The sequence below is a fragment of the Ovis canadensis genome, chromosome 8 (assembly GCF_042477335.2).
Source record: "Ovis canadensis isolate MfBH-ARS-UI-01 breed Bighorn chromosome 8, ARS-UI_OviCan_v2, whole genome shotgun sequence".
NCBI classification, from domain to species: domain Eukaryota; kingdom Metazoa; phylum Chordata; class Mammalia; order Artiodactyla; family Bovidae; genus Ovis; species Ovis canadensis.
The window spans coordinates 65,986,796-66,222,697 of NC_091252.1; the positions used below are offsets into that span (position 1 = coordinate 65,986,796).

The 235,902-nt window shown below is 39.8% G+C and overlaps 1 protein-coding gene, 1 long non-coding RNA gene and 1 pseudogene across 4 annotated transcripts; 2 read left to right on the forward strand and 1 right to left on the reverse strand.

Moving 5' to 3' along the window:
* Nucleotides 1-8,799: 8,799 nt before the first annotated feature.
* On the reverse strand, nt 8,800-208,746 carry ARHGAP18 (Rho GTPase activating protein 18). Of its 3 annotated transcripts, none has more exons than XM_069598378.1 (15): nt 208,248-208,746; nt 76,763-76,959; nt 73,926-74,164; nt 69,937-70,000; nt 60,896-61,074; nt 48,035-48,200; nt 45,591-45,682; nt 40,585-40,662; nt 36,402-36,561; nt 33,932-34,014; nt 29,294-29,500; nt 28,306-28,446; nt 15,503-15,627; nt 11,677-11,738; nt 8,800-10,315 (listed from the first exon to the last, which is right to left on the reverse strand). In XM_069598378.1, the coding sequence occupies exons 1-15, from the start codon at nt 208,289-208,291 to the stop codon at nt 10,224-10,226; spliced, it is 1,929 nt and encodes a 642-aa protein (XP_069454479.1). In that variant the 5' UTR covers nt 208,292-208,746; the 3' UTR covers nt 8,800-10,223. The 3 variants fall into 3 exon arrangements, with proteins under 3 accessions (XP_069454479.1, XP_069454478.1, XP_069454480.1); XM_069598377.1 differs by lacking the exon at nt 208,248-208,746 and adding an exon at nt 143,397-143,640; XM_069598379.1 differs by lacking the exon at nt 208,248-208,746 and adding an exon at nt 113,931-114,444.
* On the forward strand, nt 114,009-114,454 carry LOC138444847 (barrier-to-autointegration factor pseudogene; annotated as a pseudogene).
* On the forward strand, nt 143,289-165,596 carry LOC138444848 (uncharacterized). Its single transcript, XR_011258610.1, has 3 exons — nt 143,289-143,348; nt 156,893-156,958; nt 165,540-165,596. It is a non-coding gene; the product is annotated as an uncharacterized lncRNA (long non-coding RNA).
* Nucleotides 208,747-235,902: the final 27,156 nt, after the last annotated feature.

Genomic DNA, 235,902 nt, shown 5'->3' on the forward strand with positions numbered 1-235,902 from the left:
GTAAAATATGAAAGAAAAAGAAAACTTTGATAAAATGTCTTCCTTTTCCCCCTTGCCTCAACTGTCCCAACTAAATTCAGCAGCTTCCAAGTGCTGGTAGTAGTGGTTATTTATTTGTTAAGTTATGTCTGACTCTTGTGACCCCAAAGACTGTAGCCTGCCAGGCTCCTCTGTCCATGGGATTCCCCAGGCAAGAACACTGGAGTAGGTTGCCATTTCCTTCTCCTCAGGATCTTTCTTGACCCATTGATCGAACTGGTGTCTCCTGCATTGCAGGTGGATTCTTTACTGACTGAGCCACCAGGGAAGCCAGCTTCCAAGTCCTATTTACGTCCAATTTTGGTCTCAGTGTTTCCCTAGTGGCTCAGCGGTAAAGAATCTACCACCTGCAATGTGGGAGGTGCCATCCATTTCTGCCTCCCTCAAATCAGAGTCATTTTCTGAGACTATCTCCCCTAACACCAGCTTGTATTAATGCTACCCACAAATCTAATCTCCTGTGGCAATGCATCATACCCTATGATTAATTTTTACATCACCACAATAAAAACCATGGTACGGTAACAGCAAGCGCTAAAATGCTTGGAAAGCAAAGAAGAAGAGTAACAAATAGTTATATTTCCTTACGAAGCTTTCAAGTATTCCTTATCATAATAACATCTTCTTTGAATTCATAGTATGCTTTAAGGCATTATCTACTAATGTCTAATAATTTCTTAATGATGAAGGAGGTGAATTCCTTCCCTCTCAATATGAAGACAAGAATGAGGATGAATGAAGCATGTTCGTAGAATGTGTCTCAAGATTCCTGGACAAAAGTGATACACAATCTCTCAATAGTTAATTCTTCTCTTTCTCAGTAGAGTTCTTAGAAGAATTCCTGAATACAAACAAGCAATCAAAGGCAAGAAACACCGTGACTTCTCCCACAGAAATGAGCATTTTAAAGCCACAAATCATGATGAAATCACTTCCCTTAAAAAAAAAAAAAAGTAACAAGGCTACTGTCAGGTGAAAAAGAGAACATTTTAACTGATTGTTCAGAATTGTGTCATTCTTCATAACTCTCCTTACAAAATTCCCTTCCTGGGAAATTCCTTGTTCACTTTGGCCCTGGCTGGAGGGGATCTTGACTTAGGCAGAGATGACATGAAAACTGTCATTTTGTAAAGGAGATGCAACAGAAGACAGAACTGAGCTGCCTCAGGGCAATGAGGGGTGAACATCAAGAGGAGTAAGGACAGCAGAGTGGGACTGCTTGTTCTGAAAGCTTGCCTGAGCTCCTTTGGTTAGGAAATCAAGACTTGAAATCTTAAGGTAAAAAGCTAGCTTGTGACAAAGCCAGAGTATCTTGGCTTTAGCGGGAAAGACCATAGAAGAAGCTTTTCTTGCAACCAACCTGGTTCTCTTACACAGTATGCAGGTATGTGTATAAAAGCCAATGGAACCTCTCAAAGACGTCTTAAGTCTTAAGGAGTTTTAAAAAGTAATTACATGGAGGGAAGTGGGTTCTAGTGTTTCACATGAAACACTTTCTAGAAGGTCCACGTTATCCCATGCAATACTTTAGGCCAGAAGTGGAGAAAAACAGAAAAATAAAATATAAGCAACAACAACACACCCCACACACACACACACACACACACAAACCTAAATGCCAAATCCAGATTTTAAGATATGAGACTAACTGGAATGGGAAGAAAATTCTTATTGCTATACTTATTAACTATGAAATTTGAGAAATCACAGACTCAGAAAAGTAAAGACAATGTAGTGGGACCTCTGTCTGCTAGACCAGTGATTGCCAACTGAAGATGCCCATGACCATCCCAGAAGTGAAAAAGGAACCAAATATGGAAAATAAATCAAATAAGAGTTTGCTCTCTTCCTGGGCCTCCTGGCCTGAGATGCAGGGAGAGAACTCTGTCCCTTATGTCAGTTTGCTTTTGAAGTTAAGCTGACCTCACTTGAAGTAAGCAAAAGATGTTCTGGAATTATTTCTGTGCTCTTTACAGTGCTCCATATGCCCTGAGGACGAGTTACTGCTACTGACTTTTTTTTTTTTTTCCACACCACACCACTTGCGAAGATCTTAGTTCCCAGACCAGAGATTGAAAGCACTGAGTCCTGTGCTTAGTTGCTCAGTCGTGTCCAACTGTTTGTGAGCCCCTGGACTGTAGCCTGCTAGGCTCCCCTCTCCATGGGGATTCTACAGGCAGGAATACTGGAGTGGGTTGCCATGCCCTCCTCCAGGGCATCTTCCCAACCCAGGAAGACCAACCACTAGAAACTCCCTAACCACGGAGAACCATCAGGGAATTTCCTCCTGCTCTCTTTTCCATTTTCAGTTCAGAGCTCAGTCAGGTCTGACCCTTTGCGACCCCATGGACTGCAGCACGCCAGGCTTCCCTGTCCATCACCAACTTTCAGAACTTACTCAAACTCATGTCCATCGAGTCAGTGATGTCATCCAACCATCTCATCCTCTGTCGTCTCCTTCTTTTCCCACCTTCAATCTTTCCCAGCATCAGGGTCTTTTCAAATGAGTCAGCTCTTCGCATCAGGTAGCCAAAGTATTGGAGTTTCAGCTTCAGCGTAAGTCCTCCCAAAGAATATTCAAGACTGATTTCCTTTAGGATGGACTGGTTGATTTCCTTGCAGTCCAAGACATTCTCAAGAGTCTTCTCCAACACCCCAGTTCAAAAGCATCAATTCTTCAATGCTCAGCTTTCTTTATAGTCCAACTCTCAATCGTACATGATTACTGGAAAAACCATCGCTTTGACTAGATGGACTTTGTTGGCAAAGTTGTCTCTGCTTTTTAATATGTTGTCTAGGTGGGTCATCACTTTTCTTCCAAGAAGCAAGTGTCTTTTAATTTCATGGCTGCAGTCACCATCTGCAGTGACTTTGGAGCCCCCCAAAATAAAGTCTCTCACTGTTTCCATTGTTTTCCCATCTATTCACCATGAAATGATGGGGCCAGAGGCCATGATCTTAGTTTTCTGAATGTTGAGCTTTAAGTCAACTTTTTCACTCTCCTCTTTCATCAAGAGGCTCTTTAGTTCTTTTTCACTTTCTGCCATAGGGGAGGTGTCATCTGCATATCTGAGATTACTGGTATTTCTCCCGGCAATCTTGATTCCAGCTTGTGCTTCATCCAGCCTGGCATTTCACATGATGTATTCTGCATATAAGTTAAATAAGCAGGGCGAAAATACACAGCCTTGACGTACTCCTTTCCTGATTTGGAACCAGTCTGTTGTTTCATGTCCGGTTCTAACTGTTGCTTCCTGGCCTGCAAACATATTTCTCAGGAGGCAGGTCAGGTGGTCTGGTATTCCCATCTTTTTCAGAATTTTCCACAGTTTGTTGTGATCCACATAGTCAAAGGCTTTGGCATAGTCAATAAAGCATAAGTAGATGTTTTTCTGGAACTCTCTTACTTTTTCAATGATCCAGCGGATGTTGGCAATTTGATCTCTGGTTCCTCTGCCTTTTCTAGATCCAGCTTAAACATCTGGAATTTCATGCTTCATGTACTGTTGAAGCCTGGCTTGGAGAATTTTGAGCATTACTTCGCTAGTGTGTGAGATGAGTGCAATTGTGTGCTACTTTGAACATCCTTTGGCATTGCCTTTCTTTGGGATTGGAATGAAAACTGACCTTTTCCAGTCCTGTGGCCACTGCTGGCATATTGAGTGCAGCACTTTCACAGCATCATCTTTTAGGATTTGAAATAGCTCAACTGGAATCCCATCACCTCCACTAGCTTTTGCCATCTCCTATTTGACCACTTCCTATTTGTCTTGATTCATGGACATAACATTCCATGTTCCAATGCAATGTTGTTCTTCATAGCATCAGACTTTACTTCCATCACCAGTCACATCCACAACTAGGTGGTGTTTTTGCCTTGGCTCAGTTTCCTCATTCTTTCTGGAGTTATTTCTCTACTGATCTCCAGTAGCATATTGGACCTACTGACCTGGGGAGTTCATCTTTCAGTGTCCTATCTTTTCATCTTTTCATACTGTTCATGGGGTTCTCAAGGCAAGAATACTGAAGTGGTTTGCTATTCCCTTCTCTAGTGGACCACATTTTGTCACAACTCTCCACCATGACCTGTCCATCTTGGGTGGCCCTACACAGTATGGCTCATAGTATCATTTAGACAAGGCTGTGGTCCATGTGATCAGGCACGTCCTAATCTCTTGATAATTCAATGGTTCCTTCTTTTCAGTATTTTTCCTGGTTCCTTCTCCTTTTTCTCACCTCTAATGCTGGGTAGCTCCAAGGCTCACCTCTTGGTGAATTTTTTCTACTACATGCACACGCATTCCCTGGGCAATCTCATGCAAGTTTGTGGTTCAATCCCATTTACAAGCCAGTACCCATAACCCAGACCTCTGTCCTGAACTCCAGCACAAATAACTGCCTACTTGACATTGCCACTTGGATGTCCAAAAGTCACCTCACATTCAACACATCCACAATGGACTGCTGAATCCTTCCTCCCTCGAAATGCCTGACTTCACCTTCCCTATTGATGATGTTGGAAACCGCATTCTTCCTACTGCTCACATCAAAAATCTTGTGCTTATTTTTTATTGAAAATGCACTCTCTCTCATACTAGAAACCCTTTAGGCTATACCTTCACAAATATATGCAGAATCAGATCACTTCTCCTCATTCCACAGCTACTGCCCTCACCAACAGTACCCTGATTCACTCTCAAAAATGTTTTGATTTGAATGAATTACGGTCACCCTAATATAAGGCCCTCCAAGGTCTCACTTCCCAGCCTACCCCATTGCTCCCTCCATTACTTTCAGGGGCTCTCATTACATTCCAGCCATGATGGCATCCTTGCTAATCTTTGGTGAATTAGGCACATTTCTGCCTTTGGACCTTTGTCCTGGTTATTCCATCTGGAATGCTTTCTTCCAGATATCCGTGTGGCAAGTTCCTTACATCTTTTAAGTCTTTGCTCAGTTTTTAAACGTTCAGCAAGACCCCGTTTACTATTGGAATGAGCCTATTCTTCCATTAACTGTCATATTTACCCTGTTCTTCATTTTTCTGTCTCTATTGTACTTACAACCTTTCAACATACTATATAATTTTATTTATAATCACCCCTTTGATCAGCAGAGGACAGGTTCCAGGACTCTGGAAGATAGCAAAATTCATAAATGCTCAAGTATTATACATTATATACAACAGTACAGTATTTGCATATAACCTATGTATAGTCTCCCATATATTGAGTTATCTCTACAACACATAATACCTTTTACAATGTAAATGCTATGTAAATATCAATAGCTGCCAAAGCCTGGCAAATTTTCAAGTTTTGCTTTTTGAAACTTTCTGGATTCTTTTTTCCCCAAATATTTTTGACCCACAGAACCTCTGGATTTGGAGGGCTGACTGTATTTATTAATTCATTTGTCTCCTTTCATTAGAATGGAAGCACCTCGAGAGCAGACAGACCTCTTCTCCTCACTGTTGCACCTCAAGGGTAGACCCTGCCTGGCACATACATGTAGGTACTCAGTAAATATCTGAGTATTGTTGAATGAAGAAACAAACACGTATATAAAGACAGAGGTCATTATGTCTCTCTTTAGAATTTCCCGGTTCATTGTCTTTCTCTTAACTATGATCTTTCCGCTTGAAACAGACATTGACAAAACATTTAACTGTGGCTCAGAAACCACCCCGCCCCTCCACTCAACAAGAATAAAAGCAGACTAACAGACTGGACATAAAAACCCTGGCACTAATCGCTATTTACACTTTTCACAGTGATCCAAGAGGCCCATGCTGTTCTTACCTGTCTTGCAGATATGTGGCCCTGAGTCTTAACCTCTTACCATGAACTCAGGTTCACTTTCAAAACATCCCATAGTGGAGCTGCAAAGGAATTTCTGACCAAGAGTGCCACCTACTGATCAATAGGTGAGAAATCAGGACAATGAGGTAAAAAGTACAATCCAGTCTAACTTGAAAAGTAGGAAAAGATAGGAATGAAAAATTCCATCAAGTCAGTAAAATAAATTTCTTTTCCTAAAGAGTGCTAGCCAGGAGTTTGGTCTGAATTCTACAGCAGGAGTAAGTAAATATTGTTCAATTGTAAAGAATCATAATAACCCTCTTCAGAGAGGAGGAAACATCTCCAAAATATTAACAGGGCAACTAGTTTTCTACAAATAACAGCAAATTTTCACCAGTAACTTAAGAGTTATGATATTTGAGATGCAAAGTAAATACATCTGTTGTTTTAATTTCCCCTCACATACAAATAAAAGTTAACCTAAGGAATTTTCTGTGGTGCAGTAGTTAAGAGTCTGACTTCTTATGCAGGGGGTGTGGGTTCAATCCCTGGTTGGGCAGCTAAGATCCCACATGCCTTGGGGCCAAAAAACCAACACATAAAACAGAAGAAATATTGTAACAAATTCAAGAAAGACTTAAAAAACACACAACATAATCTAACTTGAGATTTAAAATTCACTAGAAAAAAAAATTACAGAAAAAGCATTTGAGATAATGCCAGAGCAGTTATATTTGAGGCTATACACTATACTTATTTTTTGGAGAGGGGAGGTCTTAGTTCCCTGGCTAGGGATTGAAACTGTGACCTCTGCACTGGAAGTGCAAAATCTTAACCACTAGACCACAAGGGAAGTCCCTGAGGCTATACATTATAAAGTTTCTCCTCTTTAGAAGTGTAGAGACATTTTCTTGGTTATTTAAATACAGTATTGTTCAGTGTCAGTGAACACAGGTCATGAATTCTAAGAAGGATTCAAAAGATAAAATGGCATTTTTCACATCTCTTTGCCAGTAGCTGGCACTTCTTCATTATCAAAAGCCTCTTCTGTCTCCTGGTTTCCTGCCATGAGTAGTATTTGTGATGACGATTGGCTGACATAAGCTCTAGGAAGCCATTTATTTAAATCATTTATTCACTCCTATACTGGACATGGAACAACAGACTGGTTCCAAATAGGAAAAGGAATACATCAAGGCTGTATATTGTCACCCTGCTTATTTAACTTATATGCAGAGTACATCATGAGAAACGGGGGGCTGGAAGAAGCACAAGCTGGAGTCAAGATTGCCGGGAGAAATATCAATAATCTCAGATATGCAGATGACACCACCCTTACGGCAGAAAGTAAAGAGGAACTGAAAAGCCTCTTGATGAAAGTGAAAGAGGAGAGTGAAAAAGTTGCTTAAAGCTCAACATACAGAAAACAAAGATCATGGCATCTTGGTCCCATCACTTCATGGGAAGTAGATGGGGAAACAGTGGAAACAGTGTCAGACTTTATTTTGGGGGGCTCCAAAATCACTGCAGATGGTGATTGCAGCCATAAAATTAAAAGACGCTTACTCCTTGGAAGGAAAGTTATAACCAACCTAGACGGCATATTGAAAAGCAGACACATTACTTTGCCAACAAAGGTCCATCTAGTCAAGGCTATGGTTTTTCCAGTAGTCATGTATAGATGTGAGAGTTGGACTGTGAAGAAAGCTGAGTGCCGAAGAATTGATGCTTTTGAACTGTGGTGTTGGAGAAGACTCTTGAGAGTCCCTTGGACGGCAAGGAGATCCAACCAGTCCATTCTGAAGGAGATCAGCCCTGGGTGTTCAATGGAAGGACTGATGCTAAAGCTGAAACTCCAATACTTTGGCCACCTCATGCGAAGAGTTGACTCATTGGAAAAGACTCTGATGCTGGGAGGGATTGGGGGCAGGAGGAGAAGGGGATGACAGAGGATGAGATGGCTGGATGGCATCACCGACTTGATGGACCGAGTTTCAGTGAACTCCCGGAGTTGGTGATGGACAGGGAGGCCTGGCGTGCTGCAATTCATGAGGCTGCAAAGAGTCGGACACGACTGAGTGACTGAACTGAACTGAATTCACTCCTACCTTACATTCTAACCACTTGATTTTGCTTTTATATTGTCTTCATTAAACAAAAATGTTAATAAACATTTGACTGAGAAATTAATATTTGTTGTTGGTGGTGTTCAGTTGTAAGTCATATCTGACTCTTTTGCAGCCTCACGGACTACATCATACCAGGCTCCACTCCCTTGTCATCCACTATCTCCTGGAGTTTGCTCAAATTCATGTCCACTGGGTCAGTGAATCTATCTAACTATCTCATTCTCTGCCACTCACTTCTCCTTTTGCCTTCAATCTTTCTCAGCATCAGCGTCTTTTCCAATGAATCAGCTCTTGGCATCAAGTAGCCAAAGTGTTGGAGCTTCAGCTTCTGAATCAGTCCTTCCAATCAATATTCAGGGTTGATTTCCTCCAGGACTGATTGGTTTGATCTTGCAGTCCAATGGACTCTCAAGAGTCTCCTTCAGCACCACAGCTCAAGAGCATCAATTCTTTGACACTCAGTCTTCTTATGGACCAACTCCCACATCCATACCTGATTACTGGAAAAACCATAGCTTTGACTATAAGAATCTTTGTCAACAAAGTGATGTCTTTGCTTTTTAATACACTGTATAGGTTAACATTGTCAAAAATCAGAAAGAGTATAATACAATGTGTTTTGAAAAACCCTAAAGAATAGAAATTTCATAAGGAAAAACCTAAGGAAGGAAACAAGTTTATACCTCCCATGTGTCTTCACTTTAAAAATAACACAGGAGCAGTAAATAGGAGAAATAAAAGAGTAGAAATGGCTTTTAACAAAAACAAGAATAGCCCATTCTTATACTCATGAACAGATCAGGTTAAATGTAATAAATTCCAAGAGAAGATAATTTAGAAAAATGCATTTAATTATAAAAATTTTTTTAAATAAAAAAGCAATGGCACAAATCATCACAAAGGTATTTAAATGATCATATCCACAGGCTGCTCTTAATTAAAAATTTCTGACTGTTCTCATTAGCAGCGTTTTCCCCTCCTAATTAGAGTGACATCAAGAGCTTCTGAGAATGTGCAATGTTTCCTACCCTAAAGTCCTACTGAAAAGTATCATAAACACAGTTTGTGCAACATCCATGTACATCACTTTTATTCACTACACTCTAAACTCATACAATATGGAACATTTCTCTCTCACTTCATTCCTCTTATTTACAGCATGGAGGCTCATCTCTTATTATATATAATATGGTTTGTGCATTAAAATCTCTGGGAATGGTCTTTCCACAGCATTTTAATAAATTTGCTCTGATTAAAATAAGTACACAAACAAAAGCTTGTTCATATGATGGTGTCATACTCAGAAGAATAATTCTTCCTGTGACTCATTTATAAGTAAAAAAAAAAAAAAAGATCCCTCTTTCAGCAGAATCCATTCTCAACAACGACTGGATACCACTACTGCACATATTTGTACTGCTAATACAACAATAGGTAAAGCCAGCTATATGACTTTTTAAATTTCATTTAGGAGATTACAGCATACATGAAGTGCTCTTCCACTCTCTCATTATCCATAATCCAGTTATTCCACATGGATATATTTTATTTATTCTGAGTACGTAAGTCTTAAACAGTGCAGTAATAATTGGCAGTTTCTGACAGTTCTGTTTTCTTGATATTGGATACAGTTCTGAGAACATATGTGAGCTGAACTGAAAAAAAATGCAAGTCTCTTCGTGTGATACAGCAGTAAGAAGTGGGATGCCACTGTCTGAACAAATGACTCAAAGAGATGAATATTAATGTACGACAGAGACAGAAATATTGCTGAACTCAGTCTGTTTCCAGAGGTACTATCTTCACATCTTGCCATAGGTTACCTGGTTACCTGTCCGGTTGAAAAACAAACCCACCTGGGGGAAGGCAGGTGTCAGGAGGAAAGAACGGTGAAAATGCACATTATTACTGTATATATCATTTTAGAACAGAAAAAGAGGGGGAAGAGAGTATATTTTCATATTAAAAAGGGATGTCGCATCTGGACACATTCCACGGAGTGGATGAAAATAGCCTACAAGCTAATTAAGCTCCCTTCTTCTCACTCCAGAGATGTTTTCTTATATGAATAATAATAATTAACATAATCTGGCAGCAGCACAAATCTAGAACTTTTTAAGGCTCAGTCTGTCACTATTCAAGAGTAGGGTATATGTGAATAATAAGAGTCCCACCATTTATTTTATTTACACTCTTGACCCAGCAAGTATGATTAAGGGAGTCCTTATGGCTGGCTATCTTCAGCATAAATCTTCTATAACGGCTTTGACTTTATAACCCACTCAGCATTGGGGTTGAGTTGATATAAGTCCTTCATGTAAGTGTCGTCATCAAGGCAACGTTCCCCTAGGAAAGAGACGTTACATCAGTTTAATTCAGTGAGTGGGGAGATAGAGAGGCAATTTTAAATTCAAGCCTCGTGGTTTAACTCTGGAGTCTTACACTTTGAAATAGTTATCATTTTTTCCCACCTCCCATAATATTGTAAGGCTTGGGCCAATAATGGAAAAGTTAATTGAGTAGTCCTTCTCCAAACGCACAGGTTTCAAATGAAGTTAGGAAATTGAAAATACTGTCTGTGATGGGTTTTTAAATGGTTCCTTAAAAGTTTATTCACCTTTACTAAGTAAGAAACCATGCTTAATTCCCAATATCTAATAGCAAAATGCACAATCAAATATACTAATACTTGATTAACAGAGTTAACAATCCAGATTTCTAGTGGAATTGTGATTTAAATTTTTGAAGGAAACTTCATTTTCTTATATTCAAGTTTCAATATTTACTAAAATTTTCTAAGTCCTAGAAAAGAATTCTATGAAACATATCTTAAGGTATTTTCAATGACTATTTTGAATTTATCTGTTGACAATTTTACTCTTACTATTTTAAGGATCAAAAAAAGAAGGAAGGTTTACTTTAAATTTTAATAAGAAGATGAGTACAACCCATTGATAGTTATAAGTGGGAAAAAAAAAATGAGACATGGTCAAAACTAATCCATTTATCCTATTTCTATTTTAAAGGTACCAATGTGTGTATGTATACATATGTGTATTATGTAGCAGGCAATCAATAATGGCAAAATAACTTCTGCTTTCACTAAAAAATACCCAATGCTATACCATAATAAAAGTATCAACTTGGTCTTAAATAAGCCCACTCCCTTTATTAAGATGTGCTATCAGCATATAAAAGGGCTTCCCTCATAGCTCAGTTGGTAAAGAACCTGCCTGCAATGCAAGAGACTTGGGTTCGATTCCTGCATCAGGAAGATCCCCTGGAGAAGGAAATGGCAACCCACTCCAGTATTTTTGCTTGGAGAATCCCATGGAGAGAGTAGCCTGGCGGCTACAGTCCATGGGGTCACAAGAGTTGGACACGACTGAGTGACTTTCACTACTACTACCTATCAGCATATAAAAAAGAAAGAGGCTTTGAAAAAATTCATTAACCATTTTAGAAGTTATTTCTATTTTAGAGAACTTGCCTTTGGCTCAGGGTCCACATAGAAGGAGCTCTAAAAGAGCCAGAACAGAAAGGGCAGACCATCAAAAAAAATCTCATCAACTATAATACTCATCAACTGTCTACAGGGTATTATATTTTACTTCAAATTTCCTTTTCTCTCCCAAAATTATAAAAAACAACCACTGGCAATGTCAAATAAGCATATGGAATAAAAGATTTTTTAAAAATGTGCTTACCAATATTTCCTCCAATTTCATACAAAAAAACTTCCCCATTCTTGAGAGTCTGGGCAACTCCACTAGCAGGGACAAAACAAACTGATTAGTTGCATCATCAGACAGCTTGCAAGTAAATCACTTTAATGTGCTTGGGGAATTCTAGCTTGTATGGAAAATTCATAACTTAGACATACTGTAATTATCTACATGTTTGTATTTTCCCATCTGTTAAATGTGTGGAACAGTAATAAAAATGTCACACCTGTAAATTAAAATAAACAAATGGAATCGTACATCCAAAGGTGAAATAATAAATCAGTACCTAAATCTGTAAAGTTAAAAAGAAAAGTAACATTTTAGCTGTCCATAAAATTATTAATATGGTCATCTATTTTGCATAGGGGCCAAAAAGGTCCTCATGAAACTCTAAGAAGAAATGTTTGCACATTGCATTTATTCAATAGTATTTCTCACAGGTTTGCTGTGCTGACCACTCTAATAGTGTACAAGATGAATATAAAGAATACAGCACCGTTCATAAGCCTCCTTGTGCTAATTGTCCCAATATGGGAAGTAAATGCTCTCAAAATAGAACCAAATAGTCATTACGATGACTTTACAAGTAGAATGCATCTTTAGGCTTACACTCTTCAAAGAGTAAAGTCTCCAGAACATTAGGTTTAAACAGTGGCAAAATTAAGTGCTTTACAAAAATCTCTATTATCTGGAAAACTTACCAAAAATCAAATTCAGAGCTCTAGAAAATCTGATTTAATATGCCTAGATCAAGCCCTAGAATCTGGTTTTTAAACAGTCTCTGGTAGACGCTGATGCGCAGAAGGGTTTGTGAACCACTGACGGAGACACTGAGGACAAACTCCCCAGAACTGACAAGAGAAAACCAGGGCTGACTTTTACCCAAACCATTAGAAAGATGTGATACAGTAGAAGCTTTCCTAACCAACCATTCAGTGGCTCCTCTAGTTACCCAGCTCCATCCACTCTGCTGTCAACAGCACCCTGACCACTCAGGGCTATGGGAGTTCTCACGCTTTTGATCCTCCCTGTTGAGCCATATCCTGACCAAGAGACAACTCACTTTGCTTCCAAACTGGTGTATGCTTATTTTTGAAATTAAATAATTCAATAATTACATTTTCATTTTTAATACAGCATATACCTGATAAACTATAATAAGAGTCAGTATTTTTACGAAAACCAAATGGAATGTTTGGGGAGACGGAAAAAAATCTAGTCAGGTTATTGTTCTCAGATTGCTTCTCCAATATTATATTCTTATTTTACTTTAAAGAAACCTAACTAGATTTTCTGATAACATTAGCTTTCACTTAATACTAATCAACAAATCCATAATTAAAGAAAAGGCAACAGCTATTACCAAAGACTGGTGAATGAATGTATAATTTATCGCACATTTATTTTATGCCACTTGTGTGTTCTTGGCTTCAGTAGAGAAAGCAGGGGAGGGAAAGGATGGAGGGAAGTGGGGTTTCCCACTGTCCCTATATAAGTGGAAGGCAAATAAGGAGGGCAAAGTCATGGAAGAAAAGATACATATAACTATTTACTGAAAACATCACTCATTAGATGGCCCAGACGAATAATTCTATGTACTTCATGGTCATTTTCCTATTTAATTATCACATGGCTATAACATAGGTATAACACTTTTACAATGAGGAGCCAGAGACTTAAAGAGATGATAAAAACTAGCCTGACATAAAACAGGAAAATCTGGTATTTGGATCCATATTATCTGGTTCCAGCATCCCCAAGCATAAAAGAAAGGGCTGAGCACTGGGCGGAGAAAAGGCAAATGGACCAAAAAGTTTGCTCGACTTCCCTTTGGGTGGAGCCGGATGGGGAGAGGAGAGGATGTAGAAGGATTCTGCTTTAGTGAGTGGCAAGTTTGCTTAATAAAAGCACCACTAGCAGTAAATCCAAATAGACAAAGGGCAATTGTCACAAAACTGGTACTTTCTTATAAGAATATGTCTACCATTATCCTACCCCAACCTAACTATAAAAGTCACAGTGGGGTGTATCACACAACTTCAGAGTCACACCTTGTATTACCTACAAGTAGAGGAGCACAACTGCACACTAAATTGAGCATCTGGGTCCTGCAAGCAAACTCTGCATAAATTAAACTATGTCTAGCCTGGAAGAGCTGCTTATATCTGAAGTCTGGCCAGATCTTTAGGTACATACTTTGGGAGAGGATGGGAAGCCATTCCTGGTGGGAAGATGGCATCTACTTGGTCAGCTCAGGGAACAGAGGAAGTGGATTGATCTCCTTGAGGCAGAGAGACCTTTTAGGGAGCAAAGACATCCAAGAAACTCCAACTGCTCCCAGAACCTAATCCTCGCCCCCCAATTCCAACTAGTCCAGGAATTAATCCCCTCAAAGTTCATCTACTCCCAGACTCTACATCAGCAGTCCCCAGATCCATGATAACCTCTTGGTCCCCGAGCCAGTAAAGAGAGGGGTTAAAGGACTTCCTTTGGGGACAAACCCCAGATTTAGAATTCAGCTCCACCACCCAGGTGACATATGACCTTTAAGTCTCAAGTTTCCTTATCAGTAAAATGGAGATATGATAGTACTTCCCTCAGAGTGCGGTTGAGAAGGAAGTTTAAGCCCAGAATTACCAATAAGCCTCTCTTTTATTTCATCACCATCTGTTAACTACACAGGCTCATGTCTTCTTCCAATTTACAAACCGCAAGGGAAGACACTTTAAGATATTTTTTATACCCTTTTCAACATCTAGCAAAGGGCCATAGACAGAGCAGAGACATTAAATATATGCAGTTCTGTATTAAAACTGGAGAAATTTTGACAGAAAACTTGAATGAAGGAAGAGGTTGAATTCTATGGGAGATGAAATCAGTATAAGAAGCTAAATAGTTAATGCTTCTGAGGTCTCTGTCTTTAAAAAAAAAGCTAGATTTATTTATTTCAGTAAGTGGAAATGAGAAAGGAAAGCATTAAAATATAATTTTAGCTAAAAATAAGCATTTGAACACTGAAATATCCATACCCTGTTCAAACCTTCAAAATTCAAGAAAAGATATCTCAAACATGTCTCAAAAAGTGTGTATCAGGAAGGTGTGAGGGAGGTTCAAGAGGGAGGGGACATATGTATACTTACGGCCGATTCACATTGTTTGTTGTATGGTAGAAACCAATACAACATTGTAAAGCAATTATTCTCCAGCTTAAAAGGGATGCCAATCAATGGCTTTCAAAAGACTCCTCCTGCCTCATCAGCCCCATAACAGAGGGGAAGACCTGGTGGTCTCTGCTGAGGAGGGTGTGCTTTGTCCTGTGACTTCAGAACTCCTCGGGCCAGCTGTCCCCTCTGAATTCTTTATACCTTCTGTCTTAAAATTTAAGAATTTATTTGTATTCATTATATTTCATTGAAAAAGTTGTATCTTTTGTTTTAATCCCACTGTATCCTAATTAGTGATTTTCCTAACAGACTACACATAGTAATTAACCTCCAATCACCATATTCTGGAAAGAATACTGAGTAGTGTCATGTGCCAAGTCTACTGCAGACAGAGTGAAGGAATGCTCAGACCTCCTGCCTGCAACAGGCTCAACCTGAACACAAACTACACGCAATGAACTCGACTCATTCCAACAGTATTATTTTTAAGTCTACTCTTCTCTTCTGCTAACATTTTAAGTCATTCACACCAGTCATCATTTAAACAAAAAAAAAAAAAGGAAGAAAAAAAAGAGAAAAAGAGGGGAGGGAGAGAGAGCAAGTGAGTGATACCATGGATTAATTAAAACAAAACAGGCCTCTACCTTTCTTGGCTGAGAAATCTGGCAAGTACATCACTGGCTTTGAGTTCTTCAGTTAGCTGTATTGCCATGGAAACTTTCGAAAGATGGGGAGCTTGTACTCGAATCACTCCCTGAGGAACGTCAGCCTGCAAAGCAATAATGACACTGGAACAAAGCTGGCAGCAGCTGGAACGTGTAACTCTGTACAATGCATTATACGGTAAGTGTGCTTAACTACTATGCATTTTACTTCACTACATAAAAACCTTAACTACTGTATAATGTAATTTACTAAATTACATCAAACCTCAAATATCCTCTTAATGGTGATAGGGGAACTTTATAATGCCTGTGCAGTAATGCTTAATTATTTTTAAAGATGTAAAGAATGACAGCAATAACCATTACTGCCATATTAAGTGCTGATTTCTGAGTATTATCTACTGGAGGGTGCTTCTTCATGTAGCAATTTATGAAATTGAATCAGAATGAAGTTACTTTGCGGGCTATTGCAATGTATGCATTAAAAAAAAAAATCTTCCTGCACATTCACAAAACTTCCCCAAAATTTTGAACCTGAGAGTATTAAAATAAATGAAACATACTTTTCCAATACATTGGTATTGTGTCAGCTCCTCACTAGGTTGATAAGCACACACTGTGACTGCACACTTTGAACCTGAGATGACTCATTCTAAATCCTGTGCCCACAGATGTTAAGAACATTTTAGTATTTGGGAGGCTATCAAAGAAAGATTTTGAGGATTATAATATCAAAACATCAACTATGGCACTCAAAATATTAGACTTAATTAAGTCCTAATGGTTCTGCTAAAATAAATACTAACTTATTATTTATAACCATATGTTCTTGAACAGACCTTAGACCAAACAGCATGCACAAATTATGTTTAAACATAATGCTTTAAACACTACAAATACCCTGTTTAATTCAACCAGAATTTACTAAGCATCTACTGAGTACTGCATTGTGCTACTTATGTTTAGCAAATTTATTTACTTGGCCAGTAAACAAATAAGACACAAGTCCTTTGGTGTACAATAATTTTTGTGCTCACAGCATCATTTTTTAATGTATATGGTCTTGACTTTTTTTTAACAAAGTATAAATATACCATACATGGAATTAATGTGATGCTTTTCAACATGTAACAAAAATAAGATGATTTTTAGATCAGGTTGCATAAAAACTTAGGTGTCCTCAAAAGATATAAGATTGCTTCTCAGTAACATCTGAAATGTAGTATGGGAATAACAAAGAAAAGTGATACTGCACAGGACTATCAAAGGAGCAAAGGATTGTGTATGACGACAATGGTATTGTTCCTCCAAACGAATCCCAAACACCGCTTCACCTATAGAGACAGCCTGCGCCCTCATCTGACCACTCAGTGAAGCCCTACAGGGTTGCATGCCCCTCCAAGCCACACAAAGACAAATCACATGGGGCTGCCCACTGGCCATCCAGCTGGGGATGGACTGCATTCCTAGCACCCTGGCCTGAGTCCTATCCCTGGGGATACTGTGCTCAATCCACCCCTGATCCTACCCTGTGCCCTGACCCCTCAACTCCTGCTCAATTTCTCCCATCCAGCCTGGACCCTTGCCTTGGTTTGTTGACTTCCAGCTTCTGGGTCTTGTAGTTTAGCCTGATACCTGACCTCCACCTCACCTCTAATTTACAAGGCTAATTTGCCATTTTCCTTGATTCTAAGACACATTTTCATCTGTAATATTTTGGAAAATGAGCAGGTTCTTACAATGACTGGGGCATTCCATGTGATACTGTTGTCATCCTTTTCCAAAGCAGTTAATCAATGAAGCATCTTATAACTCAAGGATTATGCTATATGCACTTCTCCCTTGGGGTTCATCTCTAGCTTCTATCCTGCTATGGTGATTTTGCCTGCTGGCCTGGCCTCAACTACTTCCTCATAGGAGGTGAAAAACAATAAGCTAGGCCTGATAACTTGAATGTTGGAGTGATAATTGTAATAGCAATGGTGGAAGTACTGAGTCTATGTTCATAAAATCCAATCTACCTTGTCTACTCAGTGAAAAAAATGTTAGTAGTTTGGTTTCTGTTAGTCTATTATTACCATTCTATAGGAGGGTTCTAAATAGCAGGTTAGGGTTTGCAGATCAGCATCTAGTTTACCCTGATTTAAAAGTTGGGAAATTCTGCTAAAGTCATAGTGCCAACTATCCTGACAAAGAGGGTTTCTCTGGTGAAAGTCATAGTCATAGAAATTATTTCCATAATTACATCTTCTACAATCCTAGCCTATCAAAAAGGGCAGGAAAACCTATACTGACATTTAAAGTGAAGTAAGATGATATGATTAAGTTTTTAAATATAGAAGGTCCTACAATAAATGAGTTATAAAATCAAAATGACCCAGAAAAATAATAAATTTGCCATAGAGTTCAGGAATATAGCAACCTTCCTCTGCTCCCTGCCTCTCCCCACTATTCCGTGTGGCACATTCCATTCTTTGGATAACAAAATGACAGTCAAAATTTGCTGAAAATACCCATGCATTCCTGTATTTATGTACATTTTCCTCCCCTTCTGAAATATTCCCTGGTATCCATCCATTTTTCAAGGCCAAGCTCACATACCTCAAGCCCCATGGAACACTCCATAGATGGTTTCTGACTTCACAGAATCAAAAGGAAATTCCTCTTTCCATTGAAATTCCCGCTGAATCTCTTTTATAATGGAGAGCCTAATTTATGACACTTGTATTCTAGTTACATGCCACATATCTGAGTCACATCTGTAGCCATCTATCAATGTTTATTGATTAAATGAATCACTCAAAAATATTTTTCACTAGGGACTTCCCTTGTGGCACCAGTGGTTAAAACTCTATGCTCCCAATTCAGAGCATGGGTTTGATCCCATGTCAGGGAATTAAGATCCTGCATGCACATAGTGTAGAAAAAGTCTCACTCAAAATCATATGCTAATAAAAGTAAAATTTCTCCAGAATAAAACTGTAGCAATGAGCACTTTCCTTCATAGCAAAAAATAGTCTCGGAAATATTGTCTAAAAGAAAAAACTTAAGTTGCCTCTGTCTACCATATGATACTACTATTCCCCTTGCTACTGAGAAAAGACAGGGAGGGAAAGAGAACAGAGGATGCAGGCACTTTCCTCTCAAGGCATCTCATGAACAGCTGAAGACCCCTAATAATAGGACCATGGCTACACTTCCCAAATGAGTTCAGGGATCATACTGTGAAGAGCATGGCCAAGCTTTCTTGCAAAACACAACAGTGAGATCAGGATGGTGTGAGGAGTTGTACCCGACAGACAGCACCACACCTCTCACGGGCATCCAGACTCTCTCTGATTGTTAGTTTAGAAGGAAGAGGCCCAGGTACCAGCATCTGAAGGCACTTGAGAGTTCTCAAGTGTATGTGAAAAGTCAGGGAATTGCTGTATTTTGGCTTTTGCCAGTATATGGGGGAGCAGCTTGTGTATAGGTTGCTTATAGCTATGAAATTAAACATTTCCTACACTTTCCCTGTGTGTGTATGTGTGTGGATATGTGTGTGTGTTCATGGGAGGGAGGAAGAGAGACGGAATTCTCAAAGAGTGTTTATTTCCATGGTAATACATCTCATCCAAATTCTCACTACACTACAATAAAAAGATTGTAAGCCTCAATTTGAATCTATCCTACTCTTTACTGCTGGAGGAGAAATGAGCTTAACTGATACACATAATAGTTAAAGATGAAGCATTTGAAAGTTGTTTCTGGAAAGTTTTCCCTAGTATCTTGACAAGGACAGAAAAATGGTATTTACTAAAGATGACAAACAGTAAATGACGTCAAAGTTCTCATTTAAATAGTGTACAACAATTACTATCAAGCTCCAGAATCATGGTGTATCAAATATTAATGATGTTAGTATACTAATTACACTGAGCTGCCAAGCTTTGAATACACACAACATGCCTGTTCATTAATGGCAACCCACTCCAGTATTCTTGCCTAGAGAATCCTGTGGGCAGAGGAGCCTGGTAGGCTGCAGTCCATGGGGTCGCAAAGAGTCAGACACGACTGAGCAACTTCACTTTCACTTTTCCCTTTCATGCATTGGAGGAAATGGCAACCCACTCCAGTATTCTTGCCTTGAGAATCCCAGGGACAGAGGAGCCTGGTGGGCTGCAGTCTCTGGGGCGTACAGAGTCGGACATGACTGAAGCAACTTAGCAGCAGCCTGATCATTAAGCCAAACCGTCTGTTCTTAGCTCGAGCCATAAGAAGAACTAAACCTATAAGCAGCAGAATCTTTGTATCCTTCCTAGTTCACATTTTGTTTGTCTTAGCAGCTGACTCTGTCTCTCACTTCTTAGAATTCTTTCCATGTGCTTGTGAGCTGAAGTTTTATAATGTACAAAAAGACTGGAAAAGAGCATTATTTGACTAACATGTGATTAAAAATTAGTCACAAAGGATTTCACAACTTACAAAATATTAGTTAATTTCTTAGGTATGCAAAGACTGTTAAAACAGAGAAAAGAATCTCATATGGTCCTCACATGTTCTACATATTGAAGTCAAGTATATTTTTAAAAACAGGATTTTATTTCTTACTATTTGATAAAATAAACAATGATTTTATCATTTTTTTCAAAAGGTGTACACAAATACTGTGTTGCTCATATTTTTATACCCTAGAGATTAGAAATTTAATGTCAGACCCTTAGAAGAAACATTGATTTCCTTTTTTAAATTAAAAGATAATTTAAATGTAAAGCTGACATCTTTTAATACTACCCCCCACCAAAAAAAAAAAAAAAAAACCTCTGTCTTCAAAAGGGCAAATTGGAAATACAACTTTCTCAAAAAAAGGCCAGATGTAATATGTATTTTGGAAAATTTAACAAGGACATTTTAGCAGGGTATCTTCAACTGAAATGGCATCTTCATCACTTTAATCTGATTGGAGGTGGAGATACAAAAATCATTCTCTGTTATCTTGAACTGTCTAATTTTGATTGGGCTTTTGTAACCCAAATGTTTAAACTTTTACCCACCTTACAGACACAGAAAATTTTAAAGGTCTGAAATAAGTTCTATCATTAATAAGCACTTAATTGACAATGAAATAAATTCTGATATTTTTCACTTTTAATATGGTATTTTTTGGGCACTATAAAAAATCAGAGAACATCTGAAAGAAATAAGATTTTATGCTTGATATTGTGATTTGATTTTCCATATCGGTCCCCAAGTAGAGCCAGACTCTATTTCTAGACCCAAGGCAGATGCTTGAAACAATACCTGTGACAATGCTCTGGGTCTGAGCTGTTATGTGAAACCACAGATGGGATTCTAAACAGAGTTGTGACTAGACACACAACCTCAGCCACAAATGACCCAGAGTCTACACCACACTGCTGCCAACTCCAGCATTCTTCTGAAATGGCAGAAGATGAGAGTAACAGATTCTTTTTCACGTCCAAAACCCCAAAAATGTCACAAGATCATTTTGGAACTTTTAGCAAGTCATGTAGACTCTCTAAAGCTCAAGTTCCTCAACTGTTAATTAAGGGTGTGACCAGATCATCCTGAGCTAACACTGAAATTCAACCTTAAGGAAGAAAATGTTTGTTTCCTCTATAATGATGGCAGATGGAATGAGCAGCTTGCCTTATTTCACAGAATCTCACAGAGCCCTGCTCTGTGCTCATGCTCTCTCATAAATGCAGAGTTTCCTTTTACTTTTAGAGGTATACTTGACTGATAGAAGAATCACACAGATCTAAGTCCACAATGGACTTGAAGCCTGTGTGATTCAGCAGTTCATAACCAGATGCTCATCAAAGCTGCCCAAGATCCTTTCTAAACAGAGAGGCAAAATGAGGTAATTATAGGTGAAATGATGAAAGGTCTATGATTTCCCTAAAAATACTAAAAGGAAAAACAGTGTGGAAGACAAGATGGAACAAGATATAAAAATGTGTTTGATGGTTGGTGATAGGTTTATGGAAGTTCACATACTATTCTATTTTTGTGTACTTTAGAAAAATCCCATAATAAAATTAAATATATATGCACACAAACACATGTATACCAAATAGGGGAAAATTACCCTGACAGTTTTCAATATAAGACACATGTGCATGTCCTGTGCTGAGAGATTCTGATTCACAGGATCCAGGAAGTGGCCTAGTCATGATTTGCTGCTATTTACTCTTTAAAAAAATAATCCTACAGAGGCCCCTACTGCATACTTCTGGCTAAGCACCAGTAAGCTGTTCTTACTCTCATTTTATAGACGAAATTGAGACCTAGAGAGAGAGAAAGTGATTTGCCATTAATATCTCATTAATGGCAAAGCTAGGGCTATTTCAAGCCATATGACTTCTGGTGTTTGATACAATGTGTTTATATATATATGTGCGTGCGCGTGTGTGTGTGTGTGTGTGTGATTTCAATCCTAACTCAAGTTGAAGGTAATCAGAAAATGGTTCAAGTGGCCGATAATTATGTTATTTTTCACCAACTGTTTCCTCCTGTTGTAATTAATAGATAAGTCTCATTAGTACTTGGAAATTTACATTTGTACCAAACAATTAATATACTGCAGCCATTATAAACATTGGTCTTGTTAAATAGATTGAGTGTGTCCCTTACAATCTGGTTTAAACTATTAATCCACCTAGCCCAGCATGTCTTAATAACAGGAATACCTTGTTATATACAGTTAGCATTCAGAGGGCCTAAAAAAAATTTCCTTGATGAATTCTCACTGGGGAAAAGTCACAACTAACCTTTCAAATGCAAAATGCAGAGGATCTCTATCCAGCTTTACTCAACCTCTCTGTAGCATTTGGTACTATGACCAAACTCCATTACCCTACTCTTCTCCCCAGGGCAGCTACAACACAACCTTCAACTTTCTGTTATTTCCTATTACTTCCTGGCCTCTTTTCCACGGCCCACTATTTAAATATTTGTATTTTTGCTTTTTTTTTCTTTTTCATTTCTTACCCCATGTACCCACTTGTGTAACAAGAATCACACTTGCGGCTTCAAATACAGTCTCTATGTTGGTCCCAAATGCATGTCTCCAGCTCTGTCCACCCCCTGAGCTTCAGGCCATATAAACAACTTTTCCATAGGCATGTCAACCCCAAATGCCAAAAATGGACTACCCCAAAGTCTGTTCCTCTTGCTGGATGTTTTATCTCGATGACAAAGTCTCCCAAGGTAAAATCAGCAAGTCATTCTAGATTCCTCCTTCTACATTCCTCACATCCAATCAGTTTTACCATCTCACTGATAAGGGTCTTACAGGCTCACAGTCAACACTCTTTTCATTCCCAAAGCTGGGGCTTAGCTCAGCCCAAGCCTGTTTTTAAAGCTATATATTAAACATATGTAATAATGGCAGTAAAACATGTTCATTTTATTACTACACCTAAGCCTAGGATTGGGGATATATATATATATATATATATATCCTTCTCAGAATTTTTCTGTGCTCTGTGGGTAAAAGAGGCTAACAGTAAAGAGACCTGGATTTAAAGTCCTATAAGACTTGGTTTCAAATTCCAGCTCCACAACTTCCTATCCAGATAACCTTAAGTAAATTATTTACGATTGCTAAGCCTCACTTTCCTGATCTGTAAAAAAAAAAAAAAAAAAAGAGAGAGAGAGACTATTTTAAGAGTAAACTCAACTAAATAGCAGCAGCAAACTGCAAAGAATACTAAACAAAATATGGGTAAAATGTTTAGCAGCATACCTGACCTCTGATAAGCATTCAAAATAATGATAATTATTATACCTTACAAATATAGCAATAAACAATTCACTGATTTGTAATTTCTTCCTTCAACACATTACAAATATCTTCCAATGGCATATACACACTTTTCCACTTTCATGGTGTTTCATTAAATAGATATGTCATAATATATTTAACTGATCACCTCTCCTTTTGGATTATTTCTAATTTTGACCTATACAAAGAAAACGGCAATGAACTTAAGCATAATTATTTGCATGATTTTGAGGATTTTGCCACAGGCTCTCCAGAGAGATTTGACCAATTTATTTATATATACTCCAATTAACAATGAACTTAGCTAGCATCTCCTACCTAACCTTCTCTCACAATATCCTTCACCTGCCAAGCATCACAACTGCTCTAAAATGCAAATACAATCATGTTACCTCCTGGGGGTGTCACAACTTTCAGCAGTTCCCCACCATATACACAATAGAATCCTGGCTCCTCCTGGAGCCTCATTCCTGCCTTCTTTCTGTCCCTGCTCCTCCACGCACCTCACTGGCCAGGATGACTTAATTTCCCTCCAAACACCCTCAGTCATCCTCACTTAGATATCCAACACACACCTTCCACTCAACAGACCCTAAATGGAAATTGTGATCTCCCCTAAGTGTCAATCCCATTCTTAAATTTCTTGGGCCAAAAACTTCTGAATCATTCTGGACTTTTTTCTTCTTTTTACAACTCATCATTTCAGCATCAAGAGATCCCAGTGGCAGAACTCCCTGGCAGTCAATGGTTAGGACTCTGCGCTAAGGTCCCGCACGATGTGTGGTGTGGCCAAAACAAGAAAAAAAAAAAATTTAAATAAAAATCCCAATGGTCTAACTTCAAAAAATATCCAGAATTTTACCACCTCTCAACCTCCTGGTCTGTCACTCAGATTACAACATGAACCTCTTGCAAGGTCTCCCTATTCTATCTTCACTCTCCTAGAGTCTGTTTTCAAAACAACAGACCAAGGGATCATTTTAAAATATAGATTTTCAAGCCTTTCTTCAAAAGCCTGAAATGATCATGCTTCACCCAGGGCAAATCCAGATTCCTAACAATGGCCTACAAGGCCCTGCATAATCTGGTTCCACTGTCCCACTGACTTCATTTCATACATTGTCCCCCTCGCTGGCTCCACTCCCATCACAATCACTTCTTGCCAGTCCTCAAGTGCCTTCAGGCATTCCTGCAGTCTATTCCCTCCGCCTGGAAAGTGCTGCCTAAAATACAGACCCAGCTTAGTCCTCCTGAACATCATCCCCTGAATGCACACTACCCAGACCACACAACTTAACACTGCAAGACACTCCCCCCTCCCGATTCCTCTTTTTCTGCCCTACTATTTTTATTATTATTTTAGGTGCATTTAACCACATACTAACATACTATATAATTAATTATATTTTAATTTTGAAATTAAAAGCAGCGAGCAGCGAGCTTTATCTGTTTTGTTCACAGAGTGTATTTTGAGTGCCTAGAACAGTGTCTGGCACATAACAGGCACACATCCAAGAATTGTTTAACAAATAAAACATCTCAGGCAGCTTCATTCAAATGATTTGGGTGGAGAGTCAAGACACACAAACCAACATGAAAAATATGGAGTGGGCAAGAGGGGATAGTTTATGGAAACACAGATGGCCTGTGTTCCTGGTGTCTCAGATGGTAAAGACTCTGCCTGCAATGCATAAGACCCAGGTTAGGTCCCTGGGTTGGGAAGACCCCCTGGAGAAGAGAACGGCTACTCACTCCAGTATTCTTGCCTGGAGAATTCCATGGACAGAGGAGCCTGACAGGCTACAGTCCATGGGGTTGTAAAGAGTCAAACATGACTGAGTGACCAACACACACATGTTCCACTCAAGTGAACAGCTGCTACTCAGATCCAGGCGACTGCTACTCTGCAGGAAACAGATTCCCCCTAGGGCAAGGAAACCTGAGGATACTCCCACTTCAATATGTCCAGTTAAGATGGACGTCCAGACTTTAAGGTTAAAATGTTTTAAAATGCTGGCAACTGGTGGGACTTAGGTAGAAAATTGACTAATTGGTGACTCACCACATAACCACAGTACTTGACATTATCTTGTACTTTGTTGTTCTGCAATTGTTTCCCAATATTTTTTCTCCTTAGCAATCCCACTGCTGGGCATACACACCAAGGAAACCAGAACTGAAAGAGACACGTGTACCCCAATGTTCATCGCAGCACTGTTTATAATAGCCAGGACATGGAAGCAACCTAGATGTCCATCAGTAGATGAATGGATAAGAAAGCTGTGGTACATATACACAATGGACTATTACTCAGCCATTAAAAAGAATACATTTGAATCAGTTCTAATGAGGTGGATGAAACTGGAGCCTATTATACAGAGTGAAGTAAGCCAGAAAGAAAAACACCAATACAGTATACTAACACATATATATGGAATTTAGAAAGATGGTAATGATAACCCAGTATGCGAGATAGCAAAAGAGACACAGATGTATAGAACAATCTTTTGGACTCTGAGGGAGAAGGAGAGGGTGGAATGATTTGGGAGAATGGCATCGAAACATGTATAATATAAGAAACGAATCGCCAGTCTAGGGTAGATGCAGGATACAGGATGCTTGGGGTTGGTGCACTGGGATGACCCAGAGAGACGGTATGGGGAGGGAGGTGGGAGGGGGGTTCAGGATTGGGAACACGTGTACACACACCCGTGGCAGATTCATGTTGATGTATAGCAAAACCAATTCAGTATTGTAAAGTAAAATAAAGTAAAAAGAAAATAAAAAAATAAAATATTAGCTTGAAAAAAAAAATTCTGGCAATTGATGAAATTGTTTCAACCAAAACAATAAGCTAAATGACTTCCACTGTGGGCCACGATCACCTATGGATGACCACTCTGCCTCTCTGATGTCCACTTCCTGCTTGTAGCCCAGAGTCCTCTGGTCAGGCTCCATCACACAGTTCTAGCATCTCTGAGCCCCACCCTCCTACATCCTTCTCTTGCTCTCTGTGGGAGAGCACCAGCCCCATCTCCCCCTGAAGACCTAACAGGGAGTAGGGGCTTGGCACCAAAGAGGCATTTACTAGTATTTTGTCAGAAGAATTGCTGAATTTCTCAGAAGAGAAAATCAAAACTCAAAGATTAAGTGACAGCTAATGCATGATTTAACTGAGAGTTAAATCCAGGCTTAATCCCACACCTTAAATTGACAATATAGCTTTTAACTAGTACAGACACAATTCCCAGACCAGCTCTTATTTATTTAACCCAAAGGTGTTCCCTGGTGGCTCAGCCAGAAAAGAATCCACCTACAATGCAGGAGACCTAGGTTCAATCCCTGGGTTGGGAAGATCTCCTGGAGAAGGAATGGTTACCCACTCCAGTATTCTTGCCTGGAGAATTCCATGGACAGAGGAACCTGGCAGGCTATAATCCATGGGATCTCAAAGAGTTGGACATGACTGAGTGACTAACACTCACACTTCACACAACTAAAAGAAATCCAATGCTATTTTTCTATAAATGACCAAATCATTTAAACATTTCATCTCCAAAAAATTAACATTTTAATTTCTGTCTAAAAGACTTATTAAAAAGGTACAGCACCAAGTCTGTTTTCTTAAACTGTTCCTCAGAGTATGACATTTAACTATCTCATTAAATATTAGTAAGACAAGAGTATAAAGTCACCTAAATTAATGTGAATAAGCGGGACTACAAAAAAAAAAGTTCACGTATTCATGATGTCCTTAGAAGTAACAAAACATTCTAAGTTAAATAAGAATGATATCTTAAAAATCTTTTCTAACCTGTATCATTTCTCAAAAAATACCATACTATGTACAACTCTCATTTATTAAATTTTACATTTTTAAGATACTACAAATTGACCAAAAAAAGTTTAATGTCAATAAAATGCTATTTTTCAAGAATGAGAGCTATAAATCAATAAAGGAGAAAAAAACATTTTTTTGTGTGATTACTGTATCCCTAAGTAGGCCAAAGCAGGAAAATCAGACAAAGGCTTGTAAGTGCATTTCCATATTATTCCACAAGATGTCAGCATGTAACTGAGGAACCTCAATGGTGGGATGGTGGTGGAAGGGTGTCTTCACCATAAATAGAACAATAGAAACCCTTGCCTTTCATGTTCTTAAGTTAGAGCTTTCGTAACTCACTTCTAAATGTGTTTTCATGTACATTTCATTATTTTAGACCAGTTCTTAAGATATTCTTACAGAAGTTTATGATTACTAATATTTAGCTGCCGCTAAGTCGCTTCAGTCGTGTCCGACTCTGTGCGACCCCACAGGCGGCAGCCCACCAGGTTCCCTGTCCCTGGGATTCTCCAGGCAAGAACACTCGAGTGGGTTGCCATTTCCTTCTCCAATGAATGAAAGTGAAAAGTGAAGTTTCCCTTTACAAAATATTTTAATTTTCTGTGTTCCAACATAACTCTTTCCAAAGTCTTATGACCCCATTAAGACCCTTTGAAGCCTTACTGAAGTCCAGGGAGGATCTTAGGCACAACACCAATACTGACCTATTTGTTTCTCAGGGTTAGTTATTTTTCCCCATTTTACAAATGAGAAAAGTGAAGAAAAGATCAGTGGTTCACACAAGAGACTCTGTAGCCACTAAACATTACAACTGGTAGACAACTGCTCTCTCCATGTCATCTGTGTGTGTACACGTGGGTGAGTGAGGGTGAGTGTGTGATGAGACATTCCTTTCTTGTTATCTTCCTTTGTTCTTTACAACAAACTCACATGCTGAGTTACCAAGACCTGTGCAACTATCCCTACTTATTATTAGTACTAGTGAGCATAGTTACCCTTATTAATGCCTTTAACTTATAAACAGTACCAGAGCTTATCAAGTGTGTAGAAAGTCATACTATAAAACATTTAAAACTCTTTGTTGTATATATGATATTAAAACAGTACTGCAATCTGCATAAATAAATATATCTTCAAATTGTTTCTTACATCATTTGCACTCTTATCTTGCTTTTCATATTTTTCTCGATCATAAGCCATTTTCTTCAGCAATTTCTTCATGGCTTTTTTATCTTTTCTATGATTTTCAGTGTTTTGCTTCCTCACTTGGTTGACAATAAACTTGGGAATCTATGAAGAAATGAAATTAAGTTTGGGGAGGAAAAAGAAGTAGCAACATTTTCAACTATTGAAATAATTATCTTTATTTCTTATATTTGGAGAGAAGTAAAAGTTTTATCTATTTGATAAGACTATGCATTCATTAAATCTATGGGGGAAAAAATGGACCGTATTACTCACCATGTGTTCAGAGCCTTCAGGTGATGCAAGTTACCACCCACTGCGTAAGGTTCAAAGAGAGGCTTGGTGAAGTTCAAGGACATAGTGGCCATTTCCTATGCCAAGACTGGAGACTGCCTGAGGTAACTGACCTCAACAGCTGGCCCCTTTGCGTGGGGGCTTCCCTGCTGGCTCAGATGGTAAAGAATCTATCTGCAATGCAGGAGACTGGGGTTCGGTCCCTGGGTTGGGGAGACCCCCTGGAGAAGGGAATGCCTGAGGTAACTGGCATTAGGGGTCACCACCTCAATGGTTGGCCCCTTTAGGGTCTATCTATCTATACTCTTGCCTCTTTAACCTATAGACCTCTTCTAAATGCTAACCAGCTAGCCTCTCCTGTCAGAAGAGAAAGAAAAACTCACCAAGAGCTGATGGATGCCTAATAATCCAGGAAAAAGTAATCCTCAGAAATTCCATTAGCAAAAATAATATATTTTAGAAGTTACCAAATTGAAACAATAAAATCATGTTGGCATTTTAAGAAATGAGAGTTAAAACATTAGCTTTTTTTTTTAAACTGCATTTGAAATTACCTATATTGGTTACTTTTTTGCAGAGACTATAACAATATAAAAATAATAAAGACTTCAAGATCTAGATATTATCACATTAACAGAGCTTGAAAATGTATACTCACTGTCCACAGGAATTTCTGATACTTAATCAGTAAGTGCATGATATTAGCTATCCCGGCTGCCATTACGAATTCTCGCTGTTCACCGGCCTTCAGATCCAATGAGTGATACATGAAGAGGTTTGGGGCCATGACCATTGCTACGTTCATGACCGTCATCTTATTTTTCTCTTTATTGTCTACAACTCTTTGGAGAAATTCAACCAGGGCCTGAAACAAAAATGGCTCTTTGAGATCTGTTTCGTACATGAAGATAAGAGATTAAAGCACTGTAGCACATGAGATTTTCATATACTTAAAAAAAAAAAACTTAAGTTGAACATAACCACAGTCAGCTGGCCACATCCAGTGGGCCTTGTCCTCAAAGCTGCTCCACTGGTTAACACACCCTGAGGTGGTGCTGTGTGTCTGCTAAGGACTATGGCCCCGGGGAATGATGCAAGAGACACACATCTGAGCTGCCGGTGGAGAGAGGAATGGAGAAGCATCAGACTGCATCCCTACCAAGCCATGGAGCACTGAAAAATAGTTAAAATATCAAACAAATATTCACTTTGCAGGAAGTGCTGTACTTTATCTCTAGGAATTAAAATTTTAAAAAAAGAAAAGAAAAACTTTAAAAGGATTCATTCAATCTCAGTTCCATTTGTTTTAAGGGATTCAGTAGCTGGCTGACATGAAATCCAAAAAGAATGGAGACTCTGATGGGGAGGAGGGGGAATAGCTAGAGACAAAAAGAAGAGAATTGAAAAAAAAAAAAAATGAAAAGCAGCTTTTCACCAGACCAAGCTAGTTTATGCTCAGTTTGATGCCACGCACTTCCCATCTCTATCACCAATACTTAAGTCTCCTCCGAGCCCCTCCTCCACAACAACCACAGGCAGCTTAGACCACCCTTCTGCCAGGACAGAAAGCTTCCAGTTCTTCTGCGAATCAGTTTTGGTCTAAACCATTAACAACAATAACTGCACAGATAGTCAATGATATCTATGAGCAAGGCATTGTTTTAAGAACTTCATAGACATCATTTCACTTAATCCTGGTTGGAAATAGAAGTTGTACCGATTTCCATCATACAGATGAGAAAACAACATCTAAGAGAATGGATGTAACTTACCCGATGTCATAGAGTGAGCAAATGGAGAAGTAACTTAATTGCCTATATATCTGGCTTTGTTTCTGAACTCTTAACTATTAAAAGAAGCATGTTTTCACATTTAGCCTAAAATTCCTACGTAAAAGAGGCCAAATAAACTATGCCAAAATGGAAAAACAACAACAACAACAAAAAACTATTCTTCTCTCACAAAATTTTTAGGGGGAAAAAAATTCCTATAAGCTCAATCTTGAATCCAGTTTAGCTGTTATATAGACTCTCAAAGTTTGAAACAAACTAAAGGCATAGCCTTACTATCTAACAATGAGATTCATGTATCTAATTTTTGATCCAGTGCTCAGAAAGTTAAACTGTAATCCAAGAATAAGGTTATATAGAAACAATACCGTCTCAAATGAGAACAAAAGATTAATTGGTAAAGTTTGGAAAAAAATATTTAATTTTGTTCCAGAGACCAGAATAATTATTCAGGAAACAGTGTCTTTCTTTACAAGCATAAATTACAGAGTTTAGGTAATAAACCACTTAAACGTGGTGTGCATAATGCAATAGTTATCAAAATACTACTATCAGATATTAGAATGTTATGTGTATAGATATAAAACTAATAAAATGTTAGCCTAGGCTTTGCTGAAAGAACTTCATCTCTGGATGTATTGTCACTACATCTGATCTATAAAAGCTGCCTTTTCTTAAAAGTTTCTATCACCAGGACTTTCCTGGGTCCAGTGGTTAAGACTCCATGCTTCCAATGCAGGGGGTATAGGTTTGATTCCTAGTCAGAGAACTAAGATCCCACATGTGGCAGAGTACAGCCGAAAAAAAAAAAAAGTATCTATCACCAGTCTGGTGTTATATAAATGTCACTGGACCTACTCTCTGAAAACTCAGTTTGAGTCTCAGTACAGTTAGTTGACTTCCTGGTGGCTCAGACGGTAATGCGTCCGCCTGCAATGCGGGAGACCCGGGTTCGATCCCTGGGTTGGGAAGATCCCCTGGAGAAGGAAATGGCAATCCACTCCAGTACTATTGCCTGGAAAATCCCATGGACAGAGGAGCCTGGTAGGTTACAGTCCATGGGGTCGCAAAGAGTCAGACACGACTGAGCAACTTCACAGTTAGTTACTAATCAGCTCTGTGTGATCTTAGGGTAAACCTTTTGGAATCCCGTTCCTTAAAGTCTTCTTATTCATAAAATGTGAATACTAATTTCCTAGCCTGCCAAGATTAAGCAACAAAATATATACAATGAATTTGCTGAAACTACAAAAAAGATAAATGCTTGTCAATAATAACATTAACATGGATTCCCCACTGTTAACATTAGTCTTTGTTATTCCTCCAAGTCAAAGGTTGGTTTGATCACTAGTTCAAATGCACATAAATTTGTTAAAAAAAAAAATCCTGGTCAACAAGTTGCCTAAAGACATCTATTGCCTTAGATTTAAATTAGGACATAGGGTTTAATATGGTCCCTCCAAACCCTTAGATGTGCTGTAGAAATAGTCTATACAAGTCATGTATATGATCCTATCCCTCCAAATGGCAATAGAAAGAGTGGCATAATTGGAAAAATTGAGGAAGTTTGCACTAAGCTTCCTGAAATCATCTTGTGATGAATTTCCCTTCTCTTTCAGAGAAGTAAATTTAAATGGTTTATTCTCTTGTATGCATGCTATACTTGTTTCAGCATTTCTGTTATTAGACATGTTGTTGAAACCTTTATCAGATCTGGCTAATTAAACTACTAAAGCTTAAGTAAATTAATAAAATTGTTTAGCAATTTCCAATTTTTTACCCCAAGAAAGTATTTTCCACTTACTTACATAATTGTGCTCTAGTAACTTTATGTCCTAAAAGTAAAACTAAAATTAAAAATATATATATACACTCTTAAACAGATTTGGTCTTAAAAGAATGTGCCTGGGGTTTAAAGGCAAAATCCAAGAACGAGTTCTGGGCCAACCTTGCCCAATAGTAACCATATTGGAATAAGTGTTTCCTCCACTACTAGTTGAACTCTTTTGAAAGTAGGCATATTTTAAGCAACTCATGTGTCTTTCGATTTCCATTTTATATTGGCCATTCACAGGGCCATCACACAGATAGGCACCTTTATGTGAATCAGAAAAAAGATGGACTAACTTCCTCTCTCTGGGTAGTTGATGAACTGTAACAAGGGCATGGCTGACAAGCAGAGAACAGACTGAAAATCAGTCCCCACCTCGTCCTGGGCCCTATTTTAGCCACAGTCTACCCACCCATATACAGCAGTCTTGGTCACATGATGCTTGAATACAACCCTTCCTGGAGCTGGCCTCTGTCTCCAAAACCAAACCAAACCTATTCTCATCTACTCACAAAGTTAATCAGTGACGTGAAAGATTATTTTCTGACTTAGTAAAGGGAACAACTCATTGGAAGTTCTCTTTCAGCAATGTAATGTTTCATTCCAGCAATCCTCATCAACTACTTCAAGGCAGAAAAGTTGAGTATTGACATTTACTCTAAGGGCATGGAATTTGCTCACCTGGTTTCAGTTCAAGGAGTCTTAATGAGGTACAGAAAAACATTTCCAAGGTTTACCAACTGGTGGTTTTGTTTTCTCAACAGGAAATTTTTTGACGTGATTCTTTTTCATTTTAAATATAAGGAACTATAGGGGGTAAATGGGCAAGGGTTGCACCCTTACTTGTATAAAAAAATTTTTACTTGTATAAAAAACTTACTTTTTAAGGTAACAGTAAAACATAAGGTAGATGTGCTTTCTAAATTAAAAAATTTTTTTCTAAGAGTTTATAATTAAACCTTTTTTAACTCCCCTAAAATTTTTTGCCATTAAGGAAAACTAATCAATGTGGAACAATCCACTGATTATTATGAAAGCTTCTGATGATACATAATAAATGGTACTTAATCATATGACTATCAGACCAAATCACTGTGAAATGATGATATAGATCGGAAACTCAGGGTAAGCCCTTAGAGAAATGACTTAGAGAAATGAGTTGGTTTATCTTTTGACTAATCAAACATTTTAAGTTCATCATTATGACTTACTTCAAACTCTACTGCTTGGAACTACAAACACATGCAACATCTTTAGGCAGCAATGGGCTATATTTGGTGAGCTTTAGGAGTTCCTTTTTAAACATTCAATTTTTACCTTACTAGTACATGCTCACTAAATAAAACTGGAAAATAGAGGACTAATAGAAAGAAGAAAAAAATAAAATACATTCATGTTTTTTATTAACAAATGAACCTCAATCACCTGTAGAAGAAATGTTATAGTTGAAAAAAAGACCAAAACAAAACAAAACACCTGATGATACTATTAACATGACTAACCTGGGTAATAAATTAATAGAGTTAACGACTTTCACCATCTCTCCTTAAAAACAGGTCTTCACTTTATAGACAACTACTAACATTTCCACAATACCATTATTTTGTTTTGCCACAAATAGTGAAAAATGACTCTTAGTTCTGAGGGATATTTAGTGTAAATGAAACCAGCTGACCTTGAGTGTGTCTCTGTTTGCTTCGGGCAGGAGGATGACAAGAAGGTTCAAAGCCTGCAGTTGTTGCTTCCTGGTTGGAAGATCTGCAGACAGATTAAATATATCTGAATGCTTGTCTTTACCAAAAACTTCTCTTTATGTTTTCTGTTTTGCAAGAAAAAAGTTATTTGGCATAAACATCACTGTGAAATGCGAGACACCATGAGTGAGCAGTAAGCCTTGTTGAGAGGGTGTGTGGGGGAGATCAGGAGAAGCAGCTGTTAAAGTAGAGCTTTCTCTTTCTCGGAATGCTCACTTCCAACTGTGAGCGTATGACGGCGGCCTTATGTTTGCAGACACACAACAGTGCTTTGGAAATAATTTTAACTTCTGCATGATAATTATTCCCCAACGAAAAAGCAGAGAGATTGGACCTTTTATAAAACAGTGTCAGAGTGCACCTGTAACAGTGAAGCTTCTTCTCATGGTGAGTGAACAAATTATGTGGTATCCATGGTTAAAAGCTAAAACAAAGCGTGGAACACAATAAATGTTCGATAAATATTTGTGGGATGAATAAGAAAACCAATCAGCAATGAGAGAGTTGAAGAGGTACATTATTATTATTGATATTTCCTATTTTCAGTACCCCCATCCCAATAAGTAAAACTCGTGGATATCTGGAATCATTCTTGCTTTTACTTCTCAGGGATAAATTTGGTCCTTCAATCCATATCTAAGGACTACATATGCAAAATAGCACAACTTAACCATTACAAAATATTTTAAATGACTATTTCAGTCATATTTCCCCCCAAATTCTAAATAAATGATATGATGATATCATTTAAAATATCCCTATCCTTAAATGAGATAAGCCATGGGAAACATCTCAATATGACATGCTTTAAGAATAGCTTGGAACATAATGGAATAATATTCAGTAAAAAAAAAAAAAAAAAATCTGGCCATTTTCAACAACATGGATGAACCTTGAGTGCATTATGCTAAGTGAAATAAGATGGAGAAAGACAAATATCTTATGATCTCACTTATATATAGAATCTAAAACAAAAACAAAACAGCTCACATATATACAGAGAACAGATTGGTGGAACAATCTGAACCACCATAGGTATTGGGGTCAGGCCAGGAAATGGCTAAAGGCAGACAAAAGGTACAAACTTCCAATTACAAAAGAAGTAAGTCTCTGGGAAATAATGCAAGCGTGGCAACCGCGGCTTTCCAGGTGGCTCAGTGGTAAAAGAATTCACCTGCCAATGCAGGAGCCGCAGGAGACACGGGTTTGTTCCCTTGGTCAGGAAGAGCCCCTGGAGGAGGGCATGGCAATCCATTCCTTGTATTCCCTGTATTCTTGCCTGGAGAATCCCTTGGACAGAGGAGTCTGGTGGACCACAGTCCATAGTGTAGCAAAAAGTAAGACACAACTGACTCTGCATCAGACTATGACTGGCAACTATAGTTAATACTACTCTATTACATACTTTAAAGTTACTAAGAGTAGATCTTTAAAGTTCTCATTACAAGAAAACATTTTTCTATAATTATGAATGGTTACAGATGTTAAGTAGACATTATGATCACTTTTCAATGCATGCGAATAACAAATATTGTACATGTGAAACTACTATAATATTATGTGTCAGTATACTTTAATTAAAAAAAAGAATAGCCTGGAAAAGTTCGGGTTGACACAGCAGTTCAGCATAATCATTAACAGTACTTCTCTTTCACTCTCAAAAGTGTGCCAATTTGGAAGTTAAAGTATGGCTTGGTCACTAGAATGTGGTGACAGCATTTTTCCTTTTTTGATGGTCTCTATGACTAAAAGGGATAATTATGCCAGTACATGAACCTCATCAGATCTCTCTGTTCACTGGAAAGGAATTGAGAACTATTCAAGACGTTAATTTGGAGCCTGCCCAAGACCACAAAATGGAAAGACATAAGAATCTGTTGCCCCTCTGACCAACGAAGCAGTCAAATGATTTGTTCCATGTTTCTGCATGACAATTTCAAAAGCTAATTTTTCAGGAAATAATCACAGACTCTGTCACATCTCCTTGTGCTTTTATGATAACTGTTAATCCACAGCTTCTCCGGTAAGTGTTGCTTTTAACACTTGGCAAGAAAAATGTATCAGAAAGCTTACGTGATTCATTCTATCAAAAAATAAATGTGACGTTTCCAGCTTTTAATATGAAAACACATACACTGTATTGCTTAAAGGGTACATAATTAATCCCCACCTGAAGAGATATGGATAGATCTATTATCTATTTACTCCTAGATGTATATTTATAAAGGAAAAGAAAACATCGAGTGGCATTTTATTACTCACTGACATCAATGAGTCAGTGTGTCTACCCAAATATATCTGGTTATATTCTTCACAAAGCAAAATGTCATTAAACCAATTAATATGGATGGCACTGACTCAAGGATTGCTTCAAAGAAGGGTGGCACTTACTCTGGACAGCCTGGAAAGCTTTGAGATATTCTACACTGAGCAGTGGCTGGGGCAGCTCCCGGATAAAGAGCTTCAGCAGGCTGGCGGCATCATGCTGCTTGACACTTTCCCAATTAAAAGTCCCTTCATAGAACTTTGCTTCTAGTTCTTGGCAAAGATTCTGAAAGGCAAAAGAGAGAAAGGGGAAAAAAAAAAAGGCTACCAATAAGTTGATTTATTTTTCCTTGCTGAGACTGATATACTTCCCACTTCAGAAGAGATTCTACTCTTTTGTGGCTTTTTATTATTTGCTTTTTTAATATTTATTTATTAATTTGGTTGCATGAGGTCTTTCGTTGCAGTGTGGAGGCTCTGTAGTTGTGGCTGGCAAGCTTAGTTGCCCACGACATGGGGGAATCTTAGTTCCCCAACCTGTTTCCTTTGCGTTGCAAGGCTGGTTCTTAACCACCAGACCACCAGGGAAGTCCCAAGATGTTACTTTTTTGAAAAGACATCTGAAACTACTAAAGGCCAACACTTTTCTATTACTCAGAAAAATATTCCTTCTCCTACCCCAAGTGTAATTCATCAATGAAAATGATACCTAAGGTCTAGAATTCCAAAACTTTACACATTTTCCAGGATAGGCAACAAACCTTAAGCAGCAGAGGCTGAAATAAAAGAACAGTTAAAACAGACTTTACACTTGGGGGCTTTACTTAGATACTATAATTTTTCACCAACTTTTAAAAAATTATTTAAAGAAAAAGTCTGTGCTTTATTTAGAAGTAAATTATATAACAAAATACTTAATCAATCTATGGACCTAAAGCAAAAGGCCACCTCTGATTAGTCACCTCTGGGAAATGGAAAACCAAGTTCCATAGCAAATGAGGTACGAAAAATACATTAGTACACCCCGTCTTACACACATAGGGTGTCAGTGACCCAGCCATCCTGCTGCCAGCTGCAAAAAACAGCTGGAGTCCTTGTGGAACTAGAAGTACCTAATTCATTTACCTCAAGGACTCCACAAAATCTGCCAGACAAATTATTAATAATAAATCAGTTTTGTTTCATAATTACTATTTTCTATATGCTTTTCCACTGTGGCATAAATCCTATTATATTAGAAACCCTTCCAAGTTCCTGTCACTCCCTTCTAATATTTGAAACTGTTCTCCCAAGAAATGTTCTTTGTTTTTCCTGTAAGGTGAATTTATTACACTCTCTCTTCCCAACACAATTCCATCCTCTACCCTACTTATTTTTTGTAATCGGTGAAATACACAAAGGCAAACCTAGAAATGAGGGGAAAGAAAGGCGGGAGGAGAGAGGGATGAAAGAAGGGAGGGGGAAGCAGATGGGGAGGAAGGGACGGAAGGAAAGAAGGCCTGTGGAAGAGGGAGAAAGGGGGCGAGAGAACAAAGAAGAGGGAAAAGTGAGCAAAGAGAAAAGGAGGAGGAGGAGAGGATGGAAGGGGAGGGAGAGTCCAAGAAATTTGGTGGGGAAGGAAGAATGACAACCCTAAATTTTTGCATGTCGTCTTTACATTATGTATAAAACAGAGACCAGCTGCCGTATCATTCAGTCTGTGATAACAGGCTGTGTTGAGCCAGTTGACCTTCTAAGAAGTTACATGTAGTTGAATTCACTCCTCTGCCAGTGATCTTGTCAAAATGTGAAATCCACATTACATCCATCCTTGTGTACTAAAGTAAACATGTTTATGATTCTCCTGAGTTGGCCATCACCTTTTGCTAACGCGGGACATGAACAGTGATGCGGGAACCAGTGTTCTTGCTAAGATGGGTAGAATGGAGTCATGTAACTGGGCTCTGAGAGACTCTCTGTTAGAGAATGTATTTCTCGACAGGACTCATCTCCCAATCACACACACTGTTCCTGATTGACTGGTGGTGAAACTGCCGCAGGTGTCAGCAAATGAAGTGAGACAGTGGCCACGTATCAAAATTACAAGAGCACCTGAACAGTTTTGGGGACCTCTGTGCATCAGACATCAGACCCAGGGGATGCAAGTTGAATGACTTTTGTGAGCAGGGTATATATATACCAGTTCAGTTCAGTTCAGTCGCTCAATAGTGTCCAACTCTTTGCAACCCCATGGATTGCAGCATGCCAGGCCTCCCTGTCCATCACCAACTCCTGGAATTTATCCAAACTCATGCCCATTGAGTTGGTGATGCCATCCAATCATCTCATCCTCTGTCATCCCCTTCTTCTCCTTCAATCTTTCCCAGCATCAGGGTCTTTTCAAATGAGTCAGCTCTTCGCATCAGGTGGCCAAAGTATTGGAGTTTCAGCTTCAACATCAGTCCTTCCAATGAACACTCAGGACTGATCTCCTTTAGGATGAACTGGTTGGATCTGTTTGCAGTCCAAGGGACTCTCAAGAGTCTTCTCCAACACCACAGTTCAAAAGCGTCAATTCTTTGGCGCTCAGCTTTCTTTATAGTCCAACTCTTACATCCATACATGACTACTGGAAAAACCATTGCCTTGACTAGATGGACCTTTGTTGGCAAAGTAATGTCTCTACTTTTAAATATGCTGTCTAGGTTGGTCATAACTTTCCTTCCAAGAAATAAGCGCCTTTTAATTTCATGGCTGCAGTCACCATTGGCAGCGATTTTGGAGCCCCCCAAAATAAAGTCTGACATTGTTTCCACCGTTTCCCCATCTATTTCCCATGAAGTGATGGGACCAGATGCCATGATCTTAAGTTTTCTGAATGTTGAGCTTTAAGGCAATTTTTTCACTCTCCTCTTTCACTTTCATCGGGAGGCTCTTTAGTTCTTCTTCACTTTCTGCCATAAGGGTGGTGTCATCCATATCTGAGGTTATTGATATTTCTCCCGGTAATCTTGATTCCAGATTGTGCTTCATCCAGCCCAGCATTTCTCATGATTTATCAGGTTACTCAAATTCAATTAAACTGAGATCACAGTGTGGTAAGAGCCATGGAAGCTGAAACTAGTGCTTTAAACTGAAGAAGCTTAACAAAATCAGCAAGTGATGCAAACTGTGGAATCTTGGCACAGACCTGGCACTGCCATGGCCATGACTGGCCAGGAGAGTGTACACCCACCAAGAGTCTTTTCTTCCTGATCTAGCTCTAAAGAGCTCATACAGGATACATCTTGAGGAGATGAACAGGGAATATCTCTTCCCTTTATCCTATTTTTTCTTGGATTTACAAATTCAGGAAGACAAACTACTGGATGTGGCCAGTGACTTGTGTTATCTTTCTAGAGCTAGAGCTGAATTTGGAGGATAAGGGTTAAGGAGGTTGTTAATGACTGATAATCAAAAAAATTCCCTAGATAAGTTTTCCAGATAGAGCTACAATTCCAAGTATGAAATCCCCATAAAATGCAAATCCCTAGAGATGCACATTCCATCTACATCATCTGCAGGGTAATTCTACTTAGACCAAGCATTCATTGGATATTGGATTCCCCAGAGCAGGAGTCAGGAACAGAGAAAGAAGGAGGACACACAGTATCCTAGGAATGTGGGAAAGAAACGTCATCTTGAGAAAAAAGAAAGAAGGGGAGTGAGAAAGGGGGTTCCAACTAGAAAGCCTGGGAATCCCCTTGACTCATTCACAAGCCAGACTCAGGCTACCCTTGGATCCAGTGAGCCAAGCAACTGGGACAGCCAGGAGTGGTTAAGACAATCTCATTTTGCCAGCTCACTAAGACCGACAATGTACAGAGATTAATGTCAAGTCCCCTACTCTGCCCACCTGGTGGAGTTTACCATCCTGCCCTTTAAAACAGAAAAATAAATAAATCTCACACTGTTACCCATGCAGACTGTCAGCAGTCCTCTCAGTATTTTGACTCATCATGTTCTCTCTCCATCAGCAGGACAGAACTGCTCTTGTCTTCTGCTTGTTTACTTTTGTTCCTATTTTATATTGCATAGTTGGAGAGTAATAAGAGAGCCTCTTTATTTATCACAGTATTGTTACTGGTAATAGGGTGATTTTGAAAAGAAAAGTCAAAATTTACAATCAGAAGAGGCTGTAGAAAAGCTAATAGAAACTGAATGTTAACATGTTTTTATGTTTTTTCATCTTCTAAAATGGGAAAAAGAGTGGGGAGGACAACTGAGCTTTGCAGATGCAAAAAAGTTTAATTAAACAAAGTTATTTACATGAGTAGAACCAAGAAATCACCTTGATTCGAACAGCAGCTCCAGGGATTCTTAAGAGACCTTCGGTTTCCAAACCTCCCTCTTCAATGCAAGAAATCAGCTGTGTATAAACAGAAGGACATTCTGATTTTGGCATTCTTAATAAGCACAGTCTCAAAGTTAACATCTCCTTCATACATACATACATACAAACTGAATACAGTGACATGTTAATGGGATTTCACTAAGTTTTGAATGCTATGGCACAATCACTACTCATCTTTAAGCCAATATATTCCAAAACTTTAGTTGTAATTTGGAAAAAGTTGGGTCCTTTGGAACAAAAGTATGTAACTTCACACAACACCTGCAATATCCCAGATAGACACTGACCCATGTTCAGTGTTTAAAAGTAACTAAGATGATCCATTTCTTCTGCTTTTTCAGAAACACACATTCTGCAATCAAATAAATCTTATGAAATTACAGAATTTGCATATTTACACCTCCTTTTCAGTGTGTTCAAAGAAAAAATTGTTTATGATAGAAGGAAAAAAAACCTGCTTGCAAATATTCATTTTTAGGCTTTAAGCTTTTGGTGGTAAACTTAGATTAAAAAAAAAAACAGTTTTGGTATGGGGTTTCTAAATCATACCTGATGAATACACACAGATCTCTAAGTTTTTTTTGTTTGTTTTAATAAGGCAGAAACCCACAATAAGAAAATGGAGAAATTTCAATGACATAACACTGGAAGCTAGGAAGTGGTTAGTTTCTTGGCAGAGACTTTCAATCAGAATATGCATTCCCTGGGCAGTACACAAATGGTTTTTAGGGGGTACTTGACTATTTTAGCTTCCCTTGTGGCTCAGCTGGTAAAGAATCCACCTGCAATGTGGGAGACCTAGGTTCAGTCCCTGGGTTGGGAAGATACCCTGGAGAAGGGAAAGGCTCCCCACTCCAGTATTCTGGCCTGGAGAATTCCATGGACTGTATGGTCCATGGGGTCGCAAAGAGTCGGACACAACTGAGCAACTTTCACTTGACTATTTTAAGGGCTTCCCTGGTGGCTCAGATGGTAAAAAATCCGCCTGCAATGTGGGAGACCTGGGTTTGATCCCTGGATTGGGAAGATCCCCTGGAAAAGGGACTGGCAACCCACTCCAGTATTCTTGCCTGGAAGATTCCATGGACCAAGGAGCCTGGCGGACTACAGTCCATGGGGTTGCATTATTGAGCGACTTTCACTTTTCACTGACTATTTCAAAAAATCAATTTCCTTGTTCTCAATTTAAATATAAGGAATTGCTAGCATCATATAGGCTTTCCTTACCATCCATTCCCCTCCTTTCACAATAGCCTTCTTCTAAAAGACAAACCTACTTTTCTCTCAGCCCCAAACTTACTATAATACCCTCTGCATACCCCGAGGCACAACATCTTCCAGAGTGCCAAAACATTATAAAATTTTAATTTTTTTTTTCAGAGAAACCTCCTTAATGATTTACCAAGGCTTTATAAATAACATGCTGCTGCTGCTGCTAAGTCGCTTCAGTCGTGTCCGACTCTGTGCGACCCCATAGACAGCAGCCCACCAGGCTCCCCTGTCCCTGGGATTCTCCAGGCAAGAACACTGGAGTGGGTTACCATTTCCTTCTCCAATGCATGAAAGGGAAAAGTGAAAGTGAAGTCGCTCAGTCGTGTCAGACTCTTAGCAACCCCATGGACTGCAGCCCACCAGGCTCCTCCGTCCATGGGACTTTCCAGGCAAGAGTACTGGAGTGGGGTGCCACTGCCCTCACCATATAAATAACATAAAGCTTACTATTGTTCCCATCCTTATGAAAATGTCTAGTAGGAGCAAAGCATGGCATCATGAATGAAGTCTTTTGACCTTTATCTGCTGCTGCTAAGTCACGTCATGACCTTTATCTAGATGTTCTGAAATACGATTTATTGTAGCACACAGACACTGGAAGAGGGCACAATTGTTCCTCCATGACCCCACCTCTTATATTCCTGGATTATGGCCAAAGTCTGTACTAATTTTGAGTTAGTCAGGTAAGAACAAAGCAAACAGTAGTCTCCCAAGAAGTTATTACTGATTGAAAATAGAAGCACTGAATTTCAAAAATTCAACTGGAATGATTTTCGAGACATTTTTCAAGTTACACTGGATAAAAACTCATCGGGAAAAAAATCTTTAAATGAATCATTTTAGATTAGATGAACATTATTCAATAAAGTATTTAAAACTAAATATATCAAATAATACCCATGTGACATTTATTCAACATACTAGCAATTTATTTCATCTTATAAAATGTTTAAAATATTCTATTAACAAAGAATAAAATTGCATGCCAGTAGCTGGATCAAATTAGTTCTTAGCAGTAAGACAAATTTTGCTTTTATTAAATACACAGGCAAAACTGATGATTTCTAAATAACTGAACAAGAATAATTTTTACATTTTTATATTTTACTGTTTTTTTATTATTCTCTAATGCTGAATACTAGCATTCAACAGAGAATGTATATATACACTGTCATTTTTCTCATTATTTCTCACTTTGAGAATAACATATTTTAGCTACATTCTACTGTCATTGTTAAAATACAAATAATACTTTATTATGAAAATATGATTTACTAATTTGCCAGAATTTTTCCATAGATAAAAGTTAAGAATATTTCTATTTCTCCAGTGCTTTTGGGAATATGGTTTAAACAGTGTGTTTCTAAGGTGTGGGGTGGGGGGTGGAGGGGGTGGAGTGGCATGGGGAACCAGATACAATTTATAGATATTAGATAAGCTTTGTTAAAGCCTCTTTGAGGTATATTTCTCAATATCTGATAAAATATAATCTGTTAAGACTGAGAATAAAAATTTTTGCAAATCAGTGGTTTTCAGTTCTTTCCTTTCAATAAAATTAAGGAAGTACCTAATTGCACTGTCAGATGATAAATTAAAAAATACTTTTCAGGATAGATCACAGTGATTTTTTTTTTTTTTTGCTTATCATCCAGAGGGGATACTAACAGATGAGTGTTATCTAATAGAAAGCTCTTTATATTCTTTTATTTTTTATATGAACCCAAAATCTTTAAGGCTCTTATCCAAAGATTTCAAACTGGTAGGTAGTCTGAGTCTCTAAGAAGTCTGAAGAGACCAAAAATGTAAACTAACTAAATATGAAAACAATGTCAAGAGAAAATGATAGGGGACTGGATGCAATCCTGAGTCTGACCAGGAGGCAACACTGACTTCTGTTGGGACCAATGCTTGCTCTTCGCTGACGTGATGGTGAATCTGATGTGTCAACTGGGCTGGGCTACAGTACCCAGCTATTTAGTCAAATACCAGTCTAGATGTTGCTGTAAAGGCGTTTTTCAGATGCGATTAACATTTAACCTGTAGACTTTGAGTGAAGCACTACTTTCCATAATGCGAGTGGGCCTCATCCAGTCAGATGAAGGCTGTAAGAACCCGGACTGAGGTTCCCCAAAGCAGCACAATTCTGCCTCAAGATGCAACACAGAAACTCCACAGGAGCTTCCAGCTGCAGAGTTTAGACTCGACCCTGAAATGTTAACCCTTGCCTGTGTTTCCAGCTTGCTGTACATAATTCAGACTTGACAGGCCGCACAATTGCAGAAGCTAATTCTTTAACATATAATAAATCTCTCTCTCCCCACCCCTGACCCCGAGAGAGAGACAGATGCTCAATAAATATTATTGAATAAGTGAACGAAGGAAAGCACGTGTGTGTGTGTGTGTGTGTGTGTGTGTGTGTGTGGCTGCATGTATCTCTCTCTCCCCCTCCCCAACACACACTCATTCCTTCATTTACTTAATTAGATTTATTGAGCATCTCTCTCCAAGAGAGAGAGAAAGAGAAATCTTCTACCAATGCGGTTTCTCTGAATAGCCCCCATACACTGGAAAAGGGTCTGCTGAGATCCATGCTTTGTCCATCTGCATAAGTAACTCACACCATTTACTGCCATTAAAAGAACGTAAATCTACGGTCTCCATTTATAAGCATCTCTCTGGTTATCACAGACACCATGAATAACTATCCACACAGACACAGGTTCTGCAGGTAATGACTAGAGGAAGCTGGTGAGTAGAACAAGCTGTCTACAACAAAGTCCATCAGGAGAAACACTGAGACACAGGTTTGGATGTAATGGTGATTATGAGGAATGAAGAAATCAGAGCTTAGTATTAATAGGTAAGATAGTAAATGACTGGCTTAGAATAATGGAAGAATTGGTGCCAAGTAGATTAAGCTTAAGTATTAAATGGCTTTGTTGAGCCAAACAACTGAGAACATTACTACTGCCATTCTTGCTACCCATGAATTTTCAGAAACTGAGATGCTTGAGATGTTGTAAAATCTGTCTTGGGTAGCCTACAACTGATGTGACTAGCCTTCCTCAGGGGTATTCCCTGTCTTTTATCCAATGTAATCTGTGTTTCTGAACAATGATGGCTCAGAGGTTAGACTGAAACTTTTATATTGTCATAGATAATCCCCTTATGAATAATTGAGTTTTGGCTACACAAGTGACTTTATAGTTTAGCAATCATTTTCTAATTCTACTTTATGGTTTCTTTGCCTACTTTGGAAGAAGGCACTAGTAAATTAAATTGGACATCCTCACTGTAAATAGGAAAGCTTGGAAAATACATACAGGCATAAAATATTCATGAGGATTCAATTCCCTAGAAATTTACCAGCAGTCCCCACTCCTATGTATTATAGAATTGAAATCTCAATTATACAAAGCCAGCTAATATAAGACAGGAAAATGATGCCAGGTAATCACAGTTACAAGAAATAATACTGAAAGCATCACCATGAAATAAAAATTATGAGCCCTTGAAACAAATCTGTTTTCTGAACAGAAAAACCAAAGCATAAAATAAAAGAGCATATCAATTGGAAAACTATATTATAATAGTATGTATGCAAAAACAAAAACAAAACACCATTATCTCAAGTATGCTGTCTCTATGCTGACCCATTTGGGCCTACTTACTTTTTGAAATATCAAAGGTATTCGAGTTCCTGGTACTTTCTTCTGATCTTGTTCTAACAATACTGTCAATGGGACACAAAAAAGGCCAGAATCTGCAAAAACAACAACAAAATCTCTTCACTTTCATCAACCTATGAAATATTAATGCAAAAATGTTAAGGTACCAGATTCCTGATATTGTCATTCAATCATACAACTATATCGAGCATCTAAGTGAGTGACATTGTCTACCAGTTAGATAAACACAACTTAGTTGGAAAATTCTGGCTCCACGTTATAGAGCAATCTAGCAAGCAAAGACAACTAAACTAATGATTATAGATCATCACCAAAATAATTAGAAAAGTATAAACTGTTACAAAAAAGAAATAGAGTGCTGTGGGAATAGGCAAAACATGCAAATAATTGACTAAATGTAATCAAATTAAAAGTTCTCGCTTAAAGCAAATATCACTCATCTCTTCCATACTTAACTGACATTCAATATTCTATAATACAGCAAAGTATAAATATTTGCTTTTTGGAAAATCAGCCAAGATTATGAGCTTGCTCTACAAATGTTCTTCTTCAGAGAACACAGTAGATACTTGGTCTTTGTGAATTTAAATTTGTTTTTTTATATACTTGGGAATAACTCCAGAAGACATGACAGGTAATAATTTATAATTTTTCTAAATTAAAATTATATGCTTTCAGTCTGATGTAAGCATAGCTTCTACCCAGCACCTCCTACCCCACACCCATCACTGAGTGAACAGTTACAGCAAAAAAGTGTAACACACATCACCAGGGAGATATAAATCATTTGTGAACAAGAAAAGGGGGATTATCCTGTGATATAAAAACAGACATTGGAAACTGACATTCAGAGCAATTTCAGTAACCTAGTAAATAACTTTTAGTTTAGGAATTAAGAAAAGCACAATCTTTGAAACAGGAACAGGAATGTCGCTCAGTCGTGTCCGACTCTTTGCGACCCCATGGACTGTAGCCAACCAGGCTCCTCTGTCCATGGGATTTTCCAGGCAATAGTACTGGAGTGGATTGCCATTTCCTTCTTCAGCGGATCTTCCTGACCCAGGGATCGAACCCGGGTCTCCCGCATTGTAGACAGACGCTTTACCATCTGAGCCGCCAGGGAAGTCCTTATTTTTTAATGTCAAATTCTAGTTTATAACACAAATATCTTAGATAAGATACAAAAATATAAAAAAGATGAAAACAAAATCTATTAATAGTGGTACTTTTAATGAGGATGGCTTAATATTTCTCTGTCTGGTAGGAGGCAATTCTGAGATAAAATTTAAAAGGCCTCTCTAAGTCACTCTGAAAGTCTTGAACACTGAGTCACAACTTTTTTTTTTTTTCACAATTATTTAAATTAAATTTTTATTTTGTATCTGGAGAAGACTTTGTGATAAGCTTTTGAAAAAGCATCTGAAGTCTTTATCCATAATGGACTTGTGGAAAACCAGAACTGTTTGACTCAGAAATTCACCATCACAAGCCTTAAGCTAAAATACTCACTCAAAGGAACTAAACACAGAATGGGGTCTTCTGGGGCCCAGCATGGCAGAGAAGACTTGAGGGAAGGTACACTTCAGACCTACAGAGAAACTGCCTCTAAAACTTACATCAGGTGAATACTTGTCTTTGCTAACGTTACCATAGCAACTCAATAATCCCCATTCTTGGTCTTTCTTTAAGAGATATCTTTAAAGTTAAATAAGATGTCAGAGATTCCGAAATAGTAAAGCTTTATCACCAGAAAATTATCTGGATTTTCAGATGAATAAAATCTTGGAAAAAAACAAGAACTGAGGAGGTGTTTGTTTTCTACCATATTATTAAAAAAAAAAAAAGCCTATTTATATAATGGGGAAAGCAAGCTGATTACAAAGAAAAAAAAAAACTGTATATGCAAGAGATGCACAATTTAGGGATATTATATGCCAAAATCACATTATTGTCTTCAAAGAGGGAAGAATATTTTTTGCAAAAGAGTTAAAAGTAGATTGTAAATGAACAAAGAGACATACTACTAACTGCCTGTGCATTTGTTATCAAATAAATAAAGCAAAAATAATTGATGAGGATTAACCATATTAAAGTCAGTTGTCAAGATCCAGTCTTAGAAATAAGTATATGTACCAAACATTGTTTTAAAATACAGCTTTCAAAGGAGAGAGCAGAATCCTTGAAGAGAATTTCCTTTTTTTTCATGGTAATTAAATATTTGATTATGCCTTTATTTTCTATAATCTAGGAGACAGATTTATCAAATTACAAAAATTTGGGAATCCTAACTTTAGATGTATTCATGTGCGGATTATAGGCAATTTGTTATTTGCATTTCCCGCACCCCAGAAAGGATACTCCTAAAAAGCCAAGCTCATTCTTACTAGCTCAGGAGTAAATTCAACTGGTTTTTGTTTCAAAATTACCTTTTGTTTTGATTTTCACAGCTTTCTGTTGTTTCAGTTCAATACCCAAGACATCATAGAGGGCAGTCAGCTCAATTAGGGCTAAATGGCAAACTTTCTTCATGTCCTGGGGCGCTAGGTCACCAATCCTGGTGGTGCCTGTTTTGTCTTTTCGCACTCTGTAGGTCTAAAATAAACATCATTAATACAGTAAAGGTTTACAAGACCTAACCTCTTTTTAATGAAAGATGACAAAATTATAACTATGAAAAGAATTCATTCTCAGAGTGCTGACGATGCAAGCCATGGAGGAATTTCTCCAGCCAGAATGAAGAGCAATCCTGTCTTAATGATGATCCCAAACCTGCAGGGAGTCAATGTGTGAAGTATGACTGACAGCAGAACCAGACCATGGACTAGGAGTGTGAATATCAGTGGCCAAGAGGACAAAAGAGACAGTAAAACAAAAGGAGAAAACAAACAAACAAGTTAACTGACCTTTAAGAACCAAGAAAAATTACAAGTCAAGACAAACTGTGAGGAAGAAGACATAGGAGGTGAAAGAAGAGTAGGAGAAACCACTGGTGCATGCCAGGAACCATTTATCTACACTATTATTAATTGTCATATATATATATAGTATGGCATTGTATTGATATAGATAATATTATATATTCAGATATATGATACCCAAATAAGGCAGGTACAAAAGGACTGTGCAGCACTGGGGAGAAGGGGAGAGCAGAGGGGAAACCAAAAGCAGGGACTTTAGAGCCACCATCTATCAGTCATCTAACTGCTATCTCGCTGTGTGTGACTTCTGGCAATTCTCTAACAGACCCTTTTTGTAAAATGGACATACAAAAGCCATATCCTAAAGTAGCAGTTCTCAAAGTGTGGTCCAGGGAGCCATATAGGTACCCAATACTCTTTTCAAGGAATCTAAAGAGGTTAACTTCCACTTCCAGATGTTCAAGCTGGATTTAGAAAGGGCAGAGGAACCAGAGATCAAATTGCCAATATCCGTTGGATCATTGAAAAAGCAACAGAATACTAGAAAAATATCTACTTTTGCTTCATTGATTATGCCAAAGCCTTTGTCTGTGTAGATCACAACAAACTGTGGAAAATTCTTCAAGAGATAGGAATACCAGACCACCTGACCTGCCTCCTGAGAAATCTATATGCAGGTCAAGAAACAACAATTAGAACCAGACATGGAACAACAGACTGGTTCCAAATCGGGAAAGGATTAGGTCAAGGGTGTATACTGTCACCCTGCTTATATAACTTATATGCAGAGTACATCATGGGAAATGCAGGGCTGGATGAAGCCAAGCTGGAATCAAGATTGCCGGGAGAAATACCAATAACCTCAGATATGTAGATGACAGTACCCTTATGGCAGAAAGCAAAGGAGAACTAAAGAACCTCTTGATGAAAGTGGAAGAGGAGCGTGAAAAAGTTAACTATGGGGAGGGAGGTGGGAGGGGGGTTCATGTTTGGGAACGCATGTACACCCGTGGTAGATTCATGTCAATGTATGGCAAAACCAATACAGTATTGTAAAGTAAAATAAAGTAAAAATAAAAATTTAAATTAAAAAAAATAAAAATAAAGTGGATAACCAACAAGAAAAAACAAAAAAAAAACCCCTCAACATTCAGAAAACAAAGATCATGGCATCCAGTCCCATCCCTTCATGGCAAATAGATGGGGAAACAATGGAAACAGTGACAGACTTTGTTTTCTTGGGCTCCAAAATCACTGCAGATGGTGACTGCAGCTATGAAATTAAAAGACGCTTGGTCCTTGGAAGAAAAGCTATGACCAACCTAGATAGCATATGAAAAAGCAGAGACATTACTTTGCCAACAAAGGTCCATCTAGTCAAAGTTATGGTTTTTCCAGTAGTCATGTATAGATGTGAGAGTTGGACTATAAAAAAAGCTGAGCGCCGAAGAATTGATGCTTTTGAACTGTGGTGTTGGAGAAGACTCTTGAGAGTCCCTTGGACTGCAAGCAGATCAAATCGGTCAGTCCTAAAGGAAATCAGCCCTTAATATTCACTGGAAGGACTGATGCTGAAGCTGAAACTCCAATACTTTGGCTACCTGATGTGAAGAACTGACTCACTGGAAAAGTCCCTGATGCTGGGAAAGACTGAAGGAGGGAGGAGAAGGGGATGACAGAGGATGAGATGGTTGTATGGCATCACCAACTCGATGGACTTGTGTTTGAGTAAATTCCAGGCGTTGGTGACAGACAGGGAGGCCTGGTGTGCTGCAGTCCATGGGGTTGCAGAGCTGGACACAACTGAGCAACTGAACTGACTGAAGAGGTCAATACTATTTTAATAACACTAAGACATTATCTGTCTTTTTCACTCTTATTCTCTTATGGTGTACAGTGGAGTTTTTCAGAGTTTTTATAAGAAATGTGGTATTGCCAACAGACTGAACACAGAAGCAAATATGAGAATCCAAATGACATAAACTCAAGCCAGACATTAGAGAGTTGCTAAAATGTAAAACACCAATACAGGATATTAATGCATATATATGGAATTTAGAAAGACAGTAATGATGACCCTATATGCGAGATAGCAGAGCGACACAGATATAAAGAACAGACTTTTGGACTCTGGGAGAAGTGAGGGTGAGACGATTTGAGAGAACAGCACTGAAACGTGTATATTGCCATATGTGAAACAGATCTCTAGTCCAAGTTCGAGGCGTGAAACAGGGTGCTCAAAGCCAGTGCACTGGGACAACTCTGAGGGATGGGATGGGGAGGAAGTTGAGAGGGGGGTTCAGGATGAGGGACACATGTACGCCCATGGCTGGTTCATGTCAGTGCATGGCAAAAACCACAATATGGTAATTAGCCTCCAATTAAAAGAAATTAATTAATTAAAAACAAACAAAAATCTGTTTTGGAAAAATGACTATTTTAAATGAAGATATTATTTATGTTCCCCATAATATTGTATTTTAAATGGATTAATAGTTTAAATGTTTTTCAATTTTCCTTTATAATATGGGCTTCCTTGGTGGCTCAGATGGTAAAGAATCTGACTGCAGTTTGTTTTAGAAAATACAACTTTTTCATAAAAATGTTATTTATGTTTACCATAATAATAAATTTTAATGGATTAATAGTTTAAATTTTTCTATTTTAATTTATATCATGGTAAATATCTATAGGTATAACTGACATAAAGAAAAGCACCCCGGGCTCCTCCCCACGACACAGACAGTTCTTTTAATTAATCATCAAGAGAAACTATTCCCTAGACTATTTATTTATATTTCAGAGCTTAAGAGCACAGTCAGTGACCAACTTCCACAGAACTCAATCCAAAGAAATTCTTTACATTCCAAAATCACTTTGTACCAGCCTTCTTCATCTCCTCAGAGTCTTCCAAGGAATCATAGCTTCTGTAGAAATCTGTTTATGCCTTCTTTCTTAGGCCAGCCAGAGCAAACACAGAGAGCTGCAACCTACAGGGAGACAGTGAATGCTCCAACAATAGGAATCACAGGTTCCCGGCCAGAAGGCCATGCATCTGAGCATTCACCAAAGCACTGCAAGGTGAGGCAGTTATTCTCCTCAATACCAACATCCATCCTGACTGATTAGACAAAAGCTTTTTGAAGTCCTCAATAATTTTTTTAAGAGTCTGTAGGGGGTTACAGGACCAAAATGTTTGAGAGTTACCATCCTAGAACATTTCCTAAAACCTACAACTTTTGGCAATTTAGCAGCTAATTCCTTTCAAGCAAACTCAACTACAAGAGAGAATCTTCTATAGTTTGTTGTAGAACCTTTGACAGAATCTTCTTTAGAATCTGCTATATTCTCAAGAGAGTCCACTATAGGAGAAAAGAGATAATTCTTCTATTTTTGTGATACAGTTTCCCCATAAAAACATTAAAAGAACAACAGTAGATATTATTCATATTCAGCCTTAGTGAATTTTCAGCATAATTTCCAAGGTCAATAGTATAGTGCATAGGAGTTGAGAACATGCAGACAGGTATCAAGGTTTTTAACTATTACTGCAAGGTAAGACAAAAATGGTAAAATACTCATTCTGATAAATAGTGTTTCATTTTATCCTGCAAAAGTTCCAATAAGACAAGTATTATTACAGCATATTCTACGTGGGGAAACTGAGGCTCATTAAGAGACTAAAGTGAAGTGAAAGTGTTAGTTGCTTAGTTGTTCCGACTCTTTGAAACCCCATAGACTGCAGCCCTCCAGGCTCCTCTGTCCATGGGATTTCCCAGGCAAGAATACTGGAGTGGGTTACTATTCCCTTCTCCAGGAGATCTTCCTGAGCCAGGGATCAAACCCAGGTCTCCAGCATTGCAGGCAGATTCTTTACTGTCTGAGCCAATGTCCACATAGCCAGTGACATAAAGAGGCAAGTTCAGATCTTTTAAATCCTAAATTCAATAGTCATTCTGTTCTGCTCCACTTTCCTCATGCCCTGCAATAGGCAGGGAGGAATCTAGGTTGATCAATATTGATGTAGGACATGAAGCCCTCAAGGACAGAAACCATGTCTTAATCGCCTCTGTATGCCCACTGTCCCACAGCCCTGACACACTGCAAGTGTTGTTTCTGTGTATATAATGAAGACACACACCCAACAGGGAGAAAAGCGCAGAATCAAGCTCAGTGAGGGGTGGGGTCACCGGCTTGATGCTCCCTCAATTTCCTGTGATTTGTACTGAGCTTCATTTTCAAATCACACAAAACTCTCCCCATTTTCTTCTCACCTGGTCCAGAGTTCTGCTAATTGCTTTGTTTTCTGAAGGACTGAACCAATTCTATTTACCAACCATTTATTTTAAAAAAGAAAAAAAAAAAAAGTCCTACATGCTTCATTAAAATCAGTTGCATCTGGTCTAATAAGCCAAATACATGTAATATAATTATTTAAAGCATTACCCAAGGTAAATGTTTAAATAAACCTGAAATATTATTCGTTCAAACATTTGATTTACCAAGCAATATGTCATGAGCTTTATTTATTTATTTATTTAACAATGTACTTAATGAAAGGAGTTAGTTCTTTATCCCAATGTTTAATTCATAGCAGGAGTTTTAAATATTTATGAAGTTTCATGTCATTTTTGTTTAGTTAATAGACTGGATGGTTCAGTTCGTTGGCTAAGAGAAGGCAGTGCAATTTCAGCAAAAGGAAAGCTCTTTACCTTTTGAAAAATGTGCTTTTAAAAGGGGAGTGAAATAAAATTTTTCAAAACATATAAGGTCATTGGTTCCCATGTGTCACCATAAATTAATCAGGCAGCTCTTCCTGGGTGCATCCCTCTTCTGTAAGCTTTGAAATATGAGGGGCCCGTTAGAAACCTTACCAGTAATGACATACTTGACTTTTTCACTCATCAAGTCACTCTAGCCTCAACTCAGAAAGCAAGAGAATCTACTCTTACTTGGTCAATTTCCACAGATGACTTATCAACTGCTAGGAAATTCATTTCTTACCTAAGATTTTTTCATGTGTAAAATGTGATTTTATTAAAGTATTTCACTCACTGTCAACCTAGAGAACCCAGAACTTTTCTAGATAAATGAAATTTTAGGAAACTTTCAAATTTACAGTTTTTAAAAATAATTTTTAATAGCAAGGAATAATCATAATTTAAACTTTTCTTGACAATTCAGGATCATGATCCTACAGCTATCTCACACATTTGTACACAAATGTGTGTCTGTCTTAGGTTCTCATTCTCCTTACTCTATCCCAAACTAACATTTCTTTTACTGTCCTTCTGCTTCCTCCAGAGACATTTCATTTTCTAGCAAACTCCCAACTTGGGCCTCCACGCAAGCCTGTGGCCTTCAGTATGCATAAAGCTTTGTTACAAGACAAGCAAAGTTGCCATAAAACATGAATTTACTTGAATCAAACATAATTCAGTCAGAATCCAAAATACACTGAATAAAGACAAGAACTAATACAGGCTTCACCATAGTTATCCTTTCAATACTATGATCTTTAAAATTCCTAAATAAACTCTTATTGTTTTTAGTCTGCCAAGATAGGATAAAGGAGTGCTATTTCTCCTTTACTTATTTCTACTCTATAGATGGACTCAACATACCAGAATCTTATTCATGTAACCTCCCAAGCTATCCTGAAGTTGTCAGAAGCATCAAAACAAGGACACGTCTAAGTTAAATGAACAGGGACCTGTAGGGCACATGTCATCAGGATCTTCCAGAAAAAATTCCAGCTTCAAAAGATTAGGCAGTGAAGCCAAGACTTCCCATGTACCTCCTAATCTTTCTAACTATGAAAGGAGAATCATAGTATCTATCTCATAGAGATCACTTGATAAATGAGCAACGTAATTACACAGCATACTTTCTAAGATATTACGGGTACACGAAACACAATAGGTAATAGCTAAATTTTCATCCTAACACACATTAGTTATAAAACCTGATCTCCAAATTTAAGAGGAGAAATTTGAATCTGCTGAGAGATCATAAAGAATTAACGAAGACTGCTCAATGCTATAAAAAAAAAGAAGTAAATATAAAATGAGGTCAACAAAGAGCAATGTATTACATAAAACCCATTGCTTATTCACGGAAAGCAGAAGACCATGGAGTAGAAATGGAAATTAAGGTTTTATCTGCTTAGACTCTCACCTCAGAGTGAGGGATATAAGTATTTACCTCACCAACCATGTTTATGACTTGTAGAAAGCTTACAGTATGCACATGCTTTCCAGAAGATATACAAATAAGTAAATGGTTGTATAGATAAACTGATGCATATATACGTAAATAAATTCATGGATACACTGACAATAATTATCAAAAGCATGGCATCTTAACAGTTTAAAAAACGATTTTATACATTAATGTAAGTTTGAAAACGGGAAAGTGCTAACAGGAAAGCTAGATATTGAGCTAGACCCCAAAGGATGGGTTAAAGATGATAAACAGAGAACAACAGAGGGGTAGAAATGGGAAGGTCACTTTAAGTTTGAGGCAACACATGAATAAAATCTAGAAAGCAGGTGAGCAAAAATCAGTTTGTTAGGCAGAGAATAAAGTGAGAGAGGAAGTTTTGTCTTTAAGTTTCTGAAGTAGAAATGAATTCCCTTTATATTCCACTGTTTGAATCAACAACATAAAAGTCAACAGTGTCTTCACCTTGTTTAATTAGACTACTTTCACTTAAACTGCCTTCCATCTGTTGAGATATAGAAGACCATCCCTGTCATTTACTTACCTGTCACACAGTGTGGCATGTGGGATCTTAGTGCCCAGATCAGTGACCAAACCCACGCCCCCTGCAATGGAGAAGACTATTACTTGTAAAAGATACTTTTGCTAAGGATGGTCTGGGAGCCTGATTTATCTCTTTAGGCCACATGACGCATACTTTACTTTGCCCACTAAGCATGAAAATAGATCCTTAAACATTTTTGATAAAGCCTGGAAACAACCTAGAAGCCCATCGTCAGATGACTGGTTGAGTAAATTGTGATAGAGTTTCATAACCTGGCACAACATATAAATAAAAAAGAGTGAAAGATATTTCTCTATCCTACTATGGAGTGATCTCTAGGACGTACTGCCACGTCTAAGCAAATAATCAAGAGTATATCTATCTACGAATGGAAGGATAAACCATAAAATTAAAATAAAAAGAAATTGACCTGTACGGTAAATTAACCTGTAAAGGGGAGGGAGAGAAGAGGGTGATGGCTCAAGAATGGAAGTGAGACTTCTAATACACCTTGGTTTTAATTATGACCTTTGGACCACTTAGATAATTCACATGTTTACAAAACAAAATTAAGTTTCAACAAAGCAATCCCTAAACATTCAATATAAAATGAAATTAACCAACTGGGTATGTAGTGAGTGGCATAACCATATGGAGAATAACTATCCTAAACAACCTGAAGCAGACTAATTTGATTATTACAGTCCTTCTGGGATAAAACCCTAAGGATACAACCAACTGAGGAAAAGAAAACAAGTTTAAACTATTTTTTGGTTATCATATTGTTGATAGCAGTGTTAGTATTTCTATTCTGAGAATGCTGTGCAGTAATAAAGGATAAAACACACAAGTAATTATGCGATATGCTAATTATATTATCTGCTGTATCCTCAGAATCACTATTCTCAGCATGGAAGAAAGAAGATACAGATGTACTTCTGTCTTCTGTAAAGGCTTTAAGCAATAACCAACTCAGAGAAGGGAACGTTCCTAGTGTCCTGAACACAGTAACAAAAGTATATTTCTACTAAGTAGAATCAGTGTTTCTTGAGGAAATAGATAATTCTAGGTCTGGATCTATGAAGTGATGGGACTAGATGCCATGATCTTAGTTTTCTGAATGCTGAGTTTCAAGCAAGCTTTTTCTCTCTCCTCTTTTCACCCCTCCATCAAGAGGCTCGCTAGTTCCTCTTCACTTTCTGCTATTAGAGTGGTATCACCTGCATATCTGAGGTTGTTGATCTTCCTCCCAGCAATCTTGATGCTACCTTTTGATTCATCCAGCCTGGCATTTCGCATGCTGAACTCTGCATAGATGCTAAATAAGCAGGATGACAATATACAGCCTTGTCATCTTCTTTTCCCAATTGGGAACCAGCCAGTTGTTCCCTGTTCAATTCTAATTGTTGCCTCTTGACCTGCATACAGGTTTTTCAGGAGACAGGTAAGGTGTTCTGGTATTCCCATCTCTTAGTCAATGAAACAGAAGTAGATGTTTTTCTAGAATTTTCTTGCTTTTTCTATGATCCAACAATTTGGAAATTTGATCTCTGATTCCTCTGCCTGTTCAAAACCCAGCTTGTATATCTGAGAGTTCTCAGTTCACATGCTGCTAAAGCCAAGCTAGAAGGAATTTGAGCATTACTTTGCTAGCATGTGAAATGAGTGCAATTGTATGATAGTTAGAACATTCTTTGGCACTGCCCTTCTTTGGGATTGGAATGAAAACTGCCTTTTTCCAGTACTGTGTCCACTTGTGACACATTTGTTAACATATTGAGTACAGCACTTTAACAGCATCATCTTTTAAAATTTTAAATAGCTCAGCTGGAATTCTGTCACCTCCACTAATTCTGTCCATAATAATGCTTCCTAAGGCCCACCTGACTTCAACTCTAGGATGTCTGGCTCTAGGTAAGTGATGGCATCATCATGGTTATCTAGGTCATTAAGACCTTTCTTATATAGTTCCTCTGTGCACTCTTCTGCTAGGTCCTTATCATTCCTGTTCTTTATCATGCCCATCCTTGCATGAAATGTTCCCTTTATATCTGCAATTTTCTTGAAGAGATCTCTAGTCTTGTCCATTCTACTGTTTTCCTCTATTTCTTTGCACTCTTCATTTAAGAAGGCCTTCTTATTTCTTCTTGCTATTCTCTGGAACTCTGCATTCAGTTGGGTAGATCTTTCCCTTTATCCTGTGCCTTTCACTTGTTTTCTTTCCTCAGGTATTTGTTAAGCCTCCTCAAACAACCACATTAAAAACAAAACAAAACTAAGATCATGGCATCCAGTCCCACCACTTCATGCCAAAATAGATAGGGAAAAAGTGGCAGCAATAACAGATTTTCTTTTCTTGGCTCCAAAATCACTGTGGACAGTGACTGCAGCCATGAAATTAAAAGGCACTTGCTCCTTAGAAGGAAAGCTAGGAAAAGCCCTACATAGCACATTAAAAAGCAGAGATTACACTTTGCCAACAAAGACCCATATAGTCAAAGCTATGGTTTTTACAGCAGTCATGTACGGATGTGAGAGTTGGACTATAAAGAAGGCTGAGCACTGAAGAGTTGGTGCTTTCAAACTGTGGTGCTAGAGAAGATTCCTGAGTTCCTTGGACTGCAAGGAGTTCAAACCAGTCAGTCCTAAAAGAAATCAACCCTGAATATTCATTGGAAGGACTGATGCTGAAGCTTCAATACTTTGACCACCAGATGTGAAGAGCTGACTCACTGAAGACCGTGACATGCCAGTAAAGATTGAAGACGAAAGAAGGGGCAGCAGAGGAGGAGATGGTTAGATGGTATCACCGACTCAGTGCACATGAATTTGAGCTAACCGCGGAGGACAGAGGAGCCTGGTGTGCTACAGTCCATGAGGTCACAAAGAGCTGGACACAATTTTTCGATTGAACAACAAGAACAACATGTCTGGAGCAAAAAATATGCCGAAACACATGAGGAATTATCTCTAGCGCCATGTCATACATGAGTTAAGATACTATTTTTACAAGAAAATTAAAACAACACTAGTTGGTCATTAATGAAAGGTACTAGGGAATCTAAGAAAAGAAGAAAAAAAGAAAACGAGTAAATGAAAGTAAGAAGTAACCCTTGAGAAAGTTAAGTTTTTCTTAAGAGAGATATTCAAATAAATAAATGAATTTATTAGAACATGATTTTATAACCATTAATAAATGGATATAAGTACTGATCAGCAGCCGCTGCTAATTTCACAAACAAGAAAGGCAGATATTTTCTATCTCTTGCTACATGATCACAAGAAGTAATCCTGACCAAAAAAAAAAAGCACGAATCTGATAAATCTAGAGTCAAGCAATCTACAAAAAAGAGAAGGACATGGCAACAGAATTATAGACTTAATAAGCAGGCCTCTTCAACAAACAAATTCTGAGAGAAGGAGAATGGAAGGAAAGAAGTAAAAAAGGATAGGGGAAAAGATCTTAATGAAGAGAAAGAGGCAGGCAGAGACAGAGACACACTGACAAGAGGAAGGAAGGAAGGGAGGGATTAAAAGCTGCTTGAAAAGCACTTTCAACCAGCTCAACCAACTACAATGCATGAACCTTATTTGGATTCTGATTCAAACAAACTGTAAAAAAAAGTTATGAAATTTGCAATACAATATGAAATTTAATATTTAGATATTTGAAATTAAGAATTGTTAGCATTTTAAATAGGTACAATAACAGCAATATGAATTTCAAAATAACCTTTTATCTTGTAGGGAACTGCTTGGGGGTGTGCATAGGACAAAACTAGTCATGGGTTAGTGAATGTTGGGGCTTGGTGGGGGGTTCATTATACTACGCCTATTAGCTTTTATGTATGTGAAATCCTACAAAATAAGTAAATGTATTTTTAAAAAATTTAAGACATTTGGTATCAATGAGAACACTCAGTACACAGACGTTGGTTTCTAAATACAATATGCTTCTGAAAAAACAAGGGTTCCTTGAAGAAATAGATTCTTCCTAATCTGAGGGGAGAAAAGTACAAGGTGAGCCTAGAACATCTTGTACCAGAAAGCAAAGGAGTAAAACAAGGAGTACATGTTAAAACGGCATAGGAGCCAGCTTGAAGGGCTGCCTTTTGTCAAACTTGGGTAAACTTAAACGTCAAAGAAAAACAGTAACGATTTATAAAACATTGAATGAAAAATGGAAGCTTCTGCACAGTGACATTCAAAAATAAAAAGAGAAAAAGGAGGAAAAGCAACTATCACAGAAGACTGCCAGCCAGTCAATATAGAAGGAATAATAAAATGAGAAAAATCACCATTTCTCTAACACTAGCCTATTTTTTCAGGTAAGGATTACAAATGCATGATAAAGCCACGGGATGATAGGTTATTACTGGCAGATAGGCTATTCATTTGGTTTCAAGGATCACAAATTAGCATTAGTTACCAATAGGAAAAGGTATTTTTACAATGACGATAGAAGGTGATACTTCCATTCCCAATAGGAGGGCTATCTGACATCATACACCTCTTCTAATGATGTGATGGAAGGAATAAACAACCTAGGCATCTAGGTCTGCCAAAACTGTTCAACTTGAATTAAGTCATCAAAAACAGAAAGAAAATCAGAAATTTGATTTGGACTCTTTAAAATATACAGAAAAATCGGAGGAGCTAATCTAAATTTAAGAAACCAAAAAGATATAACATCAAATGCAATGCATAACCCTTGTTTGAATCCCAGGTAGAGCGAGGAAAAAGCCATTAGGACAATATTATGACAACTGGGAAATTTCTAATATGGTCATATATTAAAATATAATTGTTTTAATGTTCAAGTTCTTAAGCATTACAACTGTTTTGTTTAGTATGGCCTGCTGCTGCTGCTAAGTTGCTTCAGTCGTGTCTGACTCTGTGCAACCCCATGGGAGGCAGCCCACCAGGCTCCCCTGTCCCTGGGATTCTCCAGGCAAGAACACTGGAGTGGGTTGCCATTTCCTTCTCCAATGCATGAAAGTGAAAAATGAAAGTAAAGTCACTCAGTCATGTCCAACTCTTAGCGACCTTATGGACCGCAGCCTATCAGGCTCCTCCGTCCATGGGATTTTCCAGGCAAGAGTACTGGAGTGGGGTGCCATTGCCCTCTCCGAGTATGGCCTAGTTAGGCTTAAAAACGAAAAGTGAGTGCATATGGTGCAACCTATACACAGATAGATACAGAGAGTAGTGAAAAGTGAAAGTGGTAGTTGCTCAGCTGTGTGTGACTCTTTGCAATCCCATGGACTGTAGCCTGCCAGGCTACTCTGTCCATGGAATTCTCCAGGCAAGAATACTGGAGTGGGTTGCCATCCCCTTCTCCAGGGGATCTTCCTGACCCAGGGATAGAACCCAGGTCTTCCACATTGCAGGCAGATTCTTTACAGTTTAAGCTACCCAGGAAGCCCAAGAAAGAGTACAAATTATACAATGTTATAACAACTGGTGAATGGGATCTACAGGGAGGCTGTAGGGATGTATTCTATACTATTCATTTAACTTTTCTAGGGACTTAAAATTTTTCAAAATAAACAGCTGATGAAAAATGTAATCTGACAGTGACATCTGAATAGTGTACTACGTACCAGTAATGCAGCATCGTCACCTTTGCTCCTCTGGATCTTCTCTCTGGAGCTCTCTTTCTGACTGACAGCTTGCTCTGCAAATGATACCTCCAGGTTGATGTCTGTTTCAGAGGCAGGTGCCTCCTCAGGCACCAGTGGGGTCAGCTCCTTTCCACCAATACCTAGGTGAGATGCCTGGTCTGAGAACAAAATAGAAGACTTAATTCCTATGCTTTAGTTACTTCTTTAAAAAAAAAAAAATCCTTCTAATACATCAACTATATACACCTTTAGGAAAAGTACTACTTACTGTAAGCAATAATTAACCCTTCTTTTCATTGTAAAATGTATACTCAAGGAATCATAACAATGGCACAAGGGAGACAGAGGAGGCAAGGTGGTAACCAGAAAGCCAGAGCTGCACTGTGGAATCTTTCTCTGAGGTCACAGTCCTTAGATTGAATCCAATTCTAAAACATTCCTGGATGATCTCAAGCTCTGAATGAAAAACTCATAACAACTTACTAAACTTAATTGTTGTTTTATATTATACTGGGAGATTAAAATTTAGTTCGGTTTAGGTGCTCAGTTGTGTGGGACTCTCTGCAACCGCATGAATTGCAGCACGCCAGACCTCCCTGTCCATCACCAACTCCCGGAGTTCACTGAAACTCACCTCCATTGAGTCAGTGATGCCATCCAGCCATCTCATCCTCTGTCATCCCCTTCTCCTCCTGGCCGCAATCCCTCCCAGCATCAGAGTCTTTTCCAATGAGTCAACTTTTCAAATGAGGTGGCCAAAGTACTGCAGTTTCAGCTTTAGCATCACTCCTTCCAATGAACACCCAGGACTGATCTTTAGAATGGACTGGTTGGATCTCCTTGCAGTCCAAGGGACTCTCAAGAGTCTTCTCCAACACCATAGTTCAAAAGCATCAATTCTTTGGTGCTCAGCTTTCTTCACGGTCCAACTCGCACATCCATACATGACTACTGGAAAAACCATAGCCTTGACTAGACGGACCTTTGATGGCAAAGTAATGTCTCTGCTTTTGAATATGCTATCTAGCTTGGTCATTAACTTTCCTTCCAAGGAGCAAGCATCCCTTAATTTCATGGCTGCAGTCACCATCTGCAGTGATTTTGGAGCCCCCAAAAAATAAAGTCTGACACTGTTTCCACTGTTTCCCAATCTATTTCCCATGAAGTGATGGGACCAGATGCCATGATCTTTGTTTTCTGAATGTTGAGCTTTAAGCCAACTTTTTCACTCTCCTCTTTCACTTTCATCAAGAGGCCTTTTAGTTCCTGTTCACTTTCTGCCATAAGGGTAGTGTCATCTGCATATCCGAGGTTATTGATATTTCTCCCAGCAATCTTGATTCCAGCTTGTGCTTCTTCCAGCCCAGCGTTTCTTATGACGTACTCTGCATAGAAGTTAAATAAGCAGGGTGACAATATACAGCCTTGACGCAGTCCTTTTCCTATTTGGAACCAGTCTGTTGTTCCACGTCTAGTTCTAACTGTTGCTTCCTGACCTGCATACAGATTTCTCAAGAGGCAGGTCAAGTGGTCTGGCATTCCCATCTCTTTCAGAATTTTCCACAGTTTATTGTGATCCACACAGGCTTTGGCATAGTCAGTAAAGCAGAAATAGATGTTTTTCTGGAACTCTCTTGCTTTTTCCATGATCCAGCGGATGTTGGCAATTTGATCTCTGGTTCCTCTGCCTTTTCTAAATCCAGCTTGAACATTTGGAAGTTCACGGCTCATGTATTGCTGAAGCCTGGCTTGAAGAATTTTGAGCATTACTTTACTAGTATGTGAGATGAGTGCAATTGTGTAGTAGTTTGAGCATTCTTTGGCATTGCCTTTCTTTGGAATTGGAATGAAAACTGACCTTTTCCAGTTCTGTGGCCACTGCTGAGTTTTCCAAATTTGCTGGCATATTCAGTGCAGCACTTTCACAGCATCATCTTTTAGGATTTGAAATAGCTCCACTGGAATTCCATCACCTCCACTAGCTTTGTTCATAGTGATGCTTTCTAAGGCCCACTTGACTTCACAATCCAGGATGTCTGGCTCTAGGTGAGTGATCACACCATCATGATTATCTGGGTCATGAAGATCTTTTTTGTACAGTTCTTTTGTGTATTATTGCCACCTCTTCTTCATATCTTCTGCTTCTGTTAGGTCCAGACCATTTCTGTCCTTTATCAAGCCCATCTTTGCATGAAATGTTCCCTTGGTATCTCTAATTTTCTTGAAGAGATCTCTAGTCTTTCCCATTCTGTTGTCTTCCTCTATTTCTTTGTATTGATCTCTGAGGAAGGCTTTCTTATCTCTTCTTGCTATTCTTTGGAACTCTGCACTCAGATGCTTATATCTTTCCTTTTCGCTTCTCTTCTTTTCACAGCTATTTGTAAGGCCTCCCCAGATAGCCATTTTGCTTTTTTGCATTTCTTTTCCATGGGGATGGTTTTGATCCCTGTCTCCTATACAATGTCATGAACCTCTGTCCATAGTTTATCAGGCACTCTATCTATCTGATTTAGTCCCTTAAATCTATGTCTCACTTCCACTGTATAATCATAAGGGATTTGATTTAGGTCAAACCTGAATGGTCTAGTGGATTTCCCTACTTTCTTCAATTTTAGTCTGAATTAGGCAATAAGGAGTTCATGATCTGAGCCACAGTCAGCTCCTGGTCTTTTTTTGCTGACTGTATAGAGCTTCTCCATCTTTGGCTGCAAAGAATATAATCAATCTGATTTCAGTGTTGACCATCTGGTGATGTACACGTGTAGAGTCTTCTCTTGTGTTGTTAGAAGAGGGTGTTTGCTATGACCAGTGTGTTCTCTTAGCAAAATTCTATTAGCCTTTGCCCTGCTTCATTCTATATTCCAAGGCCAAATTTGCCTGTTACTCCGGGTGTTTCTTGACTTCCTACTTTTGCATTCCAGTCCCTTATAAGGGCTTTCGTGGTAGTTCAGATAGTAAAGCATCTGCCTACAATGCAGGAGACCTGGGTTTGATCCCTGGGTCAGAAAGATCCCCTGGAGAAGGAAATGGCAACCCACTCCAGCATTCTTGCCTGGAAAATCCCATGGACCGAGGAGCTTGGTAGACTACAGTCCATGGGGCCGCAAAGAGTCAGACACGACTAAGCGACTTCACTTTCACTTTTCAGTTTCCCCTATAATGAAAAGGACATCTTTTTTGGGTGTTAGTTCTAAAAGATCTTGTAGGTCTTCATAGAACCGTTCAACTTCAGCTTCTTCAGTGTTACTGGTTGGGGCAGAGACTTGGATCACTGATATTGAATGGTTTGCCTTGGAAATGAACAGAGATCATTCTGTCATTTTTGAGATTGCATCCAAGTACTGCATTTTGGACTCTCTTGTTGACTATGATGGCTACTCCATTTCTTCTAAGGGATTCCTGTCCCCAGTAGTAGATACAATGGTCATCTGAGTTAAATTCACCCATTCCAGTCCATTTTAGTTCGCTGATTCCTAGAATATCGACGGTCACTCTTGCCATCTCCTGTTTGACCACTTCCAATTTGCCTTGATTCATGGACCTGACATTCCAGGTTTCTAAGCAATATTGCTCTTTACAGCATTGGACCTTGCTTCTATCACCAGTCACATCCACAACTGGGTATTGTTTTTGCTTTGGCTCCATCCCTTCATTTTTTCTGGAGTTATTTCTCCACCGATCTCCAGTAGCATATTGGGCACCTACTGACCTGGGGAGCTCCTCTTTCAGTATCCTATCATTTTGCCTTTTCATACTGTTCATGGGGTTCTCAAGGCAAGAATACTGAAGTGGTTTGCCATTCCCTTCTCCAGTGGACTACATTCTGTCAGACCTCTCTGCCACAGTACACTTAATGATTGTTTTACTTTATACTCAGAAATGAGAAGAGAAGGAGGTTAGTTTTACTCTCTTAAAACCCTGGTGGCTCAGATGCTAAAGAATCTACCTGGCAATGCAGGAGACCTAAGTTCAAGTCCTAGGTTGGGAAGATCCCCTGTGGAAGGGGATGGCAACCCACTCTAGTATTCTTGCCTGGAGAATCCCATGGACAGAGGAGCCTGGCAGGGTAGAGTCCACAGGGTCACAAAGAGTTGGACATGACTGAACAAGGGTTTTTAAAACTCTGATATACCATTTAATTTCCTCACAGTGGAACAGATTCCTGAATAAGATTTCTTTCATGCCCTGCATGTCCTTTCTGGAATGCTATCTACCAATCAAAGCAAAAATTCCAGCACCAAGAATGTTCACCGTGGGAGTCAGTTCTGGAGGTATCTGGTTCAGGAATCAGATTATTACAGGGATTATAACAGTTCTTACAACTATAAATCCAGTCAAATGAGTTCCAGGTATTTACACCAACGGTTTATAATAAATTTAACATTTTTTTCTTGCTTTATTTGCTGTTAATCCTCTGGGGGGGAGTGGGGGGGAATTAACACTTGAAAACTTCTTTGCTGAAAACATCAGGTTTAAGCTTGGAAGAAAATACTTCTAAATTTGGCTATTTGATAAGTTTTTGGTTTTAACACAACTCACAGTAGAAAAACACCTGGCATCAATGACAGGATTATTGTCATTTTCTCACTGTGACCTTTAATTCATGGTGAGCAGCTCTAGATTACATCAGTAAGCTTATGCGCTACAATCAAATGCATATATACTAACACAACAAGGTGATGGAAGGTAAGTTTTTCAATTTAATAAATATGTTATATATACACATTTACTATAAAAAGTCTGATGCCTTCAGAAAACATATTTGTATTATCTTCTATATATTTTCTATATTTATAGTCATTTAAATAAAAAACAAACACAAAATATTTTACTCAAAAGAAAAAAAGAATAAATCTAAATCTAGCCTTTTTCACTCCCACTCAATAAGCAGGGCAGGTTCATGGGTGTAGGACTTTCGAAGTGCTTGGTACGGGCCCCCCGCTGGGTTTAATGCTCTGCTGTTGCCTCTTGAAATTTGAATGAGAAGCTCTACATTTTCAGTTTGCATTGAGCCTCGCAAATTATATAGCTGGCCCTGGTCACATCTCACAGTTAAGAAAGGAAGAAAGAACTGACCTATGTCAAGTCCAAAAATAAAAGTAAATTTGGATCTCTGATTGTATTTATCTGTTCCTAACTATGCTACATTATGCTTTTTCAACAGCCTGTGACAATTTTGTTTAAAACTAAGGATAACTAGACCTCTGATTAATTTTTAAAGTATTAACTTAAATATCAAAGCACAATTTGAGTTTTATTTTCCCACTGGTTTACACTAGTTTATGTTTTACTGTGAATATGTATGTTGGTTTCCTAGGAAACCATTCTGAAAGGAAAAAACTGATTAGCCATTTTCTTAAATTAGAAGCTACCTTTCCAAAACCTTGAGTGTTTACGAACAAGCATGTTAAATGGACTCCCTGTTCTTAACAGCCCCACATCACAGCTACAATAAACACTAGCTCCCCCACCACACACAAATAAATGTTCTGTGCTGAACTCAAAACTGAGGAGAAAAATTATAATTAAGTTAGAATACATTTAAAACATATGAATTTCCTCCGAATATTAGCAAAAACAAAAAGCACAATATAGAGAAGGATTAAATGATAACTCCAGTTAAGGCAGATAGCAGGAAAAAGAGTTTCAGGATGATCTAAGAAATGGATGGTTAATTCACTAATACAAGTATTTATGAATTAATCATTTACTCTCCCTGGTGGCTCAGAGGGTAAACCATCTGTTTGCAGTGTGGGGGACCTGGGTTCGATCCCTGGGTCAGGAAGATCCCCTGGAGAAGGAAATGGCAACCCACTCCAGTATTCTTGTCTGGAGAATCCCATGGATGGAGGAGCCTGGTAAGCTACAGTTCACGGGGTTGCAAAGAGTCGGACATGACTGAGTGACTTCACTTTCACTTTCTCAAGGAGAAACATTAATAGAGAATGCTGAGATAAACCTTTTGGCTCTTTAAGCCCTGAAGTGTAAATAATACAATTTTAATCTATTTTCCCCTTTGGTTTTTAAAGTGGACAATAGCACCAAGTTACAAATATTTTAAAAAACTCAAAGTTTTTCAGTTGTCCAAAATAATCCATGACTTTATTTAAAAAAATAATTTCACTTCCTCCATGGAACTCAAAATAAGAAAATATATATTACATGAAAGTTTTAAAAATTATTTGGGCATTATTAACACTTCTAAATGTATGTATTGAACATTGGTCTTTCAAATACATAATGTTGTACAATTTGGTGAGACGATTGATACTTAGCAGTAGATTAATGAATTTGAAATGCAACAACCCTGGCAACATTAAAATGTTATAATTTTCATTTAGAATGAGTAACTTTCATAGAACATGCATAAAAGCCCAAGTGTAGAGAAAACATTTAAAATAGACTATGTAGCTTAGGCTTTCATATTTCAAGTGGAAAGCGCTCCACGTTTGAACTCCAGACAATATTTTCCGTGCATTTCATTCAGAACCTTTCAACGTTTGCATAACACTGGGGAATTCACTGGCTAGCAAAAGAGCACGGTATTGCCCAGAACAGGTGCAGTAGTAAATCCTCAGTGACTTGGATGGCGTCATACACATTATCTTATTATTCTCACTGGAGGCTCTCTGCCCACTTCATAGTATTCCAGCAAAAGCAGATGTAAATCAGGCAGCAAGCTTGTTCCATTCCACTTGGCTGCCGCAAGCTAGGCTGGAAAAAGCTGCTACAATGAGCTTGCCTTCCAGATCTTCTGTTTATATAGGCTATATCACCATCTCTAGCAAAGGAGGAAAACACCAAGAAAGGACAATGTTTTCCTCAGTATTCATTTGGCAATTGCCAGTCGCTCTTCTCCAAAGCCCAAAACATATTGACACTGGCACAAAAGGTTCACCTGTCTCTCTTGACAACACAGTTCTCTACCCAGCCATCAAGGGCTATTCCAGCCCGCCTGCCATTCCAGTGTCAGCAGGCACACAGCCCTGGGGAAATACCCAATCATTTTAATCTGATATACTAATGTAACTGAAGAAATTTCCACAGAATAGTAAAAGGCAGGTGCTTTTATGAATACAAATATATAGACTCATGTGTCTATACACACACATGCACACACATATATACATATGAATATATATATATATATACACACACACCACACATATTATGTGTGTGCATCTATTTGAAGGCAGGGGTACAGGAGAGAAGTTCTGAGATAAAAGCATGGAAGGAAAGATAAAGATATTAGATGCTCCAAGACTCCAAAATGTCCCAAAGTGACAAATTTTCTTTTCTTGGCCTCCAAAGTCACTGCAAATGGTGACTTTGTAGCCATGAAATTAAAAGATGTTTGCTCTTTGGAAGGAGAGCTATGACAAACCTAGCAGTGTATTAAAAAGCGGAGACATCACTTTGCCAACAAAGGTCCATCTAGTCAAAGCTGTGGTTTTTCCAGTAGTCATGTGCACATGTGAGAGTTGGATCATAAAGAAGGCTGCATGCCAAAGAACTGATGCTTTCGAACTGTGGTGCTGAAGAAGACTCTTGAGAGTCCCTTGGACTGCCAAGGAGATCAAACCAGTCAATCCTACAGAAAATCAACCCTGAATATTCTTTGGAAGGACTGATGCTGAAGCTCCAATACTCTGGCCACCTGATGTAAAGAGCCAATTTGTTGGAAAAGACCCTGAGGCTGGGAAAGATTGAAGGCAGGAGGAGGAGGAGGCAATAGAGGACAAGATGATTAGATAGCATCACGGACTCAACGGGTAAAAATTTGAGCTAACTCTGGGAGATAATGGACAGAGAAGCCTGGGGTGCTGCAGTCCATGGGGCCACAAAGAGTTGGACATGACTTAGCAAATGAACAACAACAGTAATTTTGGACAAAACTCTGATTTTTGTAGAAAGGCTGGGAACACTTCCCAGGCCTCCGCAGTCTACCTGACACTCTTCCTTCACTACTTCCAATCCAAGTACGACACTAATAATGCCATGAACACCCCAGGTACTGGGTATTAAGAACATAAACAAAAGCAAAGTCCCAATTGGGATGCAGGCAGCCACTGACCATCTTTGTTATATTATTTAAGTAGCAACACATTAAGGATTAACCTATGACCTTTTTGTAAACCTTTTAGAACATTTTTCCTTTTTGTAAATCCATGAAATAGCGTTAAATTCTTTCTTGGTAAGTACTAATAAATCCTTACTATTTATTTTCATCCATGCTTTGAATTTCTAATTCATTTCTGAAATAACAGATACAGAAAAAGGAATGAAATGGAGAATTATAATCAACTTTCGCCCCCACCCCCAGATCTTAATTTAAAACGTCTTTTTAAACTTTCTTAAAAGCAATCCAATTATGAGCTAAGAACTTAAGATTTGAAAACAAAGTTCCAAATTCACTGGTTCCCCTTACTAGCTGTATGGCCTTGGGGAAGTGATTTTATATCTCAAAACCTTACTTCTCTCATCTGTTGAATGGGTTAAGAATAATATTTATCACAGAGCATTCATGAGTATATTAAATTAGGTAAATGTCTCTGCATAGCACCTGGCACATGGTAAGCATTCAAGAAAACTATGTATAGAGATGTTAGAATAGATACAGACAAGTATTTTTAAAAACTCAAAACCCAACTATATGCTCCGCTGCTGCTGCTGCTGCCAAGTCGCTTCAGTCAGTCCGCCCCCATAGATGGCAGCCCACCAGGCTCCCCCGTCCCTGGGATTCTCCAGGCAAGAACACTGGAGTGGGTTGCCATTTTCTTCTCCAATGCATGAAAATGAAAAGTGAAAGTGAAGTCACTCAGTCGTGTCCGACTCTTTGCAACCCCATGGACTGCAGCCTACCAGGTTCCTCCTATATGCTCAGATTTATGCAATTATCTAGTTGGGTACCTGGTATGAGTATTTTAATTGAATTTGCTCTTGAAGATGAATGTTTTAAATGGTCTTATCTATTTGTTATACTAATAATGAGAAAATACAAGAGAACGGGTCCAACTTACCATCTTTTCCTTGGTATTTGTTTTCATCTGTTCCAACTGATTGTGATTCTGTGCTATCTGGAGCCTAAAGATAGAAAATGGGCCATTTAGTCATTTCCCACTCACAACCAGAGAAATGGTATTGTAAATAACTCTATTACTAACCTGTAGAGCACAAGAAATGTACTCAGACTTACACCACAGAAATAAAAGGACTACGGTTATAATTAACAAGCAACCAGCCAACAAATACGTGATCACCCACAACATACAAGACATACTACTAAGCTCTGTGGAAATGCAGGCAATATCAAGTGTCCCTACCATCAGGAACACCATTAAGACAATATCTCAAAAAGTTAATATCCATTAACAAATGAGTAGATAAATAAAATGTGAGCCATCCACACAATGGAATGTTATTTGACGATAAAAAGAAACAAAAGTAAAGAAACTACAGATACATGGGACAACATGGATGAACCTCGTAAACATGATATGAAGTGAAAGTCATAAGGACCACAGACTGTGTGATTCCACTTCTACGAAATCTTCAGAACAGGCAAGTCACAGAAAGAAAGTTTAGTGGTTGCCTAAAGGGAAGGAGGGGAAGACAGGCAATGACTGCTATGGGCATGGGGTTTCTTTTGGAGATGATGAAAACGTGCTAAAATGACTGTGGTGGTGGTTGCATATATATGACTACACTAAAAATCTCTGTATTGTAAACTTTAAATGGGTGAACTGGATGGTATGTGAATTCTTTCTCAATGACATGGTTATAAAATAAAATTGTACACTGACATATAGGTAAAAAATAGAATACTTCTTTTTTAAAAAGCTAGTAATAAATGTGAGAGAAATTAAAACTAATTTACCAAGCAGGTAATAAGAGCTTAGACAGTCACAGGAACTCCTCTTTCAAGGGGTTGGGACAGTGACAGCCAAGGAAATGAAGCCCTTCAAGGGTTTACGGACACAGTAAAATGCAGCTGGCTCCTCTCACCAGTAAGTGTGTCCAGCCAGTACTCCCTCCTTTCCAAGTAAGGCTCCAGAAGGAATCAGGAAGGGGAGCCTTGGTCAATCATACACAAAGGGCTATCTGAATGAATTGTTTTTAAAGTACTCATTCTAGTGGACTTTCATTTCAATACAAAAGAAGGGAGCCTCTGTAGTCCCCTCCCCACACGTCGTGGCTCAAGTGTTAGCAGAGAAGGACTCCCCTCTCCACCTGCAATCTAAGAAGAGGGGGGAAAAGCACCAGGGCAGGCAGGTAGAGGTGCTCTCCTTAGATTATGCAAGATAGTACACAGTGAGTACCAATCACAAAGGGACACTACTTCAATCCCCCTCAGGCAGAGCAATACCACCTTCCTCCCTCCACCCCAAGCCTGCAGAAGGCTGGCCCTCCATGGCACCGTGAACACAGTGAGTAACTCTAATCTTACATATGAACACATATTTTGGAGCATGTGGTTGAAATTGTTTTCCTAAGCAATTGAAGATGACAGTGCAGATGGTATTCATTTCTGTATTTTATTTCCCAGTGTCAGCAAGGGCTTCGTGAGGAAGCATTAAACATGGAAGAGCTGAATATGGACAGTCGTCGCTCAGTATCTGTGGGAGATTGGTTAAAGGACACCCCCACCCCCATGAATACCAACACTGGAGGATGCTCCGGTCCCTTATAAAGAATGGCAGAGCACAGTCAGCCCTCCCTATCCACAGGTGCAGAAGCCAGGGATATGGAGGGCATACTGCATTTACTTGAGAATAGAAGAAATGCAAGTAAAGATGGCTGCTGCTGCTGCTAAGTCTGGCCCCTGTTTACTTGAGGGTTGGAAGACATATTTCTAATGGGTGGTCATATTTCAATTAAAGGCAGAAAGTGTAAGTTAACATTATTTTAATTCACTTGTGCTGTTTCTTGCTTATTAACTCCATCAGCCGATACAACCCACCAATTCCCTTGAATTCAAACCATGCGATTCAGACACTAGCAAGGATTCGCTGAAAAATGTTGCTTCTAGCACTGAGAAGCAACATCCTCTTCAAGACTGGCAGGAATCCCACAGAATATGGTTTGCTGAGGCTCAGTTCTCTGTCCCCTCCCGCTTTTGGCTTCCTCTTAACTCCCTCGGGGAGGGCTCTTTAATTGGGAAGGAAATGCCAATAATACTGGATTTCCTTATTATTCATTTTTTCACTGCTGTAAAAAAGCAGTCTAGTCCTTCCAAATAATGAATGGGTGCACGCAAGTATGTAACTGCCTCACAGCAGCAACAGATCTGTCTGGAGCGATCCTGTGACCCCAAAACTCCCATAAAATGGACTGGATTTTATCTACAATTGACCATACAGAGAAGCAATCTGCAACTATGCAGGTTTCCTGGAAGAATGAAATGTTTACAAAAAGCCAAAAAACCTCTATATGACAGAAAGATACCTTAAATATATCTTCTGATTCCCAAATTTAAAAGAAAAGATTTTTGTTACCCTTTATTTATAGTGTAAATACAATCTCATGTATTTACTGGAATTACTTAATATCACAATTATATACGTAAACCCAAATGTAGTAGGATATATAGTGGCTAAAAGCACATCTTTAGAGTCTGACAAATTTGGGTTTTACTATCTATGGGACCATCGAGCAAGTTACTTAAAGTCTATGAGCCTCGGCGGTAGAATAGAAATGATGAAACCTCACGCATAGGACAGCTCTAAGGATGAAATGAAATAAGGCATGGAAAGTAGTCAGCACAGTTAAGTGTTCAGTGGTGGTGGCTACTGCTATAATAATTGCTATTATCATCACTACAATCCTCATTTAAGACCTCTTCTGTTTGCTCTTACTTCATCTACCCACATGGGTCTTCTAGACCAGAGCTATGCTAACCGTCATCTGAGAAAAGTTCAATGTGTAAACCAACTTTGACCCTAAGAACACCATTAAGTTCAGCTGACCTTTTTGTCTGTTTGTAGCATGCTTCTTGCTGGGGCAGATATTAATTTTCATTTTGGGCAAGCTCTTAAGGTCCTCATGGGCACTCCATAAACAGCCTACCAAATGGCTAACCTGAGTAGCACTGTTCTAGGCCATTCAGGTCTCTGACTGGTACCATGCTTTCTTAGATAGCCATCAGCCTCAGAGTCTCCACCAGACTCCAACAGCTTCCACTAATAAATTCATCATCATGGCAAATATCTATTCCAATCCTCTACACGCTAGGCACTAGACACAAAAGGGAAGTTATTTCATGTTCAGGGTTCCTGTTTTATAATTCAGCTGCAATTAGGTTCCTTGCATTCCATTTCCATTCATCCCCACGTGAGTCTTAAAAAAAGCAAATTTTCCTACAAGAGTAAATGTGGAAAAAAGAACCTCCTGCCTCTGACTGCTAAGTAACAACTAGTAGTCACATTGTCCAGGGGGTTGGGGCACTCCCAAAGCTCCAAGGACACACTGCAGGTACTGTCATGGAGAATTTTAACTTGTTTCCTTTTCTGCCCCATCAGCAGGTAACTTCTAGAAGGACAGGGATCGAACCCTTCTTGATCACGGCCAGCATGGAGCTTTGGTGCCTTACATATGAAAAGTGAAAGTTGCTCAGTCATGTCCAACTCTCTGCGACCTCCATCGACTATATAGTCCAAGGAATTCTCTGGGCCAGAATACTGGCGTGGGTAGCCTTTCCCTTCTCCAGGGAATCTTCCCAACCCAGAGATCAAACCCAGGTCTCCAGCATTGAAGGCAGATTCTTTACCAGCTGAGTCACCAGGGAAGCCCAAGAATACTATAGTGGGTATCCTATCCTTTCTCCAGAGGATCTTCCCAACCCAGGAATTAAACCAGGGTCTCCTGCATTGCAAGAGGATTCTTTACCAACTAAGCCATGGTGGCCTTACATATACATGCCCATTAAGTTTTTAATGATATGAATTTAACTGGATGGGTTCGACTGAGTCTAAGCCGTAATTCCTCTACGTTACTGGAAAAGAAAACCTACCTCCTTTTCTTTTGACCCTGTCTGTTGAGCAAATATGTCTCTGACGTCAGGAACCTGGTACTGTTTGTTTTTTTTCCTCAAGGTCTGGGAGACAGTCTCTACTCGTTTCTGAACAGCTGCCGCCTGCGTCCGGGTCAGTGTTGATAAAAACACCATGCTCTCTTGGGGATCTCCAGCAGTCTCTCCAAAGAGATTGGACAAACCAGCCTCCTTAAGCCACTCTTCTTCCAATTCTCCCTCTGAGACAGTAGAGAAAAAATGGTATTTAAATCACAAAATATGAGAACTTCTACATTTTTTAAAACTGTTTTAAAAACCCTTACTAAAACTCTTGTACCATAACCCAGCCACAGTGCTAAGAATCATTATCTGAAACTTGGAGCACTGCCATAAACTCCAGCCATAAAGATATCAAATTTTAGATCCATTTCATATATACTCAATTAAAATTTTTAAATGACTTCACATGTGATTAACCTCTCTAACTTCCCTGCAGATTAACTAGGGGAAGATAATACTGTTCCCTTTCCAGAGATGAGCAAGCAATGAAAAGATAACTTACTTCCATCAAGTTACAGAAGGAAGTCGATGCTGGGGATGGCCATTAAAGCTCTATTTCTTGGCTTACATTCAGCACTATCCCAGACTCCGACCCTAACTGATGGAAAGGCTTATTTTCTCTGCTCTCTGTAGCTGACAGTGTGGCAAAGAAGTAAAAAGCATCTGGACATCGGGAACTAATCAATTTCAAATTAATTTTTTAACCCCCCAGTCAGCATACCAGAGTCCTGTTTTTCTTTCTTTACAATTTTTTTTAAAGCAAACTATTTTCAGAAAAAAAAAAAAAAAAAGTAGATTATAGGAAACTAATTAAACAACTGAATCAATTCAAAACAAACAGTAAAGCAAATATTATGTAAGATCTGTTGACAATTCAAGACTTTCCCGATGGTCTAGGCTCCTACTGCAGAGGGTGAGGGTTCGGTCCCTGGTCAGGGAACTAAGATCCCACTTGCTGTGAGGCATGGCCCCCAAAAATTTATTGATGATTGTAGAAAAACTGAATGACAACTAGAATAGACTTACTCCAAGCTCCACATTTATAGAGGACATCAAAAACCCAAGGACTTGGGACACAAAAGATCTGTCCATACTCCATTCGTGCACCTTGATGGCCACGTCATTTTGGTCAAGTCACTTAGCCTCAAGCTAACTCTGTTTTCTCATCTGTAAACTAAAGCACAGCTGCCCTGGTTGCCTCATAACCAAATGTGAGCATGTCACATGCAAAGAACTTTGCAGAGGTCCATTACAGCCCGCAGCACAAGACGGAGCACTGACCAGTGTGCTTGTCTATAGCCTCTCTACTATCTAGACTCCATGAGGGCAGAAATGAAGTATCAATAACCTTGACTTCAAGAAACATAAGGCAGTGCAGGGCATTCTGCCTGCCAGGCAACAAAAACTGTTCACTGACATAAAAAACTCATCATGATTATTAAAGATATTAAAGTAGAACTCAAAAAAAGGTCAGAAAAAGCTGATACTGCCATAAGGGAAGTAAACAAGATTACAATACAGAGCAGCTTGTTCCATTAAAAAGTAGAGGTAAAATTCAAACTATTTAAAGTCAAAGAAAAGGCACGGGTGTGTAGAAACACTCCCAATTCTTGTTAATCAAATCATGAACAACATTTTATGAATCCATTTCAGCCTTGGAGAGTTATGACATAGCTGACACATGGCTATGTATCAGGCTTGAGTGCTTCTTTCCGCAGAATGCTTACTGACCATGGCTCTTTTTTGGAATCTGTATCAGCCTGTACACCAAAGATATACTTACAAACTTATGGTCAGCACAAGGCATGGAAGGCAAGCTAATATAATAGATACCAAAGTTAGACATGAGAAACCTAGTGTCTTCTTGAATTTAACGCTGATTTTTTCTTTTTTAAAGCACGAAATTTAAGAGGAGGGAAAAAAGTAAATTTTTCCACGCTTCTTCCAGAATATCAAGTACAATAATGGGGACTGTGGGAAACGCAGATAGAGATGACAGCAATTATGAACCAAATATGAGAAGTAAACAGGGAGGCTAAAAATGCTAATACCATCTTCCACTTTCGCTGTCAAAATCTCCACCCTAAGCTTAGCTGGCTGAACTGTGTCACTGTTGCCAGTCTAGAAGACAACAGTCTGAAAGATAAGATGACCAAGATGAGGATAGGTCTGCAATCCACCACCAAGGACTGATTTATGTGAATCTTTCTCCTTCTAGAAAAAAGTTATTTGTCTAGTAACAAGATAACTATCCTCAATCATTTGAAAAGCTGTCATGCAAACAACAGAGCAGATCTGTTCTGCTCTTCCAGAAAGTAGATTGACAATAAGTGAGTCAAAGGTAGTGTGGAACAGATTGCAAATTAATAAAATAAAGAACATCAAAACAGCTCAAGCTGACTGAACAATGGAAAAACATCAACAGCAGCAGCAGCTGTACTCACTTGAGGCCAAACAACCATGGGGCTAGGATACCACAGATGGAATTTAAAGAGACGTTAGATGATTTCAAAGATCAAGTCCAGCCCTGAGTCTAAGGTACAGCTTAGCCAATAAGAGTCTCTAGCCATATCCAAAACTCAGTGAATTTACTTATATCATTTATATTTGGCAGCTGCATCTATAATTTGCCACAATTAAGTCATTTTTAAGTTGAAAGGCAACTACTATTTTTTTTTCTGGTTCTCCTCATTTTAATTTCTTTCTTCCTATGTATTCATTTCCCATCAATACATACAAAATAAACTAAGAAAAAGTTTTATTAATTTCATCATTACCATCAGGCTCTTTGACAACCACCACCTCTTGATCATCTTGCCTGTTTTCATGAGATTTCTTGATATTTTCTAGTTCAGTCCAATAAGCTTCCATAGATAGTTCATCCAAAGAATCCTGGGAACTTGATCGATCAAATGGAGGTCTTTCTGTAACTTTGGTGACTTCCTGGTTCATAGTATACTGGCCATATCTTCTACTGTAAAGTCAAAAGAAAACATGGTTCATTTAGTACATGAGGAAGTAGTACTATTTCTACAATATCATAATACTAAGCTGGAGAACTTCAAAACTCAAGTTCTCCTTAACAAAACCAAAGAGATATTTGGTTTGAAACTGTTTACCGTGAGAGGCTACTGATTATAACACGTTTGTAGAATGAAAAGGTTTATCCTCTACAGAAAACTTTGGCAATGAACAAACAGCCATGTGATAAATATTTTTACATTTCCATTTCACTTAAATTATTTTAAGTCTCCTTTAAACCTGAAAATGTGTTCTTAGAAAGCAACTGATTAAAGGTTAATAAAATTGGGATTGAATTTTACACAGTATTTCATATTTATCATTGATAATTATAAATTAAACTCAGTCAACCCTTACACAGCAAATATCTGCAAACAATGAATGAGGTACCGCTTGAATTTTCCTTTTTTGGAACCAAAACATAAATAGAAGGAAAGTATATTAAGTTTACTGTTACACCCTATTTTAGAAAGCAACATTTAATCTTTACACTTATAAATGTACCTATTATTTACATATATTTTAAAACGTGGTAAAATGCATTTATTGGCAATTCTGAATACATTGAGAATTACCTCTTAAACATTTAGCTTATAAAAAATTTTATTAAAAAAGGATACATGAATAGGGTGGGTTTTTTAATAACTTCAACTATATTTTTTCTTTATAAATCATATCCTACCTACTCCCAAAATTGAACTGAAAGGCCTAATAATAAAAACCCATATAGAAGAGAAATACTGAATTGTTTCATGATTGTTTATATTGAGATAGAAGAGGAAAAGCCTTATTACTTGAAGGAGGAAATTTTTCAGCTATGTTTTTCCCCTTTATATTCAATAATTTTTTAGAAATATAATTTGAGTAGAGATAATAATTGGTGAACGAGTATTTTGTTATTCTAATTTCAAATCGCTTTTTTAATCTCCCAAGAGGACATTAGGAAGTGATACACTCTTGCTAGACTGGTTTTACTTATTGCACATAGAGAAAATAAAAAGAAATGCAATAAAACAAAATTCTTTAATTGTCTGTGAACATTTTCACATTGAAACTGGCCTCTCCCATAATTATTTAAAATAGTAGGATTTAATATGGCATAAGGAAGAAGGTCACTAAACTCTGGTGGAATCTACCCAGTAGTTTAATTCCAACTGACTTCTCAGAAAAAGTCAAAGCAGTTAATTACCTACTGCTGCAAATAAATGCAATATAACTGACTTAACTGTAATATGCTAATTGGCCACTTTTATCCCTGTAAAAATGGTTCTGTCTTGATTACACATTTTATTAATGCAACAATTCCTATCATCTCATTCCAGTAGCAGTCCTGGGGTGGTGATGGGGGGGTCAGTGTTAGATGAGGGCCAACAGGAGGAAGTCTAGACGTGTTTGTGTGAATCTCTTTCCTTTAGTCTCCATTGTACAGTCTGCCTCCCCATCCCTCCCTCCCTGCCCCAACTCCTGTTTACATCCTTATATCCCACTCTGATCCCTTCTCTCACCCAGTGGCCATGATACCATCAGTGTCCTCCATTTAGGGTTTACACTTCTGACTCTTAAATTAAAATGCAAATGAAAATGCTCTCTTTCTCTTAGAAATGAAAAGTAAACTATATTTTTTATTTCTGTGATCACCAGCTCAACTGATCTTTGGTTCATAATCCTTAATCCTGCTTTATCAGGACTAGCTCAAACTAATTTTATAGAGTATCTGCCAAATTCACTTTTGATTTCATGTCCGATATATGGATACCCTTCCTTGCTTTTGTTTTACCTCTCATTTTAAGATTGTCTACTATATTCCTATTTTCTACAACCTTAGCCCCACGATGAGAACTGCAGAATGTGTGAAGTATAATGACTAATGTCAAATAATGTGTTTTATCTGCTCATAGGAAAGAGGTGCCGTTGAACGAAAAGTACATTAAGCCTTTCGCTCCTGAAGGAATGTGTTTATTCTGGCAAGAATTTTCCAGTAAATTTCCATTAAGATAGCATGTGCAGAAAAATGCAAGGGCATTGAGCAATAGCACTGTTACGTAAATAAACCTTCTATATCAAGGCCTGCTTTCAAAACATGTATAAAGCAAAAATCTAATCATTTAGTGCTGATGAACCGACTCAATATTTTGACTCTATTAAGATTCAAAAGCTGAAAAGGTTTGTTGTAATAACCTGAAGATACTGAGTCATGGAAAGGGAAGATTTTATTTCATTTTGGATCACTGGCAAATTTTGCAAGAAAACAATTTCTTTTTTAAATATTAGGGGATGGAGTATAGGAAGGAGGCAACCATCCAGTGAAAGTTCCCATTAGCTGCTGAATATTTTACATTTTTTCTAAAAATGTGACTGAACATTCTTTATTTACAGTTTACATCAATAAACATGTCATGTCACTGGTTTTCTTCTTAGACTATTCTCACTTTTGTAGTTCAGACAGGCCACAGCTAAAAGCCTGTCCCTTCTTAAAACTGTCCTGGTAACAGGCCAGTTAACTGGTTTCCTCTCTTCTGTTTTTAGGAGTATGCTTTTACGACACCATGTTCATTCTGCAAATTGAACTCAAACACATAAAAGCAACATCTGCTAGACATAATGAAGTACGGAGCAGAGATATTCTGTATTTCCAAAAGATCCCAGCCAACACATGGTGCTCAAATCAGAGAAACATGCAGTTTGCCCCACCACACGCAACTACCAATTACCCCCACCTGACTCACTGCCAATGCTAACTCTCTTTTCATCCTTCCTCACTCCCACCCAGAATCCTGTGTCCTAAATATCCCATGAACACTCTTTCCCAGCTCCCCCACTTCTCACCTTTTTACAACTAGAACTACAGAACTAGACACTCTAAAAGAAGCTGCTTCTTAGTCTGCTGGACAAGGCATTACATCACAATATTATCACTTGGGCTCTTTTTCCCTGGGCACTAACATAACAGCAAATACTCAACTTTACAGGCCCCCACTGTCCCCCGGGCCTTCATGGTGTGTTATCTTCTGGCAGCATGTCCTCATGCTGTGTTGATAAAAATTGGGGATCTGTTTCCTTGTATTTTCCCCAGGTGTATTTTTTCCCATTTTTCTGTAATTTCACTGATGGGGAAACATACAGGACTGGGAATCCTAAGCACCAAATGATTCCAGCTTTACTTAACTTTCTTTCATGATCCTGGAGGACATCACTCCTCTGATTCTAACTTGCTGCTATCTATAAAATGGAAAGAATGCCAATAGCCTTGATGACTTTGTTGTAAGTCATCCAATAAGAGCGCCCCTGGTGGCTCAGCAGTAAAGAATCCGTGGGTTCGCTTCCTGGATGGGAAAGATCCCCTGGAGAAGGAAATGGCAACCCACTCCAGCCTTCTTGCCTGGAAAATCCCATGGACAGAGGAGCCTGGCAGGCTACAGTCCATGGGATCACAAATGCGGTGGATATGACCTAGCAACTAAACAAAACAACATCAAATAAGAATTCCTACTGAGGAACGACCTTAGAGGTAACCAAGGAGAAGGCACTCAAGTTAGTATCATTGCTAACATTTGTGTAACTGCTAACTACAGATAACTGCCTCTCCCATAGTTTAATAAAGTCACCTTTGCCCTCTTCTAAGGTTCAGAGAAATTGCTTATCCTGTAAGGATGGTCATTCTTTAACCTCTGGTCTCAGGACTCTTCTACACACTTCCTAATTTTCAAGGGCTTCCAAAGAGTTTTTGAGGTAGATTATATTCATTGATATGTACACTATTAGATCTTAAAATTCAAAAAAAAACTTTAAATACTAATTCATTTAATAAGAAATAATATTTAAGATGTTATTTAAGAAAACATCATAAATAACATTGGGGGAGAGGTGGGGAGAAGCCGTATATTTTTTAAAAAAACATAGATAAGTAGCACTGTTTTACATTTTGAAATTTTTAATGTTTAGTTTAATAGAAGACATATGGATTCTCTCATCTCCCTCTGCATTTACTCTTTTGCGATATTCTAAGTCATGTAATTTCTGGGAAACACCACTGTATCCTCAGGATAGCATCAGAATGAACAAGGCCAGTTAACAGCTTGGGTTACTATGAAAACAGTTCTGATCTCCTAGACCCTTTGAAGGGTCTCGAGAGCCTCAGGGGTTCCATGGCCACACTTTGAAAACCGCTGCTCCAGGATTTCTCAAAAACACCTAATGGATCTGAGAAAGCACTTTTCAATTCTGTGGGCAATGTTCCAGAAAGCCTTACTGAAAAAAATAGACATGCTTTCCTAGTGACTCTTGGCCTACTTGTTTATTTTAGTTTAGTTTTACGGCCTTTCATCAAAACTGGGACTTACTCCAATGATATATCCATATTTAATTCATACTACAATGACAAAGAATAAAAGCATATTAAAAAACCCCTGCCTCGCCAATGTCTTCCATCATCCACTTTCATCCATCATGCACAATGGGCAGAAATTCTAAGCTTCCCCTTTTGGCCAGTGTATTTGAAAATGGGTATTTTCTTTAGTGCTCCTTTGCCATCTGTACCTCTTCCTATAATCATCTCAAGGCATTTATTTAGAACTAGGACACTTCTTTGCACTCATATTTAACTACATGATCCAATCTCTACTTGGTGCACTCCACCCCATCAACAGCTATACTGCTAAACTTCACATCCAGTCTGTCTCTCAGTCCTGCTCCTTCTAGAAGCATTTTTTATGGCTCAAAGTCTGCTTTCTTGAAGTCCTCTGATGCTAGGATTTGGTTTCATATTCTCACAAGATCCTTTCTAAAAGAAGTATACTCTCTTTCATGCTTCTTATTCTACTTTCACTTCCAACACAGGAAAAGAAGGGACTGGGTTCAGAGATATGAGGATAAGGCCATTTTTGTTTTTGTTCTGTTTTTGAGGTGCCAAAAATAAAAGTTCTTATTGAGATCATGACTTACCAACCATAATGACCAAGTATATTTTAGATAAAGCCAAATTTATTGAAGTGTAAGCTTTAGAATGTTATTGGACCTTAGAGATTTAAACCTATCCCATCATTTTCTAAATGAGGTAATGAGTTGCCAGGGCTAAATCTTCTTCAAAATCTCAGCAAAGTGATGGTGGAACCAAAATTGGTGTCCTCATGTCTTCTGCAGTCATTATACCAAATAGAATGGAAAGGGTAGAATTTACTTTTTTTCACATCCAACGTTCCAGTCTTTGTGAGTTTGTACTGCACATAGCAAAACCAAAAGTGATCTTGTTGACACAGCCTATAACTAATGTTTTTAAATGACCACTACACTTATTTAGAGAAAAATACATTTAACAATCAAATCATACCTCTTTGAAATGCATGAGAAACCTTTCCCAATGCATTTTCTAAAATGTGATTTATGTCATGCTAGGGTACGACTTCAAATATACTTTTTGGTGTTTTTTTTTTTTCAAAGAAACCTTGTTTCAAAGATGTTTAAACATTCACTCTGGATCTACATTACCTCTAGGCTGGGGGGAGGGGGGAAGTGCTTCTGATGTGTAGATTTTTCTTTTTCATTTTATCAGTGATATTAAAGAAGTAATCACTGCCATCTGAGATGGTAAAGCTATTAATACTCCGTAATGGCCTGGTCCGTCAGACTACATTGAATTTGAGTGACTAGGAAGAACTGCAGCCTATGAATGACCCATGTCATTTCTTTTTCCCTGTGAACTGAATGCCTACTATTGTTTAGTTGAAAGCAGTAATTATTAGAAGTGGCTCTGACACCAGGAAGAAAGAACACTGACAATGCCTTCAGGCAGGAAGAAGTTGATTAGGAAGCAACCCCTCTTTGGCCTTTCTCTCCCCACTCCCAGGCAGCCTTCAGAGCGCAGGAGAAAAGTTCCTCACATCTTTCCAATCCAACTGCTACAGTTTTAGAAACACACTAATTTTCACTATCCAAGTAAGCTTACTTTTTCTATCCTTTGCACATTTTAACCCTTTCATCTGGGGGAGTGGGGTGGGGGAAGCAGTAGTAGTTGTGTTAATCCCAGTGTTAATCACTCAGTTTCCAACTCTGCGACCCCAGGGACTGTAGCACCCACTCTGTCCATGGGGTTCTCCAGGCAAGAATACTGGAGTGGGTTGCCATTCCCTTTTCCAGGGGATCTTCCTGACCCAGGGATTGAATCCAGGTCTTTTGCATTGCAGGCAGATTTTTAACCATCAGGGAAGCCCATGGCATGGAGGGGTAGAAATAAAAGTTACTCAGTATTTCTTTCAGCTTTTTCTTTAAAAATAAAAATCACTTAACATCTGCATAGCACACTGCTATGGACATCACAGAGCGTCCACCCAACTTTGACAGACAGCAAAACAATGAACAAGTGAACTGATGATGCACCATTTACCCAACACTGCCCAAATCAAGCTGGGAAGAGAAGCACATTAGTAAGGTTGCTGCGGGAAAGCTTTGAAAACTTGGCTTTATCACTTTTACGAAAACACTGTGGTAGAACCAACCCATATGTGAATATCACTAACAGAATAAAGGCTATAGGTGGCAGCCACAACCACCAGGCATGCACTGGTGTGCACCTAGTAGAAAGGAAGGAGAAAAGGTACGAGATAGAAAGGCATGTGGAAGCATCATGAGGCAACCAGAGTAGGCTGGAAAAACTTCCTTCCCTTTTAAGTAGAGACACAGGTTATGTAAAAGGGAAATCACGGGATAACATCAACCACCAGGCAGAGGACTTTCCTATTTTCTCTTCTCTTCTCAGTAGATGTGAGTCCTCTTTGTTCTGAGCTCCTCCAATCTCTCTCAAGAGGCAGTTTTTCCTTCCTCAACTGGAGACATGACTCAACAAGTAGACAAATGAGAGCCAGGGATCTCTCAAATTACGTCAAAGTCATTTTCCAAGACGAGGCTAGAGAGATCTGAAGTGGGACTTTAACGTGAAATGTCAAGATCTTGGAAGACTGGTTCGAAGCACGAGGGACTGAGTTTGCATATGCACTCCACCCAACCTCAATTCTCCATCACCAGAACGTGTCTCTAGCAGACACTGGGATGCTCCTGACACAGCTTGAATCCAGAACGCTGGCCTTTCCTTGTTCTGGTTAGTTGTGAAACATCTGGAGGTGCAACACGAGCAGCCACTTGGCATTTGGTGGCTCTCCAGTTGGATCTGTTTTACAGCTGTCATATCTTGGCACCTTTCTCCAGTGGGGGTGGAATAAAGACATCTCCTTGCTCCTTCAGTCTCCCCCCAGCCCTGACCACAACTTGGACTGTGTTACCCACACTTGTGTTTCTACCACTACACTGTGTGTTCCTTGGGGCAAGTATCTACAAAGTTCTTTCTGGGTTTTTATTTTTTTGCTGCTATTGTTTTTTCATCTGGGTATCCCTGGGTTTCGCCATCCATTTACCATAGCAGATGCTTGGGAATTGATCATTAATTACTGAATTATCATTGCCTCTGAAACAACATCCTCCTTTTAACTTCTAAGGTGTTTCTTATTTAATTGCACAAAACTACAAAGGAATAAAACAGGTACATGAAAAGTAGACAATAAAAAAATTAGTCATCAGGAAACCCTAAAAGGTAATTAATAAGTAATTGTTCTACAGCTCTATAACTCTTGAGTGTTCAATTTGAAAGTAGGCTTCCTTATATGAAACATACAAAACAGCCATTTCCCTATCAGACTGTACCTAATATTAAGTCACAAACAAGCACTGGCATACAGTTTTTTAAGCACACATTCCCTGGTTCCATCCTGTCCACTTAATTGCTAAAACAAATAAAATATTTGTTGAATCCCTGCAGTGTGTTGGGCACCTTATCAGAGATGTCTGTTCAACCAGCCTACTCAAGTCTGCATTGTCAGAGAGATTAGAAATGATACTGACACTGGGCAAAGGTGGAATTTTCCAGTTCCTCACCAAACCAGCAGCCCAGACAGCTTTCAAAAAGGGCCTCTGGTTCATGACCTCTGCTTTAGCATTGTCCCTAACATGCTTCAGGCCCTGCTGTGGTTCACCTTTCCTTCCTCAGAATTTCACTTCCTCTCTAACTGCCACTGTCCACTCACCTCCACTTCAACCTCTGCCCAATAACCATTTCCGCAAATTCAGATCAATCATCTGGGCTACCTCCACAGCCCATCCTGGGACCCCTCCCTCTCCCCAGCACTGTTTACCACAGTCCTCCTAGATTTGCCTGAAGCCCACTCACACGGGTCCCTAGGCGCCACAGGCTACTCTTTCCTGAGCCAGAGTCTGGTTTTCTCACAACTGTCTAATGCCTGATTCTTTTCTCACAAAAGTTGTGAGGCTTCAAAGGTAGTTATTAGCACCCAAAACTGTCATCAAGCTTATACCTACTTATTTTTTATTGCTCTTGAAAAATCAAATTTTTTGCCTTTTGGGTTTCAAAGCTGTGCTTTTTTCTTTCTGAGGAGTCTATCAAGATCTCAACATGTTTTCAGAAGTAAAAGACCAAAAGTCTTCCCATCTTCTCTAATATGCTTGAACTCCTCATTCAAAAGTCCCCTATCATGCCCTCCATTAGCTTAGAATCCCAACATTACAGTTAACCACATGCCTTAAAAATACATTAATGCAAATGGACAAATCTTCACCAATGTGCAACTCTCTCACATACAAAACTTGACAATATACTTCAAGATCTAGGATACAGGATAGATGTTGGCCAGGACGGTCATTCTGGGCATTGACTGACTACAGACTGACAAGCTACAATTTTCTGATATCTCTCTCCAACTCATAAAGTAAGCTGCTATTGATTCATAAAGCCCACCATTATACATTGTTGCTGTTTTAGTCACCTAGTTATGTCTGACTCTTTTGTGACCCCATCGACTATAGCCCGCCAGGCTCTTCTGCCCATGGTATTTTCCAAGAATACTGGAGTGGGTTGCTATTTCCTTCTTCAGGGGGGTCTTCCTGACCCTGGGATCAAACCTGCATCTCCTTCACTGGCAGGTGGATTCTTTACCATGAGCCACCTGGGAAGCCCGCACCATCACATAGGTATTAACAAAATATTCGTTGATGTAACACAAAACTATGAACACCAATATTTTAGAATACTGTTGGACAATGGTTTCACTTATTTCTATGGGCCACTCTCTTGCCTTTCTATAAGACTTTACATACATATTAACATCAATTTTCCTATGCCAATAAAAACATGGACACAAGGCAAGACTGGATTAAAAAAATAAAACCCTTTTTATAATAACTGAAGCTAAATGCATGGGCATATACTTCGGAAAAGATGGGGGCACTATTAACTCTTTTCAGTCCTTTGTGATTGTTTGCTACAATAAAGTTGGGAAATCATTTATCTCAGTGGGGCCATAGTGGCATAAAACCAAGCTTCCATCAGTCAGCATAAGGACTGCTATAGACAAACACTGAAAAAAATGTTCAGAGTGGAAGGATGTCTGTGTTTATGTTTCACAATAAAAAGGGAGAAGACACATATTTCTACATCATTTCAAAGTAACGCTGGTGAGTAGTAACAGCAGAACAATTTAAAACAGCAGTCACTGTGCTGCAAATACCTGGGTAGGAAAAAGAAAGCTGCTTCACTTAGCCTGCAAAGTGTAATTTTATGGATAGCTCCAAATGACCTTCAAAGAGTATAATGTTCCACCAGTAAGTTCTGAAGGCCAGGATGTATTTTCATAAGCCAGGTACTAAAAGTCAGCTGTACCGAGGAGATGGAAGGGGGTGGTGAAGAAATAATTTCCAGCTCTTGAAATAATTTAGCCAAGCTTAGAAAAAATTCATCTGTAACATTTTCCACTATATGTTTTCAGAAGTCAGTTACAATGTAGACTATTTGAATATTACAGGATATCTTTTTTTTCCTTTTTCAATGAGATTACCTGAGACCACTTTTTTCTTAGTATGCTTCAGAATCTGAGCTGATTCGACATAAGACAGATATGAATGCAAGTAGCCTCAAAAAGACATGAAATATAAAATAAAACATGGAAACTAAAGGCAATTTCTAATAGTAAAATGCTGCCTGGGGGTGGGGGCTTTAAACCTAATTTTTGAAGGAAAAAACAGAACAAACCAAAACTCTCACAAAAACAAATGTTTTTAGTCAAGGTCGCTGAGCTCTGTTTAGAGGACAGGAACAAGGTCCAAAAGACAGAGAGACCTAAGGTAACCCTGAGGAAAGGCAAGGGCTTTGCGGGAAAAATTATGGGAACCTGCAGAAGGGAAAGAAAAAATACAAATAAGAAAACATAACTAGGACTTCCCTGGTGGTCTAGTGGTTCAGAATCCACCTGCTAATGCAGAGGACGCGGATTCGACCCCTGATCAGGGAGATTCCACATGGCGCTGGGTAACGAAGCCCGTATACCACAACTTCTGAGCCCACGCCCTAGAGCCTGGGTCTGCAACAAGAGAAACCACAGAACGAGGCCCATGCACCAAAAGGAGAGAGCAGGCCCTGCTCACTGCAACTAGGGGACACCCACGCGCAGCAACAAAGACCCAGCACAGCCAGAAATAAACGAATAAATTAAAAGAAGAAAAAGAAAACCTAACTAATGCAATTCCCATATCATCCAGCACAGTTACGGGCACACAGAGCTCTGGTAAATCAAATTCTGGGAAGACCAAATCAAATCAAATTCTACCACATCAAATTCTGGGAGGATTAAATCCTCCAACTGGATTTAAGTTTATGTACCTGTCCTGGCTGAATTCCTCTCCTGTTCCTCTTAGGAAGTCTGAGAGTCTCCAGCTCATCATCAGGCTTATGCCAGCCTACTGTCAACCTGTTACTTACATGGGGCAGCAATATTCCCACTTCACCAAATTAATACGGCATCTGGTTCCAAAATGCCATTTCTTGCGGGAATTTGAAACAAGCTAAGAAGTTCACAAGAGTTCCCTCCCTAGCTATGGCCAAAGCTGTTGGCATTCTATAAAAAGCTGATGATAAATCAAGGTCCAACTTAAGGACTCCAGTCTCCCACTACCATTCCTCTTGCTCTCTACTGCTGACCCCACTACTCCATCCATGGGTTCTCCTTTCTGCCCAGTCCCTACAAAGAAACAGTCCAGACTGAGTGATATCTCTTTCCCAAAGGTCATCTGCTGAGTTGCCTTCTTGAATGAATCCCATATTCTGCACAGGCCAAGGCTCCCGGGAATTCACATCCTAGCCAGGTGTGCCACCCACGCCCCTTCTTGCCAGGAAACAGAGGTGGAAGAAAGAACTGTCATTTCAGGAAGCTAACACTGCAGAAGAGATTAACAAGAGGGCGACTGCCTATAGAGAATAAGCCTCTTGAGACAGAACAGACTCTGAGTAAGTTCTACAAGGAAAAGATCAAAGGATGTCATGCCAAGGCAGAAGGTGGTATTTATGCAGGGCACCAAGGGCATGGTAGCAAGGGATCAAAGATAAACTTCCTTTACTATCTTGTCAGAGTAAGTTAGAAAGATCTAGGCCACCAGACACTGCACAGTAAACATCCAAGACTCAGAATTTTTCTAGTTCTTTTCCAACTAGATGTTTGAGGCCCAACTATTAAGTGTCCTCACCTCATAAAGGACTTCAGTTATTTGCTGAAGATGGTTCTATAAATACACAGCTCCTACTAGAAACACTTGTGAAACTCTAAGCATATGCCAACCAATCTAATACAGGAATGCGAATTTCTTAATCCAATAGCTTTGTGAATAGAAAACTTCACTGAAGAATGCTTACATTCAATCTTTGGTCTTCATTATGCTATTGCCTGCCTGCTAAGTTACTTTAGCTGGGTCCAACTCCATGCAACCCCATGAATTAATTGTAGCCTGCCATGCTCCTCTATCCATGGAATTTTCCAGGCAGGAATACTGAAGTGGGTTGCCATTTCCTCTTCCAGGAGATCTTCCCCACCCAGGGATCGAACCCGAGTTTCTAATGTCTCCTATATTGGCAGGTGGGTTCTTTAACACTGCGGCACCAGAGAAGCCTACTTAATCTACATAATTAACTCTATTTTCCATTCAGGTAATGAAGTGGACACTGGAAAGAACAGTGGAATTGGAATTAGGTTAACACTTCAATGTTTTGGCGGAATGATGCTGTAGAACTTGAGTTCTCACTTGATACCAACAAATAACCAACTTGTGATTTATACATTCATTCAACAAATACTGGCTCCTCATTAGCTGCAAGATACTATACAAGTTGAGGGTTTCCCAGGTGGTGCTAGTGGTAAAGAACCCACCTACCAATGTAGGAGACATAAGAGACATGGGCTCAACCCCTGGGTTGGGACGATCCCCTGGAGGAGGACATGGCAACCCATTCCAGGATTCTTGCACAGAGAACCCCACGAGAACCCCTCCTCCACTGAGGAGCCTGGGGGGCTATAGTCCATAGGGTCACAAAGAGTTGGACACGACTGAAGCGATTTGGCATGCACATATACAAGATGAAGTCCAAAGCAGTACAGGGCCTCACCTCTGATCCCTAAGAGTTTACATGGTATTAGAATAGATAAAACACATAGGAAAATAATAGTCCAGGGAACACTGACTCCATGCAAATGAGCAGTGCAGACAGCAGGTGCTGCAGAGCTCAGTCCAGTTAGAGGCAGACACAGATGCAGGGAAGTATACAAAATGCTTGTATCACAACAAGAGGCAATAAGAAGGGAGATTCCAGGCTCTTGTTCTACCTCATTCTAATTTTATAAAGCTCTCCCCAGAGCCAACAGTGTCTTCCTGTTATTTGATTCAACTTTACTTCCCTCCAATTTAAGCCCTTTCCTCCAAGCAAATAAAGAATTAATCAGTGTCCTCTTTATACTAACCCCTTTGCTGGGAATAGTTTTAAGTCAGTCTTTTACTATACCTTGAATTGTCCAGTGAATAATGTTCATTTACCTTTTCCTCCCATATTTTAAAAAGCAATCTCTTAGATACCACATTCTTAGTGGTTATCTGAATCATGATACAGGTACCAGCATATAACCTTTGTACCCGCATATAACCTTTGGGCCTTTTCCCGATTGATTCTTGATCTGCAAGTGAAACCTCCAAGGTGTTGCTGATTTTAGAAATAAGTACCAAAAAAGGCCCAGTTGGGTGGTCCTTGGCACAGATACCAAAGTAAAGAAATGTAGTCAGAAATGTTTCTCTTTCCTAACTGAGGACATTAAACACTGCTTTCAATTGCTTTCCATGGATGGTTCTGCTTTCCTTCTTAAAAAAGCCTTTGCTAATGATTTGCATTAATATTATGCTAATAAAAGTAAGGGGATGCTAACTAATTCAGTCTCTTCAGTAGTAACTCAAGATCAGAAAAAGATGTAATTTGCATATCTTCATGAATTGGTATTTAAATACTTGTTGCCATTTCTGAAGAAAAATAATAATGTTGGGCCAGCCCGGGCAGAAGTAATTCCTCCAGTAGAACCATCTCAAACCCAAGCATTTCAAGAGATGCTTGGCTTGAATCTCAGATGACATGGATGCGCATTCAAACACAGGGCAACCATCTGCATATAAATACATTTCAGTTCCTCTCTGCAGAAGGAACTCATTTACTGTTGAAGGCCATTCACTTCCACTTCTGAGTGCTTATTCCTCAAAAAGCTTCCAAGTGTTGTGGGAACAATGATTAAAAGAGGATCTTTCCATCTGTGCATTAGGCTGCAAGACAGCTCCTGCTGCAGAAATAGCTTTTGCATAATTCATTGTGCCATTTTCAACCCTAATCAGTGAATTGCAAGAAGCTATGGAGTGAGTACAGAGGGAAGAGAGACTGACATTTTACTGACTACCGCCTAAGCGGTAACCCCATCCTCACTTTGGGCTACTATTCTATGAGTCATGGTATAAATGTCCTCGCTTTATCGCCAACAGCTTACTACCCCACCCTCCCATCTCAAGTGCTGTCATCATTGTTTGTCCATACTAATGTCCCAGCAAAGAGTATTTTTTAGGCTATTATTATAGGATAGCGTATGGGGAAAAAAGATTCTACTGGAAGTCAGAAGAAATCAGCCTTTCTCCAGCCCTACCGTTCACTGGGTAAGCATGCATGACATAAAATTCACCCTACAAGAATACCTCAATTCTATCCTTCAATTAACAATAAATAAATTTTAAAAAAAAGAAAAATAAAGAGTACCTCGTCTTTTCTAAATCTAAAAATTATATAAGTCTAATCTGTTCACATTGATGTTTTCATGTATAACGTCTGAACCAGTCACTTTGCCTTAGAGTTCCTCCCCCGACCCTGCAACCCATCTACCCACACTGAGCAATTTGTGAGATCTCAATTCCCTGACCAGAGATTGAACCTAAGTGAAAGCACCAAATCCTAACCACTAGGCCACCAGGGAACTCCCAGAGTTGCATTTTTTAAGGAAGGAGAAAATAAGGTGATGGAAATGAACCTCTCTGTGTTCCCCAATTATCCCTCCCCCTCAACTACAGAAACTTTGATAAATAAATTACCTGGCAATCCATTTAAGAATGTACTGGAAAAGGATCCTATGGCTATACAAAATTAGAAAAACAAGTGCTTTAGACATCTCAAGGTAAAAAGAAAAAAATCTTTTATAGAATCCTTAAGCTTTAAACACTGAATAGTGAAGCACATTTTTATGATGGTAAGAAAAGTATGTGATTTTAAACCAGCAAAATAGGTTAAAGATGTGGATTTTACAGCACAAATTTTATAGTAAACTTTCTAATTTTCTATTTCTTACTACTCCATATATCATGGTAAATAAAGAAATAAACATTCTGAGTTTTTATTGATAGCTGACATAAAGTTACTGAGATTTAGTTTGGTAGTTCATTAAGAATTGAAAGAATCATCTCAAAAGACACTACAAATTGGAAAACTGAATTCAGTGGTAGTATTTTCATATAAATGATTTTATTTTTTTTAATCAACAACTCATAATTGAAAACGTAACCCTAAACATTAAATACTTTACGGAATATTAAAAAGCATAATTAGAGGGAGGGAGTGGCAGGAAACCTTTCTGAGTTGTTCTGAATGGGAAAATAAATTGTTATTTTATAGTAGCGCTGTCTAATTGAAATAAAAGGCAAGCCACAGTAGTAATTTAAAATTTTTTGGTGGTCACATTAAAAAACAAAAAACAAATAGATAAAATTAATTTTGATGGTGTACTTTAGCCCAATATACCCAAAGTATTATTGCAATGTGTAATTAACATAAACATTGTTAATGAAATCTTTTGCTTTTTTTCCCATTTTGAATCTTCAAAATCCTGTAACTTATGCCTGTATCCCAGCACAGTTTGGACCAACCACATTTCAAGTGCTCAGTCACCACAGATAGCTGGTGGCTACTGTATGGACAGCGCAGCTGCAGAAAGGATGAGGCAGTGGGCAGGTTTTCCTCATGCACCCGAATATATACAAGTGAAATAATTCTCTCCTACTCCTAACACGCAAAATTTCATGTCTGTCTGACTACAGGATATTTGCTTTTTCAGTGACTCAGCAAACACTTAGGGAAAACCTGCTATATTCCACACTATGCTAAATGATGGGATGTAGGTGTATTTCAGACAAGGCAAGCCTAGAATTTGGTAGGCAACAAAGACCCATGCAATGAACTCCAAAACAATTGTGCAAGTGGTGACTGCCATGGGCGCAAAGATCAGAAGTCACAAGCTTTAAGGAAGAGACTTGGTCAAGGAGTTCAGAGAAGAGCGATATGAGCTGGAGTGTGCAGCCTGAGCAATATTCTGCCAGGTAGAACGTGATGAGAAAGGCATTCAAGGCAGTGGCCACCATGGAAGCAAGGACACACTGTGAGCTTGGGGAACTGTGACTGGATTGATATGGACAGACTATACTGGCTTCCAGGGAAGTGAAACCAGTTGGGAGGTGAGGGGATGGTGTTAAGCATTGCGGGGAAGAAAGGGCCACAGCCAAACTGTACTGAACCTTGACTGTCATACTGAGACACTTGGAATGTGACAGGGGAAGGTCTTTAAACAAGCAAATGTCAGTCCAAATTAATGTTTAAGAAACATACTTTTAAGAAAAATAAATAGTGAGACAGCCTGGAGCTGTGATGCTCTGGAATAAGGGGATTTCTGAGAGATAAGGATCTGAACCTAGAGGGCACTGCTAGAAACAAAAGTGAAAGGACAAATTCAGGAAGCTTCTTTCAGGTAGACTCAAATGACCTTGGAAACCAGTTAGATGAACAGGATGGAGGACACAGAAGAAAGCAAAATGATTCCAGTGTTCCTGGCCAGGCAAGCAGATAACATCATTAACTGGGAGCAAGAATGTAGAACACAGAACAGGTCAGACAGAGAATGGGATGGGTTCATGTTGGACCTGCTAAGTTTGAGTTAGAGACCCTTGGGTGACATCATATACCTACAGCTCATACCCATCTTATCCAAGATCCATTTGTCTTTACCTCTGAGCCTTAATTAATGACCCTTTGGGTATGAAGTGTGTTTCCACGACTAGCAGCACCAGCAACAAGTTTGTCGGAAAAGCACAATCTCAAACCATACCCCAGTGTGAACCCCAATGTGCATTTTACCAAGATTCCCAGGTGCCTTTTACAGACATTCAAATTAGAAAAGAATTGCTGCAAGGGTTCGAAAATCTAGATTAGGAGCTCCTAAAAGAGGTACTGACTGAAGGCAGGATAATTTTAGAAGTCATCAGCATATAGATGAGAGTTGAAACTACAGAAGTGCAAGAGTGCTTATTCCCTGAAAACAAAGAACTTTAAACAGGATAGACAAGTCCATGTGGTGAGGAGGGTGCTGTATGTTTCTAACTAAAGAATCAGCATGAAGGTACACAGTGGTTCTCTCTTGCTAAGTACATTAAATAAAAACTGAACAAGGAGAAAGAGGAAGAAGAGAAAATGGAAACAAAACCTTTAAAACAGTGAAAGAACCACAAAGGTGAATCTGCATTAAAGCTTTAAAGAACTTGTATTTATGATTAAGATACACACACGTTAATGTTCCTTAATATTCAGGGATGTTTGTTGAGCAATTCACTGAAACCTTTGGGGCCACTTCTTGCTGAAGAAGGACCGAGAGCCTGGGGCAGAATCAGAAGGCCTGGATGCTAGGTTGGCTTCACCTCAGGCTGGCATCTGCCCTCTACACACCACTCGGCTATGTAATGCGGGGGCTTGAGAAGAAGATACGCTCTTCCAAGATTTCCAGCTGCAACTGGCTATGTGGGGAGGTGAGGTTCATTTGTTGCCTCTAAAGACTCCCTGACAACAGTATGAAGAATGTTCTGTTTCCCACCCTCGGCCCATCCCCGCCACCTCATCCCATCAGCTCACCCAGCAAACAACTTTGCTGAAGTTTCGTTCAGAATCAAACAGCTGTTTAGAGCTGGTTTCAAGTCCACCAAGCGAATCTTCTGTGTACTCTGTTTCCCAGGCAACGCTGACGTCGCTGCCCGCTGTTGCCACAGACAGGATCAGCACACCCAGGCCTGCAACCAGGACAGAGCCCCGTGCAGACTGCTGCTCCCGGAGGCAGAAGACCCTCTGAAGGCGTCTTGCTAGATGCCAAGCCATTGAAAATCAGTGTGCATAATGACCATTAGGTGTAAAAGCCTTACCATATATACTTTTTAAATTGGGTTTTACTGCAGGTCATAGAAGCAAAGCTGAGAATACAAGCTGGGCTTTTATGTGGGGGACTGTGCATCTGAATACAAATATGGCAGAAGATGAAAGTGCAGAAGATAAGGGCTGGATGCTCTTTCAGTAGCCAGTGCAGCCCAGTATGAAGGGCCATCAGGGCATGATGCCTGCTTCTTGGCTCCTTGAACAAATACTCAGTGTGAACCCGCACTCTCCTTTTAAAGTGGAGGTAATTTGTCTATTGGCATCCTCCTGCCTTAATTAGACTCCAGTATGGATCTGGAGAGACATCTCTGTTCTCCCAGTGCAGAGGCCCTTCACAGTAGCCCATGAAAGCTACTGAAACATCATCTTCTGTAATAAACTCTTCCCTTCACTGCAAAGTGGCATCAGATGATCTTTGAGATGGATACCAAATCCACATGTGCAAGTGGTCTTTCCGTTTCACTGTGTAAGGGGTTCCAGGCATGTCTACCCAGCCACATGTCCAAAAGTTAGCTGTTCTATTAACATCGGGTCCTACAGTTCATACCCATCTCACAAGATTCATCTGTCTTTACCTCTGTGCTGTAATCAGCTGGTATGAATCAAACACTGAGAATTCACACCCACACTGTCCCTCACATCAAGGTTCAAATAACCTTGCCAGTTTTTAATTCCAACACATCTCAGTTCCTACCAAGAAATTTAAAAGTCCTAAATCTGCTGGGAAAGGGGGGAAATTCACATGCTGTGTTTCAAATGTAAATGTTAATAAAATTTGATTTTCATTATCTATGCCACATGGTTGCTACACAACAAGAATAAAAGGGAAAAAAAAGAAGAAGAATAGAAGTATTTAATAATTTGCCAGAACAATGATCCCAACAGCAAGACTATGAGATAGTCGCCATTATTATCCCCATTTTAAGGATGAGGAAACTGAGGATTAAAGAAATAAATCAAAATGAGAAGGAAAGCCAGCATGCAATCTATGCCACGTGGCTCCAGAATCCATACTCTACATGGCAGAAGCCTTTGAAACCTGTCCTCAGAAATAGTCATTCAAGTCACGATGGAGGCTGGAGCAGAAATGACCCTACAGATCATTAAGCAAATCATTCTCAACCTGCCTCAGCTTCCCAGCTGGCACGTGAGAGGACCGCAGCAAATCCCCAGCTATTATCAACATGCTTAAAGACGTAAGTGATAAACACAAACCATCCAAGTCTTCTCTGCCTCTCTTCTCTCTGACAACACTGGTTTTTTGTTGTCATTGTTGGTTTGTTTTAGAGCCAAAGATGAAGAGCTGGGTTTAAGTCCTGCATGAAATCCTCAGAATTCTTTGTTTCCCTAGGCCTTATAAATCCGGCCCTTGTTTATTCAAACATGAATACAGCAGAGTAGAAAACCAGGTGATCTGCCCAGTGACACAGAGATACAGTAACTACCGGTACACAGTCCTGCCAAATCGCCAAGATTTCCTGATTCTCAGTCAGTAAACAGCATAACCAAGTACTTTGCATGAGGACAGATGGTATTATGACAGAGAAAACACATTACTCTTCAACTTTATCAGCAGGGTAATAAAGATGGGCAATAAATACTCCTTTTATTGATAATTATTTTCCCTCTGTGAACTTTGACAGCCCAACCCACTGATCCTTGGGCTAGTCTAAAGAACAATTAACCACAGTGACACCACTTTGCATATTCTCCTACACAGCCCCACTTACTGAAACTTACTCCTTTGGAAAGAAAAGAGCTATTAACACTAAAACTTTAGCAGTCACAAACTGGAAGCCTGCAGGCAAGATCTGGCTGACAGAAATGTTTCCTTTGGCCAGCAGGGTATTTCAAACTGTTTGATTGGTTTACCACCTTTTTCTTTCCTAACATGTTTCTCTGGGCAGGCAGTTTGCCAGAGTCCCTGGCAGCTTGACTGTTAACGCTATCTGCTGGTCCCTGTGGGCATCTGGTTTGCAGTCTCTGCTTTACTGCATTAATATCATGGTATTAAAATAATAAGACCCACTATTTCACACCCATCACCTATGACCGATACCTGAATGCTGCATCAAAATTAGGCTCACTTTATAGAGAAAAAGGGAATGCAGAAGGGTACAGAGGACGGAACTAGGAGATTGGGTATCCTGATTCCGGTCCTTTCTCCATCAGTAAATAGTGGAACTACTTTGATCGTGTCACCTATTCTCAATGGATCACAGTCATTTCCTCATTTGTAAAACAGGGAAGTTGGCTGGCTACTTAAGATTTTTTGCTAACTAAAAAAACCTGTGCACATACAGGAATCTTCCCAGATTGGTAAAGGTCTTTAGCAAAGGAGGGATTTTAGGAGTCACATAGACTAGAATTTATATGTGGTTCCATCAATTTCTGTGAAATTTTAGGCCAGTTATATAAAACTCTGAGAGCCTCAGTGTGAGTACTTTCTATGTACTTACACTCTCAGGTACCTTCTAAACTCTGAAGATCCACGAGTTACCAAAACAAAGACCTTGTTCTTATGAAGCCGACATTCTAATGGTGAAGAGAGAGAAAATAAAAATTTGTGTAATCTGTCAGGTGATAAGGAGGGCTATGGAAATAAATTAAGTGGGTTAGGAGGATGAGGGAGGAGAGGTCAAATGATTAGATATGGGAGGAGAAGATCTGACAAGACACTTGAACAGTGACCTGAAAGAAGCCGGGAATAGGGATGGTTTAGCCATGTAGACCTCTGGGTATATATAGGTTGCTCCAGGCAGGATACCCAGGAGTCATAAAATTTAAATGATGTGACAAGCAGAACTCCTGACAGAATCGTTGTGATAAGCTGCTTTCCTCCCTACCGTCTCCCTCACCATGTCCCTCCTAAAAAAAACTTGTGCATAGTCTTCAGGATCTCCTGTCTGCCTTGATATCAGTCCCAAATATCTCAAAGCAAAGCAGACCAGGGGTAAGAAAAACCTTACCTCTAACCAGCATTCTAACCAATGACAACCCGTATCTGTCAAATCCTATTTTTGATACTCAGGTAAGACAGGCAAACCCTTCCTCAACTGTGCTTTGAGGAAAATCTTTTCTTAACAAAGTACTCCAAAATATATTGTTTTTGTTCAGTCGCTAAGTCGTGTCCGACTCATTGTGACCCCATGGACTGCAGCACACCAGGCCTCTCTGTCCTTCACTAACTCCCGAAGTTTGCTTCAACTCATGTCCATAGAGTCGGTGATGCCATCCAACCATCTGTACAGGAAGTTAATGGTAATCTACATTCCTCAGAGGGTGGGAGCCAGAGCACAGAAGTTAAGACCACAGTCTCTGTGTAGGAAAGCCTGGATCACACTCCAGCTCTCTGCTTATTGCCCGTGTGATTTTAGTCAAGTTACTTAGCCTCTCTGAATCTCAAGTTTTTCAGCTGTAATTGTGGACCAACATTATCTCCATCCTGAGTTGTGTGAGACCCAAATGTCCATGAAACACCTCAAATTCTCTTGGCACAAAGAAAGGTGCCTGATGCTATGTGTGTATTTCTATCAGGGCTTCCAATAGCAAATTATACATCAGCTCTGACTACACAGAAGAGAATGTTATTAAACATCACCCAGTGGGTGGCTCCCGAAGTGTCTGACAGCCAAGTGTAATGCCCCAAGTCGTGCTGCGGAGTGGCCCAGGGACACTGCGCAAGAACGGACCAGACAGCTCACAGCACTGAGCCCTGCAGCTCTAGGCACTGCCCTACTGTTCAGTGAGAGGAGGGCTGTGCCCCCAGCAAAGCTCAGACAGGCGCTCAGATGCCAGCAGCTGAAAGAGTGACACGTGTTTCACTACAGCCCCACTATCACTACAGCAGGGGTTAGGGGCGCAGAGCCTCCGACCCTGTGCAACAAAAGGTCTGCATCTAACTTACAGCCAGCCCTCCACATCTATGGTCCCTCTGTATCCATGGTTCTGTTTCTTCAGATTCAACCAGCTGCAGACCGGGCAGTGTTTACCATTGAATTAAACGTATAAGGGGACCCAATTCAAACCCATGTTGTTCGAGGGTTGCCTGTACAAATATCCTTTGGAGCATCTACCCATTTGCTCTTGCTTCTTCCCTCCTGGAGGCTCCCTGCCCTGGGAAACCTCCCCAACTCCAAAGCTTGCTTCCTCCCTTCTCCCGCTAATTCTCTTACAAGGCACCTCATTACAAGTTGATTTACACACCCTAACTATACATACTCATATACAAACAGACACAAATCCTTTGGAGCATACACAGGCTAGAGATTAAAAAACAAATGCATATATGGTTATAAATAACCCTGCTTGCTTCACTAATCATTTTATGTGTATATATCTCAATCCACAAATGAGGTTATAATTCCTTCTTGACAGGGAGCACCATCCTTTTCTCTCCTGTTAGAAGCCTGTTTCCTGTTCTATGCCAATGCTTAATACCTCTTCCTTTAAAGCTGGGATGATGCATAATTTTTATATTGGGGGTCAAATATCTAATTCATCTACAAATATGCCTTTCTTACGAAAAACAAATACAGACTCTCATATAAAACGGGGACAGTTACCAGTGTCAACAAATTTCACAAAATATTGACACACAAATTATTTTATAAAATCATTTTTACTCATTTTCAGATTAAAAAAGAAACACTATCCTCCTACTTCAAAAATTGGGGAATCCCACACTGCCCCAATTTTACCAAAAAAAAAGTAGGTTCCCACCCCCCCACCTTTGAATAACATCCCCATCTTAAAGGCACAATTGTTCAATGTTGTCAAAAACCATGGTGACATTTTTAGAACTGTGATATCTCTTAATACTTCTCTGGGTAGACAGACTTGAACTACAACTCCTATACAGCCCATTAGCCAAAAGTCTTAATATGTCTTTAATAAATGCTTTCTATACAGAGTATTTGTAAATTTAAACTAATTATAAACCTACAATATTGAGTCAGGAATCTACCAAATCTACAGAAAAAGAAATATATATATATATATATATATATATATATATATATAATCTGGAGAAGGAAATGGCAACCCACTCTAGTATTCTTGCCCAAAGAATCCCATGGACAGGTAAGCCTCGTGGGCTACAGTCCATGGGGTCACAAAGAGTCAGACATGACTGAAAGACATATATATATATATCAGGCATATAATACATATATTAGATATCTAAAGAGGAAATTCTCCCATGAAGAGTTCTCTTCTCCCAATGAGTAATGAACTCCTTCAGGAAACATTTACTGAGATCCAAAGTGTCTATGCTACAGGCTATTATCCCCTAGTCAGAAACTGCCAAGCCAGAAGGCAATACATATGTGAAGGGCAAAGAGAAACTGACAAGAACCTCAGTGCTTCCCAGCAGGCTCCTGGCGAAGCGGGGCAGCTGATAATGCTACCTGGGCTCTCGGCCAAGAGGAGGAAGGTTGACAGGCAGTCAGAAAAGTGCATGTGTGGAAGAGTTGGAAACAAGAAGGGAGAGGAGCGTGGTCAACAATGGAACAATGGAAAAGTCAGAGGAGGAAACATTGGAGGTATCTTTTTCATCAAGAAAAAGGAAGGGCATGTACATGTATCAGAAAGAAGTGAAAAACAGAATATGAGAAAAGAGGCTCAAAATAGTGCCCATCTCGCTTCTCCAATGTGCTTCAAACACACCCTGGGTATTCAAGCAAGTCCGCAACTTGCAGATGCCACAGATATTTAAAGTTCCCTCCTCACTACCTTCGTTCCTTATGGAATCGTCATCATGTGACAAGCTTATCTGGTCTTGCTTCTATTCATTTTCCCACATTCGGAGTCTTTTCCTAGAAACAGAGAGAATCATGCTTCCCAAGCCAAGACATGATGTTAAGCCCACTGTTTTCAGTGCTCATTTATTTCAGAATCACCTTTTCTGTTGAAGAAGGTTATCACTGCAATGCAGATCATGTGTGCAGTGTAAATGTAGCATCATCTTTAAACGCTAGTTCCCAACCATCAGTTTACCCAAATACTCCCCAATAAATATGCAAAATGCTGTGTGAATCCAGCCAGTTTCAGCATCTCCAAATTCTCTGGTACATCTCTTTGTAAACCATAAAGTCAGTCAGTACCAGAGTGGCCTGGTTCATTAGGTCCCCTAGACCTTCAGTTTGCCATTCAAGACACTTGGAGCTTGGCCCCAGCTACTTTCCCCATCAGGCATCAAGTCCATTTCCTTCAGGCCCACTTCTGTCATCAAGGACCCAACCTATGCAAACAGTACTGACTTGCCAAGCCCAGCTCTACCCAGGTCCCTTTCCTGCCCCAAGAACCTCTTCTGCATAGTCCTCCCCAACTTTACGCCCTCCCAACCCTCCCCAGTGCCCACCAGCAAATGATGCAATCCTTGCTTCCGATGGGATCCCTGTCCTGAGAGTCCAGAGCTTCAGGGACAAAGGAAGGCTTTGGAGTCTAAACCCTGCCACTCACTGTACATGGAGCCTTAGCCAAACCACCTAACCTCTTTGAACATCCCTTTCCATATCTGTAAAATGAAATAACAACACCTACCTTGCAGGGCTATTATGAGGACTGGAAACAATTTACACAAAGGGCCAAATACTATTAATCCATAGTAGATATTCAAGAAAGGAGGATTATGAGTCCATCAAGAACAACAAGAACAACACTGTGAATGTCTCAAGTCCAGAGAAATAAAGCACTCACACACAGGGCTGTAGTATCAGCTGTTGGCTCCTGGAGAGCAGGGCCCAGTCCTTCCCTCTCCAGATACTCAGTGCTCCATCCACTCATCTTTATGTTTAACGGGCATTTTACAAACAGCAACAGGGGAAAAACAACTAAAATAATATGTACCCAATGTTAACGTAACTATCTTCAGGCACTGGTTTTATAGGAGATTTATGAGGCTTTTTGATGTGTGCCTTTTGATATTAACTACCTTTTCTAGAGGCAACAGATATTATAAAAGTCTTGCCAAATGTATTCAACATCTCATCAAAATTTTAGGGTCTCAAGTCTCATTATGAACTCCAAATAGATGTTACATTAACAACTTGATTTTCACTTGGTTTAACCTCTATCTTTCAAACCTGTCTAATTTTTCTCCTGAAGCAATAATCAAGTGTGGAAGTCACTCAGTCATGTCTGACTCTTTGTGACCCCGTGGACTGCAGCCTGCCAGGCTCCTCTGCCAGCGGAATTTTCTAGGCAAGAATACTGGAATGGGTTTCCATTTCCTTCTCCAAGGGATCTTCCCGACCCAGGGATAGAACCTGGTTCTCCTGCATTGGCAGGCAGATTCTTTACCATCTGAGCCACCAGGGAAGCTCAAGCAATAATGCCTCCAATAAAGCACTATATTCTAGACCGAAACAAAGTTTCGGTCCAAAATATGCTCTCAGAATTTCACTTATGATTACAGTAAGCGTTAATATTGGAGGTCAAGTTCAAACTTTTTCTGGTCTAAAAACCAACTTAACAACAACAAAACAGGAAGTAAGCCTAAAAATGGAGAAGGAAATGGCAACCCACTCCAGTATTCTTGTCTGGGAAATTCCATGGACAGAGGAACCTGGCAGGTTACATTCCATCGGGTCTCAAAGAGTCAGACATACTTAGCAACTAAACTACCACCACCACCACATCTAACAAATCTCATATTCTATTTTAAAAGGATGTCGTATTATTTGACATTCACACTTTTTCATACGGCAGGTGGCTGTAATCACTTCAGTTTTCATATTTTCCATATGCTTTAATATATTAGATAAGCTAACAAGTAGAAGATAGAACTACTCTCCAATTGGAAACTGAAGGGGCAACAGTGTGCCTATTGAAATAAAAAGAAAGGTCACATATCATGGGCCACTTTTTTCTTGTACTCTGAGAGAGGACTTTCACACAAATGATGGGTGATGGCACTGTGTCATAATTTAAAAACAAAATGAGCTTCCAGAAGAGAGGGACACACTGGTGGGTAGCTAAATTGTTTGAAAAGCCTCTGCTACCACCTACTTTCCATCAAAAAGAGGATCACCCAGATGCAGCTGCAAAAAAAAAACAGTGGTAATTGCCCCTGCCCTCCTCACAGCTGCCTCCTCTGCGGACTGCAGGGACAGCTCACCCTCCCATCTGCCTGCATCCACACTCCCCGGCAAGGACCCATCATGGGCCTTTCCCTCAGGGAGATTTCAGCTTCTCAGGCTTCCATGCAATTCACAAGAAGTGGCTGATTTCCACGATTTCCAGCCTGATGCTGTCAGTTTTTAACACTTCCCACTACAGAAAACCTACCTCTTCAAGTGGAGCTGTAGTATTTTAGAGATGTTAGGAGTAAAAAACCTGGGGAATCATTTAGGGAAGCAGTTCTTGACCTTAACAGACTTGCCCTTAACATAATATTTTATCATCTCCACCGTTAATTATCCGGAAGTGAAATTTTGATCATTTATCTCTATACCATTTTAAGATACGTGCATCTGCCTATGACCTTTATCATAATATTGAGGAACGAAGGAAAATAATTTTCAAAATTATGCATTTCAATGAGCGGATTAATGCTCAGGCACTGTAAGACACAAGGAAGTGGTCAACTGCTTACTTCTACTTATTACTTCTAATGAGTGACTTTAGATTTGGAGAAAAACAAGATCAGAAAACATGCCTCATAAGAAAAACAGAAAACAAGAGAACAAAGGGACAGGTGGTACCTGAAATTAAAAGATTGAGTTAAGATAAGCAGAGATGAGACGTTTATATGACATCCTTCAGGAATGCCCACTGGGTCATTCTAAAGACATGAAGGACACCACGTAATTCTTTGTTTGGCAGGACTGTCCTAAAACTGCAGGATGTCTGACACAACTGGAACCTACCTGGCAAACAATGAAATAACATAAAACACTCCCACGAGTTTCCAAAACGCCCTCTGGAGAGCAATACTGCCCCTGCTGAGAAGTACTGACACAGTTCCACTGTTCCCCTCATTCGGGCTTTGAGAACACAGAGGCCCTTCGAGGGCAACTGATTACACTCCCAGCAGGTTACTGACAACGACACAGCCGGTTTCAGAATGAGACTGATAATCCACACACACACACCCATCCCTACTCAGAAATCAGATTTTCACTCCCGCCCTCTGCAATCATCATCCCCCTTAAAATCGAAACACCTGTGTCACGCTGACCCCACACCCCCTGTATCCTTCCCTAATCCTGTATGCTGACTTGTTCCCATTGCACATCAAGCCCCATTAGCGTGGTCACAGTCCGAGCCTTATTAACTCACATCACAAGAAACAGGCTTTGTGTCACCAACATCCTGACTGTTTTTGGGACCTTCCAGTTCCCAACCAGCCCATTACATCAGTCCCTCCCTCCCTACACCTCATTCTCTCAGCATCCAGAATTCTTCCCACACTGCTCCCTTGGCACTGCCCATCATACGTCTGCTAAATCTTGGTTTACTGCCCCACTGTCAGCTTTTTCCTTAATCCTTGCTGCACAGAAGTGTAGGTGTGTTAAGTTTCGTATCTAAGCAGACCCTGTGTTATTTCATATTCACCACCTACAATATAATTCTATTCAACGTAGTTTCTTCCAGCTACTTAAGAAGTTCTTTCAATGACTGTTCCAAATCTGCTGAGTCAATCCCTGATTCAATCCACATATTCTGCTTTTATAATGATTGGGCAATAAATTATGAGGATGCCCCCTTCCAATGACATCTCTGTTCATGCTATAGGTCCAAGCAGACTGTCCTCCTTTTGAAAAAGTAATTTTTATCCTTCCTCCAAAATCTGGCCCCTGTTAAAATCCTCAACAAAGCTTTCAAGCTCCTGGCCCATATTGATCTCTGAATTCTCAAATCATTAAACAGAAATGAAAGCAATTTTTAGATGACCTAGCCAAATCATTTGACTTTACACATGAAGGAACTGAGATTCAGAGAAGCAAAGAAATAGTCTCTGGGCATATAACTGGTTACAAACAAGGCTACAACTCAGGTCTCCCCCTTCCTGCCCTATGAGTTAATTTGCTAATATTTACAAATGTTTCAAAAAAATCTATTAAAAAAAAACAGAAAGAAAGAAAAGAAAAAATGAAAAAACCTCCTCTTAAAAAACACACTTTTGTATATTTGTTAGGATAATTCTACTATCCTTTGTATTGTCATTCATTCAGTACGTAAAAATGGAAATGTTTTAATTGCAATGTATTTTCACACTAAATGGAAATTTAATGCAAATATTCAGTTCCTATTTTGCTTGTTCATTTCAGGTTTATTTCAGTTAATAACCATCTCCAGTTTGCTTTCTAGGCAACACAATCTTGCCAAAAATTCCTAAATGGGGCCACAAAAAAATCATCTCAAATGAAGCTTTTTAACTTTTATAGCCTATTTCCGTTTCAAACCAGGTTTACTTCACAAGTGGTTTTCGTTTTTATTTTATGACTATATAAAAGGACAAGGTAAAATTACAATATTCAGTCTGAAATCATTTCCTAAACTTCTAAAGAGTGCCTTGCATGCCTCAACTATTGTTAATTAGTCAGCAATGATTCACACACTCTTCAAGCTCATGCTGTCTTCTTGCAATTTCTCAGTCCTCAATCATTTAGGTGGTGAATCCACTGTGAGGTGACTAACGTGTTAAATCACCAGATTAGACTATTTCTATTCTTTTCATAAGCTTATTTTCACCACCGGCTTCTTTTACATTAATATACCATCAGTTGACTCTTTTTAATGGTATCTGAAGAGACCAAAGTCAATATCCAGAAAACCACCTCCTTTCACACCCGCAGGTACACGTTACTGTACCGAATGCACTTCACCAGCCTTGAAAATCTGATGTTTCTATCCTTTGAAGAAACTCTCTCCTTTGAAGTTATTTTATGCTCTATTTTAAACACAATCAAAATGTGGGAAAGAAAAGTGGATATTCTCCCAAAGACACTCAAAAATACTGGCTCATATTTCATTTTCTTACTCTCTAGACCCATAGAGTAACTATACACACACCCACACACACTCACTCACACACTCTCTCTCTCCACCCCCACTTCCTCTTTGAGAAAGCTGTTAGTCATCAATCTGTTTTAGCTAGTTCCCAACTCTGCCTCAAGCTTTTAATCTGGCCTTCATCATTAAGGAGATATACCTTAAGTATTTTATAAACTATCTAAAAATTTCAATTAGCTATTTTTATCTCCATGAAAATTGTTCAGTAAAGTTCTCATTAATACAACCATTCAATATTGAAGGAAACAAGTGTAAGATGTTAGCTAGGTAGCTGACACACAAGAAGATCTGTAACACATGTCTATAACTTAAAAGAGAGACGGCAGAGACTGCCTGCCTGCCTGCATAATTAACTATCTAATCTTGAAGATGGCACTTTTCTATCTCTGGCCTACTTTCTTCTGCGTGAATCTGGGAGTAAAGAATGCAAACACAGTATCTGTTAAAGTTTTTACTATTTATGATCCTAGGAAATTACAAAAAATATATTGACATCTTTCTATAACATGACTAAATGAAGAAAATATGCTTCCTTAAACATATGTATTTATCCTGTTTATTTAATTTAGAACCAGACTACGTCATGTGAAATGCCAGGCTGGATGAAGCACAAGCTGGAATCAAGATAGTCCAGAGAAACAGCAACAACCTCAGATATGCAGATGATACCACCCTAAAGGCAGAAAGTGAAGAGGAACTAAAGAGCCTCTTGATGAGGGTGAAAGAGGAGAGTGAAAAAGTTGGCTTAAAACTCAACATTCAAAAACAAAGATCATGGCATCCAGTCCCAACACATCATGGCAAGTGGAGGGGAAAAAGTGGAAGCAGTGACAGATTTTATTTTCTTGGGCTCCAAAATCACTGCAGGCAGTGACTCAGCCATGAAATTAAAAGACACCTGCTCCTTGGAGGGAAGGCTATGATAAACCTAGACAGAGTATTAAAAAGCAAAGACATCACTTTGCCAACAAAGGTCTGTATAGCTAAAGCCATGGTTTTTCAGTGGTCATGTATGGATGTGAGAGTTGGACCATAAAGAAGGCTTAATGCCAAAGAATTGATGCTTTTGAACTGTGGTGCTGGAAAAGGCTCTTGAGAGTCCCTTGGATAGCAAGGAGATCAAACCAGTCAATCCTAAGAGAAATCAACCCTAAATATTCACTGAGAGAACTGATGCTGAAGCTCCAATACTTGACCACTTAATGCAAATAGCTGACTCATTGGAAAAGACCCTGATGCTAGGAAAGATTGAAGGAAAAAAGAGAAGAAAGAGGGCAGCAGAGGATGAGATGGTTGGATGGCATCATCAACACCATAGACAAGAATTTGAGCAAACTCTGGGAGATAATGAAGGACACAGGAGCCTGGTGTGCTGCAGTCAGTGGGGTTGCAAAGAGTCGGACACGACTTAGTGACTGAACAACAACAACAATATATATATTGCCTAAGAGCCAATGGCAACCCACTCCAGTATTCTTGCCTGGAAAATCCCATGGACGGAGGAACCTGGTAGGCTACAGTCCATGGAGTCGCAAAGAGTCAGACAAGACTGAGCGACTTCACTACGAGCCAAACTATGGATTTCTTTTGTTTATAACATCAGCTCACTATCACATATTGTTTGGCCAACTGAATCTATAAATAATTTATGTTTTATTTTCATAAGGTGTTGCTTCTACCTTTCATTTTAAAAGTGTTGACAAAATGCTAGTAAAAGAGTAAAATAGCCAAGAAAGAATAACAATCACAATGATACCAGTAGCTTGTACTCACTGAGCCATCACCATCAGTCAGGAACTCATTTAAAACACTTGCACAGGTGCTTTTGCATTTACTCCTCATAACAACTTTATCTACTGATTCGTCAGTTGAGAAACAGAGGGACAGAGTTGTTAAGTAACTTGACAAGGTTACATCATAGGTTGGAGAGCTGGATCTGGATGTTGGACAAGGCAACTTCTAATTGGGTAGTTAACACCTTCACTTTACTGCCTCTTGATAAGAGGCTGGGTGACAAGATGAAGGTTAGTTCAGTTCAACACTAACCAGATACATTCCGCTGGAACTCACTTTCCATATCTATTAATACTATGAGAATACTATTCATAGTATGAGATTTCCCATTCCCATATCTGGTGCTAGGGTCTCCCTTGTGGCTCAGCTGGTAAAGAATCTGCCTGCAATGCGGGACACCTGGGTTTGATCCCTGGGTTGGGAAGATCCCCTGGAGAAGGGACTGGCTACCCACTCCAGTATTCTGGCCTGGAGAATTCCACGGGGTCACAAAGACTCGGACATGACTGAGGGACTGTCACAATCTGGTGCTATAATCTAGAATATCCATATAAGTATTTACACAGACATCTAAAAAGATTGGTATTTCTCTCTGGAGCATCTCTTACAGCATAGCCACCTGCCTTCTGCCCTACTTCTCAGAAATGAATCTATGACCAAGCAAATAGCCTTGGTTCCCAGCCATAAGAGATATGAGAAGGTATTTCAGAAAGAAAAGAATAGAGGCTTAATTGCTCTTCCCCACCCCTTGCTCCTTGGACGAGGTGTGTCGTCAAGTCTCCTCCCTCTGTCCCTTGCCTACCTGTGCTGCCAATCAAACAGCCCTCAATTCCAGACCAACACCCACTCCAACTCCAACCAAGAGCCACCTCACCCCGCCCTACTCCACCCTACTCTGACAAGTGAAGGCACAACTGTATCCTGTGGAAGGACTGACTAATGAGTGGCCAGGGATCATTTTAAATGCCAGCTGTTATTTCTGCAGGAAGTGTAAAGCCAATGCACTGAAAAAACCCTGCTTAGAGTCACTGGGTTTGGGCTCTTGACCTAGCACATCAAGTGCTCGACTCTGATTCTTGTCTGGCTATCTTCTAGAAGAGGCTGCAGATGGGTGAGAAAAGTGGGAGAGAATGGGGAGAGCAGGTGTGGCCAAGCTTCTTCACATCTGATGCAGCTGGTCAGTGTTCCGGGTTAAAAGGGAAAGCAAGAAATCTATGGCAAACGAAGTCATGTCTTCTTTCAAGTGGAAGTGGTAATAAGGACTGCTGCTTTTGTGTTCTTACCACTCCTAAAAGGTTAAACGCCCCCCAGGAGCTGCAGAGGGGACAACAGGTCAAATACCACCACTAGCACCTTCGTCACTCAGTAATCCTTTAAATACAGCTAAAGGTATTAATCACTGAATCTTCACAGCTACCTGAAGCCACCACACTCCAAAACCAACCACTCACTGACTAAGAAAGGTGTGAGTGCTATACACACTTGCATGGTTTATGAGCTTTCACGTCCTCAGCATCGCTACAGTTAGAACTCAGGCTGAAAACATCCCTTTTCCATCCTTGTTCATGAAGACAGAATGACAACATTCTACTCAGCCATATATAAATACTACACTTCGTAGAACTTCAACATTAAATTGTTGCAATAATACTCCTGCAGCAGGCCCTTAACAAAGTTCATCAGGGATTACAGCTCTGTTCTTCCCAGCACCAGCTGGATGTGAGAAACCTTCAACAGCCACTAAACACCCCTCAGTGACTCTGTTCTTGGTTCCATCACCAGCTAGCTGTGGGTTTACCTCTCCTGATTTCCATCTCCTCACATTGTAAAAGAAAGAGTGCAGACCAAATGACACTCGGATTTCCTCAACCACAAAAATCTGTGATTACAAGAGCAAAGTATTATCCTTGACAGTGACCTAAGAATCGGTGATTTAATCTGAAAAAAAAAAAGAGTTGTTTATACATTTTTCAAAAAAAAAAAAAGAGGAAAAAAGGGTATTTGGGGATAATACCACCACTGAATTTTCATATCATTGAACCCAAGTAAACAAATCACAAGGCCTGATCTAAAATTGCAAATTAACAGTGTCAAGGACCTAGCACCAAAGGTCAAATTTAAATAAAAAATTACTTTTGTTGACATATAGTCTTCACAGATTTTTGTTGTTGTTGTTGTTCATAAAAACCATACTTGCTGATGATTATGAGTAGCAAGTTTTAAGCAGCTTGAGAACTCTTACTTTCACGAAGTATGAAAACTTAGAATTCTGGCTCTGAAAGAAATAAGGCATCGTATTCAAGCCAGTTAGATTCTATCTCTCGGTTAGATGAGACTTTCGTGTGCTATCTATTAAACTCCTGGAGCTATCTAAAATTGAACGTTGATACTTGGGGAATAGTCAATGGCAGACATAACAACACTGATTAAAATATTTCTCAGAATTTTGTTACCACTGATTTCCTTATTCTTGCAAAAACCTAGGCTCTCAAATTTTACCACTCTTACCATCAGCCAGAATTTAAACTTCCCACACAGTAACACTACTACCATCAAAGCTATTAAGTAATCTTAATATGTGAAAGGAAAGGGGGATGAAAGACAGAAGAGCTAAAACGTCAAAAATATCACTTGCACAAATGGCACAATTGTTTCTTTTTCACAGCTGAGTAATATTCCATTGTATGTATCATACAAAAACTTTTGACACAATTAGGCACACAATCACAATGTTGTTTAATATTCAGCAAGAAATGAACTCCTAGAATCTGCCTGCAATGCATGAGACTCAGGTTCAATCTCTAGGTCAGGAAAATCCCCTGGAGAAAGGAATGGCAACCCATTCCAGTATTCTTGCCTAGAGAATTCCATGGACAGAGGAGACTGGTGGGCTACAGTCCACAGAGTCGCAAAGAGTTGGTCACAACTGAGCAACTAACACACACCAAAAAAATCTACAAAACTTTATTTTTCATGGTGGAATATTAAAAAGTTTTTTTCTGAGAAAATATTAATAAATAAATGAAACTTATGTATTGAGTGCCATCCATGTTTTCTTTACTGTGTTTGCTTCAGGCTTTCACAAAGTATAATTAAACCCACTGGTATAAAAAAAAAAAAAAAAGGTGATTATGTGCCTATATGAGTATGAACTCACCCTGAGGGCCGCCTTCAAACTGGGTTTTTTTCCAAACTGTGTCCCACTGAAGCCCAGGGATCCAAACAGGTAAACCCCTTTGGATCTCCGAGCAATGTGGTGTACACAAATCACATAATGAAATTTTACTTTACATCTCTGCACATATTTGAACCTAAATGTACCATTGATTAGGAAGGTGTAGTTCTCCATTAATCTTTTCATAAATCCAGGGTGACACATTTTTGTTTAAGTAAAGCCATACAGATAAAGACTTCGGTCAGTCATATCCAACACACCTTGTCCCACCAAACGCAGGAGCCATGTATTAAGTTCATGCAACCTACAAATATTTCTCAATGACCTACTCAGCCCAGCCTCTCTTCTAGACACTGGGGATACAGTAAACAGAGCAGGCAAAAATCCCTGTCCTTGCAGAAACATTACAACCAAATAAATACATAGTTTAGAAACAAAACAGATATAAAAGGTAGCCAGGGAAACTCTATGAAAACCTTAATATGGATCATATACTAGACTATAATTATCTTTGGTGTGATAATAGTATATTACAGTGGTTTTCAAACTTGTCTGCACATTGGAATCACCTGGGAACTTAAAAAAAAAAAAAAAAAAAAAAACAGATGCCTATGACCCATCCAGGAATTGAGATTTAATTAGTTTGGCGTGTAGTCTGAGCTTTGGAATTTTACACTTTTTTTAAATTAAAACTTTGAATCCAGATGTAAGATTTATGTGTATCCATTATCCATTTTAAAACAGTCCTAAGAACTTAACTTTTTTTGTATAAAAGCTGAGGAAACAAAATCAATCATCTGGTTCACTTGATTATCTTGGGATGTTGTCCTAGGTATGAAATTCAACAATTTACAAGCAGAAAACTACTTTCAGATGATGGGCAATGTTTCAGAATTCACCAGGTGAATTTTTAATTTCAGCTTGATATAATTGTTTTACTACAAACTTTCTGTTTAAATGTTTATTTTTCAATGTTTTAAAACCATCCCATCTTTAAAAGAGCAGTGCCTCACTGACAATGTTTTGAATATTCATTGCTTCTAAAGAATGCTGCAGGCATAGGATACATTAGGGTTTTATCTATATTCATCCTAAAAAACATGAAGTACATTTTAAAAATAAATCCTTAATATACGCTTGATTTGTCCCAATTTGCCTCTCTTTCCTAAAGATGTAACACAACGTTTCAATTAATATTATACAGTCTATTCCAGTGTCATCTGTCATCTGGACAGTTATTATTCATAAGGGAAACTATAGTTACTATTCATTATTTGTATCTTTCCAACTTGGGGTTTTGGGTTTTTTTTTTCACCTAACAAGAATACACACACATACACAAACAGAGAGATAATATGAAAGAAAGAAGGCAGGAGGCGGGGTGGGGGCAGTGGATATAGCTGGAAGAGAAGACTGGAGCCCTAATTAGAAAGATACTCATACTTAAGCATGTACTTATCTGGAAAATATTTACTAAGAACCTACTATGTGCCAAGCAATGTGGAAACAATTATAAACAAGCCAAACAGAATTCCAAACTGATAGTCACATTGGGACTATGGAGGAGCAAACATAACACAATTAGAGCACTGCTTTTTCAGAGTTAATCTGATGAGGATTAAAACCAACTAGACCAGGTTTGCATTCAAAGTGTATATGTTATACCTAAGTAATAAAAAGGAATTCTTTCTAAACACCAAATCTGATGGCATGCTCCTGACCAAGTTGCTTTCTACTTGTATTTCTTCTCTTTCACGTGGTTGCTAATTACTACAAACTTGGTGGCTTAAAGTGACAGCAATTTACTCTCTCATAATTCTGCAGACTAGACACTCAAAATCAGGATGGCTGGGGTCAAGGTGTCAATGGAGACAAACTCCCACCAGAGCCTCTGGGGGATCCATTCCCTGCTCTTCCAGCTTTTTTTGCTCATGACCTCATTGACTCCAATCTCTGCCTCCATTTTCACTTTGGGGGTGTGGGGGAGGGGTGTGTGATCTCCCTCTTTCATAAGGGCCATTATGATTGCATTTGGGGCCCAACTCAATAATCTGGGATAAACTCCCACCCCAAGATCCTTCACCTGACTGCATCTCAGTTCAGTTCAGTCGCTCAGTCGTGTCAGACTCTCTGTGACCCCATGAATCGCAGCACGCCAGGCCTCCCTGTTCATCACCATCTCCCGGAGTTCACTCAGACTCACGTCCATCGAGTCCGTGATGCCATCTAGTCATCTCATCCTCGGTCGTCCCCTTCTCCTAATCCCTCCCAGCATCAGAGTCTTTTCCAATGAGTCAATTCTTTGCATGAGGTGGCCAAAGTACTGGAGCTTCAGCTTTAGCATCATTCCTTCCAAAGAAATCCCAGGGTTGATCTCCTTCAGAATGGACTGGTTTGATCTCCTTGCAGTCCAAGAGACTCACAAGAGTCTTCTCCAACACCACACTTCAAAAGCATCAATTCTTCGGCACTCAGCCTTCTTCACAGTCCAACTCTCACATCCATACGTGACCACAGGAAAAATCATTGCCTTGACTAGACAGACCTTAGTCGGCAAAGTAATGTCTCTGCTTTTGAATATAGTATCTAGGTTGGTCATACCTTTTCTTCCAAGGAGTAAGCGTCTTTTAATTTCATGGCTGCAGTCACCATCTGCACTGATTTTGGAGCCCCAAAAAATAAAGTCTGACACTGTTTCCACTGTTTCCCCATCTATTTCCCATGAAGTGATGGGACCAGATGCCATGATCTTAGTTTTCTGAATGTTGAGCTTTAAGCCAACTTTTTCGCTCTCCTCTTTCACTTTCATCAAGAGGCTTTTTAGCTCCTCTTCACTTTCTGCCATAAGGGTGGTATCATCTGCATATCTGAGGTTATTGCATCTCCAAACTGCATCTCCAAAGACCCTTTTTCTAACTAGTATTCACATATTAAGATTCACAGATTCCAGCGATTAAGACTTAAACCTTTGGAAGCCATCACCAAAGTACCACACCTACCAAGAAACCCTAAGAGTAGCAACGTACAACAAGGAAAACTCAACTAAACCCGAGCATTTACAGATCTGCTCCAAACACTTCTGTCTGACAAACTGACCTGCTTCTGTACAGATTCCTAAGTGCACGGTGCTTCACTCCTCAGCTACACTTATGTGTTTATGGTGAGAATTTAATTAAATGAGATTAGAAAGCACCATGCAGATTGAAAGTAACATTAGCTTTTCCCCCCTCTCTTCTGCCTCCTCAGCTATAACCTCGAATACCCTTACAAAACAACTCCTGTAATTTTCACTTACCCATTTTGGAACCCTGACTTGACTTCTCGATAGATTGAATCTGCAAAGAAAAAGCTCAAAAGAGCAGAAGTGGAAGAAAGTTCCAGTGGGCTGAGGTAGCGATGGGAGCAGCCGGGTGGCGGGAGAAGCCGTTACAGGAACTGGAGCTGCAGATTAAGCTTGATCGAGATGACGACCTCCCAAAAGCACCAAGACTTCGTGGCAGAGCCCATGGGGGAGAAGCCAGTGGGAAGCCTGGCCGGGACTGGCGAAGTCCTGGGCAAGAAACAGGAGGAAAGGGGCTTTGATAAGGCCTATGTGGTCCTCAGCCAGTTTCTGGTCCTAAAGAAAGATGAAGACCTCTTCCGGGAATGGCTGAAGGACACGTGTGGCGCCAACACCAAGCAGTCCTGGGAGAGTGCCTGCAAGAGTGGTGTGACGCCTTCTTGTGATGCTTTCTGGGGAGCCCCCGATCCCAAGCCCCAGCATTGAGTCTCCAGAGTTTGCAGCCTAGTGAGGACTCCTCCTCCATCCTCTACAAAAGAAGAGATTGCTGTTGTTGCGCACACCTCCCATGTACTCCAGGGCCTTTGGGGAGTTCTCCCCCCTCACCATTTCAACTTTTTTGGAATTCTCACCCTTGCATGCATCTTCCTTTTCCCTGCCAGTTCCATGACCATAATTACCAGCTTTTCTGAGTGGATTCCTGGCCCCGTCCCTCACTCTCACCCCCACCTGTGGTCTCTTTTATGCCATTTGGTAGTCTTTTTGGCAGAACAGCCACTGTCCTTGTAAGTTTTTTAAATCAATAAAGCCAGTGGCCGTCAAAAAAAAAAAAAGAAAGAGTTCAAAAAAGTTCAGTAAGCCAGGCCAACATGGCACCAGTTCTCAGGAGTCCTCAGGACCAGGGGCAAACCTGGGCAAAGCTAAAGGCTGGTCTGGTGGAACTCTGGAGCTGGAAACTCTGAGCGCTAGAACGGGAAAAGTGACATGACATTTACCCTGGGGTCACTCTGCGTGCGTGAGTACATGCAGGCTCAGTCATTCAGCTGTGTTTGACTCTTTGTAACCCCATGGACTGTAGCCTGCCAGACTCCTCTGTCCATGGGATTTCCCAGGCAAGAACACTGCAGTGGGTTGCCCTTTCCTTCTGCATGGAATCTTCCCAATCTGCAAATGAACCCGTGTCTTCTGCTTGGCAGGCAGATTCTTAACCACTGAGACATCAGCGCGGCCCTGGGGTCAGGCCACTCTACTCACTCACTCTTCCCTAATTACAAAAGTAAGACTTGATTAGAGAAGCTAAGAAACCCAAGACCAAAACTGCATGGATAAGAAGGATGGTACAGAGAAACTGAAGATTTCCAGTCAAATAACTGAGGAGCCATTCTGCCTTCTGAGCTTCAGCAATTGCTACAACTGAGGCTCAGCCAAGTCACTGCTTTCCTGACCAAGCTATTTGAGTAGAACCAAAATCCTGACTTGTCTCATTCTCTAGTGACCCTGATATGCAGAATGTCTACTTTCCCATAATCCACTAACCAGTGATCCTTAGCTAAGATTCTTACTCGGAAGTATTCTTTTCATGTATTTTGTTTTGTTTTCTTTGGGTTGTTTTCTTCAGATGTATTTCTTAATACTGTTAATATATACGGATAACCTCTAAAAATGAAAACATCCTAATGTAGAAAATTTAAATAAACCAACAACTGCTTATATACAAGCTCCATCTACTTTATTCTCACTCCAGACCTGAAACTAGTGTATAAATACAATCCTTAGCCCCTCAAGGAAGAATGAAAATAGCACCTCATATGCTATGATGCCATTACAAATATATTTCCATTTTATTTGAGCTATTAATATTGTTTGCTTTTATACACAGAATAAATAAAACAATTCAGGATTTCCCTGGCAGCTCAATGGTAAAGAATCCCCCTGCCAATGTAGGAGACACAGGTTAGATCCCTGATTTAAGAACATCCCACACGCCACAGAGCAACTAAGCCTGTGCCCCACAACTATTGAGCCTGTGCCCCAGAGCCTGGGGGCCACAATTATGGAGACCATGTGCTGTAATTACTGAAGCCCTCTTCCCCTAGAGCTCATGCTTTGCAACAAGAGAAGCCCCACACGCTACAGCCACAGAGTGGTCCCCGCTCGACCCAACTAGAGAAATGCCCACAAACCAACAAAGACCCAGCATAGCCAAATATAAATAAAACTATTTAAAAATATATAATGAATATACATATAATAAAACAATTCATTTCATTACCATATTGGCTTAAAATACAACATGAAAGCAAATGTCAAATGAATAACAAACTAAAAGCTACAGGATATTAGTCAAAAGCTGTCTGATGCACGGCAAGCACTGTGGCACAATCCAAAGACACAAAACACTGAATTTCACCTTGTTTTCCAAAAGCATGGTAAGTAAGCCCACAGGAAGGCAATCTATTATCTCCTCTTCCTCATTCAAGGCTTGCCCTTGGTATTACATATTCCAGATAACTATATAATACACTTATTATTTCTTCTCCACTGTCTTACCATTCAATCTCCATCCACTTTAGTGAAAAAGTTGTATTCTCCTGTAGAAATTATTTTAACCTATTCAATGTAAAATCCGACAATTGCACCAATAAAATGCAACATAATTATACAATCATAGAATATTTTAAAGATTCGGTATTTGAAAGCAGACACTGCCTCAGCCCCATCATACTTTCTGAACAAAAGTCCTATCACCCTCTCCCTCAGTTCAATTCAGTCACTCAGTCGCGTCTGACTCTTTGTGACCCCATGGACTGCAGCATGACAGGCTTCCCTGTCCATCTCCAGGAGCCTACTCAAACTTACGTCCATCAATTCAGTAATGCCATCCAAACCCTCTCATCCCATGTCGTCCCCTTGTCCTCCCGCCTTCAATCTTTCCCAGCATCAGGATTTTTTCCAGTAAGGCAGTTCTTTGCATCAGGTGACCAAAGTATTGGAGTTTTCAGTTTCAGCATCAGTCCTTCCAAAGAGTATTCAGGACTGATTTCCTTTAGGATGGACTGGTTGGATCTCCCTGCAGTCCAAGGGACTCTCAAGAGTCTTCTCCAACACCACAGTTCAAAAGCATCAATTCTTCAGCACTCAGCTTTCTTAATAGTCCACCTCTCACATCCATACATGACTACTGGAAAAAACATAGCTTTGACTAGATGGACTTCTGTTGGCCAAGTAACATCTCTACTTTTTAATATCCTGCCTAGGTTGGTCATAACTTTTCTTCCAAGGAGCAAGCATCTTTTAATTTCATGGCTGCAGTCACCATCTGCAGTGATTTTGGAGTACAAAAAAATAGTCTGTCACTGTTTCCATTGTTTCTCATCTATTTGCCATAAAGTGATGGGACCGGATGCCATGACCTTAGTTTTTTGAATGTTGATTTTAAGCCAACTTTTTCACTCTTTCGATTTCACCAAGAGGCTCTTTAGTTCTTCTTTGCTTTCTGCCATAAGGGTGGTGTCATCTGCATATCTGAGGTTATTGATATTTCTCTTGGCAATCTTGATTCCAGCTTATGCTTCATGCAGCCCAGCATTTCGCATGATGTACTCGGCATATAAGTTAAATAAGCAGGGTGACAATATACAGCCTTGACGTACTCCTTTCCCTATTTGGAACCAGTCTGTTGTTCCATGTCCAGTTCTAACTGTTGCTTTTTAACCTGCAAACAGATTTCTCAGGAGGCAGGTCAGGTGATCTCTAAGAATTTTCCACAGCTTGTAGTGCTCCACACAGTCAAAGGCTTTGGCATAGTCAATAAAGCAGAAGTAGATATTTTCTGGAACTCTCTTGCTTCTTCGATGATCCAGGGGAATGTTGGCAATTTGATCTCTGGTTCCTCTGCCTTTTCTAAATCCAGCTTGAAAATCTGGAAGTTCACGGTTCATGTACTTTTGAAGCCTGGCTTGAAGAATTTTGAGCATTACTTTGCTAGTGTGTGCTGCTGCTGCTAAGTCACTTCAGTCATGTCTGACTCTGTGCGACCCTACAGATGGCAGCCCACCAGGCTCCCCCGTCCCTGGGATTCTCCAGGCAAGAACACTGGAATGGGTTGCCATTTCCTTCTCCAATGCATGAAAGCAAAAAGTGAAAGGGAAGTCGCTCAGTCGGGTCCTACTCCTAGTAACCCCATGGACTGCAGCCCGCCAGGCTTCTCTGTCCACGGGATTTTCCAGGCAAGAGTACCGGAGTGGGGTGCCATGCTAGTGTGTACAATTGTGTGGTAGTTTGAACATTCTTTGGCATTGCCTTTGTTTGAAACTGGAACAAAAACTGACCCTTTCCAGTCCTGTGCCCACTGCTGAGTTTTCCAAATTTTCTGGCCTATTGAGTGCAGCACTTGCACAGCATCATCTTTCAGGATGTGAAACAGCTCAGAGGGAATTCCATCACCTCCACTAGCTTTGTTCATAGTGATGCTTTCTAAGGCCCACTTGACTTTGTATTCCAGGATGTCTGGCTCTAGGTGAGTGATCACACTATCATGATTATCTGGGTCATGAAGATCTTTTTTGTATAGTTCTTCTTTGTAGTCCTGCCACCTCTTCTTAATATCTTCTGCTTCTATTAGGTCCATACCATTTCTGTCCTTTCTTGTGCCCACCTTGTTATGAAATGTTCCCTTGGTATCTCTAATTTTCTTGAAGACATCTCTCTACAACCCAAAGTTTGGCTGAAGCAAGTAAAGGACAAGATTAGTGTCTGTGAGTATGAAGTCATACTAGGACAGAGAAGAGATAGCTCCACCTTCAGAATATAAGGGCTTCCCTTGTGGCTCAGATGGTAAAGAATCTGCCTGCAATGCAGGAGACCAGGTTTGATCCGTAGGTTGGGAACATACCCTGGAGAAGCAAATGGCAACCCAACTCCACTATTCTTGCCTGGGAAATCAAATGGACAGAGGAGCCTGGCAGGCTACAATCCATGGGGTCACAATGAGTTGGGCATGACTGAGCGACTAACACACACATTGGAATATAAAAACACCCATACAAGCTCTCTTTGCCAGGCCAGCATACTGACGTGGCCACTGAGGCACATGTCATGTAGTTTCAGGCTAGCTCTATTTTTAGCTCAGTCCCCAAAGCAAAAGAAGAGGTCTTTAAAGCCAAGTATCAGCACAAGAGGAATCTATTCAGTGCTGTCACCAACATGAGTTGCAAATGAAACATCCTCGTGGACGACTGGATACCATTTTCTATAGTTGTTGAAACATGGATTTCTGATACTGGTGTTACAGAGTCAAATTCTTCATTCTGTTGGGTAAAAATAAACTAAAACCCTAGAAATATAAAAAAGACCATCCTGTTCCTAAACACTGTCATATAATCAGTAATCATTTGTTGACTATGCAGAGCATGCCAGGCACTAACTAGATACTGAGATTCAAGGATAAAGAAAATAACAGGCTCAGTGCTCTCACGTTTATTATTCTAAGACGGATACAACACCATAGAATATTATGGTTAATATTTTTCTCATCTGTAGCTAAGAAGAAGGGACTACACAATAAAACACAAATAGAAAGTATTTTTTCCCTAAATTAGCACACATTTTTATCGAAGAAAAACATACTCATAATAATGCACTCTTATCAAAGGACGCAGCTTGCTAATACTACTATCTCTTACTGGCTGTCCTATTCTTTATCTCTCCTCCTCCTGCTACTTCTCTTTTTCACTGCTACAACTTTAAGTAGTTATTCCCAGACTTACATATTAGGGAAAAAAATTTTTTTTTTAATTCGGGGTGGAGAGTATCAATACAGAGTTGCAACTTTTTATCAGCCAACTAACAGCAATTTTTTAAAAATAGAAACTACATCTACTTGCACTAACTTTATTTCATTAAAGACATTTGATCACATAAAACATTTTGCGATCCTTTCAGATCCTTTCACATCTGACTGGCAGTGTGAATTCCAAATAACAAAGAGGAGGAAAGAAGAACCCTTGTGGTTAAAAGTATACAATGGAGGGTAGAGGATGGAAAGACTTTGCTTACTTCACAATTTTCACTAGGGCTAGTCCAGCTCACCTTGAACAATGCAGTAAGAAAGGACGAAGATGTGTCTTTGCCTGGCATGAAGTGGATGAGGTGATAGAGGATGCATGGAGACCCTGAAACCAATGTAGAGATAACCAGAAAGTAATAGAGAGGTGGTATCACCATGGGGGCAGACGTGCTAAGATTAGGATGCTGAGAAAACACATAAGAGAAATTACTTTTTAAAGTGTGGATTGAACACAGAAGAAGCTCAAGGCCCAGAAACAGACACTGGACAGCGGTGGTGGTGAGGGGGACAGCAGTCGAAAAAGTACAGATCTGAGAAATTTCAAGGAGAAGAAAAATAACCAAGCTCAGTAACAGGCTCCATGAGGAAGCCTGGGGACAGCGCTGTCAGCGATGACTCAGATGTCACGAGTGGAGAGCAGACAGGCCAGTAGTAGCACTGCCAGTGACACCGAGGAAGTAAGACAGGAAATGATGCATGAGATAGCTAAGAAACACTATAAATAGTTACACAGCTGTGGTCTCTCCAGCAAAAAATGCATGTGCAAAATATCCTGTGTTCCACACCTTGGTTAAATTTTAACTCAGAGAATAACAACACATTAATGACCACTATTGCTGTAAGAGAGCATGTCTAGGAATGTGTGCGTAAGGAAAAAAAAAAAAAAAAAACAGAGGGAAAGTAGATTTCAATAGTGGCTGGCTTTGGAGTAGTAGCAGATGTGACCTTTATTTCCTTCTTTGCACTATTATTTTTTCAAATTTCCTCTAAGGAGAATGCTATTTTGTTGGTAAAATTTGGGGGGTTTCATAATTGAGCATGTTAGCATGTTGTGGTAGTTTGCAGGCTTCATTAAGCCACAGGCAACACACACAAAACGTCCACCTACTTTAAGAATTATGGAGACTTTAGCACACCAAGGGGAACTCCAAATCAGGGTTCACATACCCACTGAAGTCAACATGCATCGTGCTGGTCTGCCATCTGGGGACTATTCACATTTAACATGTATCAGAAGTACATAGATTGGTCTCACTCCAGCAAAAGTTAATCATGAAAGCCAAGAAATGTCACCCCAATATTCAACCTAAAGCCTCCCAATGCCAGGAACTACTATTGCACGGAATTTTTCACTAAGGTCTGTAAAAAGTACTTCTTAGAAGTGCAGAGGATATATGCATGAAGATTTTCTAGTATTAAATAAGGTGCTTTATTGTCTTAGAGAAATGGAATGGCTACTTTCAAAGTAAACTGGGCAAATCCAATGTGCAAGGAACTAGAGAACAGTCTCCATTCCTGCCTCTAGCTCAGGATGTAGACAGTGGACATAGGGCAGCCACTAAGGGAACAAACTCTGGAAACCAGGCTGCCAGGATTTTGAACCCAGCTCTGTTCTAGTGCCTTCCTAGCATGTCATCTTGAGCATGTTTCTGAGCCTCGGTTTCTTCCATCATATAACAGAGAGAAAATTATACCTATCCTCACAGTATTGTGAAGTATAGAGGAGTTAAAATTCACATACAGGATATTGTAAAGCAGCAGAACAGCAGTAGGCAAATACAGGGTACTATTATTTTTTTATTTATAATAAACACTGTTGAAAAAGCTCAGCCTTCTCAAACACCATACTTAAACGTGACCATAAACTGTGCTAATCATGCTGGTGATCATTTGATATCGTTCTACCATATTCAAAAACACAAAGTTGCTTTTTTCCTTCTCACTTCCTCTTATTCCCTCCTGACCTACATTCAAAGATTAACAGAGCAGATACTAGAGTTCCTCAAAAATAATAACACCCCAAAATTGAGAAGCCTGGATGTCTTCCTTCTGTGTCATGCTCTGCCCTGCTCAATCCCTCTCCTAGGAAACCAAGGAAACATCTTTACTCAATAATCCAGTGTGTTGGCAACAACTTTCAAAATCAAGAAACAAGCTGGCTCACTGTTAAAAAAAAAAAAAAAGTCTGAGCTAAAGAAAAATTATGTAAATATATTTTTGCAAAAAGCTCTAATAACTAACTCTCCTGTGGAGCAATGCAGCCTCTGAGAATGCAACTCAGTACTTCTTTAAGTCACCTCTTGAGATAATGAATCTTCCCCAGCAGGACTGTCCATTTGTCTAGTAAGTGCAAGCACAAACTGAAATACTAACTCCCACTAGAGCCAACCCCACTACTAGTGGTTGGCTCTGTCATTTACACTTGCCCTCTGCAGGCTGGCTTGTTCATGTCCTAGTGAGCTTATATCTTCTCAGCCATTCACATGAGGCTTCCTGAGCACTCCATGTATGATTATTAGGGAGCCCTAGAAAGTCCACCCCATCTCCAAATCTGGCCAATGACAGCAGCTTCTCTGCCAATAAGTTGCCAGGCCAGTTAGGTAAGCTGACAAGTGCCAAAGCTTACCCAGAGTTCCCTTGGCTCCTCACAGGGAGCTGAGTGTCTTCCAAGCTGAGTCTCTTTCCTAGGATATTAAGAAAACCAAACACCTGGAAACGGGCTGAGAGTTTCCACAATCCTCAGAATTGCAACCACAGAAGTATTTATACAGACTTGTGGTTTTCTCCAGATTTACATTTCTCTCAGAAGTCAAGGCAGTCACCATGTCAACTTTCACTAAGTTGTCTTCCTAAAAAACTATTCTTTATAAGCACAGAGACTCATCACTTCAGGACTATCAGCTGCAGGCACTGGGCAGGTATTCCCTGCTTTGTCAGAGCCTGGCTTCTACACATTGTATCTTTAGGACTCGCCATTCCGGTTCATGGGTCTCAGAGCTGTAAACAACCACAGTTTCCAACTGTCCAAGTTACTGCAAACGATAGACAATACAAATGTTAGTTCTGAAAATACTAGGAGTCTGAAGACCCACTGACAGAGCTTGTTGCTGTTGTTTAGTCACATGACTTAATGTTCTTAAGTCATGTCCGACTCTTTGTGACCCCATGGACTGTAGCCCACCAGGTTCCTCTGACCAGGAGATTTCGCAGGCAAGAATACTGGACTGGGTAGCCATTTCCAACTCCAAGAGATCTTTCCAACCCAAGAATCAAACCTGTGTCTCCTGCATTGTAGGTGAATTATTTACCGCTGAGTCACCAGAGAAGATAAGTAGCTGAACCTTATCCCACAAAGTGGTTTTTGACTGCCTGGGGCTGATAAGCAGTTACTCCCTTCCTCTCCTCAGGGACCAAGTAGGACTTATGGGGACACTCAAGCTCAGGCTCAAAGCCTACCAAAGCAGCTGGAGTCTGAGACTGTTTCTTTCCTTCTCTTTTCTGAATATGGGAAAGAGATGGGCAAGAACCTTTGTTCAAGGAAGTCAGACTTCACTATAGGAAATAAACCTACAGGTTATTACTCATATTTCATGCAAAAGCCCATACTTTCCTCTTCCCTACAACTTACCTCTGTTGACCATCTCCCCATCTCTTCATTGCACTTTGTCTATCTCTGGATTCATTCACGGGCCTCCCTCATGGCCCAGTGGTAAAGAATCCGCCTGCAATATGGGAGACCTGGGTTTGATCCCTGGGTTGGGAAGATCCCCTGGAGGAGGGCATGGCAACCCACTCCAGTGTTCTTGCCTGGAGAATCCCTTGGACAGAGGAGCCTGGCGGGCTACAGTCCATGGGGTCACAACGAGTCAGAGCTAAGCTCCTAATGGGACAGAAAGGGAAGGAGACAGTCTAAGATGGCATAAGAGGTTCAGTAGCAGCCAAACTTTTTTTTTTTCCGGTTATTTGCAATGTTCCTGTCTGCTTTACGTGGTTTACCACATTTAATCCTCATACCACCACTGAAACACAGAAAGGTTCAGTAACTTGCCCAAGGTCACATAACTAGTAAGCCTTGGGTCCAACGTATGAAACCATGCTGTCTCCTAAGCCAGAGTTCCCTCTTCTCCCCACAGCACTATTCCATCACCCCAGTCCCAAATCAGGGACCCAAGGGTCTATGATGGAGCTGCCAGCTATCCTGAAAAGGGGGCAGATTACATGCAGCTGAAAGAACTCCCAACTCCTCAGTCAAGGCTGACCTTTCAAGCTTGCCACAGAGTGGCCTCAACCTCCCCTTCTTGCCTTTCCTTCCGCCTCTCCTCAAGTGGCCTGTCCTCTAAAGAAATGAGAATCCTCATAGAATCAACCCCCATCTGAACCTCCCTCTCCTCAAAATACATTTCCCTTCTTCCCCTAAAGCCAAATCCTACCCAATCACTCCAACAAGATGAAACCTTGTTAGGGAAGTTGACAAGTGCCAGAGGCTTACCCAGAGTTCCCTTGGCTCCTCGCAGGGAGTGAGTAGAGTGCTCTCCTCACTAAACACTTTGACTAAGAAGTGCTCTCCCATCCTTAGTCAAAAAGAGGATGTCCTTCCTCTGCAGACATACGGAGCAGGGTTATGGTTATTGGTGCATTTGTTTGTTTTAACCTATAGTTAAAGCGATTGTAACTTTCTCTAGTGATTGCAACATGGGACACAGCTCAGTGTCCTCAGCAGAAGCTTGAAAACCCCTTACAAGGGTTTATCTCGGAATAGTACAGTGTACCCAGCAGAGGAGAGAATACAGTTTCTGTTCAACAAACTTTACAGCAGAGTTAACATAGTACAGTTTTTTTGGTGTTTGTTTTTAAAGATGTCTCAACACTGGCAGCTGCTACATTGGGTAGTGAAAACAAATTGAGCTGCTACTAGTGACAATAATTCCGGAGATTCAGTAAACTGATTCTAAGTATGCTCCATCTGAGTACTGTCTAATATAAAAATCTCGATTTTCTTCCTATCTCTTAAGGATCTCAATGCCACAAGGTCAAGAAGAGGAAGATTCTAAGTTAATTCTTCAACATCCAAAGATGTTTTTGCTGTTACTCTTCTTTGTCTGGAATTTATTGAACAAACACAACCAAGGGGGCTAATTTTAAATTTCTAGAGGAATTAATAGTTTGTTATCACTAATGATGGCTCTGAGGCCTCATCAGCAGCTTAAGAACAAATTTATCAATCTCTAGCACGAAAGACTAGGAGCAACCTGACAGTGAAAGGCAATAATTCTCCTTTCAGATGTAGACGGAAATTCCCCACCCCATCCCACCTCCGGCCCCCTCCCTCCCACCCCCCAGGAAGGACAGAGGTGCAGCTATTGTTTTTGCATTTGAAAACATCACCAGAGTACTTTCCATGAAGGACAGAGGAATGATAACCCACTTACATATTATTTTGTATTAAGATGTCCTTTTGGATTAACTTCAAAAATCATTGCAAGTGTGAATGTACATAAATCTTTCTCTATTTCTCTTTCTCATCGCTTGGAAAAAGCATACATTTTTCTATTTGCTTTTCATGAGGACCTGAGAAAACAGCATTGCTGGAAAAACAAGTATTTCTCTACCTTTCTCACTCCTGTCATCCCAGCCTTCAAATTTTCATTCTGAATTCTGAAACTACACAGGTTTGACCATTTAAGTCAAGTTGCCATTCAATTTTAAAAGGGAGCTAGTTAATTTGTTTTTAAAAGAATTAGATAAATTTAAATTATTACTCTAATGCTAATAACAAGCAAACATACCAGATTGCTTTGGCTAAAGAGTTAAGTTAATAACATTTTATTAATGACAAAACCAACACAAATTTCCTGCCCATGTAAACCCATATGTGTATATGGAATTATTTATATGGACGTTTTAAGTAAAAATTAACCAAATGGCTAATTCATATAGTACTAATATTACCTTCCTATACATGCAATGCGGAGAAGGCAATGGCAACCCACTCCAGTACTCTTGCCTGGAAAATCCCACGGACGGAGGAGCCTGGTAGGCTGCAGTCCATGGGTCGCTGAGGGTCGGACACGACTGAGCGACTTCACTTTCACTTTTCATTTTCATGCATTGGAGAAGGAAATGGCAACCCACTCCAGTGTTCTTGCCTGGAGAATCCCAGGGACGGGGGAGCCTGGTGGGCTGCCGTCTATGGGGTCACACAGAGTCGGACACGACTGTAGCGACTTAGCAGCAGCAGCAGCATACATGCAATGTAAAAGTGCATAAAATCACAGCTGAACTGAATACATGTGTATCAGATATATTACTATAAATGCTATACTTAAAATGGAAAACTCTTCAATATATGACATGGATTTAGCAAAAGTGATAGATTTTAACCTCAGCTCAAATCATCTGTCATTACATACAACATATAAAATTGTCTGAGTATAAAAATATTTGTGTTCTAAATATAATGACAATTCAATATAATAAGATGTTTACATTACTCACAAGTATAATTCTGGAATTTGTAGCTCATCATTTTTGCAATATGAACTACCTGAGTGATTAAAAAAGATGCTAGCGGTACATGAAAACACAGTGTAACAGTGCATTATATCTTGGTCATTTATAGATGGGGGCTCAATTTAAGCTGTTCTTTGATGAGCAACATAGGGCATTTTATAGCAGTGCACAAAATCCTCCCAATTTAACAGGTTGTTCGATTCTTAATTTAGTTCATTAATAACAATGAGACGGGGGAAGAAGCAGCAGGTCTGTGAGGCAGGGACGGAGTGACTAACCCCGAAATGGTTACCTGGAACACAAATACACCAAAACTTTCCCTAACTCAGTCCTCAATAAAGGATGCCACAGTCCTCCACCACACCTTTTCAACATGGGGCCCTTAGAACCCTGAGGAACTCCTCTTGAAGAGCAAGATGACAAGGATGGGGTGGGGAGAAGGAGGAGAAGATACTGAGTCGGCAAACCCTTTGCTTCAGCCATCTCTATGGAAAGATCGATCTAACCTGCAATGAATTTTGTCCACTTGCACATTTTGCTTAGGAAGCTAGTTCTTCCTAATGAAATCCACTCTCCCGAGCATGTCTTCAAAATACTTGGATTATCAGCATTTCAGGAGGAAATCTAAAGGCCAATTCTCCCCCAAGCTTTAAAATTCACTGGCCAAGTTTTCACAGAACACACGTTTATTAGAGATATTTTAAAATTTCAGTACTATTAGTTAAAAAACAAAAGGTATGCCTTAAGAGGTGCTTCCCTGGCCACCTCCCCAGGAAGCATAACTGAGGGGATGTGAACCACCCCATCCCAACGGTGCAAGGAGATGGTCTCTGGTTCCCAAAAGGCTGCTGAGAGACTGCATACACACCTCCCCATGTCCAAGAGCGCTAGTGACCGTGCTCCACTCCTGGTCAGCCCACACTGCCTTCTGGGCTCTTGACTCCTTGGAAAAGACCCTGATGCTGGGGAAAATTGAGGGCAAGAGGAAAAGGGGGTGACAAAGGATGAAATGGTTGGATGGCATCACTGACTCAATAGACATGAGTTTGAGCAAACTCTGGGAGATAGTGAAGGACAGCGAAGCCTGGTGTGCTGCAGTTCATGGGGTCACAAAGAGTCAGACCTGACTTAGCAACTGAACAACAATAGGCCACCTTGCCTGCCCAGGCTGCCTCCGTACTGACATTGCCAACACCTCTGTAAGGTGACTGGAGCAACCGTCCAATTGTCCCTTACTTCCATCACTGCTCTCCTCCTCCTCCAGGCCCAGGCCTATTTTTCTGTTCTTGATCCTGAAGCCCAGGGACCACATTGTTCCCTTGACTGAGATCTCTGGAACTGCTGGCCTGAGACGACAACTGGGCAGCCTGGGCTTTCTTTGTTAAACGTTTACATTGTGAAACGTTTAATTTTTTGCAAAACATGTCCTCCCATCCTTCCTTCTCCCCAAAGAGGCAGACTGTCCATGCAGCTAAGCCTGCCTGAACAGGCTCCTTTATCAAGACCATCCCGTTACCCGTGGGTAACCTGGCAGCACAGGGTTCATATTTTCCTTCCCCACTCCTTGTCCTTCCTGCACTGGGACTGCAGACTTGGCTGCTTGGGAAGATCGCTCCATGCAAACCATGTGCCTGGGTCCAGAGAAAGGATATCAAGTCAAGTAGCTTAAAAAGGCAGAGAATCTTGGGAGACAAGTAGATTTCTCTGGGTGATGTCTACACGCCTTCCTGTGTGGCAAAGCAGCAAAGGGATGGCATCCTAGGAAAAGCAGGACAGCTCTGGGCGGACAGAGAATTCTATTTTGGTCAAGATTAGCAGTTTGTGGCAGCAGGACATTTACGGGAACATGTCATACAGGGACAGCTTGGCCTGCAATTCAACTATTTATAAGACAGGTCTAGGTTGAGGACCAAGAATAAGGTAATCCCCAATGTCTGGCTTTCGGACCAGTTTCAAATTACTTTGCCTAAAAGTGAGGAAGCTCCAGAAAGAGCTGTGGTGGAGTTGATCACTTGGTAAGTAGTTATAAACTAAGAAAATCTATTGATATTCGCTGTGAAAAATCTCCACGGCTAGAAGACAATTCTAAGTATATGCTGTTCAGTCAGCCCATCCTCACTCACCACCTTCTTAAATATTTTCAGTAATTTAATCAAAAGCGCTTTTGACACACCAAATAGGTCATTTTATTTTGAGACTTTTGGGTCTGTGTGGTAGGCCAAGATTTTAATGGCTCTGCATCCCTGTGACGTGTTTGGATGACTTTTTAATAAGTGAAAGGAGATGCTCAGTAGCAACTGCGACATGCCCACACTTTCACGGCTGAAGAGAATAGCTCATTTGGGTTTCAGAGGAAAGTTCTCAGGCAACAGAAAGGGTATTGAGACCACCTAGATGGCTGGGGAAGACAGAGATGATATAGCTTCACAGTTGTCTTACTGTCCTATTTTGCTAGGACTAAGGAAAATCTGATTATCAAAGCTTTATTGAAAAGTACAACCACCTAATGGCAAGGACAGTGGTGATGATGGCAGTATTTTAAATACATATCGTATTAGAGTATCATGCTGGTTAGGGGAGATTTTCAATGCCTTGAAGACAGCTTCCAGTTTACAAAGACCTACCCAGCCTGGGGCTTTCTCCTCTACTTTACCTACAGGAACCTCTACTTCACCACGGCTTTCACAGCCCCCACCACAGCATGGTACACTCAGACCGCTGCTCTGAAAGATCCAGATCTGGGTCTGCCACAGAAGACATCTTGCCCTTTGAATTGAGTCTCCAGTGTCATTCAGACACATGCGCTTGGAAGAGAAAAAAACAATAATGACCCTTATTCTACATCAGTTAGTAGAATGAAAATGACCAAGGTTCCAATCAGAACTGATCTATATACAAGGAAGGTACACGATCTCAAACCAGTTATATCATGTATTTATGTGAACTCTCTCTGTCTTAGGATGTGTATGGTTATTCTCACTTTACGAAGATTAAACAAAGTCCATTTTAAAGGGCTCTGAACACAGAGTGTACTCAATAAATATTTGTTTTTCTTTTCCTCTGTGATACAATTTGTCCCAGTTACGTGAAGAGCTGACCACAAGAGGCCAGGAGACACCTCAAGGAAGGCCACACAAAATTACTTGCTTAAATGGTAGAATTTACTAAAGCTATTTACTACTTCATTGCAGTAAATGGTATCACGGGGTTTTGAAAGTAGCTCAGGTTATCTTCCAAAGTGCCTATTTTACTACCAAGTGAATTGCCGAGAATTCAGATTCACATAAGCTTCTCTAACTCCAAAGAGAACAAGAGTTTTATTATAAACACACACACCACCAGACAACCAAGCATTCTGTTGTAATTTAACATGCTTTGCATATCCTTCCAGAAGCCATATTTGGTTTACAAAAGTTGGAAACTAATCATTTCTATGAACAGCATGGTGAAGACCCTGACAGCAGATTGCTTGGGTTCAAATCCTAGTCCTGCCAAACTTGGATCTAGGCCCTCAAGTGAGGTTTGTTGCTCCCCGCCTCTATTTCTCCTTGTGTAAATTAGGAGTGATATCACCTGCGTGCTTGGTTGCTAACCTCTCTAAAGTAGCGGCAGCAATCTTTTTACCTTAAAAAAAAAAACACTAACATTGTCCTCTTCTTTCAAATAGAGAAAATGTGTAACACATCTACCCCAGACCCTCAATCCACACACAGCAAAATTCCCATACGTAACTAACAGACTATCATGGTGAATGTAAAATGCTGTTTACTGAAGACCAAACCATTAGTGAGACCAAGTGCTGTTTCTAGTTGGTCACATGGCATATGACCTCTTGGCTGACAACGAGTGTGGTTTTCGAGATATCCATGTCATACTAAAAATGTAACTCGAGCTATTTCTCCCACATTTGGGTTTAATATGTCATTATTGGGTTTGGAGGCATACATATAAATTTTCCCTATAAAAACATGAGCTAAAAATACTGTATTAAAAGATGTGCATGCTATAAAGCTTGAATATTAAAAAAGCAATAAACATTCTTACTGTGGAAATATGTTCACCAAGAGGAGCTTTAAAAGGGCATACTTTTATTGATAAAACAGTGCCCACAGAAGGGTAATTTTTAAAAATCCATTATATTACTACTAATACCAGTACTACCACCACAACAAATAAAGCCCAAAATATGTTCCTAACTCTAAACTATACAATTTTTCAACATGTTTCCACTTATAAAGAAACAATAATATTTGGAGATTTTACAAATTGTGTTCCCTGGAACATTGGTAACAAGCAGCTTTTTTTTTTTTTTTTTTGAAGTGTCCTTGGTGCAATAAATTTAGAACATGATTTTTGATACCAGGTTTTTTGTTTTTAGAAATTCACAATACTAACTAAAATATATGCTATAAGGCATCTTGCATAAATTTGACTTACACCTAAGTATCAGACCACAGAATGCTTTCTTCTTTCTTAACAGAACACCTATTGATAATATTCCACACAATTTGGGAAAAAGAAATCTATCACTTTGACTTATTTATTGAAGGAATTTTGTTTTAAGCAAATTAACAAAGTAATGGTTTTTCCTGAAATGTGTAAAAAACCTATTAGAATAAGCCTTTCATTTTAAGGACACATAGCCTGGCCGTGGCTTCCAAGATTCAGGCGACCAACTAAGCTCAAATTTCTTTGCCTGCAAAACAGAGATGATATGATTCCAATCGATAGTATACATGCGTGCTCAGCCACTAAGTCATATCTGATTCTTTGCAACCCCATCGACTGTAGCCTGAGGACTCCTGACTAGCCAGGCTCCTCTGTCTATGGGATTTCCCAGGCACGATTACTGGAGTGGGTTGCCATTTCCATCTCCAGGTACTGGGACAGGAAAAAATGATGTATTTCTCCAATGACCCTAAAATCTTAGGAACTACATGAGCTGATAAGACAGTACCATCATCGCTATAGACAAATAACTAAAATTTATGCAGCAAGTTCTCACAAAACAGTGGCAGCTCTAAGCTGAGGATACAAAGTATTTTTAAAGAAATGCTTCCTTGGTGGCTCAGACAGTAAAGAATCTGCCTGCAATGCAGGAGACTCAGGTTCAATCCCTTGCCTAGAGAATTTCATGGACAGAGGAGCCTGGTGGCTATAGTCCACAGGGTCTAAAAGAGTCGGACATGACTAAGCGACTAACACACTGAAGGAAGTGTGGTGAGAAGCAAATACGGTATAATAATTGGTATAGTAAAGCAACGTTTCTGAACAAGAAAGAAAGGAAATTCTACAGTGATGCTATTTAGGTATTCTGACAAGCAGTGATAAGAATTACTGGACGACTGCTAAATTTAACTAATGTTCTGGGAAGAGAAAAAGCAAGCAACTCAAATACTGGCAATTAATTTTTATACAGCTTCTGGGATGTTTTCCATATGTACTATGTGATCTCAAAAATATTATGTACTCCAAAATACTACATCTGTATCCAATAGTCCCTTAGAGTAAATATCACTGGATATAAACAAACAAGAGCCTTTGGCAACTCTGCTGCTATCAAATAGAGGGAACATGTTCTTCACAAGGAAGAAGATCTCATTTCTTAGGATTATTCTTTCCAAATTCAAATCCACTTGTACCTAAAATCAAATTTAGAACGTTTTGTGAAAAACGTTTTTGAGAATCTTTTTTTTTTTTTTTTTGGCGGAAAGGAGAAAAGTCTCTATATTAAATTTTTTGCAAACATAATACTCAGTCTTTCCAAAATATAAAATATCAGTCGATGCACAAATACAGTTAAATTCCTAGGATATACCGGGTACTGAATCCATCTAGTGCTTAGGATAAAGAAAAATTAGGCCTAAGCTTAAGGCATTTATGCTCTTGATGAGGAGAAAAAATTTTCCAACATAAATTTATCTAATAAAGCAAGGCCAGAACGATAAGTGTACAGAGGATGTACACGTACTAGTGGAAAATGTTGAAGTCAAGCTCCAGGGAACAGAGGTTTCTGTCTATAAGAGCAGTTGGCCTAAGGCCAGAAAAGGCAGGTAGGAGATGCAGAGAGACTGGAATGATAACTGAGTAGCTTATTGCCAAAGATGACCTTGTTAACCAGCTGAGTAAGCCTCTCCTTCACTGAGAGGAGGTGAAGCCTGTTCCTCCATGCTCTTAAATTCGAGATGGGCTATGATTCATTGACGTGAAGTGAAGTCACTCAGTCGTGTCCGACTCTTCGTGACCCCGTGGACTCTAGCCTACCAGGCTCCTCTGTCCATGGGATTTTCCAGGCAATAGTCCTGGAGTGGATTGCCATTTCCTTCTTCAGGGGATCTTCCCAACCCAGGGATCGAACCCAGGTCTCCCGCATTGTAGACAGACGCTTTACTGTCTGAGCCAGGATTCATTAGCCCACAGAATATGGGCAAGCAGCATTGAGTAACTTCTGAGGCTAGGCCCTAAGAAGCCTGGTAGGTTCTACCCAAGACATCTTAGAATGCTCATTCTGGGGTAAGCCAACAAGAGTATGGGAAGTCTGACTGCTCTGATTCTGCCATGCTGTGAGGAAGCCCAAGCCAGCCACTCAGAGAAGCTGCGAAAGGAGAAAGGTGACCCAGCAGCACAGGTCAAAGCTGTGCACAAAGAAGACTCTGATGACCCCCATGCCTCAGCCTACCCTGCTTGATAGATCCCAAGAAAGAACTTGATTGTGATCCTCCAGAATCAAGAGAGAAAACTGATAAGTCACTAAGTTTTGGGTAGTATGTTACACAGCAACAGACAGCTGAAACCACCACCTTGACCTTCAGGATAGGGGTCATGTACAGTGGTACCTGGGTGTAAGATCCAAACTGCAGATCAGATTTTGAGGGGGCTTACTCAGTATTTTTAAAATTGTAGCTAACATTTTCTAATTAAACACACATTTTTCTGCCTGCGTTTTCCAATCATCTGCTTCACTTATTATATAATCTGCCAGGCCACTATTGATTCTTAAGTATATAAACCTTTTTCTAAAAAATGGGGAGCAAAGGATTAACAGGGCTTCCCTGATGGTTCAGACAGTAAATAATCTGCCTGCAACGCAGGAGACCCAGGTTCCATCCCTGGGTCAGGAAAGATCCCCTGGGTAAGGGAATGGCTGGCTACCCATTCCTGCCTGGAAAATTCCATGGACAGAGGAGCCTGTCAGGCTACAGTCTATGGGGTCGCAAAGAGTCAGACATGACTGAGCAACTAACAGTGAAGGATTAATACACTTATACATTTACCTAAATATATCCAGTCTGATGACATTATGTAAGTACACTATATTCCAGAATGATTCAAAAATGGTATAATTTAAAACATTTTAGCCTGGAGATATTAAAGCATATATATCCCCATTTTAACAATCAATGATTTACTTAAAACAAAAAAAGACACCATACCAACTTACTTCTACTCTGATCTAAATAACTTCTATCAGATGATGGACCATAGCTTTGACAGCATTATTTGGACCAGAAAGAAATGAAAAGACACTCACTTAGTAACTCTAGTCTAAACATTAATTATAGAATAAGTTGATCGAGTTACATGTTTCTATACCACCTATAAATAGACAAAGTTCCTTTCAACTTTCAGTTCCCAACTCACCTTTTCCTACTCAAACCAAATCTTAATTACTCAATAACAAATTTTTTTGTGAAGTTTTATACCTCAAAAAAGAGAACCACACCATGGCTTTCTAAATATGATACTGAAAACGTTGTTTCAGAATCCGTCCAGAGTATATTGCAAGCTCCCTCAGAGTAGGAATTCTTACATTCATTTTATTCTAGGCTTATATATACTCAGCAAAGATCTTCACAACTGTTTATTAAAATACATATTAAGATTTTTTTTAATAATTAAAATTTTAAGACATTCTACATTTATATATTTTAATGCCTTTCTGAATTATCCAAATCTTGTTCTAGGTAGGATTTCAATTTTATGCTGCTCATCAACAATAAATAATTCTTACTATTTTTTTCCAAATATATAGATGATATCTGAGAGACATTAGCATTCAGAGATAAACCAGATCTCTACAGCCAAACCACCCAAACCTGAAAAATTCTTGCTAGTATGGATTCCATTAATTTTCTACACAGCTTCACTTTTACAGCAGCATGCTATTAAAGCATTTCCCATTTTAAGTTAATTACATTTTACAGTTCTAATCTGATTCAACTAGAGACACAACATATATCAATTTCCACATTTCTAAATCTTCCAAAGGAATGACCAATTTCGGCTAGTGCCTGCTCCCTAATGTAGGACAGGCATGTGTTCAGGACCTGTGGAAAGACACATCAGGGTATGCAGCGCTCCCGTGTGCCTTGAGAAGTGCACTGTACTAGAGAAAGACAAAACTAAAGGCAGCAGAAAAAACATCTCTTTCACGTCTCAGCTAACAGAGATCCTAAAAGGCACCAAAGAACATCATCCCCAACTTATTCGAAGATTTTACTTCGGTTTGAAACATGTTATTGGGAACTCAGGACACATTCTCCCATAGCAACAATGCCACAAATATATGGTGCTTAGAGTTTTCCAACTGGCGAAAAGAACCTATTAATCCAGAAAATGGCACAACTGGAGCTCTAGGGATTTGATTGCCATCTGTGATGCTACTTTTCTGCCTATGGAAAATGGCTTCTGCATAACTCAGTGGATTACACCTCCCTCCCCTCTCCTGCTCACCATTTCTTTCCTTCCTCCAGGTTCCCCCATCCCCCCACTAAAGTCCCCAGTCTCTTAGAGGAGGAGGCAGAACAGCCTACTCTGTGAGCCACTCATAAGCAGGAACTACCAAGTTAATAGCAACTTGAAAGGCAGGTATGAGAGGGATTTGAGAAGAACTGGCTAAGGGGACAGAAGTTTCCTAGGCGAGGCCCAGTGCACAGTAAGCATTTAAAGTAATGTATTATGTATGATACAGAGGATGAGAAAAATCAATAGACAGTTTTTAAATGTGTGCACTAAATGGGAAACGGGATGCAACTCAGGGGCAACTGTGTGAGGATCTGGGCTGCAGATATCACACCTTCAGTTTAGCTCTGCTCCATGAAATATCACTGCTCGGTTATAAGATCAATAGTTATTCAGAAAGTACACAGGTACATTTTAAGGGGGAAAAGTGTAAACATTATCCTGTCTTCAAATATTACCTACAAGTATTCGAGTAAGCCAAAGTCAGTTTGGTCTTTGAAGAATATTAACAAATAACTGTTCCTTGCTCTACATGAGATGATTTTCCACATTATTAAGAGTAACAAATGACTTAGAAATTTATATCCACCCAAACTACAAAAAGTTGTTTAAAACAGTCACCTGGGCCTAACAAGGGTTCAGTACTCTTTAAGCCCTTTTTTAAGATGGGTATTCTTTGTATTTCTTAAAATAAATATAACCTGAGATATCTTTATTAATATCTTAAACTTATTCCAAAATACTATTTCTCAAATTAAGAAATTGTACTGCACATGTATTAAAGCAAACATTCTTTTCCCAAACCACTTACAACTCAGCTTCAAAGATGCTTTCTAGCAGAATTTCCAGATTAATTCACCAACATCTGCGACTGAAAATAAAAGTGTTAGTCCCTCAGTCATGTCCAACTCTTTGCGACCCCAAGGACTGTAGCTGCCAGGCTCCTCTGTCCCCTGTATTATCATAAACGGTCACTGTGCTTTAGAACAAACCTGGAAAATCCCATGGAGGGAGGAGCCTGGTAGGCTGTAGTCCATAGAGTTGTGCAGAGTCAAACACGACTGAGAGACTTCAATTTCACTTTCCTGCATTGGAGAAGGAAATGGCAACCCACTCCAGTGTTCTTGCCTGGAGAATCCCAGGGACAGGGGAGCCTGGTGGGCTGCCGTCTATGGGGTCACACAGAGTCGGACACGACTGAAGCAACTTAGCAGCAGCAGCATGCCCAGTTTGCAGAAGGAAAAGAAAAAACTGAGGCTCTATGACATTAAATAAATTGCCCAAGATCACACAGCTATTAAATGACAGAACCAGGACTCTGACCGAGACAGTCTAGTTTCAAAGTCTATGCATGTAATCACTACACCCTACTCCCTCTTATACTCATTCAAATTTTTATTACATGCCTAGAGTAGATCAAGCCCTTTGCTAAACCCAAGTTAAGAGACAAAATGAGGTAAGACCTCCATAATCAAGGAACTTACATTTTAATTTAATACACAGCAAAAAAGCAAAGTGCAAATTAAAGCAAAAAGTTCAGTATGACAATTCTGGTTAAGTGAACTGTCCTGGGAAAAGTTAAGAGTATTGAAAATAATTCAGCAATAATATTCCTGATGTGTACATTTTTTTTAATGCTTTCAAAAGCTACACAGTTGATCTTTATAATTAACCTTGTGAAGCAGAATTTTATCACACTCATTTCATAGATGAGGAATCAAATCAAATTCTAAACAGCTTACCAAAGATGCCAAGATACCTCTGGAGGGAAGCTGCCCCATTGACAGAATCTGCTTCTCTAAAAAGACCCCAGGTGGTCAAATCATAGGCTTCCCAGGACAGCTCAAAAAAATTAACTGAGCAAAACTGGTTTTGAATGATTCCCGTTCAAACATTTGAAATTAGCTCATGTGCTATGAGATGTAAGATTTTAGAGGGCTACATAAGTGGGGCATCCATTAAAAGACAAGCTCAAGCTCAAAATATGATTATAAAGCCACTGGACAGAAAAGAATAGAGTCTCCAAAAGAGAGCAACTTATCATGTGACCAGTCCTGAGGGAAGAAGACATGGTCTTTTCCTTATGACCCAGATGCTTGCAATAAACCTCATTTTCCCTAGAGACACAAGCGTTCTTTGCAAAAGTGACTACCGAAAGAGCATGTGTCAAAGGGATGACATGTCACCATTTTTTTTTAAACACAAAAATTCAGATGTTTGGTGGACTTGAGTAACGACTCCAGATGTAGTAATTGACCATGTAGATCTCCATGGTTTCTGCTTACTTCTTTCAAATAAGGGGATAAACTTGGCCAGTTCCTAGCAACAAATGCAGAAGTCAAAAGAATGTGTCTTCAGAATTATCCACACATCATCTCATCTGCTCCCTCTGCCCTAATCCACCCAACACTTTGACCTGTCCCTATCCATGCTTTGTGCTCAGTCGCCTCGGACTCTCTTGTGACCCCATGGACTATAGCCTGCTAGGCTCCTCTACTTATGGGATTTTTCAAGCAAGAAGACAGTGAGTTGCCATTTCCTCCTCCAGGGCATCTTCCTCCCTCCCCCAGGGATCTTACTATTGTCATCTGCATCTCCTGCACTGAGGGTGGGTTCTTCACTGAATAGACCCGGGAAGCCCAGTCTCCTCCTGTAAGGAAACTTCTTACTTTCTATCTCCTCTTATCAAAAGTAAAATAAAGTCATCAAATATCAGTACTGACTAAAACTTTGACAACAAGCCATTTTATCTTGGAATATTTGCATGAAATGAAAGGTTTAGGTCAGGAAAGAAATCACCTAGAGGGGAGAGCTCAGGAAGGGACTGGCATCACACCTGGTCTAGGACACCTTCTTCCCCAAATCAAGCTTGGAGGCCACGCTGCTAACCCTTCCCATGCCCACCCTCCACCGCACCACCACCGAACCAACAGCCTGGAGGCCTCAAGTTTCTGCTGTTGCAAGGTTTCTCACAGGGCCACCACTGGGTAACAAGCAGAGAGGCTTCTCTGGACTTCTGGGGAGCATTCAAACAAGATGCAGGAGAGAGCAGAGGCTGCCAAAGAGTGTGAGACCTTACAGATCCACAACCATGGGACACAGGGAACTTCTGCTTGGCACAAGTGTAGCCTTGGCCTCTAGGATGCCGGGTCCTTTTTCTAACCTGTAACTGATACTCAGGTGTACAGATAATGAGGAATTTTATTTTGTTTTTCAGATAATGAGGAATTTTTAAACAAGAGAAAAAAGTAATTCATTTTGGTGGGCCAATTAGTAAAAACTCTTTAGGTCTAATTGCCAGGCAATCCGGAAGCCATCACGAGCAGTGTTACATGCATCAGTCTTTGTGAGCTCGTTCTGCTGCAACACTCTCTCAAAAATATGACAAATACTAAGAACGCAAAAGAGCAACCATAAACCTTGAAAAGCACTAGCCTCACTCAGAAGAGAGATGAGGGTAAATGGTGAAAAACACAAGTGTGCCACTGAAGTCGAGGAAAGCTTTCAGCACGTTCCTTTAGTTTTGCCTTTTTTTTTTAAAGGTGGAGTTCTTGAGATTTATAAATCCTTATCCTTGAAAGACATACACCTAATATAAGTCCCATGAAGATACTTTAAAGAGGCCCACAAAAATCAGAGACCTCACAGATGAGGATAGTTAGAAGGTAAATACCACACTATTCTAAATGAAGGTAAGACCTGTCTAGTTAGAATACTGGGTGTGTCTTTTAACAACTCAAGGGAAAATTACTAGTAGGACTTTTAAATGACACAGTAAAGAAAATCAGTTTTTAGAAAGCACTCTTACACCAGGAAATGAGGACTAGATTGATCTAGAAAACAATTATCCATATGGGCAGGTTAAAAATGCATTTGGTCACTAACGCCTGCAAAATCAGAATGACAAATCACCCTTAAACTCCAAGGTCAAGGAAAATAGTCCACATATTACATAATTTCATTATAAAAACTCTTCACCATTCCTTCTGTCACCAAAAATATATAATTTCAAATAATACATAAATTCAAAAGGAAAGAACTCTATCTGTGGTATCTTACTTTTTTTTAATGTTATAAATTCAACTTGAAAGACATAAGAAGGTGGCAGCCCTTCTTAAATTAAAGAGCCCTTGACTCTTTAATTTGGCACACCGGAAGCAGTAATTCTTAAAGGAGGAGGACAGAAGCATGGAGGCAGCAATTAGTCCAGCTGCCAAAAGAGGACCCACATTCCAGCCTGCCATAAAAGCCAATGTTTGCAGACCTCAGCACGGCCCATCAATGCCCCAAGGCAGGCCTGTTATAAGTGGCTGTCACTAGTTCAAATTGTAAATGTTGCTTTGGATCAAAAGGACATCTCGAAGGTCTTTTAAACTTCCAAGGCCTGAACTTTTACATCATTAACTGCTGGTTATGTCATTTTTAGTTAAGCATATGGATCACGGCCATGTTTCTTAACACGTGACAAAATATTATTATTTGTAAAAATACTTCTGAAATGAAAAAGAATATATTGTATACCACAAAGCTCAATAAGTTCTTCTTCTGTATCTACTGTGAAAAAAAGCAGAGGCTAGCCATAAACTCTTCCCTGTTCTATGGGCTTTACACGGATCTTCCCACTTAATCCTCCCTGTGAAGTGAGTACTACCATGAAGTTCAATTTACAAGACAGTTAAATAATCTTTCTAACGCCAAGCTGCTAATGACTGGCAGAATTGGGATTCAACCCCATGCAGCCGGGCTCCTACACCCAGAGTTTCAGGGTTTATGTCACTGTGACTAGTACCTCTTGGTTCGGCCTGCCCAACACCAATGGCAAATGGCTTCAACAAAACAAAATCTTTCATGAGGAACACCATACATGTACTCATGGAAGACATAAAAATATCTCATATGATAACTAGAGTCAGAGGTTCAGTAAGAAGAAAAATACTATTGATGTTGCTGCTGCTACTGCTGCTAAGTCACTTCAGTCGTGTCCGACTCTGTGTGACCCCACAGACGGCACTACTGATGTTAATATTTATCAAATATCAGCAAAAACTGATAGGAAGCAAACAAAACAAACAGCTCTTCTTAAAATGACAGGCAAGTCAAGGCAGAATAGTAAGGATAGCCAAAATGCAGTATTTTTTGAAAAACTGCTTTGCAAAAGTAAACATTAAAAAACCTACTTGAAAATTAACAAGTAAATAAAGTCTTATAAATATAGCTACTCATAAAAAGTGGTTTCCTCTGGAAACATTTGACTATGTACAATTCAGTCAGAACTAGTATTAGCATATTTCTTCAAATCCTAATGTTTTCAAGAAGATACATAACAAAAAAATTGAAAGCAGGATTCTGTAACTATTTGAAAGACTCTAACCAGGACTGGGCTTCTCAGGTGGCGCAGTGGTAAAGAATCACCTGCCAATGCAGGAGACACAAGAGATGCGGGTTCGATCCCTAGGTCGGGAAGATCCTCTGGAGTAGGAAATGGAAACCCACTCCAGTATTCTTGTCTGGAAAATTCCAAGGACAGAGGAGCCTGGTGGACTACAGCCCATGGGGTCGCAAAGAGTCAGACACGACTGAGCACACACACAGCAAAAACAAGAGTAGCAAGAATTCCTTAATCAAATAAACAATGACTATGTCCTGATAAACAGCGATAATGGAATGGAATGGAGGGAATTTTAGACTAACAGATAACTTACAAAATTAGCTCCTTACTATCTCAGCTTTCCCAAAGACCAAAAGAACAATTAAAAAAAAAAAAAAAGGATTTGTTAACTTAGGTCTAAAACTCACTTTCTGTAAGTATCCTAAATCATATATATAATCCTTTATACTTGTCAAACGGCATATAATGAGTTCATCTAATTGAACTTTTGAATAAGTAGTTCATCAAAGTGCATATTATTTAGAAGAGACAAAGTCTTACAAAAAGCCAAATTAGACTTCTGTGCTGCCTTCAACAAATGTTAAATAGGTGGACACAGAGTCTAACTTCTGCCTCTTTTTAAGAGGTTTTATTTTGGTTTGGTTTTTGAAGTGCTTTTTAAAATAGGCATCTACCTTGCACCTTGGGGCAGCTTGCCAATGCTTAAAGTACAAGCTGAGCACCCCAGCCAGAGCCAAAGCCCTGTGTACTGCCTCTCCCTCATCATCATCTTTAAGGGATCACTCCTGATGCCATTCCTCCTTCAAATCCCTCCTCCCTCCACCTACCCCAACTGCAATATCTCAACCCTTCCAAATCAAGAAGGTGCCTCCCAAAGAAACACTGAGCTTATCTAATAAATTAGTTCATGTGCTTAAGGGTAAAAGCAAAAAGGACTATCCCTTTTCTCGCCTTTCCTCCCAGCCCTAAAACAAAGGCTCCCATCTTCTCCAGCAGAGGACTCTGATTCAGTGGTGGGAACTGGCACCAGTATGGGCAAGCAATATGGCAGCCAGTGGTGGGGAGGGGGGGCCTGAAAAACATCTGGTGCTGCCATCCCATGGAGAGCACTCACTCTGAGCAGCTGCCCACCCTGCAGCCTCTTGACTTTGCTCTAACCTAAGCTGAAAATGGTGGGTTTCCTGGTGGCTGAGTGGTAAAGAATCCACCTACCAAAGCAGGAGCTGCAGGTTACATCCTTGGGTCGGGAAGATCCCCTGGAGAAGGAAATGGCAACCCACTCCAGTATTTTTACCTGGAGAATCCCATGGACAGAGGAGCCTGGCAGGCTACAGTCCATGGGGTCTCAGAATTCGGACACAACTGAGTGACAACAAGGCTGAGAATGACCCATCCGTTCCTCTCCTTTGTCCCCACAACCCACTCAAGTATCGGTCACCCACAAGAGGCCGCTAAGCTCCAAACACAGGGTAAAGTCTCCGTATCTCAATACGCAAAGCCCTAGAAAAGACCTTGCGAAAAAGCCTAATTCCTGAGGTTTGAGTCAAGGTAGAAGTGAGAGGTCAGGCCTCAATGTCCCTAAGGTTCTTTTCACTCAAGATCCAACATTCAGCTCACATCCTCAGGCCATTCCAGAGTAAAGCCTCTGGAGAATGTGCTAAGTCGGCACAATTCTGGCAATTTGGACTGTCAAGTGGAGTCCAAGTTATGGACAATAAGGGGCTGGCATTGCTGTCTGCTTACTGCTGAAAGGTTACTATCCCCTTAGTGCACTACAAAAAAAAAAAAAAGAGGTTGAAAACACATTATGAGGTCTCAGACAAAATACTTAAAAAGACAGAAAATAAAATAACACACCCAAAGCACAAGCAGCAAATCCCTTTTATCTTTGGAAATGAATTAATTCAACAGAATACATATGGTAGTTGCTATGTAAGGAAAAATTCTAGTCAGCCTGGGAATCTAAGGCAAAATATTACAGCCATTTCTTTGATTTTTATTCTCCTCCCCCATATCTGGGGATTTTAAAACAAATGAAAGAAGGCATTATTCCAGCTTAAGACCTAAGCATAAGTCACAAAAGAACAAAGGTTTTATTATCACATTAAACATCAAGGAGGAAATGTGCTTACTGATAATTAGTGTCCTACCCTATTAGGTTAGCATTTGCTGTTTGTAAGCTTCTGGTCCAATATTTACAATTTATATCTAATATGGAGGTAAAAAATGTTCAGCTAGTGAGAAGGTCATTAAGGAAAGGTAAGGGGGAAAAAAAAACTTGAAAAAACAGAACAAAGTACACAGAGAGAAAGGTACTCTTTGCACCTCAGTGATCTATAGAATATTTGCCCCCTCTACCTATAAAGTGAGTTAACATTAACCACAGGTCACTCTGGTAGCAGAGTATTACTTCCTGACAAAACCTTTCTGAAAGCTCCCCCAATAACAACAAAAACAAAATCTACATACACCAAAGAATGTGAAACATACTGCCACAGGCCAGTGTCTTGGGCTTTCTGCCTAAGAAGTTTGCTTTCAGCCAGAAGAGGGGGAAAAAAACATACTGTAACAACAACAGATTGTACAATGAACAGCCCTCCTGCTTGTTGGCACTGTTCCCAAGCAGCAGTTTCAGTGGCTGGGCCTTGGGCCCATTCAAGAATTCCATCTCACAGGAAGTGTTTCAAATATAGTTATTTGATCTTTTAGCATTTGCAAATGCACCTGCTGAGCGAGGAGCCTGACAGCCATCGCCCCAGTTCCTTCCTATCCGTCTTCACCAGTCATCGTAGAGGCGGTTTCGGACTCAAACTAGGTGAGATGTAAAGTACAGAAAGCCCCAGTCAAACATTTCTGCTGCTGCACGAGGTTGGGCGCGACCTGCGGCTGTCGCTTACTTTCTACCCACACCAACTTCCCTGTCACTTTCTTCCCGGAGGAGCAGGTAAGAGCGTTTTGTTTTGTTCTCTGGCTTTCGAGTGCCCAGGCTTACCTCGAGGCGGCTTCCTCCCCGCCCTTGACATGGCTCCCCCCCAGGGCCTGGTCCTTGCCGCTGGGGTGGTAGGCAGTGAGCACAACTGCCTGGGAATTGGAGAGCCAGCTCATGGTGAGAGAAGGGGCATAATTTCTGCGATCCTGACACAGAGAAGGGAATGAAGTTCTTGGCTCACCCGGCAACTCGGCTCATTAGCATCCACCGGCTCCGCCCACCGAGGCCAGCGATTCACATGGGAGGGGCGGGGCCTCTCGGCGCCCGGCCGCGCCTCTCCAATGGAAGACCGGTGACTCAGAGCCAGGGTCTCAGCCCCGGACCAGCCCAGTCCAACAGGCCGCAAGTTAAAGGGTGGGGGTGTAGGGGTTACTGGTTGCCCCCTCCCCCAAGTTATTCTGATCTGATTAAAACTGCCAGGTTGTAGCCGCCTCTCATTCTTGTAAGCACAAGTTTTCTTGGTTAGGAAACAATGAATTGCCACAGAGCCTTTTTTTTTTTTTCTTTCTTAATTCCTGTTTCCATCTGATAATTTCTGCTACTTCCATGTAACACGAGTAAGAGCTTTTCTTAACCCCTTCACGTCAGCGTTAAAATTAACCATAGCAAAACCCAATGAACCTGCCTAGCAGACAAGAGAGGCTACCTCTTTGTCCGGTTAAAAATGTCTTCATTAAAAAGATGTGCACCTGGAATGTCACCTTCTTTCACATAAAAGCCAATGCCAAGTTTACCTTTTGCTTTTAATAAAACACCCTTCAGTACCAAAAAGAGATGCATCTACCAAAAGTGTTAAATGGCATTGTTGAGAATTTAAAAAAAGTACTATTTGTTGAGCACCTACTATATGCAAGGCTCTCTCTGTGACAGGTGTTGTACATGTATTATCTCATTCAATTCAGTTAAATTCTCTCTCTCCTCCCCCTCTTTCTCTCACATACATATACATCTTATAACACCGGTATCCTGCAGGAAAGTGAGGCTGAAGGGCTGATTAAGTACCTTCTCTCTCCACTAGTTGGCCCCTGCTTCCCTGGTGGCTCAGTGGTAAAGAATCTGCCTGCCAATGCAGGAGACACAAGTAGAATCACTGGGTCAGGAAGATCCCGCAGAGAAGGAAATGGCACCCACCCCAGTATTCTTGCCTGGGAAATCCCATGGACAGAGAGGAGCCTGGGGTCCATGGGGCCACAAAGAGTTGGACAGGCCTGAGCGAGTATACAACAACTAAGATAACAATTGCTCTATGCCAGAGCTAGATTTGCACAGAATTCTAGGCTAAAATCCATTCTTTTTAACCACTATCCTGTTTTTTGTCCTGTAGATAAGGAAACAAATGCAAAAGTTATTTAAAATTTAAGATTTTTCTGTCCTTTCTCCTCTAAAAAAAAACTCTATTCTCTTCTATATATCTAGTAGCCTGAATTGAAGTAGCATTTGTTGTTCATTTTCATGTCTATTAGTATTTGTATTCAAACTTTCTTATAAATAAGTTGTCAGCTTCATCATTCCATAAAAATACTGCTTATACTTTTTATTATTTAAAATGATGAGAAATAAGTACTTTATTCATATTTACACAACTTAAAAGTACCAAAAAAATTTTTATTATTTTTTAAATCCTCTTTGGTAACTACAGTGAACTCCCATTTATAAGTCTTCCAAAAAAAGTTTATTATAGCTTTCTCCCTCCCCTCTGTCCATAACTAGTTGGTCAATCTTTGCACAAATGCCTCCACCAGGCTCTACCTATTGTCTTGCTTCCTCCTCAGAATTATCTGGCACATCATTATCACAACCAAGCACAAGCCCTAACGATGTTGCTCCACACTTAAAAACTTCCACTGGCTCCCCATCGGAACCATTGTTTCCCAGAACCAGTTCCAAACTTTCGAGAAGAGTGCTGTACGTTCTTTCTTGCTCCCTAACTCACACAAGTCTTGCCATGGCTTCTGCCAGACACCCCTCTCGCTGGTCCCACTGTCATTCCTTTCTGTCCCTTCTATATCTAACTTAATCCTTCCATATAGTGGGTCTTTAGTGACTGCTTTAGTGACTGCTAAAGACCCACTATGTGGAAGGATTAAGTTAGATATAGAAGGGACAGAAAGAAATGACAGTGAGAGTGGTGTGGACCAGAGAGAGTGGTGTCTGGCAGAGGCCATGGCAAGACTTGTAGAGAAGGCGATGGCACCCCACTCCAGCACTCTTGCCTGGAAAATCCCATGGGCGGAGGAGCCTGGTAGGCTGCAGTCCATAGAGTCGCTAAGAGTCGGACACGACTGAGCGACTTCACTTTCACTTTTCACTTTCATGCATTGGAGAAGGCAATGGCAACCCACTCCAGTGTTCTTGCCTAGAGAATCCCAGGGACGGGGGATCCTGGTGGGCTGCCGTCTATGGGGTCACACAGAGTCGGACACAACTGAAGCGACTTAGCAGCAGCAGCAACAGCAGTGACTGCTGACCAGTAAAGAACTGAATGAATTTAGTATACCCTTAGAAACTACACTAGTTTTTGTTGTTGTTGTTAAAATTGGTAAATTAGACAAACGATCCTCATGCTTATAGTGGTATGAACCTATAAAGATGTTTATTAGTTCAGGCAAGAAAAATACAGGAAGGCAAAAGGGAAATTGATTGTATGAGCTCCTTTTAATTCTTTATGTGGAAAAATGAGTAATGTTTCCACATTCACCCTTCTTTCCTATGTAGCTGCTCTGAGATGCAAGAAAAGTCCAGGAATCCCTACCTTCTGCATTATTGGTAGGCCATACATTCTAGAGGGCTTCCCAGATGGTACTAGTGGTAAAGAGCCCTCCTGCCAATGCAGGAGACATAAGAGATATGGGTTCAATCCCTGGGTCTAGAAGATCCCCTGGAGGAGGACACAGCAACCCACTCCAGTATTCCTGCCTGGAGAATCCCATGAACAGAGGAGCCCGGTGGACTACAGAACATAGGGTCTCAAAGAGTTGGACAGGACTGAAGAGACTTAGCACGCATGCATTCTTGTTGTTGTTCAGTCTCAGTCATGTTCGACTCTTTGTAACCCCAGCATGGACTGGGGCACACTAGGCTTGCCTGTCCTTCACTATCTCCCAGAGTTTGCTCAAACTCATGTCCATTAAGTCAGTGATGCCATCCAACCATTTCATCTTCTGTTGCTGACTCTTCCTCCCACCTTCAATCTTTCCCAGCATCAAGGTCTTTTCCGATGAGCTGGCTCTTGCCATCAGGTGACCAGAGTATTGGAGCTTCAGCATCAGTCCTTCTAAAGAATACTCACAGTTGATTTCCTTTAGGATTGACTGGTTTGATTCCTTGCTCTTCAACGGTCTCTCAAGAGTCTTCTCCAGTACCACAGTTTGGAAGTTTGCTTCCCTATTTTTCTCTCCATTACCCCATCCTTTCTTTCCCATCCTTCCCTGGACTTTTTTTTAACATATTTTTCTATTTTTCCTTCTTCTTTCAGTTTCCTCAGTCAGTCAGTGCCCATTGAGAGCCCTGAACACTACCAAACTCTCATGAGACCATTTATGATAGAGGGACCTTTCGTCTGGTTTTAACCAAAATGATGATTAAGTTATATCTTTCCCTAATTATAGGCTCTCCATTTGTTTAATAACAAGCAAATCACAATGTGTAAATCAAAACATAACTACTAGCTCAAAATAATACTTGAGTTCATAGGCTATGTGTGTGCTCAGTCATCTGGTCCAGTCTGACTCTTTGTGACCCCATGGACTATAGCCCACCAGCCTCCTCTGTCCATAGGATTTTCCAGGCAAGGGTGCTGGAGTGGGTTGCCAGGCAATCTTTCCAACTCACAGATCGAACTCTCATCTCCTCTATCTCCTGCTTGGAGACAGATTCTTCTTTGCCACTGAGCAAGCCAAAATAACATTTGGGTTCACAGTAGCCAAGTTTCTTAACTTTTGTGAGGCATAAAATAAATCGTGGTACAAATTGATTTATGTATTTTGGGTACATAAAATTTGAATCCTCTTAAGTTAACTTTCAGGTACATGGAAATCTTCTGGACTCCTCCTCTTTTCCTCCTAATAAGCCCTGTTGTTACTGATCTGAGAATGTTTCCTGTAACAGGGAGACAGCTTGTGCCCTGGTGTGTTTAACTTCAAATAAGGCTCAAATAGATGAAGAAAAGTTTTCAGAATTTTCTTATGACCATCACAGAAGCAAATCTTACTACCAAGATGCTCTCTTGAAAGGCTTTTTGTTTAACACCTAAAAGCCTACCAAGAATTAGCTAGTCTGTCTCTCATACTCTTCCTCATAGAGACACATTTTATGGGGGGAAAAAAAAGTATTATTTTACTCTCTTCTTTAACTACTTTTAAATAAATGCTAAGAACCTAACATCCTTGAAGATGTTACTATTCCAAGCTATTGATTGCATGCCAAAGTCTTTCCTGTTATGAAACATCTCAGGAAGTAATTAACAACATTAAGATGGTTGAAACATTCATTTCATTCATTCCCTTCAAATGGGATGTACTAGATGACTTAGGGAGGAAAAAGGAAGCTGTAATTTAATGTACCCTAATCAGTTGTGAAAAATAGGGTGGAGATAGTACTGCAGCCTGAGATAATTTGACAGTCATATTCAAAAATAATGAATAAAATTCTTAGCTTCATTGCTAGCAGTATCAAGGAATTTATTAACAAGTTTTCATATTCTGATTTAGGAGCCTCGTTAGTATGGAGTTTTATTTGCAGGGTACCAAAACTGCAACAGATCAACATATTTATATAATTTTTCCTAAATTGGTTTCTGTCATTTTAAATGGAATTAACTAAGGAGAATGTTTATATTCAAACAAACACTGTAAGATAATTGGAAGCCTTCTTTATGGTCCAACTCTCATATTCATACATGCTTATCAGAAAAACCATAGCTTTGACTATATGGACCTTTGTTAGCAAAGTGATGTCTCTGCTTTTTAATACACTGTCTAGGTTTGTCACGGGTCTTCTTCTAAGGAGCAAGCATCTTTTAATTTCATGGCTGCCGTCACCATCTGCAGTGATTTTGAAGCCCCCCCAAATAGAGTTTACTACCAATAAGTAACAATAAATAACACAGGGTGATGTGAAAACTGAACTTTCAATAGGTAAAGCTAAACTCAGTTTCCAATAATATAACAAGAACTTGGATAACTTAATCATCAACTGAAGTTAAAGTTTTACATAGGTGATAAAACCTAGATTCCTACAACAGAATTAACTAATGAAGAGGGAGTGTTCAAATACCTCCCACATTTTGTCTTATCAAGCTTTTGTATGAATAATTCTGTGAGCTTGCAAGTGAGCCAGTTCTCACTGAGGAGCTGTGACTGAAAATTATTCCATACACAGAATCAAAACCTATTCCCTTGAAAACTGCCTTTATTATTACTAATTCTGTTGCTGGAGTAACAAGGAAAAAGCCTTTTCTCTCTGGACAGCTCTAAAAAGTTCCCATTATTCTCAAAGGTATTTTCTTAAGGATTCCTCCAGGGAAAAAATACTAGTCATGCCTGGGATGATTTCTAACTGCTTTTGCCAGAGGCTACTTTAGGTTCCCTGATAAACACCTGGAAAAAAAAATACTACAGCTAAAAGCTTACTACCAATAAATCATGTTGTTGTTCAGTCACTAAGTCATATCTGACTCTCTGCAACCCTGTGGACTGCAGCGCACCAGGCCTTCCCTGTCCTTCACCAGAGTTTGCTCAAATTCATGTCCATTGAGTCAGTGATGCCATTCAGCCATTTCATCCTCTGTCGCCTCCTCCTTCTCCTGCCCTCAGTCTCTCCTAGCATCAGGGTCTTTTCCAATGAGTCAGTTCTTCACATTGGGTGGTCAGAGTATTGGAGTTTCAGCATCAGTCCTTCCAATGAATATTCAGGGTTGGTTTCCTTTAGGATTGACTGGCTTGATCTCCTTGCAGTCCAAGAGACTCTTGAGTCTTCTCCAGCATCACAGTTGAAAAGCATCAATTCTTTGGCTCTCAGCCTTCTTTATGGTCCAACTCGCACATCCGTACATGACTACTGGAAAAACCATAGCTTTGACTATACAGACCTTTGTTAGCAAAGTGATGTCTCTGCTTTTTAACACGCCATCTAGGTTTGTCATAGCTTTTCTTCCAAGGAGCAAGCGTCTTTCAATTTCACAGCTGCAGTCACCATCCCCAGTGATTTTGGAGACCCAGAAGATAGAGTTTACTACCAATAAATAACAATACCTCATGTTTGAGCACTTGCTTTTTGCTAGACATGGTACACACAGTCTCTCATTTAATTGGCACAAGTCTGAGAAATCAACATTAGATTCTTCCCACTTTGAGAAGAAGAATGTGAGGTCACTCCATTAGTAGGTGGCAGAACCAGGACATGTAAGACTGAGTTTATAGAACCATCGAACCTGAGCTCTTAAACATTATAAAGGTCACAGCTGTTCTGCAACTATTTTGTTTATGAAAGAGTCTACATGGATAATTAATGAGGTAAAATAATCTATAGCACATCTAAAGTGTTAAACCAAATGGAACACTGATGTAAAGGAAGTGCTATGGAGAGGAACATTTAGTTAACCTTAAACACATTAGTTTTGTTTCCTGTTTTTTTTTCCTGGAATTTCTTTTTTTTATGTCAGATTACTAGGGGAGTGTGGCACAGTGTACATCCTACTATACAAGGTCATCATTATTATGTCATCATATCTAAAATTGTTTCTGCTCCTAGAACTGAAGGGAAAGTCCTCTGGCCATTATGATTATAAACATCCTTTTCTTTTAATTAAAAAAAAAGTTTTTTAAAACACCAAGCAAAGACAGATCTAGGTTTTTGGACCCTAAGTTCACTTCAGTTGCTCAGTCGTGTCCGACTCTTTGCAACCCCATGGACTGCAGCATGCCGGGCCTCCCTGTCCATCGCCAACCCCCGGAGCTTACTCAAACTCATGTCCATTGAGTCAGTGATGCCATCCAACCATCTCATCCTCTGTTGTCCCTTTCTCCTCCTGCCTTCAATCTTTCCTAGCATCAGGGTCTTTTCCAATGAGTCAGTTCTTTGCATCAGGTGGCCAAAGTACTGGAGTTTCAGCTTCAGCATGAGTCCTTCCAATGAATATTTAGGACCGATTTCCTTTAGGATGGACTGGTTGGATCTCCTTGCAGTCCAAGAGACTCTAAAGCATATAGAATTTCTTAGATATGGGGCTTTGGAAGGGGCTTAGCAAGAGCAAGACTGGTGGGTTAACTTCATTTAGTTTCATGGTAAATCCACCTCCAGGGCTTCCCAGGTAGCTCAATGGTAAAGAATCCTCCTGCCAATGTAGGAGATGTGGGTTCAATCCCTGATTTGGGAAGAGTCCCTGAAGAAGGAAATGGCAACCCACACTAGCATCCTTGCCTGGGAAACTGCATGGACAGAGGAGCCTGGGAGGCTACAGTCCATGAGATATAAAGAGTTGGACAGAATTTAGCAACAAAGAAACAAACTCCACCTCCTGCCGAAACTAGTCTAAACTGGAAATTACCTGCTATAAGTAAAAGCACTGATCTTAAACTCTCCTTTGGTTTTCTCTTCATTGCTAAATACATTGGAGCCTATGTTGCAAAACACTTGCATTTAAAAGCACCAAGTCAGGGAGACTGAAGTATATTTTGGAGGTAGGTACATTCTGGAAAGGTAGTATTTTGCTTATGAACAAAGATTCAACTTGAAATATCTAAAGTATAGCAGTACTTAGGTTTGCCCTAGTACAAAAGCCTCGTTCTGCAGTAGACTGCAAAGAATGCTTATCTGCTTGTCTAGTAAAAGAAGTCATGATGATTGGGAAAGATTTGGGAAGCTGAATATTGAAGGAAAGCACTATATTTCTATTAAAGGTTAGTTTTTATTTTAAATAAAATAACTAAGTTTTCATTTTATTTATCAAAGTTTTAGTGAGGTCCTAGAGTAGTAATACTATTTTTAATGACCAAAATACTTGCTAAAACTGTGAAGATACTATCATCAAAGAAGAATTTCTATTTTATATGCACTTTGGGAAATCTCTAAGGTTAGAAATGTCTCCAAAGAGAAGGGAACCTCCTGCAGTGTTGGTGGGAATGTAAACTGGTGCAACCACTATGGAGAACAGTACAGAGGTTCCTTACAAAAGTAAAAATAGAGCTACCATCCGACCCTGCGATCCCATTCCTGGGCATATATCTGGAGAAAAAACATGATCCAAAAGGATACAGATACCCCCGTGTTCGTTGAAACACTGTTTACAGTAGCCCAGACATGGGAACAACCTAAATATCCATCAACAGAGGAATGGATAAAGGAGATGCAGTATATTTATACAATGGAATATTACACAGCCATTCAAAAGAAAGAAATAAGGCCATCTGCAGTAACACAGATGGATCTACAGATTGTCATACTGAGTGAAGTAAATCAGACAGATAAGGAGAAATATTGTATGGCATCCCTTTTATGTGGCATCTAAAAAGAAATGACACAAATGAACTTACTTACAAAATAGAAAGAGACTCACAGACTTAGAAACTGAACTAAGTGGGGAAGGGATATTTAGGGAGTTGGGGATGGTCATGTACACACTGCTGTATTTATGCTGTTCCATACCACATGGAACTCTGCTCCATGTTATGTGGCAGCCTGGGTGAGAGGAGGGTTTGGGGATATGTATATGTATGGCTGAGTCCCTTCAATGTTCACCTGAAACTATAACAACATTGTTAACTGGCTATATCACAGTACAAAATAAAAAGTTCAAAAAAAAAAAAAAGAAGAAGAAAAAAATGTCTCCAAAATGGTATAAAATAATTTTACTGGGGGAAAATAAGTCTTATTAATCAGCTTATAGAAGGAGCACCTAGAATGTAGGGCAATACTTCTGGTTTTGCTTCCTGGTAGGAAGAAATTAGACTCATATGTAATCATGGATCAGTGCTCTCTACACATACAAACACTGGCAGCAAAAACTATTCTAGAACCATGCAAATTGTCAACATCATCAGACCATGGACTCTGACCACTAACTTTTCAAAAGGGCGGTGTCAATAAATATTAGAAAAATATTAGCTTCGCTTTGATACACAGGACTTCACTAGTTTTCTAAAGAATGTCTAGCTATGTTTTGACTATTTCATGGAGAATATGTTTTTTGTTTTGTTGTGTTTTCTATTTTTAAAGAGAAAAGGGAAACCTTCAAGATAATCTCACAGAGGAATTTAATCAGGAAGTTTGGCTCATTTAAAAGAAATTATTTCTGGTCAGATGAATGAGTAGATCTTTTCATTTTCAACTTGTAGAACAAGCAGAGTTGCTTTGGCCCAGCAGCCATCATGTTCACAGAGGTCAGAAACTAGACAAATTTCTGAATGCCATAATTGATCGCTAATATAGAGAAAGATAACTACCTCTCAATTTCTCAGCAAACCAACATCTCAGGAGAACTCTTTTTCAAGTTTGCTTCTACTCAGATGAATGAGAGAGTAACAGTTCTTGACTTCCTAACAGGACTTCAGCTGAGGGTCTCCTAGGATTCTTGATGGGCCAGTCTTGCCATAAGCCTGTGTAGCAGAGCAAGTCATATGAATTTAAATTTTCTACACTTCTACTACATGGTTTTGAGAACTAGTGTTTTCGGGAATTGTTATCAAAATAAAATCAAAGGAATTATATATAAAAAATATATATGCATTACTTGGTAAAATTTGTTTGGGGAAGAATTTGCTTTGTTTCTTGTTTGACCCGTTGGGATTTTGTTTTTGCCTTTAGGGAATAATTTTTTTTTTTTTTCAAATAAGTGAGCCATAGTTCTTGATTTAAAAAAAGTTTATACCATATTCCCTCAATTTTAAGAAACAGATTTTAACATTTTTAAAGCTACCTTAAAGTAAGTTTTTTATGGTGACAATATTTTTATTTAAAGAAAAACACTACTAACTTGATTTGTTTTACATTTACTATAATCTGTAATCATTGAAATATTCTCTTTGCAAAATTATGGTATAATATACAGGCTTCATTGGACATTATGAATTTTCTTCATTTGTTATAATTTACTTATTTCATTGGAAATTTATTTCACTGTGAAAGAATACATGTCCAATGAAATAAAAATTTTAAAAAATTTTAACATAATTGTTTATAATAATTTTGTTTTGAACCAACACCCATATGCTTTTAGAATTCTCAATAAGTTTCCAAAAAGGATGAAGAACCATTGCTCTGCACATTACTAAGAAGGATTTCCACCCAAATGTTAATTGAAAAAGTTATCCTCACATAATATCCTAGCCCTAAAATTGTCTGTGCTCCTGAAATATTGCTCTGAAAATATCTTAAAAAGCTATTTGCCTTCATTCTATTTAATAATTTGGCGAGCTGGCTTGTTACAAAGGCTCAAAGAACATAGCTATAATCAGGAGGATTTTGGCTTTCTGAAATTTTAAAGCAGATGCAAAATGAGTCTGTTTTGAGGTTGGCCAAAGGTTAACTATACCTACTCCAAACTACTTCCGTTACAGAAGCAGCTACTAAGGAATAAAAGGCTAAACAAAAGTTGGCAGGCAGATAGTTACAGAGTCAGGACTCGTAACAGTTGAGGAAAACACCATATCCTGCCTCCAGAATATGTACTTCCTGACAGTGTAAGCTGGTCAGGCTCAAGGATTGCCTCAATACACAGTTCCTGGGTCAATCAAAATGTCAATTGTAAGAACGGACATCTGGTTCTTGTGAATCACTCCTAAACAATGTCTTTAAAATTTCTACTCCCCCTCCATACCCTCCCCAAAATCCATAAGGTTCTCTACAATTCAAAGGGTCAAAGAATTTGAATTACACGACATAAAGGAAAAAATACATTATTTTCCTTTATCAACCTATCTTCCTGCTAACTATATTTCAGTTTTGCATTTTTCTTTAAAAGTCTGTACGGTATATATTTTTTCTTTCCCAATAATGAAATTATGTATTTAATATTAGATATGTCACATTCCTGCAGGTAAAGATTAATAAGTGACAATAAATATAATAAAATTTCTTCCAGTCATCATCCTTCCAAGCATGTCACAATATATTTTACATATACATCCAATATTCACAAACACTGTAAACTAGATATATTCATAAAGAACAGCTTTTATCACAAAGTGGCATGACAAAAGAAAAGCAGGAATGACAGAAAAAAAGCAGAAAGAGAGTATGACAAAGGTAGATTATTCTTTTGGTTTCCAAACACACTTTATATCACATTGCCTCTTCCTCTTAATTTTTTTTTTTTCCAGAAAGTGAATATAACCTTCAAAGTCTTGAATTTAAATCACACTCTGTGATGTTCTGGGAAATTTATACCACTGTAGTTATCAGGTATTCAAATCAAGGCAGCAGAGCCACATTTTTTATAACAAAACTGAAAATTGTATCAGAATTCTCCTTCCTGCTAGTCTGCCCCTCTCAAAAGTAATACTTGCATCGATCATCAAAATAAAGCTGTGATGAACAAGTAAATACATCACTTAGAGAAAACAAAGTGAAAAGCCCCTCTAGGGCTTTTCTTTCGAGAGAGACAGCCACACAGTCTATTATAAGCATTCAGATATTAGAAGGTAATCAAAAGAAACCAGACAAAGGCATCATCAAACACGTTAAAAGACTGTTTTCAAAGGTGTCAGTCCAGAGCAGATGTTCTACCACCTCCACGTGAACTAGAGGCACAAAACGAGCCCAACAGAGACTCCTCAAACGTCCCAAGAACAGTTACTACACACCAGCAATGGCCTGCTAGAGCACTTTGAGGAAAACTAGCAGGGCTGCCTCTAAAAGAAATATAGTTCTCCAACAGCCCATGGTTTCACCACTAAAGTCACATGCAGGGTTATATTGCATAGCCACTGGCCCCCGTCAGATAGATAAGCTAAGGGAGTCAGACCCAACCCAGTTCCAGTTCACTTTTAGGTAGGGCGGACAAATGTGTATATATTTACAATATCAAGCATTATACAGTAAATAAAAAAATAAACAAAAGCATACCCAAATGCTAAGAGAACAACTCATAGGAGGTAAGTAATTCCACGATCTATTAGGGTTGCGAGGAAGAAGGCACCATTGCTGTGCACGTGCACTTTCCCCCAAGCTTTCTGCCTTAAACATTGATTATTTTACAATCAAAGAAAATGCTATTAACATACATCAAGTCATAACAGCCCATAAGGGCTCCAATTAGGGTGGGCAAAGCATGGCTTTTTACAAGGAAACCGAGCAAAACAGGCAAAGGCATAGGTTCTGGATGACTGCTTATACAAAGTCAAGGCGTGTTCACAGCCAAATCACTGTAAAGAATGCAAACGGGAGAGGGAGACAGGAGAGGAAGATTAAATATAGAAGTATGTAAATGCTTACCAGACGTTTAGGGACTTCCAGTACCTTGCAAATAGTCCACATTCCATAGGCAATGGGGAATAATCAAAGGTTATTGAAAGAATGACATAATCACCTCTAGTAGACAGAAGGACATTATGATAGCTGTAAATAGCATGGATGAGAGGAAAAAGATGGAAAGAGATCCAGCGGGTCATCACAGTAGAGCTTATCAGTTAGGAGAGTGCAGTAGTATTACAACAGGTCTGTCCTTCACGTTCGTTCTCAGTCCATGCCACCTACAGCAGTGGCAATGCACAGACGGCAGCAGTAGACTCTTTTAGGAACCGGTAAATATTTGGAAATGGGAACAGAAGAGAAAGGGGTTCTAAGCTAGATGAACGGAGATCAGATTTTAGACACAAATGGTTAAACGCAAAGTTGTTTGAGAGGACCGCTGACATTTCCCCACAGCAGGAAGGCCTCAGGTAACACACGGTTATGAAACACGGGGGGGGGGGGGGGGGTCTCAACCCAGCTCTCCCACAAGAGAACTGGTCACCCAAAGGGTTTATTCTTGTGCCTGCCTCATTGGTGAGGAGGAGCATTTACCCATTTCTTAAAGATGCTTCATTTCTACACTGGAAGTCCACTTAGATCCGTTAAACTTCAAAACTATTTCAGACAATGAGAGTTTTTCATTTTTATTTATTTTAGGGTGCAACAGGTCTTTGTTGCTGCATGTGGGCTTTCTCATTGTGGTGGCTTCTCTTGTTGTAGAGTATGGGCTCCAGGTGCATGGACTGCAGTAGTGGTGCACAGGCTTTGCCCCACGGCATGTGGAATCTTCCTGAAACAGGGATCAAACCAGTGTTCCCTGCATTGGCAGGCAGATTCTTATCCACTGGGCCACCAAAGAGGTCCCCAGACAATGAAAGTTTTCAATCAAGAGTGAGGGATTAAAAACGGAATAGAATAGGACTTCCCTGGTGGTCCAATACAGGAGACTCAGGTTTGATCCCTAGTCAGGGAACTAAGATCCCACATGCCCTGCAGGGCAGCAAAAAAAATAAGATGAATTTTTTTAAAAAAGAGTCTTGCTTGCATTGCAGCCTAACTTAAAAAAAGAAGACGACAGACGGGAAAGGTGAATTTTCTGAGCAACTATCAAGTTTCAGGTACTGGCTAGGCCCTTTCAGATTATTTTTTCTCTTAATCTGCCATCATAGGGGCACTAGAGCTTTAACGTGCATCAGAGCTTTGTCCCTAATCACAGAGTTAGCCCTTGCTGAAGTGGGTAGGCTCACTCAGAAACCTGACTGCCATTTCAAAGGAAAAGCACATCATTTGCATTTAATTTTGGTAAAGCTTTATTATTAAACCAAGTCAATTTCCTTGTTATTTGATTCATTTGCAGCTTAATTTTAAAATGTGATTACCAAATAGAAAAAAATGCTGAGGCTAAATTAAAAAAAAAACAACACACACTTATAATTGAAAATTTTCAGGCCAAAGTGAGAAAACATAAAAGCAATTTCCACAGCATCTACCAGTGATTCCACCCTGGATCTTTAAGGCCTGAAGGTCTAATATCCATTGGCTATTCGTCTATTGGTCTATCACAGTAGAATCCTGACAAGTTGTTTTGGGTTTTGCACTAAGCCCCAAGGTCCTAGTGCTGATCTTTAATGTTAGTCTCACCTCATAGGTCTGCTCTATCCAAATAAAAGAATAGTGTGAATTGATTTATGAATCACAGTATTTTTGAACATGTGGTTTATACCATCTTGAACCAATTTTCTGGTGAACAATGAGATGAGGAAAACATCTGGCTCAGAAATTGCTAGGCCAGGTGATACAATATCCTTTTCCTTCTTCCTTTTCCTCCTCTTTAAATAGAGGCCCATCCTTGTTTACAGGATGAGGGCAAGAGCTAAAATCCTTTACAGAAAGGATATAGTGTATGATATTGTTATTAAGGTATTGTGTAAAATTGTTACCCAGGCTGCCTAAGGAAACTTATCAACAAAAAACTAGCTAAGCTCTCACCAAAGCCGACAGTTACCTATGAGAAGTTGAATGGAGCACTGGGGGATGGGAAAATCAAAACTCCAGGGAGGTCTCTCTCTCAACTCACCTGTGCTGCTAAGCCTGTCTCTCTGAACCAGTAAAATGAAGTTACATGTTCCTACCTGACAGGGCTGGTCTAAAGCACATGTAAGCTGGTGAAGGAGGCTGAGAGAAAAAAGGAGGAATTTGCTGAATTTGCTCATTAAATTATTTATTATTAATAAATTTTAAAATGAGAAAAATTAATCTTATTAATAAATTTAAATGTATTAATAAATTTAAATTAATAAAAATAATTTATTTTGCTCATTAAATTATCTATTTAGGACAGATCCCTAATATGAATGCTATTCCCATCACATAGATAAGAGCACTGTGGCTCAAAGACTAATGACAGGGCAAGCTCTCTGCTCAGATTTTCAGAAAAAGGCAGAACCAGGATTCACAATAAAATCCTTTTGATATAAAATCCGTGCTCTTTCTATTATTCCATTAGTCCATCCTATGCACATGGCAGCACATGCATTATCAAGGCAAGCTTATATATTATTTTTATAGCTTACCGAATCTAAGAAACATATCCCGTTTTAGACTTGCCATTCATTATTTGCAAACCATTAGTAAAGAAAAATACTGCCGATATTATGAAAAGCACCAACTGTAAGCTGCATCAGAGTTTCAGTGATATTCAAATGTGAAACAAATACGCATCTTAGAGAAAATATAGAAATAGAATGACCAAGTAGAACCAATTTTTAAATTTCACCAAAAAGTCAGAAATCTGATTCTTGTAAGATTTGCCAAGTATTTCAAAACTTCAATACATGATTGCTGTTTAATCACTAAGTCATGTCCGACTCCATTTGTGACCCCCATGGACTATATAGCCCTTCAGGCTCCTGTGTCTGTGGGATTTCCCAGGCAAGAATACTGGAGTGGGCTGCCATTTCCTTCTCCAGGGGATCTTCCTGATCCAGGGATCGAACCCTTGTCTCCTGCAGTGGTAGGCGGATTCTTTACCCCTGAGCCACCAGGGTAGCCCTCAATATATGATACTGATACATTTATTCAGTCAATAAATTACACATTCATTTAATTACTGTGTATTTAGCACTGCTTCAACCCTCAAGACCATATTATCAAAAAACAAGAATCAAGTTGCCAAACATGTTACTAGAAAACAACAATGTTAACAACAACAATATCAATAAAGTGTGCGCTCTGGGCATGACAGAAGACTGCAGAGAGGGCACAGAGCACTACCAGTCAGTTCTTCCCGTAATTACCTCTCTCTCTTAGAAATGACTGGCTTCAAATGCAAAGCTCCCGTCTGTAAGATGAAAATCCCTATTCTAGATTTCTTCTTTTGGTTATCTGTTTATCCTTCTTCACCTTTAAAAAGAAGGCTGTGGCCTTTCAGAGTAGCACAGAAGTCCTTACAAGCGGGCACAGTTTAACTGGAACCTGCCCCCGCCTGGCCTAGAGTCGTCCAGACTTTGCATGTCACCTCCTGGTGACATGTCACCCATCACATTCCCAGCTTGGTTTCTGAGCTCCTGGAATCCTCTCTCGGTTGACCCACACACCCCAGCACTGTCATGAGCCAGTCCTGTTGGAATGAGATTCCATGTTCTCCAGGAGTACACATGAGCATACACTTCCTACCAAGTCCTAGAAACCACCTGATGTGCCCTGGGTAACTTGGCAAAGACATAGGCTTATTCTTTTTTTTTTTTTGGTCACATCATGCAGCTTGCAAATCTTAGTTCCCAGACCAGGGATTGAACCTGGGCCACCAAAGTAAAAGCACTGAGTCCTAACCACTGGCTGGACCACCTGTGAACTCCTGGACATGGCTTACTTCCTTTCAGATTTCTGTTCTTTGTACCAACCAGTGAACAATGATAGATTTCAGGCAGAAATACAGTCATTCCTTTCTTAACATCAAAACAAATTACCTGTTCTAGTAATTGATAGAGTAAGCTTTAAGTTAATTAATACAAGAAAATTCCTAGCTCCCTTTTTTTAACTGAAGTATAGCTGACTTACAACATTATATTAGTTTCAGGCATATAACATAGTGATCCAACATTTTGATAAATTACACAAAATTATGATAAAATATTGGCTATTTTTCCTATGCTGTAGTCTTATGATTCGCTTATTTTATAACTAGCAGTTTTTTCCTCTTAATCCCCTTTGCCTATTTTACCCTTCCCTCCACCCTCACTCTCCTCTGGCCCCACTATTTTGTTCTCTGTATCTGTAGCCTATTTCTGTTTCACTGTATTTAGCTTTTTTTAGATTTCACATATAAATGATAACACACAGTATTTGTCTTTTTCTGTCTGACTTATTTCACTAAGCATAATACTTTCCAGGTCCATCCATGCTGTTGCAAATGGCAAGATTTGTTTTCTTTCTAATCTAACTAAATATCTTTTGGTAGTTGTGGAATTCTTAACTATTTATTTCCTGAATTAATGTGAAGGTCACTAGATTGACCTGAAAATATCATTCATGGCATAATTATTGTGAGTTCATTGGTTTATTTTTCTATGAGAATACATTCCTTGGCCATTCATCAATTTATTCATTTGGCAAACACTTTTGCCTTGCACTTACTAGTGCCAGGCACTATATTAGCTGATGGTAATAAATTGATATATAAGAATGAAATAAAGAACTTACTAAAAGCTGTTGGGCCCAAATTCTTAGATTCCCCCCATTAAAAATAAGTGAATTTAGTAGATGCCAATTACATGCTACTCTGTGCTATTTTACTTCTTCTCAATCAATCCTCATTTCTTTGTCTCTATCTGACAAATGAGGGAACTGAAAGATTAGTTAGAAAGAGTAAGCAATTTACAATAAAGAGGACCACCAGGGCTCACATTTGAACTCACATCTCCTGACTTTAAATCAATCATACAGTCTTTTTACTGGCATATTGCTTATGCCATTTGCCAAAAGAAATACTATGGTGCAGTTAGAAGTTGCAATCTCAAGCAGATTTGTGTTCAGTTTGAGCTCTGTTGTGTCCTTAATGGAAACTTGGAGCAAAAATTACTAGCAGCTGAGCACTGTACCAGAGCTCTAATCCTCTGAATACTATTATGTTTTATGACTAAATATACAATTTCACATTTATTTTCATTTGACAGAGAAATACCATGTTCCTATAAATTAAGCATACAAATGCTCTGCACAATTCTGTAGTGAGCATGTCTTATTCTTTCAAGAGAAAAGGTAAGCTACTAATATTTCTCAGCCTTTGTATGTGTTCAAGTTATAACACACTCACTGGAATCTCATTATAACAAATTCTAGGTCCATAAAGGATGGGAGAAGGAAATGGCAACCCACTCCAGTGTTCTTGCCTGGAGAATCTCAGAGATGGGGGAGCCTGATGGGCTGCCATCCATGGGGTTGCACAGTCGGACATGACTGAAGCAACTTAGCAGCAGCAGGTTCATAAAGGACTGTTCCAAAGGTGACTTAATCTTCCACCAAGATAATACTTGATGCCAACAAGTAAATCCCCCTTGACCACAGTCAGCTGTGTAGCAAAGCATATGCCAAACTTTCTCACTTTCCTTCTCTCTATATATCCTGCCCCATGATAAAGAGGGATTTGAGGCTGTTTCCCTCCCCACGCCCCAGGCATTTTAGCTAAAAGTGTACTGCTAAGACATGTACTTTGCCTAGCATTTTAAAGAGTGAGAGCCTTTATGTCTCACAATGATATTCTAGGCATTAACTTAGATCTCCCTTGGACATTCATTCTTAAGAAAGGCTGAATTACTGAAGTATGAACAACATGCCAACGTGTGATCACTCCACCATGTTCCCATAGTATATGAAAAAGTGGAAAATGAAAGTGTTAGTTGCTCAGTTGTATCTGACTCTTTGTGACCCCATGGACTATAGCCCACCAGGCTCCTCTGTCCATGGGGATTCTCCAGGCAAGCATACTGGACTGGGTTGCCATGGCCTCCTCCAGGAGATTTTCCCAACCCAGGAATCGAACCCAGGTCTACTGCATTGCAAGTGTATTCTTTACCATCTGACCCATCAGGAAAGCCCAGGCCTGGTGTTCTATTCTATGTCTCAACTTGTTATACTGAAGTTATTTCTGATAACTCAACCCCCAGCCCCCAACACACATACACACACACACACGAGGATTCTGTAGGATTATATGGTCCTTAAGGTCTCTATACTCTGAATATAATGTCTGGACATAGTCACTCTTCAGTATTTATTGACTGAATATGCTGAAATATCCATGTTAAAGCCACTGGGTCTGGCCAAGGACACAAGCGAAAGCTTCAAGAATCCTTCCCCACAGGTTGAGGGTGGGTAGGTCAGTGAACACCCTAAGAACAGCTTAATCAAAAAATGCAGTAGATTTGAATCTCTGCTAGAATAGTTTCTTGGCTGATAAAATCAACATTGTGGTAAGAATAAGCTACTCTACTGAATCAGTCATTGGTAATACAGCCTTATATCACTTGAGAAGCAATGTCAGCTATGCATTCTGAAATAGGAAGGAAAAATATCGTTTTCACTCTATTCTTTTACCTCCCCTTTCCTAAAGAAACCAGAATCACTATTACACTAGAATTGACCAATTTTTCAACCTGACTTTATTTTATAGAGCATCAGGATATGCATGAGAAAAATGCTCCAAGAGAAGAACACAAAGTCTGTAATTCTCCCCACAGCACAGCATTAAACTACCACTGGCATCACTAATCAACAACTATAATTAAGCCTAATTATAAATTACAAGTATCTAATTTTAGAAGACCTTTGCTTTATAAAGCCTAGACATTAGAGATGTTATTAACTTAGCTACTTCAAATTATTCCAGAGCCAGAAACATCCTTTATTCATTGGTGCCTCATGAATCTGGCCTGAAAATATTCCAATGGTCAGGATCCTTTCCTCAGGTCAATAAGGACCAGGGGCAGCAGTCCACTTGCTATTGTAAGTTGAGCATCTCTGAAAAGGCAGCTGCATGCTACTCAAATCTCTCTTCTACTTACACCTGTAACATCCCTGCAGGTTTCCGATTTTCTTTTACTTGCTCCCCTGTGGTCCTGTTGTGATTTTTGATGTGAATAGTCTCAGGACAATTTAACAAAGACTTGAATGAGGGAGAGCCCTGAAATGGGAAAACTGTCTGAAAAGGAAGAAATAAGTCCATCATAGGATACATAAAGATCCAGGTGGTGCTGGTGGTAAAGAACCTGCCTGACAAAGCAGGAGACATAAGGGAATGTAGGTTCGATCCCTGGGTTGGGAAGATCCCCTGGACGAGGAAATGGCAACCTATTCCAATTTTCTTTTTTTGTTGTTGTTTTTTCTTTTGTATTGGGGTATAGCCAATTTACAACATTGTTGATAGTTTCAGGTGAACAGTGAAGGGATTCAACCATACATATACATGTACCCACTTCAGTATTCTTGCCTGGAGAATTCCATGGACTGGGGAGCCTGGCGGGCTACAGTTCATAGGGTCGCAAAGAGTTGGATGCGACTGAGTAACTTAACACTTTCACTTTTCATAGAATACATACTAGCTTATGGCAAAGTACTTAAGTCCCTTGCCTTAAAGCACCATCATTTCAGTTTTGGTTGGGCTTTGAACATTTCCAAGTAGAATTCAGATGACCAAAGTATTATCTTTGCCAGGTATAAGGACTGTCACAAAAGAAAGCCATTGCAGTCATGAGGGATGCCAGGCCCATTGAAGTTCTGCTGGGTTTTCTGATTTGTAAAATGATGGGCTGCACAGCGCATGGGAACTTGTGCTCCCTCTCACCGCCACGTGATCTGTCTATGGCACATCACGTTGTGAACCTCCCCGACAGTGTGATGGACCACACTTCCCACATTGGCAGGTTATATGGATATGATGGTAACAGCTCCCACCTGATCCAAGGCCCAGTGTCCCCAAATCCCTGACCTCTAGAGATACTAGAGGTCTAAGAGTGGCAAGCAGCAAGCCAAATAAGGGCGGGGGGATGTTTGCCCCTCTGTCTAGCACTTCAAAGGCCTTTCATAGGAAACTGAAGACCATTAAGGGGAGCCACAGATCAGCAGCTTTAGCCATGAGGGTTGCGAATTCTTTCTCTTGGAACACAGCTGGCGGTGGTGACACTGAGCCATTCCTGACAATCCCAGGATGCTGAACATGGATCAAGGACAATGGCCAGTAGGTCTGGTCTTCCTGTTGAGAGAAAGGGGACACCGCAGGAACTTGGTTTGGAAAGGGAAGCTGGTAGTAGGGGTTTATCTTACTGTTTAGACTTTATCTCAAAGAATATCAGAGGCATGCATCACGTGACAGTCCTTTGATCTTGACCTGCCTCTTAAAGACAGTTCTCAGTCCATCTGCCCTGCTGACAGTCCTGAGAAAAAAAATAGCTGTCCCTTAGCATGGACAGCCGTGCTCTACAGCATACATGTCCAGGTGGAGCGAGCTAATGACTCACCCCAGTATTGGTGTTAGAAAAGAACCATGGCTTTGGGAGATCTGGTTTCCAGAACAGATGTTGACGCTTAATTAACTGTGTCTCTGTGCACAGCACCTTTTCTATAGCTCAGTTTCCTCACCGTATAAAGAAATGCAGGAGACCCAGGTTCAATCCCTGGGTCTGGAAGATCCCTTAGAGAAGGAAATGACAACTCACTTCAGTATTCTTTCCTGAAAAATTCCATGGACACAGAAGCCTGGCGGACTATAGTCCATGGGCTCACAAAGAGTCTGGCACAACTGAGTGACTAAACCACAACCACCACCAAAGGAAAGGTTAGTTAAATCACAGGGACCCTCAGATCTCTTACTTTTAGTGATTCTGTGATAATGATACAAATCATCTACATAATTTTTTTTTTTTTTGGCCATGTGGCTTACAGGATCTTAGTTCCCTGACCAAGAATCAAACCAGGGCCCCTAAGTCCTAACCACTGAACTGCCAAGGAATGCCTGATAGTAAGGTGCATGGCATAATAAATGGTACTAAGTGTTTTTCCTATATCCTCTACTTTAATTCTTCCAACAATATGTGATGACAATTTTACTCCCACTTTATAGGTAAAACAAAAAAACTAAGGTGCAAAGACATGATTTACCAAAGATTCTATCCTGCTTATACCTTTTTATGTCTTTTTAGTCAAAAGTTGTGCTTTGTTTAAAAATATATATATATCACACAAATTCGCAATGGGCAAACCTCCAAAATTCACATAAAACCAGATTAAAAATAAAATGCAATAGAATTTTTACAGCTGTTCTATTTTATAATTGATGGCTTTGCTTTATACTCTGTTTTTTAAACTGCCAAACCAAGTGAATAGATTCATTATTTTCAACACAATATTGCATAAATCTGAATGATTTCTCTGACAAGTCTCTGGGAAGATGGATGACCATCGTCCTTTGGTACTCAAATCAAAAGAAGCCTTAAGAAAAAGGTTCTTCTAGGTCTGAGGCCTCGTGTTAAAAATGCCTTCACTAGGAGTGACTCCAGAGCCAAATGTTTTCCATCCACAAGTCACTTCCATCAAGCATTAATACGGAGAGGCAATATTCTTACCCGTTGTCAAAATGAGGTGAACTTTTAGCTTTAATTTGGTTGCCACCTGCTGGCTAAAAAGACAAAAATCTTCTCTCTGCAGCAAAGGCAGCCTGGGACCCCAGGACAAATGGAAACAAATGAATTCTCTATTATGAGTAAAGCAAGTTTGGGTGAGATCAGATTATCTCCTAAACCAGAAGAGAGTGAGTATTTAATGTCCCTGTTGTTTTCCAGGTACTGTGTTGGGTCTTCAGATACACTATTACATGTAATCAGCTCCAAATGACTGACTGGCCTAAGTATGAATAACACCATTTTAAGTGGCTTCAGGCTCCACAACCAAAAAGCAGCCGTGAATTCAAAGCCAGTGCTCACCCAGATATCAGCTTTTCTTCAGCAATGTACATTCTTTTCATTAGCCATGATTCTTCTCAACCGTGTCTGAATAATCTTTATTTGTGCTAAGTTGCTTCAGTAATGTCCGACTCGTTAAAATAAGAAAATAGGTATTTTAATTTAACGGCTCTCCTGTTTTGTTTCATCTTCCTGTTGCTTCTCAGTTGCTCTCAGTGTATCCAACTCTTTGTGACCCCATGGAATGTAGCCTTCCAGGCTCCATTATGGGATTCTTCAGACAAGAATACTGGAGTGGGTTGCCATTTCCTTCTCCAGGGGATCTTCCCGACACAGGAATCAAGCTCTCTCATGTCTCCTGCATTGGCAGGTGGGTTCTTTCCCGTTAACACCATCTGGGAAGCTCTCAATCTTTATTGATTTATTTTTGGTTACTCTGGGTCTCCACTGCTGCACACGGGCTTTCTCTAATTGCGGCAAGTGGGGGCTACTCTTCATCGTGGTGCCCAGGCTTCTCATTGTGGCAGCCTCTCTCATCGCAGAGCACAAGCTCAGTGGTTGTGGTGCACAGGCTTAGTTGCTCTGCAGCATGTGGAACCTTCCCTGACCAGGGATTACCCCTGTCCCCTGCATTCGCAGGTAGAGTCTTACCGACTGTTCTACCAGGGAAGTACTTTCCAAGTAATCTTACCCTGCAGAGAAGAGGCTTAGGAACAGAGCTACAACTCACCACGGGGAGTCATAAAGCTTTTGTGACAGTTCATAAGTTAAGCAGAGACAAGTCACATAAATACTTCATAAATTTGGCAGGAAGGGCACCAATGATTAGCAAGAATGAGAATACTGCAAGAGTCATCAATAAAAGCAATTTCAGGTGATCAGAAAAAATAATGCATTTTACAGTAAAATGTCAGGGCCTCTCTGGTGGCTCAGTGGCAAAGAATCCACCTGCCAATGTAGGAGACATGGTTTCAGTCCCTGATCGTGGAAGATCCCACATGCCACAGAACAACTAAGCCTGTACGCCACAACTACTGAGCCTGTGCTCTAGAGCCACAGCTACTGAAGCCCATGCTCCCTGGGGTCCCTGCTCTGCAACAAGAGGAGCCAACATGAGAGGCCTATGCACCACAAGGAAGAGTAGCCCCTGCTCACAGCAACTAGAGAAAGCCCACTCGCAGCAACAAAGATCCAGCACAACCGAATTTCAGTCCTTTAGGAAACACTCACCAGCGCACCATCTCCTCATGGTGTACTGCATGCCCAGGGGGCACAGACACAGCCCAGATCCTGGTATCAAGAAGCTCACAATCTAGTTGGCCAGACACCAACATAAAAGCAAGCTTCAACACTCAGAGCCCCTTTCTCTGGTCTCTAAGAGGCACTACCATTGAAAAGTACAATGGCTGGTGTTTGAGTTATAACTGTGTACCAGACACTGTTCTAAGTTAGTTAATATATGTAAAGTGCTTAATCTTCATAGAATGGTATGAGCTAACTAGGATCTCTAAATCACCCTGTTATCCATCACACAAGGGTAAACAATTTGCCTAAAACCACACTGATCTCATAAGTGACTGAACTGGTGGTGTTCAAATCCACAGACTTGGCTCCACAGCTCAGATGCAGAAAGACCAGGCTATACAGCCTGTAAGAGAGGAAGCATCACTGACTCAATGGACATGATTATGGGCAAACTCTAGGAGATAGTAAAGGCCAGGGAAGCCTCACAGGCTACAGTCCACCGGGTTGCAAAGAGTCAGACATGACTGAGTGACTGAACAAGAGAAGTATGAGTGCCCTGGTGTCAAAGTAGAGGAACAGAAAGGTCAGGTAACTTATCAGCTGTTGCACAGTCAAGTAGCCAGAAGTGGAACCTGTCCTCTAACCATTAGTACAGTTCTCAACTACCACCATCATGTTGCTTCTGAAAATAACAAAAAATGATACAACAAGCATGAAAAATTCTCATCTATATAACTTAAGGAAGTGGAAGTTCAGGTTACTGGGAACAGAACCTTTAGCAGAGATAACTACAGAGTAGGCTTGTTCCAAGTGAGGCTGCTCAGAGGCTCTGAGTTACTTCCAGACCCATCCACCTGTGAACCACCTCCTTTTTCACCTTGGATGCTCAGTTTCCAAAAGAGGCCTGGCACAAAACACCAATTCCGCAGGTGAGGAGAGTGACTAACTCGACATCTCAGCCCCTATACCCTGAGGAGCCATGTGAACTTCCACCTATAGGAGGCACACGGTTCATCAGGTTAGAATGATCATCAGTTTCTGAGGCAAATTCAAAGGGCACTTTTACATTCTGTAGACAATTGGAAAGAAATGACAATTAGAATCCACTCTGTACACCCTGTGGAATTAACACCGACACAAAATCATTATCCTCAGATGAAGTTTTACCTAGAAGTTTTTGGAGGAATCACCATTATTATTTAATAACCACATCTCACATTCATCTAAAACAGCTATAATTGGAAGATACAACTACTATTTACCACAAATCAAACAAAATATTGACACTAAGTTATGTGTGAGTAATGAGATAAACAGACCTGGAAATCAGCCTATCTAGAATGAGAAAGACACAAAATCATGACTAATAGTCACCCATGAATAGATCTAAAAATTTGACAGAATTTTTCTTTGATTCTTTTAATGCCATTTATCAGGACATTAATGCCTATATAGCTCAATGTTTTTTTTTTTTAACCATAGGATGATGTGTCTGTTTTCCTTTATGAGGGCTTTGAAAAGAAGAAAAAGAAAAATGTAAGTGGAGAAAGGAAAAGCATACACTGTGAAATGTAGGTGAATCCACAGAGAATTTTACAAGTGAGTTATAATTTTCATTGTCCTAAAATACTTTATAATCATTGCTAGTAGCTTAAAAGATAGATACATCATGCTGTGTCCCTGAGCTAAATAAACTATTTGTTTTAAGCTCTAATAGCACATTTCAAGAAAAATGTGCATCTAGAGAGATTCAGGATGGTATGAAACTCTGAAAATATATCAGATGAGAAAAAAATAGAAGGAAATAGGGATGCTTGTCCTCAGAAGCACAAAAACATTCAGAAATAATAATAGCAGTTATTATGCTGTAACCTTAAGTTTACACAATGCTATATGTCAATTTCATCCCAATAAAACTAAAAAATGATAATGGCATGTACTGAATCTGTATTATACACCAGGCATTGTGCTAAATAATTTATGTGCATTATCTCACTTAATCTTTACCCACCACCATACGAGGTAAGTAATACCTTTTATAGACAAAGAAACAAAGATTGGAAATACTCCCCAAAGATCATTAGTTGACAAATGGGGTAGGTAAAACCATTCTGAAGGTCTGCCTTGCATCCAAAGCCTAACATCTTACTCAATCTGCTCCAATGGCCCCCACTTAAGAGACAGCAAGCAGCACAGCCTCTACTGTACAGGCTAGGGTTCTGATACCAACTGCTGCCACCACCTGGGAATATGACTTTAGGTAAAATGTCATCTGAGTGCATCATTCTTCGGTCACGTACAAAAAGAGTTGGGAGGACCACTAAATATGCTGATAGCTCAAACTACAGAATTTCAAATATTTGAAAGTTTATTTAACAGAGAATGAATTTTGCATTGCTCTAGATGACAGAACTCGGAGAAGGCAATGGCACCCCACTCCAGTACTCTTGCCTGGCAAATCCCATGGATGGAGGAGCCTGGTAGCCTGCAGTCCATGGGGTTGCTAAGAATCGGACACGACTGAGCGACTTCACTTTCACTTTTCACTTTCATGCATTGGAGAAGGAAATGGCAACCACTCCAGTGTTCTTGCCTGGAGAATCCCAGGAACGGGGGAGCCTGGTGGGCTGCCGTCTATGGGGTCGCCGAGAGACAGACATGACTGAAGTGACTTAGCAGCAGCAGCAGCAGATGACAGAACTAGAATGAATGTGATTACTCAGAGACTGATTGTCTATAATACATGGATTATTTTGGCACTGCTCAAGAATAAGATGGAGATTTGAAGAAAAAGAGAATATGTGAATGAAAATATAGATCTCAAAATTATGGTCTATAATACATGAATTTTTCTGGCATTGCTCAAGACTAAAATGGAGATTTGCAGAGGAAAAGAATATATGAATGAAAATATAGATCTCAAACTCACTCATTCAATGTTGAATACATATACATTTTAGCAGTATTTTGATATAATCCTAATGGTGGAATAGGGCCAAAAGTAGACTCAGAATTTAACTTTTATAATCAAATTCTAAAATTATACTGTGTACCTTTCGTTATTTTCCCACCTATATTCAGGGCTGCTGCTGCTGCTGCTAAGTCGCTTCAGTCGTGTCCGACTCTGTGCGACCCCATAGACGGCAGCCCACCAGGCTCCACCGCCCCTGGGATTCTGCAGGCAAGAACACTGGAGTGGGTTGCTATTCAGGGCAGTGTCTTTCAAAAGAAAACTAGTCAAATTCTGAGTCCTCTAAACACTAACATAATTTTAGTGATGTGAAATGGTTTAGACTATAATTTGACAGTGCTAATGAACAGTGGTCATGTATGGATGTGAGAGTTGGGCTGTGAAGAAAGCTGAGCACCGAGGAATTGATGCTTTTCAACTGTGGTGTTGGAGAAGACCCTCGAGAGTCCCTTGGACTACAAGGAGATCCAACCAGTCCATTCTAAAGGAGATCAGGCCTGGGTGTTCTTTGGAAGGACTGATGCTGAAGACGAAACTCCAATATTTTGGCCACCACATGCGAAGAGTTGACTCATTGGAAAAGACTCTGATGCTGGGAGGGATTGGGGGCAGGAGGAGAAGGGGACGACAGAGGCTGAGATAGTTGGATGGCATCATCAACTCGATGGACGTGAGTTTGAGTGGACTCCGGGAGTTGGTGATGGACAGGGAGGCCTGGCGTGCTGCAATTCATGGGGTCACAAAGGGTCAAACACGACTGAGTGACTGAACTGAACTGAATGAACAGTGTTTTGAAATATCTGCAGCTAACAAAAATTTTCATGGTAACATTGTCAGAACAAGTTTTAGATGGCAATTTTAATTATTTTTCTACAAAACTAAGATTGTGATTTTACAAAGTTATAGACATTGAGAGAAAACCCATGTTGCAGCCATTCTACTCTAAAAACTAAATCATCACATCTATAGAGATGATGTGCAGTCTTGATTTCTAGTCTCAGTTTCTCTCCATTTTTAATATGCTAGCCTTGCCTTTCTGGCTACCTGTTGGATATCTATCTTTATTGGGCATTCCTTCAACATCTTAACGCCATGCGCCCATGCTGTTAGTCTGTGGAGATTACAGAAAAGTGCCTCAAAGGACTTTTTAAAATGACAGCAACAAGCAGTCTTCAGTCTGCTGATCCACATGAACCGAAAGGGCAGATCAGCTCTCAAGACAGCAGGACCCTGCCAGTGGGACAAGTTTATAATCCTATTAACATATCTAAAGAATCAAAGGAGGGAGGGAAGAGAGGCTGGAACAGAGCATGTGCAGACAGATGCATAGGAAATGGCAGTTTCTATCCAAATGATATTCAGGAGGCCAAGAGCCTTACCCTGTGGGGTCATGGAGGGTGGCTAGTCCTTTTCCATGCAAGAGACATACCAAACCTAATGCATCTTCAGCACCCCTTGTTTTTGTTGACAAGCCTTTTGGCCTAGTTTGTCATGCTGGCCTGCCCAGGAGATATTGTGTTAATCAGACAAACTTTTAAGAACTTCCTATTTCTGTGTCACTGGCCCCAAAAAATGTGCCAGTAAAACAGTTTCAGTTGACTTTACAAAGTAGGAATTGATCATATCTACTAAATACTCCAGTTCCTGTGACAAGTCAAATACAACACACACAAAGAAAAATATACAAAACAAAACTCCATACCTCTATGATTTAGGGCTTCCCAGGGTCCTGGGTAAAGCTGGTAAAGAATCCACCTGCAATGCATGAGACCCCAGTTTGATCCCTGGTTTGGAAAGATCCCTTGGAGGAGGGGATGGCAACCCACTCCAGTATTCTTGCCTGGAGAATCCCCTCGGACAGAAGAGCCTGGTGGGCTACAATCCATAGGGTCGCAAAGAGTCAGACATGACTGAGTGACTGAGCATGGCACAGGTGGTGCTAGTGATAAGGAACCCGCCTGCCAATGCAGGAGACATAAGGGACTCAGGTTCGATCTCTGGGTCAGGAAGATCCCCTGGAGAAGGAGATGGCAACCCACTCCAGTATTCTTGCCTGAGGACTCTCACGGACAGAGAAGCCTGGCAGTCTACAGTTCATGCGGTCACAAAGAATCAGACATGACTGAAGTTACTTAGCATGCACATGATTTATCACAAGGCAAACATTCAAGTAAGCAGTTAAGAAGCAGGACGCTGCCAGCGCTCAGAAATCCTGCACCTTTTCCTTCTCAATCACCAATCCCTACTTCTTGAATCTATATGATGACAATTCATTGCTTTTTTGGGTAGAATGGCCACCTAAATACACATTCTTAAAACCGTGGCTCAGCTTTACCTTATTTCTGAATTTTATGGGAATCTAAATTCACATAATACATACTCTACTGCCTAGCATTCTTTCCTTATAATTTATGCTCACAAGTTTCATCCACGTTCTTCAGATAAGTGTAATTTATTCATTTTCATTGATAGGTAGCGTTCCATTTTATGGAGAAACATAAATTATCCACTCTACTATAAATAAAAGTTAGGGCTGTTTTTAATTTTTATCCATACAAATAAGGCCTACAAGTATTCTTGTATGTCTCCTGTTTCACTTGTGAACACATTTCGATTGAGTATATACCCAACAGTGGAAGGCTGACTAGGACCTAAACTTTGTGCCCTTGTACCTCTTTGTCTGATAAAATCTCTGGACATTGTATTAGGATAACATTTTTAAATATACATAAAATAAACAGGATAACAAACGAAATCAACCTCTTCAAAATATAGTTATCAAAATGTTACAAACAATTGTGATGTTTTAACAATTGTTTCTTTTTTTTTTTTTTTTTACTTATGTATTATTTACTGAGCTGGGTCTTCGTTGCTGCCCAGGCTTTCTCCAGCTGTGCTGAGCAGGGGTTACTCTTCATTGCAGTGCAGGGGCTTACTGCACAGGCTCTAGGGCACGTGGGCATCAGTAGCTGCGGCCCACAGGCTCCTTAGTTGTGGTTCCCCCGCTCTAGAGTGCGGGCTCAGTAGTCTTGGCACGTGGGCTTACTTGCTCCACAGTATATGGGATCTTCCTAGACCAGGGATTGAACCCGTGTCTCCTGCATTGGTAGTCAGATTATTTACCACTGAGCCACCAGGGAAACCCCTAACAATTGTTTCTTTACCAGTACATTCAATAGCAATACCTAATTATGGTTCCTACAATCTCCATAATTCAAAAGCAACGATAAGCACAAAGATATTTCTGAAGTATTTTCAACAATGGTTATATGATATGAAAATATTTTCCATATCTATTGGTGACAAAGTAACAGGTTCTAAGACTACTGTAATTTATTGCCTACATCCTTAATTAAAAGAATCATTCAATTTCAGTGAGACATTAATGAAAATAAGTTTGTCACTTTTTTCTGCCCATGTTCAAAAACACACTAAACTCCACCCATTGAAGTATTCACATTTCTGGACCATATACTAAGAACCTCTGCTTCAGGAGAAAGTGCTAGGATGCTGTTCTCACTTCCTTACTCACTTACTATCTCCTGTTTACTTATGTTTTCTTCTCGCCTTCTTGTTACTTTTGCTCTTTCTCATTCTGTTGTTGTTGTTACTGTTTAGTTACTAAGTTGTGTCCAACTCTTTGTGACCCCACGGACTGTAGCCCACCAGGCTCCTGTGTCCATAGGATTTCGCAGGCAAGAACACTGGAGTGGGTTGCCATTTTTTCCTCCATGAAATCTTCCAACCCAGGGATTCAACCTACACTTCTTGCATTGGCAGGCAGATTCTTTACCATTGGGCCATGAAGGAAGTCCCTTTCTCACTCTATTTCATAACAAATTAATAATCATCTTGCTATTCCCCCAAGCACTTTCACCGAACTTTACTGTCTTAGTAAATGATATAACCCTTTTGTTAAGAAATATGACTGTTTCCTTCTCTAAATCCTTAATGGAATATATTTCTCTTATGGTATTCATCATGCCTTTTACATTATGGATGTTTGGTATACTAGCCTTATCTACATTACTATACATAAACTTGTATAAAACTTTCATGCAATATGAAAATAATTTCTCAAAAAATTTGTTGAGATTATATAATTCACTTTGTATCTGAAAAACTTTATCCTCTAAAATTATATTCATCCTTGAGAAATCAGCAAAGTGAATGAGAAAAGTTTTGCCTCTGATATTTCCTTTTTATTACCTTACTCTGTCTTGAATAATCTAAACCTAGGTGATACCTTTCATTTTATTTATATCAGCCAAAACCTGGAAACCATCAAATGCCCATTTACAGAAAAATGGACAAAGTGTGGTATTTCCATAATCAACAGTTTAAAAAAAAAAAGAAAAATTAGCTTTTGATACATGAACCAACACAGGTGAATCTCAAAAGAAACACATTATGAAAAAAATCACATACAAAAAATCAGCCAGATACAAAAGCATACATGTATTTCATTTTAAATAGACAAAAATAATGTATGGTAATAGAAGTCAGAATATTGGGACTATGGCAGCAGGATCTAAAAAGAGCACAGAAGAACTTTCTGGGATGATGGGTATATAATTTATCTTAATCCAGATTGATGGGTACACAGGTGAATACATGAGTATACATTCAAACAGTGAACTTAACAAGTTCACATTTTGCCATAGGCCAATTATGCCTCAAAAAGTTAAAGGAAAAAAAAGCAGCACTTAGTTAACAGTCTACTGCCATGTACTGAAGATACAGCAGTAAATGAAACACTGAGATAAAGAGCAAAGTGAATAACACTGCAATTGCAATCTCCTTTTGACTAGAGTGAAATATATGGCTAAGTGACACAATCTGAATGGCAACCTTACAGAAACACTGCTGCTGCTGCTAAGTCACTTCAGTCATGTCCAACTCTGTGTGACCCCATAGACAGCAGCCCACCAGGCTCCCCCGTCCGTGGTATCCTCCAGGCAAGAACACTGGAGTGGGTTGCCATTTCCTTCTCCAATGTATGAAAGGGAAAAGTGAAAGTGAAGTTGCTCAGTCATGTCTGACTCCTAGCGACCCCATGGACTGCAGCCTACCAGGCTCCTCCATCCATGGGATTTGCCGGGCAAGAGTACTGGAGTGGGGTGCCATCGCCTTCTCCGACAGAAACACTACTTGTTGACTTTCAGTTTTTATTACCTAGTTTCATGTGTAGTAGCGCTAGTGGTAAAGAACCTGCTTGCCAATGCAGGGGACTAAGAGACACGGGTTTGATCCCTGAGACAGGAAGATCCACTGGAGTAGGAAATGGCAACCCACCCAGGTATTCTTGCCTGGGAAATCCCATGGACAGAAGAACCTGGCGAGTTCCATCAGACACAACTGAAGTGACTTAGCAGATGTCTTTATTAATACACATGCAATAAGTGTTCATTGTAGAAGACAGAAACTCCAATAAGCACAAAAATAATTATCTATAATCCAACCACAGAGAATATTTTCTTTTTATATTGGCCAAATAAATTATTTGTTCTATTATTGAGCTGTGTCCAATTTTAACAAGGAGTTTCTAAACAGAAATTGCAGGATCCCTTTAACATTGAAAATATTCCATTCTAATCAATTCATCTTTCATTCGAAAAACAAAATGAACAAAACAAGAAACTCAACTGAGATACGTTTTATTGATGGTTCAATAAATAAAAGGAATATGGATCTATGCAATAATTATAAAATATATTCAATCACATTTAAAAATATAACTAAGTCTTATGGGGGGGGGGCTCTTTAGCCTTGAGGATCCCTTATTTTGTTACTCATTGAGTCTTGTCCGACTCTTTGTGACCCAATGAACTGCAGCACACCAGGCTTCTCTGTCCTTTACTATCTCCCAGAGTTTGCGCAAACTCATGTCTACTGAGTCAGTGATGTCATCCAACCATTTCATCCTCAGTTGCAACCTTCTTCTCCTGCCCTCAATCTTTCCCAGCATCACGGTTTTTCCAATGAGTCAGCTCTTCATATCAGATGGCCAAAGTATTGAAGCTTCAGCTTCAGCACCAGTCCCTGATTTTAGTCTAGTTTTGGAAATGGTTACACATAAAGGATCCATAGATTTACAGAGAAAGTGAGGTGGAAACAGATTCAGTTTAAATAACAAAGTATTCTAATGGGTTGCTATGGATTATAGCAACATTTCCCACTGAAGGGCGGGGGAGAGGTCAGTTGTTCTATCAGTATATGTAGGAAACTATGAACAAAGCTAGTGGAGGTGATGGAATTACAGTTGAGCTATTTCAAAACCTGGAAGATGATGCTATGAAAATGCTGCACTCAATATGCCAGCAAATTTGGAAAACTCAGCAGTGGCCACAGGACTGGAAAAGGTCAGTTTTCATTCCAATCCCAAAGAAAGGCAATGCCAAAGAATGCTCAAACTACCGCACAATTGCACTCATCTCACATGCTAGGAAAGTAATGCTCCAAATTCTCCAAGCCAGGCTTCAGCAATTTGTGAACCATGAACTTCCAGATGTTCAAGCTGGTTTTAAAAAGGCAGAGGAACCAGAGATCAAATTGCCAACATCCACTGGATCATGGAAAAAGCAAGAGAGTTCCAGAAAAACATCTATTTCTGCTTTATTGACTATGCCAAAGCCTTTGACTGTGCGGAAATAAACTGTGGAAAATTCTGAAAGAGATGGTAATACCTGACCACTTGACCTGCCTCTTGAGAAACCTATATGCAGGTCAGGAAGCAACAGTCAGAACTGGACATGGAACAACAGACTGGTTCCAAATAGGAAAAGGAGTACGTCAAGGCTGTATATTGTCACCCTGCTTATTTAACTTCTATGCAGAGTACATCATGAGAAACGCTGGGCTGCATGAAGCACAAGCTGGAATCAAAGTGGCCAGGAGAAATATCAATAACCTCAAATACACAGATGACACCACCCTTATGGCAGAAAGCGAAGAACTAGAGAGACTCTTGATGAAAGTGAAAGAGGAGAGTGAAAAAGTTGGCTTAAAGCTCAACATTCAGAAAACTAAGATCATGGCATCCAGTCCCATCACTTCATGGGAAATAGATGGGGAAACAGTGGAAACAGTGGCTGACTTTATTTTTGGGGGCTCCAAAATCACTGCAGATGATGATTGCAGCCATGAAATTAAAAGACGCTTACTCCTTGGAAGGAAAGCTATGACCAACCTAGACAGCATATTAAAAAGCTGAGACATTACTTTGCCAACAGAGGTCCGTCTAGTTAAGGTTATGGTTTTTCCAGTGGTCACGTATGGATGTGAGAGTTGGACTGTGAAGATAGCTGAGCACCGAAGAATTGATGCTTTTGAACTGTGGTGTTGGAGAAGACTCTTGAGAGTCCCTTGGACTACAAGGAGATCCAACCATCCTAAAGGAGATCAGTCCTGGGTGTTCATTGGTGGGACTGATGTTGAAGCTGAAACTCCAATACTTTGACCACCTGATGAGAAGAGCTGACTCATTTGAGAAGACCTTGATGCTGGGAAAGATTGAAGGCAGAAGGAGAAGGGGACAACAGAGGATAAGGTGGTTGGATGGCATCACCAACTCAATGCAGGAAACAGGCCATGCCATTTCTTACCCTAGGAAGATAAGAATTTGCACAGTAAAGTAACTCTCTCAGAAGTCCTACCACAGAAAACACAAAACCTTGTTTTTACTGAACATTTCCCTTTCCTCCCACTCTCTGCTCAAGGAACAACTACGAAAAACTGAAACTAAGACCAGTCTTTGGAAACTCCAGCAGACAGCTGACCAGGGCCCTTCAGGAGGGTCTCCATCAGCACTATAACCTCACCTCTATGTTCTTCCACAGACACACCTATCTGCCACCACCGCAAGCGCACCGCCATCCCCACAGACACCTGGTGGCTCACATGCTCCACATTGGAACATGCCGTCTCCTCAGCATAAATACCCCACTGTCCTTTGGCCTCCCTACTTATCCTTTACGTGGTCAGTGCCTACTTTTCCTTTACACTGAGTAAAACATGCTCTGCTGGAGAAACTTGGGGAAACCTGCCTCCAGGGCTTCCATTTACGTTCCAATCTTCTTCATTCTAGACATTTCCTCAGTATATTATAATTGTCTTCTTCTGTGGCTCCCTACACACAGGTCTAAGCTCTCTAGAGGGTTTTTCCTTTGGGTCTTTTACAAAGGTAGACTGGCAGATGGGAGTCTTAACAAATAATGATTAAATGAATGAATAAGGTGGCTTAATGGTAAAGAAACTGCCTGCAATGCAGGAGACCTGGGTTCAGTCCCTTGGTGGGCAAGATCCCTTGGAGAAGGGAATGGCACCCCTATCCAGTATTCTTACCTGAGAAATCCCATGGTCAGAGGAGCCTGTTGGGCTACAGTTCACAGGGTCACACAGAGTGGGATGCTACTGAGCGACTCAACAACAACAGGAAGATGAACCAAAAGAGAAGAGCCGTTAAATTAAGATACCCATTTTCTTATTTTATCCACAAATTTGTGGTGTTAGAATTCTTACTAAAAGTGTATTTCTGAATGACTCCAGATTTCTCCATTTGTTGCCAGGTGAAAAAGCAAACAGACTTAATGTCCCTGAATTGTATACTTAAAAATGACTAAAATGATAAATTTTACAGACCATGGGGTTGCAAAAAGTTGGACATGACTAAGCGGTTGAACTGATGTATATTTTGCCACAATTTAAAAAAGCGAATGGAAACAAATATTTAGAAGGCTTTTTCTTTCTTTTCTGGGGGGTTGGGGGGGCATAGTGGAATAATATAATGCCTATAATCTTTTTTAACCAATTTCCTTGAATAAACCAGTAATTTTAAAATGTGCTGAGCTGAAACTGAAAAGAACACTGACGGTAAAAAAAAAAAAAAAGTAAACAAGTGAAAAAAGTTATAAAAGACACATGTTTTTACTATGAAATTAAAGCACAAGGCACCCCTTAATTAGAGAAAACAGAGAAGAATTGCTGCAAATGACACCCCCATTATTACCACTTAAATTGCAAGGGACAGCTTACAGCTCACAAGTGACTATAAAGTTAGTTAACTGGTTTTACAATAAAACATTCAAATACCACATAAGAACTGTCTGTGAGAAAGATTTTTATGTGGCTCATAAGCCTATTCCAAAAGATATCCCAGTAGAGGGGTTCCTGGAGGACTTTGATCCATGAGAGATGCTTGTAATAACAGATCCCTAAGGCGTTTACTCCCCATAAATTTTCTTCAAAGGGGACAACATCTCTGGTTTGTTTTAGAATAATCTGTAGTTGTAACTTTATAGGCAAGCTGCTTCTTTTTTTCTAGATTCTCAATCAAAAGCTCTAGTATTTATAAGATATGCAGAAAAATCAACTACATTTAAACTTGATCCATCATTCACATGGCTTAAAATACACAGACCAGTACATTCTGGTACTTTTATTTTGTTACCCTTTAAAAAAAAAAAAAAGCATTTTTTAAATGGACTTAACTAAGGTTTTCCAGGTTTCCTTTATAAGTGAAATGACATGTAACTAGGATGAAAAATAATCAGTGAAGAAGATATTGACATCTAAAACAGAAAAGGGCTTCCCTGGTGGCTCAAACAGTAAAGAATCTGCCTGCAGTGTGGGAGATCCCGGATTGATCCCTGGGTATGGATGATCCCCTGGAGAAGGGAATGGCAACCCACTCCAGTATTCTTGCCTGGAGAATTCTATGGACAGAGGAGCCTGGCAGGCTACAGTCCACAGGGTTGCAAAGTGTTGGACATGATCGAACAACTAACACTTTCACTTAAAGTAGAAAAGATACTTTTCTAGAAACAGTTACAGCATAGCAGGTAAGCAGCATTAATAACTTTCTAAAACAAACACAAAATACCATCCTATATTTTTCTCTGTTCATATCTAATAGCTGCTGTTTTTGTTAGTAAAATGTGAAAATATAAAGTAAAAAGTATTATCCATTTACTGGCAAGAGTCAATAAATTTAGTACTTTCTATCACTTTGCTTTTATTGAAACTAAGGCCAGGAATTTTTATACTTTTAATCTTTACACCACAATCTGTTATAGGTTGCGTCAAGTCAATGGATCTATTTTTTTTTTCTGTACGTTTTGTAGATGGTTAATCCAGGATCATAAATTACAAGAAACCAGTTCATCTAGAGTGAGTGAGCAGAGCCAGGCAGCCATCAGCTGCTGCTTCTTCACCCCACTGAGCAATTACTAAACAGCTGAGCTGCACAGACATTAACTGAACATCAAGACACCTCTCACTTCCGTTTCTTGCTTCCTACTCCTTTAAAGATTTGAACCAAATAGATAAATTTTGCTGGTAACTAAATGACTAAGGACAGGAGTACAAAGTAAAATCTATTTAAACAATTCTGCATGACTTGCCATGCCCTGTCATAGATTATGAAGGCATAATTTCCCCCAAATGAATAAAGCACAAAATGTCATTCTTTCACTGCAACCTGATCTACTACTAATGTTGAGCGTTTAAATTCTGACACATGGACTCATTAAAATGATCTTCCAGCCTTCTCACTGGGCAGTTTTCTCTGCTTGGGCCCATGACTACCTTCTACAGGATATTAAACTCGAATTTCTGACTCACTGCTCTGTTGATTTCTTGGAATTGACAGTGTTTCAGCTTCTTCCCCGGAGAAGGCAATGGCACCCTACTCCAGTACTCTTGCCTGGAAAATCCCATGGACAGAGGAATCTGGTGGGCTGCAGTCCATGGGGTCGCTAAGAGTCGGACACGACTGATCGATTTCACTTTCACTTCTCACTTTCATGCTTTGGAGAAGGAAATGGCAACCCACTCCAGTGTTCTTGCCTGGAGAATCCCAGGGACAGGGGAGCCTGGTGGGCTACCATCTATGGGGTCGCACAGAGTCGGACACGACTGAAGCGACTTAGCAGCAGTAGCTTCTTCCCAGCCCAATTCCTCCAAACTTGACTTCTGACATGCCAGATTTAGATACCAACCAGTCTACCTTCTAGCTGACCTAAATTTGGACACTGACCCCCGAAGCCTGCCATTCTGATTGTAATTTCTAGACTGGATAATCCACAAAATATAAAGGGTACTCTACAGTAATGCTTGAGGGTAATTTGGGAGGTAGGAGAAGAGATCCATTTGCAACATCCAAAGACACAGACTAGATCATAAGGACTCTGATTCAGAAAGTGACGTATACCAAAGGAAAGATTGGATCTTGTTAGCAAATTATGAAACACGCAAGAGATTAAACAGAGCTATAATATATGATCCATTGAATAAAGTTTATCATCAAAACATAGGTGAGGAGAAATTGGTTCCTGATATCAGATTATTATGTTATTTAAAGAACACTGTATATTATTTAAAGTATGCAAAGTAAGTGTGTTTGGTTGTTCTCAACAAATCTTGCTCATATAATCACAAATTTAAAACAATCTCTGGATAATATCACAGGGGTGAGAGTGATGGTGGGAGACACAACAGCATGTATAGTCTCTATAATTTCAGCAAAAATCAAACTTGCTGGGAGAATAGTTCTCCCAGCCCTGCATATAATCCACTGGTAAAAACAGAGTGTTTGAAACCTGTAGGCTTCTGTCTGGGCTATGGGAGCTCTTCTCTCACCATTTGAATTATATATGTTTACTAAGAATTAGGAAGCTATTCAGGCTAATTGGTTCTATTATCTTCATTAAGTAATTTAATTACATATCATTCAAACTAATAAAATACGAGTTCAAAAAGAATTGTGTCTATGAAAATTAAATGGAATGCCTTGGGAAATTTTTATAAATGCAACCTTCCAAGAAAAATGCTGTTGAACTGGGTGCAAGTAGGAAATGTATAAACATCTAGCATTTTATGCTTATCTCCAAAGAGGTTTCTAGCTCTAGGATTACAAGATTTTTATCTTTTATAAAAGAATACACCTCAAAATACTTTATGCCCATGTTTTTATATGATTATATAAGCACAAAGACAGACATGGAAAGGTGCACAGGTTATAAATATGGGTTTCCTGTTTTCATACCATTTTGTTTCGAAAGCAGTTATGGCCTGGGGGAGAGGTGAGGGAAGAAATGACTGTACATGAGTAAAAAAGTTACATAGCAAATAACATCATGGATAAAAAGAATCATGAAAGGATGCTCATTGAAAAAACAGTGGTGGTTATTTTGAAGCAATTTTAGTTTTCATACATTTCTTTTACATTTGAGTATTTTACAGTGAGCAGGATTTTACATAACCACAAGAAAAATGCAACTTTTTGTTTCATTTTGGATTTTTTTTTTTTTTACTATTAAAAAGAGACCATGGGACTAATTTTAAGGAAAAATCAATGACTAGACATTGTAGGAAAACGACTTCTGATCCTTGATGATCTGGTCTTAACCAGAGAGGAGAGACTGCAATGAACCACCCATGTCCCACCCAATTTCTATAATCAAAAGTTTTATTCTTCAAGGAGCCAAATGATCTGCTGATTTCAAACCTCTTAAACTATCAGTTGGCAATACTTGACCTTCACTCTACATTTTCTTCATATTTGTTTGCATTATTTTAATAGAAAGTTAGAATTACTTTTTATATATCAATGCCCCATAGGCCTACTTATAATTCTAAGTCAGTCTGCCTACTGGAGGACTTTCAATACTTATCTCTGGGCCAGTGCTTCATTCAAGCAGTGTTTGTCACAGGTTATAGTTTATTTGTATGTGCAATGAATTAGCCTTTGGCTTTGCAATAGATAGGGAGCATCAGATCAGAAGATGTTAATTGCAAGGGTTAGGAGACTTTAAATTCCAATGTTATAGTCTCTGTACAAGGGAAAAAATCCTAAGGAAATCTTAATTGTTTTTTTTTTAAAGACTGCTTAAAAGGAAGAACTTCATGGGGAACAAATTCTTTAAAAAGAAATGATGACTCTGCTATATTGCAAACAATACTTCAACACGATCTGGAACCCGAGACTTCCCTGATGGCTCAGTTGGCAAAGAATCTGCCTGCAATGCAGGAGACACAGGAGACTCAGGTTTGATCCCTGAGTTGGGATGATCCCCTGGAGGAGAAAATGGCAACCCATTCCAGTATTCTTGCCTGGAAAATCCCATGGACAGAGGAGCCTGGCAGGTTGCAGCCAAAGGGGTCACAGAGTCAGACACAACTAAGTGACTAAGTATGAAACCAAAGATCAAACTGCCAACATATACTGGATCACACACAAAAAAACAAGAGAATACCAGAGAAACATCTACTTCTGCTTCGTCGACTATGCTGAAGCCTTTGACTGTGTGGAAAATTCTTCAAGAGGACGGAATAACAGATCACCTTACCTGCCTCCTGGGAAACCTGTATGCAGGTCAAGGAGCAACAGTTAAACCCAGACATGGAACAACAAACTGGTTTCAAATTGGGAAAGGAGTATGTTAAGGCTTTATATTGTCAGTTCAGTTCAGTTGCTTAGTCGTGTTCGACTCTTTGCGACCCCATGGACTTCAGCACACCAGGCCTTCCTGTCCATTACCAACTCCCGGAGTTTACTCAAACTCATGTCCATTGAGTTGGTGATGCCATCCAACCATCTTATCCTCTGAGCCCCCTTCTCCTCCTACCTTCAATCTTTCCCAGGATCAGAATCTTTTCAAATGAGTCAGTTCTTTGCATCAACTGGCCAAAGTATTGGAGTTTCAGCTTCAGCATCAGTCCTTCCAATGAATATTCAGGACTGATTTCCCTTAGGATGGACCAGTTGAGACCATTCCTTTAGGATGGTCTCAAAAGTCTTCTCCAACACCACAGTTCAAAAGCATCAGTTCTTCAGTGCTCAACTTTCTTTTTAGTCCAACTCTCACATCGCTACTTGACTACTGGAAAAACCATAGCTTTGACAAGACAGACTTCTGTTGGCCAAGTAATGTCTCTGCTTGGTCATAACTTTTCTTCCGAGGAGCAAGTGTCTTTTAATTTCATGGCTGCAGTCACCATCTGCAGGAATTTTGGAGCCCAAAAAAATAAAGTCCAAAATCCCCCCAAAATAAAGTATGTCAGTGTTGCCACTGTTTCCCCACTATTTGCCATGAAGTGATGGAACCAGATGTCATGATCTTAGTTTTCTGAATGTTGAGCTTTAAGCCAACTTTTTCACTCTGCTCTTTGACTTTCATCAAGAGGCTCTTTAGTTCTTCTTCAGTTTCTGCCATAAGTGTGCTGTCATCTTCATATCTGAGGTTATTGATACTTCTCCCAGCCATCATGATTCCACTTTGTGCTTCATCTAGCTCAGTATTTCGCATGATGTACTCTGCATATAAGTTAAATAAGCAGGGTGACAATATACAGCCTTGATGTACTCCTTTCCCGAGATAGAACCAATCTGTTGTTCCATGTCTAGTTCTAACTTTTGCTTCTTGGCCCACATACAGATTTCTCAGGAGGCAGGTCTGGTATTCTCATCTCTTTTAAGAATTTCCATAGTTTGTTGTGATTCACACCAAGGTTTTGGCATAGTCAATAAAGCAGAAGTAGATGTTTTTCTGGAACTCTCATGCTTTTTTGATGATCCAACGGATATTGGCAATTTGATCTCTGGTTCCTCTGCCTTTTCTAAATCCACCTTGAACATCTGGAATTTAATGGTTCATGTACTGTTGAAGCCTGGCCTGGAGAATTTGGGATATTACTTTGCTAGCGTGGGAGGTGAGTGCAATTGTGCTATACTTTGAACATTCTTTGGCATTGCCTTTCTTTGTGATTGGAATGAAAACTGACGTTTTCCAGTCCCGTGGCCACTGCTGAGTTTTCCAAATTTGCTGGCATGTTGAGTGCAGCACTTTCACAGCATCATCTTTCAGGATTTAAAATAGCTCAACTGGAATTCCATCACCTCCACTAGCTGTGTTCATAGTGATCCTTCCTAAGGCCCATTTGACTTCACACTCCAGGATGTCTGGCTCTAGGTGAGTGATCACACAATCATGATTATCTGGGTTGTGAAGATCTTTTTTGTATGGTTTTCTGTGTATTCTTGCCACCTTTTCTTTATATCTTCTGCTTCTGTTAGGTCCATACCACTTCTGTCCTTTATCGAGCCCGTCTTTGCATGAAATGTTCCCTTGGTATCTCTAATTTTCTTGAAGAGATATCTAGTTTTCCCATTCTAATGTTTTCCTCTATTTCTTTCGATTGATCACTGAGGATAGCTTTCTTATCTCTACTTGCTATTCTTTGGAACTCTGCATTCAGATGCTTATATCTTTCCTTTTCTCCTTTGCCTTTCACTTTTCTTCTTTCCACAGCTATTTGTAAGGTCTCCTCAGACAACTGTTTTGCCTTTATGCATTTCTTTTTCTTGGGGATGATCTTGATCCTTGCCTCCCGTACAATGTCACAAACCTTCATCCATAGTTCTTCGGGCACTCTATTAGATTTAATTCTTTGAATCTATTTCTCACTTCCACTATACAATCATGAGGAATTTGATTTAGGTTATGCCTGAATGATCTAGTGGTTTTTCCTACTTTCTTCAATTTAAGCCTGAACTTGGCAATAAGGAGCTCATGGTCTGTGCCAGGCAGCTTCTGGTCTTGTTTTTGCTGACTGTATAGAGCTTCTTCATCTTTGGCTGCAAAGAATATAATCAATCTGATTTCGGTATTGACCATCTGGTGATGTCCATGTGTAGAATCTTCTCTTATGTTGTTGGAAGAGGGTTTTTGCTATGACAAGTGTGTTTATTTGGCAAAATTCTGTTAGCCTTTGCCCTGCTTCATTCTGTACTCCAAGGCCAAATTTGTCTGTTACTCCAAGTGTTTCTTGACTTCCAATTTTGCATTACAATCCCCTATGATGAAAAGGACATCTTTTTTTAGTGTTAGTTCTAGAACATCTTTTAGGTCTTCATAGAACCATTCAACTTCAGCTTCTTCAGCATTACTGGTCAGAGCATACACTTGGATTACTGTGATACTGAATGGCTTGCCTTGGAAACAAACAGATCATCCTGTCATTTTTGAGATTGCATCCAAGTACTGCATTTCGGACTCTTTTGTTGACTCTGAGGGCTACTACATTTCTTCTAAGGGATTCTTACCCGCAGTGGTAGATATAATGGTTATCTGAGTTAAATTTTCCCATTCCAGTCCATTTTAGTTTGCTGATTCCTAAAATGTCGACGTTCACTCTTGCTATCTCCTGTTTAACCACTTTCAATTTGCCTTGATTCATAGACCTAACATTCCAGGTTCCTATGCAATATTGCTCTTTACAGCATCAGACTTTACTTCCCTCACCAGTCACATCCACAACTGGGTATTGTTTTTGCTTTGGCTCAATCCCTTCATTCTTTCTGGAGTTATTTCTCCACTGATCTCCAGTAGCATATTGGGCACCTACTCACCTGGGGAGTTCATCTTTCAGTGTCCTATCTTTTTGCCCTTTCATGCTGTTCATGGAGTTCTCAAGGCAAGAATACTGAAGTGGTTTGCCATTTCCTTCTCCAGTGTATACTGTCACCTGCTTATTTAACTTTTATGTAGAGTACATCATGCAAAATGCTGGGCTGGATTGAAGCACAAGCTGGAATCAAGATTGTTGGGAGAAACTCCAATAACCTCAGATATGCAGATGACACCATCCTTACGGCAGAAAGTGAAGAGCCTCTTGATGAAGGTGAATATGAGAGTGAAAAAAACTGGATTAAAACTCAACATTCAAAAAACGAAGATCATGGCATCTGGTCCAATCACTTCATGGCAAATAGACAGGGAAACAATGGAAACATTGATAGACTTTATTTTCTTGGGCTCCAAAATCACTGCAGATGGTGATTGCAGCTATGAAATTAAAAGACACTTGCTCCTTGGAAGAAAAGCTATGCCAAACCTAGACAGCATATTAAAAAGCAGAGACGTTACTTTGCATCTAGTCAAAGCTACGGTTTTTCTAGTAGTCATGTATGGCTGTGAGAGTTGGACCATAAAGAAAGCTGAGCACTGAAGAGTTGATGCTTTTGAACTGTGGTGTTGGAGAAGACTCTTGAGAGTCCCTTGGACTGCAAGGAGATCCAACCAGTCCATCCTAAAGGAAATCAACCCTGAATATTCATTGGAAAAGCTGGTGCTGAGCTCCAATAATTTGGACACCTGATGCTAAGAGCTGACTCATGGGAAATGGCCCTGATGTTGGGAAAGATTGAAGGCAGGAGGAGGAGGGGACGACAGAGGATGAGATGGGTGGATGGCATCACTGACTCAGTGTACTTGAGCAAGCTTTGCGAGATGGTGAAGGACAGAGAAGCCTGGTATGCTGCAGTCTATGGGGTCACAAAGCGTCGGACAAGGCTGAACGACTGAAGAACAAGTGAAGAACCCAGCTCTTCTTACTATGTTCTAGCAAATTCTCTAAAGATCTTGAGAAGTGAACAGTTACATATTCTTGAATACTTTTTTCTAGCATTTTCCCTTTTCCAATAAATCTCATTCCTTAGATTCCAGTACTGCTAAAAAAAAAAAAAAAAAGAAAAGAAAAGAAAAAAGGCCACCCTCTACACAGTCTATTCTTTCCTCCTACTAATTCAATTATTTATTAGATGGGCTTACATTTATGGTGTACCTCAAGTACTTTACCTAATATCTAACTCGTGTGTGTGTTAATCATTCAATCATGTCTTACTCTTTGTCACCCCATGGACTGTGGCCCACCAGGCTCCTCTGTCCATGAAATTCTTCAGGCAAGAATACTGGAGTGGGTTGCAAGTACCTGCTCCAAGGGAGGAGCAATTCAGGCCTAAAGAAGTTACTAAACTCCTGAACTCCTCTGTGTTTCTATATGGAGAATAAGTGGTAAAACTGGAATTCAGACACATCTAAAAAGCCCCCTGGATTCCAGGTGAGAGCAAGTACAACATGTCCAAGACAACATGAATTTTCCAATCTTCCATTTTTGCTAATAGCTCAGTTAATGAAAATCTACCTTTAGAGTAGATTCCATAAAATTAGATGTACCTTGCAGTGGTTCCATCACCTTGGTTGGGATCTAGAACAGTCTGTCTATTAATGTCCCCAGAATGATTTGAGAAATAAAAACAGAGCATTCTTACGCTATTGCAGACTGACACCAACTTACAAGTCCACTGCAAAAACTCATTCCATCTACTCAAGTTATAAGAATGATGAGCTAGAAGAACTCTTCCTCATGAAGTCATAGAGTTCATACCAGACTATAATGAAGCCACTTCCCATTTTATTTAAAGTCACCTGGAGTTAGAAATGGGGAGTGCCTCTCAGCACTGCTGCCTTTGGCTTATGCAAGAGTCCTGACATTGATCCGGCCTGGCTTACGTCATGGCTGTCCTCATCCTGTCTTAATTATTCACTTGGTTTTACTTTCACTTATACACAAACATACATACACCACACAAATACATCACTAGAAGTTATTACTATATTTAATATTAATGTTAAGATCACATATTCTAAATCCAACCAAAAACACAATTATTTTTCACAAGGAAGAAAATATGGTTAATTCTATACATCTTTTCTCTTAAAAGCAATAATTAGATTATTCAGAGGCTATACACGCTGTAATGCACTAAACCAGATCTTTAAATCTCATGGTTTTGAAAGCAGTAATGAAACATGATATAATTTAATTTGCAAATGATCTGCTTTCCAATTTTCTTCTCTATATCTAGTTACTGCAAAGACAGACACCATGGTGTGGAAGTGGACTTATCAACTTGTGTGTCAGGAATCCTAGGTTCTTGTTCTGGCTCTAACAGTAACCTGTCATGTGACCATAAACAAATGCCTAACTTCTCTGGTTTTAGTCTCTTTATACATAAAAAGAAATAAGAATGAACAAATAACTTCTAAGGCCTCTTCCAGTTTAACCCTTCTCATTCCAGTTTCCAGTTTGGACCCACTGACCCAGTCTATGACAATGCCTCTCTAAACTTTTATCGGCACTAAGAAGTTGGTCATTGTCCAGCACCATTCCATTCTGTTGTCATTGTCCAACACCATTCCATTAGAAAGAGAAGATCACATTGTTATAAGACTGAGCAAACATCTGTGCTAATTCTTCCCCAATTTTATTGAGATGGAACTGACATATGTTATACTAGAGGAATACAACAATTATTTGAGAGAGAGATATATACACACATACACACACACACACAGTAAATGATCACCACAATTAGTTAAGAATAGCATCCACTGCCTCACATTATTATAGTTTTTTAAATTTTTTATTAACATGAGAACCTTTAAGACCTACTCTGTTGGCAACTTTAAGATATACAATACAGTATTAAGTATCAGGCTGCACACTACAGCTGTAGGACTTTTTAATCTTATAGCCAGAAATTTGTACCTTTTGACCCCCCTCACCCATTTCCCTTGCCTCTAGCAACCACCAATATGGTCTGTTTCTATGAGTTCCATCTTTTTTAGATTCCACATAACAGTGAGATCATACAGACGCAATAAATAAAGAACTGAGGAAGTAGGAGAGATGGAGTACTACCAAATTCTCTGTGAAATGAAATTTGTGGTTATTTGACACTGTTGACAAAGGATGTTATTAGACTGTTCAGAATTACAAATGAGGTTAGAAGGACTGTTAGATATTAAGCAGATTCTATTTCACAATAATTAACAAGGATAGAAGACCACGCAAGCTAAATCACATCAGAAATTTCCTTCGGCTCTTTTTGGCATGCCAGGAAGAATTTGAGTCACTTTTATTGCTTATCCTATTCCTGTGCCCCTGAAGGGCGAAGAAGAGCGTTAGTCATCTGCAATTAATTACTCATTGAATTTGTTAAGCTATGATCGTCTTTCCTTTTGAGCTTTCATCTAAGGATCTCTAAGAACTTTTGAATATTAATTATAACAACACTGTCCTGAAATAATTTTTGGCTTTGATTAAAATTGCATGCCCTACTTTTGATTACTCTCTTCAGGTGTGGAGCCTAAAAAAAAAAAATTCTAGACAGTTAAAGCTTAGCAAGATATTAAGCACATCAGACCCCCCACCTCACCTCTTACAGATGAGGTTCTGAGACTACAGAGGTTAAGAGACTTGCTTGATTTCACCTAGCTCATCCCAAAGCAGATTTAGCATACAATGAACCACATCCTGTTCTCTGAGGCTCTTTTGAGCTGTGTCAAAATAACATATTTCATTATAATATTCCACTCATTCAGCCCCTAAATTACTAAAACACTTTAATTTTATGGATAACTTTCTTAGACACAAGTCTAGCATGTTGGTGACATGCCTCTGCTGCCATATCATGGGTGATTTGGGAGCCTAAGCAAAATATATTTTCCTTCCTGATATTTTTTATATTTCTGTCAGCCTCTCAAAATTAATCAAGATTAAGTTAATTGCCAATACATGAGAGTTGCATACAACTGTGGAGCTGAATAAAATGAACTGTGTTCAAATCTAAGAAAGCAGCCCCTAAATATATTTTTTTTAAAAAATTGTTTTTCACACTATCTGGCTTAGTAACAGTAGAATCTGAATTCAAGCATCATGTTACCTGCAAGGGATCACAATCACTGGTGAAACAACTTTTTTTTTTTTTTTCAAAAGTAACCTATGGCTTCCCTAGTGGCTCAGATGGTAAAGAATCTGCCTGCAATGCTGGAGACCTGGGTTCAATTCCTGGGTCAGGAAGATTCCCTGGAGAGGGGACTAGCAACCCACTCCACTGTTCTTGCCTGGAAAGTTCCATGGACAGAGGAGCCTGGCAGGCTACAGTCCATGAGATGGCAAAGAGTCAGACACCACTGAGTGACTTACACTTTCACTTCACTTTCATGACTTACCGGCGGTGCGAGTGGTAAAGCCCCTGCTGGCCAATGCAGAAGACGCAAGAGACTCAGGTTCGATCCCTGGGTCAGAAAGATCCCCTGGAGGAGGGCACGGCAACCCACTCCAGTATTCTTGCTGGGAGAATCCCATGGACAGAGGAACCTGGTGGGCTGCAGCCCATAGGGTTGCAAAGAGCTGAACACGACTGAAGCGACTTAGCACACACATGGGACTTCAGCTTCTCTGGGAAAGAGATGGGAGGTGAGGAAGAGCGGCAAGCAGGTGAGGACCCTGGAGTATGACTGAGAAAGAAGAGAACACTGAGAAGATATCTAAAGAATATTTCAATTAATTCACCATATGGCATAGGTCTGGCTTTCATGCCACAGGTTTCTCAAGGGAAGACCATACTCACACAGTTCAAAGAATTAGACCAGGCTCCTCCCACCAGTAGTCACAAGACCCTAAGCTTATTACTCCCTTAAGTCTCAGTTTTTTCATCCATAAAATGAGGGTAATAAATGGTCCTTTTTCCTGACAAAACTGTTGGGAAAATTAAAAGAGATAACACAAACAAGCGAATGCTGAGCACACCGTAAGCACACAATAAACTCTTTGACTTGTTTCAAAACAAGTGACCTGTCTTTACATCAACTGGTTAGCTCCGAATAGTTTATATAGTTGTGAAGAGCAAAGACACTCATGAGGCATTTCCTTAAGAATGCTATTTATCTTCTCTCCTGAAAAGCTGTTTTTTAAAATTAACATAGGCTAGTGTGGCCCTTTTACTTTTGGTTTTAATTTGAAAGTACAGGGTTTAAACTAATCTACCCACCATTATTTTTTATTTTACAGAAACATTCAGAAAATGATATTAAATTACATTGACCTGGGTTGCATTAGAGCTTCTCATCTGAATACTTCATCCTTTATCTCCACCCTCGTAATTTCTTTCCTTTGTTTTCTACCTTTTGCTTTACTCTGTCTCACTAGGCTCTGTAATTCCTCAAAGCACAGATGATCAAAAAAGAAATGAAAAAAAAAAAAAAAACTGAAGTAATAGTTGAAGATACAGACAAACAGAGTTAATAGAGCCCAAAACTATGGAAGCTGCATGACCTAAAGACAAATACTTCTAGAGAATAAATGTGCACCTTTTTTGGCTATTTGTTTTTGTGCGTTGAATAATGTCACAAACATACATTCCTGATAACACATATTGCAATGTCCAAGAAAGCACAGAAATTCATTTTATATAGCTCCTAGGAATATTCCATGGCTGTATCATCTCTTTCAGATATTCAGTTTAATTTTGCTGTGGTAGGACCAGAATTACTTTATAGAAATGATGCCAGGACATCTGTTTGGTTAATGTTCTGCTGAAAATAAAGAATTGGCTTTGGGCTTAGATTTATCCTGGTTCTACTCCAAATTGGAGACAAGGTAGAGTTTTATATCGGCAGAATATCAAGTCCGATGTTCCTTAGGTTAGGTATCGGTTGCCTGAAATCTATTTGATTCACTTCAGAAAATAGTCTATTCTAATTCAAAGGGTTGCATGCATCCTATAAATGGCTCCCAACTCTTTTGTTCTCATGCGCCATCTAGTGTTACTTTAGGGAATATTTAGCTAAATTCGCATCCTGGCTGGAAAGATAAAAAGGCTTATTGGGGAAAGAGATCATCCAGTCCAAAGGCCTGGCCTCATTTTTCAAATAAGGCAGAATCACTGCTTTCTGCAGGTAAAGTACAGATAATTAATGTATTACCTTATATATGGGATTATGTATTATTCTGGAATAGTGGGGGGGACATTCTCCATAATACCCTGTTGACTTTATTTACTGCTCATGTGTGTGTGTGAAAGTTGCTTAGTTGTGTTCAACTCTTTGCAACCCCATGGACTATACAGCTCATGAAATTCTCCAGGCCAGAATACTGGAGTGGGTGGTCTTTCCCTTCTCCAGGGGATCTTCCCAACCCAGGGATCGAGCCCCAGTCTCCCACACTGCAGGAGAATTCTTTACTAGCTGAGCCACAAGGGAAGCCCCTTACTGCTTATAATCATCATCATTTACTAACATAGATGATGTTAGGGCATAGAACTAAGGTATACACAATATTCATTACAGAAACTTAAGTATACAATGGCTTTAGAGTCAGACAAATAGCTGTGATTTGGAGAAAGTTACATATTTCACTTGGGGCTTCCCCAGTGGCTCAGATGGTAAAGCATCTGCCCACAAGGTGGGAGACCTGGGTTCAATTCCTGGGTCAGGAAGATCCCCTGGAGAAGGAAATGGTAATCCACTCGAGTACTTTTGCCTGGAAAATTCCATGGATGGAGGAGCATGGTGGGCTACAGTCCATGGGGTCGCAAAGAGTTGGACGCGACTGAGCGACTTCACTTTCCTTCTTTCTACATACTTCACTCAGACTCTGTTCCATCACCTATAAGATGGGCATCAAAATATGTATCACCATCACTGTATCTCAGATGGATGTTATGTTTTGTTTTTAAGAAAAGAAATATGTAAGTCCCTATTATTAGAGTTTACGATCCATGTAAGCAGTCAATTAATGGCAGCCAGTTTTAATACTGTGTCAAACAGTCCTATACAATGGAATTCTCAGGAGCCAATATTTGGTTGACTGCAAGGAGATCCTACCAGTCCATCCTAAAGGAAATCAGTCCTGAATATTCATTGGAAGGACTGATGCCGAAACTGCAGCTCCAATACTTTGGCCACCTGATGTGAAGAGCTGATTCATTGGAAAAGACCCTGATACTGGATTTACCCTAGATTTACCAACAAGATTCATGAAGTGAAAATATTTAAGTTCTAGAGTTTTCAGTATTTTAGACCACTTGATCTGATCACTCTCTTTTTTTTTTTAACTTTTTATTTTGTATTGGAGTATAGCCAGTCAACAATGTTATGATAGTTTCAGGTAGACAAAAAAAGGACTCAGACATACACATCATTGGAAAAGATCCTGATGCTGGGAAAGATGAAGGCAGGAGGAGAGGGGGGAAACAGAGGATGGGATGGTTGGATGGCATCACCGACTCAATGCATGTGAATTTGAGCGAACTCCAGGAGATGGTGAAGGGCAGGGAAGCCTGGAATGCTGCAGCCCATGGGGTCACCTAGAGTCAGACACAACTTAGCTACTGAAAAATAATTCTTAGTTGGATCAGCACCTATTTGTGCCAAACAAATACAGATATATACAGTAACTGGAGTACTCTTGCTTTCTACTTACTAGCAACTGTCCTGTGATGCGTGTCCCATGTGAAGGGTGAGAGTAGTGACCCCAGTCCCAGTAGGTGGGGCTCAAACCCCAGCTTCTCCACACAGAGCCCAGGGACCTCAGACTTCCCACTGTGGTGAAGTTTCAACATCTGTCATACAGGGGTCATGATAATATCTATCTCACTGGGTTTTTTCTTTTGTGGGGATTAAATGTGTTGATATATGTACTTGGCACATAGCAAGTACTATATAATTTATCTGTTTAAATATTAGCTGTAGTTTAAAGCAAAATAAAAGTCATCTATTTGATCTAAGTACTAATAACACTTATAGAACTGCTAATTGATATTTAAATAAACCTAAATTTTCAAGAAAGATTGCCTCAATATAACAGTTGATTTTCTTACTCAGAAAGAACTAGGAAAGCATCTATATTTTAAGTGTTTCTAATACATATTGTTTTAAAATGCCAACTTTTGGAAAGATCCTTTTCCATAGAAGTATTTTAGTTTAGACAATAAAAACAATTCCACCTCATTTCTTTCCCTATGCTCCATACATTATAAAACTCACTTGTTTAATTCTACACATTCTTCTCTGAGCTTATTATAATGAAATATTTAACATTAAAAATGTCATCACTTTAGCCATTTACTCATTAGCCAGGCTTGATTTCTATATTTCAGTAAATATAAAATAAGGGGGAAATCTGCCAAAAGTCAACCTAAGTATTAGCAGACAAAAAACATCACCTGCTCAGTATTTTGTTTTTATCTCCCTTAAGCCAGCCAGACATATTTATTAGGAAAACAAAGACAATAACGTTAGTTTAACCTCTCACTGTTAGCATTCAATTAACACATCCAACAACTGGAAAGGAGCTACTTGCTATTATAGTACTGACATAATAGCACTAATGTCAGTCTAAATGCTCCAAAATCGTCCTGGACAACCAACCTGTTTAATGACCTGGCCAAGAAGGCGAATTCCACCTTGGTTCCTAAAGCTAAGGGAACTGAGTCCTTGCCAAGTTACACATTAGTGTAGCAACTACGTTTGGTATGGAAGGAAGAGGAGTTCACATCCCTGCTCACCCACTGTGAGGTCCATAACCTTTCACACACACTATCACGTCCTCTTCACGGCACTCATAACTCTGACGTGTTTAGCAAAGGTCTCTCTTACCCCAACAGAATTCAGGTTCCATGACATCAAGAATTAACCCTTTTTGCCACCTCTGTAGCCTAGTGCCTGACATAGTATCTGACACATAATAGATGCTGGATCAGTGCAAAGAAATAGAGGAAAACAACAGAATGGGAAAGACTAGAGATCTCTTCAAGAAAATTAGAGATACCAAGGGAACATTTCATGCAAAGATGGGCTCGATATAGGTATTGAGGTCCATACCATTTTTGGACAGAAGCAGAAGATACTAAGAAGAGGTGGGAAGAATACACAGAACAGTACAAAAAAGATCTTCACAACCAAGATAATCACGATGGTGTGATCACTCACCTAGAGCCAGACATCCTGGAATGTGAAGTCAAGTGGGCCTTAGAAAGCATCACTACGAACAAAGCTAGTGGAGGTGATGGAATCCCAGTTGAGCTATTTCACATCCTAAAAGATGATGCTGTGAAAGTGTTGCACTCAATATGCCAGCAAATTTGGAAAATGCAGCAGTGGCCACAGGACTGGAAAACGTCAGTTTTCATTCCAATCCCAAAGAAAGGCAATGCCAAAGAATGCTCAAACTACCACACAATTGCACTCCTCACACACTAGGAAAGTAATGTTCAAAATTCTTCAAGTCAGGCTTCAGCAATACGTGAACCATGAACTTCCAGATGTTCAAGGTGGATTTAGAAAAGGCAGAAGAATGAGAGACCAAATTGCCAACATCCACTGGATCATGCAAAAAGGAAGAGAGTTCCAGAAAAACATCTATTTGTGCTTTATTGACTATGCCAAAGCCTTTGACTGTGTAGATCACAATGAACTGTGGAAACTTCTAAAATAAACAGGAATACCAGACCACCTAACCTGCCTTTTGAGAAACCTGTATGCAGGTCAGGAAGCAACAGTTAGAACTGGACATGGAACAACAGACTGGTTCCAAATAGGAAAAGGACTACGTCAAGGCTGTATATTGTCACCCTGCTTATTTAACTTCTATGCAGAGTACATCATGAGACACGCTGGGCTGCATGAAGCACAAGCTGGAATCAAGATGGCCAGGAGAAATATCAATAACCTCAGATATGCAGATGACACCACCCTTATGGCAGAAAGCGAAGAACTAAAGAGCCTCTTGACGAAAGTGAAAGAGGAGAGTGAAAAAGTTGGCTCAAAGCTCAACATTCAGAAAACGAAGATCATGGCATCCAGTCCCATCTCTTCATGGCAAATAGATGGGGAAACAGTGGCTGGCTTTATTTTTTTGGGCTCCAAAATCACTGCAGATGGTGACTGCAGCCATGAAATTAAAAGACGCTTACTCCTTGGAAGGAAAATTATGACCAACCTTGACAGCATATTGAAGCTGAGACATTACTTTGTCAACAAAGGTCTGTCTAGTCAAGGCTATGGTTTTTCCAGTAGTCATGTACGGATGTGAGAGTTGGACTGTAAAGAAAGTTAAGCGCCGAAGAATTGATGTTTTTGAACTGTGGTGTTGGAGAAGACTCTTGAGAGTCCTTTGGACTGCAAGCAGATCCAACCAGTCCATCCTAAAGGAGATCAGTCCTGAATATTCATTGGAAGGACTGATGTTTAAGCTGAAACTCCAATACTTTGGTCACCTGATGCGAAGAGCTGACTCATTTGAAAAGACCCTGATGCTGGGAAAGATTGAGGGCAGGAGGAGAAGGGGATGACAGAGGATGAGATGGTTGGATGGCATCACCGACTCAGTGGACATGGGTTTGGGTAGACTCCAGCAGTTGGTGATGGACAAGGAGGCCTGGCGTGCTACAGTTCCTGGGGTTGGAAAAAGTCGGACACAACTTAGTGACTGAACTGAACTGATGTAATAAAAATAAATCATGCAGGTAGTTGAAAAATTACTTTCTATTTCTGGATAATTTTTATCCCTTATTGTTAGTTGTTGTCTCATTTATCTCTCCGCCCACTACTTAGAAGCAGATCTCAACTTTCCAGCAGGCTGTAGCAGGCTGGTGCTTTATGCTACACCATGATTTGTAATGCCAACCTTCACCTCATGCTTTGGGAGCATAAACCTCATAGACTCTCATACTCCTTCCAATGGGTGTAGAAGTGATGGGACAAATGGTAGCTCCATAGCTATCACACAGGATCATCTTGGGCTTGGGAGTGTTGCTCTAATTCTTGGCCTGGTTATACCCCACTGTCCTCTAAATTATACTTGATGTCCTTGAAACAGGTCTTTTTCTTGACAGTCTTGACAAGCCAGAAACCCACATCCACAGTTGGATTCAGAGCTACAGGCCTTGCCTTGCAGAGCTCCCTGAGAGAAGATCACAGTCCCTGTCATGTACGAGAGGACCTGAAGAGTTTTTTAAAAGCATAGATTCCTGGCCTTTATTCTCAGGGAATTTTGATCCAGGAAGATGAAGAGAATCTGTGTTCATTAAAAGTTTAAAGAATTTTATTCACTGCCACTTCTACCCACCACTCAACCACCCACCTCACCATATCTGTAGTAGATTCACTTTGGGAACCCATTCATCTAAGCCATATTCCTATCAGCAATGCAGGAAGCAACAAAAACAACTTTGTTTTGTTCTCGGAATAAAGGGGGCACTCATTCATTCATTCACTCATCTGTGCGTCCAGCACAATGCTGAAAATTTGCAGGGAAACAAAAGTGATGAATAAGATACTATTCCTGTTGCCAGGACTGACTGTGTTAGTTATGGGATCCAGTGCAAAATAAAAACATGGGCCCCTTTGTTCAGAAAATATTTATTAAGTGCTTCAAGACAGTGACGGCAGAGCATTAAACCAGCACAAGGCCCATCTGAGCGTGGGCAAAGCATGTTCATTTTGGAAACCCACTGACCTAAACAACATTCCTATGAGCAAGACAAAAAGCAACAAGAAGTACTTTGTTTTGCTCTCAAAACAAGGAGAGCCCTCAGCAATGCTCACAACACTGGCCCTGCTTATGTATAAAAGAGAAATCTAGAACATTCCCACTTGAGAAATGAAATTCAAAAAATTAAGAAAGAGTCTCTATTTCAGTGAATTTTTCTAGTTGAATAACTAGCTCTGACTCTTCTAATGATTGTGCTCAAGTAAAAACAACATAGAGTAATGAATTAACATCTTTTACTACTTTGGGTTTTTCCTGGGTGCTACTGTTGCCTTCTAGAAGCTGTAACTATGAGTCCTTACAAATAAAAGCCCCCTTTGTAGAGCTGACTTAGGCGTAACCAAGTGACTTTCATGGCTTCATGAAAAGGAAAGAATAAATGTTCTTCATTTCTATGTAACTCACAATAGCTCCTAAGTACTTCCTCACCTCCTAATGAAATGCAAAAAAAAAAAAAAAAAAAGTGAGAATTTTCACTCAAGACAGCTGACTTCAAACTTGAATTAATTCAAACTCCTTTAACAAATGAGTTCTTCCATACGTTAGTGCATGATTTTTATAAAGCTATTTGTCAAACTCATATTCTGACACTTCATGTTAGTAATCATCATGATTCCATATGCAGAATTATGTAGTTGAAGTTGATGGCTATTTTGTTGTATGGATTTGGGGATCCATAAACTCAAATCTTTGTATTTATTCCTACAAGGTCAAAGAAATTTTTAACTGCAGACCAAAAACATGACCTTCCATGTTCACCCTTCCTAAACTCAGGGCTTAGGAGTTCTTTGTGTGGCTCCTGATTGTTGAGGCAACTACATTAGCAGCCAAAGAGCCAAATAATTGTTTCTTAGACATTTACTATTTCATGGTTGTTTTGCCTTATTTGTATTCTGACATAATACTCAGCTTCAGAACATTACAAATAGCAATCAACGAAATTAAAATGAATACAGCGATATAGTATGCGGAAACGGCAGTAGAGGGGAAACAAAATCTCTGAACAAAAGCATGTACAGAGCAACAGGATTTTATTTCGTTTAAAAAAATACCTACCCAGATGGTAAGGGATGCTTTCTCTCTGAAAATAGAGGAGGAAAAGCCAGAAAGAAGACCTCTTGGGCTATTTCTAGCCGTTTTTAGAAGGCACTTGAACATTTAAACCTGCTACAGTGAAACCATGGAAGGATGGCAGAATGTGAGCTGTTCATGACCCCCCCCACCCAGTATTGAAATATAGCTAATTTACAATGTTGTATTACTTTCAGGTGTACAGCAAAGTGATTCAGATAGACAGATAGATAGTAGCTATACTCTTTCAGACTCTTTTCCCTTATAGGTTATTACAAAATACTGAGAACAGTTCCCTATGCTACATAGTAGGTCCTTGTTGGTTACCCTCACTCACTTTAAGGGAAATTCTCAAGTATAGAATCGCAACTAATTTTACACAGTGAAAAAACAAAATTTACAGATACTTCCCAAAGTTAGTAAGAAAAAAAGGAACTCTGATGAATTGAGTGCACTTTTTAGACTATAATTTTTCTGCAGTCCACTGACAAATGTAATATACATATAATATTCCAGATTAGTTTTACTTAAAACTAAGGAACGATATCTGGATGTAATTTTTTAGAACTTACTGTAAACAAAGTTTGTTGTCATCAAAACAGCTCATGTACACCTTAACCAGCAAAGCCCCCATGATAGTTCTAAAAGCAAGATGATTATTCTTCAGAATTACTCTTTTTAAAATACAGACAAACTCTGGGGATTGATTTGTAAGTTTGGGGTGAGGCCAATTATGTTTTATTTTTAAAATAAAACATTTAAATTCTCTAGATGGTTCTGAGATGCAACTGAGGCTCAGAATCACAGCTCTGAACTAATGGTTCTGAAAGTGTGGTCCCCAGATCAGCAGCATCCAGGAACCTCTCTCAATGCAACTTCTGGAGCATTATCTAAGGCTACTGAATTAGGAGTTTACTCAAGGGAGGGAAAACACTCTGCAGTCGAACAAGCCCTCCAGGTGATTCTGATTCATGTTAAAGTTTTAATATTGGCTTGGGTCAAAAGCATCTGTCTTGTGATTAGTAGAACAAAGCTACCAGATCTTTCACCAGATTTGTTTTTATAGTTTCTACCTGCAACATTAATCAAAATAAATCTCAGAAACATATTACTCTATATAAGGATCTAACATGATCCCATCATGTCATGGCAAATAGATGGAGAAACAGTGGAAACAGTGGCAGACTTTATTTTTCTGGGCTCCAAAATCACTGCAGATGGTGACTGCAGCCATGAAATTAAAAGACGCTTACTCCTTGGGAGAAAAGTTATGACCAACCTCGACAGCATATTAAAAAGCAGAGATGTTACTTTGCCAACAAAGGTCCATCTAGTCAAGGCTATGGTTTTTCCAGTAGTCATGTATGGATGTGAGAGTTGGACTGTAAAGAAAGTTAAGCGCCGAAGAATTGATGTTTTTGAACTGTGGTGTTGGAGAAGACTCTTGAGAGTCCCTTGGACTGCAAGCAGATCCAACCAGTCCATCCTAAAGGAGATCAGTCCTGAATATTCATTGGAAGGACTGATGTTTAAGCTGAAACTCCAATACTCTGATCACCTGATGTGAAGAGCTGACTCGTTTGAAAAGACCCTGATGCTGGGAAAGATGGAGGGGAGGAGGAGAAGGGGATGACAGAAGATGAGATGGTTGGATGGCATCACCAACTCAATGGACATGAGTTTGAGTGAACTCTGGGAGTTGGTGATGGACAGGGAGGCCTGGCGTGCTGCAGTCCATGGGTCACAAAAAGAGTCAGACATGACTGAGCAACTGAACTGAACGGATCTAACAGCTGATACTTTGCAAAAGTCCCCTCAAGCAATCACTTCTGCCACTCTGATCTCAGACTCTAGCTTCTTCCCCACTTAAAGCAGGGGTCAGAAATCTTTTGCTGTGAAGGCTAAGCAATTATTTAGCACAAGTGGTCATATGGTCTCTCTCTCACTCAAGTCTGCCAGTCACGTTACAGAAACGAATGGGCATGGCTATGTACCATTAAAACTTTATTTATGAAAATGAGTATAGGGCAGATTTGGCTCAAGAGCTGTACTTTCCTGACCCCTGGGTGTAAGAAGTGATGGCAGGCTAATAAAGAAAAAGCAAAATAAAATGCACACTCTCCCATATGCACAAACTTATCCAGTCTGGAAGCTGCTTCCAGGTGAAGGACAGACTACAAGATAAAGAAAAATTACATATCCCATATATTCACCTATGACTTATTCACACAACAACCATTAATTAGGTACATACTATAAATGCGCCTGGAACCAAATAAAGCTTTGACCCCCTAAAGATCCAAGTCCAACAGAAGAAAAAAACAAAAATAACTAGAAAGAATGCACTGTGGTATAGCCACAGACAATGGAATATTCTTCTTCACTAAAAAGAATGAGCTAGTAGGTCATGAAAAGACAATGGGAAAATAAATGCATATTACTAAATGAAGCCAGTCTGAATAGACTAGCGTGATTCCAACTATATAACATTCTGCAAAAGGCAAAACTCTGCAAACAATAAAAACATCAGTGGTTCCCAGGGGTTGGGGGTAGGGGAGGGAAGAAAGGGATGAATAAGTAGAGCACAGAGTGCTCTTAGGGCAGTGAAAATACTCTGTATGATATCGATGATAGATACGTGCCATCGTGTGTTGTGTGCGCTCAGCCGCTAAGTCACGTCCAACTCTGTGACCCCATGGATTGTGGCCCACCAGGCTCCTCTGTCCATGGAATTCTCCAGGCAAGACTACTTTAGTGAGTTGTCATTTCCTTCTCCAGGGGAGCTTCTCGACTTAGGGATCGAACCGTGTCTCCTGAATTGACAGGCAGATTCTTTACCTCCGAGCCACCTGGGAAGCCTGTGTGGTATCATACATTTATCCAAACCCATAGAAAGTATAACACCAAGAGTGAACTTTGTTGTAAAGAATGAACTCTGGGTGATTATGAGGTATCACTGTAGGTTCATCAGTTGCAACAAATGTTATCATTCTGGTGGAAGCTATTGATAATGGGGAAGGCTAGGTATGTAATAAATGGTTGTATCATCATCTCAATTTTGCTATGAACCTAATAGTACTCTAAAAGAAAGTCTATCTAAAACAAATAAAATAAAAATATATGCAGGGAATGAGAAAAGAGATCTGTTAGGACTATTGGTTAGCAATAAGTAAAAAGTAAAAATGCCAGTTAGACATCTGATACTTTATTTTTGTTCCAATCATGATGGTTCTATTCCAATAAGTCACACTCTCTGGCCCTTTAATTCACAGACCTAGGCCCACAGTTTCAGAATTAAGTAGACTAGTTGCCTAAGTGGACCCACAGGGCTGAAGAAAGAAGCCTAGTCTAAAGAAGGACCAAATTCTGTAATAACAATAGTAATAATGACCCCAAACAGCATCCTGCTTTGACCCTGTGGAGTCTCTCACTTTGGAGGTGTCTTGCCACTAGACATTCATGGAGAGAGCAAATCCGCATATTTTCATTCCTGTATCTTCAGGAACTAAATGCAGTATCTGGCAAGCAAAAGACACACAATCAATATTAAGTATTAACATGAAGTGAATAAACTATCAATGATTTTAGTGACTACAGAAAAAAAGAAAAATTGAAACTGTTAGTCGCTCAGTCATGTCTGACTCTTTGCAACCCCATGGACTATAGCCCACCAGGGAAGCAACCGCTTTAATATTAATCAAGTTGTTTCAGGAGAAGCTAAGAAACAGACAAATTAGGTCTGGATCTCCAGGAATGAATAAAATACAGCATTTGGAGAAGATGAAGAAAGATATTACGGTAGAAGACACAGGAGATACAGGCGCAAGATTAATACATTAAAGAAACAAAAGATCAACACAGGTAGATCATGGGGTAAAACAGTGAGAAAAGGAAGGAGATAAATTTAGAAAGTCAAGGCAAATTGAGATGTACCTTGTACTTCTGAGAAATTCACAGATGACCTGGATGTGTGGCATTGTATCATGTAATCTGGAAACCATCATGATCAGGCACCTGAATTTTTTGAAAGCCCAAATAGATACTCTGGCTGTAGCGCAAACAGAAGACCAAAGAGCAGTGTGCTACAGAATGCTCAACAGAGCCGGTGAAAGACGGAAGGAGCTGCTGCTGCTAAGTTGTTTCAGTCATGTCCAACTCTGTGTGACCCCATAGATGGCAGCCCACCAGGCTCCCCCGTCCCTGGGATTCTCCAGGCAAGAACACTGGAGTGGGTTGCCATTTCCTTCTCCAAAGCATGAAAGTGAAAAGTGAAAGTGAAAAGTGAAAGTGAAGTCGCTCAGTCGTGTCCGACTCTTCCCGACCCCATGGGCTACAGCCTACCAGGCTCCTCCACCCATGGGATTTTCCAGGCAAGAGTACTGGAGTGGGGTGCCATTGCCTTCTCCAGAAGGAGCTGACTGAACCAAAATAGTAACCAGCAGAATGGATGGGAGGGAAAGCTCTGAGAGGCTTTTCCAAACTTGTGTAGACATTATTTCCTATCAGGTGGAGAAGAAAGAGCTCAAAGAGATTCTCCCCTTTCCTACCAACCAGATAGTGTCAGGAGTGACAGCCAGAGAAGAAGCTTGGAGCACAAAGATGAAGCTCAGTCTCCTGGGCCTATGTTGACTTTCAGGCATTTGGGGAAAGATAGGGAAGTATAGGTCTCAAATGTTTATTTAAAAGAGCCACCTACATGAAAACACTCAGTGTAAAAATACAATGCAAACAAGTACTAATATTTTTAATAAGTTTATGATGAGCTTGAGGAAGTGATTAACATTGTGCATTTTCTTCTCACCATGCCCTGCCATCATCACTGCCCGTTTGTGTGATAAATGGTAGTTGAAGCAGAGAATGGGCATTTAGTTTGGACTCTTTTTGAATGCTTTTACCAGGAGACTTCTTAGAATTGAAGGTTTCTAAGAGATTCATCAGGTTAACTCTGCAATGGCTTACAACTCTTTTAAAATTGATATAAGCTAGATATTCAGACATAATAATATAAGCAACTTTAAAAATGTAGAAGGAGGTGGGTTTCCCTGGTGGTCCAATGATTAAGAATCTGCCTTGCAATGCAAGGGACACCAGTTCAGACCCTGGTCAGGGAAGATTCCACATGCAGAGCAACTAAGCTTCACATCACAACTACTGAAGCCCACATGCCCTAAAGCCACAGCAAGAGAGGCCACTGTAATAAGCCCGTGCACCCCAACTAGACAAAGCCTGCACACAAGAAAGACACAGCACAGCCAAAAATAAAATTTTTAAATAGTTTTTTAAAAAAGATGTAGAAGGAGGGAATGAAAAATTGATGATTTGTTCCAAGAAACGCAGATATTCAGATACCAACTAGGCTTGAACCTTTCAGAAGACATCAGCATGACCTCCACCTCCCCATTCCCTACTCCCCACCTCCCCCACCCACGTTGCTGAACTATTCCACAGAAAAGAATGTCACAGAGAAACAATACTATCCTAAAGCCTTAGGATGTATCTATATTCCTAGGTGGAATTTCTAGAAATGACAAGGTGAAAATTGCTGGCTGGGCTAAAAACTATGCCCTTGAAGATGACAGACTCCCTGGGTTTTTTGGACACAAATATATCAACCCTAGAACTAGTTTGATATTGCTGGCTTCTTGCCCAAGCTCCAGTTAATGTTTGAGTATCTCTAGTTCTATATAGGTACAATGTTCCTTTCCTTAAGTTGCTAAAACCAAAGCTAAGAGTCAGCCTAATTAAAGGAAAATTCATTTATTAAATCAAAAGCAACCAGGGACAAGGATGAACATCTTTCAGGCTATACAAGATAGTTGATTAGCTCTTTTCAGACTGCTATCAAAAAAAAAATCTGATGAGGGATAGATGAAAATGTTCTATATTATTAAAATACATGTAGTCCCTCTATAATAAAAAAATACTTGGGGGTATATACTGATCTAGGTTTTAAGAATGAACAAAATAACAGCTTTGTGCATGCTCAGTTGTGTCCGACTCTGAGACTACCGACATAGCCTGCCAGAGTCGTCTGTCCATGGATTTCCCCAGGCAAGAATACTGGAGTGGGTTATCATTTCCTCCTCCAGTGCATCTTCCCGACCCAGGGATCAAACTCCCATCTCCTGTGGCTCCTGCACTGGCAGCATTCTTTACTATTGAGCCACTTGGGAAACACTAACGATAGCTGACTCGAATCCTAAACAGTAGTTGCTGCCGCTGCTATTTAGTCATGGAGTTGTGTCTAACATTTTGCGACCCTATGGACTGTAGCCCACCAGGCTCCTCTGTCCATTGGATCTCCCAGGCAAGAATACTGGACTGGGTCCATTTCCTTCTCTGGGGGATCTTCCCGATGCAGGAATTGAACCCAAGTCTCCTGCTTGGCAGGCAGATTCTTTACCACTGAGCTACCTAGGAAGCCCCAAACACTAGTTGCTGCTGCTGCTAAGTCACTTCAGTCGTGTCTGACTCTGTGACGCCATAGACGGCAGCCCACCAGGCTGCGTCTACCTCAGAATTCATGGTAGAAATAAAGGGGCAGATATAAGGTCTTCCTCAATAAAGGAAAAGACAAGGAAAACATACACACTGGGACTGAAGTTCTAGTACTATTCAATGTTAAAAGGGCAATGAAATTTATATTTCAAGCATTGTCTTTAACCACTGTAAGGCAGTCCAAAAATTATACTTTCTTTTTTCTATCTCACATGGAAGAGACACCAGCAAGGCTGGGACAGGACAGCAACAGAGGCCACAGCACTGTCCTCACTTTGCACCTGATTGGACAAGAGGAGAAAGAAGCAGAGAAACAGAACTGTCTCTTTCTCAAAACCCAAATGATGGAATGACTTTTTCCCCCTTGTTTTCTTCAGATTAATCAATCGTTAAGGTATCATTCTAGGCAACTGCTGATTGGAGTTCTTAGCATTAGAACAAACTTAATACCTAACTAGAACCAGAATGATCATTGCTGATAATGGGGGGGTTTGGGGAACCTCCCAGAAACTATTCCACTGATAGAGACCAAGAACAGAAGCAGGCCTTAGGAGACAGTTTTTCCTCAGTAAAACCATAGGTCCTTGGGAGCTATAAAAAATGATGCTTAAGTTAATTCCACTGAGGGTCTCCTGGGCTGGGAATCTGCAAACTCAGCTGATGGGAATAGCTAAAGATAAGAGATCAGACTATTACCATTAGTGTTCCCAGGTAGCTTTTGTCTTGGTACAGGTGAGCTGAGATTTCACAACTTGGGGTGCTAAAAATACATGGAGTTGGGATATTCACACCGAAACAGGAGGAAGGAATGGATTTCTCTCAGCTCCCAGACTAATGAGACTTAAAAGAACTCTGTTCCTTCTGTAGAATCAAGTCTTTTGAGTGAATGGAGCTGGCTTCCAATCCCCCCAGAATAAGATAGAAATAAACATTTAGGGCTTCCCAGGTGGAGCTGGGGGAATGAATCCACCTTTCAAAGCAGGAGATGTAAGAGATGAGGGTTTGATCCCTGGCTCAGGAATACCTGGAGTAGGAAGTGGCAACCCACTCCAGCATGCTTGCTTGGAAAATTCCATGGACAAAGGAGCCTGGTGGGAGTCCATGGGGGCAGCAAAGAGTTAGACATAACTGAACACAACAACATTTTAGTTCTGCACAAGCTTGAATCCTCACCCTTTCTTCCTAGACTCTGTTTACTTGTTCATAGTTCAGTGGGTCCACAAGAGAATGCATCACAAACACTGAAATATATTTAAAAAGACTTTATAAGCAACAATCTACCCAGATTTTTTTTCAGTCAAGCACTTACTACTCAATATCAAGCATTTACTTGTCTTTTCCTCTTTATCACTGCAAGATTTGTAATCTGAGGGTTTTAGTTTTGATAAGAAAAAGACATCAAAGGATATCTCAGAGAAACAGCACATAGTCACCATTTTAAATGAACCATTATCAATAAGGATTATTAAAAAGGATAAGATTAGGCAGGAAACAAATAAATCTGATATTAGACTATAAAGAAAACATTTTTCTATCCCATTTGATTATAATTGCTAAGTGTTAAGCAATACTTGTAGACCTACTACTCACTTATTAATTTGGGATTTACTTGGAAAAGTGATGCTTTCTTGCAAAACCTCCAACCAATTAATAGTAACTGAAACTGTAGTTAATATTACATGGCGTGTTGGTTTTTCTTTGGTAGCACAGACAAATAGTTATTTGAAAGCTCTTGGTTTATATTTGAAAACCTCTATTTTTTTCTTTATACGAAGAGTCAGCTAAAGATGTTGACTCCACAGTTTTCATCAACAATGTTAATTTACAACCACAAAACTACACTTTGACAGTGTTTCTTTAGTTCTGAACTGACAATGCTGTGGAGACGCTCTCTTGATCAACACCCAAAGGACAGAAGGAATGCTAATTTTTTGTTTTTCTTTAAATCTGTGGGCCCCTATTTCTCAAGAGTAACCCCTACCACTTGTTTTTGTTTTCACGAATAACCAGATAACTGCATCCAGTATGCACATGTCCTCTAGGCAACTTAAGTTCAATGCTGCTCAAAACTGATGTTCAACTTTAGTATTATTAATTATCCTTTCTTAGCTGTAATTGAAATCATAATCATCCTGAAAAGACTACCAATTAAAATATCCCTTTGCCTATATGGAAAGTAGCTCCCCTAGAATATCCCAGAAACCTTTAAAAAGGAAAAAAAAAAAAATGTTCCTTAATCTCATCTTGCAAACAGAGGCTGAAATTTTACCAAGCAGGTCAGGGACAGGGTCAAGAAAAACAGAGGTCAAGAAAGAACACTAAAGCTTACTTTTAACCTCAACCCGAAAGGATTTTTTAAATCACACAAAATCTCTTTTTTCTCAGTCTTCGTTAAAAAACAAACTTCAGCAGGTAAAAGACCTTTCCCAGTGTGGGCTTCGGAGCCACCACATGCACAGAACAGAGAAAAGCACGCAAAGCCGCTCTCCTTACCTGAGATGAAAGCAGTGCACCAGCTTTGTTACTATTATAACCATCTTTCCCAGGTCAAGGGCGCGGAACGCCCGGGTGACAAGAAGTGAAGAGCCGGCGCCGAGGCTGAGCCGCCGCGGCGAGAACCTTCTCAGGGCGCTGCTTCCCCGACACAGCTCCTCTCTCGGGCTCGGAAGAGCAGCGGCTCGCGCTCTCCTGTCACCGGGAAGCGCGGCTTGTCATTTCCGCTGGATCACCCAGCAGCTGCTACGAGCCTCGGGCTGAAGCGCGGGCGCGTGGACCAGGAGCGCGAGAGTGCGCTGCGGCGCCGGCAGAGCGGCTGCAGCTGAGGCTCCGGCAGCCGCACGTTACTGGGCAGGGAAGGTCAGCTTTCCAGGAGCCAGGATCAGCTGCCGCACGAGCCTCTCGCCACTCCGAGCTCCGCGTGAGCCAAAGCCGGCTGTGAGGGCGGAGCGGCCCCAGCTATGGAGCGTGCTCGCCTCCGACGAGGGTCTTGCACAAGGTGACCTTTTGCCTGATCTGAGAACCAAGAGGTGAGCCAAGGGTGAGATTTAGTGGAGGTAATTTTTCTCGAATAGGGAGATGAACTTCTCCCTATCCGCCTTTGAAAGAAAGAAAGAGGGGAGGAAGGGAGGAAGGGAGGGAGGCCTCCTAAGATGTTCTTTGCCGAGATAAGCCAAATTGAGGGTGGGAGGGAAAGTGGGTGGGAGGTGGGGGGCGGGGGGGGGGGTCCTAAGATGTTCTTTGCCAAAATGAGCCAAATCCAGAGAGGGGGAGGGAGGTTGGTTGGGGGTATGGGAGGTAGGAGCGAGGGGTTTGGGGGTAGGCAGACGAACACATTGCACTGCGCTTAGCACATATTTCTGATCGGTAGGTTGATGGAGATGTTTGGATGCTATCAGTGATGTTTAGTCTTTAACACTCTTCCTGCACCATCAGGTTGCCTTCGGGGTCAAGTACGTGGTCTAGGGAGTGAAGGGGTTTTAATCCTAGCAAATCACTGATTATCTCAAGGATTAGGTGTGGAATTGCCTATGTTTGAAAAATCTAGACAGCTGTGCTATGAATTAATTGATCTCTACACAAGTGAAGTCTGCCTACAGATAATTACTTTAAAAAACAAGCGTTTTATAAATGTGCAATTTTAAAATTTAAATGTTAACACGTATTATAATAACATTTTGAAGTTTCAGTCTTTCAGATGGCAAGCTCAGTGAAAGCAGGGAATGTTGCTGATTCGTGAATCCTTTTACCTGGGCTTGGTGAATGGCAAACGCTCATAAATGCATGTGTGTGACAGTGAACTGTGGGTTTGGTAGTTAATCTGTAAATGACACTTTCAGGAAGGCTGAAGTTCTTGAATTTGGTGTGAATTTTATTCTAACTCGACCTCAGTTTGCCTTTTTAGCCCAATGACACTAATTTTTGTCATAAGTGTCCAAATGCATAAGCAAACTGGCTTTTAACTAGGATTTTCCTTTTGTGTTGCTGGGTGTTCTGTTTTCCTCTCTTTCAGGCCAAGAGGAGTCAAATCCAGAACTTATTCTCTCTGCTACTATTGATATCAGGGACATTGACTGTCCATGTTTGCAGATCACACCATTATTTAATTTTGAAAAATTACTAGCTAATCAGTTCTGGCTAGTAGACTAGCCGGTGGAGGGTGAATCCAAGAGGATTTCATGGCTGCAGTGGAGCTAAAACCTGAAAGCTGGACCTGTGGGAGTCTGGACAGGAAATAGGCCTGAGCTGGGAGTCAGATGTTTCTTGAATCCTTGGTGCAGCCTTGACCTATTGATCCAGTCCCTAGGTCAGGAAAATTCTACCTCCCCACCCCATATCTGTCTCTCTTCTCCATCTCTCTCTCTCCTTCTCTTCCTCTCTTTTCCTAGTCCTCCATTCTCTGACTACTTTCCACACTCCCTTTAAGACTCAAGTGCTATTGGACTCTAGAGCTCTAACCCCTTGCCCCTTCAACCCCCTCACCTCAAACCTCCAACTCCCTCACCCCTCCAACCCCCTGACCCCCCCACTCAGCCCCCTCATGCCCCACCCTCGACTTCCCCCACTCCCACCTCTCCAAAGCATATTTTTATCTCACACTTTCTGGATTGTTTTTAACTAAATCAGGCCCTACCTACCAACAGCTGTGAATTCCTTAAGATTAGGGACAACACTGGCTGTTTCCATCTATACAATTGTAAACATCTCCACAATTACTGTTTTCAGTTGTTTTAATCACTTGTTTTCAGTTTAGATTAAGTCACAGGTGGGAGTCCTAACTCTGGTGACCAATTAGAAAATTGGTGGAGTTAATTTAGGGACATTTTCTAGAAGTGATTCTAGTTGGATAAATTAAAATTTCAGTGTAACCAAATCAAATATTTCATAACTGGGAGGGAAGACACAGAACTTTTTGTGCAGACCAGATAGATACAAATAATCAGGGTAGTGCTGTTTATTTAATCTCTGCTTTGGCCACCTGATGCAGAGTCAACTCACTGGAAAAGACCCTGATGCTGGGAAAGATTGAGGGCAGGAGGAGAGGCGGCAACAGAGGATGAGATGGCTGGATGGCATCACTGACTCAGTGGACATAAGTTTGAGCAAACTCCAGGAGATGGTGAAGGACAGGTGAGCCTGGTGTGCTGTAGTCCATGGGGTTGCAAAGAGTTGGACACGACTGAGCACCTGAACAACAGCAAATCCCTGCTTCTTGATCCCAAATTGAAACAGAAGAGGAAGCAATTATTCTCTTACCTTGGGCCCTCTGGACCCACTCATTTTATTTCATAGCAAAGATTCCTTATACCATGATCCTCATTCATCTCCTACAAATTTTTGCTATTCATTAACTTCAGTAAAGCTGGTTCTCAAAGGTTACCCGGGGTATCCAAATCATCTGAGCCAAGAATTTGTTTTGGTGACATAGCCATCATTTCTTTGGCACTTTATGCTCTTCCAGGCACAGCTAAATTCTTTACAAAGATCACATTGCATTGTAACACAAAGCATCTTTTAATAGTACTTACCACAATTTTATATTTTGAACTTACAGTGTATAACTATATGTTTGCTGAGGAACAAAAGAAAACAGTCACAATCATTGGTCATGGATATGGATAGACTATTATCATCTCTGATGATGAAACCAAGGCTTTGAGAGCTCAAGAAATAGAACTATAGGTGGAAAAAGGTTTGAAGTCCATGTTGTCAAGTGTCAGAGTTCATCAGAGCGTCACCAGTGGAGACTGCAACCACTCTTTCAGAATCCTGAGCCTTGCTGAGATAGAGGAGCCCAAAAGGAAGCAGAAAGATTCCACCTGGAGAAGCTCAGAGTTGTCGAGAGTCAACACTGTACCAAATGAAGAGTGCAGATGGAAACCGTGGGTCTTTAGTGAGTATCACTGAACTGACCTATTTACCCAATGCCTACCTTTACCTCACCTATTGGAATGTGAGCTAAAGAAATATGTTTAAAGTCACTTTATTGTTTTTGATTATTTAATAAAATTAGTTTTAGTTTTTTTCTACAATATTGTTTTTTGCCACATGTGGCATGTGAGATCTTAGCTCCCCGACCAGGAACTGAACCTTCCTCCTGCAGTGGAAGTGCCGTGTCTTAGCTGCTGGGCACCAGAGAAGTCCCTAAAGTCACTTTAAATTGGGTTTCCTTCTGGTCAAAAGCCTCCTGAAATAAGCTTGTTTCAATTTCTTATTCAAATGTTAAAATGATTAAGAATTAACTCAGTGTCTTAGCATAGCATGTGAGTACTTTCTGTCACACTCAGCCATGCATTTTATATTCTGGCTGAGCTGGACTGCTTGCTCTGACCATATCCTTTGCTGTCCCGCAGTCCACTCTGCCTTCCTCCTGCACTTTCTCCTTAGTTCTGTTTGCCACATACTTGTGCTGTGGTTAGTCGCTCAGTTGTATCCGACTCTTTGCCACTCCATGGGGTTCTCCAGGGAAGAATACTGGAGTAGGTTGCTATGCCCTCTTCCAGGGGATCTTCCCAACCTAGGGATCAAACCCAGGTCTCCTGCATTGCAGGTGTATCCTTTACTGTCCGAGCCACCAGGGATGCCCATGTCATACACAAAAGTCTCTTCCTTACTGAATGATAAACTCCTTAAAGGCAGGAATTGGCTTCATCTTTGTGTTTCACTGTATGTTTCTTGTTGTAGAGTCCATGTGGAGATTATGTTACTGAGCTGAATTCTACAATGTGTGACCTCAAACTTCTGTGTTAGTAACTCCTTACCCAGGTAGCTAAGGCTTCCCCAGTGTCATGATGGTAAAGAATCCACCTGCCAATGCAGGAGATGTGGGTTTGATCCCTGGGTTGGGGTCAAGAAGATCCCTTGGATATGGAAATGCTGGGGAAATCCCATGGACAGGGGAGCCTGACAGGCTACAGTCCATGTGGTCACAAAAGAGACACGACTTAGCAACTAAACAATAAAGTCCTTATAAAATAATAAGGATAATGCCCTCCTCAATTCCATGAGAACTTGCTCTTGGAAGATGTAATATGCTATTCTGTGATTCATATTTTTTAAAATTTTTAATAATTTTAAAAAGAATTAACTTAGTCTTACTCCTGTGGGCCTGTGTGTTTCCACACAGAAGTTCTATTCTAAACTTCAGAGTCCCGTGTCAGGCGATAAAGTGGAGCATTGGTTGTTTAACACTCCCTTTTCCTCAAACTTAAGCCCCACAGACAATGGATTATCAAACTTTTGAGTTAAATTTATAATGTACTTCAATTCTTGACTGGGAAAATAATTTTCTCTTGCTTGATACAGGATTTCTTCAACATTCATTTTTAGGTGAGATGTGTTGACCTAAAACAAACAGACTACCAGATATTTCTCCAGGAAAGATGGAATTTATTCAGTATCAGCAAGAATTGTTATGTATTATTGTTAATTTAGAGTCAATAATTATGGGTAAGATATAATAATAGTGTTTGTAAGTTAGAGCCCAACAAGGAGAGGAAACCCCAGAGTAACTTGTAAAGGGAAAGCTTAATATGAAGAATTATTCACTGTTTTCAGAGAAAACTAGTGAAAAGGGATCAAAAGAGTTCTAAAGAATACCCCGAGGATGAAGAAGTATCCAAGGAAGGAGACTCTTCCCAAGACTGTGACTCATTTCTCTGTGAGGTAGTTGCTGCCCAATGGATAACGGAGAGGTTTCCTGAGTGCCCAGGCCAGCACTGGTCCATCCTCAGCAAGCCGAGGTCATGAACAGTGGGGGCTGGGACTCCCAAGCTAGAAGGCTTCTGCAGTGATGCTAGTAGGCTGAGGCTAGCTGGTAGGACACTGCCTGCTGGGAGGCTACCTGGGGAAGCTGCTGTTGAACTGGCTGGGCAGCTAGTTGGATACTGGCTGGACTTACCAGAAAATTGCCAGGAAGTCACCAGCAAGAGGTATTGAACTCTCTGGGCACCCACAGAACCCAGCTAAATCCAGCCGTAAGGCTGTAAAATGAACTTGCAGATGTGTAGGTAGCTGGAAAGACTATAGAACACTCCAGAAGCTGCTGCCTGGAGATGATGAGATGCCAGTAAACTCAGCTTGGATGACTCCAGAACTCACCTACAAACTGCTTTGGGAGGTGCTGCTGCAGTTACTGCTGGAAATGCTATTGGGGCTGAAAAGACTTCTACAGGAGTGCTGCTGAAAGTCACTGAAGGTGAGCTCCACTGGATGTCCTGCATGTTAGCCCAACATTTCAGGAGAAAGAAGGCACGCAGAAGGCACACATTGTGCCATACACACAGAAGGCACAACATCGCAGGAGAAAGAAGACGCACAGGAACCAGGAAGAGGCAGCCCCACCTCCTGCAGTGTCCCTCCAGCGCCCTCTATTGACCAATGTTAATATCATGCCATCTGGAAGGAAATATTTCAGTATCACAAGCAGGCAAAGAACAATGGTTTTGGAGTTGAGAATCAATACATTAATAACTGACTTGCACTGTGCTTTGTCAAAATCACTATAATAAGATTATCTCTTTACTCATTTGTCTCTCCCACTAGCAGATGATATGCAAGGGTTTCAAAGGTAAGGAAAATCTTTATGCACGGCATAGACTTTGGCGCATGTTATATATTTAGTAAACATTTATCAAAATGTGGTACTACATTACATAAATATTGCATCCTGCACTGAAAGGCTCACTTGGTTTGACAAGCCCTAGGTATGCCCAAGTTTATTTGACATGAAGGGAGTTATTTCTTTTATCGTCATCATTTACACAAAGAAGGAAAATTACCTTAGTGGCAGTTGACACATTGGATATCTGTAGAGTCACTATTTTCTGAAAATGAACTTATTTTAGTTCCTTGAATGTTTGCTTGAGGTTGACTGACAAAATCCTCCATGAATCACTAGGATTAAAAAAAAAATCCCCCTTCTTTTGAGAGGAAGAATATTCTACTCAGAAATATATTGAGGGAAAAGAACAAATAGACTAGTAAGCTGAAAGATGCCCGTTTCACAGATTTTAGTAAAATAGAAAAAATAAGAACAACTCATATATAACAGAAGTTGTGTGCTTCAGTATGCGTTAACAAGATCCACTTCTGTGACATTCTGACTTAAAGACTGAATTTCATCTCATGTCGAAGATATCTGCACTGAGTGAGTTTGGGAGTTGAATAAAGAGATGAATTTATTTAGTCGATATCAAGTATCAAGTCAATGCTTTGTGTAGGATAGAAATCAAAGTATAGTTAAAATATAGACTTAGCTACTACAACAATGAGACCCCCCCAAAGATAGAAATCAATTTCTTCCTCATGCTACACCTGTAAGGTGGGCTCTGCTTCATAAAGTCCTTTGGGAAGGAGCTCAGGTTTCTGCTTTCTTGTTGGTTGGCCATTACTTGGGATGTCATCTTGCCTCGCAGTAGAAGACAGCTCACTGGCAAAAATTTAGCCCAAATTCTTCTGTAGCATTGGTTAGGGACAAGAGGATGAAACAGCAGTTTTGGCCATGAGTTTGTCCAAAGGTATGAATCATCTGTCCAAAGTGACTGTTTTTATCAAATCCAGTGGCAAAGCAAGGACATCTTTATTTTCCTGGAGCAGCCATGTTTTAAAACTTCGGTAAAGACACTCTATGCTAGTTTTGCCTTGGGCAGCACCTCCCAGTTCCAGCCCACAGAGAAGAGAGTGAAAGCAGAGGGTAATTCCCTTGAAGGAAATGATATTGAGGTTGTGCTTGTGCTGAGACCCACTGACTGGAACATAGTCATGTAGTCACAGTTTTCTGCAAGGTAAAGTGGGAAATGTAGCCGCTAACAAGAAGGGGTTTTTACTATCAAAAACAAGGAAGAATAGATACTGAAAGTTAGCAGTCTCTGCTACACTAAGATACTCTATTCTGAGATAATTAAAATGTTTACTCAGTTTTATTTAGGAATATGTTGAATGTGCTGTAATAATAACATTGATTAATATTAGCTATAAAATAGTGTTAACTATTCTGAACATGTTAAGTGCTTAGATATAGGATCAATGTCAGCCCTCATAGTTTCAGTTACTTTGTTTTATTAAATTGATATATAGGCTGCTAAAAAGATGATCATTCACCTTTAATAAACAAATTGGTAGCTAATGTGCCAAGAAACAAGAAAATACTTGAAAAAATGGGGAGCGGAAAATGAAGTAACAGAAATTTCTAAAGAAATATATGGAGTAGGAGCAGAGGTACAAAATTTAATTGAAAAGGCAAAAATTATTAAACAACAGCAAAAAGAATACCAATAGCCTTGGAGGAAGGACAGTAACATCATTAATGTTTGAAAATGTCATCTGGGATAAACCAGAGATATGAAGAGCAGGAGTTGAGATGCAAGTTGAAATCACACTGTGATACACTCACTGAAGAGTATGGTAATGACAGGAATAACCACAATTGAAAACATAAGCTATTATATGACAATATTTTACAACAGTACATAGCATGGATTTGATCTCTGGATCAGGAAACTTCCCTGGAGGAGGAAATGGCAACCCACTCCAGTATTGTTGCCTGGAAAATTCTGTGGATATAGGAGCCTGGTGGGCTACAAGTCCATGGTGTTGCAAAGAGCCGGACACAACTGAGCATGCATGCATGTACGTTTTACAGTACTATGCAAACAAATTTGAAAAACTGAGTAAAATAGATGATCTTACAGAAATTTAAAAATAATTGACCCCAGAAGAGATATAAAACCTAAACAGATGAGCAGCCTCATAAGAAACACAGGAAGCAATCAGAGAAACCTCAAATAAAAAGTTGTTTTGTGGATGACTTTTTTCAAATGTTTCTAGTACCGAGAATGTCAATGTAATATAAATTGTTTCAGAGACAGAGAAGGAAGGCATCTGTATCCAGAGAAACAGAACCAACAGGATGTGTACATTAGTCAGCTCAAGCTACCATACCAAAATATCATAGACAGAATGGCCTAACCAACCGGAGGCTGGAAGGCAGAGACCAGGCTGCCAATGGGATCAGGTTTTGGTGAGGGCTCTCATCCTAGTTTGTGGATAGCCCCTTTCTCACTGTATTCTCACATCATAAAGGGAGCAAGTTCTCTGGTGTCTCGTCTTATAAAGGGCACTAATCTCATCATGAGGGCTCCACCCTCATGACCTTGTCTAAACCTAATTACTTCCAAAGGCCTCATCTTCAAATACCATCATATTGAGAGTTGGTGCTTAAACATATGAATTTTGGGGGTGCAATTTCAATCCATAGCAATTTGTGTGTGCATATTGAGAGAGAAAATATTAATGAAAAAATCCTAAAGAAAATATTAACATGTTGAATTTAACAGAGGTCAATAGGAAATATGTTTAATTCCAAGAGTAGATTGAAGGACAAAAAAATAAACATGATTGTCATGGTAGAGCCTGGTAGAACCATCTTTTCTGGTGAAAGTAACTGAGAGAAAGGACCTTTACCTGAGAACATGGGAGAAATCCCTGAACTGAGGGGTCTGGAGAAGAGGACTCCTAAATTATATGTGTGACCTGACGCAAATCAAGCTTACACCTGACCTGTGCATGTACAGAACAGACTAAAAGAAGCACAGCAGAGGTTTTGGGAACTGAATTGTGATATAAAACAGTACCCAGTTCCCAGACTGGCACACAAAAGGTGCATGTGCAGGGCAGACACACACAGCATAGCAAAGCTTTGAAAACTGAACTGCCAATGGAACCACAGCCCACAGACTGCAAGGTAGAACTTTCAGTCTGAATGTTGACTGATTGCTAACATCATCAACATTCTCCACGGGATTTTAACAGGATCCAGAGTCTCACAACATGATATTCAAAATGCCTATGGTACATTTGAATTTACAAAAAATTACCAGAAAAATATGACCACAACTTAAAGGAAAAGCTAATCAACAGATGCCAACCCTGAATCAACCAGATGTTGGAATTATCAAAACTACTACTTGGGAATCAAAGACTGGAATAGTGATGTATGCAACAATGTGGATGAGTCTCAGTTTTATATGTTACATATAAAATAGGGTACGTTCTTTGTGATTCCATTTATATGGCAGTCTGGAAAACTACAGAGATGGTGAACAGAGCAGAGGTTGCCGGTGGTTAGGAGTATGGGAAAGGACTGATTATAAAGCAGGGGCAGGATGGAAACTGCCACCTTGATGGCAGTTTGACTCCATGTGTCAGTAAGTAGAATGAACTTCTTGTGTAAATTTAAAGTAAATGTTAAAAATACTCTAAAAACTTATTCTTTCCTCCTTCTGGGTAATGCTAATATTACCCAGTATTTTCATATCACCTTGGTTTTATAGCTATGAATTGGTCATCATATTTCTTATGCTTTTTTATATTCAACTTTTTTAAGATTTACCAATATGTAAAATGGTTTTTTCCTTCTTGCCTCTCCTTCCTTTCTGCAATTACTCTTCTCCCTGAAATAGCGACACTTCGCTTAATAGTTCATTCAGCAACATTTAACTAAATTTACTCATTATTAACCCTTTAAATTGGTCTCATATTTGAATGATAGCTTATCTGGATATAATATCTAGATTCTCAGTTATTTTCTTATCAATATTATAACTATATTATTTCATTGTCTTCTTGCAGCTATTGATGCTATTTATGGTGAGAGTTGGACCATAAAGAAGGCTGAGCACTGAAGAATTGATGCTTTTGAACTGTGGTGATGGAGAAGACTCTCAAAAGTCCCTTGGACTGCAAGGAGATCAAACCAATCAATCCTAAAGGAAATCAACCCTGAATATTCACTGGAAGCTTCAATACTTTGGCCACCTGATGTGAAGAGCCAACTCATTGGAAAAGACCCACTGCTAGGAGAGACTGAGGGCAGGAGGAGAAGGGGGTGACAGAGGATGAGATGCTTGGATGGTATCACCAACTCAATGGACATGAATTTGAGCAAAATCCCAGAGATGGTGAAGTACGGGGAAACCTGGCGTGCTGCAGTCCATGGGGTCTCAGAGCTGGACATAACTGAGTGCCTGAACAGCAGCAACAAATGTTACTTATCAGTCTGTATTTTTTTGTGCCTCATTGCTTAATATCTCCTTTCTATTTCTGAGATTCAGTAGTTTAAGCATGTAGCTTTGCTATCCTCCAGACTTACTTGTTTAGACTTTGAATCTTAGATTCCTAACTTTATTAAATTCTGGAGAGTTCTGTGTTTATGCATGCGTGCTCAGTTGCTTCAGTCATGTCCAACTCTTTGCAACCCCATGGACTGTAGCACACCAGGATCTTCTGTCCATGGTATTCTGCAGGCAAAAATACTGAAGTTTCCATTGCCTTCTCCAGGGGATCTTCCTGATCTAGGGATCTAACCCACGTCTTATGTGGCTCTTGCATTAGAATGCAGGTTCCTTACCACTAGCGTCACCTGGGACTCCCTCTTCTATGTTTGTTTCATTTACAAAATTTGCCTCTCTTCTAATCTCGTTAATGTCTTCTCATGGTGTACCGGTTACACATATGTTGAACCTTCTCAATCTATCCTGCATGTCTGTTCATTTCTTTTTCACGTTATTTATTTATTTTTATCATATTGTCCATAGTTTTCTCAGTAAAATCTACCAATGCACTAACACTCTTTCTATATTCATATAATCTTGAGTTTAACATATTCAACAATTGTTAAATTCTAGTGACTATATTTGGAGAAGGCGATGGCACCCCAATCCGGTACTCTTACCTGGAAAATCCCATGGATGGCGGAACCTGGTAGGGTGCAGTCCATGGGGTCGCGAAGAGTCAGACACGGCTGAGCGACTTCACTTTCACTTTTCCCTTTCATGCTTTGGAGAAGGAAATGGCAACCCACTCCAGTGTTCTTGCCTGGAGAATCCCAGAGACGGGGGAGCCTGGTGGGCTGCCATCTATGGGATCGCACAGAGTCAGACACAACTGAAACGACTTAGCAGCAGCAGCAGCAGCAGTGACTATATTTCTTTTGGAGAAGGAAATGGCAACCTACTCCAGTATTCTTGCCTGGAGAATTCCCATGGATAGGAGAGCCTAGCGGGCTACACTCCATGGGGTCACAAAAAGTAAAACACAACTTAGCAACTAAACCACCAACCACCATATTCAGTAACTTAAATTCTAGTGGATATATTTATTTTCTACAAATTTATTTTTTCTTTTTAAAATTTGCTTGGCAATTTTCATAGTAACATATCTTTCTCATGTCCTTGTTTGTTTATATACTTTATTTAACATGTTTCTTTTATTGTTGTGTCTGATAATCTTGTTCTTGGAGGTGGCGTCCAATCATACCTTTTTTTCTCTGCTGATCTTTTTCAGGGTAGATTTTTTTCCATGTATGTCTTAGAGTTTTAGAATGTGAGCTTATCTTCCCAGGATTTATGTGTGGTAATCCTATGTAATTTGATTTAAGGTATCCTAGGATTGTAACTAGTCTAGGTTCATATTTATGTTAATTTATTGGTATGTAGTTCCCAGACTTACAATGATAATGTCAATTCAAACCTCAAAATTGTGTGATCAGGTCTATGATCATAAATTTACAACGTTATTAACTTTTTTCAACAAAAGCCTTGGCTGAGACCAAAAGTTTTCCTTCTCACCTTCCTATGTTAGGGACAGATAACTTTTAGTTTACCTTTTCCATATGTGTAAATAATTTCTAACTGCCTATCTTTTTGTAGGCTCAATTCCCTACATGGCATTTCAGCATGGATTTATGCTCAGTTAATTTCCAAGCCTCTGGTTCATCAGGATTCACAAACCCCTCTTTGAAAGACTTTTTTTTTCATTCAGTTTCCTTTCTTTCCTTTGTGTCCTCTGGAGACTTCCCCCACTTTCTTGTGAGTGTAGCTGTGTATGTTAAAATAATGTTTGCTGTCTTTCATTTATAATTTCTGTAATTTTGCATTGAAAAGCTTTTCATTTACTGTCCTATTTTCAGAAAACCTTTTCTTTTTTAAGATGATATTAAACCACATTAGTTTGTCCACAGCTTTACAAACTCTTTCAAAATATTTTGGTATTAATTTTGAAGGCATTTTAATAGCTTCAAATCAGGACAAAATTATACAACATGGCCAATAAATGGTTCATGTGAAAAGACTAAAACCCTAGATTAATAAACAATGTAGCAATCTAGGATTTTTGCAACCGGTTTCTTTGAAAACTGAATACAGAAATGGTCAGAGTAATATGATTGGGTAAATAACTTGAATTCTTCTCAGGCAAAATCCTTCATTACGAGATCTTAATTCTAACAAGATAACTGGCATAGAAATTTGAAGGTCTAGTGTGCAAATCAGTGGTTCTGGATGTTTGCTGTTCATCAGTTCTTAGAGACATAAAAATGATTTACCTCAATGCTGGCAGGGCTGCAAGGAAAAGGGTAAATGCTTTTATGGCTGATGGTAATATAAATGGGTGCCATTTTTCTAACCATCAAGAAGGTAATATGTAACAAGATCTTAAAAATACATTTATATCATCTGGCAAAAGAATGCTACTCCTGACTATACATCTTTCTCCTATTTTCTTAGAAGTGTTCAGTGGTGTCTATGTGTAAAAATCAGTAGAACCTAATTATTTTTATTAATAAAATTGATGTAATTTTTAAATGAGTAAAACATATCAATTTTATTAATAAAAATAATTAGGTTCTACTGAATTTTGTTTTTAATGCATTTATTATACATTGCTGATTTTTACACACAGATACCACTGAACACGTCTATGAACATGAAGATATATAATTCAGGTGTAGGATTCTTTGGCCAGATGATACAAATATATTTTTAAGATCTTGTTACATATTACCTTCTTGATGGTTAGAAAAATGGCACCCATTTATATTACCATCAGTCATAAAGGCATTTATTACTAAAATTGGTGTAACTTTTAAATGAGTAGAACTTAAAAACATGACGACAATTGAAGCTAAAGTGAAAAAGGAAGATAGTTTACCGGCCCTCATTATCATGACCTGGCCTTTCCCTTTCTTAAGAAAATATGTAATCTGATTTCTTTTCTATGATTTTTGTTTAGCTGAAATGATAAGTATTATAACTGATTTATTGAACACTTAGAAGATTAGCACATATCTCTATTCATTAACAGATGTTTAAATAAACTTCGCTAAAGTAGGAGAAATGAGATAACTATTAAGGCATCATGTGCTAAACAGGAAACAAGGCATTAGATAGTCATGATAAAGTAATAGAGTATAATAGCAACTGATATTTTATTGTTATGATTCCGAAGACAAACTGTCCTCAAACTGAGGTGACCTATGGTCCTATGTCAAGAACTGCCCTGCACCCACAGGTGAGAGTTTTCTGGTACCTCAGAGTGTCCTTCAAGTTACAATTTCTTCCCATCTAAATTCATGTGTAACAACAGGGAAGGAGAAAGGATTTCACAAAGATATTTGTGGCACATTTTCTTCAGGCCCTTGAGAACTATTACCTGAATATGACTTGCAAATAAAGCACAGAAACACTGGCTTGAGATGACTCTGAGTTTCTAGTAGTAGTTAAGAGAATTCCCATCCAAAAGAAAACACAGTTGTAGCACTTTCTTTTCCCATACACATTTTATCAATGCTACCTTTTTAGGTGTGAATCCTTGTATGGAGCAGTAGGGTACATATGATTACTATTAACACAACTGAACACACACACATATGATTACTATCACTATTACTATTACTATGTGCTGTGCTGTGCTAAGTTGCTTCAGTTGTGTCCAGCTCTGTGTGATCCTATGAACTGTAGACCTACAGGCTCCTCTGTCCATGGGATTCTCCAGGCAAGAATACTGGAGTGGGTTGCCATACCCTCTTCCAGGGGATCTTCCCGACCCTGGGATCCAACCCACATCTCTTACCTCTTCTGCATTGGCAGGCAAGTTCTTTACCACTAGTGCCGCCTAGAAAGCCCTACTATACCACTACTACTATTATTGTTATTGTTAGTTATTGAGGTGTGCACTGAAATCCAAACTGACTAACCTTTCCCTGTCTGGGGTTTGAATCTGCAGTGGAGCTGTAACACATAGGAAAGGAAGCCCCATGAGTCATTTCAGATACAGATGTCTCTGAGTTCTCACTAAAATGCATTATTAGTATCTGTTTCCAGGAGCACGTATCTTCCTTCATAAATACTTTCCAGATGTGTTCCTTTTGTTTGTAATATAAAAATACACTTATTTAAAAAAAAAAAACTACCAATAGTGTAACATTTTAACTAAAAATGATCTAGTACTACAATTTATTAAAAACTCAAAATGTAAAACCAGCTATAGACACAATCTGTAACTATCACACACCTCTGCAAATTAGATGTATAACCCTTTTTGCAGCAGAATGCAAATACTTAACCCATTCTGCATCTTGAGTTTCAACACATTCTCTCTCCCCATCTAACAAACTTGCCATGCATCCTGTAATTTTGTCCCTGTGTTTCTCAATCAGTTTCATCTCTCCTGACTCAGAACTTTGGCACACCTTTATATTTTTGTGTCATAACCTTGTATTGAATTATTATGTTCTCCTTAGGGTTACTCCTCCAAGTTCAGGCTAGCCCTCTATGTTTCTCTAAACACAGGTGGCATTTGTTCATTCAGTAAACTGAAGGACTAGTTTAACATCTATGTAAGAAGTCATCAAATGCACTGCTACATTCCACATAGCTGGGCAACTGTTTCTTACCCACACAGGATAAGATAGCAGGCTTGTTCCCATACCCAGGCATGGAAGTCTGGAAGAAGGTGTGACCTCTGAAAAATGGGCCAGTTAGAAGATGTAAGCAGACTAGGTACTGAATTTTAGATTGCAGATTTTATTCTCCATTCCTAGGATTCTGAAAGCCATTTTTCAAAACCAATGAAGATCATTTAGTATAAAACCTGGGAACTTTACTTAAAAGGTAGAGCTTGCAATCACTTGAACAGGACAGAATAAAAACAGGTGCCCCCACCCCCATCCTCATCTTTCATGGCACAAGCAAAACTGGATGGAGCCTAGTCTCCCAACCTCCAGATCAGCACTCTTGTAAGCCATGCCAGCCCCATCTTGGGTTCACCCGAGTCAGGGATTCTGACCCACCCCAGCCTTAAAAGGAGCACCTCCAGGCCCACGTGGAATTTAGCAGTGGTCCAGTCCCAGCCCTGGCTCAACTTCTTTTCTCGATTTCCTTTCTTCCTAAGGCAGGAAAGTGGAATGGTTTTCTTTAGGAAATTTCTGAGGCCCAGGGAAAGTCCTAGAAATACCAACATCAGAGGTTCCACAATTAAGTGGCCCAGTTAGATCACCTGGTGATGAATCTCACAGTTAACACACCTCACTCATGGACCCAGAGCTTCCAATCACCCCTCCCTCTACAGTATACACAGACAAGTAGATATTAAGATATTAACAGGCATCTCAGAAGGCCCTCTAATATAAAAGATATAGATAAAAAAAAAAAAAAACAGAAAGAAGCCACTTAGGAGAAAAATATACTAAATAGGAAGAAGGAAAAAAAGTCTATCATTAATATCTTCAACAGTGAATAGTTTTATATAGTTTAATAATGTATAGCATTGAATGCCAATCCAACATATCAAGCCAAAATTATGATACAACTTTATTGGGAAAAGGGTGGTTGACACACACACACACATATAGAGAGAGAGAGAAGGAAAGGGAGTTAAGTCCTCACCTTTCCTAGTGGAAAGTCAATAGAAAATGCTTAAAACTGAAAAAATATAATAACACAGCTTATTATTTATTAGCTAAATACCTGGGCTTCCCTGGTGGTTCAGTGGTAAAGAATCTGCCTGCCAATGCAGGTGATGCAGGTTCAATCCCTGGGTCAGGAAGACCCCCTGGAGGACCTGGCAGTTAGAAGATGTAAGCAGACTAGGTACCGAAGCTTGCAGATTTTGAAATGGCAACTCACTCTAGTATTGGAGAATCCCCAGGGACAGAAAGCCTCATAGGCTACAGTCCGTGGGGTTCCAAAGAGTCAGACACAACTTAGCATCTGAGCACAAGCACCTAAATTATCAGCTAAAATTGCTGATGATTGCTCCCTCTAGGGAAATGAAGGAAGGATGAGTAGCAGACCAGTGTTGTTTTTCTTAACAAATTTTGTGAAATCTTTTGCTACTTTATATACATGTGTGACCTCAACATTTTTTTTTTTAATTTAAAAAGAAGAGATAAAAAGAAGCCAACAATGGCATATCATTTAGAAAACTTTTTTGAAGTCTATGCAAAAATGATGATGTCTTGAATTAGGATCATGGTAGAGGAAATTAAAAGAACTAGACAGATGGAACTATTTAATTGATTTCTGGCATTGTGATCAGAAAAGATGCTTTGATATGATTTCAACAGATTAAACTATGAAGTCACAGGATCTGAAAATAACTTAGATGTAGATATCCAGTTGGAGAGCATGAGGCATCCAGAATGACCACTAGGTATTTAGCTCAAGCTAGTGGATAGATGGTGGTGCCACTTGCTGAAGGAGAGAATTAAGGGGGCGAAGCAAGTTTTAGGGGAGAAAATACTGAGTTCACTTTATTTATTGGTCATGCCACAAGGCATGTGGGATCTTAGTTTCCCAACCGGGTGTCCAGCCCATGTCCCCTGTATTGGAAGCATGAAGTCTTGACTGCTGGACTGCCAAGGGAGTCCTGAGTTCACTTCTAGGACTCTTTCATTTAATTTGCTTATGTGCGTGCTTAGTCACTCAGTCATGTCTAACTCTTTATGACCCTTTGGACTGTAGCTCACCAGGCTTCTGTGTCCATGGGATCCTCCAGGCAAGAATACTGGAGTGGGTTACTATTCCCTTCTCCAGGGGATCTTCCCAATCCAGGGATCAAACCCAGGTCTCCTGTACCACAGGTGGATTCTTTACCATCTAAACCACCAGGGAAGCCCCTATACATTTCTCCAAAAGAAGTAGGGCTGAAAAGTTATTTATATGATCTTCTAGAGCTCAAGACCCATAGTTAAGTTAGAAATTATAGACAGAAAATTGACCAAAAGTGATAAAGAAGGCCATGGATATGTATTCTGTTTTCTTGCCCAATAACTCTCCCCCCCCCCCCCCCCCCAGAGTTCTTGTGAGGACGCGCATGTGTATTGGTTGGCACTCAATCTGTTTTACTCCTACTGCAAGGCTAGGACCCAGACTGGCCCTCTAAGTAGCCTTTCACTATGGCCACAGGGCTTTGGTTCAGGAAGAGCATGTAAACTGAGCTGAGTTTATCAGAACCCTTTTAGCAAAAGTGGAAATGGATATAAATGAATATTAATTTCTTTCCTTCTAGAATTCTGAGCCAGGAAAGTCTGGAGCTGCCTGTGGCTCTCTTGTCTATTCAGGGAGTCTGGCTGTGGATGAAGACAACATTGTGTAAATCAGGACAGATTCTTACTATGATTAGTCACCTTCTTAGACCGAGCCAAGTTTCATTCTCTGAATTCCCCACTTATGTGAGCCAGTAGTTTCCCTTCCTAAGATGGTCTGGGTTGCCCTGACAGTGTCCTGTCTTGTGAGTGGACATGGATAAGGTTGTCATGTGAGAGTGTGAGGGGTTAATAGAGTAAGTATCTGGATCTTACAAGCCTTACAAGTCTATGAGTAGATGAGGAGCTGGCAGGAGAGACAAAGAAGAAACTGTTGAGTAGATAGTGGGGGGGTGGTGGGGGGGGGGGAAGGAAAGGAAAAGCCACGGCAGTCATAAGACAGTGTTTCCAGAAGCAAAAAGGAGTCAACAATATTAACGTTGCCCAAGGTCAATCAACACCTTGAAAAACTGGCTGACCTTGAAAATGTTGGTGAGAGCAGTTTTGGGGAAGTGAAACTTTGTGGAAATGGCTTGGGGGAATGTGTGGGAGTTGGAGAAATTGAATTAATAAATGGTGACAACTCATTCAAAAGTAGAATTTGTTGAAGGAGAGAGATCACATAGAAATTACCAGGGTACGGGTCTAGGGAACATTTCTTTTTCCTTTTTCAGGTTTTTGTTCTAAGAAAAGAGAGGCATGAGTATAATTAAATACTGATGAAAAGGACCTAGTGAAAAGAGAGAAACTGAAGTAGCAAAGTCTAATAATTTATCATAGGGAATCTACAAGACATTGGGGGAAATGTAGTCAGGAGCAGAGTAGGAGGATAAACTTAGGAAGAGAGAAGGTGGTGATGTTGATGGGTAAGATGAAATCGACTTTTATAGGCTTGGATGAGAGAGTTCCTATCACATGAATTTATTTTCACTGTGAAATAAGAAGCACTGCTGCTGCTGCTGCTAAGTTGCTTCAGTTGTGTCCGACTCTGGGCAACCCCATAGATAGCAGCCCACCAGGCTCCCCTGTTCCTGGGATTCTCCAGGCAAGAACACTGGAGTGGGTTACCATTTCCTTCTCCAATGCATGAAAGGGAAAAGTGAAAGTGAAGTTGTTCAGTCGTGTTCGACTCTTCGCGACCCCATGGACTGCAGCCTACCAGGCTCCTCCGTCCATGGGATTTTCCAGGCAAGAGTACTGGAGTGGGGTGCCATCGCCTTCTCTGAGTAAGAAGCACAGTTATCTAAGAATGAGGAGATGTGGAAGATTTGACTGAGGTAGGTAAGACCTGAAATAGTCACTGGGCCAACACGTGAAATAATACTGGATTGCTGGGTAGAGTTGAGGGCCTAGATCAGGTTGTGTCCAGGAATTTAAAGAGGCACAATCTGCAGAACCGAAGGAGTTTGTCAAACAGTGAGGGGGCAATGTGGATGCAAGCAGGGAGGGAAAGCTGGGTTTGTCTAGGATTTACATAGAATGGCAGTTCAGTCACTGTTTCCTATAGAGTTTGGGAGAAACAGTGATTTTGGGGGGCATAAAATTTCTTTCTTTAGAGAACAACCCATCTGTTTTTCTTACCCGAGGGTGTTTCAGGGAGAGTTGATGGAGCCTATTAATTGAACAGTGGGGTGGAGAGTGGAGGGATACATTTTATATCAGGAATAATAAAAATAGGTATTTATCAGGCAGGCTCATTGGTAAAGAACCCGCCTGCCAGTGCAGGAAACACAGGAGATGCGGGTTCAATCTCTGGGTTGGGAAGATCTCTGGAGTAGGAAATGGCAACCCACTCCAGTATTCTTGCCTGGAAAATCCCACGGACGGAGGAGCCTGGTGGGCTACAGTCCATGGGGCCCTAAACCACTTAGTGACTGAACAACGGCAAAAAAAATCAGGCTACGAGTAATTGATTATTCATCAACTAATCTTCATAAAACTCTAAGATGTAGTTTTACTGAACCCATTTTATAGCTGAAGAAGCAAGACTTGGAGGATTACTAACTTGTCTGAGGTCTCTCAGCAGGAAAAGCAGACAGACTGCTATTGTAATAGAACAAGCAAGATTTCTGCTGTGTCAGAGACACACAAAAACCCAGCCAAGCTCTTCTCACTATAGAAGAGCTACACATGTCATCATCTCTGGTCCTAAACACTCTGTGTGATGAGTGGCGTATCTCTGGGGACAGCAGCCCTCGGGGCAGTGATGGCAGGGTCCAGACATCCATCTAGAACTTGGGCCAGAAAGGCCCCTGTCCTGTGCCTGGCACTTCAGAGGGCCACAAGTATCACAAACTTCTGTGAACGGGCGTGTAGGTACTTCTATCAGCTTGCCACCTGTGTGGTGCTTGGTGCTGACATGGCAGAACCCACAATCTTAAACATCTGCTCTTGGAAGTAACACTTTTCATCCTCGGAGAAACACTGCGCATTTCTCTTCCTGTCTCCTCTAGACGAATGCTGGCCGCCACTGAATGCTGTCAGGGTTTGGGGGTTGTGTCGCTGACACTGCTTCTGAGTGCAGGGAGGGTTCTCGGTGTGGAAGTAGGTGGAAAACAGAAAAAGCAAATTAACCTGTTGTCAAATCCTTCCTCTCAAATAAGATGATCGCATTAGACTCTGGCAGAATGAAATTGTTTTTGCAGTGGTATCAAGCCTCCGCGTTCCCACTCTCTTCGTCTTCTACACTCACTATTGTATGTGGCACCCAGGGAGCATTTTGTAGTATTAAACAGTCAGTATCACCCTCATAGTGTTTTGTTTACATATCTATATCTCCATATACATAAATCTAGACAGAATATGAGTAAAGAATAATCTAAATTTTGTAATGACTAGATGAACGTTAAAATCTGCAATTGCAAATAGTTCAGTTTTTGTGAAAGTATTTAATGAGGTTTTATTAACTTGCCCCCAAGTAAATAATATCAGGCTAGTTTAAATAATTTTATGTTAAAATTTTAATCAATCATTATAATTTTTATTGTATTTTACTTTATATACCATTTTGAATATTTTAAAAGATAACATTTTTGAAAATATGTAGATAAAATTTTAATTTCCACTTTTAATGAAAAAGGTCAAACTGAGTTTAATTTGAATATAATGACATTTTATTTCTTAGTCCTTTAGGTTAGTGAGAATGAATTCATATTTCTAGTATGCTGGAAATAGAAAATAGAAAAGTAGCGCTTATGGAGAAAAAGGTGAAAAGCATCAAGAAATAGGAAAGGTTCAAAGAGGCAACTTGCTTACATTTTTAAAAACTCAAAACAATAAAAGTGAGATTTTATTGGCCATAACCCACATGAAATTTACAAACAGGATATTATATAAATACTTTATTAAATAAGGATTTAATTACTGACCAAAACACTGAAAATGAAATGAAATTATTTTATTAGATTCACTTTAAACAAATCAAATCCCAGCAATAAATTAAGATTTAATGAAAACATTACTATAAGAGATGGTAAATATTATTGCATAAGTACATGATGAAAATAAAATATCTCATTAAATTTTCTTTGCTGCTGCTGCTGTAGTCGCTTCAGTCATGTCCAACTCTGTGCGACCCCATAGACAGCAGCCCACCAGGCTCCCCCGTTCCTGGGATTCTCCAGGCAAGAACACTGGAGTGGGTTGCCATTTCCTTCTCCAATGCATGAAAGTGAAAAGTGAAAGTGAAATCGTTCAGTCCTGTCCGACTCTTCACAACCCCATGGACTGCAGTCTACCAGGCTCCCCCCGTCCCTGGGATTCTCCAGGCAAGAATACTGCAGTGGGTTGCCATTTCCTTCTCCAATGCATGGAAGTGAAAAGTGAAAGTGAAGTCGCTCAGTGGTGTCCAACTCTTCGTGACCCCATGGACTGTAGCCTACCAGGCTCCTCCGTCCATGGGATTTTCCAGGCAAGAGTGGGGTGCCATCGCCTTCTCCAAAAATTTTCTTTAATAATGTTTAAATTTTGTAATATTTTTGTTTCATTCCCAAGTATGTGTATTGCAAATTTTATTAATTGTTTTGCTATTTTTCAGCTGGGTAGTTTCTCCAAATTTACATTAATTAAATGTAGTTTAGGACCTACAGTGACTCAGTTTGACATTACTGTTAATAGAACACAAATTATAAGAAAATCCTGATTTTAACAACCTAATTGACATTTTGCTTCCTGAAATAAAACCATGAGAAATAAATTGTATGGAATTAATTATGGAGCATCTCCACTGTATTACTTACTCAAACATCATCACCTCAATCAACAAAGCACCCGAACTTGTACAATAATAATACCATCACATTTTCTTGAAATCTTGTTCTCTTCAGGTACATAAAAGCTTGTTTTACACAGTGTGTACAAGTTTTGTTGTTAGTACGATATCTTTGTCAGGATGGGGGTAAACATTTTATTTAACAGTTTGATAGATTTTACTATTTAAATGTTGGCTTATGTGGTATGTGGGTCTCCATTTGTATTCTTCCCACAGACCATTTAGTAATTAACCATGGACTTGAGACTAGTCAAAACTTGTTAAATCAGAACCCATTAACTTAACCACCTGTGGGCTGCCATCTATGGGGTCGCACAGAGTCAGACACGACTGAAGCGACTTAACAGCAGCAGCAGCAGCAGCAGCAGCAGCAGACTTAATTTAACCAAGGGATTCCAGAGAGCTACCTGAAAACCACCCTGAAAACCCCACTGGGATGATTTGGAAAGCAACAATGCAACCAAATTAACCTAAGAGATTCAGCCGTGGTAGAAGAAATCAGAAAGGAAGGGCACTTGTAAGTACAATGATCTCTAAGTCACTGGCTCACACCAAAACCTTCATGAAACATTGTATAGAACTGGCAGTGATAGTTAAAAATTCCACCTGGAAAGGTTTCGGCAAATTATTTTTGATTATATGAAAATCTAGAGTGATGATGAGTTGCTTATTTATTTTTGTTATTATTTTTCCTAAAAAATGATAATGGTGCTAGTGTATGGAAGCAATTGAATAAAGGATGCTCTATGTGACTTACCTGCATCATTTTCTCATTGAAAAATACCTCAGTCTCATCCTATCTGTAATGGAAATAGACTATTTCTTTAGTGCATATAATGGAAAAAAATTACAGCTGTCAGAAATGATAGCCTAGATTACTCTTATAAAGCATTTCCTTAAAACTGTAAATCACTGGTGTTAGTACAATCTCAAATTTTCTTCTCATTCTTTTTCTGTTCTTCCTGTTTACATTTCTACCCTCATTTATTTCTTTATATTATTCTCCTTATAAGTGTTTATCCATGCTGTCATTTTGAGTAATGCTTCTCATTAAAATTTTTCTCTTATTTTTCACATTTTGAACATATTAAGCCTCAAAAATCTGCGTCTTTGTACAGTGACTTCTGTTTAGATGTCCAGCATGTTAGAGAAAAGGATGCTTTAAGTTTGGACATTTGAGAAAGTTTTTGCTTGTATGAAAACATATATGATAATACCTCATAGGATTTTTATTTTAACACGAACAAATATAAGCAAGAAAGTGAAAATAGTGACAATGGTTGAGAGCACTGGTTTAGGTCACATAGACCTCAAATCAGTCTGAGCTTTCCCTTTATTAGCTGTCTGACATTGAAGAATTTTCTTAATCTGCATTAGCCTGGATTTCTTCATCTGCCAAGTGGGTATAATAATAGTTTCTATCTCATAGAGGTGTGAGAATAAAATGATCTATGTACTGTGCTTATAATTGTGTGAAGTACATAAGCAAGTTTGTAAACATTATTACTGATTCCACTGTTATTCTCATTTATTGTTATTAATTGCTTCTGACCTTCTTTTATTGAAGAAGGAAACGGCAACCACTCCAGTACTCTTGCCTGGAGAATCCCATAGACAGGGAGGCTGGTGGGCTACAGTCTGTGGGGTCCCAAAGAATCAGACATGACTGAGCACACAGAGGGCCTTCTTTTATAAAATAAAGTAAGACAAACTCACAATAGAAAATTTAGATGGTGGAGAAGCATAAATTGAAGAGCCTTCTTTTCTTGTGTCTGTTATTCCCTACCCTCGACCTCTATTAATGGTTTTTCTTGTGTTCTGCCCCCAAATTAGGTAGGGAGCCAGCATATATATGGTCCTTTCTGAAACAACAGGCAGATCAGACTTTGCACCCCATTTTGCTCTTTCGTCATTTAATTTATCTTGTGTGCCTTTCTCTATGCACACCTATCTATCACCCTCAGTCTTTATAATAACTGTGTCATGTCTCATCATATAAATGTACTATGAGTCATAAAACTAATCTTCTTTTGCAGTTTTTTATCTTACTATTATATCTGTAATAGTAAGTAGAATAACAGCAGAATTTCTCAATTGAAGCATGCAGGTGTTTTCTACTTTGATACATTTTGCCAAAATTACCCTCCCAAAAGTTTACACTAATTTACTTTAGTGGTATGGATGCATTTGGATATGGCCCTGAAAACATATATATATATATATATATATATGTTATTTGATATATAGATTTTTTAAAATTAAATTAATTAGAGATGTGCCTTATGTTATAGCAGGCCCCATGACTTTCTTTGATCATTTTTGAAAGATGTAGACTTTCATGTTTCTAACAATTTACAATCCAGAAGACGCATGTGTGCATATTCGTTTAGAGGAAGTGCACCTATGATAGGCTGGACAATGCCCGCCCCTCAAAGATGTCCAGTGAGACTCATCTCAGACTTCTCACCTCCAGAACCAAGATAGTGAATTTGTGTTGTTTTCAACAACTAAGTATGTGGTGATCTGTTATAGCAGTAAGAGAAAACTAATACATCAACCATATGTCCCAAGTGAAGATTCAGCTGTTCGGGCCGATGCGCTGTATTGGAATATATGAGAGCACAGCTTTAGAAAGCCAAAAATCCTTTGGTACACAAAGCAGAAAAAAGTGGAGCTATCCAGGACCCACCCTGTCCTCCCACTGTCATAATCCTGAAAGCATCTTTGTGGAACCGTCAGCATTCCAAGAAGTAAACTGAAAACTACTGTTTTAGAAAGTTAAATAAGCTTTCCTCTGTGATTTGAGAATGTGTTCATAAATTGGATCTTTTAAAAATGTATTTTTCAATTAATAAGTAATTATCGGTATCTGTTTAAGGTCACTACTCTACTAGACTCCAGGACACAGAAATAAACTAGGCAGACTTATTCCTACCCTCACAGGCTACAGTATAGAAAGGAAAATAGCCAGTTCCAATAGAATGTGACAAATGCTTTGATGGGAAAAGACTAGGGAGCTGTGTGGATGCACAGAAGGGATACTGTCAGTGGTCTGATAAAGGCATAATAGAAATCTTCCTGAGGGAACAGCCAAGCTGAGATTAAGCAGAATAAAAATGAGCCTGCGAAGCTGCCTAAGAAGGGGTGGGGTAAAGATAAGAGGTGTGGCATGTTGAGAGTCACTCTGGTAGAAAGAATATGATTTCTAAAGACCTAGTAGAGATAGATGAGGGTACAGTTAGGAAACTAACATGGATAAATCACAAAACACAATGAAAAAATGGAAGGAAATGAGGCTGAAGTTCTTAAGGGGTCTTGGTCTTCCTGCAAGGCATTTCCTCTTTATTCTGCTGTCCAGGCAGAGACACCCCAGTAGGTCTGGAATGGAGCCCCACTCACATTTAGAACAATTGCTCTGTACAGAAAGTGGAGGACTAATGAGAAGAAGTTACGCTGGAGGCTACTGCAGAAATCAAAGCTAGAGCTGTAACAGTATGGAATGGCCTGACAAGATCTTTAGGTCCCATGCTTGACAGGGCTGGTGATGAGCGGATCTGTGGAGTGGGGGCTGGCAAGAAGAGAGAGGAATCCGGAATACACCTGGATTCCTGCCTTGATGAGGAATACAGGAGACTTTCATCCTGCAAGTGTTGAGTTTGAGCACTTGTAGGGCGTTCTTTTTTGTGCTTAGTCTCTCAGTTGCTTCCAACTCTGTGACCCCATGGACAGAGGAGCCTGCCAGCCTGCCAGGGTCCTCTGTCCATGGGAATTTTTCCAGGCAAGAATACTGCAGTCGGTTGCCATTTCTTCTTTCAGGGGATCTTCCTAACCCAGGAATTGAACCTGTATGTCCTGCATCTCCTGCTAGGTAGGCGGATTCTTCATTGGTGAGCCACTGGGAAGCCCATGGAGAGGTCTAAAAAATAGGTGCATAAATACTTTTATGGAGCCCCAGAAAGTAATCTGGAATAGAGACAGAGATTTATGAGCTATTAGCTTATCAGTCAGTTCAGTCACTCACTCGGGTCTGACTATTTGTGACCCCATGGACTGCAGGACACTAGGCTTCCCTGTCCATCACCAGCTCCCAGAGCTTGTTCAAACTCATGTCCATCAGGTCGGTGATGTTATCCATCCATCTTATCCTCTGTCATCCCCTTCACCTCCTGCCCTCAATCTTTCCCAGCATCAGGGTCTTCTCCAATGAGTCAGTTCTTTGCATCAGGTGGCCAAAGTATTGGAGTTTCAGCTTCAGCATCAGTCCTTCCAATGAATATTTAGAACTGATCTCCTTTAGGATGGACTGGTTTTATTTCCTTGAAGTCCAAGGGACTCGTAAGAGTCTTCTCCAACACCGCAGTTCCAAAGCATCAATTCTTCAGTGCTCAGCTTTCTTTATAGTCCAACTCTTACATCCATACATGACTACTGGAAAAACCAGAGCTTTGACTAGATGGACCTTTGTTGGCAAAGTAATGTCTCTGCTTTTTAATATGCTGTCTAGGTTGGACATAGCTTTTCTTTCAAGGAGGAAGCCTCTTTCAATTTCATGGCTGCAGTCACCACCTGCTGTGATTTTGGAGACCAAGAAAATAAAGTCTCTCTCTGTTTCCATTGTTTCCCCATCTATTTGCCATGAAGTGATGGGACCAGATGCCATGATCTTAGTTTTCTGAATGTTGAGTTTTAAGCCAACTTTTTCACTCTCCTCTTTCACTCTCATCAAAAGGCTGTTTAGTTCTTCTTCACTTTCTGCCATAAGGGTGGTGTCATCTGCATATCTGAGGTTATTGATATTTCTCCGAGCAATCTTGATTCCAGCTTATGCTTCATCCAGCTTACCATTTCACATGATGTACTCTGCATATAAGTTAAATAAGCAGGGTGACCATATACAGCCTTCACGTTCTCTTTTCCCCAATTGGAAACAGTCTGTTGTTCCATGTCCACTTCTAACTGTTGCATCTTGACCTACATACAGATTTCTCATGAGGCAGGTCAGATGGTCTGGTAGTCCTATATCTTTAAGAATTTTCCACAGCCTGTTGTGATCCACACAGTCAAAGGCTTTGGCATAGCCAATAAAGGAGAAATAGATGTTTTTCTGGAACCCTCTTGCTTTTTTGATGATCCAACGGGTGTTGGCAATTTGATCTCTGGTTCCTCTGCCTTTTAGAAATCCACCTTGAACATCTGGAAGTTCACGGTTCATGTACTGTTGAAGCCTGGCTAGGAGAATTTTGAGCATTACTTTTCTGGCGTGGGAGGTAAGTGCATTTGTGCTGTACTTTGAACATTCTTTGGCATTGTCTTTCTTTGGGATTGGAATGAAAACCAACCTTTTCCTGTCCTGTGGACACTGCTAAGTTTCCCAAATTTTCTGGCCTATTGAGTGCAGCAGTTGCACAGCATCATCTTTTAGGATTTGAAACAGCTGAACTGAAATTCCATTACTTCCATGAGCTTTGTACATAGTGATGCTTCCTAAGGCCCACTTGACTTTGCATTCCAGGATGTCT

Excerpts from the sequence above, each read along its gene's own strand:
- ARHGAP18 (XM_069598377.1), bottom strand. The coding sequence starts at position 143,509 with ATGAGCTGGCTCTCCAATTCCCAGGCAGTTGTGCTCACTGCCTACCAC. Across the intron at positions 76,960-143,396 it reads GGGGAGGAAGCCGCCTCGAG|TAGAAGATATGGCCAGTATA; the intron begins GTAAGCCTGGGC and ends TTGACTTTACAG. Across the intron at positions 70,001-73,925 it reads CAGGGTCAAAAGAAAAGGAG|GCTCCAGATAGCACAGAATC; the intron begins GTAGGTTTTCTT and ends TTCTATCTTTAG.